Raw genomic sequence first — 266,285 nt, 5'->3', positions numbered from 1 at the left:
GATAATGTACGTTGTGTGAATCTCGAGACAAGTGGTGGATGCAGACAGATTACTTAGGTTATAATAATAAGATTTCATGTACCTAAGAAGTTAATTGTTTAAAAAACAAAGTCTAGGTATAATATTTATTCGATAAGAATCGCTTAAGTTTAAGTTATTAAATATACTTAGGAGGTGCATTAAAAGTGTTAGAGCTATAAACTATTGGCACGATTGATTTCTGTAGATAAGTCCTGTAATTGTTGTTTTATTCATTTACTTACGAATAGCTTATGTTATGTGCGTTATTTTGATAGAAGCACGATTTCTGTTTTATTGTATTGAGCAGTTACCTACATGAGCTTCTCTGTCTATATCCCAGATAAAGTTATGCCATTTGTGTTTCAGTAAACACTTTAAGTTAAGTATGTATTATTTAAGTAACTAATTCTTGGAACTTACTTCATAATAACATAGAATAACTGTATAGTGTACCTAGGTAACGGTTATTTCAAACTTGTTTGGCGCTATTACTATCTAGATATCAATTAACTAGTTTTCTAGTTAAGAACTAATAACCTCTTAACTATTCACAAAGTAATATTATTTTACACAAAAATAAGACTAAAATTGGAGATGAGAACGTTAAGAGAAATGTGTGTTATTAAGCCACTCATCGAAGAGACACGGCTCGCGCTCGCATGTGGGTATTATGTGATGCGGATGATCAAAAATGCTTTAAGAAAATATGGGATATGTACGTGGATGGATGAGGATGTAGAGATAGAGACCAGAGAAATGATGGATGGATTTCGAGAAGACAGCATGGCCAGAAATATATCTTACACAAGTAAGATATATTTCTGGATAAATGATGCCGGATGGAAGAGCATGGATGCAAGAAGAAGACTGCCGGCTTATAGCCCGTCCATGTTCCCATAATTATTATCTCGCTTAATGTATTTTAACGTTATTGTAATTGGTTTTTATTTCTCTTATTATACATCAATAAGTTAATTAGTGTATATAATATGTCGCACCAAGTACACCTATTCAATGAAACTGATTCTGATAGGTATTATTTTCAGTGTATGATTACTGACGGCTTACGGTGTTCGTTGCGTCTGATTCTTTATTTTGCACTTACTAACTAGAATGAGCTTCTGTCAGTTTTGTTATAGGTATTTTTAATGTTTTGCATGGAACGCATAGATAGTACGTACATTAGTAAAACTTCTTCCAAGTTTACAGGAGTGTAGAGCTTCTTCTAATGAGTATTTACCAAGCTATCCTAATTACCAAGGAGCGAGTGGGAACATGATTGTTAGCATCGTTTCTGAATGCGCGGACGCAGACGGCTGCACCACGCACGATGTACTAATATAATCCTATCAGGTTTCACACAATGGCAAAGAGATTTTAAATATTTACCTATGTCAACGACCCTCGTGCCTATGTCATTACTGGACGGCCATATTGAATATAATTAGCATTTTATGGTTGAGGTGCATTCAAGGTAGGTAGGTATTTTATGAAAGACAGAATAAGACGTAATATCGCATTATCAAATTAGAATAATTTTATGGAATGCCCATAGGTGGTTACTAGCATCAACACATATACGAGTAGTGAGAAGGTATCGCTATGAGGTACAAGTTACAAGAATAATAAAGTTTCTGCTCTAATAATGCATAAAACACACTTCCTAGAATCGATGGACATTGGCGAGACATCCATCATGAATGATAAATGCGTACCTACTAGCATAAGCCTTCAACCTAATTTCCAGAGGCGCATTAACGAATGCAGATCTGATTTAATGTACAATAAGAGTTTTGATTATACTGCTGCTCAGATGTACCACTCGAAACATAAACGTGCCAATTTCCTTATAGACGGCAATTGATTTATGTTCAGGCATATAACCCTTCCGACGTCAGATGTTTAATTGATTGCAACTTTATGGGCTTATTTAATGTTTGAAACCGAGTTTATAGGGGTGGAGAACCGGCACTAACTGTATCCTAGGCAGATTCAATGATAGATCTCTTATTGGCATCACTTAGTGCTTCCCGCATATCAACTCCACCGCTGTAAAAAGTTATTGCTTCACTAACGATTTATCACTAATGATGCGAGTGCTTCGGCTCGGGTAGATTGCGGAAAAATAGGAAAACAAAAGTGCAGCTTCATACCCTCTACACTGCGAAGCAAACATATGATTGCAATGGATAGAGTAAAAACACTGATGATAATTATTTTTATAAATGTACATAAGTTACCGTTATTCATGCATGACCATCCGCACGTCTCACACGGAGTAAATAATTGTAGAGTACCTTGTGATGTTGAAAATAGCGCGGCGGGCGTTATTAATAGAAGTAGGTAACTCGTTATTAGTACAGGTAAGTACGCCAAACAGAGTGCAATAATAACTTGAGAAGCTAAATAAAGCTACAAGTTTATTCCTCGCGTCGCTAGCTTTGTCCACTGCATCAAATTATTAATACGTTAGTAGATAAATAAGTTCCACAGATATCAGGGAGTTTATAATTTTACTCAAATACTTATTACCCAATGCTTTTGGGTTTAAAGTAATTTTGTATTGTGCCTTACATAAAATGAATAAAAAAAAAACCCTTAATTTATAAAAACCCACGATAGCATCATTGATTAGTGCGAACTGTACAAACCTGTGGTCTTGGATCGCTTTGCGTCGATACGTGACTAATAAAGAGGTGTAGATAATCTTAGCATATTTTTTGTATTCACTATCGCACTATCATGATAGTCGTGCTTTTTGTGAAGATTAACCTCCTCGAAGACGTCATCCCTGTTGACATCAGCTTACGCTTATTATATTATCTGAATAGTATCCGGTTTGTCTGTTACAATGAGCCCGCAATGGTTCCATGAATCATCAGTGCCTTGGCAAAAGTCATTTTAATGTTACGAGTTTAATCGGAGTTGTTGGATTAAAGAAAATTACGTGAACAGTTTTCATAATCCATTCAGGGGAAAGTCAGAAATCAGAAATCAATGAAGCAGGCGATCCATTAAAATGACAGCTTCTAATTTATGGTAAAAACCATAAAACAACATTCACCCAGGTAGTTAGTCACCAAGTTAAAGATAACTCGTGTTATCTTTAACTTGGTGACTTGATTTTAAAATGCGGAATTACATTAATAAACTTTTTTATACAAATGTACAACCTGATTTATGAACCGCAAATTATAAGGAATTACTTAAATATACGGAAAATGAATATTTATAATAGGTATGTGTTGTATACTGCGCACTTTTGAGCTGAGATGGTCGTGTTCCGCAGATTGAGTAGTTGCGTGGCAAAGCTACTAACTTGAATGTTAGAATTCGATAATTCCGTTGGGAATATTAATTTTAGCCGATGATTGAATTTTTTACAAGGTAATCAATGAGTCGTGCGCTGGGACGGGGCGGGTTAGCTCATCCGCTAAACATTTTGGTGGTTTTTGTGATGGAAGCCGCGCTTGGAAGGCCTCGGCGGACACGACTTCTAAAAACAAATGACGGCATAGCTAACATCACCCAGAGGAGGTGCTTTTACCAATCAGTATTTATTTTTGTACTTAGTATATTTTTCCTCAGTGTATTGCGGTATGAGCGGTTTTACCAGATTCTGCGTCTATTAAATCTCCAGCTAAATAAAATAAAATTTTCGGTTTTTCATTATACAAACCCTAAATCCTAATGGAGCAGAAAAAATAGTCTTTAACTAGAGATTTTGGAGATTAACATAATCAGTTGCATTTAAAAATAAATTTTCATTGGATAAAACATAACATTATTTTCATATACGTAGTCTTATCGCACGCCTGAAGTGAAATCAAGCGATGCTTACACGGCTCGATGATTTTTTTGTGTGAGATTCTATTTTCCAGTGAGCTTTTCTTTCACCGCTATTCAGCTATAAAGATACTGAGATACTGAAAGTGTCGCTCACTGACCTCAGAGCTGAGATGGCATTTAGCCGTAAATATGCATTGCACGAAGATGTTTAGGTACTTCTTTTGTGTATTGCATATCATAATTTGCACCTACATTCAAGTGCATGCAGCCGGTACCTAACTGCTATAGTTCGGCCATTCAGAGAATGCGTTCCTGACACGTCGCGATTGAACTGACGACGTAATAACATTCATTGATTATTGATATAATAATGTTGTTTTAATGCTCCTCAATTGTTAAAACGGTAAACAACCAGCAAAAATATTTTTATCGTAACTGCAACGCCATTGCAAAGTTACGTCGTCAGTTCAATCGCGACGTGTCAGGAACGCATTCTCTGAATGGCCGAACTATAGTAGGAAAATATTCATGATCACGTGATTACATACTTTTATCGTCATATTAACATGTAAACTGGTTATAGGTAAATTACTATGTCCATAGATAATACGCTTATAGGAATACAATGTCCCTACTTTGTGATTGAATCTCACTTAATAATTTTTCTCATGCAAAAAATGACCTTAATAATGAATAGAAGGATGTTTTTACGACATGTTACTCATTCATAGAGTTGAATGTTAAGGCCAGTGTGTATGTAAGTACGTACGGTCTTGTACTATAATGTCACGTTCAATAGTTGAATGGGATTCACGCGCACGCGTGTTACGTTCTTTATATTAGACATCAACGCTGGCGCAGAGCAGTGTGCTCGTCATTAAATGTTGTTCCGCGAACATACGCACTATCATTCATGATCAATATGGTTATTTATAACTTATTAATCAGTCTGTTCTCAATCTGTAATCAATGATCTGTTGATGAACACAAAATTGTAGAATCTCAGATAATATTACCTCAATTTAATTGTCAATTGACTGGTGGATAATACAGAATTAAGTACTATTTCTTAGAGCTCCTTAAGTTTTCCTGTTTATATTTTACTGTTAGATAGATAGTTGCGATATGCGAGGCGGACGAGATGTGTACTTGTGTATTACAATCAATTATACTATTAAGTAATAATTATACAATGTAGTGGGGCAGGCTATGGTCGCGACAACAGAGAAGCGACCGTGCGCGCTGGCGGCTGGTCGCACATTCCCGGGGGCGGCGCTCCCGCTCCTCTCATTAATGAGCTTCGTTGTAAAATAAGCTGAGGGCTCTTAACTGCCATCCTGCGAGATTGCTTTTCGTGGTCGGTATCTATTAATAGTTATTTATAGGCAAAACTGAAAGAATTGTAAAGCACGAGTATAGTTCGTGATGGACGTCTGCAGACAATGCGTCATAGTCGTGCATCATTCCTGCAGAATTACCTTAGGTTTTACTAAACGAGAAGGGCTCTCGGCTTTTACAAATATGCTTAGCGAATGATGCAATCCTGCCTCCTATAGTGTGTGATACTCGTAACTTGACCACAATGCTTATTGTATTATTGACACATCTCAGACCAGGTACCCGTACTGTTGTAGGTACCTGTATATATGTTAATAGTGAGCTACATGATGTAGGCAGTATGCATATGAATACTCATGATATAGGGGTAGAACTAGGATTAAGTCTAAGGTAGGGCTCAAATCTGAAAATATCCGATGTGCGTAGCAGTTAACAAATGGTTATATTTGTTTATTTTATTCGAGTATGAAGGAATCAACAAATGGCTGGTTGCAGTTTCTCATTTGTGTGTGGTCAATAAAAGTTAACGGAAACTACACTCAATCACATGAAAAAGTTTTATCGCAGTATTTTAATTAACCTATGCACATGTACAAGCTAGGTATGTATGTGATAGATAACTTCTTCGTGGGATATGTTAGAATTGGACCTATGAAATTGATTTTAATTTGCATAATGTTGCCGTTTGAGTAATTTTGAATTTTATGGACAATTAGATAAAAGTAAGCCATCCGCCATCACTATCAAAATGAATCAATAATAATTGTCGATTAGAGTAACATTTGATATGATATACTGGGTCATAAATTATTCTATTTTTGTTAACATCAGGTTGAAGCTTTCAATGTGTAGTTAGGTATATTCAATATGTTCCAATGAAATATTTTAATATTGAATGTATAATATAATGTATTCTTTACAATTCTATGAAGCGTGGTGTGAAATAAAGGAGTCTATTGTAATAATGTAAAATCGATCAGCGAAGCGCACCCAGCGATGACAAATTAGCTAATGCACTAGACGTGAGAGCACGCTAATGACAAAGACCAGCGAGCACACGGCAGGCTTACATGACGTGCCAGCCGACATTACAGTTTTAAGACATTTGACACAATAATCGAATAAAAACCCCCAATGCAGTTTAGCCACATTCTTCACAAACTCGTTCTCGTTTCTGTCGAGTGGCCAACACTAAATGCAATTTTTCAGAAATTAGATTTGGATGCCACAGACATATTACCGTTCGGAAACCTTATTTTACATGCGACTACGATATTTCATACGTATTTAGCTTATGACGTTGTGCGATGTCATGTAAAAACATAATACAACTTACCATTGTTGTTTTTTTAATCAATATTCAATTGCTTATTTGTAAAGAAAATATGATGTTATACATTATATAATTACCTAACTGTTATAAATTTATAAAGTAGGTTTTTTTTCTTTGAACTGTTGTGCCCATTTCAGAAAATAGTGAGGAATATACACAATTAATTTACACAGCGATTTTCGTTTCCTTAAATGTTCCACCATGACTAAAAACTGCTAACTAATAGTAGGTATTTTATTTTGTTCCGTTTATTGAACGAGTAGAAATGAAAGTTAATTTTGTTAGAGAATACATAGTTTAAGCTCGCTGTTTCAGAATTAGATACAAAAGGTCAACTGTTTTTTTTATATAAAAGGTGAGAGCAGTTGGCGAATAGATGAAATAGTGGGTGTCGGAACGCGATGGCATGTAGGCCCGTTCTAGATACCCTTGAACCTAAAGTGGCAGCTCTCGGCCGCGTTGCCAATGACCCCGCACGCAGGCGCAGGCGCGGGCGCCGCGACCAACTCGCTTGCTAATTGTTATGTAACAGAGAAAAGTTACGTGCATCGTCCGCTACGCATTCAAATATTCACTACATGCCAATTTTACGGCGTTGTACTTGCAAGTGTAGTTAATTGGCCTCCAAAATCCCCATGCTGCTGATATTCGGATACACAAACAGGTTCGGGGAACGCGAATGCCGCTTCTTGCCAATCCCGAAGGGAAGGTAAAGTCAGTGAACTTGCACGTCGCATGCTACATCTCGTTCCTTACTTCATAGTTCTTGTGATTGTAAAATATCTTTGTTATTATAAAGGCAGTCGAGAATTTGCAAAAGCAAGTAAAACGCCTTTGATATCTTTTCGATTTATGGCAAAAGCATTATGAGTTTGCACCGAGTAAATATTTTGGTTTAAGAGAATGATTTAAATCATATATTTTCTATAGAAAACCATGGATCACTTGTATAAAGGCTATAATTTGTTCAATGTGCTGAGTATAAAATGTGTTTTTGCATCGTACATGTACTTAGGTAAATAATTAATGTGTTTAAGAAAATACATCTAAGCTTATAAGTTTATAGACATAATATTACAATACTTCCAAGAATAATCAAAGGTGAAGCTGAGAAAATTATTTCAATAAAAAATTGTAAATGCATGAACTTTACAGCCCATCGCAAAATTAATTAATCACTCAGGATGCCATTAAAGTCGACTACGGGCCCGTAGGGTTGTTATTCTATGCTATCTACCAATGTGATTGGATACTAGATATTTAAGGTAATATCCGTCGATTGATCATCACGTATACTGCAAGGTTTCAGGTAAAAGTCTTGCCTACATATAGCTCCTCCCTTTAGGCAGCACTAAGCAGAATAAAAACCACATTAAAATTATTCATCTTGGGCTTTTAAAATGGCCGAGACATAGTAATTTGTTTAACCATACGCCCAGGAGTACCGTTAGCATCAAGTGTAGTAGCAATCTATAACACGAGTACTTATTAGTTGGTGAGTACTTGCATAGCAATTATATGCATGGTACTCATAAACACGTGTGTACTATAAATCCTAATAAAGCACTCAATTCGGAGTCGGACGAAGCGATCCGGCTCTACTTAAAACATGTAAGAGTGATGTTGTTAAAAAAATACTTCTCGTTTATATGTTGAGCAAGAGACAGCGCGAATGCCGCGGGCTTTTGTGCTAGAATTTTGATTGATATTTTTTGTCAGTTAACTCGGCCACAATAAGATGACAGCGGTAACAAGAGGAGTGCGAAATAGACTTAGACGTCGTAACTGAAAGTATCAAGGTTAGTCGCTGGCGGGGCGACCGAAACTCGGCTAACAGTAACAGTACACCCACGCAAAAACTGAACACCCAGAGCAACTTACACCGACTAGCACCTTTGTGATCCACCCAGTCGATCTAATGACACGGAAATAGTGAATGGATGGCCAAACAAAACATGTCTCGAGTCAATGATAAGGATTTCATTAGCACAACGTACGATCCCGTATCGGACACATGTCGTTTTCTATGCTCTTTTTTGTTCATAACGTTGAGAGAGTCGGTCGTGATTGAAATCGAACTACTAAACGATGAATTGACGAGCTTTTCAATTACAATTTGACCAAAATCCAATTAGCATGTTGGTCATCAAATTAGTCAAACAATCACGAGCACTTTCATTTCTGGCAGAAGGCTCCGGCGGGCGGCGGCGGCGGAGTCGGGAGGTGCTGCGCTGGCGACTGCTTGTGTTGAGACCGCTTTCTCGGCCCCATTCTTGACCATGAGTCGGATGGCGCCGTGTTCTCATAGTCGACAAAACGATGTATCTATGTCGATTGCTTGTAGGCGGCCTTGAGCGGCAACCATTAATTTGTGTGCAGAGCCGCCAGCGGCATACCGTTAGGGCGAGCGCCTGTATCTTATGACCACTCACCGCCATCACCAGATACACTGGTGGACTTAGGACTTTACATATTTGGTTAAATATGTAGATTTGTCGATGGCATTAATTTCCAGAAAATAAATTAATTCTTGAACACTCGAAGAGATATAGGTTCTGAAAATATGACAGAATTTAGAGAGGACTACAATAACCTGGCAGCGTCCTATTGTAAGTGATAAAACATAAGGATGGAGTTCGTGTGAGTTCATTGCTTTTTCAAAAATATCTTATAATATGACGCATAAGACCCACTACTTACGATGCGAATGCAAACATTGATCAATTCGAGAGACTCAACGAGCATATTTGATTTTCACACGCAAAATTCTTCACAATGTATTTTCTGAGTAAGCGGCGACCTGGCCAAACAAGAAATTCAAAAGAAAATTTATTAATATGACTAGAGCGACATATTTTCTTCTTATTGCTCCTTTGACGGTTAAAATGCCTTTTCCTCATAGCTTGTAGTCATGGTCTAGGTACAGAAGTGGTCAAGGAAATCCTGTGATGGTGTTCAATAAACTGATTTGGTGGTGATGACCGAGAGATAAGTGCACACGTACCGAACTATCTAAAGTGGGCAAGGCAGCGTTCCACGACGCGTCGCCGCCGCGCGCCGGTGTGATCAGAATTTGTTTATGCGGCCTGGGAATAGCTCAGCCAGATAGTGCTCTCATTCGGTCACGGAAAATCCTTAGCGTTTTTAAGCAGAACGCTTTGCAACTACGAATGAAGCTGTGCATTAAAAAAAACTGTGACGACGATTTACATGCGAATAAAATTACGCCATTAGAAAATTCTACAAAATCGGCGAATAGCAACAGCAGGATATTTTAAAAATGGCATAAAACATTTTATTTAGGTACGTGAATAATTTAAGCATAGGTTTTACCGCTTTTAAAGTATCTCTCAAGATAGTTTGCATTTTATTTCGTATAATTTTAATGTAGAATAAGCAAGAGTTAACCTGGATTGTGCTTATATGTTCCTAATGTACCTACTTACACAGCCAGACCGTGTTATAGCTTCACTGTGCACAATGGTAATATTAAAATTTTCAGACAATGCCAAATTGAAGTGTCTGGGTATTAGTGGCCACATGTAGAGTGCCAATAGGAGTTTTAATGTCCTACAATTAAATGACCTATTTGGTTGCAGTATTTGCTTTGAAATAGTGTATAACATGTTGAAAGCTGATGAAAGTATATTTGATGAAGAAGGTTCGTCTCGACGACGAGGTGGAGGCAGCGACGGAGGGGGGCGCGGGGCAGTCCGCGTGGTGCGTGCGACACGACCGACGTGCCCGCGCGCCCGCCACCGCCGACGTGAGACCATTGTTGCCTTTAATAGATAATTAGTTAGGTGCCGTTACTTAACACGATCCGATCGCCACCGTCGGCCCACATCGCCAGATTGCCACTAACTGCAGTGCACTCCACGCCACCGACAATTTGAAGCTATTCCGCAAAAGTAGAACACATTTCGTTACTAGGCCTTACATACACTGCTTTAGGAAACTAGAAGTTGAAATTCTTTCTCCGTCTCGCGATAGTCATAATGGCGTATCTCGCTGATATTTTCCTTCTTCTTAATATTTAAGCTTTTACTATTGATATTTGCTACGACTAAAGCTAAAGTGATTAGACGTCTCACAATGTTCCACTAGATACCAAGTTTTCAACCTTTGGCAAAGACACTTAGGTATAGAAAAGACGGAAGTTTTTGTTTAAGAATATATTTTTTCATAAATTCTATCTACCTGGCATCTAAGGTGCGAGGTAATCACGAACTGAAATACTTAGCTTTGGCAATGTAAATGTAATGTGTAATGAAAAGCTCAATATTACATTTATTTTAATTTAAAGTAAAACGTGACGTCTCAGTGCCGCTTGTGCTCTGAGCGATGCAAAGTTACAGTTGAGGCGACTTGACAGCGGCCGGTCGTAGCAAAAGCTCCCTATATTAACTGTACTCAGCGTTGTCTGTATTTGCAATGCAATTCAGTTAAATCGCGTGTAGTCGCATACTGAATCGAAACTAATTTGACTGTTTTTACATTCTCACGAAAGTTTTAAGTGGTAACGGTACTATTTATTAAAGTACGTAGGTACAAGAGTACATTACAAAAACCGATTGCGGAAGTAAATAGTTTAGACGTTACGTCGATAAGAGTGGTGATGATCCTAGTCTGTAATGTTACAACAAAACATGGAGATGTACATATTGAGATACATATTATGCTATCGTTGAATAATCTCAATGGGTAGGTACTTATTTCTTATAGCCTCCAGCCTCGGCGCTGGCTCGCTGTTATTATTTCATTACAAGTTTTTGCAGTGGTCTTCGATAATCATTTACATTGGTACATATAGTTTTATATAGATAATTGACAGTAACCTGTATAAACATAAAAGATCGTACAAGTAATCAGAGAGGTGTAAAAACTTTAACCCGAATGTGTGAGATGCGCTGAGCTTCTGATACTGGTTTTTGTCGTTGTAGCTTTTGTTGTCGAATTAATGACTTTGAATTTTTGAAAATATTTCTAAGTGTAATACTGCTTCATGTTTGTATTATTTACGGAAAAAATCCATCAATTACATAAACTAATAAACCTTCGTATTACCTACATGATATCACCACCATTCTGATTATGGATGTTCAATCACCGTAAAAGACTTTAATGAAAGGAAGGCCGATACCATGGAGGAGAAAAGACTAGCGGAGATGCCCTAACGCAGGTAGGTCACGCGCCTTCAGGTAGGTCAAATACGTCACGACTACGTCACGACAGGCGTGGCTGGACACCGCCCATATACCGTCCTTCACATCAAACTGACATCTTGTCATAGTTGTATTTTAACCACAATTTCAACAAATTTTATTTGTTACTCGATTAAAACGACGAAATGCGCTATCATTAATTGTAGAAATTGCTCAGGATCCAAACTCAAACATACCATAGGATAACATTTCACGTGTAAGTAATATTTTTACTTTAAAGCATATTTTTGCTAGAGACATCTGTCGTCGAATAGCTGCATTTCTAGAACGTCTAAGTGAATTTGTATTATTTTCGTATGAATCTTGTATCAATGTATATTATTGGTACCAATTTTGCCTTAAAAAAACAGCTTCATTTTTCCTTGCATCCTACAAGTTTTTTTTATAGATTATTTACAAACCAAAACATGTGATATATTATCATGAAAATTTAAAATTATAAAAACACCATCTTTCGGTAAGTAGTCGACTTACGTATATTTGAAGTAAAATTGTGTTCATCAAGACCACAGAGACACCCGTTACAAAATTAAGTGCTACCAGACATCGAAAATTCAATCACCCATTCTTAAAAAAGGTCTTATTTAAAAAAGCTGCAATTATCTTAAAATTAATCATAACTCTAACTATGTATTTCTTTTAGTAACCAGGCAGCATCGTTGTGATCAGTTACATGTAATAAGATTTAAGACTACATTTTATAAAAACAGTATTTTTGCAATGGCTCCAATACGACAGCATTCTCAATCACCTAGTTCTCATTTCTCCATCTCACCTTATCCCATATCTCCGATATTGGGGCAAAGTCCCGAGTACTATTACTCATAACAAATATAAGATGTGACGAAAATTAGCGTAGATTTATTTATATTCATCATCAGCAATGTTCTACATAGGTATATCTCTCTTGCCGTATATACTTTTTGAATGTACCTTTACTCAGAGCAATATCCGACTCACATAAAGTCTGCTACTTAGTGGATGCGCCGTTATGATACAGTTGTGAAAACTCTAATTTGATACTGTCCCTATAATTTTAATTCCCATTTTTCTTGGTGAATTTCGTAATATGGCAACATCGAAAATAACAACAGTCATCGCAGCACGGTTCTAGAACAAATAGAACGAATTTTCGTGCTTGTGATGCCATAGTGGCTAGTAGACGAACTAACACAATGACAATAGTTGATACTTAAATTACACCATGGGGGTATTTTAGACCCGTGGTGAATAAAAATGATTTTTCATCGAGTCTGGAGTTCCTAGTAGAATTATACCCATTTCATTTCTGGGGGAGTAAATAAATTGTTGTGGGGCAAGTTCTCTGCACAAAATAATACTTATATAAGAATTAATTTTCTAACTTTCTTATCCCTCTCTTTTTCTTCTTTCATTTCAAATGAATGCTTCTTCAAACTTTCTAGTTCAATTACTATTTTAAAAGAATTATTAATTTTGAGTATTTACTTAATTTTTGAGTACCTATGTCACTAGTGGTCGATGTTAGTTTAGGGTTGGATTTTAATCATCCTATTCCACGCTAGATGGATTTACAAAAAATGGGTGGCTTCCCATAAAAGGCGTTTAAGGGTGGATCACGGGTGGAGCCAGTAACGTTCCTCGTCCCCCGCTCACCCGAATTTTGGCGCGCTGCTTTGTTAGGAGATTTTACGTTAGGGCACCTCCGCTAGTCTTTTCTCCTCCGTGGCCGATACCTACTCATGGAGAATCTTTATTCATATTTGCAACGAGTATTTAATTTACGATAAGTAACGCATAAAAGGCAATGAAGGGCAAAATATGGTACGTCATCACATTACGCTGGCCTGGTACGACCTGGTGTGATACAGGCATAATCATAATCGTAGATTAAATAATATCGCGAGATATTCTGAGCCGGATGTGAACTCAGCATTTGCATTTTACAGGCAGATATCGTGAGCAATCCAGGGATCGTACCAGTTTCATACGTACGCCGTGCGATAAACTTTACTGTTCAAATACAACTGATATTACTTCGAAGGATGCCTTTAACAAAAACAAAAATAAACTTAAAGCATTGGCCTCTAACGAGCGCTGACAACTTGTTTGATAGCTTGCTTCTTCATTATCATGCTATAATTATACCTACTTACATGTTATTGCAATTAGAACGAAAATTCATAGCGGTTGTATTTTCACACTATACATACAATAAATACACTACAAACTCTATGTAGGTTGTATTGTTAGTTGTACAAACAACAAAGTTTTCAAACGTTAAACAATAAAGGTATAGAGACGAGATCAATGATTTTGGGGAGCACACTCTGTGTGTGCGTACTTACAACTTATTTCTGGGATTCTTACGTTTGGGGTTATTATTAGACGTGTAAGTTTCTTTTTAGTTCCGCCAATTTTGGTATTTCCTTAATTAAGATGATCATAAAAAAGCCGAGGTGTACATGATTACGAGTAATGCGATTAATGTTAAGTCATTTCGCTAACCTGCGCTAGTCGGGGCCAGTAAACAAAATCTGAGCATCAGGTCATGACCGCGCGGTGGTGAGTCACAATACAAGGAAGATCAGCCGACAATGCCGTCATCTGCGCCCGAACTGCTGCCGCTGCCGTGGAAGCTCACGTTTCGACGTTTACAACGAATATAAATTCATTAATTAAAACTTTATTATCCAAACTTTAACATTGCCGTAGTCTTAAATTTGATTAATTATGTTTCCACACCAATTAATTATTTATTTAAAGGTTTGTTAACTGTTTATCGAAATACTTAGTATCCGGATAAAAATTGTCCTTTGTCCGTTTAATATTGTAATAATGTTCTTTGTCCGTCCTAATACGGGTACCTACATCCTTACTGAAAAACCTGTATGTATATAGTAATATATGTTTTCCATGAATATTGATACTGAAGAATCAGTTTTCTGGGAACTGCAGTTTTGCCCATATGGTATTTATTTTATAGGTCATATGTAGTAAACTCTATTTATAAAAATGTTTTATAGAAGGTAGGTTTGTGACGGGTGATGATACCTCCCTGGTGATGTCATGGTTTATTTATTTTTGGGCCCTAGACTAGAGGATCCCAGGCATTTCTTACTACTGTTCATGCGTGACACAAATCCGCACAGCTCTTAGAATCGTTTAAAAATAACAATTTTACTAAGAGGTAATTTGTAGAGAACTTTACTGGTAATTCAATATTAAAGTTTAAATATTTCCTGTTTCAGAAGTGCGCAATTATTTTTTGCTAAGATGATTTTCTCAGTAACGTTTCGATAAAGGATAAATGGTGTACAGGATTTTCGTAGGGTATTTGTTTTATTTCATTAATTGAGCAGACAAAGCTTTAGTTACATTTGAACAATATCTTGGTTTATGGCGGTACATTTTCCGAGTGGAATATGTTGTAATCGAGCGCATCTCCCTCTGCCTACCTCGTTCGCTACATGATTGTTTTGGAAGACTGTTTCCGCCGTTCCGGTTGTTATTTATGTGCCAAGTTTTGATCACTTGATTAAAGAAGTTAGATATTCTTGCAAAAGCACCAATTTCAGGAAAATTATCCGGAAACATCCAACCCGTGCGCTGTTTTCTGCATAGATGTGGTTCAACTGCCCTATATTTATGAACATTCGTTATAACCATTTATGTATTTTAAAAGAGCAAATCAAATATTTTTGTTTTTCTTCTTTATTATTCCTTGTTCGTAAATATACCGTAATAATTGAAAGTTATTAAAGAGTCCTGTGTTGTTACCAAAATAGGTATATTGCACAAGGAACTAATCACGGAGCATGGCGCGGAACGCACTTGGCTTGGCGTTAACTTAGTACGACGGCGGTTTACGATGAGTCAAACACTTACAAATAATTTTTTACTTCTATTTTCTGAAAATCAATTTAGAACCCGTTCTAGTTATAAATGAGTAATGGCTTCGGTGTTAATACATTGTTCAATAACAAGATGTTAGAAAATATTTCCTTAAAGACGTTGCTTGAGAGACTTGAGATCCTACTTTAGATGACTTTTTAAAAATCGAATTAAGTAATTGAAAATGTGATGCAATGCTTTCTCTTACAAGCGGCCATATTCAATGTCTATATAAGTACACATGCAGCCATAAAAAGATTACCAATTTACTTGGCTGTGTCTAGTGGTCGTAAACGTAGTCTAAGGTTCGAACTATCGAGGTAGTATATACTTGGCAATTAAGACCGGAATGGCTGCCGTTGTATGTGGTAGCCGCGCAGTGACTTGTGAACGTCGATGTACTGATCTGAGCAGATGATGATGTAAGTATCTACTTTTAATGTGTTTTCTGGATACAGAGAGATATTAAGCTAGATATTACATTTCTGAAGTGTAAGCAAAGAAAAAGGAACATTTAGTAGGTACCTACATGCAAATATGTAATGTAACTTATTCTTGAAGTCAAAATCAGGGATGATGTAATTTTATTCTAAAGATAAAAAAGAAATGCAGTAAATGTTGTTTGACGACTCCCAGTATGAAACCTTTCAGAAGGTACGTATTATGCTAAATTAATTTTAAAGGGGCCCTTTTTAGGGTTCCGTAGCCAAAATGGCAAAAACGGAACCCTTATAGTTTCGTCATGTCCGTCTGTCCGTCTGTCCGTCTGTCACAGCCGATTTACTCGGAAACTATAAGTACTACAGTGATGAAATTTGATGGGAATATGTGTTGTATGAACCGCTACAAAAATATGACACTAAATAGTAAAAAAAAGAATTGGGGGTGGGGCCCCCCATACATGTAACTGAGGGATGAAATTTTTTTTTTCGATGTACATACCCGTGTGGGGTATCAATGGAAAGGTCTTTTAAAATGATATAAAGTTTTTTAAAAAACATTTTTCTTAAAGTGAACGGTTTTTGAGATATCAGCTCTCAAAGTCGTAAAAAGTATGTCCCCCCCCCTCTATTTTTATAACTACGGGGTATAAAATTCTAAAAAAAATAGAGGTGATGCATGCTAATTAACTCTTTCAACGATTTTTGGTTTGATCAAAGTATCTCTTATAGTTTTTGAGATAGGTTGATTTAACTGTAATTTACGGAACCCTTCGTGCACGAGTCCGACTCGCACTTGGCCGGTTTTTTTTATATTCTGGTTTCTCCCGGATACGATATTTAATATTCGTGACATCTTAATACCTGGCTATTACATGCACAGTGCGTACTCGACCTAGACATTGATTCTGAAAATATATTATCATCCTATATTATTGTGTCCATTATAAACTCATTAGTGTAGCGGGCAACGGCACTCGGGCCGGGCGCCAAATTACCAACATTATCAATTTATACTCGCCCGTGCACAAACAAAAAAGTCGAATGTAGATGGCCGGTTCCCGTTAACAAATTCGATTGTGCAATGTAGGAGAAAAATTGTAACGCGTGTTTTGGGCACGCTGTTTTTGTGGTAAGATTTGATACCGCTAAGGTTCACGATGTTTGTACATATACAAGTGCTTTCACTGCGCCTAACATCAATCATCGTGCGGCGCGAGAGCATGTACCGCGCGGCTGCCGCACGACGCCGCGCCGCCGCCGCGACCCGCCTGCCCGCCCGGCCGTGACACTTCATTTAACTTATAATTTATATCTTACATGTCGACCTAGAGCAGTTTAGACTAGACTGAACTCCGTGAAACTTACTTACAAATAGTGTTGATTTTTTGATTGAATTAAAAAGGTCATTCAAATCATTGACCCGCTTTTCTTTTCAAAGTTGGTATTAGCATTTTCCTAGGTTTAATATGCGTTTTCTACTTATTATTTAAATTATATACTCAGATTTCTATCCTGAAAAAAGAAGAAAGAAGTAGTGTACTATTGTTTTCTTTTGATAAATTATTTCGGTGGTTATACTAAGTATTAATAGCAATTAAAGTATAAATAAAGTAAGTAGGTAATTACGAATCAATATCTAGCATTGGATACTCTTAAGACGACAATAGGATGGTTTCAGTAGGGAGTGTAACTAAATATACAGCTGCGGCGTTGAACACGCTGTTCACGGTATTTATTAGAATAATAACCAAATATAGCCGATAAGTATTTAACTTAATCGTCTATTCATTTACTAAAATCGTGCATATCTAACAAGTAATGTAATACTTATATTTGTTTGAACAGTTTTAGATGTTAAAGGTTACTTCCTTGTTCTTCGCGCTTGGGGCTTGCGTAATAGAGAGCCGCATCACGTACCTATGGCTTAGATTTTGTACGCTGTACACAATTTACTTACTAGTTATTAATAATAGGCAACTGATCGGCCTTCACAAGGACGCACTAAAAGGTCGTTTACGATATTTTTGATTCAATCAAAATCAAATGCGTGAACAAATTATCGTATCAAGCAGTTTTGTTGTTTCAAATATTTTTTAGTAATTGACTGCAAAATTGAGTAATATAAACTTGTTAAAAAAGTAATTTGCATGACGGCACTTGTTAACTGCGTCTCGCCTGCCTATTTGATTACTCTCCCTTCCGCCGAGCGCCCCTCGCGACTCCCAAAAACTTCCCTACCTGAATCCCATTACCCTCAAGTACTTGTTCACTGCCTTGATCATCTCTGTGATCTTTTTGGTACTTTTCTACCTCAGTATTTTGATACTAAGACAATGCCCTCTCTCAACTTTTAATAGCGTTTCTTTTATAAACTTTTTAGTGGATCTGTTTTATTATGTCTTATCTTCCCTAATATAACTGAAAATGTGAAAATGTGTGAAGAAAATAAAGCTTTATTATTTAATATGGATTACACAATATGTACTTAGTAAGGTTTTACTTATTGATCCTAAAAAATAGAAGAGCTTCTTAGAAAAATTGGTTAGGCAAGGACTTTTGTATATTTTCACGTCGGTTTTATAATTTTAGCTTTCCTTGTTTGCTTCTTGATTGATCCTCATAATATAATAACACGATACCAATTATTTAAAATTGCACACAAATAAAAACGTAAATGCAGTGTTTATGTTAACGAGTTTACTTGATTAATGTTCAATTGCAGAATCATGATGGTGAAGGAGATACTCGTGCGGCCACTTCCTCTTCTCGCAAGGATCGCCCGAGAGTTCGTGATTTATCGTCGGCTGCCGACCAGTCCGCGTCGTTTGATTTCATACGTACACATCGATTTGCATGTTTATTATCGTGATTATACCTATTATAGTAGCAGCAATCACGATGCCACGGTAAACATGAACAAATGACTCGCTCGACTCTCTAACAGATTTGTGAATGGAAATCTAATACGTATCTTAATGCGTAGAGACAAACAAATACAGAGTTGATAAATGACCTCGTTATTGTAACGGTAGGAGCGCTGCATGATTTTCATTTCGAGGTCACTATATTTCTTTGTAAAGCATGTTACATGCTTTTTAGATAGATCATGATTAGAATATTTTTTGCTTAAAAAACTTGGATATATGTATATAGCAGATGTAACTGTGTGAAATAAATAAGCTTTTGCAATACTAATACTGAATAAGGCTTGATTATAAACAAATCAAATAACAGTTAAGCAATATAGGTTGACGAGTACAAGGATTGAGATAGAATAAACATAAAGCTTTTGTCGACCTTGTTGTTCAGTCAATACCTTCACCTAAAACATTTTACTAAGCATTATCACAATAAACATCAATATTATTCTCTAATCAAAATATATTCACGGGTATTATAAATAATAAGTTCTCATACGTTTCGTAAACATAAAGGGTTCGCGCATAATGCGTGTTGTGTGACTCAGGCCTCGGACCCTGACGTTCTCACAAAGGTATTCGCAGGAAAGACTTATTAAGCTATTATGATAATGTCACCGTGAGATTTGAAAACACTGAATGTGCCACAAAGCGATGGATGAGTTACATTTGATATGGTATCGTTTCGATCGCGCAATTTAAAATTGTTTGCGACCATTTTGAGTTCAATTATCCATTTCATTGAAGTTATTCGTGTTAAAATCAAAACACACGTCGACACAGATAAATAACCTACATATACACATGCAAGAGCACTCATAACTGTTAGTGTATCGAAATAAATACAGGGTGTGGGGCGCGGGCGGGCACATTAGACGCTGATGGCTGGCCGAAAGAAGGCCGCGCCGCGACCTTCCAAACGGTGGGCGCCGAGCATTGACCGACGCTTTAGATAGCGCTTCGTCACACTCAACTGGTCGAACGATGCTGGTACCTGGCCACCGGCCACTACCTATACCGAGTGTTGCGCGACCGCATCCGCATACCCGACCATTTCGCCAAATCACGAATTTAGTAGGTCCCATTTTTGCAAACATTTATTGAATTGGGTATAAAACTGATGTTTTCATCTTTAAATTATTTCGTTTTTATTTTAATAAAACATCACACGCATAAGTTTTGTTAATTCATCACGATTGAATATTTAATTCGCTTCTGGTTCTTTAAGGGTTATTAAAACAGACTTGCCTTGTCGAATGGTGTCAATGTAACTTTCAGTATATAAAAAGATCGCAAAGATGTAGAAATCTCCTTAGCATTACCTTTTATATTGATTACACGCCTCTAACCACTCCAACACAGTTGGGGGTCGAGTGGAGGAGTGGAGTTAAGTTCTTCGTAAATGGTGCCAAACTTTAGCATTATGTATGCAGTACCTATAATATTGAAGACAGATTTTGTGAGTGATTACTGACATGCGACTACTTATGTAAACCCTGAAACAAACTTATGAAAACTTACATTTCAGCGAAATTGGGGTCAGTAAGTACTTGTAATACAGCGTCAAATATTTTTCAGTACGTTTAAGTACCTTATTTAACTCGAAGAATAAAACAAAATCCGATGTGATGCGAAAAGCTCACTTACGTCTTCATTGCTCTACTTTCCTTCTGCATGGAAAAATGTGCACCTTTTTTGTGGATTTTTACCTAAAGAGGATTGTATCAGAAAACCAATTGGGAAGAATAGAAATACCATCATCGAATGTTACCGTCGCACAGTGATCCGAAATCATATCCTGAATTGCTAATTGCTCAAATTATTCAGGGCCAAGGAACTTAGAATTACAATAATAATAATTGATATGATGTCAGCCGATCTAAGTGATGTTGGAAAAAAGTGGTAGATATTTTAATAGCATGTATCCGATTGATTCCTTAGATATGACGCATCAAGTTGCTGTTTTGTTTATCCTTTAAATAAGCTTACCCACCCAGCTCAGTGGCGGATCTATCGTAATGGCCACAGTAGGCATGCCCACAACCCTAATTTTCCGTATATTATGTACTGTTTAAGTATTTTCTCTTTAAATTCCTTATTTACTCCCCTTTGTATTTCCTTATAAACTCCCTCATAAAAACTCCGTACAGATTCCCTTAGGTATACTCTCCCTATATACTCTTTTATATACTTCCCCTGTATACTCTACTCGCTTATATGCTTTCCCATATGCCCCCTTTATGCTATCCCCTTCTGTACTCCTCTATGTACGACCCTCATGTAAGTAATTTCCAGCCATATCGGATGTTCCCAACACCTTTTTTGAGGGCTGGATCCAACCCTGACTCAGCTTATCCATGAAGACCAAGATATCAGTGAATAGCTTTTTGCAAATGTTCCGAAACAATGTTCCTGGTGCATGTGTTGTAGTGTTGGATACATTTCAACAATATTGAGTGTACCTTCATTGTTTCAGTTCAAGACATTATCAGCAAATTGAAACGGTAAAAAATAAAAAATGACCGCGGAAACCACTTAACGTATTAATAAAGAAATATTAATTTATCAGTACACAGTAACAACACTTAACAATACTTACATTTATAAAATATTTGGTTTTCCGTTGGACTGACTGAGAAAAAGTATATTTTGAGGAAAATCGGACTTTTATAGGACAGTAAAAGTTGCCATTAGCGCATTGCAATAAACGTAATTGATGATGATTAGTTAATTTTACCTGTGCTATTAAATAGAAGATATGAGGTATTTCATACACATAACTGGATAAACACACTACCTACATATACCTACCTAAATAGAATCAAATATTTATGCTAAAAGCGATACAGTTGTAGAAAGCATTTTAAGATTTCATAAATTAAGCTTCACCTATTTTAATTTGTTTAATTACGAAACCGTTTTGTTAAAAGCTTTTAAAATACAGGTTTAGAACAACAAGTTTGTGAAATGTGGTTTTCATTTTGTCTTTATACCTAATGAAGTGACTAATCGTTTTAATCATATTCAAAAAACACACAATGTAATTACTTTTACATACATGGGAAAGTGAGTAAATACAAATGTATGACCGCATATTCGTCAAACCGCAAACAAAAAATGTGCCAATTCAATGTGATAGCAAAATAAAATATGTTTAACGTTTATTGCGTAAAACATGGCCATTTTATTTCAGTGAGCACCTCTTAGTGAACTTCAATTTAAAAACAGTTAAATGCCTGTACTTTATTACTGTAAGTTAAAATTACAAAGGTCTAATCACAGCCTAGCAATTTCCTTGCACATAAACTTATTTTAATGATTTCCTATAAATCACAAATAGTATTCGTTGTTGATGATGAACTGAGAAGTTACACCTGTAGAAGAGAGCCTCTCGGTACTTACGTAGGTACGTACTTGTACTAAGGTGTCTCTATTTTCTTTGCTCATTAAGCACGTGTGAAAATTTTAGTTCCTTGCGTGGTGTTATCACCGTTACATTAGCTGTTGACATTATATATGTGGGTATTAGTGCCTGCCTATAATTAGCTGTATTTACTTACAAGAATAAAACAAACATGAGTGTTTATTTAACACTTCATGCATACCTCACGAAAACATTTACTTTCTAGACCTCCAATCTACAGAATACATCAATCGTAGATTAGAAAATCAAAACTAAATCTAGACATCGAAATATTATAATTGGCAAAAAAATTGATTCGGGGTTTGTGGTCTCTAATTCCCAAAAGTTCGATATAATTGACCAATTACCTACATTTTTCAATGTATTTGAACGAATTATTTCCCGTATTAACACTTCTTTATATTCTTTTGTATGGGTCTGTTGTGATAATTAGTTGATTGTCGTATCAGAGCGACGTGCGAGTGTGTGACACGTGTCTACGCCTGCGCTTATTGGTCTCTGTTTGCATAAAGAGTGTAACGCCCTTTGTGTTCCTTGTTTTGTTACAAAATATTGAACACCGTTTTATTTAACACCAACTTTCAAATTGCTTATGACACGTATTGACAGCTAGACTTCGTTCATGTTCGAATACAAGTTACGAAATGTCACTCAATTATCCAGTTTTCAATTGGAACATTTGTAAGTTAGTATGGAGTAATTTACCTTGTTCTAAAGGATAATAAAAGAAGGTTACAAGTTTTCTGAGAAGAATCAAAATCCGAAAGAAATAAATTGCATATGAATACACAAAACGAATACGTATTTAACAGAAATTACTGTGAACCACGTCTACTGCGGTAACGAGAACCTACTTAGTTCAGAAGTCGAGGAAAATGTAGAGATAAGTAATTTGTTTGCGCCATTCAATGTTATGCTTTTTGTAGAAATGAAGGAATTTATTTAGTGACAAATTATTTTATTTTGGCACAACTTTGAGAGCTCAAGGGGAAAAAAATTGTGAGACTTAAATAAATGTAATATTTCCCTGAGGTTAAAACATTCTGGGAAGGGAAATTAGATTACTTGATGGCGGTCGTAAAAATAAAATAAATGCTGCACGCTAATTTGTAGTAATAATACGTTATTCGAACAGTTCCGGTACATCAAGCTGATCGCTGGCTAGTCGAGCTTTTTACTCTTATTTGCAAACAAAATGCACGATACCTGTGAGAATAATAGAGTTATGGGAACCAAGTTTGTAACTTATCTTTGAAGATAAATCTGCGCGTTTAACTTATTTAAGTATTACGAGCTGTAGCAGAGTACCTACAATTATTTAGTATTTATTCTGTCAACAAACTAATGGCATACCGAGATCATGTTACAACGCCGGGTACCCGTCTGATGGGTTCCTATTGAGCAAATGGTGGTGCGCACGCGCAATGCACAAATCTAAGCAATGGATGCGCCAAAGCGGGAATGCCAATGAACTTAAGACGGTTATTGACAGGTATTGCGTTAAGACAAATAGAGGTTCCGGCGCTGACACAGACCTCCGTTCACTTGACCATGTTCGAGTGTACGCAAGTACCCATACGACCACAAACCTCCTGAGAACTTCTATGTAAATAATCACCGAGGGTAAATACGGAATTCTTGTAAGCAAGTATGTAAGTACCTTTATTTCCTAACTGTTCTCGCGTGTTCGTCTGCTCGTAGCAACAAAATTTAAAGGAAATGTCTACACTACACACTGACAACGAAAAATGTTTCTTAAATAGGTAACTAGTGAAAGGAAGTTAATTGATTTCCTTTTCATAAAGATAGCCTTTTTTCAACAGAAAGTCACATTTACCTACTTATCTGTGTAATCCGAAAGCTATTGTTAATGCTTTTTTATTTATTTATGAAAACTATTCATAGTTTGGTTTTACTTTCTGTATCAAAGTACCTACTTAAGTTTAGCTTTTGATTTGAAGGTAATATGCGGATAATGCATGTTCACGTTGTGAGAAGCACGAGAGAAGAAAGCGGGCTTCATCGAGATCAACATGTACAATTATGTCAAGTACCGTTGAGTGGGGAAGTGGTCGCCATTGCCCAAGCTTGTGTACCCTCCATGAACAGATAACACTGAGATATATTTGCGCTTTATTTGCATATTTTTTAGGGTTCCGTACCTCGAAAGGAAAAAACGGAACCCTTATAGGATCACTTTGTTGTCCGTCTGTCTGTCTGTCTGTCTGTCTGTCTGTCTGTCAAGACCCTTTATCTTAAGAACGCGTGGACGTATCAAGCTGAAATTCACATGAAATACTCGGGTCTATTGCCCCTTTAGGCTGTGAAAATATCAAGCTTCTAAGCTAAGCCAATCAAAAGATACAACCGATTATGTCGATATTTTCAACAAATTCTCGACACTCGCAAAGGAATCAAAACCTACAGGGTACTTCCCGTAAACTCAGAATCTTGAAATTTGGCATGAAGCATTGTTATATAATGCAAATATAGGAAAAATTGCGAAAATCTCATTTTTTTTGTTGTATAATATAATAAAAATATTTTAATAAAATGAAACTTACTACCTTATTTCTCACGAACGAATAAAGGTACCAAATTGAAATTTATACCAAATACTTAGGTCTATTGTCCCTTTAAGCAATGAAAAAATCAAACTTCTAAGTTAACGCGATCAAAAGATACAGTAGTTTTACCAACACCTTAGACGAATTTCCGTCACACGCTAGGGAATCAAAACCTACAAGGTACTTCCCGTGAACTCAGAATCTTAAAATTCGGCACGAAGCAACGTTATATAGTACAGATAAAGGAAAAATTGCGAAAATGATAAATTTGAAGTTACATAAAATATTAAAATATTATTTTTGCTTACATGACATAAAATATTTTTTTAATAATTATAAACTTACTACCTACCCTTTTTCACATGAACGCGTAGAGATATTAAAGTTTTGAATAAAAAGTGAAATTCATATCAAACACTTCTTAAATATAATGGCCTCTAAACTGTGAAAAATTTTAAATCATTCAAAGGTCATTGGGCACCTTAGTATGAAAACCATACCCACGGCGGATACGAACGAAATATAGCACAGTATAATGATAAAGGCTCTGATTTACTATGGCATTAGTCGCATCAATGTGAACCATGGGAATCTAGAGAAAATCAGGTGTAAACATCAAATATTTTCCTCATTTCAATGGGGAATTTAAACGACCAAGTTTGACGGATTTGAGAAATCATTTCTTTGTAGTGAAAGAGTATACTCGCCGTTTATTTCCATTGTCATCAGGTCAGGATCTGATGATGGAAATCCTGACAAATCGAGGGCAACTATCAGAAATTGTAGGCATGCATAGGATTAAAACTTGATTCTCAGATGTATGTCTGGTGATACTATCAAACAGTGAAGGTTTAGAGCTTATCTGATGATGGAGACGTGAGAAAGTCGAGAGCACTCGGTATGTTTTAGTTACGTCGTGTTTGGGCTTATATTATTCGTATTGACGAGAACTTTTCACAAAAGTTAAAAATAAAAACTTTTTACAAAAAAAAACAACTTCTAAAACAACAAGAAAACTATTTATATGCATCGGTCTAGATCTCGGTGGTTAAATAAATATAGATGCATCCTCTAGACACCGACTTCTAGACCGATGCACCTAACATCTTTAAAAATATTAACTACTTTGACTCTCACGAAATTACCATAACTATGATTGTTCTAAACTGAACGGTTGGCGCGAAACTCACTTTTTATCTATACAGCATTTGTACGGAACCCTCGGTGCGCGAGTCCGACTCGCACTTGGCCGGTTTATTGTTAATCAATTCATTTGTGGGCGGTAGTTAGTGTTGTTTTATGACATTATAATGATGAACTATTCAGTGGCTATCAATTACTTTATTAGTGCAAGGAACAGTAGTTTCAAATTAATGTTACTCACTCGATCAATCGTATGCTGTCTGTTTATTATGACTCATGATTTCTTTATTTTGTTTTGATTGTTATATGCCAATGCCACTAACAAAAGGTTTATACTCACTTATTTAAGAATAACGGAAATGCATAACTGCAGTACCTACATGTTAAAAAGTGGCCAAATCACTGATAGATAATAATCGCTTAACGTAATTCTGTAATTTAAATCACTTATTAAAATAAAGCCACAATAAACAAGGTAAATAAATATTTACAGAATGATAGCAGAATTTCCACAAAACCGTTGATTCAGACATGGTTTCAGCAAGCTCAGAATGATTATAGTATTTTTTTATAAATATAATATTCTTTGTTTCCATTTAATTGCCTCCCTCAATATCTAAATTCGTTCCGTGTATTAAGAAAAGCGAAATAATCCTCCATAACACATTGACCCATGTAGTGTTGAATGTTTCCCCAAACATCGCTAAAACGACCGGTTCTGAGCAAAGGGCGGGGGTAATGCCCTAATCGCATGCTTAGCAGGTGGACTCATAGTCATATTCGTATTATTCTTTTTAGTTTAGTTATTTAAAATAAATTTTATTTCAAAGTTGAAAAACAAAAAAATATCCCATATCGTGTCACGTTAAAAAAACATCCTAAAAGCTTCGTGAAAGCGAAGATCTGTTGCCACAAAGCTCAGCAAAGCTTTTAGTTATTTAAAGATTGTAATTCCTTAGCATCAGACTTGATCAATAAATAATTTGTACCGGAAGACGTCAAGCGGAGATCCAAATTTTCCTTCTTTCCTTAATTACACACATACATATTTTATTACCGCTATTGGCAAAATGATTTCCTATCAAAGCAGATTTAGCTTTCATTGTTCAGCAAAACATTGTTGTTATTCAAGTTTTATTATTTCCGTACAATGTTAGACTGCTTCACAGCTGAAACAACAGAAGATTAGTTATTTTAAAAGTTAATAAACTAGTATTCTTATGTGACGTGGAGCGTTTGTAATGTTAGGTCCTGTAATGGTGAAGCTGTGCTAGGTGTTTGATGGTGAAGAGGAAGAAATAAGCAGAATTCATCAGTCGCCAGTGCTGTGGTTATTGATTGTGACACGGTAATGGGGCGTCTTGTGAGCGGCAATAAATCACTCGCTCCGAAGACCAAACTGCCGACCAGCGGATTGACGTACAACTTATAGACGCACATTCGATTAACGCACGCCGATTCTATTCGCATGCATACGTGCACTGGTGAGCGAAAAATCGGTTTTTTATCTAATATAATCTAATTCTTAGCATATTTTTTCCAAATTTTATTTGCAGAGATAGTGTAAAGTAAACGGATGATTTATATCACAGTAAATGAATTGCGTCAAGGATACCTCCACGACGCAATTCATCTGGGCTTAAAATGGATGTTAGATATCTAAAGCTTTCATTGAAAACGGAAACTTTAGATATTTGACATCAGAAAATGTTTATTTTGTATTATTTTATGAGTTTAAAACATAAATCTTTTCATCATGAATTCAATACGCAACGAAGTTTTATAAAGAGGCGAGCAAGAGCTTGCAGGAAATGTGAAGAGTTCTGCGTTAGTTGGGGTGGGGCACGTCCCTTTGGCGACAGTGGTGCATTGTCCGCTGGTTGTCAACTCTTCGTGCCCCGCTCGTATGCAATGCAACGGGGGTCTGCGCGGGCGCAGATTGCGCGCCACCGGAATGCCATCCAAGCGTCGAGATTAATCGTTATACTGCCTAGACTGTAATGCTGTATTGTTAATTTTAACGATGCTGTCGTGTTGATAGAATAAATTTTATTGCTTTCCTGACATCTTCATGAGCCAATGACCCACAGTTGCTTACGGTACTTCCTAGGCATGTAAGTGTTTAGAGTCGCTATGTACCTCCATCCTTAGCACAATATGTGTACCTACTTAGTACACTCGACGCCATACGAGATACTGACCTTTTGTTAGATATTTTTCTCAAATGAGTTAATGCTTAATAAACTGGCGTATACCTGTATTAAACCTTGTTCAGCGATGGGTGATAATCTTTTTTTAGATTAACTGCCTTAGCTGGTCCGTTTCCCAGGCTGGGATATTTATATCGACAACTTTCTCGTTGCGAGTCATTTAAAAACATGCAATGGTCTCAAACGTGCACACGAATTCCGAAAACAGGCAGATATTATTACAGAAAGACCAATAATGATTGCAGAGCATTACCGTTTAATCTCATTAAATATTTGGGTACCCGGTGGTACAGTTAGTTGCGCACTTCGGTGACGACTTTGCAGTCCGCGAGCGTTATACCTAGTGCTTTATTTATATTCACAGGTTAAACTTATTCAACAGATTTGAATCTTAAGCTTGATATGTAAATCGGCTTAGAATTCTTAAGAATAAGGCAGTCAAGTGCGAAACGTGGATCGTGGGATTTGTGTTTCGTATAATTTGCTTGTTAGGTATCGAGTCACTTGTGTATTGACTCGTTTGCCTAAATTGGAATTGTGATATGTTCTGTTATGATGTAATATTATTTTTCAGAGAAACACATCAACTGCACTGAACTGTAAATATAAGTGTTTTAGCAAGTCATCAAACAATGTGTGCATGTAACACGAATGTCAGCTTCTCTCTACGCCTTAATAACACGTAATCTACGAGCCTCATTATTAAGTCGTACTCTGGAAACTTACAACATTCTAGTCGACAAAAACTGTAATGCTCCTATTTATTCATAGTACCTACCTATAAATTGCTTATAAACATCAATAAACAAATTAAATTATTTTCTATATTAAATAAACCTCAGGATGCAACGGAGGTACAAAAATCTGCTTATTTTGGAAACTCAGTGTATGAAATTAATTGAAAAGGCTATTAAAAGACATACTTATGTTACCTATAGGTACTAAGTTTGTAAACTTTTCCTGTACCTTCTCAGAAGTCCAGCCTAAAACTAACTAATTTAATTTCAACATGGAACTTTAACAATGATCGTCACGCATCACCGGGTGACAATGATATCATCACAAATTTACGCAAATCATTTAATAAAAAAAACAATGTCCCCTTGTTTGTCCTTCTATTGTGAGACAATTGCACAACGTGCTTGTTACAGGTGTTCAAATTCAGCAAGTGATTCAGTCTGTACATATTAGGTTTTTTTTACGGCTAAAATGTTTCTCAAAAATTTTGCTCTTCGTAGTTTAGCTGATAAAGGCATTTGTTTTTAATTAGTTACTTATAAGTGGTATGTGAAGTGACGCGACGTCGCATTGATTCGACGTCGATTGGGTTATTTATTTGCGTACTAATTCGCTAGCGACGGCAACGCGACCGTATCGGCTACGCATGGATTTGCGCGTAGCAATTCGTAGCTGATACGTATATCGTTTGTGTATTCTCAGTCGTAAGAGTTTCTGAAGAAACGAGTTATATCATCTTGCTCGTAGGCGGAGGGCTAACAACCTTGACGACCTAAGCGGCGCGGGAGTAATGGAGAACTGTCAGCCCTTTGTTCTCGGAGTAGCCAGTTCGATTATATGCTAATTATTACCTCGACTACGGATATTTGGAATCTAAACTCTGAGTTAAGTAGTGTACCATTTTATTGGTTACCAGCCGATGGTCATTTAAAACTAGACCACCAAACTGTAAGTAGCGCATGTGAAATCAAAAAACCAACGGCGATTTGATACCGTATGGGGAAAACCACGAGCGATAATACCCACACAAACATTTGAAAATGTTTGGAACCTTTGCAAGTTCTACTTTAAATATGTTCTATTTTATCATTTTCTATTATTATTTATCCCTTGAATGTGCATAGATTATTGTGACTGCAAGCAGTTCCAACTTGTTATATGTAATTGAAAACAATAAATTGCAGTTTTAATGCGTTTCGAGCAGGAGCAGAGAAAAAACAAATCCTAAAGTGACACGTTGGACACTGGTTTGTTTGTATCGTTCGATTTAATGAGACACGCGGCTGCTGTATGAGGCTGGTGCCGTTTTTCATTGGTTAAATTAATTCGTTGAACTGCGTACGACGCATGAGGGCTCGCTAAAAAGCGTATGGGAACAAGCGGAAGTGCAAACCATTACCAAATGTGTGGCTGGCTTGCTTCTCAGAAGCCGAGCTTTGTTGTGATCGCCAGCGAAACACTTTTTGCAAATGCAATTTATTGTTCGTGTTTTTAATATTCATTATGATTATATCGTTTACGACATTAGCAACTTTAATCTGATAGGTAATTTGAAAAGGGAAAAATTAGGGTTCTTCTAAGGGCGCTTATCTTTTAAAATAGTAAAGTTTCTGCTATTGTGGTCGCAAATGCTAATTTACGGCGCTGCAATAAAACGTCCTTTAATAAAACTATTTCGCGCAATGTCTGCCTGCGTGCAGATTGCTATCGCAGAAAAATAGAAGTTTCCGTAGAAAACAACAAAATAAATAAATTAAGTACGTTCAAATGCAGCTGCGAGCAAACAAGAATACTGCATATAAATAGTAATTTATCAGTAATTTAAACTTGAGCCTGAAGTGAGGTAATATTTCCTTTTAATGAAAGACAAATCGTATGTTTGTTTTTATTACTTACATGTATTTACTGAAATGTTCCAATAGCTGTAGGTAAGTGGTTTTTGAATAGAATACCATTCGTCCTTATCCATTTTCCATACCATCTATGGATATAAATATGTTGTATATATTAAAAAAAAATCTATTGACGATCTGTTTCTTTTTAAAGAAAGTCGGTTAAATATAGAGCGCTTCTATATAGGTAGTTATACTACATCAGAGAACAAAGCGTAAAAGATTTCGCTGTTACTAACTGTACATCTTTAGTTGTAATAATTAATGAAAATTAACGTCTCTGAGCTCAAAGGGTTTATTGTGTAACGATCCCTGTGAAACCCTAAACATTTGAGCGTAATTAGAATTAATGAGAAATGGACAGAGGCGTCCGTTGACAACGAAATATGATACATTACTGTCGTACCGCCGCTGTTCAGGGAGCCGTGCCTTTTTGTATTCTATCCTTTATTTTCTAAATATCTGATTTAATGTTCGTAATGAAGGAAATACATGTTGTAGATACAATAAACAACAGGTACCCAGCACTCTACTTATACCAAACAGGTAAATTCCCTCTGTAAAAGAATTAAAAGTCTAACGTAGATATAACTTTACGAGTCCACCTGGATGAAAAGTACTTATGAAGCTGTGAAAATCGCTCGTAATTCATCCGTAGTTCACAAACAAACGTGGGATGCAAATCCCGGGCTCGGCGCGGGCTCCGCTCGGGCCGCACACTGCACCTCGCACTCAATAAGAGAACGCCAACCGCGCCACCGGAGCGGTCAGCTTCCGTCTAGACGGAGATTATGTAAAATGGAATATAAGCTTATTCGTTTTTCACGGCCCTTTATCGCAATAGCAAATTTGCATTACGGACTTGGATATTGACACTCGTTTATTTTTATTGGGATGTTTCCGCAGACTTATGCTCGGTATCATATTGAAATACCCTTGTTTGTGTTCCGATGTTTGAATTGCGGGCTTTCAGTGAAAACATGGGAGGTACTCGTATTTTTACCCATCTTTAATGTCGCTTTGACTTTGTTTTTGCTTGAATTACTCTGCTATTGATGATGGTTATGATATTCTCATTGGCCCCTACTTGTAAGTCCTTTTTTTGAATAACAAAAAAAATCACAATTATTTTCTATTTTTATAATAAAGCTTTTTGTTGACAGAATTGAATGAACATTACAAAACAAAAAGAGCCTTGATAGAAATGGCAGATGGCACAAGCAACGATTGGAAATTAGCCCACTAACATTACCCATTGTTATTATTAATGACCGTCGTTCGGTGACATGCCCTTCGAAATATTTACAAAGGAACACCAAATCCGTCGCGCAAATGCTTACCTCGCTTTGGGAACCCTCTAAATAGAAATTGCGGAAACTTAATATAAATCGAATAATCCATTCTTGTGCAGGGGATGTTTTGGGAGGATAAATCTCAATCGGGGGTGAAGAGCTAGGCGGTGCAGCGCGCGGGAGGGTCGCAGACGGTCTCGGGCTCCAGGGCCGGCCATCTGCCGCGCCATAAAATCGATATTATTTAGCAACCGACAGATATATCGGTGATACGCCGGACTGCTGTTATGTCGGCCACATACTCTCTCGCTGCCCGCCGCCCGCCTTCAGACTAACTGATATTATTCCCCACGAAATAACTTAATAATGACAATCGATACTTTCTTACAACAATGATAAGAATATCTCAGTACAAATACGCGCTGCTGCAATTATATTTTCTTGTTCGTGTAGATTTGCCAATTGGAGAAGTTAGCTTACTTTTCTTTGTTTCATATATGTATAGTGAGTCATACAAGCTCATTATCATCAAGAAAAAACAAAAACACAAAATTGTCTTGCTTACTGACTTTCTGTTTTAAAATATATTTTTTTGCGAATGTGCTTTACTTAGATATTTGTATAACTTTGCTTTACTTAACTATATAAATATCTAATTAAGTAAAGTTAGCCGTGTTATTTTACAGTATCTAAAGCTTTAGTTATAGAAGCAATTGAAACAATAAACGTAACTATATAGGCACCTATTTACCTACATAGATAATAACAGAATATGCTTATCATTGCGACGTTAACGAGACATGTAAATAAATAAATTGATTTAAAGAAAAAATATGAAAGACTCTTACTATTTCACTGTTCATGTTATACCTAAGCTATCTGTACCTAAGTGGAATACCTAACGTAGGTATATGTAACGGCGAGAGGATTATTTCTGACTTATGCAGATGTAGGTAAAGTTTTAGCCAACACTTGCTACTCACAGAATAATGCAGGCAGAATGCAAATTGTCCTCTTCGGGTGGTTTTTATTTGAGTAAGAAATAATTTCGGACGCAATATTTATCTAACGGGTTTACTGAAGAATGTTTAATGCATGGTTTACTCTTGAAATAAATGTGCACATGGATTTTGTGGTTTAATTTCTTGAAATAAGTCAAAACAATTAAGTATATTGTTTGTATTTACTATAAATGGAATAAAGGTAATAAAGAAGGCAGTCCCGTATTAAATAATATTCGCAAGCGGCGTCTCTAAACAAATTCTAAGCAGTGCACTGCAGTCCGTGTCTCGTAAAGTTTTTTGATTAACTTTTGGAAGTGAGTCGGTTGAATTCAGCCGTGACATGTTAGCGAAGTGGCCAATCTCTGCCACATTTCACGCATGTGTGAGACGCTTAAAAGTATGTTGAGAGGCCGTTTGATTTAAGTGCCTGTACTTTGTAATGATAAAATCTCTCCGACATTTGAGATTTCGTGTAATTTTGCATCTACATTTTCATGGACCTACATTTATAAGTATGTATCATTATTTTTCGGTTCAGGTTATTTAAAATGCTTTAATGATCCATTTTATTTCTAAAATAATATCCATCGATGATCACTATCATTATTAAAAAAGTCAAAAAGTCAAAGCTCTTTATTCTGTGAACATAGGTAGGTTACAAGGTGTAAATATATTTATAATGTTTCACTATGCCCTGCTCGTAGAGCGCACAGATATACTTAGTAGGTACCTAATACTAGGTAAAACCTATATGGTTATTTACATTATCTTTATAATATGTTGAGTTAACAATAACAAATCTTACTAAAACTATAATAAATCCAACTAAACTTTTAATGACTACTAAACTTATAATAACTCCACTAAACTAATAATAAAACATAACAAAAAAATTAACTAAAACTATCATCTAAATATTCCGAAATTGAATAATAAGCCTTATCAATTAAAAATGCTTGCAATTTTTTCTTAAAATCATTTAAATCTAAAGTTTTCAAAATTTTTACATTCTGGTATTATATATTCTGGTAGACATGCTAAAAAAAACTTTTATCAAAAAGCGCGGTTGTATGAGGTAACGAACTAATTTTTAGCGCATTTCGCCTGGATTGCGGTTTTGCGAACATGTTATTATTAGTTTTAACAAAAAAGCTACCTCATAAATATATAAACAAGGAAATTTGAATTTGAAATTATTATTTTGAAATTCTGGAAATGAGGCTTACAAGAGTCTGGTACATATATATGTATTTGCTATAGCACAATTACACATATAACATTAAAAAATGATATGTTCGTAGTATTTTTTAAAATAAATCAAAGACTCATGATGACTATGTTGGTTAATGCGATGAAGCACGAACAAAGTGCGCGACCTCTTACAACAGGGCTCATTCTTGCAGCAGTCAAAAAGAAGTCGAGAAAGACAAATTAAGCGTAAACTTCTATGATTCATATCCATTCGGAAATTACCTGGGCCAGAGAATTAAACCAGCGTTGTTAGCATTTTATAATGTGACGTCAATGACCATGGTAAGTGGAGGCTTTGCAAGAAACTCTTCCATCGACGAATTAAGCACGTACTTCCCCAATCGTGGATGGATGGCGTGGTGGTGAGTCACGGGCGGCGCGGGCGCGGGCGCGGAGCGAGCTGCCGCGGCCAGCAGCGCTGCGCGCCCGCCGCCTGCAGCCGCCAACATTCCACGCGATCGTTGCCTCCCTGTGTTCGTAACCATTCTGATGCAATATTCAACTTTACTGCGTCCTTGCAATGCCGTAATTCATTACAACAAGTTTAATCGCCGTGCAGTCATTTTTATCATTTTTCTCCCTTACAGGTTCTATCATGTCTTATATCCAAGGCCGCTTTAGCGACCTTAATTACGGACGGTCTGGAGCCTTGACAGGAATGGCGTATATAATATTGTCGTACAGATTAATTTAGTGGTGTGAGTGGTCTCTTCCTAACTGGAGCCAAGAGTCTGTCTAATGTAAAGATCTATACTTAGGTACAATATAAAAGGTTTTTTTTTTGTTTGTACCTTTGACTGTTGGGAAGCTACACTCTCCTTGCGAACTACTTATATTTGATCCCGGTACGGTAAGTAGTTTCCAAGTAGACAATGAAAAGTATTATATCAATAATATTTTTGTTCATGACTTGTAGAGTACCTACATACATTAGGTATGAATTGGGTATGTAGGTAAATAATCTTGGTTTTTCCATAACACAGCATACCCTAAGTACAGTCAGCACCAAAAGTCGATGAACAGAATCAATATGACAAAACACCTGTTCACAATAAAATGCCATAAGTTATAGTCGCAACTAGGAAACAAAATAGACTGTACACCAGAAACTTACAAAAGTCGTTAAACACGAGTATTTCAAAAGTATCTGTGCACTAGTATTCCTAAAGTCGCTGTACACCATCAATCCAAATGTCGCTGAACATCATTGTATCTAAAGTCACTAAACAGCAGTAAATACAAAATTAGGTTAACAAAGTATATTTTTAATGTTGCCGTGTGTTAATGTACTTTTGACGCTTATGTTGTTCAGCTACTTTTGGGACAGTACTTGCTTGACCTTAATAATGTATGATAACACGTTAGCATCTATTTCAATAATTTTAATAATTATTTTGGAAATACACTCTTTTGCAAAAAAAGCGGGCACCTATGCGAAATCTTAGTTTTAAGGACTTTACGTGTATTTCAAAGGGTTTTAATGATTGTAGTATGTTTCTAGCATCAAAAGGGTTAGCCAAGCATGCGTGAGAGTGTATTCTAAATTTGAATTTTGTACAATTGCTAAGAAATTGGTTAAACCTTGTTTTGGACTAATTGCTGGCAGAAAGTTCGTCGGTGTTTTGAAAAGTTTTTGAAGTGATTTTCAGAAAACTGATAATGCAGTCTTAATTAATGTACCTTTTTGTTAGATCAAAACATTTTTGAAAAACTATGCGTATTTGATAAAATTTTCACCTGCTCTAAATGGGCTATACTGACGATTGATGGAAATACACTCTTTTGCAAAAAAAGCGGGCACCTATGCGAAATCTTAGTTTTAAGGACTTTACGTGTATTTCAAAGGGTTTTAATGATTGTAGTATGTTTCTAGCATCAAAAGGGTTAGCCAAGCATGCGTGAGAGTGTATTCTAAATTTGAATTTTGTACAATTGCTAAGAAATTGGTTAAACCTTGTTTTGGACTAATTGCTGGCAGAAAGTTCGTCGGTGTTTTGAAAAGTTTTTGAAGTGATTTTCAGAAAACTGATAATGCAGTCTTAATTAATGTACCTTTTTGTTAGATCAAAACATTTTTGAAAAACTATGCGTATTTGATAAAATTTTCACCTGCTCTAAATGGGCTATACTGATGATTGATGGCAATGTTAAGAGTTTCGGTATTTTAGTGTAAAGCGTTCTTCTATTTAGATATTATACCCACGTGTTTTAAAATATCGCTTTTTCATAATTAAACACTATTTAGAGGAGTATCAGTACATTGGGCTGCGACAAAACCAATTTAAAGTAAGCAGTGCCGATCACAACTCGTCTCCTTTCGGACTTTAACATTTTTAAAAATCTTGAAATTCTACAAAATACAGAACATAGCGCATAGACTGTGAGCACGAGGTCTTAAGGTCTCGTAATCACTGATTTTCAAACAACCTCGTCTCTTGGGAAACTCCGTAGACCTCCGAAGATCTATGAGTCTGAGCGTTCAAATAGCGTGTTTTCATCCCACTGACATTTTATTAAATAAACTTGCCTGCACCGAGATTTCCTAGCATCTACAGCACTTTCCTGCTTAAATCATAACAATAATTGGCTATCTGCTCATTTCTTAAGAAACTTACGTTTGGTCAATACCTTTGAATTCTTGACTCCCTTTCAGCGAAATCATCGTTTAGTAACCCGATACCTATGGAGTTATAGAGAGCTTCAACGCGGCAATAATTAGACTTTTTAGATAGCTTAAACCCTCCTCATCATTTTTCATGTGGTTAATTTTAACATTTATCACAAAAATTGGTATTTTTTAATGTCAAAGTACGATAGGAGACGAGTTGCGATCGGCACTGCTTACTTTAAATTGGTTTTGTCGCAGCCCAATGTACTGATACTCCTCTAACCTCCCCACTCAGAGACATTTAATGATTACTTAAGTGACTCCTTAGTGACGGAATGTCATACAAATCCTTCACTAAGGAATGGCTTAAGTAACTATTAAATGACTCTGAGTGGGGAGGTAAATAGTGTTTAATTATGAAAAAGCGATATTTTAAAACACGTGGGTATAATATCAAAACAGAAGAACGCTTTACACTAAAATACCGAAACTCTTAACATTGCCATCAATCGTCAGTATAGCCCATTTAGAGCAGGTGAAAATTTTATCAAATACGCATAGTTTATCAAAAATGTTTTGATCTAACAAAAAGGTACATTAATTAAGACTGCATTATCAGTTTTCTGAAAATCACTTAAAAACTTTTCAAAACACCGACGAACTTTCTGCCAGCAATTAGTCCAAAACAAGGTTTAACCAATTTCTTAGCAATTGTACAAAATTCAAATTTAGAATACACTCTCACGCATGCTTGGCTAACCCTTTTGATGCTAGAAACATACTACAATCATTAAAACCCTTTGAAATACACGTAAAGTCCTTAAAACTAAGATTTCGCATAGGTGCCCGCTTTTTTTGCAAAAGAGTGTATTTCCAAAATAATTATTAAAATTATTGAAATAGATGCTAACGTGTTATCATACATTATTAAGGTCAAGCAAGTACTGTCCCAAAAGTAGCTGAACAACATAAGCGTCAAAAGTACATTAACACACGGCAACATTAAAAATATACTTTGTTAACCTAATTTTGTATTTACTGCTGTTTAGTGACTTTAGATACAATGATGTTCAGCGACATTTGGATTGATGGTGTACAGCGACTTTAGGAATACTAGTGCACAGATACTTTTGAAATACTCGTGTTTAACGACTTTTGTAAGTTTCTGGTGTACAGTCTATTTTGTTTCCTAGTTGCGACTATAACTTATGGCATTTTATTGTGAACAGGTGTTTTGTCATATTGATTCTGTTCATCGACTTTTGGTGCTGACTGTACTTACCTACATAGAAATATGAAGGGTAATAAAGAAGTTACTTATTTATTATAAGGAAATTTAAGAGTATTAGAATAGATAGTTAAGGGTGGGTTGCACCATTTAACTAAAACAATAACTGAACTACGGTTCGGTTACGACCAGCCGTCAAGTTGGTGATTTGACCAATGGTCAATAATTTCAGAGTTTGGTCATTTATGGTTTGGTTATCTTTACAGTTAAATTGTGCAATATTTGGTGACCGTGTTTTTTCAAATTCGGTCTTCGAATACAGTGGAACATTTTAACGTTAGTTATAGGTACGAACAAATAAGTTAGCGAGTAGGTCTCTGTGATGACGAGTGGCAAATTGGCGTGATGTGTGCATTGGTTCCACCCGCGGCACTCGGGCGTCAGTGCCGGGCGCGCTCTGCACCTCGCGCCACATTCAGCCTTGTGACCATCTCGCCAATGTCTATGTCATTGTTGTTTGTTTCGGTTAAGCAATCACTCGATTCACAAAACGCAATGTCATCTTGTTTATACTCTAAGCCCAATCGCGGTACGTTTATGTTTTAAGCTTAAAATATTGTGGATGTTTTTTGGAACCTTACATCTTTTTTTTTTGTGGTTTTGGTGTTTTGTAGTACGGAGAACAACTGCTCAGAGCACTCAAGCAATGACAATATAACATTTATTTCGCCAGGTTTATCCATAAGCAATTTCAATCGGAAATTCTTATAGGCACCATATATGTGGTTATCTCTTTATAGACAGCTCGATAACCGATAACCTCTTGGCACCGTAGGTACCTGAGCCGATAGCTCGGTTAGAACTGCCGTTACTTGTAAAATCACACGCACAATCCTACTAGCATTGTGCTGCGGCGCTTACCAGCCAGCTATCGATGCATCGGGAATTCTATTTCTAATTATAGATATACAGGTGTTAAATAAAACTCGACTTAAAAAGTCGATCTTTTGTAAAGTAACTAACTTGACTATTGAAATGAATCATTTTGGAAAAACTGTGTTCACATTTTGCCTACAAAGATTCCTTTGTAGTTAATTTTGCAAAAAACGGCAGGATGCGGAGTCGGAGGCGTGTCGAGTAGAGTGGCGACGGCCTAGGGTTGTAGCAGCTGTAAGATACGAACGGTGCAATTAGTGGGCGCCTGAAAACTAATCGATTCTAAACCCAGCTTATCAATAGTGTGCAGTCAATCATCTGCGGTGTCAGCCGGAACTAATTCAGCAGGTATTGTTATGTATAGAATTAATAGCGATTTGCAGTGAATGATTTGATAAGTGGTATAATTTTCTCCGAGGTAAGGAAAAGTAGTGGCGGCAGCCCTGTGCCGGCGCGGCGGCAGCGGCGGAGGCGGTGGTGCGGCGCAAGGCGCGGGGGGTGAAGCGAGCGAGGCTGCTGCGAGTGTCCGCGGCTGTCAGGCCGGACTAACCCGTCGCTCCAGGTCAGCGCTCCAGCCGGCTATTTATAGAGGTGCCCCTTAAACAGAGTAATTATTCATTGATTAGCACTGCGAGGAATAGGGGATTGCGCTTCTGATAGCCATCGCGCAAACGAGAATCGTCGCCGGCGCCGCGCCTTGCCCAGACTGCTCCCTGCAATATACCAACTACATCCATAATAAAAACTTATGACATCTTATCCCAGGCCAATATCAAGTACTACAGACATAAAGTACTAGTTAACCAAATATCTTCAGGTAATTGAATTTTGTTCATTTAATAAAAGCCCCAGGTACGTGCGGTGGTATTTATTTTTGATATTTTGGAAACAGACTTAATATTCTCGGAGAGACTTGCTCCTGCAGGTTTTCTATCGTTTATTTATAGGGGAAGGTACCTACGTGACGCGACTCACATACTCGGCCGAATAGACCTGATAATATAAGTAACATACTCGTTTATATAAACATATTATGTTTATGTGCAGATAGAAAGTAAATTGATTTTCGAGGGCTGTTGTGTCTTACTTCTAAGTTGTTGAAAAATATTCGTATACGCTACCTATCTTATGTTTACGAGCCTATTGATGTCATAAATAAACGGCAATATTAATACGTAAAAAAAAATAATGATAATGAGTGTGCTGTTAAGTGCAGATACTTATATTTATTACATAAGGTACTTATTTTTAGTCACCGATGTCAAACTGTGATAACACTACAATGTCTTTGTCATTTGTTTTCTTATTAGATTCCTACTTATTAAATTCATACTACAGAAAAAATACATAATCGGTTCATTATAATTTATGTTGAAGATCTGTAAGCTCTGAAAATTTATTAATTGTATTTCTAACAAAGAAATTTGTTTTCTTATTACAGTTTTTTTTCTTCTCCGAAGTTCAAAAAAATTACTTAAACACAGTTTTTCATCATTTTTCTATTATTTAATAACATCGAGTAAATATTAGTTAATTTTAAAGAGTTGTCAAATAGCGTAGGGTACCTATCTATTTATTTCACTTAAGGCACCATGATTTTTGTTCGTTAAGTGGCTTTATTTACGATAGTGTTTTATTGTATATCAAAATTAGCCATAAGGATTTAAATGAGATGCAATACACTGAATATTCTTACATATTTTATTAAGCGACGCATAAGGCACAATACTTGCACATTGCACATACGAAGGTTTGTGTCGGCGTGTATCTAACGAAGGTAACTACTTGCTAATTAAACATACATTGTGGAAGCGTTCCATATACCTTTTTACAGGAGTGAGGTTTATGTACGCAGTTTCATATTCCACTTAAGTACAGGTGCAGCTGCATCTGAACAAGATCCCATACAATTTATGTTGCACGTAAAGATGGCTACGACGGCCTATTAATACATCGATAGTTAGTGTTACACTTTAAATGAGTCATAATAAAAATATTCCAGTTCTGCAAGTTACGTCGCGTATGCAAAGCGTGAGAATATTTCGTGGATTCGATATCTATGTATTAATTAGCTATAGCATCAAAAATAAAGATGCCCGTTATAATTCAGCGCTATGTAGAACACTGACAAGTTTTTAAAGGAGAATAAAATTCTCGTTTTCAACGGTAAGTTGATGACTATAACAAAAAAAGGAAATGAAATACAGTATTTCCAGCTAGTGGCATGTTGGGCTAGGTTTAGTGCAACCGAATATAATTTATTTTATCCTTAACCACTGGGAGTATAAGCCTATATGATTGGAGGACAGTAAACTCAGCTCCATTTGGGATTAACGGAACAGCGCGCGGTTACATTGCCCTCGTATCAAGACGCAAACATACGAATTTTATTCGACATGAACCTAAGTCAACAAAAATGTTTGCCAATTGTATGTATAAAGTAGTAGGCTGTTTCATAAGGAGGTAATTTGCTAACTGTTTTTTCAGAAACAAAGTTCGAACACCTATCACGTTTTATCGAGACATCGGTGAACAATTCCCATTGCTTGACCGGTTTTATAATCGGGAAATTCGTGGAAGGCTCGCGGCGACCCGCTTGTCTTCGAGTGGTCACTCTTTCATACACGCCATCTTTTTGCACCCACTGAGGAAAATCGACACGTAATGCGTACTTACCGGTACCCAGGGCATAATATATTAGTCATACGTTTTAGCATAATGTAATAACCAGAAAATACTAAGCAAAATCAATAAATTTGCATGTGTTGCCTTCCAAGATCTCGAATCGATAATGGATTTATATGAATGGTTAATAGGTACTACAAATAAATGGTATTCCACTCACGTAATGCCTGCTAGTTAACAAGAATGATTAAGATGAATTTTGCTCATGCGGCTTAGCAACGTAATAGGCACATGGTATAAAAAATCCCGGAGTGACGTCCAGATCACAATTTTAAGAATTTCTGAATCATTCGCTTCTGGCATTACCAGATACTTTTGACTCGGTATACTTATTGTCTTTTAGAACCACTGCCTTACTGGTTCTCCGAAAAGTTTATCTTAGTAAGTATCCCACAAGAAAACGAGTGAAAAATGCTAAGGCTTTAAAAGTTTGACCACAAATACCCAGTACTTATCTACTTATATGTACAGCCTGCGCCTGCCCTATACTTACGAGTATGAAATACCTAAGCCGGGTAGCAAAATCTAAACAAAGCACAAAAATATTATCAACTTTATTTTCCGAAGTTCTTGGGAACTCTACATCCTTACAAATACAATCATAAGCGCTCCAATAGCATAAACGTTGAATAAAATATATAATAAATTGACTCTCTGAGATACGGAATATACATACTATGGTAAAGTAGTTTATCTAAGATCTTCCGAATACATCATGATATACTCCGTGGATATACTTTAAGTATAACATATTAACTTATATAGTGATAGCTATGTAATTGTCTCGGCATCGCTTACCATAGCTACTGACGAAGCTCTACCAACAGAAATATAATACTACGATAAATAGGTGGCAATACTGGAAATTAAGACAGACTGGGGAAATTGTGTAGCATCATATACCCGGACACCCACCTTTGGACCATCGGAGCTAGCTCTGTTTGACCTTGATCGATTGACCTGTACCATTCATACTGAGTCACGAGATCCTCAAAAAGAAATAAAGTAACAACCCTTCTAACACCTGACTCACTATTTCGATTAGACAGAAAACCAAATCACCACAATGTAATTAATAGGATTAATGAGGGATCCGTCACCTCTTAATCCTAAAACAGAATTAAGGCTGGCGTTTTCGCTAAATTACCCAGGTAATTTATACAGCATACTTTTCTATTTCAAGAAATAGAAGCAAACTTACCGACAAATTCAATTTTGAAATGTTTTTTATGATGATAATAATACTAAGTTTTAGAATTGAATAAGAAAAGAAATAAGTAACGGAATAATACTTACTTGGTCTAAGCTCTACAATATTTCCTACATTGTAAATGATTTACCGTCTGGCAATACGACGCTAATATTATGGGAGCAGTCAATAAATTGATAATAATAGATGGGTATTAAGTGTTAGGCAGCGGAACTGGATGCAGTTTGGCGGGTGTGCGGTCTGGGGTGGACAAAATCAATAGTCGCTACCTACGAATAGCTACCACTACACCCGTGAAATCTGCACACATCGCGATTCTTTATTCGGCTCATATCCGCGCACACACGCCCAAAATGATTGTCTTACAAGCAGGTGGCGCCTGTGATGAACATAATATTGCGGCTCCCATACGTATGCACATTTTTATAAACTTACCTCCAAGGGGCGCCATATTTATGAGTTTTTACAACAGGCTTTAGGAGATAACGAATTTTTATTTTTTCTATCTGAATAACGTAGCTTGAATTAGGTTACATAAGATATTGATTGTGAATTATTTTGGTTCTTACGCTTATTCCTTTTGCTAATATACAGTTGTTCTAGAGACAAAATTAATAAACCAGTCGCTATCTCTATGATAACAAATAATAAATTACAATTGTAAATCATCCATACAGATAAGTTGTCGTGTATGGCCGTCTTATAAATATTTTGATTATTCAGCTGTCCCTCTACGATTTGGCACACAGATTAAGATTTGCACACAGAATGAGCATGCAGAGCTACGGACATTGAAGCATACTTGAACGGTCAACTATCAATCATATTTCCGCTACAGTTACGTCTTTAAAAAATGTATGTCACATTGCGGATGCCAAGAAAATACCCTAATAATAAATTAGCATAGTAATGTGCGGCCGTTATGTTAGGATTGAGTCCGCTTAATTATTATGATGAACCGGCGCCTAGCAGTGTCACTGGCCTCAGCTGATTCGACACCAACTATGTTATCTCGTGTTATTGTATGTGTAATGTTGATATTGAGAAAAACTTGCAGTAGTTTATTTCTACAACACAGGACGCGAATTCGTAGCAGTTTTAATATTTGAATCCACAAAATGTATTTACATGATCAATAATTTTCTACTTTGCGTAAATGTAGTATGGTCATTTTGTTTCACACCTAAACTAGGCCACTGAACTAGGAGATAAAATAACTTTTATCAGTTCCTATAGTACCTACTATAAGGGTATCTATATTCAATCTGGCAATGTCACCGTACGGTGAAATTTTATCCTCATCGAAGTCTCCATGATAGTGCCAAGTAGAGCTTTGGCACTAAATATAACAGTTTAACCCGTTAAGGATAATAATAATACCGATATTACGTAGATATACTCGTAATACTTAGATACCGCACATGTAGATAGGTAGGTGGCTGGCGCGCTGGCTGCCTCCAATCTACTCCATTTCCCTCAGTTGACTCTAACTATTATCACGTGAGTGTAAGTAGCTTACACACGATATGTTTTTGTTGAATTCCCCGATTGTGAACTTTGAAACACACGTTATTTTAGTTTGAATCATTCTTAAAATGACGCATCATGCTACTAAACTAGGAAACTAGAAACTAGGTTATATTTATAATTCAGTTGTAAATTAAAAATGTATATCATATGCCTAAACGTTTTGTGGAGATAATTTTACACACATTAAAAGAAACATAAGCCGCTTCACAACTTTGACCACAGTTATTTATTGCCTTCCTAATGCTTATTGATCGTTACATGATTGTGTTTAATGATTAGTTGAAAGGATGAAACTAGTTATTCAAATTTTATAATGTTGTCGTTTTTTAATGAAGAATTTTTAGGAATTAATTAATGTCCTTCCGGAAAATATAAATGAGTTAATTAAAGTAACATTTCTCTAGTTGTAACGGGGATTCAATTTAAATTTACAACGATCACTGATTGCAATCAGAACATGAAATACCGTGAAGTTCATCAACGCCCACAGCCACTGCAGCTTCAGAGGCAAACAATCAAACCGATGTGACCACCTGTTAGGTACTTGACGGCATTATGTCAGTGATTTCAAACTAATATCCTGATACGGATACCTGATAACTTGGATCTCAGTCGCAGTATAGGTAAGTTATAGCAATACAGTTATTTAAATCACGGAAACGTAATCATTTTATAAAATAACGAATAACCGTACATTTTAACGATCTTAAAGGAAGGTTTTAATTTAAGAATACTGTTTTAATTTAATATCTTCACTTTATTTTAATTTTGAATGTCTAATTAATTTAACCGGGGGATTGTCAGATTACTCAACTCGAGGTGACTTATTGACCCCTATAGTGATGCAGATTTGGTTAAGAATTGTAATTCCTTATGAATGGAATTTAATATACGACAGCTAATGATTGCCATAGCGAGAATTCATTATCATGCAAAAACTAGACATTACTGTTAACCTAATTTACAACGCATATAAGTAATTACCTAATGATAGAGTTAATTTATTATCCTGACGTCCATACACTGAGCACTATAGTGATTACAAAATCTGAGACTATATTAAAAAAACTAAACCTCTTCTAACGGAAATCGTCTATACTTTTGCATATCTAACTTTAGTGTTTGATATTATTGTTTGGAATAGGTAAATTATTAGGTAATTATTTAATAATTATGTGCAAATACGTATGGATATCTAATATAAGTAACTATAATATGTATTTGCAATAATTGTATAATTATTAAATCGGAATATGCAATAGTGACGTGGCTGTTACGTGTTTTTCCCTGAAGGTGACAGATCTAGAAATAATCACCTGTACACACAATTTTTCAAGAACAATAATGGCCTCATTGTTTTAAATCGTTGCGGTTTCAAAATGATAATGGCAGTTTAATCCAAATGTTGAACATGCTAACAAATGTAGTGTAAAAAGCAAGTTCGTTTTTCCTGATATGCATCCAAAATGGTAGAAAGGTAAGTTTCCCGTGTTTTTCTAAATTTCACTATAGTAACGATAGATCCGATAATCTATAACATTTTGTGATACTTGGTGGTCAAAGAATCTTCAATAATTAAGAAAACTGTAATGTGCTCTAATAAAATATTAGGTACCATATTTGATCCCCGTCTTACTACAGTTTATCGTTTTTAATAATTTGGATCTCAAAGTGAAAGAGTTACGAGCAGTCCTTCAGTTTACACTAACTTTATAATATAATATGTTCCAGCATAAGATCACATCCGATATACGAATTTAGTTTTCTGAAAAAGTACCTAAAGTTAAGTTTGATCTGTTGAACTTCTTAAGAACGTTACGTGTTGTGAAAATGATTGCATAATTATAAGTATTAGTTCTTATGTCACGGTAAATTCAGGACACGTGTTAAATTAGACACCGTGCGTAGTTTGTGTTTGCATGCTTTCAGTTTTCCGTTTAAATCATACAAGAAATCATGAATGGTCAGTTATTTTGATAAAATGCTAGTTAAATTATTCACAAAATAAAATTGTCATCTGTGTGTCACAACAAAACAACATTTCATATGGCACAAGTAAACATTTTTCTTATCACTGATAAAAAGTTGATCAGCATAGAAAAGTTGTTAAATTGATTGATTTTTCGTGTATATTATTTGCATTTTCGAAGCGATACCTTGCGAAGGTAATTTTATGAAGTTTTATGTGAGAATAAAAAGTGTCTGGTAGTTGACGTACTCAAGCGTATCGAATGTTGTGGTGCTGTGCCCGCGTCGCCGACTCCTCGCTGCACTGCACATTATACATGTCTCATTTCCATCACACTGTCACTCTCATTTGAGCAAAGATGCTTACTTTTGAATAAGTTCTATTAAAAATATTGACTGAGTACTAGGAACTATTTATATCGGCTTAATGTTTATCAATTTAATACCCTTAGTAAATAATGAAATTATAAGTAATGCTTAATTTTAATTTAACAAACAAATTAGTATTTCCATATCTATCTGATTACGACTCTAATATTTTTAATAGGCACGTGTATAGTGATCCTAGTATATTTCTTACTCGCTCATAACATTGTAAGTTATCTTCGTTATCTGTTATCGAATAATTTATACGTAACATTATGTGCATTGATTACGGAAACGGTCACGACAGCGATGGTGAGAATTTTGCTAATTGGCTATATCTAATAGATAAGCAATAAAATCAATGGGGAGGACATCGGCTGCATCTTCAATTTATGCCGATGTGGATTCGCGATGCGTCGGGTTCCGACGCCAGCCCCCGCCACCGGACCTCATATTTATACGCTAAAGCGGGCGCCGCTAAGAGTTCAAACGTGCGTCGGGCGCTCGGAACAGTAGACGATCGAGAGAATCGCAACGCGTGGGTAGACGCGGGCGAGTGCAGTGTGCAGTGCGTGCGGGTCTTGTGTCGCTGAAAGCTCGCGCCGCGAAGCCTCCGACAGCGGCGGCATCGGGCGAGCGCCCGCTTCGCGTCAGTGCCGGCCCGGCCGTGCCGAAAGCACCACGCTCCGGCAACGATACGATCTAACTGTTAACTGCTGGACACTGATACACACACAGTATCAACAACTTTTAATTATACCCTGCCGGCCGTCTAGTGTACGCGAATATATTTATTGTGAAAGACTGGTGAGTTTTCTGCTTTTATAATTTTTAAACCTGAAATTGCATTATTTTCTTGTAATTTAGATGTGCCATATTTAAAATAATTTAGACATAAACATTTTTGAAAAGAATCGTAATAAATTAAAGAGGTATTAAAATTGGGAAAGATCATTTGATACAGTGATGCGCAGCGCACACGAGCGCGGCGTCTGAAAAAGCCGGTCTGTGAGCTTTTCCACTGTTCAGGCCATACAGCGAACTGCCGAGCGTGTTCTATACTGTGATATTTTTCTAGAGATAGTAGGTACTTCAAGTAAAAATAAGATTTTCTCTAAGTTGTGATGGGCTAAAAAGATATAATAATAATCATTTAAGTTAGTGTCGTTGAATATTGCATGTTTTAAATATAAAATTTCATTCAAAGTAATAAAAGAATATAACACACCTGATTTTAAATATTCCGCTTATTGACGTCGTTTTTATACTTTTAGAAATATCAAGCTAAGATTATTTAGAATAAACTGTAACAAAGGAATTTAAACGTGAATATTTCGCGTGATTTTTTAATATATAGATGCAATTTCAATTGGAAAACGTGACTTCGCAAGCAAGTTGATAATATTCTCAGCAGCAATGCCGAAGTTAATCATATGATTTGCTTTGTCGAGCATTTTGATATGAATTTATTGAATAATTAATTAGAATATAAATCGGCATAATTTAATAAAGCCGAAACACAGAGCACAGCGTGAGTGAATCGGATGCAGCCGCGTGCCACAACGAGCGTGGCGGATTCAATATTTCACAGTCACCACCACTAATCATTCACGATTGTACTTACAAAGTAGATTGAAATCAAATCAAAATGTTGATGCATACAAAGGATATTGTTTCACATTTGAAAACTACAAACTTTTTGCACAATTTAGCACTGTTTCTATCTGATTTCTGATCAAGTTTAAGACGAAGAGTTATGCAGAATTTATGTCTAAGTAAAATAGCTCGCTTCCCTTGTTTAAACATAAGTTTCGGGAAAGTTCGACATCACGTACACACTAACAAGGAAACGTTTGGAGTCCGCGCAATGCTTGCCGTAAATTGAGATTTTAGTCGAGTTAATGGGCTAATGGTAACCATTATCATTTAACTTGGTTTTCATAGTAAATTCAAGCTTAGTATATTTAATTAAAACAAAAACTAGTTACTTCTCAGTACATTTTAATGCCTCAGTTGGTTTTCACATATATTTTTTTACTAAATGAAATTTTTTGTTCTCAAAATTCTGTTTTTAGTTCTTGTTATTTACTTATTGGTATTTTTATGATACTTTAGGAAAACAAAATCAAGAGTATTTTTTATTAATCATCAAAATTAGCTTTTCTTTAAAAAAAGTGCATAAAAACATTTTTTATTGAAATCATTAGAATTCGTTTCTTTATCTTCGTTTGAGTAAGTCGTAAGTCTGTTACGTATTGCTCATGTTTATCTTGGGTAGAGTTCGTTGCCGAGTCCCAGCCCCCTCGGGGCTCATTTAGCTGCGAAATTTATTATTCGGGGTCAGTGTGTTGCCTCCGCGAATTCTGACTCAGAAGTTACACTGGCTGGAATAATAAAACCACACCACACCGGCCGGCTACGTAGACTTTACCAAGTTGATCGTTCGTTTTATTGCAAACAGTTTTAGGGAAGTAATTTCTGTAGTAAAAGTCGTGCAAAATTGTAAATATCTATATTTCCCTGTGGACGCTTTTGGCAGTTCAGGAGTTAAGGAGTTTATATTTAGGGATTTCCTCCCAGAAGTAGGTACAAGGTACTTCGTATTGAATTCGGAAAATAGAATGTTTGTTGGTAGTGTGATGTACGAATTGTCGGTTTCGGTTGGGTTGATATTGGCGGCGGGCGGCGCGGGTGGGCTCGGGCGCGCCGCCTCGAGTTCAAGTGCAGGGTGAAGGTTCCGCGGCAGCGTCGCCGCCGCCGTCCGCATCCGTGCTTGTGTACTCGACATAACCATTCAGCTGTATTTGCAATTCTTCCACCAATATGTAGCTACCAACTGCAGGAAACTCGGCCACTTCATGTTAGTCTCAATGGGGATCAAGCGCTATCGGTTTCTTTATAATTCCATTAATACCGACGTTATCATGGTCATTGTCATCCAATCTTTAATGATCGTGATCATTCAAAGATATGAAGCCGTAAAGGGTTCATTAAATCACTGATCATTGATATCTTCTCAGTTAATAGAACTTAACTAGTTCTTGAATGAGTGCGATAATTTTGCTTTCACAAAGTACCTACTTACATATTCAATATGAAGTTGGGTTAAAGTAATCTTAGTAGTTTTTCCAATTGTTTTTTCTGATATTAACACCTCGTGATTACACTACACGAGGATACTATAAAAATATTATGTCATTTGCGTGTTTTGGTAATTTTTGTAAAGTGAAAGATTATAGTCATCACTATATTGTCTTCCGGCAGCTGCTACGTACCTAATTAGGTATAATAAATGAACTGTAATAGAGATTCATGAATTCAGTAGTGTTTTAAATGAATAGCAAAATATGAATAAAAAATATGTTTGCATACGTGACGAACAAAAATTAAATAGCAAATCAAAAGTAAATAGCCGCAATCATTGATGATGGTACCTGCAAGGCCGGCGAGCTTCCGATTCTTTTGTTTAGTGTTTAGCACTTAGAGCGCGGAAATACGCCTAGTTGACGGGAGCTAAATGACTGGATGACGCTCTTCCTTTTGAATATACCTAATGGCCATGATGTTAACTACACTTTTTTATCAACAATAAAAACAATACAAATTCTAACACTTCGAGTTCATGGAGTTAAACGATGGTGGTTTACTAATTATATGCTCGGCTACCTAACAAATTGTGTTACAATAGTGTGGTGAGCCAGTCGAAGCTTACGGTAATCCTTCTCATCTTCAGTGAAACAAAGCCGTTATATAGAAGGCAGCTATAAAATTAAGAAGCCTTAAAAGTTTGCAACGTCTTCGGCGACTCCAGTGACTCCGCATTAATGAAAGCGCGTCAATATGCGCGCGCGCAGTCCCGCCGTGACAGAATGCGCTCGCGGCGTCCGTCGACAGAGCTGCGTGCCACGCGCCGCCGCCGCTTCCTGAGAAAATGGCAACTTATGGGGAACTGAATCTGGGCCTCGCAGGTGCCATTGACCCGCGCAACCTGCCACACTCCACGCACATGTGTTGCCATTCACATTTAATATTTACCCACATACCTCCACTTTATATAGGTTTATAGACTCGTAAGAATCGAAAGGCACAATGGAGCGGAATAGCCAATGGTTTTAATGACTGCGGTAGATTGATTCCACAAGATTCATCATCTCAACATTTATTTTCATACAAATAACATAGGTACATCATGTACCCTATGTTAAATCATTTATATAAAGCCTTCAAATGGAGTTAAATGATGTGAAATGCATTGTCTCGAAGGCTGGTATGTGCAGTTGTGCATATCTTGTAGATGACGAAGCCCGGTGGTCGTCGCAAGCGCAATGTGTCTGCGGAGCCGCGCTCCCGTCGCCGTCGTCGCCTCTGTAGGAGCTGAAACCGTTACCGGACCACAAAAATGTCGCAAAAAACCTCGTAAACCGTTTCTGTTTCACTTGTTATATTGTAATTTTGTGACGTGACTTTTATTTCATGGTATATTTAAGGAGATTTATCAACAATAGACAGCACTCGTGTACTATTATGTAATAATCAAAGCGTGTAGTTCGTGATTTTGTTTATTGTAAAATTCAGTCTGAACTTTTTCCAACATTTTCCATTGAAATACTTGTACGTGCAAATGATTCAATTAAATTCCTATCATATACACTTTAAGGTGAATTAGTTTTAAATAGTTAGGAATGTGGGTGTAAGTAGACGACATATCACGTGCCATGTACAATAAATGTATTGTGTTAGTACAGGATGGTTATTGGTTTCCGATGTACATAGCGTTGGTGCAAGTGTGTAAGAAACCTCGAGTCGCGTCGCTGTCTGAATATCAATATCAGAATATAACGAAGCCGCGATGCCAGTCACAATGACCGATAAAAGAGAAACACACGAATATGGCCCTACACCAAGTCTGTTTAAAATTCATATTCAGTGTAAGCGCTCCGCTTGGTGCTCGGTACCACCAATCGGAATGTAGGTTATGATGCTATTTAGCCCAAGTTTTTTGCCAGTCCAAGTTTTTATATTAGTTACAATAGGTAATAGTTATCTCTTTCCATGCCAATCAATCTCATATAAGGCGTGAAAGTATTGACGTCACTGTGCTAAATTTTGTGTTGTCCAAAGTGATGTTACCTGAGGCTAGTTTATTGAGATCGTGTCTAAGCTTTTGTATAGATCTTAATTGAATTAAGGACTTTCTATGATTTCAAAAGGTTGCGTTTTCAATGTTTTGGTTCTATGGGTTGTTGTAAGAAAAGAAATATTTGAACATTTCTTACAACTTAAAAATTAGGTGGTCATAAGAATATTACTTTCACTTTTCCTTTGAAATATTACATTTGACTTTCACTTAAACATTTAATTCTAAAACAACATGTCCCTATGTAGTTTTTACAATTGTAACATCATTTGCAAATCACAACTAGTTCTTTCACATCGTTCCTCTTTGTCAACCAGATACATATATTATTATACGTAGGCCTTTCCATAAAATATAGTATTATCGGTGCTGCACCATTCATTGCCATATTTTGCATTCTCACAAATATCGCTCTTTTGCGCGTTACTAATAAAGAATGGAATAGACATAAACTGCGGACTAAAATATGCAGAGCTTAAATTTATACTGTCGATATTCCGGCTGAAAGTCGGGTAAAGCGATGCATTAGCTACCTTCCCTAAAGAGTATCTGGCCGGTGCCCACGCTCATGGCACCCACACTCTAAATAACAAGACAAATAGACATGTCCACTTTACCATTTACCAAGTAAAAATTCTCATGTATTGTTTGAATAGGTCTTTTACCAATTAGTATTTATACCGACCGATATATGAGGGTTAAGGTTTGTCTGTTACGCTTACGGAACACCGTAGTGACCGAGACCCTCGCACGTCGATCCAAAGTGTGAGAGAGCAAAGAATCGACGCCTAACAGCCCATTGTTTATGCTCAAACACCAGTCGTTTTGAACTTTTATGTGAAATACAAAAAGATTTTGTTGGTCATAAAGGATTTGAGTTTCACTTTTTGGAGGATATATACCTATGGGGTTGAATAGACGCGGTATTGACAAAAGAGGAAAACTGTACAGTCTTTAGAAAAGCGATCTCTTACAAAAGTGTGGTTTCACGTCTCACATTCGTCGATATATTTTTTTTCATGACCAACGAACGAGAGTTTTTATTATCTTTGTATCATTGGCGTGGTGTAGAGAACCGTAAAACCTTGGAATCATCGTCCGCAAAACTGGCGTAGAAGTTGTAATGACGCAATTATAAATAGTGTCTACATTTTTACGCTAATAAAAAGGCTCAGGCAACACTTCATAATGTCCAGGTTGTTTTATGGTGCGGAACGTGCGATGTCATTGTCCTACGAGTGGGTAAGGCGCATGCACCTCTGCCGCGCTCCGCCGCCACCAGCGTCGGCGCGAGCTCCTCTCAGCGCCTTCACTTCTACACATTTTTGTATGTTCAACTTAAAGCCGTTACATTTTTATGGCACGCAAACATTTTCCCGCGGTTCACTTCCAAATAGAGTATAATATACGCAGAATCTAAACCATTTTATATTCACAATCAGTTCTAAACGTGGCGTAAAATGTTCACGATCTCAACAAATTAACATTTTTTACATAATCATGGTGAAGTGGATCCTAGACGGTTTATATTGATGTGATCGATTTATAATGAAGCAAGAAAGGAACATAAATAAATATAAATGTAAGTGTGCCTATGAGTATAGGTATTCTTAGACTGAGATATTCCCCCCTAACAATTTGCATGAAGTACTTACCTACCCACTTACGCGCTTTGTTTTCCTTTAATCTTGAGAGGGTCTCGAAAGTAATATGTCAACGTTGGCCCCACATGAATTATTCACATTAGAAGAATGCCCAAAGGAAACGAAAACCAAAAATCAATAAAACATTCTCGTAATTTACTCGTCTAACGTTGCAAAGTTCTACGTAACTACTGCAAAGTTCTATGTACAGATATCATTAGAACAAATCAGAGAAAACTGCTTATTGGAAAATGTTTGCTTATAATAAATTCTGTAATGATTTCTGATTCTTTGCTTCATCCATTGGAATAAGAAGCAACGAGCCTTGTTGAACGAGGTAGCTGAAATTGAAACGTTTGCAAATACCTGGCTATATTTCAATTGTTTTATCATCCAAGTTTTTTGGAAATTAAAATAGTTAAACAAGCAAGCGTCGATAAATGTGTCTATTAGGAAAACAATAGTTTTTATAGAGTGTATTTGTTTACTCGACTCCGTGTGTACGCGTCGAAATGATCATTAGGTTATTAGGATTATTTGTGGCGTAGTACTTCCTGATTCGTGGCGCTTCCCTGAATTTGCTTTTAAACATTCGTGCGCCGACATCTTCACCTTGAAAGAACATAGGCATTTTTTTCACGTCTGTTTTTTCCATGCCAATAATGATAATTTTTAGAAGTATTCATTCAATATCTTGATGCTGGAGCTAATCACGAACATCGTTGTTCTTATAACGTTTGAAAAAATCATCATGCCTGATGGTGATTATAGAACTTTGATAGGACTGACGTAATATTATACGCTTCCTTACTTTGATTTATTTTATGCGAGAAGCCAATTTATTATTTTAAAACGGTTACACGGTGTTTTAAACAAATGTACGCGTTAAGTGGTTGTTTAAAATAGGAGAAAAACACAAAAATATAATTGATACTTGAAAGAGAATGAAAATGATGGTAACGAGATAGACAGTAAAAACAGTCCTTAGATATCTGATCTTATCATCGGACATATACTTACCAGTTTTACCAAATGCGTAAGTTTTACTCATTTATTTAATAATTACGATATATAAATAACATTTTTTTTTCAAAATTTTCTGTTTGAAAATTATTTTCTCTGAAAATTACACTCGTTTTTTGATATTCGATGTTATTCCATTCTTTTACGAAGATGAATCAATTATGCCTATCAGTAAATATATCAAAGCAAAATCAAAAGCTTTAAGATAGTTGGACATTATAAGACAATTCTTTTCAAAATATTTAGGTTGCTACAAAAAGTAGTAAATAACTCAAAGTTATTACTTCAAAAATTACACTTTTAAAACTATGTTGTCTAAATGTAGTATTACGAGTTATCTCTTTGCCACATCATTTTATTTTCGAATTTAGTTTACGGGGCACATCAATTCAATTTTATTTCATTGGCAGTATTTCGTTTATATTGAAATAACACTTATTACACATAAATGCACATCGTCTCAGTAAGTGGTTATTTTAAAACTGTGGTATTGCTATAACGGTACTAAACTGCCTCAATTTCGGAGCTGCGCAAGTAAAACAAGCTAATTTCCTGCGTTGCACTCACTTTTTCATTTCTCTCGACGTTAAATGTTTAATGGGAGGCTTGCAAGACTTTGTTGCCATGCCACAGCTTTCGGGACGACTTCACTTAATCAGATTTAAATTTGAATTAATAAACAGTTTTGGATCAGGCATTCTAAATTAAGTTTACGGGATTCAAGTAACCGAAAGTTAACAGCTTTTTAAGTGAGTTCGATCGATATATTGTTAAGTGGTGACTCAAAGCGTCTGAAATGGCTGCAACTATATAATCGACGGGTAAACACGATACTCACGGTGGTCTCCGGACGCGGTCATTGTACTAATTTCGATGCTTTAGCTTCGTCTCGTTTGGTGATAAATACAGATTCGATATTTTATTCATAAAATACTTGGCTTTAAAAATAGATAGGTGCTTAAAGCACATTCCTGTCACAATAAAAACAATAGTGACCGCTAAATAAACATTATAAGTTGTCCAGCAAGTTAACAAACCGTGAGAAAAATCAGTGATTATTTACTTAACATTGATTATCTGAGTTGTATGTTGGTGAAAGAACTACGATGGGAGGAAGGTGGTGTCGGCGCGGGCGCAGCGCTGGGCGCAAGCGACCGACCGCCGCCATTGTGGCTCCCACTTACTAAATCAATATTTGCGCAGATGTCGGCGCAAGAGCATGCTATGCTTGTACCGACCTAAAATTCATACAGCTTATATGGCAATGTTAGCGGTAAAATTTCTCGGCAGCTACTTGTAATCCTTCAAATGTGGGTCGGTGCCGCACGCATTAGTTGACCCCGGCCGAGCTGTGCTGAAGGGTAATTCATTCAAATTGATCGCGCATCTCAATACGTATAATGTAGCAGAGTTCAATATCAACCTCGATGTATTTAAGGTCATGGTTTCGACCAGTTCGTGAAACGAATAATTTCACTCGCTGTCATCATTATTAACATGTCAAAGTTTTTTACTCACAATGTATATTAACCAAGTCGCACTCTCACGGTTCCAGCAATTGCTTATAATAATTACTAGCTCAGCTTTTGCTATCATAGCTACAAGAGTTATTCAAGCGAATACCGGGACGGGGGTCACGCTCACCCTTCCTTGCTTCACCTTCGGGAAGCTTTTTATAAATAGCAATTTTTTGTTCTGAAGTGGTTTCCAAGTGAAAACGAATAGCATAATTTTCTAAACGATGACCACGATTCCCGTGTAATATGATAATGCGATGTATAAATATTTCATGTCTAGGGCTCTTTATTATCGTTTTTGCGCAATAACCAGTTCTCTACAATGCAGTTCCACGGCGAAAACAGAGGCTCTATATGTAGTTGTTATTGTTGTTTTTGTAGCCACCTCCGTGACCATTAGATACTACGAGTTTGTTGAACTATAGATATCTCTGGCATGTCATATAATGCCTATCGGTATCCTATTAAATAGTTACTATTGATTGTCTGTATCGACTCGTTCGTAAAGAACCTGTCAAGGATTTCTTAAAAATTATGTTTGAAGCCGTAAAGCAGTTAACGGGGAAATATCTAAAGACTGTAAACCGTACTACGTGCCTTTGCTCACTCGTTTAAAGCTAAACTGTGAGGTTCGTTTGTAAGTACTTGCCATTCATTCCTTACATAGAGATATGGCCGGTAATGACTGGCCGGTCGGTCAGCTATCGGCCAGACGCTCGTAAACAGTGTTCGACACGAAGCATTCGAACATGGCTGCGAATACAAGTCAATAGACATCATGCCGAGGGCGCTCACTTCCTGGTCCGAGTGCCTAACTGTTATGTCCCACACGGCCATAGAGCCCACACGGCCGTAGTGCCCACACACCCCGGGCCGCGATGTCGTAAAGCTTTAGCTGAATTTAATTATATCTGCACATAAAAAGGATACGGAACTCAAAGGTCACTGATTTAGTGGGCAATGAGACACACATGGTTTCCTCGTACGTGTTAGGGGTGCAGAGCGGCACGGGTCAGCGGTCGCCCTAATAGCTTGTGTCAGAGAGCGGGCCACAGGGCGGCGGCGGGCGAAGTGCGAGGGCGGCCGGCCGCCTCAGGACGAGGGTGCATCACGTCACATCGTCACTCACATCACTAAGATGTACGAAATCTTAACTCGTCTTAAAATATCATCTACCATTATAACTATACCTAATAACTACAAAAACGGAGAAAACAAATTATAAAAAAATGTTGAAAGAGAGCTTTTCCCGCAAGTCTTTTTATCATTTGCAATAGTGGTGTAAAAACGCTCTGCCTATACCTATATAATTAATAAAAAACACAATGTACGAGTATATAGTTCAGCGTGAGAGGTGTCAGTAAACGGCAACCTGGAACATAGCTGGCTGGAGTTATAGCTAAGTAAGCAACAAGCGACGTGCGGGGGCAACGCTCATCGTGTGAGCGACGCGCCCGCGGACCAACAATCGCGAATTCAAGCTATGCCTAGCAACAGCCACTCACACTAACGGTGGCTTTCTTCGAGCACACAGACATACAATGTACTTAAGACTTTTGAGCTTTGATGCTCTTTGTCACATTAAAAGTGAGCTTTACTCGTAAAATTAATCTGATGAACACATTTTGCGGGTTTTACGTCGTGGCATAATTGGAAAGTATCTTGAATGCGTTTGAAATAATAATGAGAACAAAATCACGTTAATAGATGGATATTTTGTGTAGATCGAATCGAAATCACGGAATAGCATAGAAATAAGATAATTCGTAAGAACGCCTGAGTGGAATGTTAACGCGGAGTGTAACGGTGACGGAGACGTCTACAGCGGATTTACCTAAATTATTCGGACTACGTTAGCGATGAATGCGTGCCTCCGTGCACGATCCCATATTCTATTAAAATAGCTTTCCCTCGATCCTTGCTCACAGATTGCACGATGTTTTTGATTTTCAAAATATTCTGTCATGAGACGATACGCGTAGTATAAGTTTGGAATCGCCTTTACGTAGCTACGTACGTGTTTGTGTGTGTGTAAATCTCTCAATATCTGAAACATGAACTCCTGTTCTAAATTCGGAGTATTTTAGCAAATACTACACTTTTAAATAATTAAAGATATTTATTGCCTTAAATTAAACAGAAAGCAAAAATGCAAGCCCGTTAACTATCCAATATTTTCAGAAGTCTATTCGGGTTATTGTACAAAAATAATATTTATTTAAAAAACCGTTCTTAGCGTTTACTTATTTCATATTCCAAATAAAGCGCTGTTATTTCTTGATGAAGTGATCTAGATAGCTTATATTTGTATAAGTATATGTCAAGGCACAAAATTTGCGCGGGTCAACGAACCGCGAGTACCTCATGAAGGAAACTAATATTTGCTATCTTCCTACCCGTTCCCTTGAGGCACACAAACCCTGCCACGTTGAGTTACTTCCACTACACTGTGCTTCTCCTTTTGTGCACTGGAGAGGTCGATCCCGTCCTTTTCTGATTATTATTATCTGCTCGGTGCCGGTAAAATACGAGAATTAATCGATATACATGTTTGATATAAGCGTTAGGCCATTACACACGGTATGGTACGCGACCAGCTACTTAGTATGGACATGCCTGCCTGCGTCTGCCGTTAATCGACCGCTACACTTCAGTGACAATTATCGCCTAATAACAACGCAGTGTCGCCTTGTAGCCGAATCTAATAACGTCGCACCGTCGCCGTGAACACGACTTCTATGCTAATCACTTGTAATTTACGACGACCGATAATCGCGACACGCGTACGTGAGCGCATTGTGCGAACGGCGCGCGCGTATTGGATAACTGAGTGCTTCGCGAATATGTAGCTGCGCTTGCGAACGTACGCCTGTGAGAACGTCCTGTGTGAACTTACAAATCGATACAGCTATTCTACAATATAATTCTACATGCAGTGCTTTTAGATTGCTATCTAAACTGAGAATATAAAAGTGGTATGCGCACAGCATTCGCGGAGGAGGCGGGTGCCCCGTGACTCTGTGCCCTCCTGCCGAGTGACCCGCCGGTCATCGCGTCTCACATCTAGTACGCTGCCTCGCGCTATACTATCCGGGTCTAGCTAACTACTTTTATGGATAAATATTTATACGTACATAAATTATCACAGACGTTAAACTAGCCAACATTAAGAACTACCAATATTCGCTATGTATAGCTAGATATAGACGATAGTGGGTGCTATAAATAATAAAGTAATGGGAACCTTTGAAAATGTAGAGGCAGTGACATCTATCGCATACAATATATTAAGCTTCTGGTAATAACTGTCCCGATTGCAGTCGAACAGATACATAGGGTAATATATTCTAATGCAGTCTTGATGTTTGGTCGGACTGTCTGAATCCAATAATAAAATAACAAAATTACTATGACAATAAGCGTTTTCGAGTTCAAATAATAATGTAAAAGATTCCCGATCTCGAAGCAGTCGTTCAATGTTCAAGAAATTGGTGTCAATGCTCGCTGCGGTTGCAGTGTTCCGAAATTATGTGTTGTGCAACATCGCAACGCGGACATGCCACTGCGCGCCCAAGAGCCGCACGCCCAATACGCCCTTCTGATCCGATTCAACCACTTTGTTTATTACCCAACAAAACAATAGTGCATGCCCCGTTATGTTTACTATCATTAGCATGTAATTCAATCATTATGATGGGTATAGGTTTTAACATGCTAATTCTAATATGTGTGTTTGTAGTGTCAACAGAGTGACAAGTAGTGTAGATATACTTGATATGCTACAGATTGCGTAGCACCTCGTAGCTCCCCGAGCGTTGCGTAGAAGAGCTTTTGATGAATTACGTCGTCCCCACTCGTCTCATGCGCTACAGTTATGAGTTCATGATAACAATTAAATGCGCCACATATTTTGTGGCTTTCCAACTGAGTGCATTTCAAATTCAGGTTTATTTTAATCGGATTAACTGTTACTTTTGACGTCATACCGCTGGAAAAAACGGTATGCCAAATTATGCTTGAGAAGTAGGTTCCTATTGTGTACGATGAAAGAATTGGAGCTCCTCGGCACGAATATTCGTAAACATAACATTAGCTCTGAGTTAATTATATCGGTACTCGCATACATTACACGATAATGATCGTAACAGACACATGACACTGTGTCGCTGTTTACGAGACCAAATAGAAAAACTGACGAAAAAATATATGAACACGACAATGTGAATGGCACTCCACGTCCGGAACACGTGGTATTTTAGTAAAGCAAATAAATAGATAGTGGTTCTCCGCACCCTCACCCTCTCGACGGAGCTGCGGAGGTGACTTGCATAGAGTGTCTAGACGGAGGGACCCCTACAATAACGATATAGATTATATCTATGGATATTTGCGCACCTTCTACTGAGAGGGTACTCTATAATTTGACGGAAATAAAAATCGTGTAAATAAATTCTAAGGAAAAACGCAATGATACTCCTAGACAAAGATTAAAAAGAGATAGCTATCTAGTAAGGAGTAGGTACGTAATCATAATACTCATTGTAGCCGAGTCGGTATAGGTGCGCTACACTTATGAGAAGAAAAAATAGAGAAAGCTCCCTAACTAGAGCCGAGGGAGGCTGTTGAAAAATGCGTGTAAAGTGTACGTGGTACTTAATGAGTAGGTACGATGTATGTATGAGTAGTTACGTGTGCAGAAGCCGGGCGCGGATGCGTTCCCACGGTAACGCTCGCCTTGCGCCACGGACCCTGGACTTACAATAATTTGCTACACACCTATTGATTTATTCAGTTATCGATCTTAAATTGAAATATCCACACATCTGTTTTACGGTTTTTTCAACAGAACTAAAATGAACTTTTCTATTCGATTGTCGTTCTTCTATAGGAAATATGTATGTTTGTTATATGATTATTATAACCGTAACATTTCACACTAACCAAGGCCAATAATTCAAGGTTGCGGTAAATATTAAATTACACAACAATATATGTAGGTATTGCTAGGATTTTTTCGCGCAAAGTAAGGTTTACGAACTGGTTCAGTGTGTGTAACCGCTGTGACCGTTCTTCCAGATGTCAGAAGGAACATATTTAATATTCATAGCGGTTTCTGGAAAATATGTTCCCACATGCATCGTATTTCATTGAAAATCCTTTAAAACTGCCCACTGCTAACATTGTTTTGAATTGCCGTCGTTGCAGCCACTCTGAATGGACAGTTAAAGTTCCCATTCACTCACAGCTAAATGGGCACATTTTTGTGCGAACCTCACGTTTCCGCGTTCCTTGCCTTGGCTCTGGGCTAAAATGTACCGTTCTAAAATACTAAGTAGAATTCTTAATTACCGTTTTATACGATCGTCATTACTACCTTAGATAAGATACAGCGGGTATGTAGGTCAAAGCTGACACTGGCCGTTGGAATAATTGTTATGTATACTAGGTATATAGCAAGCGCGACTAACTTGAATAGGGACTTTGCGAGAAATAAAGGGAAAAGAAGTCTGTACATTATGTAGGCAGTGCTAGAACTTACACAATGATCCCTGATGCCAACATTACTGCCACTCGGGCACGCGTCGCTTCGCGTACAAGAAAATACAAAGACTCTTGTAGCCTCTTTCATAGCTGTCATTATTTCATAATGTTGCAAGTAAATTATAAGAATAATCTATCTAACCTAATCAAAAGAAAACCTTTAGCAAAAATCAAAAGCTAAAAACCCGTAATGATTTTCATACGTGATCGGTGTTATGGAAATAAAGTAATTGTTTTTTTCCGCGTCATTAGGCGACTTTGCTTCGGCCGTTATCGTATTCTTTTACGGAATAGAATTATTTTAACTATGGGAAGATCTTTTTTTACCTCTTTTATTTATTTTTAAATTCTTGCTTTTAGCAGTTTGTATAGATACTTGAAAATAAGTATATAATTTGGCGTGTCACCATCAGAGGGTGGATTTCGAGTTTTTGTGAAAATATGGCAAAATTGTGAATAGAAAACGACAATAAACATGCAGACAGTAATTGATATATTTGTTGTTTGTTACAGAGGACGGGGTCAGATGGATCGGCGGCGCGCGGCGGGAGCGCTGCTAGCGCTGGCCGCGTGCATCGCGTGCTCGGCTGCGGGTGAGTGTCTCTTCCTTCCCACCAGTCCTGGATTTATGAAAAGACCTTATAGGCCGCGGCCTAGGGGCGGCAGATTTCAGAACATAAAAGTTAAAAAAGGACCCTTTGACCGAATTTACTACAAATATGGAAAATTATTAATTGTAAGGACATGGAGCAGCGGAAATAAAGTAGGCAACACTCACTAAAAATATAAATCCGGCACTGCCTCCCACACTTCCACTAGCAAGGGTTGACGTTTCCGTGGGGCTGCTCTCATTGTGTTACCCCGTTGTCTTGCTACAACAAAGCTTCTCAGCGCAGATGAACTTCAACTTCAATCCTTTATTACGAATGTCCCTAAAACTTTTTTAATTGTTATGGATAAAAGCTTGACATTCACTCAAGCAATATTAGAAATGAAAGTGAAAACGTAACTAACAAAAATGTTTATGTTTTAATGTCGCCTTTTCAATTTAGCATGGAAAAAAATAAAATTGATGAAAATGGTATTTAAGTGTAGACGTTCTGACAAAGAGCTTAATTAGTCAGGTAATTGGCACTGTAAACAGTGATTGGATGAGCACACTTATCTACATACTATCATTATGCAATCCGCGACTTTATTTAGTCTTCCTTTCTTCTTATTCATTAATATGTATGTATTTATAGTACACTCAGCTATTTATACCTGTCTGTAAACATATGAATTGCAAATACACATACATAATATTGAGTGCTGAATTTCTGATTATGACAATGTATATTACTAGGAATAAATTCTAACAGGTAATATGTTAATGCAATGGCAATGTTACACTAATTCTTATTTATTAAATTTTGAAGTTGCTGCCAAACTAGTAACTACCGTTGCGTCGTCTGCGTAACAGTATGTCGTGAGAAATGTGCGCGTGATACAGCATCACTTCCTCTGCTTCTAACGAGTTTCGTCTTCCATTATACCTACTTTTCTAAAATTAAACGAGTTCAAAAGTATGTCCTTTTAGATAGATCTGACGTCGAGTACAGTCTGTATATAAAAACTTGTGTTCAAGCTTCACCAAATAATTTATTCAAAGCCCACAAATCATTCAACGATGAAAGTGCAATATTCTGTATCTTTTATTGACTTTATTTCGAGCTATGGCATTTTGCGAGATTTGAAGCATTCGGCATATCGGGTAATGGATTGGCTGAAGGCTGCGATGGCGGCAGCTGGGCGCTCCCGCAGGAAGGCCGCGCTCGTGACGGTATCTCCCCGTACCCGCAACTAACAGTACAAAGGGTCTGTGCGTGTCTGTTTCGCGATGCATGTTATTAGATGAGGCTATTTTGGTCCGCGCAGATTTAGTATCCGCAGCACGGTTCCTTCAAAGAATTCGTATTGAATTTATGTTATACATAGGAAGTATATTTAAATGCGGCCTACAATGTTTAGGTCTACCCGTGTGAACTTCATCACGCATGGCGACCACGCCGACATTCATTCATTGAAACAACAATCCATATTAATGTAGTGCAAATTTTAAATTCATGCTGGCTCCTCATTTCGATTGCCTCGACCCGTGTTCCTAAGCGCACGATTTTGCATTAAGTAGTTTTTTGTTCATGCAAAGCCATTTATAACGTCACACTTATACGTAAAAGCGATTCATTAGGTATCATGAGAATTAGAAATGCTACGTCACGTACTTGAAAACTCGGGTATGATTCGGTACTTATTATTCAGTCAAGCAGCTTGGAATTTGGACATTTCGTCGCGCACCGACACCTACTCTCGCTACGTGGGAGTAACCTACTTAGTCCATTTCGTTTAAAGTGTTAGGTCATTTTATTACTAATCTATCAAAAAATATTCAAAACAGGATATTTGACTGGTTCGTTATGACTGTTCCGTTGTTTTTACGGTCAATTTCGATCGTGAGAGTGGAAATAGAATAATTGAAATCTAAGTTGGCAAAAACTGGATGCTAACGACATTCCTGGCGACCGTTAGGTGGACGATCTGGCTGCGGCGCCACCGCGCACCCGCCATATACAGGCGCGGCGAGAGCGCGGCCTGCGCCCTAACGGTGCCGCCGCCGCACTCCGCTGATAAGCGCGACGCATACTGCATTCGCCGACATCGCCAATTATACGAGATGCCTTCGAACATCTGCATATTTCGGGAAAATATTCAAACATAAACCTTTCCGATTTATTTATCATATTTGCATTAACAAGTTGATTTAAGAAGTTATTAATTAATTTTATCAGTCATAACGTTCAGTCAGTAAGCTCAGGTTACAGGTTAAACGCAGATTTCCATAAATTAATTCCTTCAGGATTCCTTCAGTGGTTTTTCTCAAAAAAATACCGTCTGTAATATAATTGCTGGTTTGGCAGTATCTATATAAAATTTCATCTTTACGTATATTCTATAATGATGAAATACTTACTTCATATCCGTTGCAAGAACTTTACGTAGAGACATTTCCTCTATGCCAATATTATTATTAAGCCCTAGACACAGCCGTCTGAGAAGTCGCACTGACGATGTTAACGACACTCTCCGTTAGTTTAATTACGGCTTTGTCGCCTCGCCGCTGAGCTTCAGTAATTATACGCAGTAAAACGGATATGTAAAACGACTTTAAGACGATGACCGATCACGGGTCTCGAACGATTTGCAGCTAATATCCTGCCCAGCTGTAACGTGCTTAATAAGTCAGTCGTAAAAACAGCAGTAAAACATTCTCAGAACACTTTAATGTCTGTATTGATATTTTTCTCTTAATGGAAGTTGATGCTCGGCGAAATATTATATACTTACATAAAGCCAATCTGCTTGATGCAATTATCTTTTAACCCTATTACGTGATAAAAAGACAGAAGTAGAATATTCGGCGGGTCACGTGATCTTGGAATATTCTATTACATGGGTTCACTGTATAACATTGAAAACTATTCGAAGAAAATATATAATACAGCAACATGGAAGCGGAACATATTTGACACGAGTCACTTTACCGCAAAATCCGATAAGAAAATTACGAGAAACTGAAAAATTCAATTAACGTTGTGTAGCATTGATGAAACGAAATAATTAAGAATAACAATTTTATTTTTATATTAATCATCAGCAGAATGAAAATTGACAAGTTTTTTTTGCTTTCAGCTCCTACAGCAAGTAATCACACAGCTTTAGATTTGTATGAAGGTAAGTTTATTTTATGACATTCAACTAATATTATCAATTGTCATAATAAGTATTTGACATCAAGTATCTTTTGTTTTACGTATCTCAAAGTCAGGAAGGAATAGGATGATATTTGTAGTATTTTTACAAAAAATTGTTTGCTCTTTGTTATTAATATAGACATAACGTATCTGACTGTACTCCAAATATGTTTCTTTTTTACTTTAACTAACCGTTTTGAAAATGATGTTGCTCAGATCTAGTTTTGTTTTTTTTCTTACATAACACTTACTTACAATATACAATATTGTATTATGTAAGTAATATATTAACGCTATCCTTAATACCCCAACTTTAAAACATTTCTTACGATATAATTCCAGGCGCTCCAGAGGGTTGTTACTACAACTTCCAGCACTATGGCGAAGGAGACCGAATTATGACCAACGAACCTTGCCTGAACTGTACCTGTCACAACCGAATGCTGATGTGCTACTTGAGGGTTTGTCCTTTCACCAAGGCAATCGGTCAAGACTGCACCGTCGAAAAGCGCGCGGACCAGTGTTGTCCTATCGTTACATGTCCCGATGGTAAGTTTGGAAGTCATAGTCATTTATATAGCAAATGTATCATATTTAAGAAAGATAAAGCCTTAAAAATATTTCAAACGCTAAACAATAACAAAGTCTTACCAAACCATGGACATATTCTAATACTTGAACCAAACAGTTCCAGTTGACCTACTCACGTCTACATCAACCACGTCTCCAGCTGAATATGGAGCAACTGGACTCGGAAAACTGGACAAATACGGTTGCAGCATCAGCGGAAAATATTTCCCCGAAGGATCTAAAGTACCCCCGACACCGAACAAACCTTGCGAACATTGCTACTGTATTCGAAATATGACGACTTGCGTTATGCAAGAATGTACTCTGCATGTGGATGGTTGTACGCCTATTTACCATAAAGATGTCTGCTGCCCTGTGCGTTATTCTTGTGGTAAGTTTTTTTTTTAACTATTTTGTTAACCAAACCAAATCTTGTATATGCCTTTAGTGTTCAAAATACCAAAAAATTACTAACACTTATGGTAAATGAATTTCATAAATCTCGTTTTCATTAGGATCTTCAGCATTGTACAATTTTAACCTAAAGTTTGCCATTTCCAGATCATCCCGAAGACGAAGTTCCTCTTTTGGACGATATGTCAACCACCGTGAGACCAACCCCAGGATTTTTACTCACAACAACAACTATGGCACCAGTGACACAGATGACACAGGATTGTGTACACGACGATCAAGTATTTGCAGATGGTGCTTTAATAAAAACTGAAAAAGCATGCGAACATTGTTACTGCATGAAGGGAGATATAGTATGTGTTGTGCAAGAATGTGGTGCACCAATGGAAAATGAAGGCAAAAACTGTACCTCACTGCCTCCTCGTGAAGGTCAATGTTGTCCAGATACGTATATTTGCGATGGCGACGAACTACCGTCGGATCTTCCAACTGAATCTGCAACAGATACGATTGTAGACAAGCCAACAACATTGTCGCCTCCTAGGAGAACAAATGACGAAGGTAGTGGATACAGGAATGAACCTGACGAAGTAACGTATACTGAAATGCCAGTAACCGAATCCGAAGTGGAAGGAAGTGGTGATGACCAAGAAACATCAAAACCACTAGACCCTAATGACATGATACCAGGTCCGGAGGATGGTGAGCAGTACATATATGTTACAACGAAAGCGCCAACTTATGAAGAACATGAACTGACCACAGCAGAAATTGATAGAAACGTAACTCCAGCATCCGGCGAACAAACTGAGCAACCCCACATTCATCCTTCATCGACAATAACCCCTGTCGGTGAAGAATCGGACAAACTTACCACTTCCAGTAGTGGATTAACAGAAGAAGATGTTTCGGAACCACATAAATATGCTTCGACTACATCGGCTCCCGAAACCTTCGAAAGCATTACAACTGAGCTTGGAGAATCATTGAATACAGTTCCTGATGAAACTGCTGAACCACAGGTCACCAAAGCTCAAGATTACGCACCAGGTACAACTTCTGCTCCCACTAGTGTAGAAAGCGAAAGCCTATCGCCCGTGGAAGGTGGAGATGATAAACCAAGCACACCAGAAGAAGAGAAAGATGTTACCGCGACCACACTTTTAGAATCTACTAAACCAGAATACAGCACTCCCAGCTCTGGCATTTCGGATGACACTGAGAAAGAAATTTCTACTTCGATAGACATTTCAAACGTTACTCCTGAAGTTATGACTGAATATTCTGAATCAGATATATCAGGAACGACGGTTTCTTCTGGACAAGAAATCGAAAAAGAAAGCGTGCCTGTGGGAGACAAAGAATTTAAACCTGAATTAACTACAAGTAATCCTTTAGAAGATGAAAAATCAACTACAGAAGTAGATCATGCACAGAACACTGTCGCTGTCTCTGAAGAAGAAACTCCTTATCCTCACTTACATCTACAAACGACGACAATTGCACCCACCATAGAAGAAGAAGTTACGACGGTTAGCATTGAAAAAGATATTGTTACTGATAAAGATCTAAGTGAAAATGTTATCATACCACACGAATCTGTAACAACAGCGTCGCCGAATATGGAAGAGACAGAACCTGATAGAGGAATGAATACTATTCCAAGTGAGACAAACGAAGAAAGTAGTTCTGAATCATCTTTAGCACAAAGAACTACAACTTCTCTTGAGACTAAAGAAACTGAAGGAACACATTCTCAAGACTTGGAGATTAAATCAACAACTTCAGCGGAAATAGCAACATTATCACCAGAAAGCATGACTACTAAAGTTGATCAATCCACTATCACTACTGAACCATCTTTCAGAAAAGAAGACGATATTACAGTTTCTACAGAAAAACCGAAAGAAACCGAACAAACGACAGTTAAGTCAGAATTTGTAGATGAAGGACTCATTCCTACTTCGTCACATGATGAGAAGACTGATACTAGTTCTAAGGCACCATCAATAGAGGAAGAGTTCACCACTTCCATACCTGAATATGTAACCGAAATTTCAGACACCACTGGTTTGAAAGAAACGACAGTACCAACTCAAGACTCAATTGTAACTGTCAAGGAGTCTGAGTCCTCACATGAACAAGATGGTGATTTGCCTTCTAGTACTGAAAAATTGATGGAAGTCACTCCATTCCATGAAGAAAATGTAGACATTCAAGAAGAGCCTAGTCGAATTCCTGGGGAAGGTGACTGTCTTCTGAACGGTATAACATATAGGAATAATTCAGTAGTCCCAAGCACAAACAATTGTCACACAGGTTGCAGATGTGCCAGTAGCATTATAAAGTGTGACCCAATTATATGCAGCCCACCGCCTGACTATATGGATAACTGCCAATCTATATACGACTCTCCTGATTCATGCTGCCCCACTTATGTGTGTGATCATCCAAGAGAAACAGTACCTCCTCAATCAGATAACCAGATGTCGGGAACTGAACCCCCTATGCCTTCTCCAACTATTGAATGTCGCGGTGACCAGTGTGAAATAAGTCAACCAACAAAACAACCCATAGAACAGTTCGATTTGAAGCCTACTTCTAAACCTGAAATCGAATGTGGATCAGAGGGATGTAGTGATGGTACCCATAAACCAGACTCGGGACATACTTCTGGAGAACAGAGCGAGAAATGTCCAGGCGGTAAATGCGAAGTCCAAGGTTGTACAAATGGTGAATGTGACCTTCCACAAACTGAGGGCCAAGTGTCTCCTGCTAAGCCTTGCGAAGGTGAACATTGTGAGAAGATTGATGAAGTCATATCTGAATCACCCCAATTATGTAAAAATGAAGAAGACTGCAGACCTTTGGAAATTCCTGTAGTTTCGGGCGCACCCTGTCAAGGAGAATCATGTGAAAAAGTTGATTCCCATGCTGTTGCATCGCCCAGTGAGAAACCATATTTATGTAAAGACAATGATGACTGTAAAACTCAGGATATTCCTGATTCTGATTGTTCTGGAGACGAACCTTGTAGAAGGAAAGAAACAACAACAACTGACGAAAAAATACCTAGTACTTGCGAAGGTACTGATTGCGTACATGAACAGGTAACTACCGTCTTCGAGAGTGTTGATACTTCAAGTACCGAATTACCTAAAATAGATCAAACGCCTTCCAAAGAAATCACAGAAATGCCAGGATCAGCCGATGAGGAAAAAGTAACGGAAATTCCCGATAGCCCTATTAACAAGCCCAAAGATGAAAAGGTTCCTATGGAAGAAACCGACAACTACACAACTGAAAGTCAAACTGGTGAAGGCATGACAGTCAGTGAAAAGGAAAAACCAGTCCATAAGGATGATGCTACCGATAAGCCTTCAACACCCGAAGATGTCGAAACAGAGTCACCTGCAATCTCCGACGAAACTGATAAAAATAAACCTTCTGATGAAGCTGAAATCACAACCAAACCAGCAACGGAAAGTCTTGATGTAATTGAACCAGGAACAACTGAGTCTGCCATTGCACACGAGAAAGATGAAGAACCTGTTATAATGGACAGCGGAACGGAAAAACCTGCCTTGCCTAGTGATGATGGTGAAAAGGAACCCGTAATTAATGACACGGATGCCACTCCCGAACCTACTATGGTAGAACAAGGCACAGAATCACCTACAGTTGCTACTGAGGTAGATACAGATAAAATTGCCACAGTCGATGTAGATTTCACAGAAAAACCTTTTATCACGGAGTACTACCCAGACGCTAAAGGTGAAACAACTATCACACCATCTGTCGTAGAAGAAGAAAGTAGTTCTAAGCCAGCAACTGGAGAAAGAACTACTGATGCTCCTGCAATTGTTGACCAAGAAAGCACCAGTGAACCCGTTTTAGTGGTAGACACGGATAAACCTTCATTCGTTGATTCAAATTACAAAGAAAAGCCTGACATCATTGACACAGATAGTACGAAAAAACCTTCTGAAGCAGATGAAGGTACGGATAAACCAATCACGGATGAAGATCAAAATAAACCTGCAACCGTTATCACAGAGGAAACTTATGTAGAAGCTACAGATAAGCCTGCTTATAGTCCTGATGTTACAAAAGAAGAAAGTACTGTTAAACCTTTATCTACTGATGAGCAAGAAACTGCAATAGACTCTGAAAAGGAAATAACGGAACAACCCACACTCACAACAGAAACAGATACCAAGATTCCCGAAGTTGTTGATAAAGAGAGTGATAAAGAACCACCTATTCGTAGCGGCGACGACAAAGATACTGATGAAGGGGTAGAAAAACCAACTCCAACTGAAGATGAAAAAATGAAACCCGAAGTGGTCGGACAAGAGGAAACTGAGAAACCTAGCACTGTTCATGAAGGTGGTGAAGATAAACCATCACAGGAGAACGATGGACAAAAAGAAACTACTGAAATCGGACAGGATAACACTGAAAAGCCTATTTTAGTAGATGTGGTAGAACCAGAAAAACCTCTTGAAGTTGAAGATGGACACAAAGAGAAACCTGATGTAGTTTTGAAGGATAAAACGGAGAGTCCTTATGGCAATGAGGAAAAGAGCTCAGAAATGCCACAAACATCCGTCGATGAAGGTACTGAAGAACCAATTACTGTCGAGAAGGACACAGAGAGGCCTACATTTGCTGATAATGATGACAAACAAAAGCCTACTTTGGCCCCTGAAGATGAGAAAGATACTTCTGGCATCATAGAACCTGACATGAAAGAGAAACCGGCCATTGAAAAAGAAAGCACAGAACTTCCTGCTACCGTCACAGAAGCAGAAGTAGAAACAGAAACAGAGAAACTTAATTTACGGGAAGACGATTTTGAAAAACCTACCACTATTAACACCTCAATAAAACCATCCCTTCCCGACGAAGAAAGTACTTTAATACCAGATGTCTTAGAAGATAAAAATACTGTTAAGCCTACCATATTTGATGAAGGCACAGAGGAACCTACTATTTCAATAAAGGAAGATACTACAGAAGGTGGAGACATAGAAAATGAAACCACAGAGTTACCATCAACAAGTGAGGAAGTAGATACCAAGAAACCTATGATAATTGACGAGGACGCTGAATTAAAACCTGGTACAACAGTGGACATAAGCACAGAAGAACCTATTACCGATGAAAAAACCACTTATAAACCTTCTATCACCAAGGAGGAAGACATGATTAAACCAACTGTCTCTGAAGGAACTCAACTTGATAAAGAAAGTAGTGATAAACCATATGTTCCCCAAGAAGAAACCACAGCTACGCCCACAGTCACTAAAGAGGCAGCCACTGACAAGCCTGTTTTAATTGATGAAGAAGGAAATGTTAAACCAGTTGATGAGGAACAGACTGAACATCCTGACTTAGTTAAAGAAACGCAAGATAAACCTAAAGACGAGGATAAGCCAGCGATAATTGATGAGGAAGTAACGGATAGACCTGCAGTTAATGAAGGACAGACTACGGAAAGCATATACGGAGAAGAAGGATCTGGCTCTGAAGCGCCGATCATACCTCAGACATCGGAACCCAACAAAGAGGAGGAGGCGATTCATGAAATTGAAAAATCAACTAAGACTCCTAGCTATGATACACAAACCACTCTAATTGGAGATAAGGAGCATGAACTGTCTACTGATTCAAATATTATTGGTACTGAAGCTCCCGAGAAGAAAGTAACACAATATGAAGATAATGAGACTAATGAGCCAACTGACAAACTGACGAGTTCAGATCATTCGCTCGGAAGCGCAACAGAAACACCTCTGTCAGAACAAGAACTTACAACTAAAGCGTTCAACGTACCTGAGCAAGAAAAAGTAACTATCAATGATCAGGGCACTGAAGGTACAACTCATAAATATGATATCATAGACACTAAAGGAGACGAAGCTAGTACAACAAGGAAAGATTTAATTGAAGACGAAGTCTCATCGAGCACTAAAGATCCACAATTATATGAAACACCCGTATCTGTAGAAAAAACTACTGAAACTGCACCAATTATTGAAGATGCAAGTGTAGCTACTGAAATGGCAGGTATTGAATCTCCAACTACTTCACCTCCAGATGATGTGCAACCGGAAAAGCCTAAACAGCCATCAACAACTGAAATGGAAGAGGAAAGTACTACAAAATTGTATGACGAAGGAACTGTTAAACCTATTCCAGAATCACATGTTACGGAAACTTCCTCAACTGCTCCTGAGTATAGCACGTCTGCTGAAGTTACAGAAGTGTCTAAAGTAAAGGATGAGGATGAGGATAAGGATAAGACGGAACCAGAGTTGCCTGAAGAGCACAGCATGAAACCAGAGAGGTTTTCAACTCAATTACCAATTGAGAGCATAAAAACAGATTATCCTGAGGTACACAGTTCCGAAAAAGACACAACAACAGATTCACCATTAAGTTCTGTTACTGAACCTGAGAGAAGATACACAGAGGTTGAGGACCCATCAGTCACAGGACCTAAAGAAATTACAACTGGTTATCCTGAACACGCAACGGAGCCTCAAGTTTCTTCCGTAACTGAAAAAATTCATGAAAGCACAGATATTGATGAAGTAAGCTCAGAAAAACCATTATCAACCGATAGTGATGGATCAGAAGAACCTGAAAAGATTACAGAATCAGAAAAACCTGCCACAGAGACACCTGAAATGGGTCACCATACATCAGAAATTGATATAAAGAAACCTCTCGATGAATTTGAATCACTAACGACAGAAATACCTACAGCCATAGTTACGGAAACTCAAGACATATCCAATATCTCCCCCGAAAAGGACGTTACTATTTCCGAAGAAAAGACTACAGTAACGACAGACATATCCGATCACACAGAGAAAGAAACAATCCCAGTAGAAGAATACACAGAAAAACAGGAATCAAGCTCTGAAGTACCTCATCGCCATACTACAGAAGCTCAAGAAATAGAATCCTATACAACCGAGTCATCCGAAACTAGTGCTCCGGAAACCAGCACACAATCAGAAAAACATGTAACTACAGAGACCTTAGCTAAAGCAACAGATGTTCCAAATGTATCTGAAAAAGAAGAGGTGACTGTAACAGAAGAGCCAGAAGTCATAAATACTGAACCACAAGATTTAGACAAAAAGGAACAAGTAATTACAGAAAAACAAGAACAACCAACTGAATTACCAACGCCAATAGAAGATGAACGAACTGAGGCCTCCGATGGTAAAGTAACAACCGATGTTCCACTATCACTTGTAACTGAACACAAAGATAGCCTTGGGGAACCAACGACAGAATCAAACCTACCAAAAGAGCAGTCTTCTAAACAACCAGATTTATTAACGACACAATCTGAAGAATTACATAAGGAACCAGAACATTATGATGGTCAGAAAGAAATCAAAACCGAAAGGCCCGTTGAAGTAACAGAATCTGTAGAAGTGACTACAAAAATACAAGAGGACCGAATAACTGAAGTGTCTCAAGAAGCCCTTCCTGAAGCTCAAGATACTAAAACAACATTGCGAGAATCCCATCCTGTTACAGAAGGAATAACTAAAATTGAAGGCACTAAACCTACAGAACCGACATTCGCTCAGACTGGATTCTCGGAGACAACACCATATTTGATTGAATTAGAAGAGCACACTCATAAAATCCAAGAAGAAATCACAACAGTTTCACAAACAGAAGACCATACGGACAAGCCAGTAGAAGAAAGTTCATCATCGTCACCTAGTGAAGAAGATATTCCAACATCACCGTCACCCTCAGAAGACGATACTCCTGAGGTTGAAAAGCAACCTTCAACTGTGCTACCTTTGGAAGAAAAATACACCACTGTAGCAGATGTAGTAACTGAACAAGATCTTATAACGCGAATTTCTGACGAAGGATTCGAAACCGCGACCAAACCCGCTGACACTACTACTAAGGCGAGTGAAGAAGTTTCTCCTGTAGACATCTCTGAAAAGGTTCCGGATTCAATACCTGTGAAAGAGACTACTCTAGGTGAAACCGACAATGAAAGCCATACTACGGCAGTAGAGACAGAATCTACATCTGCACCTGTTCAAGTAAGTGAAGAATCCACACCAACTGCTGTCACGGAGTCTAGCAAAGAACCGGTTTCTGAATCAGACATTGCTGTAGCAACTGAAAAGGAAATTATTTCCACCGAAAAACCAGAGCATCCAATTGTGTCACACGAAACAACTACCTCAGAAGAAGAATTTATATTCTCTACAAGTAAAGCAACAACTGAACGACAAGAAGAAGATGTTATTACTCCTGCGTCCGTTGACAAGTTCGAGAAACCCTCAGAAAAACCCAGTCAGGCCACTGACATTCCTCCTTCAAGTACCACCACTGAAATTTCGAAACCAAGTGCTGCAGATTTGCAACCTACCGATGAGATACCAGTGCCAGACGAGTTCCCACCTAGTGGAACAAGCGGCTATGGTGAGCCTGACTATGTTGAAGAAGATCAAGCATTTGGACCAGGAACTTGCCGGTACGGAGGAAAAGTTTATGTTTCCGCTCAACAGATCCCGAGGGATGATCCATGTGACTTCTGCTTCTGCTTCAGAAGTGACATTATCTGTTTACAACAGAGTTGCCCCCCTCCAATTCATGGGTGTCACGAAGAACCCATTCAAGGCTTCTGCTGTCCGCGATATGAGTGTCCAGTATCCATGGCAACCACAGTGAATGTTACAACAACTACCACAACTACAACGACGACGCTGCCCCCACACTTCCCGACACACTCGTACAAAGGTGCGGCACATAGGAGAGGTTGTCAAATAAAAGGACATACATACAAAGTAGGAGAAGTAGTACGCTCGTCGTCAGGACCATGTTTACATTGCACGTAAGTTTCATTTACAATCAGTTTTCTTTTTAATAATCTGAATAACAATTCAGCAAGAGGCAAGTAGTTAATAGTGCACATAATCAACTATTTTTTGTTTCTCAAGTCGGACATCCTGAATTGCCTTATTCTGTACGAGCTTCATCAGTAATAGACCCGAATTTCACAATAAAACAGGCGCGATGTCTATTAAATAAAATTCTAACTATTTGTCTTCAAAATTTTATTCAATAAACACATATTCACATAAATAAACACCCAAAAATAATTTATAAGATTAAATGATTTTAACAATAAGTTTTTACTCACTTTTTCAGATGTGGAGGAGACGGTCAGATGAAATGCGATCCCAAGGCGTGCACTCCGGAGCCAATGTTAAGACAAATGATAGCAGCTGCTGTGTCCGCCAAGAGGCGAAGGTGAAGACTTACGAGAGATACCCAAATGTCTCGTACACGCCATCACAAGGATGAAGCGCCTATGTGATAATTAATTCCATCTACTCTTCTTTGCACAAGAATAATGCTCAACTCAAATTATCCCCATGGAGTAGTTTAAGATTTCGTGTCATATGTAGTAATCTATGTTATTGATTTTTTTACTTTTCATAAATGTCGTGGCACGCGCAATTCAATCTATTAAGGAAACAACTTTTCATGACTGTGATTAAAATATTAAATTTTTATGTTAATTTCTGAAACAAAATTTTTTACGAATATTTAGTCTTCAATTTAGGGCTAATTTATTATATTATTTATCTTTTGTAACAAAAATCAGTGCCAAACGATAGTGCTAAGTTGTAAACGACTAGGCCTCGATGATAAAAAGTTCAAAAATATCAAATGTCACACATAAATTAAAATTCGTATTGACCAAAGCGAAGCTAATATTCTCTTAAACAAAGTTCGACCAAGATCAAGCTTCAAGGGTCATTCAGATCGCCGAAATCTTGACCATTTTAAATGTAAACTTAATTGTTTTACCGATGTAAGCTTAGTCAATTTCTTTATTTTTACACGATGCAACTGAATGCGATCTAAACGTATCGTGTAAATATAGAGTAATCTTAAGGATCCCTGATGTTGTAAATGCCTTACTTAATTTGTAATAATTTATATATTTTAGGTGTATAGTACTTAAGCCATGTTTTGAGACCAGTGACTATTATAATTTTAGAAGTAAAAGGCCGTTTACTATAAATGCGAAAAGCGTCGGTCGACGAGTTATCCTTGGCCGATGCTTTTCCTGATTTCACGTCTTACAGAAAGTGACTGTCCTTGTTTTCTTTAATTCGTGGAAGACGCGTGATTTTTACTAGCACTTACTCAGTGATAGTGGCCAATATTTTAATCGTTTTGTAAAATAACTTTACAATATGACGACAAGAAAAACATATTGTAGGATCTTTTATAACTTTTGATATTAAAGTGCTGGTAGGTTTATAAATAAAGCAGATCGAGATGGGTACGAAAGTTTAGTGGACTGTTGCGACCATTTCAGTGCCCGGGTGGTGCTGAACATGTTAGATCGCATTAATTCGTACCAACCTTTATCTGTGCGCAAGTTGTAGTTATATTTCTTCTTATTTATTTAAAGTCGTAGCAATAGAAGTATTGGTCTTAAAGTTTATTGTGAATTGAATATTTCACCGATTTAAAAAAGAAATACATTCAATCACAAAAATTATATCATTAAAATCATATTTTATTTGTTTATGAGGTTTTACCGAGACTAGCGACGATCTAGCTGTCTGTACAACTGTGCGAATGAGTTTTGAATAAAATATTTCAAATGAAAATGATGTTTTCCTGATTTCCACCCTATACAATTCCGTTTCGTATACTTTGTCATACAGCATTGTCTAGAAAGACCCCAGTTTAACCTTTAAGTTTCTGCTTATAGCTCACGGGGTGAGTGAATATCCGAGTTTTTATTTCCAAAACCTTTTTTAGTTTTCGATTTTTAAGGACAGAATGTTTTTTTTTCTACCCCAACATCTAATATAATCATTACGACACTTTAAAGAAAATGCAAATGTTATTTAGAAGGAATACAAATACCCATACAAATGATTCTTACAAATGTATTTTTTTTAACTTAGCAGAAGATATATTTGTCTCTGCATAAATACTATCTAAGGTTCCTTTTCTTCTACGTCAGATAATTATAATAATACGTATCAATTGATAAAAAGTATCTGGCTCGTGTCCCTATATTATTTATTTATTCTTAGCCCTTATTGTCCCACTGCTGGGCAAAGGCCTCCCCATTTTGTCTCCACACCTCTCGATCCTTAGATAGCTCCCACCAGTCAGGGTTGTAGGCGTCCAGATCATCACGCCACCTCTTCTGGGGCCTGCCACGCCTACCGTCATACGCTCCAAAACAGGAATCTTCGATGTGGGCCAAAAAACAGCAAAATTAAAATGGGACTGGGCTGGGCACGTCAGCCGAATGCATCCAGACAGGTGGGCCAATTGTTACTCAGTGGATACCACAGGATGGCCACCGCAGATGTCCATATATTACAAGAAGATAATTACCGACCAACAGAAACAGAAAAGTAGCTCATTACTGAGCAAAATAACCACTCCGCGCGAACGAAGTCGCAAGATGAATGTAGTCAAATATATATGTTATGGACCAAGTGATAAATTGAGCAGTATACATAATGCCCGGTCATTATGAAAAATGCCCAATATGCGAGCGCAATTTGATAATAATTATTCAATTAATCAAATTGACCGGGCACTATACATATTGCCCGTGACCTTTTGGGCAAAGTAATACAAGCAAACTAATAACATATTTATATATTTAATTTTTTATTGTTATTGCCATTTAATTTAAAATAAACTAAATATTAAACCACTTAAATAATCAGCCTCATGATTTGGATTAATTATGAAGGACTTCTGCCTTAAAAATCCACTAGTTTTTGCATTTAAAAGTTAAGGAAAGTCATATTTAAAGGGTGCTTATTAAACAGGCTCCTTTTGGTTATTTTTTAGCATCTAAATTTGTAGCATGCGTTCTAACAGTAAACTTCTAAAATACTATTAAATGACATCATAAAATTTATTTATTTAGCTTCTAATTTTTTTAACTCAGTACGTTTAAAATGTAAGCAAGCAACATGCAGCAAGCATGGCTTCTGTCACGGCTCCGGTGCTGCGGGGCTCCGGCGGTCCCATGCGAGCTTATCGTCGCAGATGGTTTTCACGCTCGCCGACGCGGCTGAGGCTGGCCGGCAGAGCCGGCCAGCAAGCCGAATTAAAACTACCTGCGCCTCAGCTCGCAGGCCGCCTCGCCCCTCCACACTTACGCGGTTTTGAATTGCACTCTAGGGGTAGGACAGACAAGACTACGTGGAGTCGGTTTTGCAGCGATACGTTTTCGTCACATCATCCTCCGAGCCTTTTTCCCAAACTATGTTGGGGTCGGCTTCCAGTCTAACCGGATGTAGCTGAGTACCAGTCCTTTACAAGGAGCGACTGCCCTATCTGACCTCCTCAACCCAGTTACCCGGGCAACTGTTACGTGGGATACGTTTTCGTCACTAACTTCAATTTTTTGCTTTATTATCAAATTGCCCAACTGTCATGTAGCTATATAATAATGCCCGTGCAATGTGATAAATAATGAAGTTAAGATAGTTATTAATCACTTGGCCCGATAAAGCTAGACATTATTCATAATGCTCGGGCATTATTAATAATGCCCGAATTAATCACATGGTCCATAACATATATAACTAGCTGTTGCCCGCGACTTCGTTTGCGTGAGCAATGTAGAATTTCCAAAATACCATACATACCGTACGTGTATTCTTTCACACGACTTAATAATAAATGTACATAAGGTGGGTACATAATAAAAAATATAAGGAAGTTCATAAGAGGAGTTGTTCATAAGAATTGGTAAATAGTAAGTTAAGACAAAATGTAGCGCTTAAAAAGACCTTTTGATTGATACGTGGTTCATTACTAAAGTGGCAATATTATTGCTTAACACAATACAAAGTATCGATAATACTCCTTTCAGTAGTAATAATAGTAGTTAGTTGAGCTATATCTCCTTAAATACTAACAATTCGTAAGCGGTATCAGACGGAATGTAGCGCTTAGATTGCAAATAACATGATATTATCTACCAATTTATGTTTGTATGTTTGTACCCATCAAACAACATTTTGTACGTTCGGTATTATTTATAAAATAAGCTCAGTATATGTATGTATATAAGTCCCTACCGTTAATCATAGGCGAGGAATACTGAACTTAAAGATGGTTCACACAATCACACACACGTGTTGTTTATTACCGTTTCACGCAAAAACTATCCAACTGATTTTATTAAACTTAGCAATAATACAACCTTAACATAAGAAGCACAGTGAAGCACTACGTCTAAATTCGAGTAAGTATCTATTTCTTTCATCAATTGCTTTTCACGTTCTATTCCTTTCATATTAATAAATTGGCATGAACTTAATAACTGTGCAGTTTCGTATCTATGTTCCTTACCCCTGAGGAGTTCTCTCGTGAAAAAACATCATCATCCAGCCGCAGCATCAGGTTTCTATAATATATTCATCGTAACTAAAAATCTAAACCTAAGGAACTAAACATCAAAGGCGTAAGTCTAGGAGGAAGTGGTAAAAAGCTTACAAGGTCACCGATTAACCAGCAAAGAAAGAAAAATAAAAGCATGTAATTACATTACTTATTATATATATAGGCTACTTTATCTGAATCCTGGAAGTAGGCAGGTTTAAAGATAGAACATCATCATCAAGAGCAGACAGACAGCTTTAAGCTTCCCGTCCATCGCCTGATAGGATTAAGAGAGCAAATCTCATACTCTCGACTCTTAAACAGACTTGTAGAGGCGTTACGATCCAAGGAACTAGCAAGCTGGTTGGTCTTACAGCCTGAAATCAAGAAAACATTTAATAAATATGAAATTGTTTTTATTAATTTACTGTCATCAATTTGAAATATTTTTTGGGCCTTGGATGATATGATGAGACTAGTTGTAACTTTTGGCTGATGTGTATTGTAATTTGAAAACTGTTGTTTTACTTTTGTCATACAATTTATTCTTGAATTACCTAAAATTATTCGAATTATTTATAAAAAAATTGTAAAGCTGTCTTTGAGAATACAAGGTACCTATAGTTAGTATAAGTTTCCATTCTATCTCTTTTTGTCCGATTCCAGAAAGGGTCAAACAGTCTTCATTAATCAATATACAAGAAATTACCGAATATCTATGAAGTGCCTAGTGCATTAATTCTCATCTAAGTTCATGTAAACAAATGCTATCTTTAAACTATCTTTAGATTCTACTGAACCTGTCTACTGGCATCCGTAACAATAGGGCATCCTGAACACAGATGGCTCCACCCTTGGTTTGGTTTATCTTCTAACGCTAGTAAGCAGTAATACCGCTAGGTGGCGCCCAATACCTTTTAAAAATAAGTTCTAAATTTAGTCTGATAAAGTATTTTCACTACTTATTGAAATAAGACAATTTATAAGGCAGTAAAGCAGTATCTTTTGTCTACAAAATGACCAAGTCTATTGAATGAAGTCATCTAATTGAAACAATTAAGCATTTATTGAAGTACTTAATTAAATAACGGCAATGTCGATACCGTAAGTAGTACGGCCAATGTAGCACAATGATGTAACTTTGATATATGCTAAATATTATGTCCTAAAATTTTTCTGAAAAAAAAATTACTTCAAAATAACTGTGTCACAAGCGATTTACAAAGATTAGGTTAACCCTTGAACGGTAAGGACAGGTAGAGGATCAATGAAAATAAAGATACCTACATTACAAACTAAATATAAATCGGTACAAAGAAAAACAATTTTAGGCCACTAACTTAAGTATTAGTATGTAAATCGATTAATAATGAAAGCTTTAAATTAATATTAGCTACATAAGCAATAATCCGATATTCTAAAGCAATCAATTCCGACCTTCCCTATTAATCTACATCATTTTCTCACCATCGATTTCTATTTAAAATAATTGTATGTCAATAAACGTTATTAAAAATATCAAAAGTATTGACACAAAAACAAACGTTCAATTTGTCAATCAAAACACGAAAAAGATTAAATCGTCTTTTCCTTTGACAACATTTGTAGAAAATAATTTCAAACTACCTGCACAACCTACATATTCAAACAGTGTAAATACCTGTTCTTGAAGTTGCTCCTGCAACTCTCTTCAACTTTTCTACTTTTTTGTTCAATAATCATAACGTGGAAATACCACGCTGGCAACTTAGATGTCTTCTGTTTTTATTACATTTCGTTTTATTTGATAACTCCTTTCACACACAATCTTTTATTTATGATCATTATTTAATATGTTATTTATATTTATTTTCCGTTCTTATATACTTGTTCTTGAACAGTTTCAACGAATTTAGAAATTGCTTAAATAAATTGTAATTAATTGTTTTAGTCATGTATTAGCTTCTTAATATTAAGTACTTCAACTTTACTGTCTCTAACGAAGCATATTAATACTTGAATGTTATGTACAGGAATAATTGGACTTCAGATTTATGTATTGTATGCTAACTATTGTTTTTCTTGATTGTCTCAACCTGTAGTCTGTCACTGTACTTATTAAATAAATAAATAAATAAATATAGTATTTTTAGGGAGAGATTTTTTTTGTAATTATATTTCAATATTGCAAATTAAAAAGTGCTCTCTAAATGAATTGATGTGAATACGATGATAAAAATCCTAGCTTTGTTATATTAAAAAGCAAAATTAGCATTAAAGGTATTTAGCAAAGATAAAGGGAAGTATTGAAATTAATAAACTTGTCCACAACGTTCTAACAAATAGAATCGATTAAGTACAGTAAAGCCTTATAAAGTAGAGGGATAAATATTTTCTTTGTAGACGATGTCGGTGGGAGGGCTCATTCCGCGTGATAATAGCTTATTATTCCGAACCGCATTAGTGTGATGGTTAACGTTGAATCGAAAAAAAATATTTATTGTCTATAATGGGTCATAAAGCCAATCGCATACCATCAACGGACATCTGTTTCTCCAGTATTTAGTAAGATTCGACGGTTAGGAAAGAAACGCTTTACAAAAGTATAAAAAAAAAAATTCAATAAGCTCTACCGTAATACTAATAATGTAGAGCGATAAAACAACACGCAGGTTATTTTATTAACAATCCATAACATGAGACGCGTAGTCCTCAAATGGAATATCCATATTTTTCTCAACAAGCTATTTGTTACCTATGTAGAAATATGTACCCTCAATTTGAATAACTCCATCCCTGTCGCACAAACGCCCGCCTGCCAGGCTCTCTCACTCTATCCCATTACTTTTATATTGTTCGCTAACTTTCTTGTTTGTATAAGCAAATACACGTATTTGAAAGTTTGTATATTTGTAGATTGTATTGTACAATGATAAGTAAATGTCGGTTTGTACTGTTTTAGAGATTTCAATGTTTTATTGGACCATTAATACAGTTCTAGTGACTTTAATGTTTTCAATAAATGGGTAGGTATATTACCTAAGTATATTAAAAAGTGTGGCACATTCGAAGCGTAATGTCTATTGTCAATTTCAAATAAGTCGAGATACCTATATTCATAGACTGATCAACATTCTTATAACAAACTATTTTGTTTATGAAGTCAATAAACAGATTTTCTGAACGCTCTATTTATGAGAAGCGGTCTTTGCCCTTTTAGTGGAACAATAACGAGTTATTTCAGATCTTATCGTCATTTTATCAATTTAATTTTATTGAATATCTGCCTTCATACATTATATAACGTACAATTTGTAATATGTGGGTACTTGGGTAGGTACATTCAAAATAACATGTAATAGTAACAATAAGAAAAAACACATAAAATGTTTATATGAAGGGAAAATAAGCAAGTTTGAATTCAGTGTTCTCCCTCGCTTTGTATTCCCTCATTACGTATTGATAACTTATAAACGGGCTTTTATCTGCTTGTCTAATCTTTGAACGAGCTTTAACTAACAATTTATATTGTATTTTATTAAAAACGACAAAATAATGTATCCAACCCATTAGTTGGTTGAAATACTAAATTAAAAATAAAAATGAAGAAAAACCTTGGTTCTAAATTGGAAAGAAACTGAATTAGAAGTTATTTTCATAGTCACTGAGTAGATAGCCAACTTAGTAAGTATTAGAAATGTAAAGGTATTTTACTCTAAAAATGACACATTGCCTGAAATATTCGTAAAGGTACCGCGACGTTACCACCACTTTCATGTTAGAACTACAATGCTAATAAAGTTGGATTATTAGAAGGCAGAAAAGGAGAATAAGAATTAAACGTCCGTTTAATAAGAAAATAAGAGGCAACATCCGTTTATTAGAAAACAGCTTTAACCGTTGTCCTATAAAATTTCAATAAAAGCAAAACTACAAGAACATAACACAGTTAACATATTCGGTTTACAACCTCTGACACCCCAAACTTGTGTCCGCAAGAAAAAAGGTTAAACCGCCAGATCTAAAGTGTATATAACACACCTGCAATACACGACTAAGCAGAAGAGGTTGAGGAATCCAATAGGAAATGTCAAAGGTCAATAGGTCTAAATTGTTCGCTATATAAACGTTCCCAGTTTTAGTGGTACGAAATAAAATATTAGTTACTCAAATATTTTGCCAGAGACTGCCCGTGAAAATACTCAAACATAAATTACGCAAAGCTATTACTTACGTATTTGAACTACCCTCTTACGTATTTTACCACAGGGCAATGACACAACTTAAATAAAACATTGCTGTCTGTACCGTCTCTAATGTAGAGTTACAGAATGTCGTCATTATACGAGTAGTTTTAGGAATAGAGTGGTTTCGTACTTAGATAAATGATTTTATATTTTGTCACTAATCGGGAAATGGACTACCGGGTATTCAGTTTACCTACATATTAATATACACTTTTATATTACAACTGTCCCGTAAACATAAGTTTTTGAATAAAATTTATATAACCTTAGCAATATCTATCGGTACCAATTCTAAGAATTCTACTCCAGATGAAATAATACAAACACGAGATATAATTTGAAGGAATCTTCAAAATGGCAATTTTTATAGAGGGATTTGTCCCAAATAAGGTTGTATTTATTTTTTCATTTGGCGAGGGCTCGCGGGCTCCGCGGAGCGCCGTGCACCCACCATCCCGAAGCCGCGGCGCCGCCCCGCTCCGTTCGCGGTCTCCATGGCGACCAGCTCAAATGACGTATCGATCCCGCGAAGGGGGACGGGGGGTGCTCGCGGGGTGGCACCGCTCCACCCGCCGCGCCGACCCCCTTGCACCCCTGCCACCGCCACTCGACCGTTGGCCCATGCAAAATGACGGATGTAAACTTTGGATATACCTCCTTGGAAGGAAATGATATTTTCATTAAAATGAAAATGAGGTTCATGATTTTTTTCCTTTTGAACATATGCGGTTTAAGCTTCCCCTAACATGGGTCTTAATGAACCAACATCGTTACATTTTTTCCCGTAAACTATGCATACATATGAAATGCTAGAGCAAATATGTAGAGATATAATAATTGTGTCGAGAACACTAAATAATGAAAAGGAAGCAATAACCGCATTCAAAACAACCTGAAGCTGTAATGTTCAGTCTTCATAAAAACACAAAGCTACGTAATAGGGAACCAGAAATAAGAAAACAAACTACATAGATAGTTAGACACGGCTCGTGCTTCGGAAACACCGACTAAACTTTGATTAGTTCGAGATATTAATTTCCCACCTATACTAAAATGCAATTAAAGCTCTGCAATGCTACTTCAACTTGATGTGTTTATATTTAATGTACGCTTTTCGTAATAAAGTATTTTCAAAGCTACGTTTGGAGTTTTGAAATTACTAACCTGAATAAGTGGTCCCTACAGCAAATTATGGCTTCAACGATGAATGAGAGATAATTTCAACGATCAAGACTTCTAATCAAAGTCGTCTTGATTTAAAACAACGATTTCTATCATTGTTAAATTTTGGATGCAATTCTACTTGAAAATATTGAATACTATCAGATATTAATAAAAAGCAAAACTGACTTACGTACATAAATTGTCAATACATTACTATTTTTAAATTAAATCATTGTCGTGTTTAAACGTCTCTTCTAAAATTTTGTTTCAAACATTAACATAATTAAGTGGTTCTCAAAGTTTTCCCATTATAAACTTAGCGAGAAATTTTATTTTTCCCTCAAGTCACGCGCGCCTGTGTGCGAGCGTGTGCACGACACAGCGAATTGGATTTTCTCTAGTGTGAGTAAACCTACTTTTGCAAAGAGAACAGGGAAACCTTGGAGATTCATGAAATATTAATATAAAACGACTCAGAACTTATTCCTTAGGTAATTTAAGCTTATGTTGCCAACATAATTTTGAGAATATATTAAGTGCCCTTTTGTATATTTGATACCTATGATATACTTGCATTATCCACGGGTATGGTTTTTAAATATGTATAGGTACTAAGAGTTTTTTTTTTGATTATTGTAATTTTTTGATTAACGGATGGTAGTAACCAATCATTACCTTTTCTATAAAGATAAAGTCCATTAAGGCAGAATGTATTGTTAATTCAATAAACCTGTGCCTAAGTACCTACTGAAACACAATTTCAGAAAAAGTTTTCAGAGATTCAGCAGTATTAAAATCAAAATATGAAAATTACTCTTACAAACAAAACCTCAAACACAATAATCAAATCGGGCAATTCCTAAAATAGTCAGCCAAAGGAAAATTGTTCAACACTATTCTACCGATTTAAGTTTCAGTCATAACGTCTTCCCTCGATGCGAACTAAGAAATATAGATCCTCGCGAGCAAAACCTGTACTAAATCACTAGTCTGCATTATTACATACACATAATCTTACTGCGAACTAAATATATATAAACTATTAATAAACAACACATCTCTATAAATACACGTAGCCGTCTACCGACTTGAAATGTTACAGCTTTGTTGAGAAGGAAAATTATATCATTAAAAGTGTAGGATTGTCTCCGAGATAAAATGATCTCTTTGAGCTACCTTACTTTCACGTTGAAATATTTATTTGATACATTAAAGGAGAGCTACGAAACGAATAATTCAACAAAACAACGAGCTATATAATCTTTATACAATATTCCGTAATATGTGTTTAGTTACGAAGTCATCAAGTACAGTTAACAATTTCTCTTACGGACCGGTTCTTAAGTTTGAACAAACTTACTTATGTACGCTTTATGACTTGGGAATGGTTAATTTTAAGTAAGTTATAAGTATATTTAAATATTTTTAATGTTCATTGACCTAACTTTAACGTTTTCGCATTTCGCAAACCATTTGTTTTTTATTGTTTTGCAGAGCTACCAAAAATGAGCAGTAGTTTATAAAAAGTCAATAGATTCATATTTTATATAAAATAATTACATTTAGGCTCAATCGATATTAAGGTTTGTAGTAAGATGACTTCATTTTCTATACTGAGGCACCTAATAGAATTTATCACAGCGAGAATACAGCAAAATCAACACAAACATTTAATTTAATCTTTGTTTACCTTCTTAAGATTTATAAGGAATTTAAAAGACAATTTGTTTGCTAATGAACCGCCCGCATTCAATCTAGTTGAATACCCACTTACCTACATATTATTACGAGTTGGGCGAGTTCCCAACATCTCTAAACGTGTTTCTTATGGAACCCACGATACGTTGCCATCCCGTCATCAAGTGTATGTACTATTCGCTTAAAAGTGAAAGAAAGAATTGAAGGAAATGTATGTTTCATACAAAAATATTAATCAATTATAATTTTTAATTGAAGTTTATTAATAACAAAACATACTACAGTGAAGTGTTAAAACTGTTACGATCCTAGAGTGTGCTTTCAATCCAAATCGCCAAGCGTGTAATATGGAAAAACTTAAAGACAAGGCAGATATTGTTGTTATTAACATTATGTACTTAATTAATAAGTTGGTGTCCGGGAAACGTCGACTTGCACAATAGGATCGGACGGGACACGTCGATCCCGCCCCGCGCCCCTCACCGCCCGCCGTCGGGCCCTGCCCGCCCGCGCTGGAATGCCCATTGTCCCGTCGATATGATGTTATGCCAAGTATTGCCAAGCCACTTATGTCAATAGCTACATTTGTTTGGCTGAACTACGAATTTTGTGAAATCAAACATTCTTTAAATATTTTACTAAACAAACTCGTTTTGTTTTTAAGGCTTTTGAAAGTCAGATTAATATATTTTTAAAGGATTTGGAAAGCCCAGTTAATTTTATTATGCTAAGCCCACAAAAAGTTATACATAACATTGCCTTTTTACCTCCTTAAAATATTACCAAAGCCTGCTCCACTTTTTGTCCTAAACATACAATTCTAAGATTTCCTAGAAAATACTTAGCTTAGCTAGATATCAGGTTCAAAGTACTACAACTGACAACAGTTTGAGAAAATTGCTGAGTGCGTGTAGAACAGGCATTAGTGTGTAGTTCCCTGGTAAAGACTGGTCGTTCTGCATGTTATTATTATTTGCGAGCCTAACATGCCATCCGTCGGCTGTCTACAATAATTGCACTATAACTTTATTAAGTTGTACTACATATTTACATCGTTAAATTGCTCTTAACTCTGGCATTACGTGTGTCAAAATACTACAATATATGAATAGCATTATGCGAATGATAGTAACCCAGAAAATACGCAAGCGTCCATCTACTTACCTATGCAGGTTAAAAATATTTAAATTAATATCTGGAAAACCAGACGGTAATAAGCTGCAGTAAAAATAATGAATTTAAAGATATCAGTTTATTAATCGATTTCTGTTTAAAAAGTTATGGATTTCTCAGAATTACACCTACAAATCGTGTTCAACCAGATTTTAATCAGTAAAACATTTAATAACAATTATATTTGGGAGTACGAATTTGTTATAATATGTGAGAAAGCAAATCTGGCATGGTTTCAGTTAGGACTTTTTAATGTTAATATGTAGATAATGTTGTATTTATACATAGGTACAACGTTTACAACAAAACGTAGCTCAACAAGCCAGATAAAAGACTTTTCGAGCTGGTACCTGAGCACAGTACAATACAGCGTGATAGTTTATCGCGAAGACAAATGAACAGCAACAAATCATGTTTAGACGAGAGGTTGACTGTTCGGTCGCCGAGCGCGTATGAGGATGTGAGCGCATGTAATATAATGTAACGCATAGTTGCATCGAGACCATTATAATGTTATAGTGAAGTTATTAGTGGTTGAATCAGCCGAGAGGCTCACGTTGGACGGAGTGAGCGCAGCTGTCAAGGCCAAGTGAGGTCAGTCCTCCGACGCTCTCCGAGCCACGATACCCCCGACCGGTTCTACAATTTTTAGTCTCTTTTTATTTTCATTTTTGTATACACGACGCTGAGACTAAACAATGTTTATACGAGTCAGCATCGAATTAACTTTTACTGCGTGGTCAACTGAAATAATTTAATATGAATTTTTATGTTATTGAGTTTAAAATTAGATTTAAATGTAAGTACCTGCATTTTATTGCAGACTTTATTTATGCTGCAAAATAGAATTATGTATTTAGTTCAGATAGGTTCTAGTCATGAATTTTTAAACTTAAGATCACTGACTGCAAATTTAAACAAAATCAAAATTGAAAGCCATTCAATAAATAAGCATCTCCTATTAAAAACACGATTCATAATTTTATCTCAATTAAAAAAAACTGGGTGTAGAACACGCCTTAATAATACATATTCTTGTCAATCGGTGTAATAAATAAAAATAAAGTAATTGTTTAGATTTTACAGCCCTGTATATTTATGATAGGTACGGCATTTATTTATTTTTACTGAAAGTTTATTTTTTGTGTAATGTTTGATGGCCGCCAGATGGCGTGGCTATAGTGGTCAGTGTGTTCACGCGGTGGATGCTGTATGGTTTCATTTCTTAACAGCTATAAACATGGCACCCTCTTCTCTCGCCATGGAATTCTACACACACACTGTAAATAGCCTCACAATTTACACAAATGTAGTCGTTAAGATTGTTGTGGGGTTTTCCCGATGAAACATAGGCAATCGTAGAAAAAGTAATTACCCATTTTGCATAGTTTAAATTTATGATTGTGGTAACCAGTTGAGCCTGTTCTATTGAAGCTGTTGCCTCAATAATGTTATCGTTAATAGGAAGGTAAGGTATAATCGATACGGATGTGGTTCTCAACTGTCATTTAATATTTTATGATATTTACTCCATAATAGCCGTATTATTACTTAAGTCCATATAGAATTCTATGCTTCTATAAGTCTATTTATAATTTCTCTGCTTTTGAATAGTGAAAGCTCTACATTACGACAGATTATATATAAAACCCCATTATACATCTAGATAGTAGCTAAAGTTTAAAAGTTATGTCATGATATCCATATCTTGCTCAATGGACAGTAACTGTAACAATATTCATATTTCAAGGAGTTCATAATTCCGCACTATGTTGAAGTTCATATTTTTTCCTTAGGAAACAGCTTAGGATAAAGCACGATGACCTTTTGTGACTCTTTCATCATATAGCCATCTTAAAAATCAATGAATCCCTCCGTTTATACTAATAGATATTCCCTGTGCTCCGGAACTACTTCCTGAATCTGGATAATAAGTAGCTTATATCCTTTCCATGGCCAAAGACAGAATTTTTTTAGTAAGTGATATTCCATGCACAGCTATAAAACTAGCTATAGGAAAAATAACTAATATAATAATTGTAGTAAATTGTTGCTTTATCATCCATTTTGCTTGGATTCGAATATAAATTTATAAATTCATGTTTCATATATACATACTTAAAGTTCACTAAATAAGGTTCTATTCTATGTATGTTGGTTAACCAACTACGATGATTTAAAAGGAAAACCCTCACACGTTTGAATTATGGCGCAATACTTAAGTTTATAACGGCATTTCTGTTTCTGTATTTTTTATTAATTTAAATTGTCTGTAGGTGCCTTTGACCTTAAAACCTCATCTTTTTTGAACCAAATAAATAAGTGCCATCAGAATTACTGCCCATCTATATTTAACATTGAATTAATGAGCGTTAACTTCGCGGAAGCTATGGCAACTATTTTCCTTGGTGTTGTAAACATATAAATAAACATTAGCTCATACGCCATGTTATAAAAGTATTGACTGTTCAAAAAAGTTTTGAAATACTTTTAGGACGTCATTCTAAGTACCTGCTGTGGATGCAGCCCGAGGAAGTACCAGACTCTTATGCCCGTTTTCACCAACAATCTCTTTCCCTAAGTGCCACTTAGAATAAGGGTTCCCCCAATAATAAAGGTTATAAGGGACACTTAAACTTAGGTGAAAACGAAATTCGTATTAAGTGTTCCCTAAATTTATTTATTTATTGAGGTTAGCCAACAATTGTTTACACCATTTCATTAACATAACAATGACCAACAATAAATTATATAAGTGCAACAATCACTTACAGGCTAACACCACATGCATTATATCGGCGAACAACATTAATTAAATACAAGACAAAATTTATAATATTTGAATTTCATTTACAGTGTAAACGAGACAATTACATTTAAATAAATATGACACTAAAACAACATTTTATACAAAAAAAAAACAAACAAGAAAATCACATCAATAATCACTTAATATAGATACACAATTAAATAACTTACATCAATTATTAATTATTACATTATAGTTCGGCCATTCAGAGAATGCGTTCCTGACACGTCGCGATTGAACTGACGACGTAACTACATTCATTGATTATTGATATAATAATGTTGTTTTAATGCTCCTCAATTGTTAAAACGGTAAACAACCAGCAAAAATATTTTTATCGTAACTGCAACGCCATTGCAAAGTTACGTCGTCAGTTCAATCGCGACGTGTCAGGAACGCATTCTCTGAATGGCCGAACTATAATTATTTAATTATATTAATTATTGGAGAAATGGCTAATAATTATTTTGTGGAATTTGCCAACACCGTCCAAATGTAAGTCCACCAGGTCACTGCAGCTATTTAGGACCTTGCAAAGTCTTGAAATTGGGGAGTTTGCACCAAGAACCGTCCTTCTTAATGGTGGACTAGCGGTGTTATGCGATGACTAGGATAACGTGCAGGAGCATTGAACCTTATTTGGCTTAACAAATTTGGGCAATGGATTAGATTCCTAACTAGCTTATATCCAAACATTGCATCAGTAACTTCTCTGCGGGATTTTAGGGAGTGACACTTGAAATAGCGTAAGCGGCTATTGTAAGAGGGTAGTCGCTTAGTTTTATCCACAGAGAATGCCAGATGCCATAGGAATCTTTTCTGGACTCCTTCTATCCGCAGAGTATGTGATGCAAAGTGCGGTCGCCATACTACACTACAATACTCTAAGATACTACGCACTAAGCTATTGTATAGAATAATTTTAGAGTAATTTATTTTAAAATCTTTGGTATTCCTAATAATAAACCCAAGCATTTTTGACGCTTTTTTAATTACACACTCAATATGTGGAACAAAGGTAACTTTTTTATCAAAAATCACTCCCAGGTCTCTGATTGTTTCCACCTCCTGGATTCTGTGACCATCCGCAACGTATTCCAACTTAATAATTAGGGATTCATATGGTAGCACTTTTTTAAGTTCAGCTCCATTTTATTTACTCTGCACCATTCAATAAGACGGTTTAAATCTTCCTGTAAAAGTACGGTGTCATTTGATGATTTAATTTTCCTTGCAAACTTGAGGTCATCGGCAAACAAATAGCACTCAGAGTTATGGAAGCATTGAGGTAGGTCATTTTATGAAGAAGTTAAACAGTACAGGAGCTAGAAGAGAACCTTGCGGAGCTCCTGATGTGATACTTTTAGTTTCCGATGTATAACCATTAATCACGACATAAAATTCCCGGTTCTCTAAGTAGGATTTTAACCAATGCAGTAAGGACCCAGAAATACCATACACTGATAGCTTGTTAATTAATATCGAATGTGAAATTTTATCGAAAGCCTTACTAAAATCAGTATATATTACGTCGTACTGATCGCCTGAGTCCACCGCACACACAAGGGATTCTGTGAAGGTCACTAAGTTGGTAGTAGTGGACCTCGAGGTAACAAAACCGTGTTGATGGTCACTTAAATAGAGTCCAAGATGATGTTGCATATGGGGGCAAATAAGTGACTCAAAGATTTTTGCGAAGGTGGATAAAATCGAGATAGGTCTATAATTGCTTAAAAGGTCTTTATCATCGGATTTGAACACTGGAACGACCTTAGCTATTTTCCATACATGCGGAAAGGTTCCTGACGCTAGGGATGTGTTGTAAATGTGCACCAATGGAGTAATCAGCGCTGATGCACAGGCAGAGATGAAAATAGGGGGGGATACCGTCGGGTCCTGCACCTTTGGTAATATTCACTGATTGCAGTTTTTTAAGTACAAGATCTCTGTCTATATACGGGGTAATTAAACATTGACTGTTTGTTTGTAATGCATCTAGGAACACTGAGTTGTTTGTATAAGTGTCTGGCTTATCCCTAGGAGTGCAAGCTGATGTAAAGTAGCTCGCAAAGAGGTCACATATAACGCTACCATCGGATGATGCTGTCTGTCCGTCAGTCATAGTAAGAGGATAGACGCCAGAACCTCCACGCTTGGTTTTTATATGATTCCAATTTAGGATTTTTAAGTAGGTAATTCTTGTTCCAGGTTATCAAGATAGGAATTGTATAATTTTTTTGATAGTGCTTGACATCTCTTAGTTATTATTTGTAGTTCTAATTTATCTCGAGGATTTTTATATTTTTTAAACCTCACTCTTAAATTATTTTTCTCTTTTGAGCAACGTTTAAGATCTTTATTGAGCCAATTCGGGTAGGTATGAGAGTTAATCTTACGGTAGGGCACGAATTTATTAATTGCTTGCTTTTGCTAAATGCTCTTAGGGGATCCCTAAATTTAAGTATTTGTTGGTGAAAATGGGCATAACTGACTAAAACCCACCACCTTCTGGAGCCCTTTATGTTCCGGGGCCGCAGTAACTATTTGAAATAATCCTACAGGCTTCGGTCTTAAGGTAGAATTCCGTGGATAGCGGCTACGACAGCCGCGCGCGGCTTACGACAGTCGTCGGCCGCGCGCGACAATAGTCAACCTATGAAAATGTATGGCGCCGCTGCCGAGGTCCGCGACAGTCGCGCGCGGCCGACGAATTTCGTAAGCCGCGCGCGGCCGTATGCATCTCAACATGGTCTAGCGCTTAGTAACATCTATATAATTTTAGTAAAACCAGAATTGAATCGTTTTTTATTTAGTCGGCAAAACTTCCTTTTGTTTTCATTACAATACAAATGCTTTTGAATCAGTATTGGGTAGTATCCTTCATCATTTCTACTTTTTAAAAATAGGGTCGATTGGTAATCTATTTTCATAATACAGCCACAGCAATACGTCATCCTCTTCTTCTTCAAGGATATCAATTAGCACTTCGACTAGAGGGAACGGACGAACAAAATCTACTAATTTCAACACAATGCCGCACGCGGCTTACGAATTTCGTCGGCCGCGCGCGACTGTCGCGAGCCTCGGCAGCGGCGCCATACATTTTTATAGGTTGACTATTGTCGCGCGCGGCCGACGACTGTCGTAAGCCGCGCGCGGCTGCGTAAGCCGCGACCCACGGAATTCTACCTTTATGGAGCCCCACTGATTTTGGTGACTCTGTTTTAGGATATTCAAATACTTAAGTAGAAAATTTCAATAAGCCGATAGATAAAGATTAGGTAAGTGCAAGAAGTTTGAAAATGTTTCAAAAGTAGGTTGTGTACTTCGCTGTAATACAAGTTACTTGCATTATTATTCTCTACCAATGTTATATAAACGTAAACGTGTAGTTATCCAGATTCATTATGTAATACTCGATTTACTATCACGAAGTAAAAGTTCTTGATGCGAATTAGATCAGCTTTTACAGTAGGAACACAGATTTATAGTTGATACACTTTAACCAGATAAATAAACCAATCGATTTATGCCGTATCAAATTATTATAGAATCCTGCAAACAGAATTTAACGTGCAAGCTTTATAAACACGTTAAGTATTATAAACAGTTTAAATATGAAAAACTAAACATTTAATAATATCAACAACAATAACTACCACTAATTAAGGCAAAAACTTGCTAAGTAGCCGCATATAAATACTCGTAAAACGATGGTCAGACATTTAATTGCAAACTGTAATATTGTTTTATGGTATTCACGCTTTGCTAGGTATGTGTATCACTTAAATAGCGTCCAAGCGTTGGAAATGCTGGAGAAATATCAACGAACTGGAGAACAATGGAGTATTATGTGGTAATATTAGAAATATATTCGTTTGCTTATGCGTGGAAAAAAGTATCTAAACAAATCGCAGCATTGTTATACGCGACAGGGTCGAGACCATATACATGTGAATAATGCGTATCAACAAATACACCTTTGTTGCAAACCATTTTTCATAAAACTCCAACCAACCGTCGACAGGGATGATATAGAACTTTTACATTTGTAAAAGGGAAGGGAATTGTTTTAAAACACGCATGTGAGCACGAAATAAAGTGGCTAATTGCTTAATCAAAGGTACATCTGACGCAAATCAACACTTAACGTCAAGATATTTTTTATCTTATCCTGGTTTGGGACAGAAAGGATCGGAGTCGGTGGCTCGGGCCAGGCTAGACGGAGCGCGCGCGCCCCGCGCCGCCCCGTGCTTCGCGGACGTCGCCGGGGATGTTTCAACAGACGCAGGAGGTTTTCAAACGTGGTAACATTCGAGGCTTCGAACAAGTAACTTGTCGGGGTCATAACCTGTTTGCGACCCCTCCCTGCGGGACCGCGGGCGCTCCGTGTACTCTAGTGACCCGAGCTCCGACTTGTGAACAATCAAAATAATAATTTATTTAGAAGACCTTTTATACTCCTGCAACCTAAAAATAAATATTTACTATTCACAGAAAAATATACGTATATGTAACACGTATCCTAATAACTAACAAAGCTATTGAAACAAAGATAGAGAGGATTACAAAAGCTGACGGCCAACCTTCAGAAATTAAGAGGCACTAAAAGAACAAGAAGAACTTAAAAGTATTTAATACTATGCATTCCTTTACACAATTACACTCACGAAGCTTCAGTTTTCATTAAATTATATCAATATCAGGCAAATAAACTTATCTACTAAGTATTTATAAATATTTAATTAATGAAATTCAATTTAATATCACATGAAGAGACGTCTCAATACTTGTAAATTAATTGCTACAGCGAATGTCGTAGCAATTTTCTGATTAACAAAGTTTACCCTAAACGAACATAAAGGTTTTGCCGAATGTTATTGCGTCTATACAAATATGTGCGTATATGTCAAAATGTCCGAGTATCTATATCTGTACATGAACATGTTATTCCCGTCGCCGTGCCTGCTTATAGGGAGGGCATAAAATTTAAATTGGCTGGAATTGTCGATTTGAGTTTGTTTGCGTAGGGTATTTGATTTGTTGAAATGACGTCGTAGACGTGTTGTATTTATTGTGTAGTGTTCTGTGGGCCTGTGGATATTGTTAAGGCACACAATGCGAGTGCAGCGGGCCGTTGTGCCTTGTGAAATGTTGCACGACTACTTTTTTCGTCTGGATTCTATACTCACGATACTCGTTTTTTAAGCCGCGAGCTCGAGATGTACAGGTTTATCTGTTTAAAATTTATTAACATCGAGAAACAATTTAAAACCTTTTCTTTAGACGGCCCATGAGCGATTCATGATGAATGGAAATGTACTTATGCTATTATAAAGTTATTGCTTGCGTTCATAAGATATACTTTTAATGTTTCTAATTTTATATTCCGTATATTTTATTATCATAATGTAATTGAAGTTAAGTGGTTTTGGGAAAGCTTTTTCAAGCCATGTTATTTTATAACTACTAAACATGCCATGTTATTAATACACATAAATTGTAATGCTTTTTAAATAATGTTCTCAAGTAATTATCCGAGGCGGAGTCGATTGCATAATTTAAATTTATCACTTACGTCGTTTAGTAATATCAGATTAATCACCACTTTATACACAAGAAGTATACTTAATAATCGGTATAATTACAGCAATTCATAAGATACTAAGGTTAAAATGTTGAGCTTTTAGAAAAGTACCACTAGTATTTACTCCACCTACGTAAAAGCCCCCTTTTAGCCTAGATTCAAAGGAAAATCAAACTAACAGACAGTTGGGCCAAAAAATATGTAAAAGATTCGTAAAAAGAAGAGCTATTTACAGATCGGTATTTCCATAAAAATAGTGGAGCTTTCTGAGCTACTTCATAGATGAAAATCCCCTCATCGCCTATGTGGAATGGAACCTGGTTTGTCTCCTTACAAAATGTCATCAAATTCGATTCAATCGGTTCTTTCGTCTTAATAACTTATAAAACTTAATCGGAAGGCTTTAGTGCGAGTGGCTAAATTTAAATACTTGGGGCATTACGTCACTGAGGACCTTAATGACCAAGAAGATATTGAGAGGGAACGTAGGGCGCTGGCAGTACGATGTAATATGTTGGCTCGCAGGTTTGCACGGTGTAGCAAACTAGCTAAAATAACACTTTTTAAAGCTTATTGTCAAGTGTTTTACACGTGCAGTCTGTGGACCAACTCTACTCAGCGGACTATCAGCGCCTTGCGGGTTCAATACAATAATGGGTTTAGGATGTTGATGGGGCTGCCCCGTTTCTGCAGTGCATCAGGTATGTTCGCCGAGGCACGCGTTGATGGCTTCCACGCCATTGTTAGACAGAAATCTGCCTCTTTGCTCTGCAGAGTGCGGGCTAGCTCCAACTCCATCCTGAAGACCATAGCGGGGAGGTACGATTCTCCTCTGTTAGGTGATGTTGTTCACAGATGCATCGTGAACAACCACCTTGTATCAAAATAATTTTAAATAGATAGATATTAGGTTTTTACTAACATAGGTTTTAGTGTTCTTTGTTTACTAACCCTTATCGATGTCACTTAGGTATCCGAAACAAAGATTATTTTATTTTATATTTTATTTAATTTTTTAATCGACAAGTAGGTATCTTGGAAAATGGAAAAAAACTGCAAAATACAGGCCAGCAATTCTAGTGAATTAATATATAGTGAGAGAACGAATATATCGTGTTTTTGAAGAAATTAAGTAGTTTGATCTAACGAGCTGTGGTGACGCTAACTAGGGCACTAGATTTACATACAAAAGGTTGATTTAATTTTATTTAATACAAGAAGACTTACAATTATGTAAAAACTTAACAAAGAAGGAAGACATAGACAACAGCCTGCCAATTAGATGTCATGGCTTATGATGATGATGAATACCTACATAATAATTATTATTATTGTACCTAATTAAAAATGGCCATGAGCATGACCATGACCATCAAAAACAGTTCGAGTTCCTGGTGACTATCAGAAGCTTGTGATCCTTCCTAATTTAAAAAATGCGAAATGCCTGGTACCGACAGACTAAAGTCTGAGAAAGGGTAGAATTTAGGGCACTTCCTAACCAACTGTGGGTCGTGGTTCTCTCCTCCCTAAAGCTTTGGTTTCCTAGGAAAGCGGTGCCGTCATATAGCGGCCGTAATACAGCGGTGAATGACGTCACTAGAACGTTGTCTATGTAAACGAAATGGGGCGGTTTCCTAGAGAGCGGTAACTGACACCGTAACTTCAAAAAGCGGTGCCGGCATTTGCATGACGGTCGTCTTGTCGGTGTCAGATGGTTTGGTGAACGTTTTATTGAAAGCGGTGAAGCTTTTTTTAATCCGTATTTGTGTTTTTTTTTTCGGAACAAGGTAAAAATGAGTTCCAATTCTGGAGCAGCGAGGACGACGAAATTTTAATAGATTACGTTCGTAACCACGAAGCAATAAATAATATAAAAAGTAAAGATTATAGAAAAAGTCAACTAAAACTGAATTGGTGTCGTGAAATTTGAGAAATATTAAATAAAACAGGTTAGTAAGTATAATACAACTAACAAAAAGTTTATGACGGTGTGTTAAAGCCATGTATTCACTGAGAAACAATTGTTTATAAACACTGTTTCAGAAACAATATCTACGTGTTTCTGAAACAAATAATTTTGTTTCTGAAACATATAATTTTGTTTCTGTGGACGATGTGGTTGGCAGAGTTTCCGAAACATTGTTGCTGTAAACACTACGTGATGTTTCAGAAACTGTGTATCTGAAACATTGTTTCCCAGTGAATACATGGCTTAAAACGGCCGTGGAACTTTCCACATGTCATCACCGTAAAGACGACCGTCTATTTGCGACCGTAATATTACGGCCGCTATATGACGGCACCGCTTTCCTAGGAAACCCAAGCTTAAGGACCACCTAATATCAGACAATTCATTTATATTATCATGAGAAGAACTCCTGGCGAGGCTCTACAGACCAAGAGAAACCAGAGAGAGATCTCTGAATCTCCAAAAAAATTAAACTGTATGAGCCCTGAGGAGCGATTATATCATGAAAAAAACATAATATTAATGCAACCACAGATTTTAAGCATTTATATATAAATGGACATACTGTAAGGAGTCGACCAAAGAACCGATTAGTGGATTACATGAAATTCTACATGACAAAAAGAATGTTATTTATGAGATGACGGCAGATAGAAGAGTATGGAAGAAGTAAACATGCTACCCCGACCCCAAATAAAATTGTGTTGAGGGCAGGAGGGTGATGAATATTGATACGATAGCTGAACTATTTTTTTATAATCTTAAGAAATGATGATGATGAAGTGATTTCCTCATTCGTACCTATGCTGTTCAGACTACCCGTATTATGTTTAAAAATCATTTTATCAAAAAAGGTATTACCAAAGACAATTCTACAATCCTACAATTTCAACAATATTATAGAGCTTTGAAAAAATATTTCAGTGGTAGATAGATAAGGAACCCCATTTATTGAAGAATGATATTCTCTAATTTGGCCGTGCAAAGTAGGTGATCTACTTCTTTAGTAGGTTCCCCAAGAAACAGCTAGTTCGGTAATATGGTTAGTTGCAATGCAACCATTTTTCTCTCCTTAACCACACCTAATATTGAATAGACCATAAGACATTTTTTAATGATGATGCGGGAAGATCAATAAACATTGACGGTTCTTGCACTAGGAGGATCATAGACTGGATAGACAGACTGACGGACAGAGATTTTGTCTTCTTAGCTTATTTATACTTTTTCTAATGGTAACGTGTATGCGAGTATCGAAATTTGAGCAGATGAGTATTTTGGACGACGGTCGTTAGACCTCAATCAACCGGGACCTTAGTTAGTCATCTTCATGGTTGTTGGGGTATAAATACTCTTGAAAGGTTTGTTAATTCCTCGACAATTTGCAAACACAAAAATAAAACTGAACCTCATTGTTTACCGTACTCAGCTTAAAAAAGCCCTGTCTGATTATTATTAAAAGATTTTCAGGAACTGCATCCAATAAAACCATACTAAAACATAATAAATAAATAAAAAACATAATTAATTACAAAACAAAAAGCTCTTAAAAGCTTTCCTTTTCAAACTCGGTAGGGTTGGGGTGGCGCCCCTCAATTATTATACCTACCAAACTAAACTATATTCCATTCTGAGTATTTATATGTTGTAGTTAATGTATATCTGTATTATTTTATGTTTCGGGTTTCGTTCGTACTTATGTTGCTTGTTTGGATTGATAAATTTAAAGACTCCCTAGTTGAACTATTTATGAAATAATAAAACGGAAGCGCCAATAAATGTGAAGGCACTTAAATGTGAAAACCGTTCACTTTTACAAGACGATGACTATAAAAGTAAGCGGTAACAATTCCACTAAAATACAGAAAAGAGAAATGGAACTTAATAAAAGACCAACCAGAAACCGCTGGACAAGTTTATAACTTGACATAAATCCCGCAAGTGTCGCAAATGTGGTAACAAATTATATACAAGCATACTGACGGAACGAAATGTTGTTTGACAGCGCCGGTAATTAGTCACGCCTGAAAGACTACAGATAAGGAGGCTTTACAGAAATATTCCTATCTAACTTATCACTGAGTTTAAGTATACTAGAGTACAACATTCAATTCAATCCCAGGCCTAATATTAAATTTAATTTAGGGAATGTTTGTTTGAATTTTTTTGGTTGTAAATTGGAGTAAAATGAAGGAGCGTCCCGGCGCGGGACGGAGTGGAGAATAACACATGGGGTGCAGTGAAGGGTGCGGCGCGGGGCGGCCCACTGAAAAGTGCGCGGGTGGGGCTGAACAAACTCGCGGGGACATACAACTGCGGCCCACCGACTTTCAAATATCTTGTACACTTCCAATCAATACCAATATCATAAATATTTTGTTATGTGTATTTCCAAGCAGAAAACAAGTATTATCTATTAAAATAAAGTTGTTTACTACTAAATTAAATGTAACAGGTTAATATCGATTTCCTAAGAATCATTTCTTTTACGACAATTCGGACTTTACTTCAACTCTAACTGTTAATTATTACAACTTGTTTTACACACTATTTATCATTAACATATTTACATATTGTATAAGAATGTTGAAAAGAGATTTTAGTGTTCTTTCAAAATACAGTTATTGTAAAAACAAAACATTACAATAGCGCCGGTAAACTAGTTGTTAAAATACAATACAGATAAGAGTGTACGATAGAAAGTGTGTCACATTCACGTTCCAATGAAGACGCATCCGGTCGTAAATCTTACGTAAAGTATTCACGATAAAGTAAAAAATATGTATTAAATGAATAAGAAAAACTGAACATTATCGCGGACGCAGTTGAACGTCCCTCCAGCATGTACTCTCAAATAGGGGAACAAGCATTTTAGCATTACCCCCGTGCACAACTCTTCCCGCGGGGGAGGGGGTGGGCCCACGGCGACGTAAAAATCAATATGCTGGAGTTGTTAAATCACGCTTATAAACGAGCACTCGTCTTCGTTTCATTCCTGAAATTGCTCAAGTATACGAGTTTAGTTTTCATTAAAATTCCCGGGTACGAGCGACAAAAACATAACAGTTGAACTATCTACGCACTGTTCGCGTATCTATGTCTATGTGGAACATCGTCCTGTTTTACACACTATTCATTGTCTACCTGTTATTTTTAAGTAAATAATTTAGTCATTCCTGTAACTATCTCTGTAACCTTATTAGATACATTCGCCACAGTTCTACACTAGTATTAACCTAAAGGAGTAACCTTGGTTCATATTTTTAATTCTAAATTGAAAACATAGGTACAATCTGTTAACCAAACAGAAAACAGAAAAAATGATAAGCCATAAAATGCTGACATTTAGTACGTTAATCCTTTTTTCTCGGCGAGCAAACTCTGCCCCTTGGGAAAACAATCTAAGGGTCTGTTGACATTTAGATAAGATTTTTTTGTGTTCTATTTCAGAGAGCATTTCAAATTACGGTTTCTATTTAATTTACTAAACCCTAATTTACTGGCTTAGTTAAAATACCCAAATCAAAATAGAATACACTTTCTGAATGTACCGATGTATTGAAGGGCCACCTTTGCGAAGTAACATTTGATAATTTAGATTAGTATAGATGGTAACAAATTCTATTACTGGGATAACGATCAAAGTATTCGGAGTGGCAATTATAGAAGGCACACAGTAAATAAAACTTTGTCGTACCGACAAAATATACTGCTTTATTTTGGTGTCGATTATCTGATAGCAGGAACCCTTTGATCTCATTAATCGAGCTGAGTGGAATTAATTAAAAAAGGTCAACTGAGCGACAAAACAAAAGCTATCACAATCTATAGCTGTGTGATGAAGATGTAGAATAATTGCGATCTGTTTGATTCATTCATTACATTTTGGTTAGGTGTATAGAACGGATTGTATTAAAGAGTCTTGCGTGTTAAAAATAGCACTACGCCAAATTGATATAACTAGGTATGTAGTCAGTTACGCAAATATACGCTTTGATTGATTCAATTATAAAGGTTAAATGATGATCCGATGACCTAGCAAACATCGTAAACACCACTGGACATTCATGAGCATCATATTAGTTTCACAACAAAGTAATATTGAGCCTTCCAATGAAAAGCTAATAAAGCCTAAAAGCAAGTTATTAAACTATACTCATTGCTTTTATATTGAAAGCTTAACCGCTTAGCCTACACGATAGCAATAGAAGGAGAAATTAAATAAAATTGTATTACCTATAGACGGTTGCTGCTGCCTGCCTATATTTTTATATATTGATATGACTGCAGAATCTGTACAGAAGAAGTAATCATTTTGAATTCCAGATACAAAAGTTGCAAACCACATTTTACTAGGATTTTGGTTTAGAAGTACCTATCTATTTTTTTTTTTAATTAAGTAAAATGTCCTTTGCTATTTACCTTTACCATTTTAGTCCTCTAATTGTTACTTTATGCGCGAGATAGATTTATTTTGAAGACTGTTTTTACAAGCATTCCTACCCTGACACAAACGAACGTTTTTGCTTGGTTGAACGCTAGTACTAGTGGTTATTTTACTCGTATACGGATTATTCAACCGCATGCTTAATAAAGTTCGCTTGCTAAAGTTATTTTTTAACGGGTAAGGTCTACCTACCAAAACTACTCAGTTGTTTATAGAGTCCGGATAAGGGCCCTTGCAAATAACCATAAGCATTGCTAAAGGTAGTCAGATACCCGAAGGCCGAAAATCAGTCTAGTCTTGGATATCGGCTTCTCTCAGTAATTGGTTTGTAGAGGTTAACTAGAGGACAATGTATAACTACAAACTCCATAGAGCGATGATTATTTTCCGGGATTTAGTGGAATTTAAAAATAGATACGTCCACCGTACTCTAGAACTTCGTTTAAAATATATCTATGCCATAAAAAAGTTCCGCTCGTCAAAATGTTGGGAAATTAATAAAAAGCTGTTTAAAGTTTCAAAGTTTAGATTAGACACTAGGGACACCTTCTCCAGATCCATTATCGGGACGTAAAATGCTTTGATGTCGGTAGGTAATTCGATTGTAATGTATGTCACATAAAAATCTTCATATAACATTAATCATTTATATTATATTGAAAACCTGCTTTTAACTTTCCTCACTTCATTATAGGTCTCATTCTAAATTCTATAGGTTCAAATAAACCAATTAAATTCCGTTCCTAAATGCAATTTTAGCAAGCACACACCAAGTAAATCTAAAATGAAATTCCGTGGGCGAAAACGTGGGCAATCGCTAGTAATTGATATTAATTAATTCAAACAAATATTCATCCTGTTACGCGAAACAAGAGAGTGTGGAATAACCAACACACATGCGCCTTATACAATGTTCGTACGTATGAAAACAAGCTACGTCAATAACACATAAGCTCATATAAGTATACAATTTGTATAGGCATTGTGTTCGTTTAGATCACACGTACGATTGCTTTCAATGCTTTCTTATTTTTCCTGTGCATTGCTAGTTTCGATTTTTGATTGTTTGGTTTGATAACTTATTGAAAACAATCTCCTGTATGGTACCATATCTGTCTGTATATACGTAAATGATACTAATATTGCTATTGCGTCTATTTACAGTTAAATATGAACTTTTAATCAAAAAGTGTGTGATTAATATAGATACCGGAAATAGTAATAACAATTTTATTCCATATAGTCGTTCGTGACGTTACATTCATAAGAAATATTTAATTCTAGCAAAAAGGGTAAGGTTATACAATAGGTAATATATGTTATTATCGCGATAAAACATGAAATAGTTGCCTAAAAGTAAAAAGTAATATTACTTGTCCCGTTAAAGTGGGTCACCCCCTAGCCCCCGCGCCCCCGGGCCCCTCCCTCGTCGCCGTCTCTCGTCCGCCTCGCGACTGTCCCCACTACCCACTCCACCCCCCAACATTCATTGTGCCGCAATATATTTCTTTTTATGTGCAAACAGAAAAGTCATTTATTTAAATTTTCTCACGAATTCGTATCGCAATTTTATTTTATTATATTATCTGTATCACATTTAGAGTGCTCTGTATGTGTATGGCTGTATCAACACGTAGCCGTGGGTATAACGATGTGTGTGTGAATTCAATTCTTAATAATGATGTATTTAGATTTGATTACATTAAAATATTTTATGTTTGAAGAGAAACCGAATATGTTTTTAGTATTACTTGATATAAATCTCCGTTAGGTAAATAGAACAGAACTTTGTCTCTTTCTGCCAAGTCTGCGTTAGCTCTGTTGTCCCCATGTAATTAAATTTAAAGCTCTCAACGTGGAAGGGAATAATATTAAACTCAATTGCATTGCAAAGATCACAATTTTCCAACTTTACTGGAGAGGAAGTTGGTATACAGAATATTTAGAAATATTTACAGAATAAAATGTGTTTTTATTCTGTATTCTTATTTTTGTACATCAATCAGTAGAGTCAATTATTGCGCTATTACACAATATAATTTTTATGAAGTTTTATTTTGGGGTAACATAATCTTTTTATATGAATACTGGTAGATTTTTCTTAAAATCGTAAAAGTTGGTGATAGCCGTAAAATTTGTCAAAGCGATGTAGTTAGTGTGCGCAGGATAGCGTAGGTACAAAGTTTTAGGAAGCCAATATCCATCAAAACTTTCGAATCACTAGGATTAAGAGCGACTTGCGAGTTAGTTTCAGTTAAAAGCTCTTTAAGACTAATTACTATTAATGAGGTCATTGGGTCAAACTTATTCACATCGCTACTAAGTTATAATCAAAACGGGTCATATTTTTCATATATACGTATGTATATCCCTAATAGAAAAAATAATACGTTTTATTTATGAATACGAAAGAAAATTGTTTGTGTTTGTCCATATCCAGACAAAACGGATGAAAATATATATTTTTTTATGTAGATATTAAAACTCTTTTTTCAACAAACTTCAAAAAAGGAAGAGGATTTTTTTCGTAATTTAAAGACCGATTGGGAAAATTCTTCCTTCATAAAAAAGAGGATACTTGTAGTTGGTTCTCGTAGTAATCAGGTCAGGATCTGATGATGGATACCCTGAGAAATAGAGGGCATCTCTCGAAAATTCTTCGGTGTGTCTTGCCTTATAGGGTTCCTTGAAACGTGCCGTGGATGAATTCCTGGACATTTATTAAAGGAGCAAAAGAATTATGAACAAATTGTTTGTTTTCGAATTTGAAAACGGTTTACATTGTTTTAGTAAAATTAAATAGTTTCACACACATATAGGTATTTTGAAAGTGAAACGTTATCAAAACAAAATTGCTGTAGGTATAAAACCCTAATTTGACTCGGCTTGAGGCGTCCCGGAACCGAGGGTAATTGCGTGGCCCAGGGTTACTTATTTTTTTTGGAAGCGTAAAAATGTAATGACTTTTTATATTCAGGACTTTGATAGTTATATGTTTATTCATTTTCGCTATAAATAAATACTGAACCTTTAAGCTCAATGATTATTTTAATATATGAAATTAGAACATATAAAAATAACATGGTTGTAGGATATTTATCCGGGCGAGCGAAGAAGTTCCCATTGGGATGTGAGTGCAACATGTCCTATGTTCTATCCTACCAAAGTGCTATGGTTTCGTATGTTTTGTTCGATTTATATTGGCCCGCGTAGATCTTCGAAATTGGATTGTTAAGGGCTTATCCTAACAGAACGCACTGGAACCAAAGGCAAGAGAAATGTATTGATGCAAGAGAAATATATAATGATATATTGGAGCTTTCTGGGACGTTTTTACGGGTGCTGCTGGGGAGAGATCTGCCCGGGCTGGATGTCGGTGTTCAAAGAACAGTAATAAGACGACACTTTTTTGGTAATAACAGCTTTGCCTTCCTTTTGCAAATCCTTAGAATCACGGACTCAAAATCGTAGAAACGCCATACGCCAAACGGCACCAAATGGAAAATCCTTTTGCTCACCGCTGACTGCATCGTAAATGTATTCTATAATAACCCATAAAGGATTTAGCTAGATCTACTTCTTCCATGTCATCGTCCGAGCCTTTTCCTAACTATGTTGGAGTCGTCTTCCAGTGTAACCGGATGCAGCTGAGAACCAGTGTTTTACAAGGAGCGACTACCCTGCCTGACCTCCTCAACCCAATTACCCGAGCAACCCAATACCCCTTCGTAAGACTTGTGTCAGACTTACTGGCTTCTGACTACCCGTAACGACTGCCAAGTATGTGATGACAGCCGGGACCTACAGTTTAACGTGCCACTTCTTCCATGTGCTGGTTACAAATAAAATCTACAACTTTACTATCTAACGTTGGGTACATACGAAACCACAAGCCATATTCTCTGCTGTGTACATGATCCCAAACATGGATTAAAAAAATAAAAGAAAAAGATAAAAGAGAAAAAAGGGAACGAAATACAAACATTTACGTAATATAGAAAGTTAAGAGAATCTAATTAAATTTTTATGCCTTTACTCAATCTCAATTATTTGGTATATTTATTTCCAGATTACAAAATACCACTTCTTTTTTGGTACTCGTTTCACCGCACGCTTTTTACATAACACTTAAAATATGTTACATAATGACATTTGCAATGCACAAATTATAATTTTTCTATTTCACTATTAAATTGTTATTCTTTTTGAGATGTACATTAGCCGGAAAAAAATAATATAAATTTTAGCGTCCATATACGACATTGTATGCGCCAAGGGGTATCTAAATGAAACAGTAGTTTTACAGATTTATGTAAACGTTCAAATACCAAGTTATCAAAGCGATTTCCAGGGAAAACTCAGGTGAAACCTCTTGAATCATTCTTATATAGTCAGAAGCTAATAAGTCCGACAACCAGTCTTATCAAGGAGTATTAGGTTGCCCGGGTAACTGGGTTGAGGATGTCAGATAGGCAGTGGCTCCTTGTAAAACACTGGTACTCAGTGATACTCAGCCACATCCGGTTAGTTAGACTAAAAGCCAATCAAAACAAGGTTGGGAAATGGCTTGGATGATTATGATACCATTATTTTTAAAGAGAGTGTGTAATCATAGGGTCTTTTTAAATCGATTTCTTAAAAACGCCTAGTTCGATTTTTATATGAAAGAGTTCGCCTTTATATGAAAGAGTAGGTTTTTTTGAGAATAAATGATTTGAACCGTACTCGCCGTTTGGTCACATTATCAATCATCGGGTCAGGATCTGATGATAGAAACCCTGATAAATCGAGGGCAACATCGAAAGTTGTAGGCAAACAAAGGGGCAAAACTTGACACACGGATATTTGGAGCTGACCGGATGATGGAGACCAGAGAAGGTCTAGGAAACTCGACACTATCTCGTGTTTGGGCTCATTTGTATTACGAGAAATTTCCACTAATGCAGATAATGACACTGAAATCTCCATGTATTTATTCATTTATCTGATGTTGTCGTACTGCAAATACGTATTTCATTTTGTTGAGAAGTGCAGCATTTCTGACATTTGATGTGCATATCGATATCTGAATCTCAAGAGTCGAACTACCCAGATATTCTAGGTGTACATTACATGTACGAATTTACCATAAAAACACTTTAGCTAAGTAATTTCGCAAAATTGCGAGTTTTGATTTGTTTGCTACTACGGCGTAGCAATTTCGTAGCATTCGCCGTAGACCCAGAAATAAGAAGCTTTTTAAAACGTGCTAAGTTATAATTGTTATGTAACATATTGTAAAAATCTGTATGCTTTTGATTTTTACCATGAAGTATTCAAAGCATTAAATATATTGCATGCCTAGAAGTTTTTCTTACCTATTATTGCTTCAATGTCGTCTACCATACCGAACACCTTAGCAAGATAAATAGTCATATGACAGTAACCTAATATAACCATTGAAAGGTGTTAAACGTTTGTATAATAATTACCTACTAGGAGTTCGACCCTTATACACACAACAGGTGTACAGTAGTTCTAGAGGTACATAAATAAATGACGACGTACCTTAATTACCGACAGTAGTCGTCAATCAAAATGATTGGCATATACAAACAAGCAAATTACAGGTGTCCGAAGCTGAACCGTCACTTTCGGTACGAGAAAATGGCGATAAAAAGCAAGTTAGCGCATCCATTCATGTTTGGAGCGGCGGGCGGCGGCGTGCCGGCGCGCGGCCTCAACGCCTGAACACAGATCGTGTCACGTCACACGCATTCTTTGACAACTGTTACCTCGCCGATTATCTTTGCATTCTTTTCAACAAATACCAGTACTTGGAGAAATATTCGCCATTCAATGAACCAAACCTGTCGGTGTAGGTCGACTTAGCTTATGTAACGTACAATGTACATGTTTCTCTTATATTTTGACGTATGGTGTTGTAATGTTTACACCATTTTGGTTAGTTATGTCTAGTGTCTGTTTGTTGATAATGTAATTAGAATAAATCTATGCTGATAAAGATCTATAAAAGGTCAATATGCTGACAACTCTATGCCACCGTGTGTGCATATTGGATTCAGTTATCTACTTCCTGTTACAGATTAGCTATATGGTTTACGACAACAATTTAACATTTACTAACGTAGTGTGTGATCAAATAAAGTGTAAGGTTATCAGTATGCTACTTTTGGTAACAGGTGTAAGTAGAAACTTTCTTTGAATATCCGAAAAGCTCCATAGCCGTTACGCTGCTCTGAAAAAGCTTGAAGCTATCTTGAAATCTTGCAGTGCTGCGAAAAGTCAAGGAAATGACGTCGCTTTTATTTTCATTGAGATGGGATATAAACAAGGTTGTGGCGCATGAGTGCGGGCGGGGTCACTTAAAGTTAGTGTCGGCTCGTAAACGTATCGGCCAGGCGGGGGCTACTGAACGCTCGCCGCCGCCGCCGCCGCCCCGCGGCGACCGCACTCGACACGCTGCCGCACGTCGCCGACGCTTTGAATCGCACCCATTCACACGCTATCTTACTGTGGATACGCAGTCATAGATATTCGCACATTTTCTGCAATACATATTTAAAATATAGTTGTATATTTACCTTGTGAATTTTCAGGTAAATCTATGTTTTGTATCCCCTTATTTAATTTTCATTTAGAAGAGTAGTCGCAACTTACAAGTATGCACCCAGTTAATTTGCATTAATAAGCATTGAAATCTATGCAATAAAATAAAATTCAAATAATAAAATGGTTTCAAATATCTGATTACAACACAAGTCCCCTCCCCAAAACTCAAGCATGTAGCATACTGTAACTTAACAAAAGAGAGTCAACGAGAAGAGAGGTTAGCAGAATTTGAAAATTGGAACAGTTTAGTAGCTTGATAAATGATTCGCTTTTTATTTTACAAGTTCATTATCATCATATTTTACAACTAGCCGTTTTCCCGCGGTTTCACTCGCGTCCCGTGGTAACTACTGCCCGTACCGGGATAAAATATAGCCTATGTTACTCGTGGATAATGTTGCTTTCGAATGGTGAAAGAATTTTTAAAAACGGTCCAGTAGTTTTTGAGCCTATTCATTACAACCAAACAAACAAACAAAGTTTTCCTCTTTATAATATTAGTATAGACGAATCTTGATTGGAACGCTTATGGCAAGAAACTTCTCACGCCTCATTTATTTATTGATTATAAAATATACTTAAACCAAATTAAGTTAAGCAGGTCCAAAATAAGCATTAAAAAGGAGTAGCAAAGTAACGGTAATGTCAGTGGGTATGTCCACCATAGGCTCCCCTGGGAAAGGCGGCGGCGGCGTTCCGACAACAGACAGCGGGTGTCAGCCGCCACGTGCTACCCAAGGCCACTCGCTTAGTGTCAAGGTCATTGCCACTCCAGCTCAGTACACGCGGCACCCACGCCTCTCCTGTCACCACAAATAGACCGACCTACTCTACAGCACTGTGATCTACCGCAACAACTCGACACGAGCCCACTACAGCGCCGGCACTTCGTCCGACAAGTTTTTTTGGCGTAGGAGACAGGACACACTTGTTCCACTCTGTAGCGTGATTAAGCAACATTTTAAAGCTTTCCTATTCAATTTGTTCGACAATGCATTTCGACATAAAACTTCTAATTTTTTCGATCTACAAAATGCGATTACATTGTTATCTAAGATCAGTTTTGCGCAACCTCTATCTCATTACTCATAATATTTCCCAGCAGAGTTATGCAAGCTCGCATACCATGGCGCTGACGAGCAGGTAATCGGCAAAGATATCTGCAGATACCCGTCGCTTGGAGGACAACTCTACAAGTCACATTCAGTAACGTAAATATTTAGCTGATGGACTGACAGAGAACAATATGTAGCATGATCTTTCATCAAATCAACATTTATTTATAAAAGAATCTGACCACACTAACTCGAAAAATGCTAAATAAATCAATAATACCCTAATATATACATGTATTATGTATATTTGATAAGACTATATAATTACTTGCGTTATGCCCGTGGGAAATTAATTTTCTCCAATGCTCTTAACGTTTGCAACGTTTCATTACTTTCTTAGGTAATATTCTTTTCATGCTTCAATTGAAAATTTTAATAAATTAAAGTCAATTTCGAATCTAGTATCCGATTTCAATAAAAAGTTCTCAATGTAGTCTTCTGCCACTATGATGAAAGATTTGAATAACCATTACGTCATAAAAGCCTTGTGACAAGTGACTAAAGAAAGTTCCTTATAAGTTTTTACAGCGCCCTATGCAGGTTTAAACTAACGTGTTCTGAAAAACTAGAACAGTTTGTTTTTGGTCCTGGTCTGTAAAGAAAGTTAGCAGCTCTGTTGAATGATTCCAGATACATTTCATATTATGTTTGATTCAGCGGTGATACCTCTCGAAGATCGCAAACTAATTAAAATCGCACAAACTTTAACACGCCTAACTTTAAAATCCAGGATGGCAGTAGTAGTATGATTTGAAAACAAATGCGTAAGTCTAATTTTCTCTCTGACGCCAAACATCCCAGTACCCTTAGCACTATTTTTGTATTGTATTCCCCACTTGTAAGATAGAGAAAAACACTAAAAAGCAAAAAAAAACTATTTTTAGGTGCATCGGCCTAGAAGTCGGTGTCTAATGGATGTTACTAAGTTAATTTTGCCACCGACTTCTAGGCCGATGCACCTAAAAATAGTTTTTTTTTTGCTTTTTAGTGTTTTGGGAAGTCGGTTTAATTTTTTTGTAAAAAAGTTTTTTATTTAAAGCTTTTCAGTGATACGAATAGTTGTCACTATCCATACAAGTGAGAAGTTCTCATCAATACAAAGAATATAAGTCCAAATACGAGGTATTTTACATATTCAGTTGTCGAGTTCCCTCGACTTACTTTCTCTGGTCTCCATCATCAGGTCAGCTCCAAACCTTCACTGTTGCAAAGGTCTTGTCAATACAAATAATTTAAGCCCAAACACGAGGTAGTTTACATATTCAGTTGTCGAGTTCCCTCGACCCTCTCTGGTCTCCATCATCAGGTCAGCTCCAAATCTTCACAGTTGAATAGTGCTTTTAGGCGTACACCTGAGTGTCAAGTTTTTACCCTATGTATGCCTACAACTTTCGAAGGTTGCCCTCGATTTCTCAGGGTTTCCATCATCAGATCCTGACCTGATGACTATGGGACCACCTCGGGAGTATATCCTATCAAACAAAAAAAGAATCATCAAAATCGATTAATAACTGGCGGAGTAATCGCGTAACAAACATACAAAAAAAAAAAAAAAAAAAAAAAAAATACGGTCGAATTGAGAACCTCCTTTTTTGAAGTCGGTTAAAAAACAAGAATGTTTGTGACTATGATATTCTATTTAGGGAGAACTGTTTTGCAAAAATATGATGATCTCCAACATTCACCATTTGTTCTTAAATGTTAATAAAACATTTCATATATCCCTGGAATATTTCATGCGAAGTGAAAAATTCATGTGTAAGGAGTATCATGTCCTTGCATTAAAAGAAAGACATGAACATACATTTAGTGGGTACCACAATCCCGTCGTCTATTTCACAAACGGGATCTCTAATGAATGACGTCAAATTAAGCTCTAAGCTTAACAGAAAACATTACTGGAACCTTAATTCGCGATTAAGGCAAACATAGTGCGCGGGGTGAGTGGTGGTGTGGAGACGAAGGCTGCGGAGTCAGTGCATGTGCGGGTGTGTGGCGGGGGGGGCGCGGGGCGCGGGCGCGGGGCAGGCGCGCCGCGGGCCGCCACTTCTCTGTACTCGAGGAGCCCCGGTACACCTCGGTTTCCGGCGGGTGCTCCCTCGCGGATTCGCAAGTGTATCCCGCCGCGCCGGGCCCGCGTGCCGGCCACGTGGCCTTCGCTCACCTACTGGCGACACCCCGCTTTTTTTACGCGCACTCCATTGATAAAACACTTTTAATTAAGTATCGACTATTAAATTAAATCACTTTTTGTACTTAACTGCACTTTTATCTTTAATTTATTTAATTTTAAAATTATACATAGTTAAGGTTACGTAATAATTTTAAATTATGTAATAGTGTTTTAAGTACTCATTAAGTTATCGAAGACAGGAAGTAGTTTCCTTTATAGGGTTAACCTGTTACTTAAATAAACTTTTAAAAGTTTGCTGAAAATATAACGGAAAAATTAAATGTTTTCAAATATATTCCAATTAAATCATAATAATACTTTTCGTTAAGATATGCTAAAGTAGGAAATCCTTAGTGCTTTACTTCGAAACAGTTGCCGGCGGCATTTCAAGTAATTTGAACATCCTAACCCATGTATCAACTGATTTAAGTGTGGTTTATAACGGACATAATTGCAAAAAAAAATTGCATCATATTTTTGATAGGAGAGCAATCGTGGGTAAGTTGTCAATGAGGAAGTAGCTGATTAATAAGTAACATAAGTAACAGTATTTTTATACCAAATGTTAGATGTTCTTACAATATTATATTATTTAAATTAACACCATTAGATTGTATATAATAATCAATTAAGATTTCGATAAGATCATGTTATAAGATAACACATTTTATTGGAAGTATGAACATAATCTATAAAATGTAATTACCAAATTAAAATCCAATAATGCTATCACATAATTATAAAATGAATGCAAAAGTAATGATGACTTTATCATTGAAGATCTAAATGACGTAGGAGTTTAGATCTAACTTCTGCGTTATATAGATCTTACTAATAAACTAATATTATGATAGAACGTGGAAATCGACAATTATTGTGCAAGAACTGAAATCAGTTTAAACCGGTAAATGGACCGTCATAACAAGGTTTTGGATTTAGTGCCCGATTCCGCAGCCGATGAGACACTATGGAGTCAGTCCAACCTTCACCGGACGATCAAGAAAGAGCTTACAAACTCTACAGTATGTACAAGGTAAGATCCGAAAGACTAATTTTCAGATTAATTACATACTGCCACACTCAGAGTCGTTTAATGATTACTTAAGTCACTCCTTAGTGACGGAATGTCATACAAATCCTTCACTAAGGAATGGCTTAAGTAACCATTAAATGACTCTGAGTGGGGAGGTTAATCTCTAGATGAGAGATACAGGTACAGATACACGAAGAATATTCCAATTGTACTGAAAGGTTAAATATTCAATTAAATGATTAGTATTTTTTATTATTAATTCCGAAAAAAAGTCATAGAAAACAATCAAAAAACCAAAATAATTGTTTAATGAAATTTTTATTAATACAATCGGATATCATAAAAGTTTTTATGCCTAAAAATACAACGTAAAATAACGTTTCGTTGACGCGTGATAAACATTGTTTTGGGTCACGACTCGAATTTGAACCTCGAATCTCGTGAAATTATTTCAGCTTCCCCGAAAGGTAAAAATAAGCTGATGTAAATTGTATTGTAACATGCACGAATGAAATAACATTCTATAGTTAAAACACGTTCAAGCTTTGAGTCGAAACGTTTTAGTCATCCAAAAATTATAGCTTTACCTATCGATAGGTTTAATTCTTCACTTTTTTTGACAAGAGACAAACTATGCAGTCCACTATGGCCACTATGCTACGTTACTTTTCGGTATAGATTTCAGATAATATTTCAGACAAGGAAGAATATTTGGACACATTTTTTTGTTGGTATTATTATTTTGTCAAATATCTTCATTTGACTTTGCTTTCATACGTATTTCACATTATCAAATATACATTTGACCAAGATAGCTAAAGAGGGACCAATTTGTCAGTCAACTTCTATTTGAGGAACACATGCAATAGTTTGACATATTTTCTATTCAAAACCTGTCAAAACGTCTAACATATGCTTTAGATCAAAGTTATCTGGGGCTCGATTCTGCTAAATTAGTTTAATAATTAATTGGATAACAATTGAATCTCAATAGCAGTTTAACCATAGCGGGCATTCTGCTACTAATATAAGACCAATCGTATTCCAATGACATTTCATTAATTTGTCATTGGTCTGCCATTTGGTTTACACGGTAGTCTGCTCTACAATCATATAGCAATCGTAAATCATTTTGAAGACAATATGATTCATTATTGTATCCCAGAAAAGGATAAAACGTTTATTTAAAAGACAAAATAGCGGAATGCAGCAAACGCTTTAATCGTAATTGAGTCGTGACTGAATCTTAGTTGGATATCAATCGTCACTTACGCAAAAATTTGCATAATCAAGCCCCTGGTGATTGAAAAATCTGCCCTTAATATTCCAAAGTAACCCTATTTGTCCTTTCGTCAAACATTCATGTCAAAACTACGATTTAAATGTTTCTGGCGCAGATAGCTTAAACCCAGAGAAAGGACAGAGACTACTTTTTACCCAGCTGTGCAAAGTTTTTTAGACAAGATTTGGTGATGCAAAAGTGGAGGAGAATGAGATACAATATAATAACAGGAGAAGAAGAATAAAATAAAGCTTAGTCATATTATGTATCACATAGACTTCAAGTCGGAAAAAGAGGGATGTCACGAAAGCATTGCTTGACGATCCTCATTTAAAATCAAAATGACACGAAAGCTATGACCACTATTTCTTAAAAACTAGCGGAAAATTTCCAACCTGATAACAACGAATCTTCATTCGTTCTCACTTAAACCAGTTAAAACCGCTTAAATATACTAACCGAACCATTTTCAGTTTTCAAATCGCCGATTTGACCATTACACGGCCGTTTGACGGTTGATTATGGTACATCTTACCCTTAGTGTGTATACTAAATTGTTACAAAATAGTTAAGATACATTATAAAAAAGAACCATCATAGCTTCATGATATAATTTTTATATTCGTCGTTTTGTTTAAGACTCTACATTGTGTATTATTAATACTACATTATCATAAAGTAAGATCTACATTCTACAGCTCCGAGTTTAAAGGTTTTTGCAGGCATACAAAAAATAAACTTGTTTTAGTTCAAGCACTTGAACATAGTACAAATGCTTGCATTACAGTTGTGAACAGATTTGATCTCAAAAAGAGCTTTCGGAATTCAGAAATACATTAATCATAATGTTCCCTGAGATATAAATAAAGATACATTTTTACACTTTAATGAATTTGGAACATAATTAACTTAGTAATTAAAGTATTTATCCTGTTAACAAACCTTTATTTTTCAGGCTGAAAAAGATGTAATAGCGATAAAATATTCTTTCAAATGCCTATAATATGTCCGGAGGAGTCATGACTCAAGATGTACGAAATCACCACGGTAACCAATCAGTTACCTCAGCCACAGAACTTTTCCCTTTACATGTTTCTTAGTTGTTAACACGACTTACTACATATATCAACTTTAATTAAATTAAAAATTATTTGTATTTTATAAACGCTAATTTGAAAGACAAAATCAAAATATTAACCTAGGGTCACAATAACCCTGCAAGATTCTTCTTGTGGAGAAACCCTGAATGGTTAATTTATAATTTAACGTAGGTAAATTCCCAAATAAATGATCTCTTTAGATTTCTTTAAACAATCATGCGACAGAGCTTTCGCCAGCAGTTGCTGCCGCGTCCCATGAGAACTACTTCGCATCCCGGGTAAAAAGTAGTCTGTAGCCTTCCTCAATAAATGGTCTATCTTCCTCAAAATGTATATTTGAAATTTTTCTAGTATCTTCAGTAATGATGAAAAAATAAAACAATTTTATTTGAATGGATATATGCGGGATTCTTCAGTATCGCTAAGTAATCGAACCTGCAAAACGTCATGTGTAGCTAACCTGTATTTTTACACCTCGAGTCGAAACAGTATTTACCTATTAGATAGAGTCGTCAGTTAGATATTTCATTAAGTTATTCAGTATAGAAATTAATTAAAAATAATACTAACCGAAATAAAACGTATGTCCCTGACGACCTCACGAACTTTCTTCGTCGTAGAATTATGAATTATTTTTTGGAAGAAACTGATGGGTCTATGGTTGATTGTGTTAATTAGGTATCTTGGTGTGTTAGTTACCATAGTTTACGTATTCCCCTTTTCTTTCTAAATGTCGCCATCGCAATTCGCCTTTTGAACCACGTAGTATATTCAGCTTCTTCATAATAACTTACTTCCTCCTACTTTTACAACATCGATATGAAATTCTCCGGAAAATCATTGAATGCTTCGATTTTTATGGTGTAAAATGTCAGTTTCCTATTGCCATGCTGATCTATTTAGTTGGCTCTCAATAGGATGAGCAGGATCTGAGCTGATCCTGAATAGGTTCCTGAGTCAGGTGAGCTCTTGACTTTTTCATGTGAAATTCTTGAGTAGCATTCCGGATTGATGGCATTCGGCACGCCACCATATAGTATAGGAAACAGTTATTTCGCCAGTTTAGATACCTATACCTCTGTACCATTCTTAGGGGAAATGTCCGTGATTTTTATGTGTGTATGAGTAAGTAAAAGGATTGACCTGACTTCGTTTTCCTCATGGGAAATGACATTCTACTTTTTGATTTTAATGATCATAATGATGGTGTAGGTACTTTTTGCGTTATTAGAAAACTAACAGGATTTAGGAAAAAACGCAATGTTTATCCAATCCTTCTGAATAACAAAGTAAAACTTGCAATGATTACACCTCTTAGATGATGAAAAGCATGTTGCTGTTATAACCCTACTTTGACGCTTAGCGTTTAGAATGAAAGATGTCGCTGAGCTCGCATGGTTCCGTATGCCAGAAAAAGGCGAAAAAAGCAATGTTGCTTTAGGAATAGGATGAATATAGCGCCACCGGCGTGTTGCGGCGGTTGGCGGTACTAGACGGAGCGAGGCGCGGCGCGGCGCCCCACCGCAGCGCGCGCCACGACCGCCACGCAGTCTTCCCGCGCGGTCCGCACGTGCGTCTAGCGTGCCTTTCTATCGTGCTTCTACTAAATGTTTCCGTACGAACTCGAAATACCTCTACATTCAAGTGGAACAAATTAATATTAACAGAAATTGATTGTGTTACTTTTCGTGCAGGACCAGAGGAGTCCGATACGTCGTTCCGGTAGTTTAACTTGTACCTACTGTGTAATGAATGAATGACTTCAGTGCTCTATCAATTAAAGTTGAAATTGTATTATTTTCTATTTCCTCCGTAGATTAATTAGATCTTACATGGGACCGGAACGTATAAATTAATGTATGTTTACTAAACCGAATTCGTTTCATTGGATGGAATATGTCTATGGCAGCTAATTAAATATTTAAATGGTGGGTACAAACTTTCTGTACATAGTTTTATAAAATCTGTAACTTATTTATAACTGTGATTGAAACTGAATTGACTTTTCAGGGCAACTATTAACGACTCGGGAGAGTTAATTTAGCAATTTTATCGTGATGTTGTATTAATTAATGATAATTGACTAAGTTTGTCTTATTGTAGTTAGAGATAATTAAAATTGCTTCATCGGTTCGTGCGTTTCTAGTACAGACCTACATATTTAAATGATTGCGGAAGTAATTTCAAATCTGATACAATCAGACCAGCGAAGCCTGTTTTAGAGTAACCTGATTACGAAAAAGAGAGTTTGCGTACTCGCTAGAAGTGCTTCCTGGAACAACTGCTGGTAGAGAAAAGATTTATATTCTCGTCTATGATTATTTGATGACCTACATGACTATGAACTAATTATGTTACACTTTCAATTTCTTCTACCTTATTTATGGATCTAAATCCTACTGCAATATTTAGAGTTCCTACATCTTATATTTTCGTTTTATCGTCAACGCGTAGTGTTGTATAAATTAAATTTTATAATGAATACATTTAAATAACTTTGTGGTATAATGGCTCAAATAGTAATTCGTCTTAAATAACGATCCAAATTATTTATGAACAAATTCAGTGGTTGATAAATTACATTATCTGTAACAAACTGGAGCATAGATATTGAAATAAAGATAAGATAGAGGTGTAGGGCGTTCTTAATTATCATTCCTTATTTGTTTGAATAAACATAATATGTACAGTACATAGGTACATAGGTATATGTAGTAGGTCGTATGAATTATTTCATTTTTTGGGCTTAGTTTCTTATGTACTAGGAACGAATTTCTACTAAATCGGTAGTTTGTATAATTTTATGACATATTTTCTTCAGGCATTAATTAGTTTTAGAAATGAATTGCAATGTTGGTTAACCGGCTGTTCAGACATTTCTCTGCAATGTAATATAAATTCCATATTACATTCGTTGGTTCTTTTGTACAACAATATCATTGTCTTTAGGGCTTCGTACAGATTCGAAAATAGAAAAAAAAAAAACATAATTATCTCTTTCTTTAAAATACTGGCATCTTAAATTATTTTTATCGGTGGTTAAGTAAGATAACATTGAGTGCGGGATTAATTTATTATCACAATCATGCTTGATTAAATTTCATCCTATAAATAGGTCCGATGGCGTTGTTTTATGACTTGCTTTTATTTCAATTCGGCTTTTAATTAGGTACTTTCATCCGCATTCTAAGAAAACTCTACTTCTTTATCTACTTGAGAACTTAATTATAACTAGGCAATATTCTGTCTAAAAGTTACCTTTACATCAATAACATTTACTAGGGTCCAGGCAGGTACCATTATTAGTAAAATCGACTGCGCTTGAAATTGGTCACATCCAGCAAACAGCTAGTTCTGTAACCGCGTGTATACTTCAGTGGCCGACAGATGGCGGTGTAACGTTCTCGTGCAACGAATATTGTTAAATAAACGCTACGATGAAATACACGAGACATATTATCTTAGATTCAAGCTTATCAAGCGTAATTAAAATAGAAAAGCAAAAACAAACTAGCGACCTACTTTTGCGATAAATATCTGCTTACGTTATTAGTTACCATTTATAGATACAAATACATTACATTTCACACTCTAGTAATTTATTTACGATAGGGTATTTGACATATTTATAAGAACATAATACATTAACCAATACATTTTTACAAAGGCTTAAATAATCTTTAGATTATTTAGGTCAGAGGAACACATTTTTTGTATAATATTCGTTTCTAGGAGTAAATTTAAATCTGGACGTATACTTGATACCTATTATAAATCTAGAAATAAAAACATTTTTCAATAATATTTGATTTTTTTTCACAAGCAACTGAAACATAAATTGAGTCGTTTAGGCATTCCGAATTTACTAATACAAAAAATAGTTATTTAAATAATTTAAGTCAATTGACCTCAAAAACTATAAGGTTTTTTTAACTTAAATCGAGATTAAATTGTACGATATATCTTGTAGCATTCAGTATTTAAAATCATGATTCCCCTACAACGAGAAAAGAACTCTATTTGGTGGTAAATTTTTCCTCAATGCTTGCTTACTCACTTTTAGCGAGTAAATATGTTAGTAGCCATTGGAAAACATGAAAAGTAAGTCAATATAATTAGCAGATTCCAACAGTTTACAGCTGCGACATCGACATACAATTCGAAAATAAGAACAAAAGGTGCCAACAATAAGTTATAAACACTCGGTATTAGTTCAACTATAATGTAGGTATGTTTAAATAAATAAATAATATTATTCTAATTTAAACTAATAGGCGTTCTAAAAAATAGATAAGGTTATAGCCCCGTGGGTTATAACTTTTTACAACAAAAAAAAACAATGTAATGCTCAGTTCATTTTTTCATAATAACCGGTCACGTTTTTTTATGATTAATAGCAGACGAGGTTTGAGAACTCGTTTCAATATAGTTATAGGAAAACAATACTTGATAAAATAAAAGAGTATCGAGTTGAGCCCTAAAATAAGAGCAATGAACGGCGATGGCGAAACCTTATGAAGGCATCGTCAGCGAGTCAAATAACGGCAAATTGCGGCCGGTGATAAATAAAATAGTTTAAGAATGTCAGGAATTTTGAGGCATATGGTATTCAAAATAGCGATACGAATGCGCATATATTCATAAAAGATGTTTTAGATAACATAAATGGATACGGCATAGTTTACAAAACCGAGTATTATACCTACACTATTTATGACCTACAAAAAAAATATTCACCTCATCTTAATATTAAGATGTGTGTCCCCCACAAATTGTAAGTTATGAAGAGAGTTCTGTTCCAATTGTAATAACATCAATTGATTTAACGCTATTTTAGTGGAAGGAACAAAACGAGGTCACTGACCGGCAATTACGTCCTCCTAGAGACTCGTCCATTCCACGGCAGTAATGTATTCAAATCTTATTTTATAATTTTACTTTTGAAATTGTAGTAAAGCACATTCTTCTTGAATTTTTACAAGTAAAAATAAAATATCTACAATGTCAAGTGAACATTTTTTACTACAGTTGTACCTATCTTTGTTTTTTATAGAATGGAATGTATTTGAATCTTGCATGTCAATTTATTCAAGTTATGAAATACTTAAAACAAATATACTTCATACTTTCCGAACTGTATTAACTTCTTACCTACTTTTAAAACTTTCTACTTTCCACGCTCTAAAAACATATTAGAAACATCGTTATGGATGCCACATTATTATCGACCATCACAAAGATTTATCAGTTTTAAAATTGATTTTTTATATGTATTTATGTATTTTCTTCAAACAGTTAATTAAAATAAAATAATTATATTTTTGGAATAAGCTTTTAATTAAGTTTTCGAATGCAATACGTACATGTAGTTTTGTTTCATCCCTAGGTTAGTTGTTGCATTGTGGCTAGATAAAGTTTTTTATTAAACTATTATTAATGCTAACAACAAAGTTGTTACAAAATCGATTCGTACAGAAAGCAATTATCGGCGTGTCCTTTCACTTACTTGTTGATAGTGGTGTGTGTATAAAGGCCCAATGGGACAGCAGCCGGTGTGCTTCAGAAACCGGTCCCAGGCATGAGACCGACTTGTGGCTCAAGGTACTATTACAATGTTGATCAATCGCATTTTGGAACAACGATTAAAACAGTTCTCATTTTAAGAATAGCTGCCTATTAGAAAGAGATTCCAGTGTCTACAAATCAATTCCTTTGACTGAAATGATTAATTATATTGCCGGAAGACGGAAATTTAATCTTAGTTTCAATCGTAAGTTATGCACAGTAGATCAATTAAATTATATTTTGAACTATATTATACTTTTAAAAAAATAGTAGGTAATAGTACGTTCGTATCTGACTTCCACTTCACCAAAACCTCTTGGTTAATCTAGTTGACTAAAGCAGAAAAGCCATGGAACTCAAAAAGGTCTGTTGGCTAAACTTTCACGAATCAACTACGTAAATTGATTTAAGGTAAGGACAGAACCTAAATTTAAAGAAAATCGCAAATTATGCCTTAATTGATGTGGAAAATATCGCCAGGCTTTGCTTCAGTGCCATTTATGACTGTTGTTGTTGTGAGTATGTTACAACTCTCACTATGTTACATTATTTTATTGATAGATACCGAAGCACATTTTCATTACTATCATCAATAAGCCCCCAAGTACACAAGCTGTTTAGTTTAAACTATGCGCTATGAATGAACGTACAACTAATACGTAGACGACGCGTAGTCACTGTGTAGCCATTGCGCAGTAGCTGCATAGCTGCCGCGCAGTCGTTGCGTAGCCGCAACGTAGTAGCTGCGTAGTCTTTGCGTAGCCGCCGCGTAGTCGGTTCGTAGCCGCCGCGTAGTCGTTGCGAAGCCGCAACGTAGTAGCTGCGTAGTCTTTGCGTAGCCGCCGCGTAGTCGGTTCGTAGCCGCCATGTAGTCGTTGCGTAGTCGCCGCGTAGTCGTTGCGTAGCTGCCGCGCAGTAGATGCGTAGGTACAGCAGAGTAGCTGCATAGCCAACTTAATTTACCTCTCTTCAAAATATCTCAGTGTTGCTAACATATTTGGTAATTATTACTTGGAATAATATAACGATCGACAAAAAAAATACATGAACTGATTAGGTATGAGATACTGTTTTAATAACTTGAGCGGTGTGAATTATAAGGAAACATAAAATCAACTTATTTGTACTGAGCCATGGACCATTTTGTGAACACCACTTGACGTGACATCTTTCGCTAAACACAATATTTAACATTATATTCTTTATCGCATACAATATAGGTAAACAAAAGAAAATAAAATTCAGTTACAATAAAGAAATACTTTATGAGTTAAAGAAATGCTTAAAAAATATAAATAATTAATACAGCACAAACGAATGCTTTAAGACAGAGAATGCCATTTGTGTGCGCAACTCTCGCCATTCAATATCGCAATATTAAGAAATAGTAACTGGATCAAGAATTGGCGCACCGACTCGCAATAAGTAATACGAAATAAATATTATTAACAAGTACTAGTTTTTGAACTGAAAACCTTTGGATATAAACTATTGGAATAATAAGAAGGCGACTTGCTACAATAGCTATTCAAAACGTTACCATGCTTTACAATGTTCTTATTTTCTTAGTAATCGAGATGAACGAGGAGGAATTTTAACTGAGCTACACCACAATCTAAGCTTAGAATAATTTACTTTCCCGAACCCATACAGATTATAATCAACAATTTACCCAATAGGGGCCGCAGGAAACTTAATTTTGTGTAAAAAGTAAAAAGCAATAAAATTGATCGTAACTATCATGTTGGGAAGCTAACGAGGTTGTGTACCACGGTTATTGGTATTATACTTGTGATCGCGAAATTGTACCAACCCGCCCCGCTCATCATAGCACAGGAAACATCTCTACAAGCCACGTCTAACAACATACTTGCCTATTATAATTACGATAAACTATTATTGCAGGTTTGCAAGACCTGCCACAGCTTTTAACTCTTCAAAGTACCTAAATAACATCATCAGATTACGGACTCTTTTGTAACGTTATTTGAATATTTTGTACTAAATAACATTTAAGAACAAATTTTATTCTCGATCAATATTGTAATGAGAATGACAATTCGTAATTATAATATAAAGTAAATTTAAAAATAAAATATAATAAAATATAATATAAAATATAAAAATAAAATATAATATAAAGTAAATTCGTAATTATAATATAGAGGTAAAACTAATATTAATTTTTGAATGATTACTACTACATGTGTATATTCTATTGTTTCAGAGACCAGAAAACCTCGAATCTCCGCTGCTTGTTCCTCGCGACACAAAGAACAGCGTATACATTATGAATGATCAGGTTGGTTTCTTATTTATATTATCAGGGTTATTAGCAATGTCTACAGGGAAAGTGCAACAGGGAAGTACAAATATAGGATCTATTTGTAATTGATTATTTAGACCGAATAAAGTTATTACGTGTCAGAGCAGTTGTAAGAATCGACTTAACTAATAATCCAGTTTACTTAACCCTAGAGAATAAAACAAAAACTCCCGGTTTTTATGCAATTTTTACCAATAGGAAGAAAGATTCATGAAGTACGTTTTTGTATGAAAAGTATACTCTTGCGAAGCCGCGACGGATTCCTAATAACTAATAAGTCATATTCGGTACGTGAAGCACTGGCCAAGGAACACGTGTTAATTTTTGACACATATTTAAGATCCATTAAAGTACTGGCATCCAATAATAATTTCAAACTAAAATGCCGCCTGGAATTTAAAGATACAACACAACAAGACACGACGACAAGAGAATACCATACAATGGTACAATTATACTGAGAGCTTTTTATAGTCATTAACATTGTATGGAAACTTCTTACTGCCATCTGTTATTCTCAGATACTTTCTTATAATGTATTGTAGTAGTACAAGTATTTAATACAAGATCGTCGTTTGTCAAACGTTTATTAAAAACAATTTGTTTACAATTTTATGCACTTGTGTAACTCTAGACGGTAACAAAAAGCAGTTCAATAGTGGTAAATAAATACTCGTAAGTAAGTACTATTTATATTACGGCAGATTTTTATGCGTATGTGAGAGTTGTTTCGGATCATGACCTGTAGTTAGTAGTAGTAAACGAACTTCTCTTTTTACCTTACACAAATAAAGTACAGCTTAAAATAAAGCTTTAATTGACAAAGTACAATTTACGTAAAATTTGAGGAATATTTTATTTTTAAACTGAGTTTTGAGTTTAAGTTTAACCCGTACCTTGGAACAATAGTCTAGAGTTTATAAATTTAATTGATATGTTATTATAGGGAAATATTAAAACTACAAAATATTCATCCGCATCGCTGTCAGCTGGGATCGTGCCCAAAAGGCTGGCTGCATTGCCACGCTGGATGGCAATGCATATCCTTTGACCGAAGTATAGGCCAGCCCTTTGGTCACGAGTGGACTCCACTAATCGCTTACTAATTTCTCGAAAGAGTCTGTGGGCACTTGGGCCCCATGGTCCCAGGGTTTCAACCCCAAACGGCTCAAAAATGCAATTGCCGGTGAGGTTTACATATTTGTGCCGCTTGAGGTTTTCCGCGGCTGCAGCAGCTGCACCGACACAGCTCGCCGTACTGGGAAGGTGGAAAGGTGCAAGGGTGTCGACGCAGGTTGCGTCCCACACCAAAGACCTTCCCATCTTCCAAGGCATTATAGACTTCCCGTCTAGTCTCATGCCATCGTCGCGTGCCAAGCCTCTGGGTTCTAAAATGGCTGGCACTCCGGCGGTGACAAGAACACGACGGATAATGTCATTTATGCTGGCGTGTCGTGCCATGCGACCAGCACTTTTGCTACAGGAAAGACCATGGTGCCCAAGGCGATCCACAGATTCACCGCACTGGCAGCGATGCGGAGCCGCAGTGGGAGCGCCGAGAAGTTTATAGAGTCTAGTTCTAGACTATACGGCTACTATTTTCCATAGATTCTACTAGCACCCAACAGAAACATTTACACCGTTTATTTAAAAACTTCGTGTTCTAAATTGGGGACCAAAAGATAGGTTATAGTTGAATTGGTGATACTAGAAGTCGTAGAAAGGATAAGCTACGAGTTAATGTACTGTGAAAGTGGCATTTTGGAAGCTTTTTTCCTCCAAAGTAACGTTACACATTACAGTATATAAAGTGTCCTGTCTTGTTAACTTGTGAATTAGGCTCTTATGAATAGGTGCCTACCTATTTCGATATTCAGTCACAAACCGTCCGGCAGACAGACAGCCCTAAACGGTTACGAAGGTAAAGCAATAACGTTTTATTCGTTTTGGAAACAGCCATAAAGTTTGCAAATATTTCAAGGACAGGTGTAGGGAACCCTTGTTACGCAGTTTGTCAATTTCTTGCCCGTTTTGCTTCAAGGTAGGTTTTAATAATACCTATAGATTTATCAATATTCATGAATGATTATATTCTTATGCTTTCGACACCAAAATAAATATTCGTAATAAAAAAAAGTACAATTTAAAACTTTTTTTGATACACGGTTTCTTGGCCTCTGTCGTTATGAGTTCCAGTCTGAATGGAATATGGATTGGGAGATATTTTACGTGGAGCAAGTGCCTGCTCTATTAAGGCGGCCAACTTTCCGAAAACTGAATGCGGGACTTAACCTTTCGTGAAAAAGGGGGGGGGGGGGGGGCATTGAAAAATGATCGGACGGAACTGATAAAATAAAAACCGTAAGCATAAAGCTATAATTTAACCTATCAATATCGTGTCACAGCGTCTTATTTTCAAAATCATTAGGCCTCACGAGTTCAGTAGAAAAAAAGAGAACGAGATTATATTATAGGTAATCTGTGTTCCTGCACTGTTGAGCGTGCGCGCAGGTGGGTGTTGTGTAGAAGCGTGGTAGAAAAATAGGGATGCGGGACATGCGGGACGCATACAACGTTTTGCGGGACTATTTTACTAATAATTTCAAAATCACGGGATTTCGTCAAGCATTGCGGGACGGTCCCGCAGAATGCAGGACGGTTGGCCGCCTTATGCTCTATAACCTCCACATCTTTATAGATTAGAACTCTACTTAGAAGATAATCCTAATAATTAACTTGATAATAAATCCAGAATTGAAAATACTTAAATGAGCTTGTCACATCGGTGATTAAGATAGTCATGAAGTAGACAGGTAGATACATAGAAACCAAACTGCCTATATTGTACAGTGTCTATATTGTTTTAACAAAGCTCTTAAATTATTGGCCACACATATCTGACTGTGATAAGTTTATAAGATAGGAAGCCCATTTAGAGCTTTACTGAAATTTTTACTTATTTATTTGAATTTTCTTAAATACAGCGATATTTTTAACAAATTCATGAATGTTCGCTTTTTGTTTCAGACATTTCACACACCATCTTTTGGCGACGAAGAGTTTGACATTCCACTGATTCACGGGCAGCATGCCACAAACGCTGGCGTGCAAAACTCGCACATACAGTATACGCAACTGCACCATTCAGCTCCTCAGGTTAGTGACGTGCAATGAACGAATATATGATATAGGATCTATCTGTCCTGTAGAGCTTCACCTCCTCTACACTGTGAGGTAATCTCTTTGAACAGGGGTTAGCATAGCCTGACAATGGTCAGGGCCCCGATTCTCCTACTGGGGCCCGATTCTCCTAAGTTAATAATGTCAAAATCGAATAGAAATCGAATCACAATATGATCGCAATAGCAGTTTTAACCATATCGGGCATTCTGCTACTAATAAAAGACCAATCGTATTCGATTGACATTTGATTGGTGTGCGATTGGTCTGCTATTTTGGTGATTTTGGTCTATACGGTAGTTTGCTGTACAATCATTTTGCAATCGTAAATCATTTGCAGACAAAAATAATTCATTATTGAATGACAGAAAAGGATAAAAACGTTTATTTCAAAGAAAATATAGCGGAATGCCACATACGCTTCAATCGTAATCGAGTCGTGATTGGATCGCAGTCGAACGTGAATCGTATATGACGCTTAAGGATGCATACCATCTTTTAATTAACTTTCTCTTTTAATGCTCTATACTCTATACCTTTGTTCGAAATGCGTCCCTATTGCTGAAACAAACTGGGATACGTTTAAATCATACAAATAAACCGTAAAAATACTGTAAGCGTGTACCTAGTCAGACGAAAGTAACTGAAACTCATGCCTACGTAAAGTATGGATATGACTCAATTACTTAGTAAATAGGTATCTATAAATCAAAATGTAAAAATTAAGAGGAACATAGGTGAACACATAATAAATAAACATTATAGAGCTTGGAATCTACTACTTACGCAACGTTTGATAGCTGTCCTACTTTTTAGATTGGTTTTTATTGAAATTGAATTGCCCGTCGTAGGGTAGTAGATACTCTATACTTCATATATAGACGTAGAGATAATTTACTAAAATTCACTTGAAAATACGTAAATACAACGAAACTTCAGATGGAAGCTATGATAAAAAATACGCTCTACAAGTTCGTTTATTTAAGAGTAATTAAATATTTGAATAAAGGCAACATTATAATAACATTACATTATTAATTGAGGTACCTAGACATTAGACATCTTATTATTTGAGGTCATCAACACCAAAGTATGTTGTTTACCCAGATTTTACCTGCATAACTGACTTGGCAATAAAAAGGTAAAAAGCAGACATAGGCCCGGTTTCACTGATTACTGAAAAATTGTCAGTTAGTTATCTGATAGTTAATGTTATATGCCAGATAAGTGCGCTAGATATTACTATCCAAAACCTGCGAAAACGAAAATTGTAGTTTATCTGACGGACAAGCTCCTGATAGGGTATCAAAGATTTTATCAGTAACCGGTGAAAATGGCACAAATACATTATGTGATTTGTGGATAATAAATAAGGGCACTGTAAACGGATTCACTAAAGTCTGGATTTATCCCAGTCTGGTTTCGATTTTTGGCACATCACTAGTGAAATGAACGAATGAATTGAAGTTTGTTTGACAATTACTTGCTTGGCTTTTGACTTTGACAGAAAATGCCTGTTTTTGTATAGATCCACTTGTTGAAACAATAATTTTGTTGTTCTATTGCTTTAAAATTCATTTTCTTTCGTTGCGGTTCTTTTCTTTTCTCTGCTTTCAATTAAACTCAATATACTTTCCTGTTTTAATCATCGTACCTAATCATAAACTTCTCCTAGTTTTATCTAAGAAATAACTCTACTTGCCTGTCGTTCCAATACATTATCTTTGTATTCTTTCACGACTATTTGGATATTATAAAGCAAACAATAAACTCGTGTGTTTTCTTCGTACAAAAGAACATAATAGAATGCTAAAAATGGTAAAATCCATTGTTTACCTTAGGTTGGTATGATGAACCCGGCACAAGATGGCCTAGCACCACCCGGCGGAGCTCCCTCATATCAACAGCCGCTATACTTACAAGAGCCGCATACTCCAGTCACGTCACATAGGTAAGTATTTTATTTTCCTTCATGTTAGAGGTTATGTATCATACATAAAGTAAACTTTGAAGCATTCTCATGAAATTAGGTCAATGTGCTTAATTGGAACAAAAAATAGAATAGAAAAACAAGAATCTCATCATTTTAGTTACCTATATTATCATAAAGAAGAAGCAGCAAAGTAAAATAATAACATTGAAGTGTAACATTGTCAAGCAGTTGAGAATTGTTCTAATTATAACCAAATAATTACTACTTTAAGCTCCAAGGTCACATAATACCATGCATGGTGATTGCCATTATCACCATTCTGATCTGGGATTTAAAGAAATCATAGGTAAGAGGCAGTCCATAAAATATTTACTGATAAATTGGCATTTTGGACAATTAGACCTCTGAATAAAATGCAATATTATCCTTATTGCTATATATCTATTAAGTATATTATTTTAACTATATTTACACCAATATAATATATGTATTGGTATACACAGTAAAAATTATCAACAAAGTGTGTAGAGGAAGAAATTAATAATAACATTAAAAATGCATTCAGTATTCTCTTTCTTTTCATGTTCTATAAAAACTGTTATAAATACTTCCCTATGTAGGATATTGAAAATCAACTTATTTCTATATAAAAAAATGTTGGAAATGAGCTATTTCATTTCAGTTGAATTGTGCACACAGATTGGTAGGTATGTGATGGGAAATAAATAAAATAGGTAGAATATTTACTTGATAGTTATCTAAAATCATAATCAATTACAGGTAATTTTTACTTATCTAGACACACGGCAGTGTGTCCGCCAAGTTCGAGCAAAAAAAGCGACACACCGGCCGTGGGTTATATTACATGAACCATTTCGGGCCAAATTTGACCCCCCTGTAACTCAAAATCTATATTATTTACGCATATCAAATTTCTAGTATCTGTTGAGACCCCCTCACTTATCTAAAATACAAAATTTCATTAATATACCTGTTGTTGGTCTTGAGATATTGACGTCAGAAAATCGCTATTTTTACTATACACTCACTGACTGACTGACTGACTCACTCATCAAAAACCTAGACTACTTCCAATGGTCGTATTGACTTGAAATTTGGCATGGAGGTAGGTCTTTATGTCAAGGTAAAGGGAAAAATCTGAAAATGGCCAAGTGTGAGTCGGTTTCAAAATAATAGAGGTGTTTTATACCCGGTGTAAATTTATACCCCTAAGGAACTAAAACGAACTAAATTTATCTATATTTATATAATATATCTTCGAATGGATCTTCGTTTTGGGTGGGATTTGAAATTAACCATATTATGTGTCTCAAAAAGAATGTTATATTATTCCTATATGTACAATAGTTCATTATATTATTTTATTAATATAAAAAATATATATTTATTGGGTACCTACACTGTTTTTTCTTTAATTCCCAGATCTGCATGGAAACACACAGACAATGTCATGATTAAAATGTAAGTTTACAGACATAAATACTAAAATCACTGTTAATTATTCAGTCTAAAATGTATAGTAATAAGGAACTTTATTTGCAGTGGGGCAGGAGCACCGGCTGGTAACTACATGATACAGCAACAACCAGGAGGTCAGCAGAGGCTACTGATGCTACAACCTACTCAAGTCATGAGTGGCCCACCGACTCCCAGCACGCCCACACAGCCATCAGCCCCAGTGTATGGCTCACCCCAGAGAGCCTCACCCCCAGGCACTACAAGTGATGATTCTGATGATAGTGTACCTTCACATCATTCTCAGGTAACATTACCTTTGTATTCATCATACATTTTACACCAATTTTTCTGTAATTAATTCTAGATAATGCAAGTAAAACTGCTTTGACAATAAATATAAGATGACTTGAAGAGTAACCAACCAATTGTTAAAGTTTTGTTTGCATATAACAAAATATGAAGTTACTAAAACTAGTCAAAAAATAGAACAATTATAACAACTATTGGTTGATTATGTCCTCAGTAGATTTGTGCACTTTTTAGCTTTTTGTATCATCCATCTGCAGCTGCTACTATTCTATTACCAGCTTATTTGGCATGTGTTATTCATTTGTATGTCTTTATTTATTGCAAAACAGTATTGGTTGTGCTTACAAAAATAATAGTAAAATCATATTGACTGGAAGAAGAACAAATATTAGCATTATGGAAACAATCTCAAAAACCATGTATTATAATAAAATTGAAATAAAAAAACATGGCCTTCAAAATGTATTGTCTACAAACAATGAAACATTACATACACATTTCTTGTTTACTCATATGAGTATTCCTGTAGTGGACATAAGTAGTGTAATCTATTTCACAGAAATATAGTTCATTGGCATACTTTTTTTTTATTTGTAGTTAAAATGTAAACAAATCAAACAGTAGTAATAATAGTGTAAAATTCTAATGAATTGGTTGTTTGTTGGTAGTTGCCTGGTGATGCGGAAAGCCTTCTGCCTATCCATTATTGCTCAGCGAGCCGGCAGCAACAAACTACGCTTCATCAGGTATAGGCAAATTTTATCGCTTTACATAACCTACATGTCTTTAGGAACATACTCACACTTCTGTTACCTACATAATATTTATGTTGCCAATGAACTGTATTTTTAGAATCCTATAAACTTATTACACACATGTTCACATAAATCTTATTCAAACTGTTGTTATAGATGGGTGTTGGAAATATGGCTGTTAAACGATCATCACCAGAACCCATGGACAATGGTTTGAATCGTGGCCAAATGCAAAAGAAACCTAAGGTTCAGAAAAAGAAGAAAAAACGGGATCCAAATGAACCTCAAAAGTAAGCTTGCTTTTATAAGTCTTTTGCTACCTGATCTTATCTAAATAAAACATTATTAGCTAAGTACTTTATCCAAAATATGCTTTCTTGTATTAAACTAAGTGTAACTTACAGGCCTGTATCAGCATATGCACTCTTCTTCCGGGACACTCAAGCTGCAATTAAAGGACAAAACCCCAATGCCAGCTTTGGAGAAGTTTCTAAAATTGTAGCGTCCATGTGGGATGGATTAGACTCTGAACACAAAAGTGTAAGTGTTCTATAAACAATAAATATTTTACTGCACAAGAAGTGAAATATAGGTAAAATAACGACATTTATATGACTGTAATAACAAATATTTTATTACAGGTTTATAAACAAAAAACTGAAGTAGCCAAGAAGGAATATCTGAAAGCATTAGCTGCCTACAGAGCTAGCCTAGTATCGAAGGTATTATTTTTATTTAATAATATTGTAATTTACAGAAATCTATATTTCACCATCAAATATCAGGATAATATTGATACTCATATCCAGGATATGAGAAGAGTTTAGAATCGAAACATTATTATAAAACCACTCCGTTCGCTACGTAAAATATTTTGGATGGAAATTCAATAAAACCACTAATATGAATACATAAATCAAAATTACATACATTTATGATCTCACTACTAGGGCATGCAATTCCGGTAAAATAAAAATTACCGGTAAAAATACGGTAATAAAAATATTTTTACCGGTAAAACGGTAATTTTTGTAATTTTTAAAATGTGATATTATAGCAATAAGATTGGGTAGTCTAAAAGCAAAAAAAAAAAATACAGGGTATAAGGTGGTAAACATGTTTTGTGACGTGGGCCGTAACAAAAAAACATGTTAGTACCATCCGTACGCGATGTCGCCGACAATATGCAAGAGAAACGGCTGCGATGGTACGGACATGTAAAAAGGAGACAACCTGAATACATCGCCAATGTTATCTACTCAATCTCGATATACCCGGTCAAAGGCGCAGAGGCTGGCCGAAACTGTGGTGGTTGAGTGTCGTAATGAATGACATGAAAATCTGCGAACTCGAAGAGGAAGATGTCCTGGAAAGAACATCTGAGTGAAATGGAAGAAGAAGATACGGAAAGCGGACGCCGTCACAAGACGAGATAAACGCTACGAATTACTGTGAAAATAATAAAAAAAAACATTAAAGTAAATCGTAAGCATTTTATGGACCAGGGTCGCGGTAACTCTTTCGAACAATGTGTAAAGCTGCGTCTACGCTAGGAGAGCCGAGCACGAGCCGAACACAATTCGTCTAGTGTGGACCAACTTACAAGCCTCTAACAAGCGCGCTGCGAGCACTTTGTACTCGGCTGCGTTCCGCCGGTTGTCGGTTTTTGTCGAACACAAAGGGATTTGCTAACAGTGATCGTTGTAGGTTCGTTGTGCGTCCACACTTGACGCCGCGAACGATGAAGCCGAGAACGGCTCCGCTTGTACTTCGCTCGTGCTCGGTCCGTCTAGCGTAGACCCGCCTTTACAACGCGCGAAGCCAACACGGGTCTGTTATCTATGCAGACGGAGGAACGATGAGCCACCCGAACTCACCGTCCACAGACAGACGCCTACGGTGGTCGGGTGTCGTCTCTCGACACTCAGCGCCCGTGGTGTCTGGTCCACTACAACAGCTGGGATGAGAGATGCGATCTCGCAGTCACTCCGCCGTCTCCTTCTCGAGCATGACTGCTTCGCAGAAGGAGGCGACGGCTTCCCATTTACTTAGGACCATGGCCTGAACCACGACTGGACGCGAGAGGTCGCCGCTGCCTATTGCCTCGACGACGACACGGCGGTACCTTTCCCAGGCAGTGCATACCTAGACTGTGTGCTCCACCGTGTCCTGAGAGCTGTCCGCATGGTGGTGAAGTAAAAGCCCTTACTCAGCAAGATCATAGAGTAGGTAAAATAAGCATAAGCTACATTTTTACCTAATATGAGTTGACAGCTATGAGGAAAATCGGAATAACCGAATGAATAAAATTTGTTTTGATATTATAAAATAAGATGGGAATGAAGATTTGTATTTTTTTTTTTTCGACGTCGAAAATCATCAAATGACCCCTCCCGCTGTGGGTTAGTAGCGGTGAGGGGACTCTGACTAAAAACCGTCGTGTTCCGTCATAGGCCTTTTATGTACCAGGGCCGCGGTATCTCTTTCGAACAACCCGCAGCCCCGGCAGAAGATTTGTATCTAACCTAGAGATAGTTAAGAGACACAAGTTTACTTTCCTAAAAAACAGCAACATTAACACATTTACAATATGTAATGTATGCAATATTACATTATTTTCAGGGTATATAACAAAGATTTGACGTTAAATGGATAATTGCTATATTTTATCACAAAAACGTAAAAACTTTACCGGTAACACATTATTTTTACCGGTAATTTAAAAATCGCGAAAATGGGCGGTTTTACCGGTAAAACCGAAACCGGTAAACCGGTATTGCATGCCCTACTCACTACCTAAAATTCTTACGAGTAACGCCATCTGTAATCGTATATTGTGACCATACGTGCGCTTATTTGCAAGTAGATGGCGCTGTTTGCGGTTCTTAAAAGTTCATTCATCGTTTGACAGTTCGTTTGCTGTGAGCTTTTGGTTAGCTTTTTGTAAAATAAATTAGTATTTACGGTTATAAAACTCTTCTAATTTATCTTATATTAATGAAAACAACAATAGACTAATGTCTCATCATTTTAATTCAAACTTGGTAAGACAATGACGCTACTATTATAAACGAAGCTTAATCATTTTGAGGTTAGGAACTTATGCGGAGAGCTTATTTGTACACAAAGAATTTGTTATTGTTCTTTTAAATAATTTGGTTATTATGTAATTTGCTGAAAATAAACAATATATTTTTTGATTTTCATGAGCATACGCGAACATTTCCGTTAACATTTGTGTTAGCTATTAGAAAGATAAGTTTAATTATTTACAAAACAGTGTTGTGAAGGTTTTGAAGGTACTTAAAGATTTTTAAACGTGCCGTAATAAATATTCGGTTTATTACTGTATTGTACTCATATAAAACTTTTGTGTTATTATCGATTTAATCTTTTTAGGGAGGAGAACAGGAGAGTCAACCAATGTATAATCACACCAATAGTGCCAATCCCACTTATGGTAATTATTACCAGGGGCAATCATATGGCAATGGCCATTCACCTCAAGGTTATGTGCCAAACCCAACGCCACAGAGTTACTCTCCTCAAAATTACTCGGGAAACCAGAATCAAGCTCCTTACCCAGCTCAGACGCAACAGGGCTACCCACCGAACCCTCAACAGTCTCCTCAGAACTATCAAGGCAATATGACTATTGCACCTCAACCATACCAGGTAACAAAATATTTAGTAGAAAATGTGGAACTTACCTTTAAATAGTTTGAAGGTCAAGTTGCATTTACATACTAGTTTACTTATGTGCATACAGTATAAGTTTTTTTCCAGTAAGTGTAGTCAATGCTTTTTAATATTTTTATCTCATTGCACATTGTTTAAATAGATAACAATATTTGAATTTGTACTTAAGTCTATCAAATGTTTTCTTTTAAAAAAGACTATTGTTAATGTGACATTTCTCTTAGCAGGGTGTTCCGGGTCAGTCCCCACAGGGCTACCAAGTCAACCCGTCATCTTCGCCTCAAGGTTGCCAGCCTAATCTTGCCCAATCTCCAAGGAACTACCAATCTACACAGTCCCCTACTAACTATCCGGCTAACTCTGCATTATCACCTCCTGGATATAGACAAGTGCAGTCTCAATCTCCTCCTATGGGTTCAGTTCATGCTGCTATGCAATACCATCATTCTCAACAGGTATGTAAACATACTTCAATAGGTATATGTAATATTTAGTGGTTGTTCTTCTCTATTCTAAAACCAAAAACTGATATTTGAGGGCACTATTTTACATTACTCTATGAACATAGATACAATTTCACATAATTCTATATCTCTTTACCTGTTTTTTTAATAAAAACGTAAAACGTAGCAATTATGCTGCCAGTTAATTAAATTAAACTATATTTTAGCACATGCAGCAAACCCATCAGCAAATGCAACAGGCACATCAAGTTCAGCAATACCAACAACAGCATCAGCAACAACAACAACTTCATCAGCAGCAACAGCAGCAGCAACAACAGCAGCAGCAGCAACAACAACAGCAGCAGCAACAACAACAACAGCAGCAGCAGCAGCAACAACAATCACAGCAACAGCAATCGCAGCAACCTTCACAACAGCAGAATCAAATTCCAAAAACTGAGCCACAATCACCTAACAGTAATGGGAACTCAGGAGTCCCACAACAAACTACTGATGTAAATAACTTTGTTAACCTATGTCCATGTTTAAAATGTTAATGTTATTAGGTAGACCCATAGCTAATTACAAAATGCTTTCCAACAATACATATGAATCTTCAAGGCCTGGCGTTCTCTTACAACAATCACAGTATCTCATTAATAATCTAAAAAGGAATACCATATTCACAATAAATTAACGAGAGTATGTCCTTACAGCAAAATGAAAACCGAAGTACACCATCGTGCATCCGACAGGGTTGCACAAACCCAGCTATTGCTAACAGTGAATGGGAGGATGAATACTGCTCTAATGAGTGTGTTGTTAGCCACTGCAGGTAATTAAAATGTTATTACATATTTTCCCTATGGCACCATATTGCAAAGGAAATAAATTATCAAGTAAACAATAACACCCAAGAAAAAAGTCTGAATATTTTACAATATTATTCTTTAATTATTCCAGAGACGTCTTCAGTTCGTGGGTGGCGTCCAATAACAGTAACCAAATTCAAAACTTCTCAGCTGTTAAATAAACGACGTAATCACATAGGTACATATCAAATTTAATAAATCCATTCTTGTATGAACTTCCAATAAATCTTACTCCATAAGAATCCTGAATTTGTTGTTTAAGCTTATTATTAGTTTTATATTTTTGTGATACAATCTAAGATCCATTTATTATGGTTATAGTTGTAACATAATTAATTTGATGCAGTTTTGTTGAAGTTATTGTAATTTTGTTCTAATTTTTATTTTTTTCTGAATGCTGCATAGTAATCTGCGTGACGCTATTATTTAAATATGGATATTAATTTTCATATGGTATATCTGGAATGCAAGCAGCAAATTAAATTAATTAATGATTATAGGGAATATTTAATAATTTATGAGTACATTTTTGGTAGCACTGGAAGGCAGTACTGTGTTGAATTAACCATAAAAACATTAATATATCCCACCTTACTAAAATTTAACTCTTCATAGACACGTTCTCGTTAAGAATCTCGTCATATGATTATTATATTACTTTAACAAAGTACTGCCGTGAATTCAAAGGCACATGTAGGAAAGTGTAAAATATTTTTTTAAACTACTGGTATTATCCGAAATATTCATATAAAGGACTGTTAGATAAGACTTTGTTTCGTAAATAATACTCTTACATATAAATAGATTGATATGTGAATTGAATGCAATAACGGTCATTGATGAGTGCTAAAGAATACTTCCAATAATTTCATACTTATTCTAAAATATTAGTGTAATTTAAATAAATCGCTCTAAAAGGCGATGCATTTTTATTATATAAATTTGTTGTTAATTTTCAGTATTGTTGATGCTAAATTATTATTTTTAAAATATAGCATTTATTCTTCTTGTAAAATGTTTAATGACAATTGTCACACTAATATTCGTCGTTGAGGCTATAGAGCAGACGCCGATTTAGTTTTGGAAATTAGCACCTAATATGGTATAGGTGACATTATAATGTTAATGTGACGATAAATTTTACGATCGTATCGTATTTTTCGTAATGTTAGTGAATACATTATGGTTATTATTAGCAAGGTACATTCAATTCTTTATGGCATTGTAAATTTCTAACTATGAATAATATTAATAGCAATATCTACCCATTTCTCTAGGAGTTGCGTTTAGTATTATAGGATTTAGCTGGACCAAAATTTTCTTTATATTCAAAGCGATGATAATATTTTAAGATAAAATATGTTTTATTGTATGTCCAATACCTTATGATATAGTGATGTAATTGTAAATAAACACTCGCAATAATAGACGTAGACGTAGAGACTACATAAGGCATATTTCTTTTTATTTCATGTTATTTATTTAGTAGTCTCAATAGAACTACCTTATTTAGATAAAAGTTATATTGAAAGAATGTAAGATATAACAATGTATAAATTGTAATTAGAAAAGTGATTCCATTAAATTTCTTAAACAGCAAGTACTGTATTAATTTTCCCCATGTAGGTATCTCTTGAAAGAATCTTTAATATTATATTATATATATCTTTAATTTAATATTATGCTGAAAATTTTGTTCACATATATTTTCACAGGGGCTAGTCATTTACATTTGTCTTTAGTCTTGTAAAGCTAAAGTTGTTTGTGTGTTTAAATTCGCTTATCTTAGGAACTACCGATTCGAAAAAGTATTTTAATGCTAGAGCAGTTCGTTCGTACACAAATAACATTTTGCAATATAAAAATAAAATTTTGGCGCCAAAAATCATTGCGCAATTTAATTGATCGTTAAGGAAGCGCCTTAGATACATTATTTATTGAGAAATCCATCACTGATTAATATGTAGGTAAGGCTCCACTGCCTGGAGCACATCCGCGACCAAAATATGAGCGGAGCAGTTTCTACGAATTTGATTCCCACTACGTCACCAGTGTCGCGAACTCGCCCGCAGCGGAGCAGCTGGCCGTATGGTGCTAAAGGTAATGTGTCTCTACCAATGTTGACTGATAATGAAATTATGATAACTATACCGTAATGACTAATGGACGTGCGTGACAACTACCCACCATTGTTCTCCAAGCCTCCCAACTGGTGCCAGTTGCACGACTCTCTGCAAGGTTGTCCCGGTGACTTCTTAAGTCTTTTGTTCCTTTTCCTCTCAACCGCACCAGTTATTAGAAGTCTTTCTAGACAATCTGGGTTTAGAATATTGAAGATTGTGCAATTGTTTTTGCCAAATATTTGTATTGTGATTATGAATGTGATATTGAGCGATTTCATTGACCGTCCAAGCTGCTTTGGACGCCCTTAGACCCACAACAACAGTGTGCAATAGAAATGTTGTGCATAAAATGTAATTGCACAATCTCCAATATTGTTTCCAGGGCATGATGCGTAATATTGCGCAATTTAATTGACCGTCTAGGCAGTGCCTTAGACCGCGTAATGAATAAATTTTACTAAGGCAACACCGCAATCCCCACAATTACAAAGTGTCGACGTCAAATGTAAAAACTAGTGTTGTACGACAGACACCATAAATCCAAGGATATATTGCAAGGAACAATCGATAAACTCTGGAAAGTCATTAAAAAAAACACAATGTGAAGTGAGCAAAAACTTCAAGAATACTGAAACTCTATTTACATATATTTATCTGTATACTAGCCGTTCCCCGCGGTATTACCCGCGCCCGGTGTATTCTTTGCCGCTCTGGTACATGGTGGTAGCGTCTACCTACACTTGGTATTGGTATACTCATATAAGTTATGCTACCCTGGTACATGGTGAGCAGTTGCATCGAAATTTCGTTATTGGTATACTTTATTAAGGTGAATTATGCTGTCCTAGTACTTTACTTTTGTGGTTCTGCGGCATTCCGTAAGTTGGTTTTTGTCTAATCATTCCCGTCCCGGGAATCTTACTCGCAATTTTTTTTTCCTTATTTGCTCACCGTTTAGACCTACCCTGGACTACGACAAACATTTTAAAACTAAAATCAGCTCAATCGGCCCAGCCGTTCTCGAGTTTTAGCGAGACTAACGAACAGCAATTCATTTTTATATATATATAGATTTAAGTTCTGTAAGCCTATTGGGATTGTTGTTATTGAAAAAGTATGTCGAAATAGTAACTGATGCTTTCCTATTAACTGATTTGTTTTCCAAGAAAAATCGATAAATATCGTACCATGAATCATCGCATCCCTAGTTGATGGCCACAGAGAAAAAATTCTAGGTTCCAACTAGTCTTTCCTTATTCTAAGTTTTGATAGTAAAAAAAGGAATTTATTGCTAAAATAGAGGTTTTAGGTGTAAATACCAATTGTAAATTAACGTTTCGTGTAAATATTATCACATTTAGTAACTTAATTTCCTATTCAATGTGCCAGTAATGTACATCGAGTATTAGGAACACTTTACGATACAGGAAATTTACGGATATAAAATGATGGATGGAAATGATTTAGTTACTGAAACTTCAAGGAAAGGTATTATTTCACAAGCATGGACACGGATTTCGCAGGTAAATTTTATTTTTGGGGTTATTATGTCCTATGTATTAGAACTGATGACAGTTTAATCAGCTTCACATACATTCCTCATTAATTGTAATGAGTTGTCATGTTTCCATACCGCGAAGTATGAATATTTCGTTTTCAAGAATGCCTGTTGCCTACTGTACACAACTTTAATTACTAGGTAAATAAGGGAAAGAAGTTAGACTCTAAATTACTTAACTTGCTAATTCTCAGTATCTCAATATTCTCAACATACATAAATGTGCAAATTGGTTTAGTGTACACTGTAGTTTCCAATTTTGAAGATGTCCCATTGATACTTAAAGACACTAAACATGAATGCTTTTATGAAATTGTAAATATAATTATTTGATTTTAATCCTTTTGGGCCTTCTGATTTGCTACTATTAGAATATAATTAGACTCAACACTTATTTATTATTATCAGTGTACCGCTTCCTCATTTTAAGTTGAAATATAACTAATATTGCTTCTTCCAGTAAAAACATTTAAAGACCAATCAACTATTTATTGTATTAATGTTGTAATTAATAAATATAATAGTAACTAGATAATATAAAGTATGCCTTAATTTGCTTCCAGGTTTACCAAGGTACACTAGATAGATGGACACCACATACCAAGTTTCGGTGGGTTGGCAGTTTTGTGCTCCTACTATTGTTTATGCTCCGAATATTCACAAAGCAAGTAAGTCATGGTTATCTTATCTCTGGTAAAACTGTTTGTCTGTTTCGACACGTACTATTTCAACATGATAAATGAATGGTCATTGTGATGTGAATTTATCTTATAAATAAGTTCCTTCTGCCATTACATTAATAAGAATTATAAATTAAAATTTTTGCATAAAATTTTTTTTGTTGAATAATGTAGAAAAATAATAAATTTTACTATTTATAAAAATGTATCATTTACAGTTCTTATAAATATTTATGATAAATAATTTGTTGAGTCTGTTTGATTCCTCTCTATTTTATTTTTAAATAGAAGATTGTGAAGATTATTATAAATTTTATCAAGATAAGTGTCTACTCAAATGGAGTTCATTTATGCATGTACAGTTAGATAGACAATTCCTAGTCATTAGACATATCTATGTGTATTAAAATGTATTCAATACTTTCAGGGATGGTACATTGTCACATATGCTTTGGGAATATATCATTTAAATTTATTCATTGCATTCCTTACACCGAAGATAGATCCAGCTATGGACTTTGATGGTAAGAACTCTTTTAATTTAAAACCTGACATACAACATTAATAAGCATGAATTGGAGTTGATATAACACTCACTATGAAAGTTTCTTTGGTCATAAATGAACAAAAAATATTTAAACACAATAAAATTAAAATATTTTTTTATATTATGTGAGTTCTGAGCTATAAATGTAAAAGTAATGTTATACTTCTTTCATTAAAAAAATGTGGGTTTCATACATAACATTTTCAATGACAACAATAGTAGAAGCCTGAAGCTTTTCAATTCATATACAAACTGCTTACCTGGATTACTGCTATTAATAATTTGGCATTGTTCTAGGAGATGATGATAATGGTCCTGCCTTGCCAACCCGAGCCACTGAAGAATTCAGACCATTTATCCGGAGATTGCCAGAATTCAAATTTTGGCTCTCTGTCACTAAAAGCACATTGATAGGTTTCTGCTGTACATTTATAGATGCTTTTAATATTCCAGTATTTTGGCCTATATTAGTGATGTATTTTATAACCTTATTCTGTATTACCATGAAGAGACAAATCAAGGTAATTTCTTTTAATTTCTTATTTCGCTTTTTAATTATAGTGTCTGACCTTTAAGTTAATTGTAGTCATGCCTCTCCCTTAAATCATTATGTTCTAAACATATCACTAACCATGTTTTTTTCAAAACCATGTTAAGCCATTATCATCTGCTTTGCCGTACATGTCTATACCCATGTTTGATGAAACTTGGCAGTAGTAATCATCATCTGCCTAGCCTTTTCCCAACTATGCAGGGGTCAGCTTCCAATCTAATAGGATGTAGCTAAGCAGGAGAGACTGCCTATCTGACCTCCTCAACCCAGTAAATTGGGCAACCCAATACGCCTTGGCAATACTAGTTCTCAGACATTCTGGCTTCTGACTACCCATCATGACTACCTTGGTCACCCATCCACGGACCAACCGCGCCAAGCGTTGCTTAATCTTATGATCAATCGATCCTTGTGGCTTTGACGCACAAGCTTTTCAAACTCGGCAATAATAATAATGATAGGTCACAAATCATAATAACATGCAGGCTACTTGTTATCCCAGGGCATGGGAACCACAGGGAAAACAGCATCACACACAGCTAGTAAATAATAAGTGTAAGAAATCAAACTAATACTTTTTTTTTTCTTCACAGCATATGATCAAGTACCGGTATCTACCATTTACTCATAGCAAACCAAAGTACAAAACTGTTGATTCTACTGTTACTGTGAACTGACCATATACGTGTATGTATACAAATAAGAACCTTGAAGAGTCTTAGTTTAATTAACTTAAAAACTGTTGTATGCAAATATTTCTAGAAATACAGTTTTTATTGTATGTTTCCTCATGTTTAAGTTATTTTAAATATAATTTAAGTAAATGGTTTGACAATTGCAACTATGTTTTTTACCATAGAATCACAAAGCTTCTATTTCTTGCAACATTCATTATAATTATATTTCCTTTCATGAATATCTATTATAGTTCTCTTACCAACCATAATTAGATTCAATCACTATTAAATTGATTAAAGTTTAGACAGCAGTATAGTCTATGATTCGTACGTAGTGTAAAATTGTTCTTAATGTAGGTACGATAGTTATAAATAGACGAATGTTTGCAGGCTTCAGTATCCTACTTGTTGGATAATAGTTATGTGAGCCACACTGAAAAGTACATCAATATTTGAAAGTCATAACCAACCCCCTATTTAAACTGATAAAACCATGTATCTACTTGGTAATGTGAGTATAAAATAAATCTAGGGAAGGGAATGCATTCATTTACATTATATACACGTAGACTGATAATATATTTCCGGCCGTATATCCATGATAATACTGTATCCATGCCGTTAAATATTTATGGCTGATTAGGCTCTAGTACTTATAATGTTGGTAATTCTAAGACGAAGTGCGGGAAATTCAAATATAAATTGTTTTTTTTTTTTTTACCTAAAAGCGAGATAATTTCATCGCGGTAAATACGCATCAAAATGCGTTTTATAAATATGATATAAATAAGTTTATAGAGAACATCACATTCAAATTACTATCAATTGAAGCATTCACCTTCGTCTTTAGTCCTTTCCTAATATTCATCTGTTTTATAAGCCGACGATACAGAAGAGGCAACTTTAAGAACAATAAACATACCTTGAAAACTCTTAAATTTGAAAATAATGATAAAATGTATGGAATCCAATTGATCAAGTCGCAATCGTTGATAACAGATCGACAACCAACCAGCGACTCTTCGTTATTTTATATAGACTTAAACTTTGTGTGTGCGTCTACCTTACAGTGGGTATGCACGATACACTTCTGTGAAGTTTTACTGACGGTTTCTTTGGAAAAGATAAAATTGAGTATTCAAATCGATTTAAATTAAAATTTAATAAAATATAGTCCAGAGCTATTATAACATCAGCAAGGACAAATGATATAATTTATCAGACAGTTCTTCGCATTTCCTTTAAGATGTGGATGGAACTACCGGTAAAAGCTAGTCTATTCTCAGATGTTTTTATTACAGGTTCTTACGAAACGTCAATAGCAAAGTGCATGTTCTAATTATTCGATTACGCCTTAGATTCTTTAAAAGCTCACCATACAATGGGACTGGTACAGAATATTTTGACCGCCGTAATAGAGAGCTGATAATGAAGTCCTTCCTCCCTACCTACGAAGGTACCTACTTGGGAGGAGGCACCACTGCTGTCGGCTCTCTATCGTTGTCGGTAACGCCATCACGCAGGTGGTGTCAGTATACAATGGCATCCCTCATGAGAAAGACACGGCTGAACACTTATTCGTCGAATGTGGTTTGGAGAAGCAACGCCGTGTCCTCATTTGGCGTTGGATGCCCAACATCTCAGATTCTTGTAACTTGTAACACGTGGGACAATGAGATCTCGGGTTCGTGACGGAGCCAAGGCGGCACCGGCGGCGTTACTGTTTGAATTTATGCTCGGGGTAATTCGACACCTCTCTAGCGCGCGTGCGGTGAAGGCAAGTGACACGGGGGAAGATTTTTTGCTGTACGGCACACCGAGGTGCCAAGGATTCCGCCCATTAAAAAAAGGTAGATAGGTATTTGATGTCAGAACGGCTGATATGATATCATACAGAAAAAGCCAGTAAGTAACGGTTACATCTATATCACATTGTTTTTTTTGGGCCAGCAGCCATACTCGTATTAACGGTCCTATGACCACTTATTATTGGCACAATGTGTAGAAATCAGCTACGAATCAAGTTAATACACTACACATAAGGTACAAAACACTCCAGAAATAACTACACATACAAGATGGCAGTTATTATTTACGTGACTATCCAGCTATACCCGTCTAATTTTAGTCAATTAACATCGTAACCCAGTACCATTAGTGACAAAAATAAATATTTGTCGGTTAATAATACAAAACAATTGTTGGTACATTCAATACCTACATACCCCTGAAATAAAATGTAAAAATAGTCGCTACAGCGATAAAAATAATAATAGTAGGTAGGTATATGTATGTAGCCGTTGTTTGGGCAGCAGCCCGATAACCAACTAACTATAGTGTGAGTTCTAACGACTGACCCACATTATTAGATTCAGCCTAGATGATCCATCAATTATTTATTTTATTTAGGGTTCCGTCCGTACTACAGATGATATTGCAGAATCTTCACTTCGCCCGGTAACCTTGACATGGGAATCAAACCTTTAATATACCTCTGTCTAGGATAGGTATGCACCTACTTTTAACTAATCTAAAATCAAGAAATATGGCAAGGACTAATCATTTAAATAAAAATCAATTTCTATATTTATATCAATATAAGGAACTCTGTACCTTTACGATATATAAAAAACAATTTATACAATAGCAACACCATACCAGTCGTATTCAGGCAATTTCCTACCTACTAATAACTTGGTCGGTAAAATATAAAAACAAATACAGGGCCCCGATTCTCCTAATTTTACTTAAGCGTCATACGATTCACGTTCGACTCGATTCGACTGAGGTCCAATCCCGACTCGATTACGATTGAAGCGTTTGTGGCATTCCGCTATTTTTTCTTTGAAATAAACATTTTTATCCTTTTCTGTCATTCAATAATGAATCATTTTGTCTGCAAATGATTTACGATTGCAAAATGATTGTACAGCAAACTACCGTATAGACCAAAATCACCAAAATAGCAGACCAATCGCACACCAATCAAATGTCAATCGAATACGATTGGTCTTTTATTAGTAGCAGAATGCCCGATATGGTTAAAACTGCTATTGCGATCATATTCGATTCGATTTCTATACGATTTTGACAATATTAACTTACGAGAATCGGGCCCCAGTTTTTATTCATGTTACAGAAAGTAGACATAGGGTCAACAGCAAAAGACAATCATATATTTTTCCTCCACACATAATTTAAATTTGTTAACAGACTGCACTGCACTGTAACAAGACTTGCAAGTTTACCATTAATACAGTTTTACATTCTCCAATCCTTATGTTATAGTTATAATTAACGATTCATTAGATTAGCTCATTGACATTCTTATTTCTTAACATCCTTGACTTACCCTGCAAAACCCTAGGTCGATTATATTAATACTGGGGCCCGATTCTCCTAAGTTAATAATGTCAAAATCGAATAGAAATCGAATCGCAATATGATCGCAATAGCAGTTTTAACCATATCGGGCATTCTGCTACTAATAAAAGACCAATCGTATTCGATTGACATTTGATTGGTGTGCGATTGGTCTGCTATTTTGGTGATTTTGGTCTATACGGTAGTTTGCTCTACAATCATATTGCAATCGTAAATCATTTGCAGACAAAATGATTCATTATTGAATGACAGAAAAGGATAAAAACGTTTATTTCAAAGAAAAAATAGCGGAATGCCACATACGCTTCAATCGTAATCGAGTCGGGATTGGATCTCAGTCGAATCGAGTCGAACGTGAATCGTATGCCGCTTAAGTAAAATTAGGAGAATCGGGCCCCTGGACGGTCAACCAATTGTGCGCTACTACGGTATTGTGCAAATTAAATGTTGCGCCCAAAATGTTGCACAATATTTTAATTACAATACTTGCCGTTTTCCGGTGCTTTCAACCGCGTCCCATGGGAACTATAACTGCCCACACCCTTGTAAAAAAAAGGCTCTCTCGATTCACCGGGGATAATGTAGTTTCACAATAGTGAAAGAATTTTTAAAATCGGTTAATTTATTTCGGAGCCTATTAATATCAAACAATCAACTCTTTCTTCCTTATAAAATTAGTGTAGATTGCACAAGGTTATTGTATTGTAGGTCTAGGAGCCGCCTAAGATTTCTATTGTTCAGGTTTATAAATACATAAGCTTACTAAAAAAAGTAATCCTTTTGGCAGTCGATTAAAAATACTTGATAAAATTATAGACATCTTAGTCGAGTTCATTAGTTAGTTAATAATTTAAGTTTAAATATAATTTGCTCTTAGCTTTCCATAAAGATAGGCATTACTAGTAATAAAAAAATCTGAGATAAATCTGAAAAAATGTTTTTTATTTTATTTTGAACGTTAATGCAGATTCAATTTCAAGATAGAGTTAGCAGGCATCCTGTTTGCTATGGTTTCTGTAAAGCTAAAGGCCATACTGGCAACTGTTCCATATATTGCCAGTACTATTTAATGATATTTTCAAAAGTAATAAAACGCGCTCGATATCCCTGTTTATTTTATTGACCACTCGCCAGATGTTTGCGCATTGTTTTCCAGTGCGCAGTAGTTTCTCTGTCGTGAAATCGGGATTCTGTTTTAGTATTATATCTATTCTGCCATTTTGAAAATAGTGGCGTGTATGGATTAGACCTAGTGTTTTTATGTGACAAATATGTCCGGGAGCAATGATAAAGTGTCGACTACGCAGCGTATGATCCAAAGTGTTGCTTTCCCTCCCAGTCGTAAGCTCACTGTATCGGAAGTATTCGATGAAAAAAGTGGAAAACCTCTACCTGAGGTGTTGAAGCAACATTTTATCTTAGAAGGTCGGATCGAGGAAAATGCAGCTTTACGAATCATCCAAGATGGTGCCACCTTATTACGATCAGAAAAAACTATGATCGAGATCGATTCACCGGTGACTGTGTGCGGAGACGTCCATGGCCAATTTTATGATTTGATGAAATTGTTCGAGGTGGGAGGCTCTCCTTCTTGTACTAAGTATTTATTCTTAGGCGATTATGTCGACCGAGGTTATTTCAGTATAGAATGTGTTCTTTACCTCTGGGCTTTGAAGTTGTGTTACCCGAAGACGTTATTCCTATTACGCGGTAATCATGAATGCCGACATTTGACAGAGTATTTCACTTTCAAACAAGAATGCAAAATCAAATATTCTGAGAAGGTGTATGATGCATGTATGGACGCGTTTGACTGCTTACCTCTTGCTGCTCTTATGAACCAGCAGTTCCTATGTGTGCATGGGGGTCTTTCTCCGGAGATCAACAGCTTAGATGATATTCGTAAACTAGATAGATTCAAAGAACCACCTGCATTTGGAGCTATGTGTGACCTGCTTTGGTCTGATCCATTGGAAGACTTTGGAAATGAAAAGAATGCAGAACATTTCTCGCACAACTCAGTCAGAGGTTGTTCATACTTCTATAGCTATGCTGCTTGTTGTGATTTTCTACAAAGAAACAATTTACTGTCTATCATACGTGCTCATGAAGCTCAAGATGCTGGTTACCGAATGTATCGTAAAAGCCAGACCACAGGATTTCCCAGTCTCATTACTATTTTCTCTGCACCTAACTACTTGGATGTCTATAATAACAAAGCTGCTGTTCTTAAATATGAGAACAATGTAATGAACATCAGACAGTTTAATTGTTCTCCTCACCCATACTGGCTGCCCAACTTCATGGATGTCTTTACCTGGTCCCTTCCATTTGTGGGTGAGAAGGTTACAGAAATGCTGGTTAATGTGCTCAACATCTGCTCTGATGATGAATTGATGTCCGAGGGAGATGATGCATTGGAGGAAGCAAATCTCAGGAAAGAAGTCATTCGCAACAAGATCCGTGCTATTGGCAAAATGGCTCATGTGTTCTCTGTGCTTCGTGAGGAAAGTGAATCTGTTCTGCAGCTGAAAGGGCTCACTCCCACTGGTGCTCTGCCTTTGGGTGCTCTCTCTGGTGGTAAAACTTCTCTCAAGAATGCCTTGCAGGGCTTCTCTCCGAATCATAAGATAACTTCATTTGCTGAGGCAAAGGGGCTGGATGCCATCAATGAGCGCATGCCACCTAGGCGTGACGGCCAGCGTACTCCTGATGCACAGGAAAAGAAGTCGCATGTAAACAGCAACGCACATTCGTGAAGTGCTAGCTTCTATTTCTCTTCGATCCTTAAATTTCGATCCACAATTATAGTGGTAGTGAAATATGTGTGACGGAGACTCAGCTTTTGGAAAGATATTTCACATTCATAATAACTAGGTGGATTTGAAGGGAATTGTCGTAATAAATACAAAATATTTTTAAATTTGGATTTAACTTTTTTTCAATAGTTGAAGTTAAAAATTTCTCTTAAGATATTACCTCTCGATATTTAAATAAAATATGTCAGATCTGCAGGCAACAAATTTATTTAGTCAATTAAATATTAAGGTATGCACATTTATTTATAATGCGCTGCACTGTTTAATTTTTGGTAATGTAATTTTAAATTTTTCATATGAAAAGACATGATATTGTAATGTAAATTAATTCAGATTGTCTACTTATACTCTACATTGTTATCTACATTAGTGAAAATTAGACATGTCTATAATTTTCAAAGCATAATTAGCTGTGATATTAAGCGACGATCAATGTATTATTTAATAGCAATCTGCTAGTGGAGTACAGGCATGTTCATTGGCTAATCATGCATTGAAATCTGTAAAATAAGTGGAGAAGTTCTCAGCTTGGGCGTGTCTTTATATTCTATTAAGTAATAAAATTAATTATGTACTATAGTGTGCAGCACATGGTGTGTTGTTGCCGTGCGTGTGTGCTGTGTAAATATGCCTTGTGCGTACACACACGTTATTGCAGCTTTAACACTTGAGATAAATATTACTCTCTTTAATATCTTTGCTACAAGTTGTACTTAATTGTATTTTATTGTACAAAATATATTAAAATTACTATCTATGAAATATTACTTAAAATTAATTTATAATAATATTTGGGTGTATGCTGGCCCCTTGTTGCCTGCATGCAGCTGAACTTGTATGCTGGAACATCACATATTAAAGTTTCTTAGCCATAATGTTTCGGTATATAAGATGTAGTGGCTGGTCTAATTGCAGATTTTCTTACAGCTTCTATCCCAAATTTCACTTATATAATAAAGATAAGGTTTAATGACCTATGCACTGTTGGAAAATCTCTTTTGGTCTGCCAAATAAATAATCATTAATTGATGCAATAAGTTCATATTGTGAATACTAAAAGTGGCTTACATCATTTTCAAAGTCAGTACTAAGTATTTTATCTCAATTCAGTGTGTAGTCCTTCATATGTTCTGTACTTTTAAATAAATTTTACCTATGTAAAAAACTAACAATATATTTAATTTTATTTTGTACTAATCATGGGAAGTGTTGTTTTATCCTTAAAAATATATTAACATTGAGCTCCATAATATTATGGTTTCAATAAGTCCTTCGCGAGTTAAATAAGGCAGAGAGCTTGGAAAATATGCGAGTACATAATTTGCTTAGCAGTCTAGTTGGTGTATCAACTAGGACAATATCGAGTACCCACTATTACATAAATCGTGACACGTTAACATAATCGGACGATGTCTCGCGTATAGTAAGATTTAACAACCGCGCAGGGCAATGTGGACAATAACGATCTTAACGCGAGCGCGCGAATATCTTAACGCTATAACCTTGACGATGGACTGTTGTTATGCTAAACATCGTTGGAAGGAAATTATATAGGTACCTACCTATAGCTATTTTTATTCGTTTGCTTTTGTTTGACAAAAATAATGGATTGATACAATTTTTTTTTCTGTATTGAAGAAGGTACCCATGTTCTCCGGACATTTGCAAACCGGGGTGGCATGAAAATCTAGTGTAGACAACTATAAAACATACGTACCTAGGTATAACTTACCCCTACAAGACCTAAAGATACTAAAAAACAAAAGGTAAGCGTCATATTATATTTTTTACATTTATTTATTTTAGTGAAGGTTGACCTACTTATTTTTTTTGATGGTAGGTAGGTACTGGTATCTTAATTAAAGGAGCTCCCGACCCAGGTTAACAGCCGCACGGATCGATCAATCATAAGGTTAAGCATCGCTTAGTGCCGTTATATAGTCCGTGAATGGTTGACCATCTAGACAAGAAGAGCCATGCAGTTCCTCCATGTTTCGGAAGGTAGCGTAAGTAGGTCCTCGTCCCAGCTTTCATTTATGCATCTTTGATAGTCGTAATCAGAAGCCAGAGATAGTCTAAGCTTACCAAGTGGAACCTATCTACCTATCCGGGCAACTGGACAAGCAGTCATTCCACGTAAAACACTGGTCCTCCCTCAGCATCATCTGGTTAGACTTGAAGCCGATTCCAACATATCTTGTTGAAAGGCCAGTGCACTTCAAACTGCGACGATATTTCTGCGGCCCAAATCAAACAATTTGAATAGGTACTTATCTAGAAATGGGCTCAATTCCCAATAAAAAACGTATTGATAAGTGTAGGTCGGCTGTCACTTTCATTATGTGGATTTTAGAAACTCACAAAGCAGACCGAAATCTGGAAGTTGGTGATTGATACAAATATACCCGTGTATCGGAAAGCACTAAAATGTCGGTCCTGCGGCCGATCTCCTTTCGGTCGGGTCGGATTGCCGACCCTGAGGACTGAAAATGAGGGAATAGGGAGTGCACCTGTATCTGTACAAATGTTTGTGCACTACTTATACCCCCTGCGCAGCTAGCTGACCTTCTCATATGAGAACTGCCACGTTCCTTGCCTGCAACCAGGCCTGGGGCCCGATTCTCCTAAGTTGATAATGTCAAAATCGAATCGCAATATGATCGCAATAGTAATTTTAACCATATCGGGCATTCTGCTACTAATAAGTACACTCTTTTGCAAAAAAAGCAAAAGCATGCTTGGCTAACCCTTTTGATGCTAGAAACATACTACAATCATAAAAACCCTTTGAAATACACGTAAAGTCCTTAAAACTAAGATTTCGCTTAGGTGCTCGCTTTTTTTGCAAATGAGTTTATAAGACCAATCGTATTCCAACGACATTCGATTGGTTTGCGATTGGTCTGCTATTTTGCGGTAGTTTGCTCTACAATCATATTGCATAGTTAATCATTTGCAGACAAAATGATTCATTATTGAATGACAGAAAAGGATAAAAAATGTTTATTTCAAAGAAAAAATAGCGGAATGCCACATACGTTTCAATCGTAATCGAGTCGGGATTGGATCGCAGTCGAACGTGAATCGTATGTAATTGCTTAAGTAAAATTAGGAGAATCGGGCCCCAGTTGAGAGAGACCAATCGCTCCCAGCAATGTTTTTCGTAATGTATTTTCACGCTTTTTCCTATCATTAGGACAGGACATGGCGAAAACTATCGCATTTTATCCTACAGTATTACAAATGCTAAAGTCTGTATGCATTGAAATCTAATCTTGTGGACTATTTCTTTGATCTGAGCTTGTGGATTGGAATGTTTGATTACCATGCCATAATAACACACGATGGCAGAATCCTACACCCTGTAGGTACTTATTTTATGACAGACATACCTACCTGCTAGGTACTTACATTCAGAATCTTGATCCTGATCCTGCTTATCCAGTCTTCTTACAAAAATTCTGACGTGGGTAGCGTGGTGAAGTATCATTGGGGCCATACATTTTTTGACTGTACCAAACCAGCAATCAATTGACATACCTACCTACTTACTTACCTATTTAATACCAGTGGTTTCACGGTTCACCTGTTTACCGAGGAAAGTACTTCCTGCACCAAGATAAACTTGCTGGCTTTAAATGGGGTTTCAATTAATTAAATAGGCGATATTTATTGTATTTATATTGATTTCAGGTTGTATTTTATTTAATGCCGATTATTTAAATAAAAATGTATATCAAATTGTTTACCTTTAGTTAAGTGCCTACTCAAATGGAGACATCCTCAGACGAGGGTGCGCGACAGGCTAACCATCGGTATCATAAAATGCGCCTCCTTCCATAGACATACATACTAGGATAACCCGATTTGAGTTCAAATGAGGCAGTCTGTTTACTATAATTATCCATAAACTTGCCTTTGTTGAAGAAAGGTTTAGAATAAATTACCCAGAATCAATTTAACACACAGGGAAGTAAATGTTTAGAGATTATCTGTCTGTGACACAGGTCTTTTATTAAGCAATAGATACACTAGGTGCTATTATCGCTATAGTACAATTTCTTACAAACTAAACGTATATTTAAATCACGCAATTGTGGCACTGTATTCTCTTCTAAGTCTTCATTTGAAGTCACATGACAGTATTTCATACATTTATTTACATCAGTACAAATGCAATTTTCCAGTGTATTATTGTTATTTTCATTTGTTTCACACTCATAATGAGCATGGGGATCGCTTATTGTATTAATGCTATCTATATTAGCAGTTAACATCAAGTTTGAACTAGGATAAATTAAAAATGCAAAAATTGTTAAAGCTACTAGGCACTGAATGGGAATGGCTGTAGACCAATATTTTTGGGGGTAATAATAAATATTGAAGTAGTGCAGATAGGCATCAGGTGTGATTGCCCAAATACAATATATAAATAACATAGTTTTACTAAATAGATACATAAAAAACCCATATAACGATCTTGCTGGTGTTGGGGCAGGTGTGTGTTCTGGCATTTTGGTCACTTTGATATTACTTCTCTAGAATTGATCAATAGTTTTGACTACTAATAATGTGTTTTTAATAAAAGAATTGACAGCAACACGTAATTTTTTCGTGCTCTCACCATGGAATTTTCTGGAACAGAAATTATACAAAAAGTTAGCAGAAGCATCCACTTGCAAGAATGAAAGATTTACAAGTATGAAGCCAGATGAGGAACTTTGAGTCATTGCAGGATCTTAAACAGTGAGGGTACTACTAAATAAAAGACACATTCATGTCTTTTCACGTAGCTATGTAATAAACCAACTACATACAGTCAAATTCATCTTAAATAAAATTGTTACTTCCAATGTGAATATTTTTCATATTATTATGCTTTATTCTAACTCCTCGGATAAGTTATTAAGGATTAGACACAGAAAAAACTTACACGATGAGGTTTTCTGAATTTACTTCAAGTTTTCTTTGTATACCACTTCTTTTTAACTCCTTGTCAACACTTAAAACTTCATAAGCCAGTAAAGCCAACTCCGACGAATGAAAGGGAACAGTCACAGATCTGAAAGCATACAACAATAAATGAGAGCATGATAAATAACTTGCTGGCTTCAGACAACATGAAATTTTCATAAAAAATTGATTGATATCAAATAAAGTGGCTAAATCATAACTTGACGGACTGACTTTCAGTGCTCATTCTCAGGGGAACCGTTGGACCTGGACAGAAAGTATGGTAGTAGTGGTTGCTGATAATTTCAGTCTTATTTTTGGTCATACCATGTGAAAGACCTCGAAAACTGGCCATTTGTAAGAATTTTTATTTGTTCTAATAAATCCTGAGTTCTTTGCACAGTCTGACCAATAAATTGAATTATGATTCTTTACTTACATATCCATGTTAAGACCTTAATATGCTAGTAACTTGAAAACTTAGGCATCTGATATTTTCTCTGGAACTTCTCTGGAGTAAGAAAAGTTGACTGCCAAAATAATAAATATCTACTTTGCACTTTGCAGACAAGAGTAAAATCATCCAATTTCATCAATAAAATTATGAATAAGATTCTTTTTATAATTTATTCTAAACCAAGTTAGTAGTGTCAGTAATCAGTCAGTGTCATTGTCATGTCTCGCACGTCTGTCATTAAATTATTATTTTTTTGAGTCGGAAAGGAAACCAGGTCTTTTCAGCATTAATCTGATAAGCTCAAACGACTGTACAGAAATATATCACACTGAACAAAGGAATTCATAAAGAATATTTACTTATTTTGGGATTTATTAACCTCCGCCAGAGGTTTCATAGGTCTCTTGAGAGGACTACTTTCTTAATTAAGATAAAAATAGTAGATGCATTTATTATGTACCTACACTTTATTGGAAATGGAAACATTTGCTCGCATTCTAAACTGCCCTAAAGGCTCCGAAACTACTGAACCAATTTGAAAAATTCTTTCACTGTTAAAAGCTACACTATACTCAAGTGACATACCTAAGCGATATTTTATCCCGGTACTCTGGTCTTTGGTTAGAACTAGGTGTAGCCTTCATCATAGCGTCTAGAACTGGGTTGACTGGGTATAGCCCTTGTATAGCCACCAATAGCCACACACCCGTGGCTAGAGTTAGTTATCCACATACAGAACATTTTTAGGTGGGAGAATAAATTTGAAGATATGGAACACCTTAATTAATAATGTGACAATTGGATAATTAATCTCAATAGCAGTTAGCGGGCATTCTGGGCCCCGATTCTCCTAATTTTACTTAAGCGTCATACGATTCACGTTCGACTCGATTCGACTGAGATCCGATCCCGACTCGATTACGATTGAAGCGTATGTGGCATTCCGCTATTTTTTCTTTGAAATAAACATTTTAATCCTTTTCTGTCATTCAATAATGAATCATTTTGTCTGCAAATGATTTACGATCGCATTACGATTGTAGAGCAAACTACCACATAGACCAAAATCACTAGAGTCCACGCCGCGTTCGCGAACAAGTTGTGTTGGCGATTAGTGCCAGAGCGTTTATCAGCCTCCCAAGATCACCCTTCACACGCAGTAAGAAAATAGGTCAGTGGGTCGTCAAAAGGGGATGAAAATAAACACGTGTTGTATTCATGTAAAAGATTTTATTAATATTTTCAAACACAATTTACTATGTACACATTACTTTGTAAAAATATTCATTCTTGTCTTATCATTTATTGATTCATTATTTTTATAGGCAACATTATAAACATGATAAAAAAAACACGAAAACTATTATGTATGAAAAATAGAAATTTCATTATAATTTTAAATAAGTACACGGAATCAGTTTATTATGCATGCTAAAAAGATGCATAAAATAAAAAATACATGGATATGTATTTTATTATAAATATCAAAGTAAATAACAACTTATTAGAATGGCATTTGACTCATAGATACATAATAATAATTAATAAAAATAACGAAATGGCGTAACCGAATACTTATATATATATCAATAGCTTATCTGCCCACAGCGTCGTTCATCTCGTAACATGAAAAATATAGCTTTCAATCAGCAAAATAATTTCTGGAGTTGGTATCGTAGCGCCAGAGATTATCCATTACATACATACTTACAAACTTTACCTATATCATGTTTATATTAGTGTAAATAAATCGTTTGGCTCAACCTCCAATAAAATACAGGCAGAACACCTTAAATAGTGTAAAATTCATCTGATAAATCACAAATACATATTGTTTCAGAGTGGAAACTCGAATTTCATTTATAGATATCAGGATTACAAATATGATTAGCGACTGCCGCGAAACGACAGCAATACGATCCAAGAAGGCGGAATCGTCGTTGCATTACGACGAAACAGCCGATACAAGTAAAACGCGTCGCACTTCACTATACACTATAGGCTTATATGGTATGCACGCATGCGAGTACATAGAACGAGGTGTCGCGCTCGCGCTACTAGCGGCGCGGGCCCCAGGCCGCCGTGGGCACGGGCGCGGCGGGCGCCGGCACGCGCGGGCCGCCCGGCATGGTGGGGAACTCCTGCGTGGACGCCGTGTCCGGCGCGCGCTGCTCCCACGGGCCCCCCTTCACCACGAAGCCCGTAGCGCCGGGAGCAGCGGAAGCCACTGCGGCGGCGGAGGCCGCGTTGTTTGTAGGCTCTCGGTCCGTGCCCAGCACGTCGCCGAAGTCACCCAGTGAAGGTGCAGCAGGTCGTGTGTAGCGGTCGACGACGTCCTGCATCTGTAAGCCAACATTTTATAGATAAGAATTTTCATGATTAGAAACAAGAACATTTTTATTTCTTATATTACAACAACACTTACGTATTCTTCGGCCAAGTTTAGGAGATGGTCTTTCGCATCGAGCACATTATCTTCGTCACCAGTAATAACGACGATGCTGTCATCGCCTTGTTTCGGGAATCGTATGTCGACCTTGTATTCATCCATAATGCGTCTAATGTTTTTACCTCTGAGACCAATTAGCCTCCTATGAACTCGCGGATCAATTTCGACCTCCTCTCGACATTGGTTGTCCTGCGGCAATGGGAATATAATTAAAACTTATTATTTATAAATAAAAAATAATGAAGTGATTTTGGTCGTTTACATTACATTGTTTTGGAGAAAGGACAATGCCTAAAAACGTCCCCACCCACCAACAGACTTGAAAGTAGTGTCATTGGATGCGCCTCATTTAATAGATCATTTCTTATTATGGAGACTCATTCCAAAAGTATGGGGTTTAGGAACTATAAGACAATTTAGTATCCTTAATAATCAATTAACTTCAAGTTTGTTAACCAATTACTCAGAGTTGGGTGGACCGATTTTGATGTTTTTATTTTTATTTTAAAGAATCTATCTCAAAGTTAGTCTAATGTAATTTTCATCAAGATCTTTTAAGCAGTTTTTTAGTTATCATCGGTTAAAATAATCGGTTTGAAGAGGCAATGTAGGATGTCGTGAGGACACCTTCACCACCACCAAAAGACTTGAAACTAGTGTCATCGGAAGCGCCTCCTTTGATAGATCATGACTATCATAACCATTTACGCCAAATGTATGGGGTTTTGGAAATATTCGACATTTTAGTATCCACAATTAACGTAACGTTAGGTTAGGTTAGTAGGTATACACCGTGACTTTTTAGTCGTCTTACAACGGCAGCCCACTTCATGTATCCAATGACTAGTAAACGTTAATATTAAAAAAAAAAACAATTATGAGATTTGAATAATTTAAAAATAAAAAATAATTCATTAAACCCCAAACATTTAGAGTATGTCGTCACAGTAAAAAAATATCTATCGGATAAGGCGCTTCTGATGACACTAGTTTCAAGTCTGTTGGTGTCAGTAAAGGTCCATACAAAATCATTAAACCAATTATCATTCTAACCGGTGATAACTCAAAAGTTGCTAAAAAGATCCCGATGAAAATTATATCGGACTAACGTTGAGACACCTTCTTTGCATTAAAACAAAAATAATCAAAATTGGTCCACGCAACTCCGAGTAATTGGTTAACAAACTTGACGTTTATTGATTATTAAGGATATTAAAATGTCGTGTATTTCCAAAACCCCATACATTTGGAGTAAATCGTTTTGATAATCATGATCTATCGAAGGATGCGCCTCCGATGACACTAGTTTCAAGTCTGTTGGTGGGTGGGGACAGGGTCCATACAAAATCCGGCATTGTCCTTACTAGATAAACCACCGCTAAAGGTACATAGAAACTGGTAACTAGACACACATGTACTGTTCCATAAAAAGAGCTGGACTTAAAAGATTAACAATCACAATCAAAATTACACCCAGTACAGAAATACTCAAGCAACTTACCAGCTGATGCACAATAGCCATAATAGCTTCCTTGGCTTGTAAAGCTTTGTCTTCGTAACCCTGAATTGTGATGATGTCGTCATCAGGCTCGCCACGTTTTGGCAAGTTTATTTGTACCCCATAGTCTGTGCGAATCTTTGTGATAACAGAACCACCCTTACCAATAACTAGAGGATGATATTCAGGATCCACTTTGAATTTCAGTGCAAATGACCTAGAAAATTAAATATTTAAATAACAAGAACTATACATATAATATATAATTTATATAAATAATACTTAAAAATCCTAGGTTTTATTGGAGATCATTGTGATGAATATAATGATGTAGATAAGACTAACCTGAGAATTCTGTCTTCATTCTCTTTTTCCATATCAACAATTTTGTCTGCAAGAGCAAGTTTGGCTTTTTCAACATTTGTAGGGGTGCCTGTCACCTAGACAAAAATAACATTGGGTAAGTACTTAGTCAAATATCATTCACGGCACATAGAATTCATTGCGCTAAAAATGATTATCTATACTAATATTATAAAGCTGAAGAGTTTGTTTGTTAATCTAATCTCAGGAACTACTGGTCAGATTTGAAAATTTCTTTCGTGTTAGATAGCCCATTTATCGAGGAAGGCTATAGGCTACTTTTTATCCCGGTACGGGAAGTAGTTCCCACGGGATGCGGGTGAAACCGCTGGCAGAAGCTAGTTCTTTATAATGTTTTTAGATTAAATACAAAATATTTGAAATTACCTTCACTATGTCACTGGGGTCATCATTGAGCGGCAGTAGAATATGCACATCATATTTCTGCATCAACTCCCTCCTCTTTTGACCAGAGAGCAGTTTGTGCAATTCATTCCGAACTTCGACATCAATTGTTATTGGCACCTAAAACAATGTTTATTTTCATTTAAATACATGACTTGAATAAAATTATATCGTATCATGTTATACATACTGGTGGTTCAAATGTTTACCTGTTCAAGTAAAGCTTTTTTAGCTGCTTCGCAATTCTCTGGGCGACCAGTGATTCTGATAATGTCGTTGGGTCCCGGTTCAGCGTTCTCGTTGTTTTCTTTCACTGGAACATCGGCGCCTTCGGTCGTGTCACGCTCGGGAAATTTAATTTGCACGTCGAATTCAGCTGTGATATCTTTTACCTTAGTACCACGGGCACCCATTACCGTGCGATGGTGCCTTTGAGGTATCACGCATTCTATCGTCACCTGTAAACACGACATTTCATCAGCCAATGACATCTTTGAAATACATATTTATGTTTTTAATTTTAAAGGTGTTAGATAGGGGTCATTACTACGAGTTCCAAGTACTTGTTTGTGAAGTCATACGGATAGTTTTGCTATCGACATAATTATGTTTAGAGTTTTATATTTCAGTGACAAAACAATATTCAATAACATAAGCAGTATTTTTCAAAATATAGAAAAATTAAAAACCTTCGCTTCCAGATCCTCGATAATTTCGTTGATGCGAATTTTAGCGGCTTCAATGCAATCCTTGGGTCCCTTGAGTACGACGCGGTCGCTGTTGACGCCCTGGCGCGGGAAGGAGATGAGCACGCCGCCGCAGTCGTCGGCGATGCGGCGCAGCACCTCGCCGCGTCGCGCCACGAAGTGTCGGTGGTGTCGCGGAGCCACGGCCATCTCTCCCTCCGACACGTTGCTGATCTCGGCCACCGCCGCCTCCAGCTGCTTGCGGGCAGCCTCCACTTGCTCCTCGCGACCTACATTGCGTGTATAAGTTTGGTTTTACGAAAAACTATACTACAAACATTCCATTTCATATTGTTAGTTAGAGTTAATTAGACTCATATTATTAACTAAGCATTATTTCAAATGTGTACAACTTGTCTACTTATAGATGTATTTTTATTTATTTATTTATTTATTTAAAATACTTTATGCACATTGTACAACGGCGGACTTAACGCCTTAGGCGTTCTCTGCCAGTCTACCTTAGGGTGGTGGTGAAACAGAAGTGGTAGGTGCAACACAGTTTGAGCATAAGTGCAAGAAAATAAAAATAAATATATTTATGTATATATAAATAATATAAATATATATATATATATATGTATTACTGAATCCAAGAGAAGAAAGTGAAGAAAATGAACTAGTGTAATGATTCCGCCAACTTGCCATGGATGTGATTACGCAGTTTAATTTTAAACGTGTGTCGACTATTTACCATCCTGACCTCCAAGGGTACCTCATTCCAGAGAAGGATAGATTTAACAAAGAAGGAAGAGTGAATAATATCTGAACGGTGAGCAGGGCAGTGAAGAAGACGATTATTAGAGGAGCGGAGATTTTTATTGTGCTGTGAACACACATACTGAAAGTGGGAGGTTAAGTATGCAGGTGAAGACGGGGTATATAGTATAGAAAAAAGAGTAGTTAATGCCCTCATCACACGTCGTTGTCTTATCGGTAGCCATTTAAGTTGCGCTCGATACGTTGACACATGATCGTACTTGCGAAGATTAAAGACGAATCGAATGCAATTATTGAGAAGCCGGTCTAGTTTATTGAGCAGATCTGCATTCAGGTCATAGTAGCAAACATCACCATAGTCGATTATAGGAAAGATTAAGGTTTGCATAAGCATTGCTTTTACATGGACAGGTAGCAAGTTTTTAAAGCGATAGAGAAACCGCAGCGTATTCGTGATTTTTTGACTGACAGCTGCAACTTGTGCTTGCCAATTGAGTGAGGAGTCAAGTTGTAGGCCCAAATTCTTCACAGAGCAGCTGTACGGTATATCGATCCCGTCAAATACCAAAGTTGGCAACCCAAGGGCGTCTACTTTTCCTAAAACTCTTGAGCTACCAATGATAATGGCTTGGCATTTGACAGGATTAACTGCCACTCCGAACCTGTCAGACCAACTCTTGACTACCTCCAAGTCCTTGTTCATTTTAACAAGCGTAGCTGCCACCTCATTCACTTTTGTGTGACGATACAACTGCAAGTCATCGGCATAGAGATGATACGAACACTGAAGTTCAGGAGTAAGGAAATTTATAAATATAGAGAATAACAGAGGTGAGAGTATGCCGCCTTGAGGAACGCCAGCATTCAAAGTACACCAGGTAGATGAATCCTCATCCACCCGAACCGACTGCTGGCGATCATGAAGATAAGAAGAAAACCAGTCTAACGCCTTAGAAGAGACCATAAGATTGGATAGAATAGATAAAAGGATATCATGACTGACGGTATTGAACGCATTTGAAAAATCCACGAGTACCAACACTGTGAGATTAGCGTCTTCCATAGCAAATCTAATATCGCCAGTCACTTTGAGGAGGGCAGAAGAAGTGCTGTGGCCTGGCCTAAATCCGCAATAAGCATTCAAACTTACCAATGATAAATATGGCTTCCTTATCTTCGTCTTTCTCAGTCGGGAAGATAATGCGAGCGCCAGTCTGTTCACGGATTTTTTTAATGTTAGCCCCACTTTTACCTATCAGGAATTTGTGGTGCTCGGGTTTGGCACGCACGTGAGCAGTATGGGAGGTCAGTTCGCGTTCCGAAGCATGCGCTAGCAGTTGTTGCTTGGCCTTTTCGACATCTTCGATGGGCCCTTTAATGACCACCTTATCGCTGTCACTTTCCGCAGGTGGGAATTTAATCAGTACTCCACCGCACTCTTCCATAATGGAATGAATAAGTTTACCACCAGCGCCAATTAACGAGTTGTAGTATTTAGGAGCAATAGTGACCTCCTCAGTTACTACATTCGCTTTTTCGTTGTGGATTTGCTGAATCCTTTTAACGGCTTCCTCGACATTTTCGCGCTTGCCTCTCACAGTAATAACATCGCTTTCATCACCTTCTGCTGGAAGATCAATCACAGTTTGAGTTTCATCTCGAATTTTTCTTAAATTGGCACCACCTTTACCAATAATGAATTTATGGAATTGTTTAAAAATGGGCACTTCCTGGACGTAGGACGACTCAGCTATTTCTTTTATAATCTTGTGTAGGTACTTTTCACATTTTTCAATATCTTCTTGGGGACCTCTTAGCTTAATAGGGCTCCTCTTTTGTCCTTGATCAGGAAGAGAAATTAACACACGTTCAAATTTCTCTCGAAGTTCCTTTATTTTTTCTCCTCTCACTCCAATTAAAGATTTAATATATCTGTGGTCAACATATACTTCCTTTGTCCGTTCGTTTTCTAGTTTCATAACCATTTCTCTTAATTCTCTTTCAGCATCGGCCACACCTTGATGGCTGCCTTCAATGCGGATAATATTGTTACCTTCACTTTCAATAATGTTTATAACTACCCCAGTCTCACCCTTCAGTCTATTAACTAAAAAAAGAAAAAATTTAAGATTAAGTAAATGGTTTAAATTTTTATCAAAATCTACCATTTCACATGAAAATTGATCTTACTGTTAGTTCCGTTCTTTCCAATAATATGCTTGAAGAATTTGGGATCAACCGACAGCTCAACATAAGTAAGAGTAGCAAGCAAGTTCTTCACAAAGTCATCGAGCTCCACTTGAGCGCGCTCCACTTCCTCAGGGGGGCCATCAATCTTCACCTTGTCTTCAGAGTGAGTTATATCAACGTGAACCTGCAAGGGGTAATGTAGCCAAATAAGAACCATATTGCTACCTATCAACAATCAAAAAAGGAAATGGTCGAAATAGTTTACCTTAGAGAAGTCCTGAGTTATTTTCTTTATATTAATGCCGTCCTTTCCGATGATGTATTTGTGAATCCATGTTGGCGCATCCACAGTTGCAGTTTTCACAGAGTTTGCTTTTTCGCATACTTTGGAGAGAGCTGTTGAGGTAAATATGTTTTTGTTAAAAACTGATGCAGGTTCGTAAAAAAAGAATGGCGTTTTATTTAATCCTGTAACTTACCCAAGCCAATTTTATTGTGTGGTCCATGAAGGGTAATGGTTCCGGTGGGCGAGTCGGGAGGAGGCATTTCAACAGAGACTTCAGTCTCTTTCAGAATCTCCTGAATAGTTGTTCCACGAGCTCCAATAACGTACTTGTGCTGAGATTTAGGAACCTCGACACGAACAGTTGAACATTTTTTTACCTAGAACAAGAAGACTCACTATAACACAAATCAAAGACCCACACATATTCAGAAACCATTATTACCCTAAAAAATTATTATGGGAAGAAAGAAAGAAGATTAATTTCGTTAGTATTGTTTCTAAATAATTACCATTTCCTCATAGATTTGCTCAATTTGTGCTTTGGCAGCAAGAACACCGGTTTTCTCGCCAGCAATGACGATTTCATCGCTCTGGGTCGACGCAGGCGGGATATGGATGCGCGCTCCAGTCTCGGCGGTAAGTGCCGCCGCGCGTTCTCCGTACGGGCCCTGAATGAACGGGTGGTAGATCTTCGGGATCTTGATACGCTCCAAAGCTTTACGTGACTGGAAAAAAATAAAATCATTATTTAAAAACTATACTTGTTGTACAGCCAGCAACAGATTTTAATTAAATATTTACCTGTTCCTCAGAGCACACTCGGATCTCATGTTCTGCCTTTTCTATGCCTTCCTTAGTGCCAGTAATGGTGAGAGTCTCACTGTTATCAGCAATGCCAGGTACACTGATTTTCGTAGCTGTCACTTTTTCCAACTCTTTCAATTTCTGCCCTTGTTTTCCCAATATCCAACGGTGGTGTTCTTTCGGGATGTTGATTTGCTTGCTAGCCTAAAAAATACGCATTACTTTAGAAATATATATATATTTTTTAACTTAGGGAAGCTTCTCAGATTTATGTCTACTTTTCAAAATAAAAACATTATTTTTATAATCTTTAATTTACCTGTTGCTGGAAATGAGTCAGGATAAGACGCCTCGCGTCAAGCACTGCGCTATGTTTTCCAGTAATCAAGAAAGTCAAGCTGCCATCTTTGCTGGTAGATATTTCAATGTGCGCTCCGGTATCCTTAGTAATGGATTGGCAGGTTCTCAGAGATTCACCCTCGCCGAACGTGTTGGCGTTATCTAATTTCCTCTCTTCATATGGCACATGAAACACCTACGAAAGATAAATCATGTCAAAGTCGGAAAATTATAGACTCGTTGGTAAATAAATATGGTATTATAATTGAATCGTCTTTAAGAGGTCGAATTTGGAGAAACGATCAGCTCGTTGCGGCGGATCTAACGGGGCACTATGGACATGCCCGTGATTTAGATACTTGTGTTGTCACACATGTATATTTCTTATTTTTATTTTATGTACTCCCTTATAAATTTCTCTATGTACTCCTCTTATAAAATCCTTTTGTACTCCCTTGTAAATTCCCCTATGTACTCCTCTTATAAAATCCTTTTGTACTCCCTTATATACTACCCCTATAGTTACTACCCGTCCACTAGTTCGACATTCTGGATAGTATGAGATAGTTGAGATTCTGGACCCGCCCTTACTTGCTCGTCTGTTAATGACCCATAACGTATATAAATATACGCTACGAAACGGTTACAGGTTTTAATTTTTGTACTAACAACAGATCGTTATTATTAAAATTCAAACTGTAATTTACCAACAAAGTACCTTATCATAAATTGTTGGTTGATGCAAGCTAAAATCCAGCCAGTATTAGTTAATACAAATTTTGAATGAATTGTAACGATTTGACCGCATTTGTAAAATTTTATTTACCTTATCAGTTATGGTTTTTGGCTTATCAATAAATCCACCATTAATAATTCCCAAAAAGGTCGCACTCTGATATAGTGTCTCAGGGCCAGACTTCACTAATCATGCCTATGCCATAAGATAAAGTACATTTGGACGTTTTCTTTATCGATGGCCAATGCACATACAATCGGGTTATTCGTGTATCGTAGACCGTGGGATTTTTAAGATATTGTATTAAAAGTATGTAAATTAAATTATAATGTACATATTTAGTATTTCTAACAAGTTAACATTAACTATTATTGTTTACATATTTTTATTGAGATGATTTGTTTACGATAAAGTTTTTATCTAGAACCATTCTTTTGATAATGATAAGTAAATTCTAACAATAAGATAAAAGTAAGTAACCTCAGTAGATTAGAAATGGTAATCATGATGATAATGAGATTTAGTACAAAATCACGAATTGATTACAATTGTTAATAATATTGGATCTGCTCCATAGAATTAAATTCCAGATATTCACATAAAACTTAACTTAGGTACTTATTTTCTTGTCGCATAAATTGACTTAGGTGATAGAGAGATAGCAGTTCTTGAAATCGAGTACCGTTTCAGTGTTCGGCCGTCTACCTATTGCCTGTCATAGCAACTCCATACTAATGTTCATGTATAGGAAAGTTTACCATATTTTTCTTTACGCTTTAGGATAAGTAGAGCAAAATTAGAGCACAAGCAAATTGTAAGTGATAAAAAAATCACTTATCAACATATTTGCTTTTTATTATCTGAAAGAACTTAAATATTATTACACAACATTTATACATGCATAAACTTATTATCACTAGCCATTACTGATTACGTAAGACACGCATGTGCTGTTTCCATACAAATCTACCTACCTACATATTACCTATTATAGGTTTCAAAACCTATATGTATGTAATACAACCACATGCGTGGTGAATTTATACAAAGTGTTTATTTAATACTAGCTTTCCGTCCGCGGCTTCGCTTGCATCGAGTTCGGTTATATCGCGTTTCCAAGAGAACTCTTCAAAAGTCCAGGATAATAACTATCCTATGTTCATTCTCAAGGTCAACTCTATCTCTGTGCCAAACTTTATTAAAATCAGTCCAGTGGTTTAGACGTGAACGCATAACAGACAGACAGACACGAGTTACTTTCGCATTTATAATATCAGTAGGGATGTACCTGGGTGTGCAGCGACGATCCAACGCGAAGTTTGTTAGTGGCTTGTTGTATGCTGCGTTGGACGGGCGGCTGCGAGTGTGGCAAAGCCGGGAATAGATCGTCGTATGCATAGGAAGCGTTATTCTCGTAGTTCACGTTATTCATCTCCTCAACATGCACGGGTATCTCAGAATGAACCGGTATCATATCTCCAACCATCATGGATTGCTGATGCATCATTTTTGTCTCCTCCAGCAGTCCTTTTTCGCGCCAAGTCGTTACAGTACTAAACAATTAAAATAGAACATATTTTACTGATAATGAAGTCAGTTCACACAATGTCCACCAGCAGTTCAATTTTATTTGCATTATCATATTTGAACAATTGTTTCAAACCTATTCATTCTACACTTGTGTTCGTTATTTAACTATCTTTGAATACAAAATTACTTTGATTGTGCTATTGAGGTGGTCATGAAGGACACTGTTTTACTACATTTGTGACTACAGTTAAATTGCTCAATGAAATTTTTTAATTTATGAAATAAAAAAACATATCATGAATATTAGCTGATTCATCAGATTCTAATTTATTTTGATGGTACATATTTGTATGCCTATTTGTTTAATACTTTTTGCCCTTTCATTTGCATACCATGGGAACTACTACTTGCACCGGGATAAATTATAGCCTATTTTATATGGGAAGAGTGTAGCTTTCCAACAGTGAATCAATTTTTTAAATCAGTTTTACATGTGATACAACCAAACAAAAAAAAATCCTCTTTATAATACCAGTATAGATAGTTTAGAGATGAAGACTCATATTTATATTAACATACTTTAAGACCAGCTCAGCAAATCAGCTCATAGCAAGAAAATAAAATATTTTGAAGTAGTTTTCAAATACTTTCGATTTCATTCCAACATTAAAGAAGCAAATTTACTTTCAATTAAGTGAACAATTGAACTATGTAGTTAAATTGATGACTTTATAACTAGTCCCATCAAATCTATCCTGTATGTTTTGTGTCACAGTGCAAGAAATGTCCATACATAGATTCTAACAACATTTTGTGTTTTTGTAGAACTTTTTCAGAGAAACCATTGGTGAAAACATTATGTAAACCGTAAAAAAAATGTAAACAAATATAAATACCAGACAAATTGATACAATTAGGATAAAAGTGACCTTGATATTTTAATTCTCAATTTAATAAAAATAATGTAAGAAACTTGTTGCATCTACTATTGGATTAAAATGATTTCCAATCAGAACTTTGCTCCAACAAACTGAATGAAACTCCTCAAAATAGTACAATCCAATTTAAGATGTTAGTTTAAGCAATAATGATAATATTGAAATATTTATGTAAAATTATAGATAAAAATTACAAAAATATAAATTATGATGATAATAATGATAGAACATGTGTTAGAAATAAAGGATACAAAGTCAAAAAGCAATCAATATTTACATAGTAAATTGGCCACTATTTCAGCTCCTGCGTGGTCACCGGAATGATTAGGCCTATAGTTCACATGCAATTTAGGACTGCTTTGGACAAGCTATCAATAAATATCTATGTTCAGCATCTGACGTTAAATGTTGAAAACATATGCGTAATTAAAATACATCCATTGTTACATGTCATATATATTCAGAAATAATTCAGAAAAAAATTAAGACTTAACAAAATTGGCATCCCGATTTTGATAATACGTGTCACCTTCCAGCACATTTGACGTGGAACTCGTCTTAACAAAATACAATAACACTCACCGAAAGTACTGCAGCTAAATCAATCTGGATGATTATCCTTTGGACGCCAGGATCGATTATGTATTTCCCTGCACAGAAATTAACATTAATTAATAAAAACTACTATTGCTATATAAAGATATTAAAATTATATTTCTGTAAACGGACACACACGTACCCAGCTGCAATAGCGAGAGAAATATGCACAGATAATTTATGGATTAGCGAATTACAATAGACCATACACATTATACAGCCTAGCCTTATTTTTAGAAGTAGTAACATTGTTTTATGGTGCTAAAAATAATTATGCAGAGCTAAAATATTTAATTATTATTTAATAAAAATGTCTATATGCCGTAAGATAAGCTATTTTCTAATCATTACAAAGTTTGATACTTTTATATCTAGTGATACTTTTACTTTGATGCATAAAACTTTTACTCATACTATCCTCCGAGCCTTTTTCCCAAACTATGTTGGGGTCGGCTTCCAGTCTAACCGGATTCAGCTGAGTACCAGTGCTTTACAAGAAGCGACTGCCTATCTAACCTCCTCAACCCAGTTACCCGGGCAACCCGATACCCCTTGGTTAGACTGTTGTCAGACTTACTGGCTTCTGACTACCCGTAACGACTGCCAAGGATGTTCAATGACAACCGGGACCTACAGTTTAACGTGCAAATTTAAATGATTGTCTAGGTTTCACCTAACGCAGCCACAAGACTTAGAATAACAATTATTTTATAGTAAAAGTGTAATAAAAACACCGTTTTGCAATTTTTAATATTTAGGTACCTTATTCGATCAATATAAAATTCGTAGAAACAACTCTTTACGGTTAATAACTCTAACTAACACAATAACTCCTAAACATGAACGAAGTAGTGTATTTCGATTTTAATTTATCGAATTTTAAGTGATTGTATAATATTAGCACATTGCAAGGTTTAGGTAAATTGTAATTTTATAGGTTGCACCGAAAGCTTTCTCTTTTCGAATTATTTCGGCAATCCCTAGACCCACAATCACCTTAGCAATATTGCACAATTTAAATAACCGTCTAGTGAGCACTTTATGTAGATGCTTTTGATTTTTATATGTGGTAACTCTATTCTTCTCTACTCGTGTGGTGTCTATGTGTGGTTATTATATAGTTTCGGTAAATGCTAAAATTTTTATTGAATTGAATAAATTGGAACACGAGTACCATTTTTCTCTAGTATACGTTTTCGTGTCATGTGCTTCATCAAATTAAAATAATGGACAAGATTCCTAGGACACATGAAGGTAATAATTAAATTTTGTTGTGTAGCCATATTTTGTTGTGTACAAGCCAATTTTGTAGTTTTCATCTTTCAATAGTTAATAGGAAAGATAATTTTGTACCTTGATTGCTTGTAAATTTGAGAAATCTTCCCGAAATAGGCCTAATTCCTTTAGTACGTAATCTAAACTTAGCGTACATTGATTACCACGCCTTGTAAAGATTGGGCTCTAAAACGTCAATAAGTCAAGGAAAGAAGAAAGTATTAGAATTCTATACATTTCTTACGTGTGTTTATCTTTATTACTTGAAAACTAACCTACATTCAATTTTACAATTGAGTGAAATCAATGACCCACAATTGTTGTTTACATTAAATACATAGTGAAGCAATAGTGTCCACAAGTGACCCAACTGGACCCAACTAATACATTAACAGATTCATAGGTTGCAGCAAATTTAGTTTGTATACAGTACACCATATTAATAAACACGGATAAATTACAACTGGAATAACAAAAGAATAATCATACATTTTCATATGTTCAAACTTGGATAAACTACTCTGTGCTTATTAATATTTTGTTTTGTATATAATGTGTTACAACCCTTATCTGAAATGGCCATATCATAACCATAAATATTTTACTTATTTACAGCTATTGAAGCTCAGATACGAGAAATCCAATCAAAGAAAAGTGAATTGCCAGAGAATGGTTCCAACAAAGGTGTTTCTCTAGGAGAGACATACTATGACAGTGATATCTATGATAATGCGGGACAAGGTGGCAAGTCCAGATACGATGGTTACGTGACATCCATTGCTGCCAATGATGAAGTGGAAGATGATGATGTTGAGAATATACCTATCACTCAAAAGAGGTCAGGTTACACTGCCCCAGCTTCCTTGCTCAATGATATTGCACAGGTATGTAACTCAATTACATGTTTTCCATTTTATGTGGTAAAGATTATTAAAGTCTATTTCTTATAAGTTTCATTTCTGGAACTTAAAATCAACCCAGTTATTTATAAGAATATTGCATAACATGAAAAGACATTATGAAACAAATTAATTATTAGAAATAATAAATTATTTCACTTTCCTTATTATTTTCAGAGTGATAAGGATTATGATCCTTTTGCTGATAAAAGAAGACCAACTATTGCGGACAGAGAAGATGAGTATCGCCAAAAGAGGCGTCGGATGATTATTTCTCCAGAGCGTACTGACCCATTTGCTGAAGGTTAGTTATTACATTGTTATCAATAGAAATCTACAACAAAATATTGACAAGGATTACTTTTCAGTACTATGCATGTTTTTTGTTGTTAAGGTTGGTTTAATAGATTCACTAAAAAAAAGTCTGAGCGTCAAGAATAAAGTGCCAAAGTTTATTGTGTGATTCTAACTGTTTATATTTTTCAGGTGGAAAAACACCGGATGTTGGGTCCAGGACTTATACAGAGATTATGAAAGAGCAATATCTACGAGCTGAAGAAACTGAGGTATGACAGTATCTCATTAAAATGTTTTATTGGAATGTTAATAAGTATTTAGCAATAAGCATAGTTAAATCATGGTTTTTGATTACAGTTAAGAAAAAAGCTGCTGGAAAGGGCTAGGGAAGGTACCCTTAAACCGGTTGCTCAATCCAATGGTGAAGGTGTGAAGCCAGCTTCTAAACGCAAGGGACGCTGGGACCAAAGTTCTGAAGATACACCAGTAGCTAAGAAGACTGTCTCTGCTACACCAACCTCTCAAACTACACCATCCTGGGATCAAGAGGTATTGTTGTTTACATAATTTAATCTATGTATAGATCCATCAAGAAAACTTTATAACAAACATGCTTATTTTATTGATGAAAGGAGATGGCCAAATTTTCATAGAAAAAAAACCCAGAATCGACAGCAATGAAATGGTTACCAATAGGTTCTTTATGATAGACCTTTGATGGTGCCAAAAAATCCAGACTGAAATCCATGGGGTATAGGAGCTATTTCATATTATCGCAAAAATAGATTATGTTGAATATATGTTGATTTTAAAGATTATTATCATCATGGGACATAAAAAAGCAAAGTAAACTAACATTATACAAGCCACTAGTAATAACCCCATAGTTTCAGAGTTGGCCTGGTGATTAAAAGGTCTTGTATTTAACCACTCCAGATACGATTAAGCACCGACCTTACCTACTTGGAGAGGTTTCGCAATTCCATGCAACCTTCACAACTGGCTATGAAATGTTTTTGGAGAAATTGTCTTTGAAAATCGCGCCATGTGACATTGTCAAATATAACAAATGACTTAGCAATGTAAAACGGTCCAATCACGAGTCTGCATTCAACTTCTAACGAACATCAAACAGTAAAAGTAAACTTTTTTGTGAACTAAAATCTTGATCGAAAAAACGTTATAAAAAGAGAACCCCATGGTTTTTAGATGATTTGAAATACTTTTTAAAATCCACAAATTATACTGAATCCAATCATACATATGAAGTTCCTGTCGACTCTGGGTGTTTTTTTGGCCATCTCCTTTAAAGATATGCAAGCCTTGGGATCTTTAAGATAGTTAAGTGGCAGGCTATAGTTTCTGTTTGATGGAACTGAACAGCTTACTTGGTGGTTTTATGCTTATATGAATATTGAATGCTGTCAATGTTATTTTTTCTTTTTCGGCTTTCGAGTCGGCCTTTGTATTACCGACAAATGTGCCAGTGTCAGGTGTACTGAAGAGACTTTTTGCGTGAGTTTTCTGCGTGATACTTTGTTAGGAGCTGTAAATCTTATTTATGTTTAAAATTATTTTAGAGAGGGGCATGGGAAGAAACACCTAGTGCTCCAGGTCGCGGCGGCGAGACCCCGGGAGCGACTCCGTCGGCGCGCGTGTGGGACGCCACGCCCGGCCACATCACGCCCGGACACGCGACGCCCGGCCGGGACACGCCCGCGCAGCACGCCTCCCGCCGGAACCGCTGGGACGAGACGCCCAAGACAGACAGGGGTGAGCGATAAATTAAAATAATTTGATGAATGAGAAAAAAGGTTGCGATAAATTCTTTGTTACTTATAATAAGTGATTCACTTTAAAAACTATAAAACCTTATGTTTATTTATTTTTATTTTGATCATCTATATATAAAATCTTTCATAATTTATCATTCAAACGTAGTTTATACTTATACATTGGTTTTGGTTACAAATGTTCGTAATTCTGGATTTATATTCAATTCAAAATTTTCCTGTGAACAGAAACCCCTGGACACAACAGTGGTTGGGCTGAAACCCCCCGCACAGATCGCGGTACTGGCGTAGACACTATCCAAGAAACTCCGACACCTGGCACCAAGCGCCGTTCACGATGGGACGAGACGCCTGGAGCCACTCCTGCTGCGGCCACGCCCACTCCTTCGCACGCCACGCCCACGCACACCACGCCTTCTCACGCCACGCCCTCACATGCTACGCCCACTCCTCATACGCCTATGTTCACACCCGGAGGAGTAAGTATTGTTTTATTTTTATAATTTTCTAATAATAATTAGATGACCTTGCCGATTATTTTGTCAAATAATAGCCATTTTTATTTTGCTGAATATATTTTTTTTAATAAATTAAAATCTTTCCATCATTCACACAGTCTACACCAGTTGGAATGAAAGCGATGGCCATGGCTACGCCGACGCCGGGCCACGTTGCAGCTATGACTCCTGAACAACTGCAGGCCTACCGCTGGGAGAAAGAAATTGACGAAAGAAACCGTCCCTACACTGATGAAGAGTTAGATGCCATGTTCCCACCTGGGTACAAGGTTTTACCGCCCCCTGCCGGTATGTACACATTGATGTGGGATCACACTAATTGAGTTGCTATTTTTAAGTCATTCAATTATTAAGGGTTTACACATAGTTATTAATAACACCTTTAGTTTCAGGACACATGTATTAAACAAAGCCAACGACATGTGGAATTCTATCTTCGTAACTAAGTGTTCTACATATAATACATGTGTTATCAAATTTAAAATGATAGAATAATATACCTACATTTTAATACTTAATTTTTCTTTCAGATGAATGATGACAATATGGCTTTACAGTCTCATGCCGTTGGATAAACTCCAGATTGAGCTTAAATGTTTTGTCAGTTGCTGATTGTGTACTTCGTTATATGCATGTCTAAAAGATAAATAGTATTCGTGGCGGCATGCGACTGTAGCACTTTGATAACTTGATGCATTGTTACCCAGGTTATGTTCCGATTCGGACCCCGGCTCGAAAGCTGACGGCAACCCCTACTCCACTGGGTGGTACCCCTATCGGCTTTTTCATGCAGACGGAGGAACTGGGAGGCTCGGCCGCCGCCGCCGCGCGGCTGCTCGACCCGCAGCCCAAGGGTAGCCAGCAACTGCCCTTCATGAAACCAGAAGACGCGCAGTACTTTGATAAACTGCTCATTGACGTCGACGAGGACACTCTCTCCCCTGATGAACTTAAAGAGAGGAAGATCATGAAACTTCTTTTAAAAATTAAGGTAAACTTAAGTCAATAATTTATGTCTTCATAAAACTATTTGTAATGCAAAGATTTATTAATAACACATTATTTTATTTATCATTTCAGAACGGCACCCCGCCAATGTGCAAAGCTGCACTTCGTCAAATAACAGACAAGGCTCGTGAATTTGGTGCGGGACCGCTATTTAACCAGATCCTCCCATTGCTTATGAGTCCTACTTTGGAAGACCAAGAAAGACATTTACTTGTTAAAGTTATTGATAGAATTCTGTACAAGTTAGATGATTTGGTCCGTCCGTATGTACATAAGGTATGTTTTCCTTTAATTTTCATTTTTTGTAAAATATAATGTGTTATTATAGTTAACCTGTACAATTGAATTTCTAGATCCTTGTCGTAATTGAGCCCCTTCTGATTGACGAAGACTACTACGCACGTGTTGAAGGTCGAGAGATTATCTCGAATCTGGCTAAAGCCGCTGGTCTCGCTACTATGATTTCCACAATGAGACCTGATATCGACAACATTGACGAATACGTCCGTAACACCACTGCTAGGGCCTTCGCTGTAGTTGCATCTGCATTAGGTAAGCAAAACATTTACACTAAATAAAATAATAAACAAATATTAAAAAAAATATTGTACTAATCTACATTTTTTTTATTACAGGTATTCCATCTCTTCTGCCCTTCTTGAAAGCTGTGTGTCGGTCAAAGAAGTCTTGGCAAGCCAGGCACACTGGAATAAAAATTGTTCAGCAAATCGCTATTCTAATGGGTTGCGCTATATTGCCCCATCTTAAATCTTTGGTGGAAATTATTGAACATGGTAAGTTTATATTTTTGATTAACCAAACTTAAATTAGTCTATATCTTATTTGTACAGAAGTTGAACTTTTACAATGAGTTGCACCATGTAACTATAACGATGATCGAACCATCTTCAGTTGTCAAATCGCCGATGACCAATTCGCGGCAATTTCACGGCTGGTTATGGCGTCCTTTTTTGTTATGGTCAAATGGTGTAACTCACCCTTAATAACATAAATAGCTTATATTTTTAACATTGTCTGATATCAATTTTAACAACCAACAGGATTGGTGGACGAGCAACAAAAAGTGCGTACGATCACAGCTTTAGCGAGCGCCGCCCTCGCCGAGGCCGCCACACCGTACGGTATCGAATCATTCGACTCCGTACTCAAGCCCCTCTGGAAGGGTATCAGAACCCACCGTGGTAAAGGTCTAGCTGCCTTCCTCAAGGCTATCGGCTACCTCATCCCTCTCATGGACGCCGAATATGCTAACTATTATACTCGAGAAGTGATGCTCATTCTCATCCGTGAGTTCCAGTCCCCAGACGAGGAAATGAAGAAGATTGTGCTAAAGGTACGTTGAAACAAAACTTTTCTGTATTCATTCAGCAAATGGCCATGTTTCTAATTCAGTTTTAATTTACAGGTCGTGAAACAGTGTTGCGGTACAGATGGTGTGGAGCCACAGTATATAATGGATGAAATTCTGCCACACTTCTTCAAACATTTCTGGAATCATCGCATGGCCCTCGATAGACGTAATTACCGCCAGCTCGTTGATACCACGGTTGAAATTGCTAACAAAGTAAGTTTCTAACTGCAGTTTACATAGTGAACCTTTTTGAATTTCTTGCAATCAATAATTTTTCGTTTACTTACAGGTTGGTGCTTCTGAAATAATTAACAGAATCGTTGATGATCTCAAAGATGACAATGAGCAATACAGAAAGATGGTGATGGAATCCATTGAAAAAATTCTTGCTAACTTGGGCGCAGCTGACATCGATTCTAAGCTTGAAGAGGCTCTTATTGATGGTATACTGTACGCGTTCCAGGAGCAAACTACTGAGGTAAGGCTGTTCATATATAATGATAACATTAATTCTATACTATTTATCTGATTGTTTAATAACCTTTTCTTATTTACAGGATGTAGTCATGTTGAACGGATTCGGTACGATAGTAAACCAATTGGGCAAGCGCGTGAAGCCCTATTTGCCACAGATCTGCGGTATTATATTGTGGCGCATGAACAACAAATCAGCCAAAGTCCGTCAGCAAGCTGCCGATCTTATTTCACGTATTGCAGTTGTCATGAAGACATGCCAAGAGGTCAGTATTCACTATTTTAGTCTGAGCATGTTATTATTATCATTTATATTCAATGATTGTTTAATTATATATTTCTTTACAGGAAAAGTTAATGGGGCATCTTGGCGTGGTACTTTACGAATACTTAGGAGAAGAATATCCTGAAGTATTAGGTTCAATTCTGGGCGCTTTAAAGGCTATCGTAAATGTGATTGGTATGACGAAAATGACGCCTCCCATAAAAGATTTACTGCCCAGATTAACACCTATTCTCAAAAACAGGTATGTTGCATAAAATACGTAAAATGTTGTAATCTTTAACTGTATTATATTGTCTGTTATAAAATTATTACACGATTCTATTTTCAGACACGAAAAAGTGCAAGAAAATTGCATCGATTTGGTTGGACGTATTGCAGACAGAGGACCCGAGTTTGTCTCAGCAAGGGAATGGATGAGGATTTGTTTTGAGTTGCTTGAATTGCTAAAAGCTCATAAAAAGGCGATTAGAAGAGCGACTGTAAATACATTTGGTTATATTGCTAAGGCGATTGGTCCCCACGATGTGTTGGCTACTTTGCTAAATAACTTGAAAGTGCAGGAACGTCAGAACCGGTAATATAACCTTTTTATTGCTATTCAATTCTGTTCTTCTAGGCAATTATGTATTAAGTAATATATATATATTTTTTTCAGAGTGTGTACAACGGTCGCTATTGCTATAGTCGCAGAAACTTGCTCGCCATTCACAGTATTACCAGCTCTGATGAATGAATACCGCGTACCTGAACTGAACGTACAAAACGGAGTGTTGAAATCGCTATCCTTCTTATTCGAGTACATTGGAGAAATGGGCAAGGACTACATTTACGCAGTTTGCCCATTGTTAGAAGATGCTCTTATGGACAGGTTTGTATTTTAAATAGTAGTTGAATATTATGCTATACATATAGCAATGTGTATTAACCTCAATACTTTTTGGTCAACAGGGATCTGGTACATCGACAGACGGCGTGTGCAGCCATTAAGCATATGGCTCTAGGAGTCTACGGCTTTGGATGCGAAGACGCCCTGGTGCATCTACTGAACCATGTGTGGCCGAACATCTTCGAAACTTCGCCGCATTTAGTGCAGGCATTCATGGATGCCGTAGAAGGCATGAGAGTCGCGCTTGGTCCCGTTAAAATTCTACAATATGCTCTACAGGTCTGTATTCTGCAAAGATTATTTTAATTATAAATGACTTGCCGTCTTTCCGCGATTTCACCCACACTTCATGGGAACTACTACCCGTATTAAAATATAACCTATGTTCGCCTCGAAGATAATGTAACTTTCTGAAATCTTTTTAAAATCGGTCCAGTATTTTTTGAGTTTATCCATTACAAACAAACGAAATACAAAATGTTCCTCTATGTACATTAGTGTAGAAATGTAACAAGTCAAAAACCTTTCAATAACAATATAATTTTGTGTGTTTAGGGACTATTCCACCCTGCGAGGAAAGTTCGTGACGTGTACTGGAAAATCTACAACACCCTGTACATCGGAGGACAAGACGCACTGGTCGCTGGATACCCAAGAATACAAAACGATCCAAATAATCACTATTTAAGATATGAATTAGATTATTTGCTCTAACATAATAAGTATGATGGTGTACTACATTTATGGTATAGTTTTGTTTAATTCCTATAGTATCAGAAATTACGTGGTTCATTTTAGAGCAACAACCATACTAAAATGACAAAATATTATTACGAAAGCAAATGTTGTCAATACTAGACTTTATGTTCACCACTTGATAGCAATAATTTTACTTTGCCATTTCAAAGTGAAGAGGAGTAAAGCAAAAGTGGGGCTGTTGCTCTAGAAAAGAACTTCATCTATATGAAGTAAGCCAGGTTTTCAGTTAAATAAAAATGCATTAAATTACATAGCATTTTGATTTATTTATAATATGTACCTCTGTATTTTAAGCGCAAGCTTTATTTTTGGTATATTTGATTTACATACGTTTTTTAATACAATGACTAGAATAAAATAACTTTTTACTTAATAAGTTACATAACACTTAATACCATATTCAAGATACATAAATTTGGAATGTTGCTAACATTAAAAATTATCAAAAAAGCCTCAGTCTATTTCCTAAATTATTGAGTCTAAAACAATACCTGTAACATTCAAATAAGAAATGTACTTTTAATAGAAAACATGACGAATTACCATTGCCTTAGATTTGTGTAATATTTCCGTTGACGCCGTGGAAACGATTATGATTCCAGAGGCATCGCATTGGTGTGCTAAAACTATGCATTTCAGTTTGTAGTTGTCAAGCTGCCACTTTTCAAAATTGATTTGATACTACAGTTATACGGCGAATTCGATAGACTCCGATGGTCTGAGGGTAGCGTGGAATCTAGGTAGCAGCGAGGGCATTTACAGTACCTATTTGCAGTGTGGGGTCTCACTATTGGCAAAGGTGGGTTATTACCACGATAATGTCCCTAACACACCATCGATCATTTTACAATGTCATGCATAAATACGGTTACGTTGCTAGTCTGTCGTAACATGCCACTACATTATGAAGAAAGGTTACTCTAATATTACTCTTGTATTACTTCGTAAAGGTTTATCAATGTTACGAGTTATAACGATTCGTCATTCACCATTTTGTTGCGGTATTATTATTAAAATTTATCGCTTACCTATAAAAGTGGTTTATATAATTATGTAAATATAAATGCAATCGATTGTAACTTAAAATTTACCATGTAGCTTAGAGACATTGCTATAACATGGTTTAGGAGAGTATCAATGTTAACCACCTTTAGTTTACAATGCTAACTTACTATCTTACACGAGCAAAAATTACGATGAAATTCTAATAGACACCTTGGCGGTGGAGTTAAGACTGGAAAATGTCACTGGGATTTAAAGTAAGGTTCGCCAGATTCGGCCGATACCATTATTCACAGACAGCACGTTACGCTGAAATAATGCACATCTATTAAAAAAAAAAAAACTGATTTATATGACCTAGCTACATGAAAGGGAGAGATCGAGTGAATTTCGAGATGAGTATAGATAGTTCAACTCAGATTTGCGCGCGGCCCTATGTGTGCATCGGCTTATAAATATACAACTTTCATTCGTGTGACAGTGACGTCGTCCGAGCATGACGTGTTCTTATCGCTTTTTGTTATGGGTACAGTCGTTTACGAAAATGTCTAGTTCTTCACGGAGAAAATGTTTAAGGAGTCAGGTAGCGTTCCAAAAAATGAAACAACATTCAGAGCTTTTTATTATTACATTTTACAGTTTTTCATTATTTTCTCATACGTTTTTTCAAATTGACATTGACAGTATCTAAGAAATAAATGAGGTGAAATATCTAAGATGAATTAAATACTCCTTACATATTTTCTAGCTCGGGGTACGCGGACAATAAATAAAAGTGTCGACTAAGAATGTAAAAAAACGTATAATCTAGTATAATAATGTAAACAAAATGTGTGGTGAATTTTAAAAAAATATATTGCTTCGCATAGTGTCGACCAAAATAAGACGGAAATAATGAAACTCATAAATGAACGTTTAAGTCAAATTGATGAAGGGATTTTGGGTAATACTTGTCGATATGTACAAAAGAAAAAAATAAGAATACCTACTATAGACATTTTGACATGGAGTCAAAATTTATAATTGACCTTGGTGAGAGTAGCGAATCCGAAAATTCATCATTTGATTTTTCAAGTAGCGATTCAGAATCATTATAAATAAATAAACATTAAATTACGTAATAACCGTTTTTCTTTAAATAGCCGTATACAACCCCTAAATAACTGTATTTGTACCCGACTGTACCTCTTGTCACGCACACAAAGTCACTGCATATGTACAAGGGTTACCCACACATAAGGCCGCGCGCAAGACTGAGTTGAACTTACTATAAGAGGGTCTATTTATACTAGCTTTAAGTGGAAGCATCAAATCTTTACAAGAATACGCGCATAGTTCACCCAACTCAAACTTGCTAGACTTTTACGTTATATTAAAGACTACAGTATATTTCTACTTGTATTACTTCGCGTTGGTAATTTTTATTCATAATATCCTCTGCCAACCTCACCGAGAGAGGAGTAAATTCGTACGACACGACATTAACCGTCAAATCCGTAGCGGACCCCAATCGGGGTCTGAACATCAATGTCACCGTAAGCTCGGTTTAGACCCCAATTGGGGTCTGCGAATCAGTCATACACTTTCCTAATTATTTACGCTCATATTTATTTTCTTTCCAATCAAACCACATTTGTGAGTACTAAATAAAATAACTAAATAAATGTAAATTATTATTACGCATTCAAACCTTTCATATTTAGCATCCCGTTAGAAATATACCTTTTTAAAATCCAATCGTAATTACCGGGAATTCTGATCGAACTCGCCATGTTTGTTTACATTAGTTGTTTTTTTAAATTTGAAGACGCATAGACAAGATGGCGACGGTGATAGAAGTTTTGCATCGAATGATCCGATTCGTTAAAATAAAGAATCGATTTAATAATTTTATATTATTTGATATTATAATATTACTAAATTGCACTTTTGTATACTTACCATAATCTGAAAATAAATTAGGAAAAGTAAAATGACTTAATTTATTTTGAAAAAAATGCTAGAAAATCAGTGGTAGAAAATACGTTGTAGCCGGAATAAAAAAAATCTTCGGTTTTTAGGGTTTCTGAAGACGGCAAATGAAGACTTATTCTTCGGGTGTTTTATGTGCAGGATTCCTGTAGATCTGCCAAACTTAATGGCGATTCGTTACTTCCAACTTTTTAACTGAGCGGCAAAGCTATTTGACGAGAGCCGTAGTTAGGTGTAGTTATCGCAAAATTTTATGACGATTTTATTGTTTGAAGGGGCAAATAGCTCGCTGTTCATCGAAAGCTGGTCCAAGATGGAAAGATGGCCGCCGCCGACTTATTTTTAACCGTCTTCCCAAAAAGCGGAGGTTCTCAATTCGACCGTTTTTTTTTTGTATGTTTGTTACGCGATTACTCAGCCATTTATTTATCGATTTTGATGATTCTTTTTTTGTTTGATAGCGTGTACTTCCGAGGTGGTCCCATTATCATTAGGTCAGGATCTGATGATGGAACCTTGAGAAATCGAGGGCGACTTTCGAAAGTTGCAGAAATACATAGGTTGAAATCTTATCACTCAGGTGTTTGCCTGGTAGCACTATTCAACAGTGAAGGCTTTGAGCTGACCTGATGATGGAGACCAGTGAAGGTCGAGGGAACTCGACAACTGAATATTTAAACTTTCTCGTGTTTGTGCTTATATTATTCGTATTTACGAGGCCTCTGCAACAGTGAAGGAGATGGAGACGAGAGAAGTACGGTTGTCGAGTTCCCTCGACCTTCTCTGGTCTCCATCATCAGGTCAGCTCCAAACCTTTACTGTCTCATAGTGTTATCAGATATACATCTGAGTGTCAAGTTATAACCTTATCTATGCTTACAATTTTCGAGAGCTGCCCTCGATTTCTCAAGGTTTCCATCATCAGATCCTGGACCTAATAACAAATATGGGGAATATACCCTTTCGACCAAAAACAAACATCCAAATTGAGAACCACCTCCTTTTTGGGATTCGGTTAAAAATATTTGGTGACTTTAAAATCAATCAATTATTATGTCTCTAACCGACCACGGGACTACAGAGTCCCGGATTTTTGGAAGGCGAACGTGGGGCCGAAGCCAACACGCTGAAGCCCTTTTGAGACAACTTTAATGAAATGGTGACACAAAACCGACGATTATCCCTGTATACACTATAGAAATGTACCCAAGGACAATGCCCGGTTCTGTGCTAAACTATTGCTAACTATGGATGAAAACTACTTGGGCTATTGTGATGGGATGCTAGTGGACTAGGAATGGGGAAACTACGGGAACTATGGCACCTGCCGATAACAATGTAATAAATACACGTAAAAATGGCAGGTGGAGACTCGCCAACTCACTTACTGGGTCCCCGGGAATCAGTCGCTAAATCGCAACAAGAGGGCAACAGGTACATGAGCGGCTGAAGGGTGAGGATACCTCGGCGGACTTTAAACGCAGATCACGCGCTCCCTGTGGGTCCAGCATCACCGGCCCACTCGCCACTTACCACGAGGCACCTACCCTCCGAGCGGGCTGCTAACCCTACTCTAGCGACTCCACTCTGACCGGCCGGTGAAGGCAAGCCAAGAGGCGGGAGACCTCTCCCCCGTCATGCTTCACTCCGGCAAGCCGGAGATGGGGGACAGTATACTCTCCCTGGAGCACTCGGATATATAGCCCCGCGGGGTCGCTACTCCCCGTCATCCGCCTCAGATGCCCTGCGGGGCAAATCAATCAATTATTATTATTGTTTCTCATCATCAAATAAGTACATACCTTTGGTAGTTACAAATTGCATTATATTTCAGAACACCCGCATACCCTCCGCCGAAACAAAAATGTTAGAATTGTTGAGAAATAATATAAGAATAAATTAAAATTCCGTAATAGGTAATAAAAATTCAATTAAAGTTAAAAATTATTACGAATGACGCAACACCAAAATAAATAATACATATAAAAATTTAATGCTAAAAACTTAAATATCTTTTTTCTTAACAACAAAAACAAATTGAACCTATAATTTAAAATTAATAAATAAAATTGAAATAAGTTGCTATTAAAAAATAGGTATATATAAAATTGGTATTCGATTATTTATAATAAATTTCCGATTTAGGTATCGAATGCACACCGCTGATTGAAAAAAAAAAAAACTCCATTCCAAACTCTACTTGTCTGTGACTTGACTGATCTTGTAAATTGTTCATTTTTATTGTGTATTTTATGTGCTGATTTTTTAGTTATTGAACATAAATAAGTGCACGAAATGTATTGCAACGGATTGAAAATGTTATAAATATGACGTTTGTGTTGTGTTTGAGAAAGTGATGCGATTACTTATTGGTAAGTTTTCACCAAATTTGAAATGCCTTACTTTTCGATAGACTTAAAAACACCGTAATTATTATCTTTTTCTGAATTAACTGACCCCATTTGACCTTTGCACGTTGTTTTCAAATAAGTGAGCTCTAAAGTTATAGTTAAAATACTTCTGATCAGGCATTACGGACTTAGAATTCATGTGTTGAAAGTTAGTACAAATTTTTGACTTCCATGTCGCGATTCAAAATATCCCGCCGAATCAACGGTAAAGTCATATGTCAAAATCTTGTCGAGCAGAGGGGTTAATACTCGATAATTTGATGGACACGTAGCTTATATTTAAATATTTGTGTTTCTTGCGACAAAAATTGGTTCGTGTGTCAAAGAGGTAAAAATAATAGTTGATGTCAATGACGATAACGATGACTTTACAGCAAACAACCTCCCCTAGCGGACACGTGAACTAAGCTGCCTGATAAAACCGGCTGCCAAACTGATCCAACAACATTATCTGCTGTTATACCCAGACGTCGCTGAAGAACTCCATCAGTAGTGACTGCCCACACTTCATGCTCTTCAGCCGACACGTGTTTGAAAGTCAAGTCGCATTCTGGAACAAAAAGTTACGTAAAATAATTTCAGAAAATTGACTCAGGTAAATAATCTAAGGTCTGTTAAGGTCGCCGCAAACAGCCGGCGCACTATGGGAAAATCGCGTATGTTTCGTCTCAAAACTCCGTATCTCAGTTATTTCAAAACTAAATGATCTGTAATTTTGCACACATATACTTGAAAGTACAAGGTTTAATAAAAAAATAATAATTTAAAAAATTATGTTTATTAATTTATTTAAAAAATAAAACTTAAAAAAATACATGCATTTATAAGAAAAAATATATTTTATTTTTGTAATTTACTTACATTAAATAGAATTAAATATCATTGTATAAACAGTGTCTAACGAGAAAACAATAATATACAAAATTCAACAAGCTCCTACAGATTTTTGTTGACAGCAAGAAGGGACTTGGCTTCATCGAAAAGTTCTTTCGATATTGTTTCTGAGGTATTTCTCAAACTTGATATATATGGATCAGAAGTGTACAATAAGGTATGGAAAACGTCTGTATTGGTAGCCGCTCTTGAACACTTTCTAGAATGATGAAGTCTAAACTTTTTGTAATCCTTGTTGCGGGATTCTTGAGCGTCTTCGGACAATTGTCCGATAGGTAAAATAGCATAGTACTCAATGATTTTTTCTCCGTGAATAAGTATTTTATGTACGGAGGAAGGCATATAATACCAATTATAAATATTTACGTACAGTTGGGCGGTACTATATGCGTATTCACCGAACTTTTTTGAATCAATAGCCATTCCAGATGACATAGTTTGTAGTATAATGTACATTCGTTTTATAAGTTCTACGTCTACACCTGTAATGTTTGCAGAGCAAGAGTAATTCTGAAAAAATCTCCGAGCTGTGTTTCCATCATTACTATTTCCAGTGCCTTGTCGAGGTTTATCGATATGCAGTCCCATTTCCTCCCTAAACCGCTTTTGTACCACTTTTTTCTTTTCGTCTTTGTTTTTTTTATTTTCTGGTGTAGTGGCTGACCACTTTTGGAAAGACAAGTTATAGGAAATGTGTAAAATCATCTCCATGCTTCTAATCCAAGCGTGTAGTGTTGACAGTCCATATTGAAATGAACTTTCATTCACATATCGTGTCCTAACTGCCTCTAAGTTATTCATTTGCCGAGGAGTAGCACCACAAATTGTACAAGAAGCGCTCGAAGGAGTTTCAGTTAAAACTTGTGCTACTTTACCATCAATCATGCTTAAAAATAGGTCTTGAGTAATTTCAATTACTTCACCATTCTTATTTATCATGGAAAGGGACAGGTTTTTAATTTGATTTTTGATATCAGCCACAACAGACGCGGTTTTTTCAGGAGTTTCTTTGGCAAATTCTATTAATATAGGTCGGCAATATCTTACGGATGAGCAAGCTTCATTTTTCCAAATAACGATATTAGTTGTCACATCTATGAGTTTAATGGGTACAAGTGAAGCAATAAAAAGGTTCGCATCTGATATGAAATCGCTTTCTTCGGGCAAAACTTGCTTGTATTCACTTTGCCCTGATGACCCGTCACAACCCCATTTGCAGAATAGTTTCAACTGTCTTAAACCGTTTTTGTAAACTGAACCAATTAGTAATATACGTGCTACAGTATGATCCAATAAGTCCTGCAGATTGACTTTTGCACTTATGTTAGTAATGGTTATGCTCGAATCTGGTGGGTAACACATCTTCTTCGCTTCGGCTAAAGTTGGATAAGAAGGAAACACTGAGCAGTTTTTGTCCGCCAAACAAATTCGAAGTTTCCCATACTGTTCTTTGTTAAGGTCTAAGTCAATAAATGTCCGTAGTGCTTCTTCCTTTGTAAAAGGTGTAACGTCTTCAGGGTTCTCAGTTATGAATTTAAGAAACTTTTTCTTATCATTTTTTGGCGCAGTTCGTATAATATTAACAATAGTGGCCTCCTCGGTCTCACCCATAGACCGCAACTCCTGAGTATTATGCATTGAGCACACACTCCAATCCGTACTCTTGTATTAATTGCATGTTTTTTCGTTTCTTTGTTTTTTCTGAAGATGCTTCGTATGGTTTCGATGGTCTGCCACCTGCACTGCTTCCAGATGTATTAGGGTCATTAACTGTGACTCGACACTCCAGTGGAACACGAAATTCACCATTTAACCAGTCGACGTTCTTACTTTCAAAGCGTTCTCTTTTCCGGGATGCATTTCTCCAGCGTTCGTTACATTAAGACACCAAGTTTCTTTGAATGTAGGAGATCACAGTAGCCATATCGTCTGGTGACAAATTGAAATTTTCATGCAAGTAGTCTTCTATATTATTCCCATTTATCAACAAATTGCACAACTCTCGTTTACTACAAACAAATTCACCCATTATTTTCAAATCAGATAACTTCTGTGAATATTTGAAAATAGGTTTGAACTGCTTTTTAAAAGCAACTGAATTTCTGACGAACAACTGTGGATGTTTCAGGGTTCGCCTTTCTTTTATAGGCCAATTAAATAGTGCTATGTGCAAAAAGATAAGAAACTAATATTTGCATTCTTCCCATAACCAACCTGTTTTTAACTTGACCCTAATAGATAAAGTGACCATATTTTATCATATAAGGTGGTCAAAACAATATCAAAACCACAAATAACTATTAATAATACTCATCACTGTAATGACCATTTTATCAATTTGACACAATAGATAACAGATGATTATGTGAGAAGTAAAAACATATTGGAAAAAAATATTTTTTTTTATCTCGCGATATGTTTTGGCACCGTGTCAGAAAAGGCGCAAGTATGCGCAACTTTTTTTTTTCTCCTTGTGTAAACTAATGTATAAAGATCGTAATACAACAAATATCTCGACATCGGCAAACAGCGGCAACCGGGTAAGTCTCATTAAAAAAAAAAGTAACCCGAAAATTATACCATCTTAAACTACATTGGTTAATTTTTATTTATTTATTTATTATACATAATATTATTTACGAAACGTTATGAGGAGATTATAAGCATTTCAAAAATGTATAATACTTATACATTTATATCAAAAACTTTCGAGTAATGTGGCGTTGAATTGTAGTAATGTATTGTGCCAAAATCACATCATTGAACATGGGTTAGCTTTGATGCCTTTTTTTTATACATTATGGTTAGCAAAAAATAATTTAAAAAATATAGAAAAGAAAGCTTATTTATAAGACTAAATTAATTAATTAGTTTTACTCCATAACAATGACTTTCAGGTGAAACGGTTTTGAGACGGCCTTGTATGGGGCTTTCCCATAGTGCGGCGTGGCGTGGCGGGGCGGCGACGCGGCGCTGGCGCGGCGGCATCGGTCACACTGCGGGCGCGATCACGTCCCGTCCCTCCTGTATTCGTGTGTGTTGTATACGTGACTTGTATTCACGCTCGGCGCGACGGCGGCGTGGCGCGACAGTTACCGTCGTGCCGAGCGGGACGGCTCTGTGTGACGTCGTCCGTAATATCTAGTACATTACAATTGTTCAGTGTCGCGTCGCCGTCCCGTCCCGCCGCGCCGCGCCCGCTGTGTGCAGAGACCTTTAAGCCTCGTGAAATCTTTGATTTACGTATACACAAGTCCAAAAATAGTCGGCCGCAAGTAAAAACTTCTTGAGATGGGACAAATTGTATATAAAGTACATACCTGTTAAATGCTTCCATTCTTTGCCATCCAGACGAGTTTTAGAAATGTCTGTTCTAACAGCAATAGCACCATTTGCGAGTAATACCCACGCCGCTGTCTTGGTCAACGATACGGCTTTGGCGCCCGCGCCGCTTTTGTGGTTATAAGGGTAGCTGCATTTGGGTGTTTCTATTAATTTCCAGTTACTTCCAGATGGATTCTCTTTAGTTATGTCTTCTCTGTAATAAAGCTCCCCCTTTCGACCAACTACCCAAACTATATTATTGCAAGTGCTAATAGCTATCAATGATTGTGGATTGTTAACGTGTTCCCAATGCACACCCTGGAAAGCATGTCATTTATTTATTCAAGATACCATGATTGTTTACTAAATTATAATGAATATGGACATCCCCATATCGATTATGACATACCGTGGGTGCTGCAAGTGTAACTCCAGTTCGATAAATAGCGTCACCAGCTAAAGTTATCGCCCAGACTGACGCCTCGTCGCCGTCGGCCTGAAACACAATTATTTATCCATTTGATTGGTTTAAATTCTCCAATATAAATACTTAGTTTCCAAGTAGTGTTAGAATAACAATTCTTACCCAAATAGAAATGTCCAGCAATGCAGTACTTCCAGCTCGTATCCAAGGACCTTCCGTAATAATTTGAGCTTTTCTGTACCACCTCCGCCGACGGACGCAATCCGTGAATATTTTTTTGCCGTGATATGGCGCTGGGAAATCAGTTGCATACTGCCATCCATCGGAGTCAACACCACCAGGCGTATTGTAGTCTATCATCCATTCGGATATCTGAGGATGAAGGTCATGTTAGTTCCGACATAGATGGCTAAACGCGCTAAGCTCAGGGTCGTACTAAACGTCCCCAGAAACAGCCAGAGACTTGTACTTTGATTGAATGGTCATTAAAAAATGAGATTTTTAATTACCCAGTGCCAATGGCGATTTAGCAGTTTAGTGTGTTCTCGAGTTCTTTTGTGTTTACCAGTTACGTCACTCCACATATAACGATCAGTTGGCAATCCAGTTGAGGTATATCCAGATAGTGGATTCCATCTCTGGTTTTCGTATACACAGTAAGTTTGGGTATCTGTCATGGAATTAATGCCTTCTTTGCTGCCTATGCCTAAAATTTCAAGTCTGTATTTAATAAAAGTATCTAGGTACTTAACAATTAATTCAAATGTATGTACACAAATAATAGTTACCCTTAAGAATACCTCCTCCCCATCCTCCTGTGTACACCCATACTCTATGATCGTGAGATATTCCCCAAACTATACCATTTTGGCAAGACTCCACTCTTCGTAAATAGCCTCCTATAATTCTCCAATACATCTCTTCAGATCCAATAATAGCATTGGTTGTTGAATATTCCATTGAAAAAAGCTTCAATGGTCCTTTTATGGTTACCGATGTTACAGTTTTAGGGCTAAGTCTGTGCTCAAAGAAGCAATAAAGTTTATCATTAACCAGAATTTTATAAGCATTGAGATCACAAATTAGTGTTATGCTAAACTCTTGTCCAGGAGACAAGGGTAGGTCATGTCTTTCTTCTACTCCCCAACTACCAAATATTTTTGAATTACACACCACAGTTCTTTCTTCAAATCTCATATTAAAGTGCAAAGGTATTTCAGTCACTTCAGTTTCAATTTTGTGTCTCTGTTTTTTTATTTCTGGACCTTCTAAGTTGATATGAAATCTGTTGATTTCATCATGTAAACACCCTGTAATCTTGAGTGTGCTGCCTGGTGGAAAGTTGTTATGCAAAGGTGTTGTGAAACCAGATACAATGTCTTTTCCAAAGACCTGAAATTCCTTAACATACTTGCCATTATTTGCAGTATTCAGTTTTGCTGGCATTGGGTCCCAGTTTAGTATATCTCCAGAGCTAGAGATTGCCCATACTGAATTAGCAGATGGTTTACCAGTAACCCCATTGATCTGTGATGTAATATCGACTAAAACATTAAACCATTCTTCTTGTTCCATTTCTGATATAAATTGAACTTTAATAGGATTCTTATTTTGACGTGGAACAGACAGGGTTATTCTAGGGCTTCCAGGTTCTGATGATGTTATAACACTGGTTACTTCACCCAGATTAAGAATAAATTTTATGGTACCATCTGGTTGAAAAACAGATAGAGTTCCTATATTTTCTAAGTCATGCCAATACAAAGATAATATACAATCCTCACTAGAGTGATTGGCATTAATAAGTCTTGACTCACAGCTTCGTGTCCAACCTTTTTCTTCCACGGCTACGCCATAATTAGACAGATCCAGTGTTGCATTGTTGTTTCTGGTTTTAAGATTTTCCAAAATTTGAATGCGCCATTTAGAGGTGAGATCCATGTTAAAAGCATTATGTGAGTCTGTAAACCAATGAGGCACCTGCATCACATCTACTGAACAAGCCCCAGCTTCTACAAACGCCCAAGTTGTTTCACAAGTGCCCCAAGCAGTCTGGCTGATCTCATCATCAAAAAACATTCCAGAGTCAACATCAAAGACACTACTGTCACTGTCAGGCTGAGCTTCCATACCTACAACAGAGCCCACACTTCTTACTGGACTCCAGGCTCTTGGGTTTTTTAATGTTGTTTCATAACTTTTTCCTGTATAATCAATATTTTCAACTTGTTCATTCCGTTTTTGTCGAGCTTCTTTTGGTTTTATGGGTAGTGTATGTTCAATTGGAGCAGAGTGCGATTCTTCCCAGGAATTGTGCAAATTTATATTAGACTTGAGTTCTGTTGTTGTTTCATTAAGCATGTTTAGACTATGATGTTTGGCATTTGATGTTGAAGACACAACACTTGCTGAGCTGGATGTACGGCTAAGTTGCATATTTGCTTGAACCATTCTCCATCTTTTACCAGTTTGTTCAGAAGGGGTGATACCACTTCGCCAATAAATACATTTATCTGTATCTCCAATAGCAAATACTTGATCGTTGATGCCCACTGAAATATAACTCATATGTCCTGTGATTTCTAACCATCCACTACCCATAGCTGCTCCTTCAGAGTTCCCAGCTGAATTTCCATCAATACCTTTTCTGAACCACACTCTTGTATCAGAACTCACAGCCCAAATTGCATTATAACCAACTGACAGTGACACAAGTTTAGTGTCATTGGGAGACTTGACTTCCATCCACCCTTCACCAGTTGGACAGTCTTTAGTTATACCCTTTCTAATAATAGCTCTACCAGTCCACAACAGAGCCCATACTAAGCCCGTAGGCCCAACAGAAATCTGTTTAATATCACAGTTTGGTGGAATGCTAATGTTAATCCATTTCAATCCTTCAGGAGAAGTAGTACTGACACCAGCTCTATACATTACACGTCCATGAGCAGTTATAGCCCAGACTGATAATGTTCCAGGGGAAGCATATGGAATTTGGTTGCCCCCAATGCTGACATCTATGAATGGTTCTTGTGTTGGATCCTTGTGTAGCGGAGCAATAGCACACCATGAATTCATAGCACTGAATTTTCTGTACCTTATCCATTTTCTTCTCCTCACACATGACTTCCACTGTTTTGAAGGACCAAACTGTGCTGGAAAATCAACTGCATAAGTCCAGCCATCATGATCCAAAGGTTGACCATCTAGTGTTAATTCCAGTTGCCAATCACCTTCCCACTGCCAGGCCATAGATGGTAGTCTAATGCGATCAATAGATCTATCTTTTGTACCATCTTGAGATGAGAAATGATATCTGTCTGTGGGAAGCAGTCTACCACTAAATCCCTCTAAAGGTAACCATCTTTCATTTTCATAGGATTCTTCTTTGACTCGTATAGGTATTTCTAAGCCGTGAACATGCAGATAGATTTGTCGGTCACCTCCGACAGCCCAAAGGAAATGTGGTACAGCTGACAATGTCTTAAATTCTAAACCCAAATACATGAATTCTCGCCAACATGACCCACTTGTTGACAAGGCGTAAACCTTACCCTCGTTGTTAATAGAAAACAATAGGGAATTGCTAGACATTATGTACTATTGCTTTCTATACAGCGTAGCAAAATACTGCAAGCTGTTATTTATTTATGAAATTTCATTCTTATGTTTAGCTCCGAGATCATTTAGCTTGATGTTTCTCTTTGGCTTCGATCAGTGTTTCAACTTTTTAGGGTTTTAACAACTCACCTTGTCTTTCCAATTACCGTCATAATATGGGTGTAATATATAATTGCTGCTTAACACAGCTGAAGATCAGATAATTATTCTGCGAAAAGGCAAAACCGCACGCAAATCCAGTTTTGTTCGTGTTTTTGATTGTCAACTGTCAAATTTCAGCTGATGACGGATCTTAGTTTTTTATTTTCTCTTGACAAGCGGTACAGTGGATAGAGATGTTCTTATGGTGGCTTTTCGTGGCTATTCGTTTTACCGGTAATTTTCACCGAAACCGTAACAAAAAAAAACATTTTTTTTAGAGTTTATCTTAATATTTAAATGGCCTTAGCGATCCAGTTACATTCTCTCCGAAATTCCTCAAAAATACGTTATGACAACGGAGCAATCAGCCAATTATATAATTGGCAGCACGAGTTTGCTATAAATATATTTTAATGACTATTACACGTGTCGCTTGAATGTTATTACTAGCATATAGATACATACAAATAAGTTAGGTATCTAATGTAAACATTCATGTATGATTCATGTCTACAGGACCATAACTTCAGGACTGTTGAGGACGAGGATCAGAAATATTATAATGAAAGAAGGACTTTAACATGAAAAATATATTTTCAACAGAAGTTTACTCTTACACATTTCCTTAATATAATCTAAATGAAATGTATTTTATCACCCTGTTTCTGCCTCTGTCAAAATTTCATTCTATGAAACTATGCAGAAACAAATACCATATTGGTATCAACCTATCAACATATCACTATTAATTATCTACATAATATCAAACCAATATATTTAAGAACAATTGAGTTATTTCAAAGTTATGCTTTTTTATAGTCAGTAATATTTTTAATACTCAATTGTTCTTAATAATGTTTGGCTTATTGTACTGAAGATTGTAGTATTATTAATACTGTTTAATTTCATAAATAAAATAATAAGATCTTTGCACGGTAACAATTAAACTATTAATATCACACATATTGAGATGGAATCATAATAAAACTAATATAAATAACAGTATAAATAGTACATCTAAGATGTCACATCATATAAAATATTCAATTTGGCTAATAAATTGTCTAAAATTCGTTCTCTCATAAATTGGCTTTGATTATTTTGATTGGGTTTGCACCAGTTTTTACATTGACTTGCTCTTTCTCTAGGTGTTTCATGTATGCAAGGAAGCAAGTCCAAATGAGACTACAGCAGCTAATGAAAGGCACTCTGTTTCTAGGGGGAATGAGACAGAAATTCACCATGGCAACTGCTGGCCAGACAGAGGCTCCAACCTGAAACAAAAAAACAATATAATTATTATCATTCTCATCCCACAATCCTTTCACCTTTTTCTTTTGGTTAACTGCCTTATTGGGTGATTTCTTGCATACCTTATAAGTTGGCAGGAATTTTGCTTCCACTTCTGCAACTGCTTCATTGAAAGGCTTTGATTCTAGTAAGCTCATTCCAAAATAGAAACTGCACATGGCAAATGGTGTGTAGGTTATAGTTTCCACAAATGTCTGTAATCAAATAAAAATATAGGTATTACAGCCAAATCAATTTAACAGCTAAATCAGTTTCTCTTATAATCAGAAATTAAGCATTCAAAGTTTCTTGTAACTGGAATAGCGGACATTTGTTAAGATCCTAGTCCTTACCCCACACAAATGTTTCTGTACTATAATTAATTATTTAAAGCTAAACTTGAGCCTGGAAATTTTCTTTCTCTTATAAATTTATATCATTTAACTTATGTGCATGATTACTCAATAAATTTTGCATAGCAATTAAAATATTGTGTAATATATGTGTTGTCATACACAATGACTCTTGCATCACAATTGTTCAAAGCTAAACATATTATAATTTGATATTATAACAAATAGAATTGCTAATATGTAACTTTACCTTTATTATACCAGCTCGTATTGAACTACCAGGCCACATAATGTTGGCAATTGTTAGCCAACTATACAATGTCGGAGCAACATAGCAGGAACCATACAATCCATATCGTGCACATCTCCACCAGTCATAGTTATCTGTAATTGTATAAAACCATCAAGCACTATTCAAGAGAGCTACTGGGTCATGTATGTAGTAGATTCTAGAATAGGATTTATGTACTCACCAAATGTTTTACCTTCAAATGTTTGTTGTATTAAACTAGAACCAGGCCATATTATACTATAAGATGCCATTCCTCTTAAAAGAGGATATTTTTTGAAGGCATTGGTAATTTTGCTGTAGGCACCCATAGTTTAACAAGTAGTAAATCAAGAAATTGTTCTTATATAAGTTCATAATTCCATAACCGTCAGAACAGGTATAAGGAAACGTCTCACTGAGAAAATTTTCTGGTAGAATGCCAATAAAGCACCTATAAATAAAGTTGACGATATTATAACAAAACGTTTCTTCATAAAACTAAACTACTGCTACTTCTAGATACCACTTCCAATCCAACTACTTCCAAGGCCAAAACATTGACACATGTTTGACTTTGACCATGACTGAACATGACATGACAGCATGACATGACAGCATGACATGACGAACAAGACCACAGGACATGTCTGCATCATAAAAGTTTTGGTGGTGAGTGCATCGAGCTTAGAATTATAGGTGAGTGTCAGACAGATAAAGAAGTGAGAGACAATAGAACACATTGACAAGATATTTATAAACATTACCATTCCGGCTATTTCCATTATATCGAGCCTAAGTATGTATATAGTAATAAAACTATTTCTGTAGAGTGCGAAAAAATGTACTATGAGCTTTTGGAAATTACTAAGCAATGGCATAGACTTTAGTGCCGCATCAATCAAACTTTTATGTTACTAGAAGACGGAGGTAGAAGTACGTAGCCACGAGCCCCATAAAATATCCAATATCCTCATACGACTGGCAACATTGATACGTTTTTGACAGTTGACTTGACGGCAACGGATTGTCAGTTTTATGTCACATAAATGTCATTTTCCAGACATATTTCACATATTTGTATGCTTGTGTTTATTTACAGCAAATTGCAATTCTCTTTAATTAATTTGGGTTCATTTCAGGAATTTCACGAGAACTACAACTATGCCTACTTATTACGAATGGTTAATAAAACATAGATTACTAGAATCAGTATTTAGATTATTTTATTATATGAATACATAAAGGATGTAACTGTTAACATATTTCAGGACATCAAGAAAGAAATCCAATCGGATTAAACATGTTTCTCCTAGTTTTGAAGTGACAAGTTATCCTCTAAAATCAAATGTTATTACAATTGTGAGTATCGCATAGAGAATAGTAATAAATAATTGAGTTATTTGTAACATGTTTTGATTTTGGCTTGTTTGTACCTATTTCAATTTGCAGAAAGAACCTGTTAGTTCCAGCATTATCGAACACATAAATAAATGGAGTTCTAATTTTGAAGAGGTGGATCCATTACTGAGATTTGAACAAATGAATCTGGAGGATGTGAGTAACCTGTGGTAAATAGTCAAGTCAACCCTTGAACAACGTGTTTATAAGCCTTTTTATCGAACAATAATTATTGTGTTTTTAATTGAAATTTAACAGCTTAGCGTCCATAAATGGCTGGCTTAACAACAAAATCCTAACCCTTATAAACCTAGTAATACAACTGCAGATAATAAAACGTAATGCTAAAACAACTATAGTAAAATAATCCATGAATTTCAAATCACATAATATTTGGTATTGTTTAGGACATCAACCCAGTTGAGGCAGAAACCATTGAAGGTGTGAATTATTCTAAAGCATGGAGTACAAGACGCTCTGGTATCCTTAGTAAATACACAACGGGTGAAAAACTTACCATTGTTAGCAGCTATCTTCCGGGTGGAGAAAAAAGTATGTTTCTTGGAAGTTTAATAAGAATATGAAACTACTTTATTGAATAATGGAACTAATCAAAATTTCTTTTTTTTCTTTTGTTTTTTTTTTACTTTAAGTTAGTTCTTTTTCAGCTCTTATAAGACAGGTTTCAAATTTAAATGAAAAGGTTAAGCACAGACTGGAACAGTTAGATGATTTTGATGAGGGTTCTGTAAGGAAAACAATGGGATTAAGTCAACAAGAATTTGTCACAAAAATTAATATGCTCAATGATGAAATTAAGAAGGTAATTTGTTGCTTACACTATCTCTCTTTCTAGTTGTTCCCTCAATGCTGAGGATCATGACTGTATGTCAATCTTCTCCACTCGGTCCGGTTCAGCGCCATATGTACCGCTCCCTGTATCTGGCCTCCAGTCACCTCTTTGAGGTGGTCCACTGCACTATTTTCCAAAGGAAACTGTATGAATATTATGTCCGCAAGTTGTGTTGATATTACACTATCTAAGTACATAAAAAAAACTGTCAACTTTTAAATTATAGATAAGTCAAATACCTAGTATAAAATAAATCTCATAGCAAATTTTTACTTAATCTTTATCCACTGTACATTATCACTGAGACAGTTCATTAAGAATTCATAGTGTAACAAAAGCCTTAATAAAAATGATCTACAACTGATGTTTTAACTGATTACAGGCTTGGGACTCTGAACAGAGGGTTAAGGCATTCAAGATAGGCATCCAGTGCTCAAAGCTTCTATCCGATATTAGTGTAATGCAGTTTTATCCCAGCAAGTTTATACTGATCACTGATACACTGGACACATTCGGTAATTTAGTGTTCAATCGTCTGAAAGAGAAAAGTTTTGGGTGAGTGACCATTACCTTTTAGATGGTGCAAGTACTGAAATTGGATACTTATGAAAGATATTTGAAAATATAACATGTAAATAAGTCTTTTTGAAAATTAGCTGTATTTTTTTTCAGAAACAACAGTCTTGTGAATGTTCACAACATAGATCCAAGGGCAGTTCCAGAGGCTGCTAAAGAGACATGCCAGAATTGGATGTACAAAATGGCATCTATCAGAGAATTACTCCCTCGCCTCTATATGGAGATGACATTACTGAAATGTTATGTTTTTATATCCAAAGACGAAATAAAGCCAGCCATAGCAAGGATTACCACTATGATAAGAGGAATAGGAAATCCTTTAGTTGCCGTTTATTTAAGAGTCTATTTGTGTCACATTGCTACTAAGCTCTTAGGTAAAGAGAGTGAGGGATATTTTTATAACAATCTAAATGAATTTCTGGAGGAATATCAGCAGGTAACTGTTATATTATATGAAAATACTTATTTTTATCATATCAATGTGTCAAGTGTTTAGTACTGATTTTCAAGCCAATTTATGCTTTATGTACTCGGTTTACAAGCTATACTTATTACTTGATTGTATATTGTTACGCCTATGGGACCTTTCAAATTGGATGTTTCCGAAAATCGCAACATCCAATTTGAGAGAGCCCTAAGACCTGTGCGTATGCAGATACGAACTAAAGAGTTATTACAAAAAATAAATACTAACCTACTTAAATTCTAGATTTTCTTAACATCAATGAGGAAAAAGTATGAATCACAGTTGCTCACACAAGACAAGTATCTGAACCTTTATGTACCAGCCCTGGATTGGTTGTTGTTTGGGACACTAAATTCTAATAAGTGTAAAAGTGATCTGTTGGATGAGTTCTTACAAAAATGCGAACAAATTGAAAACAAGTATGTAATATAATAATATTGAAGAAAATATTGGTTAAATAGTAATTAATTTCTACGATTACAATACCTAACTATTATTTCCCTCTGTTTTAGTGAATTATTTCTAAGCTGCGTTGTCTCAGCCTTTGACTCTCCGACTATTATTAAAAAGGCTCCGAAAATTCTAGAGATGGTTCACAATTACGCTGATAAAATGGGTATAAATAAATTTTAATTTATGCATGAATAGCATCCACTTTTTTGAATTTTCTGTTAAGAAAAAAAATGGCTTCAGACCGCATATTTTTCTCTGCATGGGTTTTTTGGTATGAAAGTAAATTTTTTTCGGCTACGGAAGAGAAAGAACGAGTGGAGGTGCCCACAGTACCTGTACGGTTATAGGTATGTGCAGTAGTTATATCAGTGGCTCTGTACATTTAAATTCATCTTAGGGTAAACGTCGTTAATCAAAATAAGTTTCTACGCAATTTGGATAAGGCTGTTTTTACGTCACTGTTTGGGTGCAACGCTCAATGGCCCTTTCACTCGTTCTTACTTTTCCGTGATTATGGCTAATGCCCGAAGTGCGGCTACACCTAGGTTTAACCGGCTACAGCTAGATGTAATCAGCCAGTAGCCACATATGGCTAAACTTAGTTGTTAGGTCTTCGGTTAGAACTAGGCGCAGTCTTCATCATAGCCACTACACCCGTGGCTAAAGGTAGTGTAATGTGTAGTGTAAGGTGAAACCTAACCTATCAGTAAAGCATTTTTCTGTCCTGATATTGAAAAATGAATATTGTCAAGGATTTTAAGAAAAACATCTTAAGGAAGTACATAGAGGTATTTAAGAGAGTAACTAGGGAAGCACATGAGTAGTATGTACTCCATTATATTACTTCCTTACTTACTAGCATTCATATTAATAATAAATAAATTATGTTGATCTTCATGTTTCCATCTTCTTTTAGTAATGATGAATGAAGTTCTCGCCTCTCTCGGCGAACATTTGTGCAAAGCTGACACTCACCGACAGTTGGCGTCTGAGTCGCTAATCCAGACGTGGTGGAAGATAGCGAGCAACATGAAGTGTACCAACCATTTCCTGCAAGTTTTGGAACCGTGGCTGCAGTTCGCTTGCACACATTTATCGGTAACTTTATATAAATATTTATAGCAATGGCAGAGTACTTTACTAAGGTTAGCGCACACTGGCTGCTTATAAACTGCACGATTCGTGCTGTCTATTGCTAGACGTCTTCTAGATATTCCGCGACGTCCTGTAGCATCATTGTGGAAGGATGTCACCACGAGGAAATCCTTTTCGACCCCACATGGCATCGAATTGTAAAATATGTCGTATTTGCACTAGATAAGTTTCAATAATATGTTCTTTGATAATTTAATAAATCCTTTGCCGCGCAGTCCTGGTGTGCATGGGCTATTGTTTTCATGTGTAAACGAGCTAGATGAAATATTAATATTTGGTTTTATAAAATCACGCCCTCTCTGCTTTCTGCATGTGGATTCTTCAAAGCTAAACAATTATTTTTTTTATCACAAATTCTGCTTAGGCGTTGTGGTAAAATTGTGGCTTGAAATAGCTCGAATATTTTTATCAAAACTTTCTTTTTCTAGACTCAACACGTGAATGTGATATTGCGAGGCACAATTCGCTACATGATCAAGTGCGGCAAGCCAGCTGACGAGTACTCTGGAAACTTCCAATTCGTTATCAAGAGGATGCTCAAATTCATTCCTGACGTCGAGGAGTTGTTCTTAATGGTAAGATATTTTTGATTATGAAATACTTATTTTATTTTTAGCAAAAGTTAAAATCTTAAATGCTTTGTCCTATTATCGCCACGGTAGGTTAGGTAGGTCTGTCGTCTTCGGGGACATGAATCCTCACCGTCAGCCACACATTTAATCAGAATTCCATTTTTATCCGCATTCAGAGTTTATTCTTGCTTCTATTTGTAAACAAAAACGAAAGGAAAAAAGAGCGATTTCCGCCATCTTAATATAATGTTTACTAAAAAGTGATTTCAACATTTGATGGTGATTTCACTTCCTGAAATTACCGCGTTCAATATATAAATAAAAACCCTTACAATCTTTACATCATATGTGATGACATGATATAAAAGTACCTTATACAAATTCGTAGGACGCGTTCATGCCGCTGGTGGAGTTGGTACAGACATCGAGCGCGCGTACCCTGATGGCCAAGACAGTGCTGTCCATATTCTTCTCCAGATACAACTCCGTGCACATCGAGGACCATATTGTGATATCCAGTTTGATGCGCCTGTGCTGCATTTTGCACGATTCTATCAAGTATTTTTTTCATATTATTTTCAAATCCTTTTTATTACAGTAAATCTTTTTTGGGATATGACGTTTTAGGGATAAGAACGCTTATTGTTTTATATTTTTTGTACGGTTCAAGCTATAAATATGCTGTTCTGTAGAAAAAAGTCATAAAATTATGACAACATTCATAATTTTAATAGCAAGCAAATCAAGAAAAAATAAAATATCAACTTGGAAACATACCTGCAGTTTTCAAAGATCCCAACACAATTTCCATTTGAAACAATAGCAGTTCCATTTATTTTTGTTGCTGTCTCAATGCAATGTATTTTTTGTTGTTCCACTATTTCAGATTTCACAGTATTGATTTTTCCGAACTGAGATTGGCAATCATCCAGTCAGTTTGAGAAACCGATTATAGTAGTTTTTTTCAATGAATTAATTTTTGTTAGGGAGTTTTGAAATCGTTGGCAGTCATAAAAACTATTTGAAGTATTGCAAAGAGTACAAATTCGGCTTTATGTTTCTGCTGTATAATGAAGGCAGAGATATTTCTAACTATTTTGAAAAATATGCTACTTAATAAATTCCACTGACAAATGTGGAGCAATATGACACATTATTAGGCGGCTTTCAGACCACGCTATACTATAACATGTAGTTATACACATAGCACAAAATATCGCACCATAGGTACATTGTTACGGGTACCTTCACAGTGTACTGCGCTAAATATTTCTGGTTAAGCTCATTAGGTCCTTCTTTGCTATAGTATACCATTATATAGAATAGTATAGTGTAGCATGAAGCCAGCTTTATGCCTGTTTCAGCGCAGTAACAGTAGAAGACGAGAGTAAAATCTGCGGCGAACTGATCAACAAGTTTATACAAGCGGTCACGTACCAGGATGACCTGGAGAGACAGCTGAACTTCTACGTCGAATGCCGTTCCTCCTTCATCAAGCTTGACGCCGTGCTCATTACTTTAGTACATGTACGTATATTGATGTGGAAAAATAGATATTATAGGGCTGTTTATTGATTTCAATTGCGTGTGTCTCGCATTCCATTTATTTGTTCTACTGCCAATATCTGTATTTATCAGTCGTAATGTAAATACGTATATTGATGTACTACGTAAAAGATTGAAGACGACTATCTAATCTAATGAGACAATAAAAAGAATGGAATTTAGATACATATAGCCCGGTCAAAATAGACATTTGAAATAAAAAAAAATCCCACAAAGCTGATTTTTGGTGGAGAGCTAGATTTGATCATTATAAATAAAATACTAAAAGTCCCCATCAATCCCATGTGTGCATCAAAAGTTATTCGAGGTTAAATGTCAAAATTTTTGGTTTTTTGACTTTTTTTCGAAAACGGTAAAATTTATCAAAAAAGAACATCAGACCAAAGTTGTAGATCTTAAAATTTTCTACAAAAATGGCATCAACAGTTTTCTCCTAAATGTTACCATTCCTGAGATATCGCGATTCAAAGAGTCACACTACACATGATATGCACATATAAGCAATGTATATACGAGGGCTTTGAGTGTCAGACTCTTATTGACTAAAAACCGTCGTGTTCCGTCGTAAGCCTTTTATGTACCAGGGCCGCGGTAACTCTTTCGAACAATCCCGCAGCCCCGACAGGCCTTGGCCCTGCTGGGCCCCGCTGGGGCTGCTGACATGTCTTTGAGGAGCGCGTGGAACAACGCGCCGCCGACAGGGGTTTTTTGTCTATTAACTAGACATGAGCGATGAGCCACCGGAACTCACCGCACAGAGACCCACGCCTACGGTGGCCGGGAGTCGTCTTGCGACACCCGGAGCCCTTGGTGTCTGCCAGGTCCAGCGCGGCGGCCGGGATGAGAGGTGCGAACTCTTTGTCGTTCCGCCTCCTCCTTCTCGGACGCGAGAGGTCGCCGCCGCCTAAAGCCACGACGAGGACCCGAAGGCGCTCTTCCCACACAGGGCACACCTGGACTGTGTGGTCCATCGTGCCCTTGGGGCTGTCCGCTCAGTGGTAACACCCGGGCGCCTCCTCACGACCGATTCGATACAGATACCTTCCGAAACAAATGTATCCGGTGAGCCGCCATGACTCCTTCTGAGCCACTCCTCAAAGGGGGGACTTACGGCCACTATGGTGGTGTGCCCTAATTTACAACATCATGTGTAAAACAGAGATAAAGTTAGGAGTTAGGAGTTTACAGTTTAACTTTCAGTTGCATTGTATAATTTTGTCAGCTTACTATTGTTAAGTAATAGACTGTTTGTAAAAATATTACTTTTTAAAAGAGTGTCTATGGAGTTTCTTGCCGGCTCTTCTCCATGAGACCAACTTTTTGTTTCATAGGAGCCTGCAAAGGCCTTTTTGAAATAAAAGGATTTTGATTTTGATTTAGAATTTCAACGTGGGCACTCTAGCTTCAGTGACAAGCCACGTGAAGGTAGTACATAACCCGCCATGATCCAAGATAATATCGAGGCTAAGCGGCAGTTAATTCTCGCAGACCAACATGTAACATACCGTGACATAGACCCGTGGGCATAACGATTATTTTACATTCCCCAAAATTAAGCAAAGTCTTCGTGGTTAACGTTTCAGCACACCTGAAAAAGCTGTTGACTCACACAAATCGGCCATTTTGACTACCCCCACTTCAGAATGGAATAAATGTTTCAAGAACTGGTTTAAATGCATGCAAAAGAGCATTAAATATCGCGGAGAATTCTTTGATAAACAATAAATGTTATTAACCTATTAGATTGTCTACACTTATTTCAAACGACACAACTTACAAGGCAGCCCTCGTATATACGTGGCTCATATGTGCATATCATGTGTAGTGTGACTCTTTGAAGCGCGATATCTCAGGAATGGTAACATTTAGGAGAAAACTGTTATAGTTCGGCCATTCAGAGAATGCGTTCCTGACACGTCGCGATTGAACTGACGACGTAACTTTGCAATGGCGTTGCAGTTACGATAAAAATATTTTTGCTGGTTGTTTACCGTTTTAACAATTGAGGAGCATTAAAACAACATTATTATATCAATAATCAATGAATGTTATAATTTTGTGCCAAACTGAGTGTCAAATAACTTGGTAAACAATATTTTTCTAAATCTATACTGCGCTATTACAAGGTTATGTCAGCGGTTTATATTTTGTAGTGCTGTGCTAAAAATAACAGGCAAGTATCGTAATCTGTTCTTATACAGTTATAATATAAAATAATACGTTTTGATTTTCTTTTTAAGAATTGGAAAATAATGGACTATAAGACTTAATTATAACGTTTATGAAATATAAAAATAAAACTATGACCAAACCGCATTTTTATACTTAGATTAAAAATGGTAACCCCAAATGGCGTTATGGGCCGCCATTTTGTGACGCTAAAACAGTCGTCCGTTGTCGTTTCGTGCGCATAGACCACGTTTTTCAAGTGTTTTCGATCTGTTTTTATTTGATTACCCGGCTTTTGTTAGACCGAGATATCAGGATTGATTCTGTTATTGATAATAATATAATTATACATGTAGGCGAAGATGATGATGAAGACACCACCTCCTCAAGCAAATCGGAGTCTGATTAATATTCTGTTCGCACATTCAATTCAATGTACTTGTAACAAAGAATAAATAAAACAATTTTATTATATGAATATTACCTTTTTTTGGTTTCCACTTAAATAACTAAAATATAAAACAAATGATTCCGCCAATTTAAAACGAAAATAATCTTAAAATAATGCGGCGGTTCATTTTGAAGGAACGGTAACGAACTCAGTGTTATGTTGTGCCCATCACTAGTCGTGACTAACTGATAGGTGTCAGGAACGCATTCTCTGAACGGCCGAAGTATAATGCCGTTTTTGTAGAAAATTTTATAATCTACAATTTTGGTCAGATGTATTTTTTTGATAAAACTTAGGTACCGTTTTCGAAAAAAACACAAAAAAAAACAAAAATTTTGACATTTAACCTCGAATAACTTTTGACGCACACATGGGATCGATGGGGACTTTTAGTATTTTATTTATAATTATCAAATCTAGCTCTCCACCAAAAATCAGCTCTGTGGGAATTTTTGTTATTTGACCACTACTTTTATGTCTATTTTGACCGGGCTAATATTAGAATAGCTAGAAATATTCTTGGCACTATTTTTATTTGGAAAAAACCTAGTAGTGTTTTTTTATGGAACAGTATCATTTATACCTACTGACCCGATATTGTAAGATGAGAGACTAGAAAATCTACGTAGGTAGTCTTAATTATCCATAGGTAACATATACCGTTCGTCAAATAAGTTTACCGGTCTGGGTTACGATGTTCGCAGGACTTGAAGATCAAACTTCTGCGTCATGAGTTCTAAAGCTCTTGTTCAGTCAATGATATGTGCTGATGATGTTAAAATCAACGGTCTTAGTTCACTTGGTTGCAGTTAATATTCCATGTTGTTAGGCGGCTAATTATATGGGCTAATGATGATAAAACCAATGGCCATTGCTGAGTTGTGAGTACACATTCTATTTTCTTAGGCTGTGAACGCACTAGCCGCCAACGCAAGTCCTTCGCGCAGCAAGTGGCTGCAGCGCGCATGCGCCGCGTATTGCTTCGTGACCGTGCCATCGCTGCACTGCACGCTCACCAAGACGCAGCTGTACCTACTGTCGGGACAGGTTGCTCTGCTCAACAACTGTATTGGACAAGGTATTTTATAAACCATTGCAGAAATTACCAGGCCTTATGCTACGAAGATTGTTCTGCGTAGTTTTACCGAAGACGGTTTAGAACTGCGTCACAATTGAGTATTATACTCCGCTATGTGCTCGGTTTGGACTGTGCGCTGAAAAAACCGAGCGGTTAATCAGCTAGTGTGAAATCGTTCTTAGAGACAAAAATATTTTATTTATATTGTATTTATTTAATGGCATGTTGTCAACCTACATACCACTTTTTAGACAGCCATTGATGCTTTAACTATCTAGATGCATTGTACTAACGTTTTTTTTAAGACGAGAATGATTGTTATTGTTAATTTTATAATCGTTTTTTAACTATAAATGTAATTTGAAAATATACATATGTATTTAACGAAGTAATGTTGTAGCTGAAGCCAACTTCAAAGCGTTGATTGGCCTGATACCCGACATACCGGATTACATATTGGAAGATGGACAGAAGAAGCCCACGCACGTCAAAGTTGCTGGCATTCTCAGCGATTTCTTGTCCACATTGCTACTCTTACCTGTAAGTAAATAAACGTAATATAGTTTTTACTTTCGCTATATTTTTAGGTATTTATTATAGTAAATGCGGGCCGACCTTAAACAATTTAAATGGGTACCTATTAAACTTTTAATGTAACCCACACTCGAAGACTCACTCACCAGGAGTGGGGGAATGCCCAAAACCTTATTTTGCTTGTCTCGTCATACCTATTCCTACTTTTTATGTACTACCCTTCCTTCTTCCTAAATATATCCTTAGATATTCTCTTATGCATTCCCTCACATGTATACTCTCCTGTGTACTTCTTAATGTCTTTACCCATTTACTCCCTTATGTACTTTCTACTATACTCCCCCTATGTATGACCAGCACCCCGAGTATGGGCAAATTCGGTTGGGAAGGCCTTTGCTCAGCAGTGGGCGTTTACCGGCTTTGATAACGAAACTCGATCTAAAGGACTTGTTCGTGAAGAAGAAGTGTTGAGATTTAGTTTGTACAAAATTTTTAATATACAGAATTAATCATCAAGATTATTTTTGAACTGGTCGTGATAATCTTTTAAGGACAATGTGGACAGCAACTGTAAGGCGTACATCTTGAGCGGGTTCATCAAGACGATGGAGAGGATTCACTGGAAGAAAACTGATCCCTTGTACTACAACACGCTGCTACGGATACTAGACCTGTTATGCGAAATGACTCAAGACAATTACATCCACCATTTAGAATCAGGTTTGACTATTTTATGAGCGTTTTTTTTTAATTTTATTTTACAAGGTTACCTACCGATATAAGACCATAAGCTTTACTACCATGCAAAGTTCAAAAGAAACTGCGAAAACATTACCAAATGCGAATGGGAGAGAATTACGGACCTTCGGGTATATATTTTTTAATGAAATACATAATCCTCTACAAAAATTGCGTTTTGTTGCAGTTCTTTCAAACGACCAATTGTATGGGTGCGATTCAGAATTCATAGACGTATTGGACAAATATGCGACGAACATTTGTCAAGAGTTACTGGTCGTGCTGAAGCTGTTAGGCGACAACAAGGAGTCTAAGAAACAGTACAACTTGGCGCTGGAACTGTTTTGGCGCGTTGTTCGGCGCGGGGAGCTGACCGAGCGACCCATGCTCAACCTTGCGGCTAATCTGTGGATGTTGGCGCAGAAAACCCAAGATTCCAATAACAAACTTGGTGTAAGTACACCTTCATCTTCCATTTTAATATCTGGTTGTCTTTAAATTAACTTTAGGTTGTTTTTTGATCCAGGCGTGTTACATTTCAATACGTTACCCCTCTATAATTATTTGTGTGACTAAAATGTTAGTACTTAGGCTCCGAAACTACTTAAATTTGAAAAATTGTTTAACATTTGGGAATCTATATTATCCCGAGTAATATCGGATTTATTTACACGGGTACGGGAAGAAATTCCCCCGTGTGAAACCAGCTAGCGTAATATACTTAGGTACGTTACAAATGACAGAATACATCGAGCTTTTGTAAGGTAAAAAGCACATCAAAACCATGATTGTTGTTTTATTGTTACAGAAATCAATTTTAACGGCGTTGCAACAAGAAACAAACCCAACTGTACGAGTCTTACTTCAAAAGCTGGAAGAAGGTTTGAAAGTTTTGTGAAATGATCGAGATCTGTTAAAGTACTGTAACGTGTTAACTTAGTATTAGGAATATCTAAGTTCTCGTCACTAGACCTTGCGGCTTTTGTTGTAGTCGAACTAGTTAAAGAGAAAATGGTGCCCCGACTACATGCAAATTTCGTAAGATTTGCACTTAATGTCTATTTTTCTGTTAATCTGGCGCCATAGAGATATCGGCCGGTATTGTAATAGAAGTTTTGAAATTACTTTAATTACCGATAATGTCATAACAATTAGAAAATGTCATAGACCAATGATTTGTGTTACTTGTCGCTGTTTGTTGTTTTCGTGATTATTAACTATTATTTCTATCATTCCATTATTGTATATTCCAATATCGTTAAATTATATGTTTTAAATGTTATATTTAAGTATATTATACCTAGATGTATTATGTATGGGACTGCCAATAAAATTATTATTATAAAGGAATGTTCTTGTTTCATATCCTATTTAGTTTATTCAGGCTTCAAAAAAAATTGTGGGCACATCCATCTGGTTGAAAAATCACATTAATTAAATTCAGGTAGGTACATGAGGGAGTACTTACATAGAGATATGACATAAGGGAGTATACAGGGGGAATATATAGTATACATGGGTAGAACATAAGTTACGTATGAGTTTATATGTGGAGTACAAAGGTATAGTAGAAAAGGGAAATTATAAGGCGAAGTACGTAATAATAAAATATAATAAGTGTTGCGCCAAAACTAAATTAGGGTTGCGGGCAAGACCACTGTGGCGGATCTGTCGTAGCGGGGTTGCTAGGATTTCTGCTTTTCGTTTGGGTAACTAAATCACTATATACCTTACCTGCTTGGATTCACTCACTTGGGAACATAGGTAAAAGTGGAGAATGTACTCAATGTAGTGTGTAAATAATTTAGTGAGTATATAAATACCTGCCCCGATTCTGAAACTTACCTGTCCTGGATTTACAGGAGTTTGTGAGAGGAAAAAAGCACCAATAGTGTGGTCGTGATTGTGATGTACAGTTGAAGATAAGAGAGTGTTGGTCTGTGATGCAGCAGGTCGCGGCGCCTGCGCTGACCCCAGCAGTCGGCGGCCGGATGGAGTAAGCGGACATTGTCCGGCTAGACACGCTTCACTGGTGCGCGCGCTGTTGCGCCGATCTTTCACCTTCGCAATATTGACGCCTATAAAACCTTGTCATTTCAATAATGTGAAGTTACTTTCATTCGAACACAAACGAAGAATACAACTCCATTATCTGAACAATATTTTTCGTTAAAATATCTTATTTGGGTGTAAACCCATGTCATTCAAAATGTCCAAACTCGGATGTTTGGTACGTTGTATTTATATTTTGTTTAGATTAAAAATAGTCCTTCATTCACTGGTTGATCGTGATTATTATCGATTACTAATCCTTTTTGCAGTTGTTGGTCTGGGCGGTATGTGAAGGCGTCGTTGCCAATGAAGAACGAAATGGATTCGTACAACCACTGGACTTTGGGCCACTATTTGATTCAGGTAAATACTGTTCCTATTTCACTCGGCGCAATAGTAAACACAAATAGCACATCGCTTAAGCTCGCACGCCATTTATTATTGTATTTATATATTTCACATCATAGTTATCGTCTTTTCAGGCGTTACTTCGCTGGCTTCAGAACCTATTGCGGATGCAGTACTAAAAGTAGATAAAAATCAATATCCAAAACTATTCGATACTGTTGTTAGTAGTTCTATCGATTCTTTGCATACTCGTGTAGCGCCCATAGAGAGGGCATTTTCTGCCGATAGTTTTGGTTTTAACCCAATTGCGAGTCAAAGCTTCCTACCACCTGCGAAAGCCGCTAAATTAGTTGCGCAACCAAAACAACAAAGTCAGCTTCAAGCGATACCTATTGGCCAACAGCTTTCTCCCTTGAGATATGATATCCGCACTGTCCATGATGCGGACTATAAAGTGTACAAGCCTGAGGAAGAGGAACAGGGAGAAGAGATTTTAGCTGCTTTGAGAAAAAATCCTAGTGTGGCTGCTTATTTCAAACCTACGCAAACCAATGTTGAAGTAGCTCATCCATTAAACTACCGCAAGGAAGAACTAAGCGAAAATGCTGAAATCGAACAGAACTACAAGCCAAATGCTTATATTCCAGGACCAGCACGTATCCGTCGCTACACTAGCGGAAGACAAAGGGAAAACTTGAAGAAAAGCAGCGATGATGACGATGATCCTTACAACTACAACGTTGAATATATTTCAAAGCCCAAAGCTTTCGACACACCACTCTACAGCAGCGCTTATAAAGAAAAGAAGGACTCCAACAAAGATTACGAATATCCCTACAGTTATGATTCTGGGTATGACCATAAGGAATACGAAAGAATTAAACAACTGTCAGAGAAACAGGCTGCAGAAATAAAACAAAACCCTGGAAATTGTAAGGAGGTCAAAAAAGACGGCATGACATGCACGACATGCAAGGACCCGAAGACTGGTGGAAACTTTGAATCATGTTCATATGTGGCGGAACCAAAGAACAACAAGTATGCCTACTCAAAGGAAAGAAAATTTGACAGCAACGATGAGCCTGATGAAGCTGATGCACCGCAACAAGCTGAACCAGCACAAAAATCCGAAAAATATGTGCAGGCCGATGACAGCAGTGAACAAAAGTACTCGAAGTCAGCAGCTCCTGAAGAAAATCACGATTCTGGTTCCGGAGAAAAATATAAGGCCTACTACACTCACTCTTCCAAACCCACTCCCAGTGAAGCTTTGCGCGCGGCTGACGACAAGCAAAGTTCCGAAGAAGAAGGAGACGGTTCATCAGGCAAGGCCTATGATTACAAGAAAGCTATACCTGGCTTTTATACTGATAATGAGCCCAAAAAAGATGTGGAACACGTTTTAGCCGAATTTAAGAAAAAGGACAGATCTTCATGTAAAAAGGTGCAGAAGAATGGAATGACTTGTTATCAATGTATTGATAAAAATGGCTTGAAAAATGAAGAGTGTATGTTTGTGTCAGAATCGGCACCAAAAAGGAGCCATTTGGCCTACCAAGAATTGAAAGAATTTACCTCTAAGCCCGCAACTCTCGACCAGGGTAATAATGAGGGCGCGGAAAGCAAAACGGTGACTACAAGTGCACCTCCGGCTCAGAAGTCTGCTGCGTATGTAGTAGACAACACCAACTATGGAAAAAAGTTAAAGCGTAAGAAGGCACCTCAAAGTATCGCTACTGCTGCTACCAGCCCAGTCGCTAGTGCTGTGAAACCACAGCCTGCAGCGGCTAACCCGCGTAAAACCAAGAGAAGTGTAGAGGCTGACGCCGAACAAAAAGCTCAAATTGAAGATGTGTCTAATATAGCACAACCTGAAGAATTCGCGGGTAGCGACTCTAGGGGAGCTTTTTGGGCCGACACCATGCCTAGATACAGCGCATCATTAGGCGTTACACTGCCCGAATACATGCTGTCAAGGTCGGAGCATGAACTTTCGTTTGATGAAACCGTCGCGAGCGCGTAAAAGATATCTAAGGCTTTGACTTGTTAGCCAACAAATACAGTATAAGTAGAGCGTGTCGGTTGTACAACGCTTTAGATAAAACCTGAACAAACGGTAACGGGTATCCGTTGCGTAATGGCACAATAAGATTTCACAGACTGACGTGTTCCGAGTCAGATATGGAAAACAAATTCCCAGCCACATCGGAAAATTGTTGATAGTGTTTTTGTTGGCTTATAATATTATAATGAATTTAGTGGAAATGTGCAGTAAGGCGTAGAAATACAAATATATGTTAAGGATGTATTGACGAACTTGGTAGGGCTGATGACTGTCCATTTTATCTGAAGTACTTATATTACGTTGTTAACTAGTTATAGATGTTATGAAAATAATTAAAATTGATGTTATTGTTATTCTTATTTTGGTCTTTATTTTTATAAACTACCTCAGCAAAAACTTAACTTGCTTTGAAAGTTCATAATTCGTTAACAGAGACGCAGATAAATTATATTGGTGTTGTGTCTCGTTAATTCAAATTGAAGACATAATTTTATATTTTTACTGGACTCAGTCACGTACATCTAGACTTGCTAGATTGCATTACTTATTTGGCACTGTGAATAACAATTTAATGTTAGACAGTGGAGTGTAGGTTTCTTCCGCAATCGTTAAGTATTCGCTGCTATGTGGGCTTTGTGGAAACTGTAACGAATTTCCGTATACTCGAGCGATATTCCCAGATCGATGCATCTATTATTGGAATGAACTGTAACTCACTAGGGTTCATTAAAAGTTGATTTGATTTCGTGGTGCTAACTCACTGGCTTAACCTACGAATAGTAGAAGCGAGGTTGAACTCAAAATGGGGGCGTTAGCTTACGGCTTAGGACAAAACCCTAAATATGTATCTAAGTATCTATATCTACTTATGTTGGCTCTGTAAAAGTTATAATAAAAACGATGTTTTAAAAGTTGGTAATAAATAGGCACCCTTGTTATTAATTCTGTCCATATGGTGTGTGTAGTACGAAATCTACACAATACCTATCAATACTATAACTGAACTAAATCGTTAGGTCACAATTGTTGGCATGATATTCGGTCACTGTCCTAGATGTCAATACTGCTTTTAATGTTTCTATTTTTACTGGTAATTGTCCAAGATACAAACGTCACTAAGGAACAGTCTCGTAAGCACAAGCTAGGCTACCAGACTTCGGAAGAAAGTGATTAATTTCAGTCGTAAGCTGGTCATACAACTGCACAGTGTTCTGGGCGTTCTTTATTTAAATATATCCGTGTAAGATCGGAAGCCAATAATAAAGTAGCAGTTAGATCTCGTTTGTTTAGTGTAGTGACCGCACTTGTACATTGCATGCCAGTTACTGTTCAGTTTGTGTTGTTGAACTCTGTGTAAGTAGCCTAGTTAACATTTCAGTATTTACATCAAAATAATTTTAGATTTACTTAACTTACAATTTTTTTTTACTTGTTTAAGAAAAAAGTGAATTATCCCATTGTTATTATTACGGGGAGCTAAGATATTTAAATCTGTTTAATTGGTGTTTGCCTACTTACTTATGCAGAAGTTAATTAATTAAATCATTCCTGTTATTTATGGAAATAATATCCACAACTACATCTTAAGTTTTAACTTTTAAAACAAAATAAACAACTGGTCGGAACTTTTTAGAATGTCGCAGCCGGCTACCGATGTCGAAAAAAAATTCATTGAAGCTGTGCCAAGAATCAATTGAATAAAAAACGGGGTTATTATTGCGCAGCGATTTTCATCAGAGCCTCGCAGTGTTGGCTACCAGACTTATTTTTATCGTATTCAAGCCTACGTCATGTGGGAATACAAAGGCTATTGCGCATCTGCTTAAAATCTAAAAATAAGATCGTTGCATTTAAAATTCCACACTAAAGTTAAGCTAATTCGCTAAAACGAATTCATACTAAATAAATAGTTAAGATATATGTAAATGCAAAAAGTACACAATTGTTATTATTTTTATTGACATTGATTTATAAAGTACTTTACTTTTTGTACTTTCGCCACGTAGTTAAACTATTTATCCCAAACATAGTCCGGTTTATACAAAAAGAAGCACCTAGGTAAATATACAAGCTGGTTAGTGAAACAATGGCTATATTATAAAATTTCAGAATAAACCATGAACGCGATAGAATATGAGGAGGAAGAGTACGTGGACGTGAACAGGCTGCCACTAAAGCCGCCACAACCTTTGTTACCGGCGGAGAAGCCGGTGCGTCGGCCGTGGCACCCGGTCATGTGGGACAGCTCCATCATTGGCATTCCTCCTCCAGACCACAGGGAGTCGGAAGAGGTAATTAAACGATCAATTATACAATTTTTTATAAAAAGTGTATTTGCACCACTTACGGCGGTAGATTGTCAAACACCAAAAAAATTAAGAATTTTGTTTGGACGTATTTACATAGGCCTCGAACCTGCGTACGCGCAAATAGGTCACTTTTTGCGTTACTGTTGTAGGTATCTGACATACGAATCTACAAAACCCATAGGTAATAATAATTAGTTGAAGATACCTATCGACCGATTGGTTTCATCGATTAATAGGCCAACATTCAATAGAGCGATGAATGACTGACGACTGAGTTGGCGATAGACAAAACATTGATAATCTTTTTATGCGAATTTGAAATTGGGTGTGTGCCAAGTCAATGTGTTTTACGAACATCTAAACAAAATACATCATAAGCTTTTAACAAGAAATGGTGTATTCAAATAAACCAGACAATGGGCACGTCACTTGTCATGTTTCCGGTGCCAAGCTTAAAGTTTGTGTTATTCAAAATACAACGCTACTGCGACAAAAGTTCTTGGCAGTTGGGTTAAAATGAAGCATGATATTAATGTAGGATACCTACTGATTTTCTTAACTATTGCAGTGATCCACGGTTTCACTAGCTTTCGGAACGAACGGATCCGCCCCGGCTACAAATATTCCACAATATCTCAATCTAACTATATTGGGCCAGCTTTATTTTTATAAAATCGTGTCCACTGACAGTCGACAGATATTTATTATATTTCAGTACCTAATGTAAAAAAATGAACGTACGATTTTTGACTGCCAACATTCAGGACTGAGCTCAATTAATCAGAGTACAAGGTTTAAAAAAAGCAATGTAGAGTTGTTAGTGCTAAGACAGTGCAATATTTTACTCCCAGATATAATACATGCGAAAATAGAATACTTTAATTATGTACATTACTTTTTTACGACACGAGTGTGCATGTAAACAGGAAAGGCCTTGCTGTATCGACGTTCATGAATACAGCCATGACGTGATTTATGGTTAAATACAAAAATAAATTACTGTGCGCACTGTGTACAAAAAGTTAAGGATCGGTATTACTTATGACCTCAATATTAGAACCATTATTCTTGTTTGGTTCGTATATTTTTTTACCATCTACACATTATTTATTTTGTCAATATTTTGATCAGTATATGGCCGTGAATGAAAAATTGATTTACGCAAAATCGTTAGAAGCTATTTTTATTCAAGGTCGATCAAAGTTAAAAAATATTTCAAATAGGTACTTAAATGCTATAAATAATAGCACACAATATTTTTAGACAGATGTTAAATAAAAAGGAACTGCACATCGGAGTTGAAATTGCTTTAATGTTTTTTCTATAGTTATTATTATATGTACATACATAAATCACATATATGTTGCGTTAAATATTATAATGATAACAAAACATTGTGTACTATTATAGCATGGTTGTAACTGGGAATATGGGATAGACGTAACCGTATTCAGTCTGTTTATAACTAATAACATAATGTTTCAGCCGCAACCACGCTCGCAGGAGTACCCACATAAGCAACGCATACGGAACCTGCGACGGCTCATCGCCGATGGCAAAGTGAAGCCTACTCCAGAGACACTTATATTTTTCCTTTGTAATAAATTCGCCATTTCCGATGAGCGGCAGAAGAAGGTAGTCCTCTAATTTAAGTCTTACGGCAAAAACTACAAGTATTATTATCTATTAATAACCATATCATACACATTTTGTTTTGTACTCTTTAAAATGTAAATATAAAATGATATTTTTTAATTTGCGTTATTACTCTAATACCCTCAAAAATAAAATATGTACAATACAATTAATCGAACAGACACCGTCGCGACTCTCCGAGCCGAGCCGGGCCTGGTCGGGGGTCGGGGCGAACTCGCAAAGACTGAGGCGGAGTAGGTACATATACTTTATATTCTCATAAAAATTATCTACACACAAGACTTTAATATAAAAACAAAATCGAGTTTCTCAAATACAACTTATATAAAGAACTTCAAGTAAGTTATCGTTGCGGGGCGCCCCGCGGGCCGCAGCGTGGCGGGCGGCGCGGGCCGCAGCGTGGCGGGCGGCGCGGGCCGCAGCGTGGCGGGCGGCGCGGGACGCCCCGCGGCTCTGCGGCGGCCGCTACGGGCGCGCGGGGCCGGCGTGACGTCACGAGGGCGACGCGGCCGCGCGCTAGGTGGCGGGCGGCGGCGCGGGCGGCGCGGCCGGCACGGCTTCGCTGGGGGCGGTCGCGCCGCCACTCGTGGCTTGGCCAGCCTGTTCTTCGTCTTCCTCCTCCTCAGGGTCGAACTTCAGCATCAATTGCTTGAACTGTAATAGGGCGATGTTAAAGTAAGCATATAACAGAAACATAACAGGTGACGCTTTGAACACTGTAAAATGTAAAAAACTGACCTCGAGGTAATCGTCGACGAGTCGCCGACGGCCGCGCTCGTCGAGCTCGTCGGCGGCACGGTCGTTGTCCTGTAACTGCGCGATGGTCGCCTTGGGTTCGAAGATGGGCGCGTGCCGCCGCGACACTGCTTTCTCATAAACCTTTACGTTCTCGGACGGTGAGTACTGGTTGATTTTTCTGCGGAAAAAAAGGTTCGTTAGATTTTTGGAGAACGATCATACCGACAACATTCTCGAATTTTGGTTTTGGGAAGGACTTATACACTGATGAAGTAATAATGGTTTTCTACTGACAGCAAAGCAGAAAAGCTCATCATCATCCTCCAAGCCTTTTTCCCAACTATGTTGGGGTTGGCTTCCAGTCTAACTGAATGTAGCCGAGTGCCAGTGCTTTACAAGGAGCGACTGCCCTATCTGACCCCCTCAACTCAGTTACCCGGGCAACCCCCTTGGTTAGCCTGGAGCAAAAACACACAAACAAACACTGACAAAGCAGAAAATCGTATCATCGTATAATTAGATGGGACGACAATCCGACACGATCGGAGAGAGATCAGGTACTGGACCGATATTTATGTGATTTGCGATGCACGGGTATATCATTTCCAACTAAATAGTACACGGGGTGCTATGTGAAAGTTAAGCGATAACGATAAGCACATGCGCTCGCGCCGTGCTTGCTCAACACTATAATTTGATTGATTTATGACCGAGTTGCAGCGACCAAATAATATTACTATAGTTCACTGATAAAGTGGGATGTTGAATGTGTCTAGCAAACAAAGCTATAATTTGCCTATATTGATTAGAATGTGTGTGGTACTGACGCGTCAGTGAAGCCGTAGAGCTGCTTGAGGTGCTGCTTGAGCACGAGCAGCAGCAGACAGCCGCGCGCCTGGCGCATGGCGTCCTGCAGCGGCCGCGTGTGCTCCGGCATCTGCGTCAGCAGCGTCTCCGCCTCCTCGTCGTCCTCCTCCTCGTCCAGCGGCTCCTTCTCCTCCGTGCTCGGCTTGTTGAGGCCCTGGATACAATGTTACATTTTATTAATTTTGCATGCCCATGCAGAATGTACGAGGATTCCTTTTTTATATAATGTAGGTATATATATATATAAACACACCTTTTTTATGTACCTATATTCTTGGCAAAGAAATAAATAATAATAGAATTTTAATTTAAAAAATTATAACACAGTGTTTGTTAAATAGGTATGATCATCAAAAGTGATTGGTATGTCACATTAGCAAAAAGTATTTGATACTAAAAAGAACCATAAACTTTCGTGTGACTTATCGTATAATTTTCGCAACTATGAGGTAAAAAGCCCCGTACTCTTTCGCTTTTATTGAATGCAAAAATGAGGACAATATTTCTTGCTTATCAAAGACACGTAATTTTTTTCGTTTTTGACTGCTTCATATATAAGTATGAAAGTCTGATGATTTATAACTGACGGAAAATTACCTCACGAAAAAGCTGTAGTAAATTAGATCCTGATGTTGAAATAATGATGTCAATGTGATGAATAATAAATAATGGTTCGTCTTGAACTTGAAATGGAAAGTAGCTCAAATTGTCGGCCAAGTACAGCATCTGATCCAGTGGCGCAGTCTGTAAAAAAACAATTAATCATTTTAAAACATGAAAATTTATAAACAATGAAGTCAATGAAGTTTTGAGTGAAGAAAATACTTACAGAAACGTCATCAAACTGTTTGAGTAGCGACAACACCAACGCACGTCGCTGTGGCCGCGTGTTACGAAGCAATGAGTATAGAAAACCGTTGAGTGCAGTTGGCAACTCATCTTGATCCTTTTTCCTGAAAACAATAGTTAAATTATTATAAGAATACTGCACTAGAAATTAGCTCTTTATTTGAGAACCTAAAATGCAACTTACCTAAACCCTCTAATAACTCCCTTATTTGCGTTAGCTTGTAATATTTTTTGTAACTGGTAGGATAGTTTGATTCCAAGTTGCGCCTTCATGTGAATAAAGCCCGGATACTTCTTGTCAATCTCTTGGAGATGTTTGTCAGCTGTGTGAGACACTGTGACTTCCAAGTCCGTGCTCATGCAAATTAAATATGGAACAATCTAAAACAAAAAATAATAATGTACTTACAAACCGGATCTTTACGGATGGCAGAATCATTCGCGAAATCGATGTAATCAAAATGGCGAAATCTATGAAATCCGTTACCACATGATTTCATTTTTAACTCACGCGTATCTAGAGCGGTCGTAGTACGGTTTGATATTCTATCGTAATAAAACTATGGCAGACTTAAGACATAATATCAAAATTATTACAAGAATCTCACGACTGTAAATAGTATACATACTTGTACAGGATGCACGAGACCCTGCGCCAACACGAGTTGCACCACTTTCATGGCGCTGGAGCGGACCATGGTGCTGGGGTGCAGGAACGAGCCCAGAATCTCCTTCAGGTACAACTGGATCACTGTCGACGCCATACCCGAAGACACGTCACCCATCTCCTTGAGATTCTCGTGTTTCGATCTTTTGGACCCTGCAAACATTTTTACAGAACAGATAAAAGATCGTATGATTACCATATTTTTTTTTTCATATAATTTAGTCAATATTCAAGTGACAAAAATTCTCACATTCTTTATCCTGCCTTATCATCCTCTGCTCTTCTTCTTGTAAGTACATTTCGATATTTCTCAAGACGTCCGCTTTCATCTCTATAGGTGCTAAATCTGATGTGAGAAGTTGATGATAGAAGTCCTTCAGCTCAGGCCGCAACATGAACTCGTAATGCCTGACACAAACTGAGCCCAGCGCCTTCAGAGTGTGGGACACAAAGTCTTCATCCTCAAGTCCAACGAAAAACATCAACGTTGAGAATATCTGTTCTTTTATGTCGGCCTATAAGCAATAATAAAATATCATAAGAATATGTATATTTAGAAAAGAGTAACATGATAATGCACTGTGATGTGACTTACTGGAAGCCCATCTATCACTCGAGCTTCCGTGAAATCGAAATACCGCAACAGAAGTCCTACTATAAATAACGCTCGTCTGAAATAAGGCCTTGAATGCAACCCTCTCGTCATTTCTGGGTTCCTCTGCCAGCAGTGTTTCCATTGAAGAAGTACACCTGAAAATTAAGAAAGCATTAATAATTTTGATCAATATACAACAAAATAAAACTGTTCTATTAGAGAATGTTTTAGTTTACAAATGATTGCATACTATTCCATTTCTGGCAAAAATGACAGGATTGATAATGTAGTTGAAACTGACCATGGTACTTATTGAAGACGTCCCTAATGAGTTTATAGTTGTGCGTGAGGTTGTTGACGATGGCGGCCAGGCAGGCGATGCAGGACGCGATCACGAGCTGCCCTCGCTGCAGGATCAGCTTGACGGCATCCTCCTCCAGTTGCGCCAGGAACACCTCGCTCGGGTGCTCCATCAGCGGCACCACCAGCTCCAGCGTCGACGCCACCGTCGACATTATCTGCTGCTCGTACTGATTCTACGGAAATATCAACATTATTACCACATACAGCCTTGGCCAAAAGTATTGAGCACCCATGACATCTTTCAGTTTTATGCGGAGTATCAAACAGAAATAAAACAAAACTTTTTTTTTATTTGTAATTTACTATTTATTCATTGAAAATTAATATTTTGTGGGTCCACCCTTTGCCTTAATTACAGCAGAATTTTTTTTTGGTAAACAGCTAACAAGATTTTTACAGTCTTCAGCAGTAATCGCGTTCCATTCTAGGCGCAGGTAGCGTTTCAATTCTTCTCTGTTGTTAATTGTGTGGCGCCTAACTCGACGCTTTAATAAACCCCATAAATGTTCTATGGGGTTCAGATCTGGCGACTGGGCAGGCCAGTCAAGAAGCTCTATGCTATTTTCCTGAAACCAATTCATAGTGCGGGCAGATTTGTGGCAAGGCGCGTTATCCTGCTGGCATTTATCACTATCCATGTTCGTGTCACCGAAAAGTTTCGTGAATGAAGGCAGCAACGCAGTTTCTAGCACATTTATGTACTTAGAAGAGTCCATGCGGCCCTCACACACGAACAATTCGCCAACTCCAGAATCTGTCATGCAACCCCAGGCCATTATACTGCCGCCGCCGTGTTTTACGGTTGGGACCACACACTCTGGCTTAAATTCTTCGCCCACCCGGCGACGCACAAAGGTCACACCAGGTGTACCAAAAATCTGCAATAAAGAGAAAAATATTGAGTTCCGGAAATAAAAAGAACTTCCTCTGTGCGTTTAGAATTTAAACCATTTCATATTATTTTGTGAGGGCATTAAATTGACTTACTCACCTCAAAGTTTCATTCGTCTGACCACACAACATTTGACCAATCTTCAGCGGTGAAAGTTCGGTGTTGTAAGGCCCATTTGTACCGAGCTTTTTTGTTGCTCTCGGAGAGCCATGGCTTCTTCCTAGCTTTACAGCCTTTCAGACCAGCTTTCTGAAGCCTTCTACGAGTAGTTCGAGCAGAAATTGTTTTCTTCATTTGTTCTGAAAACTCAGCAGCGAGCTCTGAAGATGTTTTTTTCCTATTTCTTAATGACTCTCTCAGTAACTGACGATCCTGACGGCCTATGGTGATGCGTTTGCGCCCGGTTCTCGGTGTATTTTGATGTGATCCGGTATCAGAGAATCGCTGAATAGCATAATGCACGGATCGGCGCGAACATTTCACAGTTTTGGAAATCTCTACTTGTGATTTCCCTTGCCCGTACAGAAGCTGTATCTGCACTCGTTATTCTAAATAAAGTTCGTTTCATTTTGGCTTATCGCAACTATAACACTTAAAACTTTGAAATAAAATACCAAAGGCGCACTAGATCACTGGATGTTGTCTCAACGAGCGATGGTAGCGAACTAGAAAATAAATTCAAAAATTGTAAAAGACACATTTTCTTGCACCCAGGTGTTTTATTGTCAACTGCGGCATAAGTCATTGTTTTAAAATCTTTATAGATAACCGATAAAAGAATACTTCAACGATAGATTCGGGTTTCTCCCATAATTACCATGATCTAGCGAAATTTGTAAGGTGCTCAATACTTTTGGCCAAGGCTGTATATTAGCACTAAAGTATAGAACATAAATACAACTACTGCTTGGCGAATTCACATCAAAGTCAAATCATTTATTTCATTTAGGCCCTTACAAGCACTTATGAACGTCAAAAATTAAAAAGTTTGAGTCTAGTTGTCATATCATATCATAGGTTTGCTAATTTCGTATTTACTAGATATAAATCATAATAATACATACCTGACACTTCAAGCTCAAGTATGGCTGCAAAGTTAATGCATGATTCACTAACAATTGTGGCCTAATTTTCGCAAACAAATGCAAAGTGGAGAGGCATGCTAGAATACGTTGTGATGAACCAGTCCCTGAAATAATATAACAATGTATATATTTAGCTTCCATTTACAAAAAATTACATAGCAGAATTATTAATTTCTAATTTTTTTTATACCATCGGCACTGGTTTCTTCCAGCTGTAGTAAACTTTCAATAAGACAGTCTACTATTTGCTGACATGCAAGTAAGAGCGACTTTGGGGGTTGATAAATGATTTTCGTGGAATCCTCTTTGTCTTCCTTGGGCTTGAACAACTGTAAAAGAAAAACATTAATGTTGATTAAACCATTAGTTTATTATTACAACGTGATGTTAATAATGAGTTGTGCTACACTAGACTTACACTAGTCAAGAGCTGCTGGAACCACTCGAGGCCGATGTCGCGCGAGGAGATGACGACGTCGGTGATGTTGAGCACCTTGCGCGTGAGCGGGTCGGCGGCGGCCGCCGTCATGTCGAGGGCGCCCGGCCGCGCCGTGTTCGCGCACGGACTGAACCACATGTTTTGAAACACTTCCATCACTAACTTCCTTATGCCTTCCTCATCGTTCACTCTCCTAATCATCTTTACACAAATCTCAGGTATTTTAGGGAATTCCGGGCACTCTATACATATGTCTTTTAGAATTTTTATCACACGTTTACGCACCGATACACCAGTGTCCTAAAAGATGAAATATTATTTATTATTTCACCTGCACATTAATGATAAACAATAGATAGATTTGATTTTGCAAAGCACTCACCAATATTCTATTTGAGAGCATTCCATAATACTTATCGATAAGGTCGGGCCGGCTGAGCACGAACTTGCCGACGAGGTCGACGGCGGCCTCGCGCACGGCCGTGGACTGGTCCAGGAAGGATCGGTTGACTCCGATCTGCATGTCTGGCCGCGCCAGCACCGCCGGGTCCGCTTCCACGATCATCGCGAGGCACTTCATCGCCTTAGTACGGATTGCTATCGTGTTTTCACACAAAATAACAAGGATTTTCCTTAAATATCTATCGAAACTCTGAGAGAATGATCTTTTCGAAGCTAAGTACTGAGAGATTAGTTCAGCTCCACTGTAATCAATGTACGATTGCATCACTTGCACTTGAGTGCCACCTTGATACCTAAACGGTCGGATTTTCTCGAGGAAGAAATTCTTCCGCCGCTCCATAGTTTTGAATTTCTCAGCTGACACGAGCGCACTGGACGCGAGCTTCTTTTCAGCTTTAATGTCCTTGAGACGTCGCCCTTCGTCGTCACTATCATCGTCAGCATCGGACTCCTCTTCGCTCGTATCGTCCTTTATGTAACGTTTCTTCGACTTATTCTTCGGTTTCTTGGTAGGAGAAGTGCTCTTGGGTTGCACGACCATGTCTCTGTACCACTGCGTGATATAGAAATGTCGGGCGCAATTCCAAGCTTGATCCTTTTGCCCGTTGATGGCAAGATAGTCAAGCAATACCCTCTGTAAGAATTCTGTCCTTTCTTCGTCTTCATCTAATCCCGATGTCGCGCTCTGAGGAAATAAAATATTTGGTTTTTAAATACAAGCATAGATCAGATAGGCTCTCCAAATAACTTTAGTTACTAGTGTGTGAGTGAGGTGTCAAATGGACTTTAGACAAAGGTACAAAAGTATTTAAGACTACATAAACAAAGTACATAATTTTAACACTACAAAGGCAATTACAGGAATAGGCTAACAAAAAAGCTGCAAGGAAACCGACTGTCATGGTATAGGCATGTGATGTAGAAGAATGAAAGTCAAGTTGTGACCATAAACATGGACAGATACAGTGGAAGAAGACGAGTAAAGAAAGGATGGATGGATTGAGTGAAAGTCGATATGGTTGAAAAGAATGTTACTTGTGACATGAAGGCAAATAGAAGAGTATGGAAGGACACAACATGCTGTTATGCATATGTCTTCCTCTTCCATTTTTCGCTGTCACTCGTCATACTGACACTCACTCCCTTCCTATTCATGTCATCTTTTAGGCAATCCATCCATCTTGTCATGTAATACCTATGTCTAAAAAATAAATATTAGTGTTTGTGATGCTGACCTGTCCCTGGTTGCCGTCCTTCTCCTCCTCCGCGCGGATGTCGCGCACGACGGCGTCCATGGTGGCGAGCTTGGCGCGCGACACCACGCTGTCGCGCCGCAGCCGCGCCGCCACCAGCCCCAGGTACTCCAGCGACGCCACGCGCACTGACATCTCCATCGACTTGTCCGACATGTACTTCACCTGATGAATTCACCATACATTTGAGTACAGTAGTGCAACTGTGATGCTTTACGCAATTTAAATTGTATAAATCTATAAAAGATATGGACAGTTTCACCGGTTCCCGATAAAGACAAACTATATTTTTTTATTTCACAAGTCTCGGACAGCAGTATGTAGCAGAAATTATAAGCATTATCAGTAACCAGTAAAACCGGGCCTTAGAATTTCATATTAGATTACACTGGTCAACAAATTATTATTATTTTTTTGGTGCAAAGGTGAAATATACAATTTCTTGTAGAATATTTGATACGTAATCGAAGTCCAGAACATAAAGTTGCACTAGCACGTAGGGATTTAGAGATATAGCCCTCCTAAAGTACCAAAAACGCGTTTTTTTATGATATTTGATGTAATTTTTTGGGGACAGCAGAATTTTCTAGTAATTTCTAACTAAAGCATTATATAGTACTACTTTCCCCGCATTAACCCCATTTTAGTATATATTTTTGCAAGTTTTCTTTCTCAATATATACCATTTTAAATATAAAGTGGAGTTTTTTCATACTAACAGGCCAAATGAAATATAGGGAAGATCGAACTATCGTAGCTGTATACAGATTTCATGAAAATTTAAACTCTTAGCGTTCGAAATAAAAATGAATTTCAATCGGGAAGAGTAGTACTATATAATGCTATAGATAGAAACTAAAAAACAATTTTGCTGTCCTTCAAAAAAATCGTCAAATATCGTTAAAAAACGCGTTTTTGGTACTTTAGGAGGGGTATATCTCTAAATCCCTACGTGCAAGTGCAACTTTATGTTCTGGACTTCGATTACGTATCAAATTATCTATAAGAAATTATATATTTCACCTTTGCACCAAAAATGCTGTTGACCAGTGTTATTAGATGATTATCTGCTCGGTTAAGTAAAACCTTGTATGGCGTAGGTACACGAACGACGTTAAGCTCACGCTCAAATAAAAAAGTTAAAATGCAAACAAAAGATGACAAAGATTGCAAAAACCTCGTACTTGTTGGTTTCAGTAAAATATAAGTAGTTTAATCACCAGCATGGTTCCAAGTAGACTCAGCAGTAGTTCAGTCGCAGGCCACTCGGGTTTATTCACAGTGGTTAGCAGATCGTGCACGAAATTTTCGAACAGCGGCCTGAAGTCGACCTCTTCGTTACGACTCCGGCACTTGTTCAGGAATGACGTCAGGAATGTACCACCTACACTTATTGCTGCCTCGTACTTGGAAATTATCATGAGGTCTTTGTCTACTGCGTTCTGTGAACAGACACAAAAAAGATTAGTTACAAACATTGAAATTACCAAATAACTAATTTCATAAGTAACGGAAAGAAAATCCTAGTAATATCCTACCAATCCTACTAATATCATAAGGGTAGTATTTAAACGCAAATCAAAAAATATTCTTTTTCTATGCAATAAGATTCCGAATTCCCATCAAAATTACTGGTTGCACAGCAAAATATTCAACTCAAAATATCACTAATCACACTACAATTTATTTTTGCAGCGTACAGCGATTTTTCCTAAAGCAAAAGCTTTTTCATCAATGCACAGCTAACAATCTTAATGCACATTATACATGTTAACTCTTTTTCTTTTAAATATAGCTCCTATTTTTATATTATTTACAGCAGTTTTTCTGAATAAAACAGCATTTTATTAGTCACAGTCATCTTATTATTTATTAATTACCACATAATGAGATCAGTAAAAAAATATAAAATTAAATACAGTATTGTAATTTATTGAATTATTAAAGCCAGTATTTTTTTTTTTTTTGCCCAATAGGCACATTTTTAGCTTCTGCAGGTGGCGCCGCGTACTTGAGTGGGATCGCAAGTCCGATGATATGCTTGCACATATAGTTCTTAAAAAAAATGGGACAGGTGCCTTTTCGGTCATTGTCAGTACTTCCTTTTGGCATACATTTCATATAAGTAGTCATTAAAAGGCAGAACTAACATATTTCAGAATATTTATAGTCAGAATCATCTTTTGGCATAGTTTTGGAATTTTTATTTTCCTGTAAGAAGCATGCAAACAAGCCTGACGCATGCAAGCAGGCATGCAGCATGTAAGCAGGCATGCAATATGGAAGTAAGCATGCAACATGCAGCAAGCATGGCTTCTGTCACGGCTCCGGCGCTTCGTGGCTCCGGCGGTCCCATGCGAGCTTATCGTCGCAGATGGTTTTCACGCTCACCACCGCAGCTTCGGCTTACTGGCCGGCGAAGCCGGCCAGCCTCAACCGCGTCGGCGAGCGTTAAAACTACCTGCGCCTCAGCTCGCAGGCCGCCTCGCCCCTCCGCGCCTACGCGGTTTTGAATTGCACTCTAGGGGTAGGGCAAACTAGACTACGTGGAGTCGGTTTTGCAGCGATTCGTTTTCGTTACTAGCTTCAATTTTTAAAACAATGTTTTTTAATTGAAGGTTATAAATGGTAATTTGCGAAATAAATTGAATCTAAATAAAATTCTACCATCTTCATAGTACGCTGAATGAGATTTCAGTTAATTTGTTCTGCTTTTAAAAATAATGCAATGTGACAGGATTTTTTTGTTATACTAATCATTAAATTTGCCGAGCATGGCTTCTTGAAAATTAAGACAAATATGATGAACAGGTTTTGTTGTACTTACTGGTTAATATGCGATTGGGATAGTTATTTTGCTATGAAATATGGAAAATTTGCTGTGCAGTCAGTATTTAATGCTTGTATGTAGTATTTTTGTACAAGAATAAATTTAACTGTATTGCATTATAAGGAAAAAAGTAATGTCATATTGATGTATAATTTCGAATTATCTGCAGTTTGAGTTTTGTTAAACATTTAGTTTATTTGTAGTGAAGTAAGTTATTTGATGTAAAAAGGAATATAAATGATGAGTATTTATTGATAGGCGATTATTTATTTGATATGCAATTTATAATATCCCATATCATAAACTAGCTTCCACTCGTGGCCTCGCCCGCGTTATGTGTTGATAAAAAGTAGCCTATGTGTTAATCCAGAGTATCACCTATCTACGTACCAAATTACAACCTTATCGGTCCAGCCGCTTTCGCGTGACAGAATAACAAACATACATCTATAAATTTTCACAGAATGTGAAAGCATTCATAATATTATTAGTAGGAAAGTAGGAACTAGGATGTGAGTTTGTAAGGGTGCGTCCACATCTGGCGAATGCGCCGCGAATGCGTAGCACGCGAGCCGATCGCGAGCTGTCCGCGAGCTGCGCGCGTGCAGTCACTGCAATAGTTCGGTGCGCCTCTTTAGCGCAACTCACGCAAGGCTCGTATAGAGCGCGCGAGCGGCGCGCGATCTGCGCGCAATCAGTTCTCGCCCTTACAGTTCCGTATATTGGCTCAGTACTATCGAAGATGGCAGACGTCGCGCGCCGCCTGCGCGCCGCTCGCGTGCGGCGCTTAGGTCGCGCGCGAGCTGCGCGCGGGCCAAGCAGAAGCGGCGCACGAACAAAAATGCACGCGCGCAGCTCGCGGACAGCTCGCGATCGGCTCGCGTGCTGCGCATTCGCGGCGCATTCGCCAGATGTGGACGCACCCTAACAAAAATTGCTTACCTTTTTACTGTCAGATGATTCAATATCTTTGTCTTTGTCCTGCGACTTGCACAGTGTCTCGGGCAGAGTGACCACGCACTGTACGAGTTGCAGAACAAGCGCCGTCAGCATCTGAATCTGTTGGTCCGAGCTCAGTTGGAAAGAGCGCAGGTTGTGCTTGGAACTGGGAATGCGAGCTATCGATGCCAATATATCCTCTAGCAGTAGACGTCTGTGCTGTTCGTACTTTGTGAATATCTGTAAGGAAAAGAATAAGATGAATTTAGTCGATATTCACGAAAACGCTGACACAGCGAACATGGGCTTTTTCAAACAGTAGACTTCGTCCACTTGAAACGACGATATTTATTGGTACGGCAATTGTCAATTCTTTTTTGTCAGGCGTATACGTGCGGTTATTTTGGTTGTTGCGTCCGTACCAAGCGGAAAATTCCCTAGCTAGGTTACTATTTAAGGGGTTAGGCAGGTGACGATACTGGTATGGATTGGAGGTATGACTGAACATTTGTGTTGTTAGGTACGATAATTACAGCCTTACTGCCAAAACTTAAATATCTGTTGAACATGTGTCTAAAAAATGTGGCTGCAAAACGGACCTTATTTCAACGTCATAATTTGTCACTTTTTTAGAGAAGTGTTCAACAGAAGTTTAATAGTGTTTGTGGTACGACGTTTAATATTTACCGTGGTGACGAGCTTGAGCGCGCTGAGCTGCAGCTCGCTGACGTTCTCGACGAAGAAGGGCGAGACGCCGACGGTGGAGGCGTGCAGCACCGTGGTGTCGGTGAGGTGGTGCGCGGCGAACAGCTCGGCCAGCAGCGTGACGGACTCGTGCGCGTGCGTGTACAGCTCGCGCGCCGCGCGCCCCGAGCCGCCGTGCGCCGCGCCCGCGCTGCGCCGCGTGCCGCTCGTCGCGCCGCCGCGACGCTTGCGCCCGTCCACTAGGAACACATCATATGTTTATAAAATAATCGTAAAACGTATCGAATGCCTATTTTGGTAGCTGTTCACTTATATAAAAAAAAGATACGCATTTATCTGTTTTTTTATTAACTCACTTAAAAACTATTTGTTTTTCACAGTATGCTACAATCCCTGAGGAACATGGACAATATTCAATAAGCCCAAGGGAAGTCATTTCCACGTGAAATTATAAGAATTAAATATATCGGGTGTGTCGTTCACAATCACATTAAATTAAATTCGTTAATGTACTGGTTAAAATATGACGATTAACACAAAGAAAAAAGAAAAATACGTAAAAATAAAAAAATGAATTTTTCAAACAAAGTAAATACAATAAAAATGTGCGAAAATTAGAACACCATATAAAAGTCAGTCACTACAAACAACTGAAATTCTCCCTTGAAAACTGACAGCTGTCAACTGATCAAAACATTCGATACTCCTAACTTTATCTCTGCTTTACACATGATGTTGTAAGTTATAAAAACGAAAAATGAATCCTGTAGTTAAGCCACTGAATGGATTAGGTTATTTTTTTTACAATTCGCCAAAGAATATCATCAAGTATATGCGATAGGATTTAATGTGATTGTGAACGACACACCCGTTATACATATCGTAATTACCTTTCTTCTTAGATGTACTTTGAATACTATATACAGGGTCGTAGACACAGTAAATAGTATTGTTCAACTGGAACTTTATGAACATAATAATTCTATCTATAACATCTTCTAGAAATATACGTTTCGGCATATTTGGGGAGGTCATGACATACAGGGACGTCAGACACGCGTCCGAGGCGCACATGACCCTCTCTAATGCCGACTCCAGCCATATTTGTCTCATCTCTTCACTGTCCTCCTAAAACATCAACAAATTATTTTAATATTTTATATTGCGAAAGTAATAATTTCGTCGTAAGTTGCGACTACTTACCGGGTCACTCACTAGTGACATTTTTTCTGCTGCTCTAATATTTTTCTCCATAATGTTTAACAATCGAACTAATCTGTCTGAAGGTATGGCTTCCATAGCACCAAGATTCTTTAACTTAGCTGCTTCTGAGCATAACTCTTGAAGCTGATAACGCGGTAATAATAACTCTTCGGGTATATCTGTGCCCTCTGCAATTTAAAAAGTAATTCCGTTAATCCACGTTCCAGTCAAAATAAGAAACTTTATAAAAACCTGCCATTTCAGTTAAACATGATCTACATAGTCTAAGTAACTTCAAATACATAGATTAGAGATGCTTATTTTGTCTGTGTAATGTAATGTAGACTTACCCATTTCGTCAGTAATCAATATGTCGTCGTCAATAGCTTCAAATACTGATTCAATCAATTTGTTAAAACGTTGATAAGTATTTGTCTCCATTAATTCATCTACAGAAAGCATTTCTAGCACAGGTACTAATCTCCGTTCTACTTTTCGTAACTTAGGCCGAACTGAAAAAGTAAAGTTTTAATATTTACACAATACGTTTAAGATAAAATTTTATTAGAATTAATTATACGTGCCACATTTAATTCTATTAATACAAAAATATATCGTTTGGTCGTACCTATTGCAGCCTCGGCTTCTTCTCTTTTGCTGGCTTCTTCATGTTTTCTCTTAACTGCCTCCCAATTTTTCTCTCTAGCTATATCTATTGCTTCTCTTTCTTTATCTACAGTAGGCGTACCGCTATTTGATTTTGTCTTGAGTGGTACATTATCATCGGAATCCGATTCTAGTGCACTGTTCTTCCTTGATCTTTCTTCAGTTGTGAAATCATGTTTCTTCAATAATCCCTCCTATAATTTTCACAAATGTAAATAAACATACATATTTATAAAGATAAAGTATCATAATGTTGAAGATAATACGTACAACGCCGCACCACAAGAATGATCCAAAGGAAAAAAGTATAATTTACTACCACAATTGATTATGACAGTTCATTACTTACTGATAGCCGGCCAAGCTTTACAACAGGGTATCTGTTGTTAGTAACTCCCGTACTTTTACTAGGGTCTTGCTTGTCTTGGCTGCTATTTTGAGCTTGTTGTTGAGGCGCATAGGGCGCACCCATTGACGGCAGAGGCACTTGCGGTTCTAAACGTAGCGGCGACGGCGCCACACTGGCTTGTGCTGGAGATTGTCCTGTCCTCACATTACCATCTACAAAATATACCATTATAATTAGCTAGTTGCACTTTCAATATTATTCAATTGTTTTTTTTTCTAATATTATAAAGTTGAAGAATTTGTTTGTTTCTTGTTTGAACGAGTTGATTTCAGGAACAAGCCCATTTATGGAGGAAGGCTATGTTAATTTTATCCGGGTTCATGCAGAAGTCCCCACGTTATACGGGTGAAATCGTTAGCAGAAGGTAGTAATAATATAATACCTCACCTTGCTCAAATGTCTTCTCGTGTAATTGCATAAGCAATCTCTGTTGATCTGGCTGGTTACTTGGTGACATAGAAAGAGGATCCTTTTCTTCATTTAAGTTAGTGCCATAATTGCTATTGTCTTGTACTAAACTATTATAGAAACCACCATTTTGTGGATTAGAGCTTGATGTATTCGACATTGGGCTTGCGTACATGTTGGAAGAGTTTCCACTGTTCCAAATGGGAGATACACTGTTCTGAGCAGTATTATTTAGTTGATTCCCTGGTCTGGCTTGGGAAGGGGGAGAGCCCATGTTAACATGGGGAGAGGATTGAGAGGGGGTAGCAAGTAACTGCTGGTTAGGGATTGATGCGGTGCCAAGTGATGATGGGCTTGAGGGCACAGTATTAGGAGATATACCGTTAAACTTATGGTGTGAGTGGCAATTAGGTCCCCAATGAGTTCTTGGTTGCTGCTCAAACACATTAGGATTAACACTTAAAATTGCCCTCAATAATTCAGGCAATGGTTGTGGGGTTGGAGGATTCGAAGAATTTGCAATAACATCATCTTTCAGGTCTCTGAAAGAAAAAAAAGACTATTAGAAACAAATGTTAAAGAATTTAGTAATATTCACTGTTATTATACCTCGCTAGCTTGCTCTATTGCACGAGATAATGAAATTCAAATATTACATGTGTGATACTGAAGTCTGCATAAGTGACTGTATTAGCAGCGACACTAAATTTTCATCGCGGGTTGCAAGCAGAATGGCTGCCTCTTCGGCAACACGCGGATGAAATAACTGCGACTTGTTGTTGAGTGTTGCAGGCAATGGCGTCGGGAGCGGTAACACTGGTAATACTGAAAAAGAAGATTAAGTTTATCTTAAACAGTCACTACAACCTCTTTTTTCCAAAATATCTCTCCATGTAAATGTTCTTTTGAAATAATGTTTTCTTTTGTTGCTTGGAATAAATACAAAATGGTTTGTTTTTCAGCTACATAGTATAATTAGTTATAAAATGCTTGAGACTCTTTCATTGGGAACTGCTTCTTATGTCTGGATGGAAAATATTTTGTAGTATTTAAGAACTTTTTACTTTACGAAGAGCCTTGTTAATTAAATTTCAACAGGAATAGTGTTACATCCACATGATCACGGAGCTGTTGATGTGCGAACCACATAGTCTTTAGTGTCCAATATAAGTGTTACAATTTCTGCATACTGAAAACATCTTTACAAGATATACTTGACCTCATTACACCTCCTTATGGCTGGTTCCTATAAAAAAGAAACAACTTGTTCTGGTTACGGATGTTTCTTTTTTGACGTTCCTATTCTATAAAGCAGCCATAAACAAAACTATTGTCCATAAATAAATTAATATATATTTTATAGAAACCCTTTTTTTCTATGCTAGAAAAGTATATCAACCTTTTGTATACAGTGAGAAAGCCTTCTGCAGGCCATGAACAGGAATCACAAGATATCATCATCATTTTTATGATAATTACATGAATATCAAGATTATTTTAGAAAGGCTTCAAAATTATCTATAATAATTGTTTGACAAAGTTTTATTTAGGGGAATCTCCTTTTAAGCTATTCAACTTGAAATCAGACATTTTGTTTCTGTCAGAAAGTCACTTCCTAGTTAGAATCTTTGTATTTCTGCATCATATTTGAATAGCTTCAAACTATTGATTCAGTACTAATTTGATCTTCCTTATTAACAAGCAAAACCATTAGTAGAACACTATTATAAATAACTATGACTTTAACAGATAATTTCAAAATATATTTTTTTATTTAAATTATTAAAATTCATTGTAACTTTTTTCTCTTTAAGTACATATTTTATTTGCAATATACCTAGTTTATTTTTAATATAACAGCATAATACCTATTTAATCGGAACTGAAAACTAATTGTTTATGTTTATCAGGTATAAATATTTATGATCTTAATGTCAAGTAAATAAAACACATAAATTAAATACATTGATGTTCATGAAGATTGATTTGCCCAAAACTTAGAACTTTTAGAGCAGTTTTAATTAAAAATCATATTCATTAGTGTTAGACCAACTAACTGTGGTTGAATATGTAAATGTTGGTTGTCAAATGTACTCATACTTAAATGTAGCTCACATACTTACAGTCTGTCAAGCTGGCTACTCCTGCTAATGTTGTAATAGGGACACTTGGGATATCCCTTTCATTCATCTTGATTATACAGTTTATTTTCTCAGGTTCACTAATATTTTCCTAGAAGTCAAAAAGAAAGCCTTTGCTGTGGTACCATAAAACACACCATACAAAATTGTTTGCGTAGTCGTAGTTTCCATTATCATTTTACTTTCCACTCACGTAACACTTATCACAGAAATGGTTTAACATAACCGACTGGATATTTATTATAACGGAGTGTTTCACTAATAATTAAAGTAACATCGAATCCAAAGATTGTTGTGAAAATGGGGCAGCCGTCAATTTGATGCTTTGTTGTGCGTTGTGCATCAAAACGAAGGTCAGCGCATCTGTACGACACTCCCATGAGAGACCGAGTGAAGTAGTTTAACTGACACTAAACCATATTTTGAATAAATATGTAGCAAATACTCACTGAAACATTATGTTAACTATGTCTAATTTATTTATCCAGGACAAATCAAACATAATCCCAACATTTAGATAATCAAGAAATTATGAATTGGTGTTGCCAATTACCCACAAGTTTCACCACATGACGCTAAAAATATTTTCATGGCACCATGGCACTGGGAACATAGACAATACGAACGGATTTCAGTAAGATGTAAAGTAAAATAATAATTTTATTTGTATTTTTTGACAATTATATTTTGTAAAACTCACAGGAGATGTAAAACACACAAATTCTGTAATATAGCGCATTCACACTAGTGAAATTTCCGGTTAGTTTGTCGTGATTATCACGCGTGATAACAAGTGTTTTAAACGACGAAACCTGGAACCATGCAGGTTTTCTTACTTATTGTGAAAGTGCTCTCATACATGGGCCGCGCCGGTCCAAGTTAGAAAGAATTAATTGATATATACATTATTTTTTACTTGCTAACCAATCTAATCTCGTCGAGTCCTAACATTGTCGATCCACAGTGCCTAAAGACAAAAGTCTTCAATCAGTGCGTTCTACCTGTCATGACTTACGGAGCCGAAACGTGGACACTGACGGTACTGCTGGTCCACAAGTTCAAAGTCGCTCAGCGGGCTATGGAAAGAGCTATGCTCGGCGTTTCTCTGAGGGATCGCATCAGAAATGAGGTAATCCGTCAGAGAACCAAGGTCGTCGACATAGCCTACCGAATCAGCAAGCTGAAGTGGCAGTGGGCTGGGCCCCGATTCTCCTAATTTTACTTAAGCGTCATACGATTCACGTTCGACTCGATTCGACTGAGGTCCAATCCCGACTCGATTACGATTGAAGCGTATGTGGCATTCCGCTATTTTTTCTTTGAAATAAACATTTTTATCCTTTTCTGTCATTCAATAATGAATCATTTTGTCTGCAAATGATTTAAGATTGCAAAATGATTGTACAGCAAACTACCGTATAGACCAAAATCACCAAAATAGCAGACCAATCGCACACCAATCAAATGTCAATCGAATACGATTGGTCTTTTATTAGTAGCAGAATGCCCGATATGGTTAAAACTGCTATTGCGATCATATTGCGATTCGATTTCTATTCGAGTTTGACATTATTAACTTAGGAGAATCGGGCCCCTGGCCATATTAGCCGAAGAACCGATAACCGTTGGGGTAAACGAGTTCTAGAGTGGAGACCACGCCTCGGCAAACGTAGTGTAGGACGTCCTCAGGCACGGTGGAGTGATGACTTGCGCAAGACGGCTGGCAGGAGCTGGATGCGAGAAGCCGAAAATAGATCTCAGTGGCGTGCACTTGGAGAGGCCTATGTCCAGCAGTGGACTGCGATAGGCTGATGATGATGATGATGATGATGAACCAATCTTAAAGTGCATGAAATGGTATTTATTGAAAAGTCAGAAGAAGAAATTCTTCTTCAAGTAGAGCGAACATGTGACTGGGATTATTATATTGACCTTATCTTTGACTTGAAATATAGACCTTTGTGTTTTAAAACCAAACAAAAAAAATATTATTTGCCAAATTAAAGTTCTGCTCTATTCTGAAGACGTTGTTATAAATGGTTTCGCAAGCCATAAAGCGTCCTACACACTACTCTCGCAGTTGCTCAGCGAGTTACTCAATAAAGTTGTTCGGAGCCGATGAAGATAGAATATAGCGACTAGCGAATCAAAGTTGGCCGTAGTGAGCCGAAGTGCTCCTCCACGAAAATGCTTAAAACACTTAGCTGTTTCGAAGCATCATCATCCTCCGAGCCTTTTTCCCAATCATGTTGGGGTCGGCTTCCAGTCTAACCGGATTCAGCTGAGTACCAGTGCTTTACAAGAAGCGACTGCCTATCTGACCTCCTCAACCCAGTTACCCGGGCAACCCGATACCCCTTGGTTAGACTGGTGTCAGACTTACTGGCTTCTGACTACCCGTAACGACTGCCAAGGATGTTCAATGACAGCCGGGACCTACAGTTTAACGTGCCATCCGAAACACAGCCAATGGTGTCTAAGATATACTTAGAAAGTACATACAGACTTAGAAAAGTTGCATTGGTACTTGCCTGACCTGGGATCGAACCCGCGCCCTCATACTTGAGAGATTGGTCCTTTACCCACTAGGCCACCACGACTTTCGAAGCACCCTCAGAATACTATGTGTGTATGCCTGTGTCTTACGAAACAGTTAAGATTTTTAGTTTAATTCTCGATGTTGTGCAATGGTTCTGATCGTCTAGGGAGTACCTAAGAGAACCTCGAACAAAATTACCCGGAGTCTGGAATTTTCTAATTTTTGTCATTGACCGACCGGGCCAAGCGCTGCTTAACCTTATGATCGATCAATCTGCGCGGTATTCACTTAGTCATGAGCTCTTTCAGTCTAGTCAGTTTCCAGCATAATATGTTACTGGTTTCTAGTCTTCCAGGCTAAGCTGTTTCTGCGATTGACGGATTGACGTATTTGTCAGCCAACGTGAATGCCAGATGTCTACAGTTGTCAATGTCAAGTAAAGGTCTTTATTTGTTATTGTATGATGATGGATGTCAAAGTCCAAAATTCAAAGTGGAACTTATTCATCGAACTTATTAGCTTATAATTACTTGTTATTTTAATTAAAAATAACTATTTTTTACTGGGTTTCTGAGTCATAAACCTTAAGTTGTTACTTAATTACTGCACGAGGAGAAGCAGTTTCTGCCAGCAACAACATTTTGGGAATCCGCAAGCACCGGCTACTGGAATTGCAAATTGTACACAGCAACTGTCAGTACTGCGCTACGTAATTGTTCAACATGAAGTACTTACTTATGCACAACGATGCAGTTGCAGTCCCCTCACTTACCTGGTACTTAAAGTACGTAGGGATACCATTGACAGTAGCTGTAACAATGTGTAAATTATTCAATTGTGTCACTACTAAACGACGAAGAGCTGCACTACAAGGAAAGGTAAAGTTTATTTAAATTCTTAATTTGTTTTTGCTTCGTAGTAACTACAAGATTAAACAAGAGTTACCTACATAAGTGACAGGCAATGCCATATTGGCATGATTGTGCCCAGACTTTTAAGTAACTCAAGTAACATTAAAATAAACTTTTAAATTTCATTAACTTTTAGATTTCTTTGGATAGGAAGTTTTTTATCTATCTTAATGTAGAATGAATTATATTTTCTAGGTGGTTGTTATTACTGGTGCCAGCTCTGGAATAGGAGAAGCTCTGGCTCATACATTTTATGAGCAAGGATGCAAAGTTGTTCTAGCGTCTCGCAGAAAACCTGAATTAGAGAGGGTGAAAAATGACCTGACGTCAAAGAATCTGGTATGCATATTATTTAAGATTTTAAACAGACTTAAAAATAAGATTTCTTAGAAAATAAGATTCCACCCTGTGACTGTAGGTTGTAAGAAAATATGTTTCAATAACACAATTTGACCTTTGAAGTGAGCTTAGATATTGTTATCTTATATCATAATTTATTTTATCTATTACTATATCAACCAGAACATTTTAACTATGTTCCTACATCCATAGTAAATACATGATAAATATGATAATACTTCTTGTTTCAGACCACTCCTACTCGGGAGCCACTAGTTCTGGAACTTGATCTTGCTAAGTTCGAAGAATTGGATCCGTTTGTTCAAAAAGTTTATGATGCATGTGGCCACATTGATATTTTGATAAACAATGGTGGAATCTCCCACAGAGGATCCATACTGAACACTAAAATGGATGTATTTAAAAGTATTATGGCAATCAACTATTTTGGATCTGTTGCATTAACTAAAGGTGTAGTATTACAAATAGAAATATGTTTCTTGTGTGACTTTAAATGAAATTGTTTAATATATTGTGTTTGTTATTTCATTTTGTAATTTTGTACTTTCAGCTTGTCTACCAAACATGGTCCAGCGTAAAGCAGGTCACATTGTGTTTGTGAGTTCAGTTCAAGGTCTGATAGCAATACCAGAGCGCTCAGCTTATGCAGCAGCTAAACATGCCATGCAAGCTTTTGGAGATTCTCTTCGTGCTGAAATGCATCAGCATAATGTCAATGTGACAGTTGTAAGCCCTGGATATATCAAGACTGCTATATCTCTGAATGCTTATACTGGTTCTGGTGAACCACATGGAGGTAACTGTATGATTTTTACACTGATTTGAGAGTATATAAACACTGCACTGTCTATGTCAACAATATTTAAAAATAATATAATAAAGAGCCCTATCTTAATAATATTGTACAGAGCTACAAAAAAATATATGTAAAAGATTTACATTCAGCCATACTAAGCCTAATTTGTAAAATGTGCCTAAACTATAAAAATCTCTTTCAGTAATGGACACCAGCACTGCCGCCGGATTTTCAGCTGAATATACTGCAAATAAGATTCTAGATGGAGTTGTCAACAAGGAAAAGGATCTTATTATAAGTCAGTTTATGCCAAGCCTTGCAATAACTTTGAGACATTCTGCACCATCAGTGTATCATTGGGTTATGGCAAGGAGGGCAAATAAAACTTCATAGACTTATTTTTCCCCATGACAAGTAATAGGGTGGACAAAGAGAGGAAGAAAATAACTGCTTAACATTTATTCTTAGCAAGTTTTATTATTTTAAGGGTAACTAATAATGGATTATTACAAGTGGCCATACAATTAGATAAGAATTTGTGACTGATACATGAGATTTTGAATATGTTTAAATTGGCGATGTTTTTTGTTTAAGAGGACATTGTCTTTTCATGACTCCGATATGTAAACTGAAAATACTCTAAGACCTGTTAAAATTAATCAATGTTATATTTTATGGTCATAATTGTTAAACTTAAGTGGCATAAAGTTATAATGTGGTGCAGGGACTGGTTGGTTTATGTTTTTATTTTTTTCAGTAAGGGAACAATTAGTTAAGTTTCAGTTAATTAAGCTGTTAATTTATATACAATAAATAAAAATCGTATTTATATTGCATCATTATTTTATTACATGATAACAGTGAGGATATTATATCTCTGAGATCACTGTTAACTTAGCTTTATAACAGAATCCATCATAAACCACTATCACATTTGATTAACTAAAAAGCATCCTTATATTACAAGAAAATATCTTTTGTACAGGCTTTTAAACTAACTCTACAATTAATAACTTTATAACATTTTTACACTGCATCCTACAACAAATTATATAATTACAATATTAGACTTCAGACATAAAAACAACTTATTAGAAAGCACTAATATATTTGCTTTGGAGCATTCTGTGACTTCCTAAATTAAGCTCAATGCCATAATGTATTATGCTATTGCAGACTACATCTTTACTTAAAAATATTGTATAGTCTCCATAAGCATATTGCGGTCGCTGTCATTGACACTGTTGTATGCAAAATTATTTTTCGTTTATTGTCTGTATGTACCAGTACAACAGGTGAAGCAGATGTAAGATCACTCAACATAGGTAATGTGGATAAATGTCTGCGGTTCTTTTCCTCTTGATATTTGCAACAAGGATCCCACTGCCACGACAGTGTGTAACAGCCGGCACAAAGTACTGACATTATCCCAAAGGGAGTACAGGCTAAAGAACTCCATGCAAGACCTGAAATTACAAATTTTAATTTAGTCAGTTGTTCAAATTTTTAGTACATGGTTTACCATTAAATTTAAATGAAAGACCTAATAACCATACAAAAAATATTTCTAGAGAATATAATTCAAAACCAAGTTTTGGAGGACAGTAAAAATAATGTAGGAGTATTGAACATAAAAACTACACATAATCTTTGAAAGTAGGACGTTATGCAGTCGTTTAAGAATTTACTTATAGCGTATTAATATTCAGGAAACATGCACACCTGATGCAATGCTACAGAGTCCACTGTAAACAGAAACCTTATGCAAGAGGTTTCCTACATATATCCAGCGTGCTGTTTCTTCTCCCAGAGGCTCTGGTTCTATCACAATAACGCTAACGCCGGCCTCCAGTGCTCTTTCCAGTTCCATTTCAAATTTGATGTGAGCATTTTCACTATCATAAACTTCTCTTATGATCGCGACACTGGACGGCTTTAGATCACTATAACAAAGTCCTGTTATGTAATTGTGAATGTTATTGTAAATGACATGATGAATTTAGTGAATTATGACTTATTATTCATTTGTAATACGGTAATTATCCAATATTTATATATTTTTTTGTGAATTCATTTGGTATTTACAAACCTGTCACTTTCATCACCCGCCATCTTATATACATAGACACAATAGAGGTAGACAGACAATAAAACTAGAATCTGAATCTGTGGAGTTTTGGTACTTGGCTATGGTCAATACAAAATAGCAGTAGATGGATACTAAATTAAAAATGTATTTACAACTTTTGAAAAACAATGCGTCGTTCTTTTCCTTTTTATATTGTGAGTCCTGCATAAACCAATAACGCGAGGTCTGTGTCAAGGCTAACCGTGGAGCTCCGTACACAGTAAAAAGCGATAAAACTAGTGAGACTTCGAATGTTTTGGGAGTTTAAACACCCTCAACAATTTGTAATTTAGTTAGCTAGTGATATTGTGCATGCTATGGTCTCCTATAAGTGAAGGAGTACACCGACACTATTCCCATTGTTTTATCATACTATGTCATGCTATGTGCACATCTTTTGTTGGAGATCCTAAATAAAATAAATAAGTAAACAATCCACGACACCTACTTCTCGAAATGATAATATAAACGGGATATAATAAGCAAGTTTAAACAGCACTAGGTGCAATTTAATCTTGTATTTAAAGAAATAGGGAATGTCAAGGAGTACACGTCTTTTTGAGAAATGTTGGGTATTAATAGTTATTTGTACAATTTATGAATAGAATATGAATAATAATATGATATATGATACAAATCGATATTGAAAGTATACATCGGTATTTTGAACTTGGAATACAAAAATTTTGAAGAAACCATAGAGCCAACTTAACGATTTTTACTCTACGGTTAGGGGAACTTCTCAGTTCTCAAGTATTTTTTAAGAAGCCTCCACACTATTCAAAAAGTAGCCGAGGTTAGCCAAATAGGAGGAGTGGGCAGGGTCACTTCGACTTACTTCGGTTATATTCTTACTCATTCCTCATGGTTACGATCAACTTTCCGAGTGGCTCGTCTAGGTACCTACTTCGCGAAATGTGTGGAGAATGCTTTTTAAGTACTCTCGGGTGACACGATCAGGGGCCCGATTCTCCTAATTTTACTTAAGCGACATACGATTCACGTTCGACTGAGATCCAATCCTGACTCAATTACGATTGAAGCGTATGTGGCATTCCGCTATTTTTTCTATGAAATAAACGTTTTCATCCTTTTCTGTCATTCAATAATGAATCATTTTGTATGCAAATGATTAACGATTGCAATATGATTGTAGAGCAAACTACCGTATAGACCAAAATTGCCAAAATAGCAGACCAATTGCAAACCAATCGAATGTCGTTGGAATACGATTGGTCTTATATAAGTCGCAGAATGCCCGATATGGTTAAAACTGCTAATGCGATCATATTGCGATTCGATTTCTATTCAATTTTGACATTATTAGGAGAATCGGGCCTCTGAGCTTCTATCGATTATTTCTTTCATGTTACATAATCTAAGACCTCTATTTACTTAGAAAAGTTAATTTGCTAACTCTAATTATAATTTTGATAACTTCTTCTCTATAACATTATTTTTACTTATTTAATATCCAGTAGTATAAATTAATATGAAGTCTGTACTTAGCTGTTATTATCTTATATGCTTCTCTTATATGTACCTAAGGTTTGAGTCTACTTGGACTTGGACAAACATTTTAACTAGTTAACTTAGGTACTTTAAATCGGATAATTTACCATGTGAATAAGCTTTGTAATTTTCGTTAACCCTACCTTAACGAATAAATTATAAAATATTTATGGGGGGTAATATTTATCGTCAGAAAATCTGATATTTCTCGTTTAAATTCCGCTCAAAACCCATTTCAAAAATTTTAATGTAGGTATGTAACCAAATGGTTAAATCAAAGTGCTTCCCTCCATTCACGATTGTCGCCCACGAGAGCCGTTCTAAAATCCGCTTGCCTGTTTAGGAAAAGGTGAATGTTGCAAACTGTATGCCAAGAACTAAAATAAAACGAAGTATTCAAATAAATGCTAACGATTTCCAACTTTATCTAGCGAGCGTAAAGTATAAAATAATTTAATAACGACCCGTGACATTCGACTTATTGTCTCAATAATAAACTATCTTGCTTAGTGTTGAGATACCTACTTAAAAGGCGTGTGTGGGTGCAAGGCTGACCTTATAGGTGCTACCCACAGTCTTTGCTAAACATTAATGGTCTTACTACAAAAACTTAAACACAGGTCTAAGACTTATCTAAAAAAAATGTGGCTGCAAAATAGACCTTATTTCAACGTCATAATTTGACATTTTTTTAGACAGGTCTTAAACTGACGTTTAAAAGTTTTTGTGGTAAGACGGTTAGAATGATTTCCCTGACATCCCACACTCGATTGCTATTATCACCATATATGATATAGTGAAAAAAATCATAATCTCATTTTTTATAATACATCATATTCTTAAGTAGTACCTCTACCTATACCTACCTGCCTAGTAGAAAAGTGGAGTAGGTACCACTTTTGTATGAAAGGTAGAGTAGGTAAGCTTGTAGGTACCTATCTATGCAAAAGACTATAGTTTCATTGCAAAATGAAAGGCATGACTCAGATTGATTAGAATCCCTGACATTTACGACAAAGTAATCTTTTAAGAAAGTAACTGCTGGTTTTACTTACCTGGAGCCCGCTTCTCCTATTTTACTTAAGTAACATACGATTCACATTCGACTGAGATCCAATCCCGACTCGATTACGATTGAAGCGTATGTGGCATTCCGCTATTTTTTCTTTCAAATAAACGTTTTTATCCTTTTCTGTCATTCAATAATGAATAATTTTGATCATCATATTGATTGATCATATTTCTATTCGATTTTTATTCAATTTTGACATTATTAACTTAAGAGAATCGAGCCCCTGTATGTAACATGCGACAAATTATATTTCCCGATGTAGAGTTTCAATTTATAATGAAGAATAACGGCCAACTATAGTTTGTTGTACAAATTATGAGGCGCATTAGGTACCTACCAAAATTTTTCTTTAGCTGGTCGACTATAAATCTGACAGGTTCTCGTAGGTAAAGTATAATTAACCCTAACGAAGGGTGTACTAGGTATATGACACTAACAGTTAACAATTCAGCCTTAGGTGAAATTGATATTCTATATTCATACGCTTGTGCAGACGAATCATCTTTTAAACATGTCTTCTTTAGGCACGTCATTAACTTTATCTAATACCGACATGTTCACATATTTTGCAAGAGATCTCTAAAATAAAAAGGTCTTTGCGATCGCGACGGGGTACCTACAACATACATGAGATGAATATCCACTTCACACGCAGAATAATTACCTATTCTAAAAAGTATTTTAGTATGGGTAGGTACTAAAATAATTCGTACTTTCAAACGGGTAAAAACTAGCAAGAATTAAAAAAGTTAGGTATAATAATTACAGTAATCTAAACAAAACAATTCTATTTTTGAGTGGTAGATATTGATTATGTACAACTATTTTAATTAACCTTCCGACAGCTCTTTGCTATCACTAATATTAGGGTCAGATTAATTTATTTAACCTGGACTTCTATACCATATACTTAATATAGAAGAAATATGTTAATAGGTTCTAAAAATACTTGCACGATTAGAAAACTTCTTTCACTGTTGAGTATACATATAGGCTACATTTTATCCGGGTCCGGGAAGTAGTTAGACGCGTATGAAACTGCGGGAAAACAGCTATAGCATGTTTATGTCAATAACTATTAGAAAGTAGACATATCTGTAGCGAAGATGTATACAAATAGATTGTGTTCTCATTAAAACACCTGATATATCATGCCGATATAATGTTATTTCACTTGAGCTAACAGTTCGAAACACTGGCAAACAGAGGTTGCTAAATGTGTAATAGAACTCGAGCAATCGTTCTATCGCTCCCATTTTCTACGATCTATGTTTGAATATGTTCTATATTTCCTTATTATTATTGAACATTCCAAATGTGTGTATGAAAATGTCTATGTCCAGTAAACTAAAATCTATTTTCTACGCAAAGATTTCATTTTGTTCATATATTTGATTTGATCTTTGTGAGCATTAAAAATAATAAGTATAGGTAATTGAGCGTAGGTGCAAGTAGGTGAGTACAGAGCTGGTATTATGCATTCCAATATAAATTCTCATGATAATACCTGCGATAAACATTGCAAGTTTATGTTCGAAAAATAACCTTCTAAAAGTAACTTTAAAACATTAAAAATAATTGTTAGGGTACTGTCGCCTACACTGAGGTACCTAAATACTTATTTTATAACACATAAATTCCGCCTAATATCGACAGTGTCCTTAAATGTGGGCGCGCAATCAACAGTTTAACGATCCGCTTGGCGAAGCTGACGTTGATTAGCAAATCTTTAAATTATAATCTTCTTTAAGGCGTTTCGAAGGCTGAAATAGTTTGCCGTAGCTTTGTTTGCACAAAACGGTTCCAAGACGGTGGTTTACCACGTTCAAGTATGGTATGGCCCCCATTGTAGATGGTCCGTGATCGAACGGGCGCGGGTAATGAACCCGACCATCCGCGGGATTCACGAGCAAGCAGCGCGTCGCCCGCGCGCTTCCGCCGCGCTCCGACTTACCTCGTGCTCACGAATTCACAGTTCCTTAGGGCAACACATTGCATTGTATTAAATCTCTTCGATTTCATCTTTTTTTCAAAGGAAAACAATGTAGTTTGCAAGTCACAGGCTTCTTTGATTAAATTCCACAATTTACCCAGGGTTCGTTGAGTCTCAATTAAAAAAAAAAACAAGAAGTCTGTCAATACTTAGAACGCTCTTCTACAAACGTTTTATTAAAACCATGGAACACAGAGAGCTGGTTGTAAAGAGGCTGTGCTTATAGGTACCTATGAAGACAAAGAAAATAGAAATCAGACAGGAGAAAAAATAATTAAACTCAAAAAAAAGAATTAGAATTGTTTATTGATTAATTTATGTAAGAGTACGAAATTACTTCAACGGAAATCAACAAAGAAGATATAAAAGCCAAATGGAAACATAAAAATGCGATGATATTTCAATAAACGCGGTCGTTATACGTAACTGTAGGGAGCGTTGGGAACCGGCGCATAGCTTACAGTCAATAATAAAGTGTTGTTGTATTGAATGTCACCGCAATAAGTAACGCAGCGGGAGTCTTCTAAGGGAGTTCCTTCACTCCGTGATTGCGGCGTACCTGCGTTTCTGTCATAGGTATCTTTGATATACCTAGGAGCTACTTTTAATAGGGTTTCTCACAATGACCGGTAGTCAATTATTTTGGAATATCAAAGATTTAAAAGTTCTCCTTGATAGAAACCAATTAATTAGGTCTTATAATAAATAACTTATGAAACAAGTAGCACACTGTAGCTGCAGCTCTTCTTAAAGGGTTTTTTTTGTGTAAAAGAAACCTTTAAAATAAATATTAAACGATGATAAAAGATGTATCCCATTGTAATTTTTTTCATGTCTTTGTCGCGTCCACAACTTGTCTGACTCATGGATAGCTGCCGCGATTGTGATCCCTTCTGAATAATAATTTCTTTTTTGCATTCAACAGTCAAATAAAAGGATTTCGATTTTGCAAATTGATATCGCTGTTGGGTATATATTGACGTATAGTTCGGCTGTCCGGCACGTGCTTACGTTTTTTTCATATTTAATGCTCATTCTGTATTGCTTGAAAACTTTCGGTTTGATTCGTCATGAGAGAGACAATGATGTACATTGATTTGTGCCATATGTAGTCATAGAATTTGTTTTAAGTTCTCGCTTGTTAGGACATATACGGATAAGATAGGAGAGGCTCTAGTGACCACTTACGTAAGCAAGCAATGGATGTTCGATGTTGTAAGACCTCTTATTGTTCTACCGTTAAACGTTCCATCAATCTTTAGTGTTTTGTTCCCAATTAAGTGATTTATCTCTTCGTGTAAAAAGGTGATGACAGTGTGGTGTGGTCTGGTCACGGTAGATTAGAAGAATTGAAATAATACGTCCATTTAGTTTGAAGGTCCGGTTTATTGTGTAAAAAGACAATATAAAGACAATTACAAGTCAGTATTGCTGAAGAAGCATTTTAAATAAGGCTGTTTACATACATGGATGGTTACACACTACATCATCCCCGTTATTTGAAAAAAAAAAAAAAATGATTACAAGATTTTTTTTTTTTTTTTTGTAACACTTATATATATCCTATGATTATTATTATATTTAAAATAATAGACTACTATGGTTCCTTATACAATTTTGTCCTATTCTTATGAACTATTACATTTTTTCCATTAATATTAAGTTTAACATTAGGTGCAAGATCTTCAACTACAATATATGGGCCAGTGTACAAAGTATCCAATTTATTTCCTATCTCATTTTTCAACAATAGTGCATCACCTGATTTGTAAACAATGGGATTACTTGACTTATCATAATTTAGTTTTCTACGTTCTTTACTTACAATTAAATTATTTTTTGCATCTTTTTGAGCTTTCTGTAATCTGTACTTAAATTCTGACACATAATTTTCAAAATTATACAGTGGTTCTACAACATTACATAAATTATTAGGTAATCTACATACTTGTCCAAACACTAACTCAAAAGGTGTATATTTAGTCTCTGAATGTACAGTAGTGTTATATGAAAAACACCAATACTGTAACCATGAACTCCAACTTGAAGGATGATTATCTGTTTGGATTCGTAAATAGGCTCCTAACACTTTATGTGCATTTTCTAATGATCCAATACTTTGATGGTGGTAAGAAGTCGCGATTGTTTGTTTTATATTTAAAATTTTGCATAATTCTGACATAACCTTAGAAACAAACTCTGTACCCCTATCACTTGCAATTTCTTTTGGAATTCCGTATCGTAAAATAAAGTTTTCGACGAATGCTTTAGCAACTTCTGTTGTTGTTTTAGTTTTTAAAGGATATGCTTCAACATATTTACTGAGCTCGCACTGTAATGTTAGAATATAATTGTAGCCTAAATCATCTTTATCTAATGGACCTACAATGTCTAAGAAAATTTTCTCAAAAGATGATGATGCTGTGGATGTAATTTTTAATGGCTCCCTATGAATTTTTGTGTATTTTTGCTTTTGACAGTTGCTGCATTTTTCTACATAACATCTAACATCTTTTTCTAACGATGGCCAATAATAATATTTTTTAATCTTACTTATCATTCTCCGAACTCCTATATGACCACTACTAGGTAATAAATGAAAATCGTTCATTATTACTTTTTTATCGTCATCATCATATATTCTTTGGACGTCCTTTATAACACATATTCGAGGAAACTCACTCGATTTATTTTTAGCAACATATTTGGCTATACTTTCAATGAGCTCTTTATTTTTACGCGTTTTTATAATTATTAATTCTTCAATATTTATTGTTTTGCAAAATAACGCCAACTCTTTCAATAAATCGTCTCGCGAGTTTACTGATAAAGAAGATGAGCTTGCAAATACATTATTTTTTCTTTTACAATATACGAAAGTCCTATTCCTTGAAAAATATAACTTATCGTCATTTTTTAGTAATGTAAGTAATCTGCGCAGGTTTCTTTCCGGTAAAATAATTAATTCTACGTCCGTATCACATTTCTTAAGTACTTCGGCAACTTTAGGCTGATCAGACCTATTGTCATCCGAAGTCCCAGTACTAGGTGTCAAATCAGTTGATTGTTGATTTTTTCTCAATTGCGCTCTAGTCATCACATTTATTATTTTGTTATTCATTTGTTTTAACTCGTCTGATGTCAAAATAACTCTAGATAGCGCGTCGGCAACTACATTTTCTTTTCCTCTGACATATTCTACTTTAAAGTCGTACTCCTCCAGTAAAAGACGAAATTTTGTTAAACGACTAGATGGATTTGACATGTTAAAAAGATAAAGCAAAGGCCTGTGGTCAGTTCTTATTACAAATTTTTTCCCATATAAATATGGCCTAAAATATTTTATTGACCAAACTATTGCCAGAAGTTCCTTTTCAATTGTTGCATAATTTAACTCTGCTTTATTTAAACTCCTACTAGCATACGCTACGGGTTTTCCGTTAGAATTACTTAGCACACTGCCAATAGCAAAACCGGAACTATCTGTTTGTAAAATAAATTCATTTTCTTTCAAAAAATTTGGATAATCTAAAACAGGTGGACTAGATAGTGATTTTTTAAGAGTTTCAAAGGCATTCTGACATTCTGTAGTCCATTCAAACTGAACCTTCTTTCTACATAATTTGTTTAGTGGCACAACAATAGCTGCAAAGTTTCGAATAAATTTCCTGTAATAGTTGCTAAATGCAACAAAACGCTTGACGTCATCCGCACATGTTGGTGTCGGATAACTTTCAATTACTCGGATCTTTTCAGGGTCAGGCAAAATACCTGAGGATGATATTACATGGCCTAAGTAAAGGACTTGTCGCTTTAGAAACTCACATTTAGAGGGATTTAGTTTTAGTTTAACTTTACGTAATCTTTCAAAAACAGACATAAGATTTTTATTATGTTCCACCAAATTGCGACCAAAAATAATTAAATCGTCTAAATAGACAATACATTTTTCGTAATTTAAACCCGACATAGCAACTGTCATTAATCTACTAAAGGCAGATGGACTAATTTTGAGCCCCATCGGTAACCTACACATCTGATACTGCCCTTTATCTGTCGTGAACGCCGTATATTTTCTAGATTCTTTTGAAAGATTACATTGATAATAACTACGATTTAAATCACAATGGCTAAAGTACATAGCACCAGATAGAGACTCTAATATATCTGTTATGTTTGGGAGAGGAAATTTGTCGTCCTGTATTCTCTCATTTAGCTGTCTGTAGTCTACCACTACTCTCCATTGACGTTTACCGCTCCTATCTAACTTTTTAGGAACTAGTAACAGGGGGCTAGACCACTCACTGCAAGTTTTTTCTATAATGCCTTCTCGTAACATATCATCGATCTGTCTATTAAGTTCTTCTTTCTGCATAAATGGAATTCTATACTGTTTCTTATACGCAGGCGTAGCATGTTCTTTTAAAAGAATAGTCTGCTCGTAAACGTCCGTAACACTTAATTTGTCACCTGGTAAATGAAATATGTCCGAATATTTGGCACAGATTTGCTCGATCGACAGCTGTTCTTCCTTGTTCAAGTATGAACCTACATTAAGTAATGAAAATAAGGTCTTTATCCTCTCTACATTAACATCCGGGCTTTCGTAATTACAAAAACTATAGTTTTCTAACCTATCAACTTCAAACTTATCCAAACATAGAGATACTTCCTTATCAGTGGTATTTAAAAGTCTTACAGGAATCCTACCATTTTTCGGCCTGGCTACCACACTAGCCAAAAATATACCCTGTCTAATCTCCTTCGGATAAATGACACATTCATAATTAATACTCGTAGGTATGAACTTAATGACTTCACACCTCGGTCCGATAACAAAATTATAATTATAAAAATGTAAAGGCAATGAGACTCTACTCTCTGCAACTTTGAGAGATAAAGTATTTGAGTCATAATCTATAATTCCACAATACCGTTTAATAAAATCTTGACCTAATATGCCTATCGACTTACATGGTAAATTCCTAAATACGTAGAACTTATGTTTAAAAATAATATTCCTGAACTCTAGAGTTAAATAAACAAATCCTATAGACTTTAAACTTCCACCAATACCATAGATATTTAAATCGCACTTATGCAACTCTAGCTGAGCTAAATCTAAAATATCATAATTAACACACGATAAAGAGGCCCCTGTATCTACTAAAAATTCTAATTCTATGTTATTTAAACTTAAGTTTACCCAATTAATGCTATCACAAGTAAAAACTTGATTAGGAACGAAAAAATGCTCCCAAATTTTGGTCCGCAGAAAGATCATTACGACTATTTTCTGAAGTCGGTAAATCATGTCGTTCATTTGTTATAAAATGATTTAGATTTCTATTATTAGAATAGTTTGCGTAATTGCCACGATTCCCACGAACATACCTGGAACCGTAACTTGACGCTCCTCGTCGATATACCTGAGCACCGCGGCTGCCTCGCCACGTGTTCCTTGATGCAGCAAAATTTTGATGCGCACTATGTGGCTGTCTACCTCGAAAATATCTCAATGAATTTCGACCACGAAATCCACGATGACCAAAATTATTAGTGCGAGTAGACCGACGGTTATACGACATGACGGTCTGACGCTCGGCAGTTAAGCTAGTTTCATCTTCGGCCACCCTAATAGCTTCCTTTAAGGAGGTCAAATTCCGTGCTGAAATAATTGTTCCTAACTTTTGACTTCTTAACCCTTCGGAAAAACACCTAATAGCGTTCTTTTCATTAAGAGGACGCAATACCTCATACGCTTTATCATCGCCATTTGCCTGAGAAATGGTCAATTCTACAAACAACTTCTCTATCTCTTGAGCAAACTCTGTAACTGACTTTTCACCTTGCCTAGCCTTTTGTAGTCTAGACTGTAAAGCAGTATCTGACTTGCGAGTAAGTAAATGTTTACGCATATCTTCTAATAGCAACTCAACAGAACTATAAGAAGTAGCTAAACGCATTTTTGCTCCATTAGTTAACCGACTCTTTAAAACAAAATTGATTAAAATCGACTTATCACCACCAATAAGCATTGAATCATATAATTCAATCGCAGAAATTAAGTCATTAGTCACCTCTTCATCACCAGTCATTTTAGGCAATAGGCTTACAGCCGTCTTTAAATTAAACTTTTCACCTTGCACCGACATTGTGGCAGATTTATCTTGACTCTGACTACCGCTCGAAATAGATTCCATCTCAAATTTCAAAATTTTGTCATAGCATTTGTTTATACAAGAACATAAAAATAATAATTCTTTAGACGCCTCTTTAGGTAAAATACTCAAAATATTTTTAAACGACACATACAAGTTCTTAGCTTCTAAAATCTTATTCTCAAAATTACTACCTACTCTTCTTGAAGGACCTAACTTAGAAATATAATCCGTACAATGTTTTAATTGCTTATAAATATCTGATAATTTTAACTCTATACTCATAATCTAATTCAATAAGTAAGTGTTAAGTGGCTCAACACTACACAAAAACAAAAAAATATTAAGTACTAGGTAAAATCACTTACTAAAATAAAAGAAATTAAGACGCGCGTACTAATTACGACTTACTTGTTGGTCACTCTTACACCTTGGTTTCTGGGTCCTCATGCTCCCTGATTTCCCTGCGACGTCGGTAGCTGACACGCGCGAGAACTCGTTCCAAAGCGTCACTCCTGAGCTGTTTCTGCATCCAGTTGGTGTGGCATCGTTTGTACAGGCAGAAGAATCCAATCAACACCGCCAGCAGCATACAGGCGCAGATTATGGACAGAAGGATATTGTTCGTCTGGAGATGTTCCGCCGTCGCTTTTGCGTGGTTGCTTCCGGCTGCAGACTGTGCAATGACCACTTGTTCCTTGCTTTGAGTTGTGCCCATGATGTTGGTTCGTTCTTGGTTGGTGTTCTTCGTCGATATTCCAAAAATCGCAAGAATCTTGATGATGGATGCCAATGCAATATCCAAAATCAATCAATATCCCGACGTTTTGAAGATTGAGAAATATTATAGAGGTAGAAAGTCCATGTAGGTAGATACAGAGTAGCTAGTATGGCAGGGTCGCCATGTGGTGTGGTCTGGTCACGGTAGATTAGAAGAATTGAAATAATACGTCCATTTAGTTTGAAGGTCCGGTTTATTGTGTAAAAAGACAATATAAAGACAATTACAAGTCAGTATTGCTGAAGAAGCATTTTAAATAAGGCTGTTTACATACATGGATGGTTACACACTACAACAGTGCTGGTACTGAGTCACTACCAAATATATTCTGGATGGTCTTAATAATACCTTTTGAGGACTTGTCCTGTTAAGTTAAACAACTTGAGATAATTGGTGTAGTTAATTATTTAATTATTATGCATTTTTTAAAATAAAAGGTCACCAACCTTAATTATTATAATCGCAGAAGATATGTTATTTGTTCTATTTATTTTCCTTTAAGAAATCTGCCGTCGCGCAGGTACGGAGTTGTTACCGTTAGAATAGGCAGTTGTCTCGTGGGCAAGAGGACCGGAAGCAGCCATATCCTGGGCAATGCCATGGCCGGCGTAGCCGTTTGCATATAATCAGTATATTACGTCCCCGTACTACCTAATACCTGTGTCTCGGCTGTCTACTCTCGTGATGAATATTCGCGCTCGCGCTTTTAGTTAAATAGTACAATAATGATTTTATGTTTATTCAAAGTCAAAGTGAATGATTTAGTTAGTATTCTGTTTATGTTTTAAATAATAACAAGCTGCCGGTCATGATTTCCTGTCTCCTTAAACACACATTATAAGGTGGTGTTGTCATGACGTGCGTCAGCCCCCCCCCGCCTCCCGCCCGCTGCGCCCGCGCTCCGCCGCCGGTACCCTCTGCCCGCCACGGTCACCGAGCACTGTGACCTTTCGCTGAATATCTCACTAGACTCACTACTAACATTACGTAATTCACACCAGCAGACAGGATACTTCTGACTTCATTCTTAATTATAACTTAGTGCTTACCTATCCTTTGCACTATGACATTTTAACATTTTGGTAAGACGCATTTATCTACTTGAATAGATTTGGTTTGGGCCAATATTTGCGAGATTAGCAAACGATTCTGCTTACCAGTGCTTTTGGAAAAAACTTTAACTACATACATATATTATATTGAGCAGGAAAATTGACACACCTTCATGCAAATCCAAAATAAGTACTTAAATAAAATATTATTTATTAAATTTAGATACACATTAAAATCCATATTTCTACTTACGATACTAGCAAATGAATAGCCATTAAAATATCCTTTATCCATACCTGTTTCACAAAAAGACGACACGCGTAGTTAAGAAATATTAACAAAAACATACAAAATGTTCTTAGGTGGAAAATCTTATTTATAACAGAAAAGGTCAAATATATTTACAAAGCGACTGGTGAGGCAGGTACGTATCTGTATTCAATGGTTGATTTCTATCAGAACTAAGAAATAGATTATTATTGCGAGAATGATTCTTATCTTGTACTTTCCATCATGGCCGCTGCGTACTCAGTACTCCGTCGAGATGAATTATCGGTTGATTAAAGTACCGGTAAGACAATCTTGGGATGTGATCTGTTCGGCTTTAGTGGCCGTACTCCAGTTTCCCAATACTGCTCTATTGTTGTGTGACGGATTCGGTATTTTATTCATTATTTTATCGCAGCGCCGCTTCACGTAGCGCGCTCGCTACTCTCCTACAAAAGACTTCAACGGGAACATTTGAAAATATTGACATTTAGAATTTTTGACCTTTAAGTTTTCTTAGCAAATAAATAATTTTATGTAAGCAATAATGAGTGAAAACATTTCATTGTAATTATTATGGGTAAATCAATTTTCAATGATTATGACGTCATTTTTTTATGTAATGTGTGGTAAAACTTGGAAATTTATTTACAGAAAGTCCATATCCGATGCCGCATGTAATATATTTAAGACGAAGGCAAGTCGTGCGGGTCCTGTATGTACAAGTGTTCGTTTTTATGATCAGGGCTTAAAGCTATAAACATGCCGAGATTTTATTTCTAAGATACGCTTATTCTTCAGGATTATTTAATTGTATTTCTTTTCATATTCGGTTTAGAGTAGCTGGGTGTGTAGATACCTGTCCCGTCTTAATGTATTATTAAATAATATATTGCTGTGGATTAGAAGATTGACTAAATAAAAGCATTAACTAAATAAATAATGTTATGGAATTTCACAGGACAAATGTTTCCTGCTTTTTTAATCCGTCACTCTACAATTTTGTTTTTAAGTGGTGAGGACAGGCGCTTCTGAAACTAATTTTGATCCATATTTAATTTGCTTGTCTGTGGAATAAGTAGTAGATATTTGGCAGCGTGGAGAACGCAGCATGAGATAGCATTACACTGGCGGAATTACATATATTTGTGAGAAGGCCTTCAAACACACGCGGAAATTATAAGTGTTCCCATCAACATTCTTTGAGGTCATCAGAAGCCATTCATTATTTTTGTCGTCGACTATGTTTAGCTGCGTGTGAGAGACGATGCTTTGTTATTATATCTAATTTCTCAATTATTATGAATTACCAAAAAATAAGTCGTTGATGATTTCTGGAATCATTAGGCCGGTTGCAAAAAAATCTATTCTGACAGGTTCATGCATTTGCAGCTAGGGTAAAATATATAGAACCCTAAATTCTTCCGCACACTGCAAACACTTCTCTATCTTAGATCCCATCAAAGATCCCATAATTTATCTCTATACTAGCTTCCGCCAGCGGCTTCGCCCGCGAGGTGAGTAGATAAAAAGTAGCCTATGTGTTAATCCAGGGTATCACCTATCTACATACCAAATTTCAATCAAATCGGTCCAGCCGTTTTTGTGTGATTGAATAACAAACATACATCCATACATTCTAACAAACTTTCACATTTATAATATAAGTAGGAAGTAGGTAGGGCTGCCATTTCGAATTTCGCCAAGCCCGGACAAACATTAAAAAAACCCGGACATTTGGCGTAAATCGCACTTTTTCCCCGGACGAGTCCGATTTTTTTTTAAACAAAACAAGCCCTAATTTTTAATATTACCATATACCTACTTAAATTCAATGAGGTGCTTCCTTACATGAAAAGTCAGGGCCGTCTCTAGCTCATGTAGTACCTAGTATTGAAAGATTGTGACTTAATTATATACCTATAAAATATATGACGTATTTCGAAGGTCATAAATAAGAAAGCTCATATGGAAACTAGGAGTTCCCTTCTTGTTAGTAATAGGACTTTAAAACGGCGCTACCTTTTTGATAAGTTAGACAAAAAAATGTTGAAAAATACAAACAACTGTAAAGTAAAGTAGCTGCGAGCGTAGCGAGCGCGAAAATTTTTGAGTTTTGGGTCACTAAAGCACCTAAACTTATAATAAAAAAAATCCGCAAAGCGAAGAAGCTGCAAACGAAGCGAGCGCAAAATTATTTGATTATTGGGATATTGAAGCGAGCGCGAAAATTTTTGAGTTTTGGGACACTTCGACTTCTGCAACAAATGTTTGTCTATTTGTAATTTTACAAGGTTAAACTTCCATACAAGGCAAGCAATCGTAGCAAGCGTAGTTGATGAAGGCGAGGCAGGCTAGGAATTGGCTTGGTTGCTGGATTTAACGATTGTTATTGAAAAATCTGTTTGACTTCTTATCCCCTCAAATAGAGTGATCGTCCTCTGAAATCTGCTGGCCCTAGGTTTGTATGGCGTTGGCGTGGGCGCTCTGCGGCGCCTCTGAGCCCGTGGCGCCCGGATTATGCGCATACCATGCACCATAAGACAGCCCTGTGAAAAATGTCCGGGTTTTCCCCGGACACTTCTTGAAACCCCGCCCGGACGGCCCCCGGACGGCCTCCAAACGAGGACAAATCCGGGGAAACCCGGACGGATGGCAGCCCTAGAAGTAGGATACAGATTCATGAGCCTGAACAAACTATCGACCCACTAAAAGTTTGAAGTGTGCGGATACTCTTACGGCCAAAATAGACTGTCTAGGTACTCGTTAGTTACACAAAGGCGTCGTATGATGCAGGCTTTATTGTGTGGATGTTCCGGGAGTCGTGCCGCACGAGTATAATGCACTCACTCGAACGTGTTCATACTGATAAACTTTTAATTCACTTTCGTAGTCGCTTCCATCATTCTAGGAAGTCTGTAAACTACGAGTTTGTAGTAAATTCGTGGAGTTTCCATATAATGATTGGATTGTGTGCGTTTGTGAAACTTCTTAATTGTACAATCGCCCATCTTCGATAAGTTCTCGGCTCGACACTAGCCTTTTCTAGGTGTGACTTACCAAAGCAATAATAAAAGAGAGTTCAGGCTTCATAGGCTTCTTTATTATACAGGGTTCTTACAGCGTTTTACTGTAAAGATTCTTAGAGAAGTAATTCTGTGTGCCCTTTGGCAAAGGCCTCCCAACACTTTCCAATCATCTTTCTTCCAAAGAGATTTAATAAACCTTTATGGCACTGACATTCGAAGGGTGCATGGGCGTGTTGTGTAGAAATATTTTGCAAAGAGCCTTAAGGTATTCAGTGATTTTGAATGCTGCTTTGAGAGCACAGACAGACTGGTTTTTCAAGAACCCAACATTATGCGTGTATAAAACGTGGCATTGCGTTATAATGAAGCAGTGTTTTTTTTTCTTTTCGATGTTCCGGTTCTGCAACACTTGTGCTTTTCTTTTACGAAATGGTGATCATACCGACATAATTCCCGTACAGCGGCGCCGGAGGCAGCTGAATGATAACACTGAGAGGCTTTGCCTACTGAAACTCTGGCACGATACGAGAACCTCGATATTGTACTGTTTTGAGATCAAATCAAATGAGTGCAAATCCTACAGACTATATTTACTTCATCTGGTTCTACTACATTTCTTATGTTTATGGTTTTTTATTGCAATCCACAATGTGACTTTCAAAGTAGAACAGGTGATTAGGAACAGGAGACTCGAGGCAGCGATACTAGAGGTAAGCTCCGCAATACGACCATTCGGGCAGTTTAGTCAACAGTGTACAACATCGACACAGAAATCGTAACAACTGCTCAAACAGGCGACCATTGAACTCTCACAAATGTAGACTTTACTGAAATTGCTCATACTTTATGTAACACAGTAATAATGAGTTCAGCATACAAATACAAGCATACATTCCTTAACTTTTGCATATTAATTTTATATTTTTTTACCGATTTGTTTTTGGATGGATTTAAAAATACAAAAAAAAAAAACGGTATCGTCAGCAGTTACAAGTGAAAGTCACAAGAAAAGGTTGTATGCAAATGTTACAAGATTTAAGTAGGTAAATGGCGTGCAATTAACCACGGTATTGGTTAGTAACGCAAAATGGTATTTACGTTGGCACATCCTCATTGTAACGAGTTTTTGTTAATTTCAAGTTTTTCTTTAGCTTGTAGGTTATAGTTACTAACTATAGCTGCGTATATACGTGGGACATTTATGTGTGGTTTTTTGGTCTGTTAGAATATCACCCGCGTTAAAAGGCAGCGATGACGTGTTTTGAGGTCGCCGCCAAATATCAATACAAATAAATGAATACGTAGTGTCGGCATCATTATTAAATATAGATGATTAAGATGCACATAAGGTCAGAAGAAAAACTTGTGCATTTAATTCTTTGACTGGTAGACAAGGTTATAAATATAAGATTGTTGGTGCCTACTAGGATGTTCAAGAGCCATGAATAGCCTGTAAAATAAGCATGAATAGTTGTTGGCTAACATATTTCAAGCGGTAATTACGAATTAAGTATGCACATATTTATTGACACGTCGTAGAAGCTGAGGTTGTTTCATCATTGTAGTAACAATGAAATCAAGATGTTTTCCTCCTCACGATGTTTTTCAGTACTAGACTTAAAGCTGGTATCCTTGCAACAAGGCAGTATTGCTTCGATGATTTATGATCATGATGCGTCTTTGTATCGCTAAGGTAATATTATTCTGCATCGATTTTCTACCTCTGACCTAACTACCTACCTCTGACTACGTTTTTTCAAAGACGAATTTTATTACTGTTTTTAATTGTGTAATTGTTATGAAATCAGTATTTTGTATTGAATAATACCACAAATGCATAATTTAAAATGTAAGTGCTTTTGCTAATAACGACTTATTGCCATTTTAACAGATTTTAGCATACACTTTGGGTAATTGCGCTTTCACAATTTGTAAGTGGTCCAAGTCAATGTACCTAGTCTAGCTTTATTTGGTCTGCGACAGGCGCACGAAATAGCGGTCGAGGTCCTTCACACACATGCTCAACCGCAGCCGTGTGTTGAATCAAACCATTTCTTATTTATTTCTTTGCGTAGCCTTGCGAGTCCGCCATCATTGTTTGCTTTGGTGACATCATAGACTTGACAAGGAGTCGTGAAGTCGTGGTTAAGGATGGCTGCTGTACCTACGTTTAGTTCTCGTAACAAACAAGCTGGTGCCGCAATGTCGTCATCCAGATTGATTGGATGATCACGCAAGTCCATAAAAATACCAGCTATTAAATAATACAGACTTATAAATACACCGTAGTTGACTTTAATTAGCAATCGCAGTAAGTACACAGAAAGGTGTCATGAATATTATGTAGCTGGTAATGCGTAATACTTAGTTGTTAAAACCTCAGCTGCAACATTTTCTTATCGTTTTAATATTATGCAGCTCCTCCACAACGCGTTTTGTTGCTTTTACCTTCTTAAATTACCATTTTGCTCTAAACACGTTTAAAGTTTACTTTTTGCCAAATGAACCGACGAAGATAAAATAAAGATCATTAAATGGACGCAATAAGATGAAAAGTTGAGAATTGGATTTACTTAAGCATTTTAAATATATGTGAAAAAAAGAAAACTGTGGTCGGAGTGGTAGTTGGTATGCAAGATAAATATCACGATGCCTTTGAGACACCCTGAGTCGGGTCAAACGCTGCTGCGGAATCTACTCGGGGTGATTTTCTACTGTAATGGGTGTCTTGTTATGTGGAATGTTGACGACTGTTATTGCTCGCGCATGCAGATCTGATGTGATTGCTCGCCCAGTAACGAGCAAATTAAAATATTTATTGGCGTATAAAATACTCTTCATAAGTTGTTTTGTTTACTACTTTCAAGCGTTTAAGTTTTATGGGATTTTACTGACTGATGTTTAAGGATATGGCCCGACTTAGTAATCGAATACACATAGATACATTTCATACCAGAATAGTATCTCCAGAGGGCCAAATGAACCATATCACGTTTGCAAACTTATTACCCGTAGAGGTTAAAAACAACATAAACTGCATTTGCGGCTAACCATTCGTGGATTGCTGACTAATTTAAGATTAGCGTAAGAAGTTAGCAGTACCTGCAAAAACCGACGAACATCACGTAACGTAGATATTTAATATCTGAGCCTAATTTTAATAGTTTTTACAACGTCGTATGGAACGGAACGAATTCGTATTTTATTGTTGGGGGCATTGGGGGCAGCCAAGCGCGAGACGCTGATGTCATGCTTAAAATGCATGATATGTTAAGCTAGCATAAAGCTAACATTTATGCGTGTTGTGTGCTTCTAAGAAATAATATAAAAATTGCCGCTTTATTTTTCCCATTACTTACTCGAGTAGCTGAGAAAACAAATGGTTTACACACATTAAACTTGTTAAATATATCTTTGTAGTTGCTTTTCATATCTACGTTTTAACTCCAAAACATTTTTATATGCACTCACCAGACCGGATAACTTAGGATGCATCGTAAATGTCCTAACATGCATTTACGCAGATAATACTGGATATCGTACATTGTATGTACAAAATAACTAGTTGTTTCCCACGGTTTCAGTGAAAGCGTCCTGTGGAAACTTCTTCCCGCTGATAAATATATCCCCTATGTCACCCGGGGATAACACTATATTACACAGCTTCGAGACACTGAAGGTTAAAAATTATTCAAATCGATTCACTTTTTCGAATCTTTTAAGGTAAAAATAAAATGTTTCTTCTATATTATATATGTATATAGTTAGTACAGACAAACAGTGTAAAGAATAGTCATTGGCAGTTGTAGACCAATATTGCTGTACTCACAAATATTGAGGATACTTGCACTGGCTTGTAACACCGACATTTTTGTTTGGCATCACAAACCTTACTACAAATTACCCAAAAACAATGGTATAATTGATTGGATAAATCAAAAAATTAAACTCTCCACCCCCTTTCAGGAATAATTAGTAGTTCCTGACACAAACAACCAAACAAACTCTACAGCTTTATAATATTGGTATAGATTACATTTATGACACTTCTTTATAGACATGCAATCTTTATGATGTAAAGTTTTTCAGAGTTGTGTCATGGTTGCAAATATAATGCCATTTTGTAACCGAGTAGAATGATTACTCATTACAGTATGGAATTAATTTCTACCACATTTAATAACTCGTGTAATTATTTTCTCATACCGATGACTATACGTGATCTCATCACGTATGAACTTGGATGGCATGGAACTTAATAGGCCGACTACATAATAGCGTTACTTGTATGCAATTTGTATGGCACAATGGGGATAATATTGATTCCTGTTTTCTAAGGTCGCCAGACAAAGCCAAAACGCGGCTAAGCGTTGAAGTTTTTTTTTGTGCCAGCGGTCAATATATGCAAACGTGGGCGGAGCAATGGAAAGGATGCGATGCTCCTGTCGCGTGAGAATTCATCTCGCAGAAATCTCGCTCGGCTTGTCGTCCGCCAACACCGTGCTGTTTCTATGGCAGACTAGACTAATTACGGACAGATTGCATCGGCCATTGCACCTAACTCTGCTCCGGTTCATGCGTTACAGCCTGGATCTATAAGTAGCTTCATAATTATACCTCTTTGAAGTATATCTTAGTAATTATTTGAAGCTATCGTTCATATTGAAAAGCCTAACAAGACAGCATAGGCTGTTTTACTGTTCACCGGTAGTAATGGAAAAACAAAGCAGCGTAAGCGCCTTTACTTTGTAATAAATCGCACGCTGTTTAGAAGTTGTAATTTTGCAGATATTTTAAAGACTTACTTTTTAATGATTAAAAATAAAGTATTTAAACTTTTTAAGTAAGTTACAGGATATATTATTTAGGTACCATTTAAAGTTTATTCGATTTCTGCAAATTGGAGAACTCAAGTGGCAATAAAACAATAAACGAGTTTTCAATGTGACCTTAGTTTTGATTCTTGAAGTATTTACGTTTGGTGTCTCCTCTGTTGTGACAACCTTGACCGTTCGCGTTACCTCGAAGATTCTGCTAATGAATAACTAATGTTAGCGGCAGCCTGCCGACTGTAAGATAATGTACATACCTCGACTTGCGTGTAATACGCCAAGTTTTCCTTAAAATGTTTCTTGCAAAGGCCTGTTAAGGCCGATTGTAGGTATATTAAGGTGCAATTAAGCACTTACGTACCATTAAGTTTACCATCTTCAATTACGGACCTACGTTTTTTAGGATTTGTTTCTGTGGAATTTGTTTTTTAGAGTTTATACGTTTACAATAAGTTTGTGTCGCTTGTCTTGTGTTACGTACCCGAGGCGACGTAAGTGGGAAAGCGAGCACTACCTAGTAGTCTGAATTTTAAGAAGTGTATCTCTGTTTCTCGTCCAACTGGCGGTCGCGTCTGCTTAAGTATGTTACCGGTTCGTTGTTAAGCATTGCGCAAGCGGCGATTTCGACAGTGCGACCGGCGGATATAGCACGGGGCCGCTCTTTCGTAGCCCACACCCACACCGAACTATTTGAACAACACTGCCTGCATACACTACTTGCTAAACGCTTAAACAAACGAACCGCAAGCTCGCCATGATGGCCAGCTCACGTTATCAGTTGACACTACAATATTATCGAGCTTGACAAATCAATTTTAGCGCCTCATTTTTTCACATTATTTGCTTAAGTCTGGTTCTCTGTAAACGCATTTTTTAAGTATAGTGTTTGAGCAATTATTTTATTATGATCAATTTGAATAGTTAATCATGTTTTATAACTATTACGTTGCTCACTGTAATTAGCGTAATAACGTTTGTCTCGTTTTAGGCAGGCATGACAAGTAGCTTATTATCTTCATGAGGCATTCTGCACAAACCGCAAATTAATGTGTTTTTTTTCTATCTTTGTATGTATGTTAATATAATAATAATCCATCTTCTAGGATGTAGTGTTGAATCACGTCTTGTGTCATCCGCCGAGGTCTTTCGATGATCTCATTCTTTTGGAGACCTTCTCATATTATTGATTTTCAATTACTTTTATTTCTTTACCGACACAGGTTTAATAGAAGCTCGCAGATAACTAGTGGCAGCTAGATTAATAATAGATATTGATTGCACGCGGCTCCGACAGCTAATTACTTAGTTATGGTCAAGAGCCCAAGGTTCTCAATCCAAACTGTATAGAAAAATATACGAGTACCTACTAGTGATGACTTTAGATTTCTATACAATGGCCCCTGCTAACGAATAGGTATGCGACACAGTAAATGAGCATGTGAAAAACTTAAGGTCGTCTGTAACTGTAAAAAATAAAATGTGTGATGGGAATGAGAATGTGTTCAACGTGAAGGACAAGCGTCCGTCGGTACGGAGTTCCAGGAATGTTGGAGGACGCGCTGTGCTCCGCCTGAGAACACCGCAGCGTTCCTCAACGTCCCCGGCCCGCCAACAATGGAATGAAATTGAATGAGAGCTTGCATACTTATAACTAATATAGTGTCTTAAGGAGCGATGTTGCTAATATTATATGTATTTATGCGTTACCGCGTCTCAAAGATTTTTTGTTCTTGTATTTCATATAGGTACGATCAATAAACGAGACAGCTATTTTCTAGATTAACCATTCGATCGACTGTTTGACGTATTAAAATCTGCTAAACTCCAATCGAATAATAAGCAAAACCAGTTGAAGCAGTGACATCATCTTCCTGTACTGCAGGCTGCTGTGTCCTTAGCGGATTATGAACATCTCGACGAAACTTTAATTAGTTTGAACATTTTAGTGGTGTAGGAAATATAAAAATAGTGACGATTAGAGCCTCGACCAACACCTCAGGAGGCTCTCGTTGGGCGGCTGGATCAAGGGATTGATTCAGAAGGCAGTACTCCTTGATACGGCGCGTATTGTGAGGAGGTTTCTGTCTCTGGGACCCTAACCACCGGTACCTTGGACCCTGTGCCCGATATCGGTGGCCATCTATTTTTTATATTTTTAAATGTTTTTTAATTTTTTTTGTAATCTAATATTTAAAAATATAAATAATATGTTGACAGACAAATAAATGCTTAAAAGGTGACAATTAAAGTTATTGTGTATTATGTGCAGCTAATGAATATGTAGGAATAATAATGGTCAACCAGTTCTACTTAGCTACTTGAAGATAGACACGGGTAGTACATATTAGCATAAAGTTTTGGCATGTGCTTCTCCCATGGGCTTAGTTACTGATGTTGTTTTTAGTTGAGCAGAATATAAGCAGTACAGTAAACTGCTATAATCAGATTATTACATAAACAAAAAGATAAGATAGGATGTAGCATCCATTGTTTATTTTTTAAGGTTTTGTAACAATGAATGCTACGGATGAATTCCTGCGTCTGCCCATCTGAGTCGTTTACGCAAGCTTTAGTATTCACGTAGTGACCCTTAGGAAAATGCACTTTGCATGCGTTACATAAATATGGATACGCCAGTGTGTTAAAATTAGATGTTCCTGATGAATTCTATTTATACGGTAAAGAAAAGTCGAAGATCCGCATGCCTACTTCACATGAAATAACTTCTATAGAACCTTAATAAGGACAGTAAATTATTGTAGTAGGTTCGAAATGTTTTCGAGCTATGGAAGGGCTCAGATATAATGTTGTATGGGAATGATTATTGCATTGGAATCGGAATTGTATCGGATTCGAGAAGACATTAATTCCTTCACTAACACAGCTAACTTCGAATAGTTTACAATAAATAATAACTGTAATATAATATTATCAAAAACTAGAGACCAAAGGATTCTTATTAATGCATTGTAATTCATTAAAACGTTATCTAAATTCTCACTCAGACTGATCAGCACTCAGAGTAATTTGTTGGAAGGATTGGCATATTTTTATTATGTCGTGTAAAACTCGTTTAATAGCAGAATCTTAAGATCATAGGATTTATAGAAGTGAGAGAAGCCATAAACCGGTCCAACTTTTTATTATGCAATATCCTATAGTCTATGTGTTAAAACATAAACGCATAGATATTTAGCATAGTCAGAGTTCAATGTCTTTGTCATGTATTCGGAATATTTGACGGTCGTTGTAACGTCCTCCGGGTAAGGTATTCGCGAGTTGACTGCGATGTCCTTGCCATCAGAGCTAAGTAGTGTCCGCTACGGTCTGTGGATCAACAAGATGGCGGTGGGGGATCGTGGGTCTCGCGCGAGGGACGGGGGTGACCGGGACAGGTCTGGCGGCGCCGCCCGTATCGGCCCTGACTCCAAGTCCGAGCTCTATTTTTAGCGCTGTGTCACCGTTCGTTTGCTCTCGCGCCCCGCTCGCCCATGCGAATAAAGCCTTACCTACAGCAGTGGTTGAAGAATTAACATTAAAATATGAGGCATGCTAACAATGCACTGCAAGTGCTTTAAACTTGGTAATTATGTACGAACGAGTATACCTGGAACGACGACGCAATCTTAGCGTTCTGACTCTTCGCTTCTTTTGCTTTATTATCATTTGCAGCGTTGAGTGTTTACGATAATTTGCATTTGTTACTCACTTTGTTAACATTTTCCACGGCTTTCACAAGTCTCATGATCACACATGTACGAGTCGCATTAGGAGTCGCGTATTTTTTTATTCAAATCACGTGTAAAGTAGTATGTAACAGTAAGTCGGGTGACATGATGTCATCGGCATGTGATGGGCTGTGCCCTTATGTAGATGCAGCGTTATGTAACACACGCATGCTGGTACATAGGTACACTACATTCATTATACGACACCATGTATTATTGAGGTCTAGAGTAGCATACAGTGGTCGCAGTCCGTTGTCCAGTGTTTATCAATTTGATACGTGCATTACGGTTCCACCGCGAGTGTCGTGTGATTGTTGTTTATCGCCGTTATAAAACTTAACGTGTCGTTAAGTAATTTTCTTCGAGTTTCTCATAACTAAAAGGCGGATATTGTATGAGAAAAAGTGTTTACTTCTTCTTACTCTGATATGTGCGGAAACTGCTTCAAATTAACGTTAAGCAATAATGTTGAGTTACATTTTATTACGGACAATCCTAGTGGTAATTGAATGCTGTTATTTCATCAATTGCGCAGAATTTTATTTTTTCTTTGGTATGAGAACCAAAGTCAACCCCATGAGCAATTATGTATGATTACATGTTTTATTAATAAACATCAACTGATTGTTTATGAATGTGGCTACTTATTTAAAACTTGACATAAAAAAGTATGAATGGCGTATTGAAAATCGATTACTCATATAGTGCGCAATGACATAGTGGAGTAACAGTATATCGGGCGTAGATTGGTAATGACGAACTGTTTGTCAAGGTTTCGATAGCGGGTGTCGCCTCACTCCCACACGCGAGCGGTGTTAGGTGTCGCCTGGCGACTGCCGGCACTTGACTGCCATTCCCCGCAGCCCACGCGGGCGCCGAGGACTCTGCCCACGGCCCTGCACACATTACACAATGTTTTAAGCATTTTTGCAATCTGTTCAGATTACCTAACTGTGTTAATAACATAGTGCATAGCAAGTTAAATAGACACTTTTGATTTCGTGGGAAATGTTGCTTTCAATTTGAGCATACAATTTGGAGGAAGTCGGTACAAATAACGTAGTCACGCAATCGCGAGGTGCTGATGACGTCAGACTGAACTTATGCATAGAAATCAACAAACATACTTCAAACCGGTAATGGTGCCCTAGACCTTAGTAACACGTACCTCCACAGTTTATAGTTTCAGAATAAGGTTATTACGACCTCGTCATCAAAATCAAAATACATACCTACCAGTGATTCAATCGTGACTTTGATGACCGGTTATTTTCTCAATCAATTCTATTTATCTGATATCCAAAACAGTATGGGAGTGTATTTAATGATCTGAAATTGGCTATTTGAATTATTACCAACTCTTTTATGGTAGACAATATGATCTCTACTTGGTCAGACTAATCAATTTTAGAGAATTTTAACCAACAGCAATTTTTTATTTGGTGTAAATTACTGATGAATCACAAGTCACTGCTCACCATTTTAAAAGAGCTTTTATATTGCTAAAATCGTTTAAACTCATATACAAGTTTCCTATTTGATACTCCACCTTCGTATGTTGTTATGAATCAGAGGCTATTTTACCATTTCAAACGAATATAGAATTATCCGGTTGAGCCTTTAGAGACGGACAGCGTGAAAAGTTGTCTGCCTTGATATTTGGTTGTTCACGATAAAATGTCACAGAGCGTCAAGACGAGTTGTTTGTGCAGACAGGAGTGACGCGCTCTCTTACAACACAAGCCACGGAGAAAGCTGCACTCGTCTGGCGAAATCACACCCACGACACATGTGCCAAATGTTTCGAAGAACCCTCTCTGTACTGCCTACATATATGGCAACTTAAACCGACGCCCAGTAAAAGTTGTTTTCGCATGCAAACTAAATACCTGTGCCAAGGAAAAAGCCTGCTTGTTCAGTTATTGTAAACAAACAAACTGATTTAAAATTAAATATTTTCAATGTATTTTTAATTCCGCATGGAAAATTACGTTGCAGCAATTGGAACTTAACAACATGGAACAATAAGTTTTCATTTCAGGGAAAATGTCTTCACTAACGTGTTTGTTAAATTATGTTGTATGAAAGAAGTCGTAAACAGCAAAAGCTATTTATTGGTAATGTAAGCGTCAAGCAAGCGTCGGCGTCGTAAAATCACTTTGTGTTCGACGTCGAGAGTAAAACACAATGTGGTCTAATACATCACTATTTCGCAACTTGTATATTGATACATCAAGCGAAGGCGGTTCTACTTTATAAACTTTCATTTCGGTGAGCTTAATCTGTTGCAGATAATAATTTGCATAACTAGGCAGTTAATCGATAAACGTATTTGAAAGTAGTAAATTGAAAAGAGCGGTTGATTAAGTTGAGTTTAGGTACGTTACACCACTAGCCTACACGAACAGAGCTTTTCAAGTTTGTCAAAAACAGTTTAAATACTAAAAGAAGTCCCGCTTGTTGTTTGCCTTACACATTAAATCGTTTGAAAAGCTCTTCACTTTAGAGAACAAAACGGTTCTCTAATGAGTTGCTGCTGCAGCTGGAAATCATATGATCGCAGTGTATTACAACGCCATGGCATAACGTTACGTGTGGACACGTATGCGAAGCAACCTTGCGCGATGGCGGGCCACGATTGCGATGGCGAGCCGACCGTGACACTGACGCGGGTTATGATAATGACGACTTGTATACCAACTATTGTCGAGTTTCGGTGTAAATATGTAGTTGGGAGTCGGTGTCTGCCCTCAGAGTGTGAGTACCTCGCGACCGTTATCCGGTCACCGCTACGCCGCCGCACGCCGCCGCTGCCACGCCAAGGAAATCACTACAACATTCAAGTCGCTGGGAATTAGAAACAAGAACGGTTTAGTATGCACTTAGTGAAGCACCGAACATAATTATGACCGCTGCGAATAATTATGGAGTTCATTAACGTCCGTTTTTTTCTATAAATGCCTTTCCGTTTCTATATGAAAGAGAAATATACCACTTTTCTCATAAACCTTAGGATAAAGTAGAAAAAGATGTAAGCACGCAACATCTTCATAATTAAGCAATTTTTAAAAAATCGCAGTATCGCATGTTCGTGCCGTTATAAAATTAATTGTCGGTACATACTTACGTTTAGTGAGATACATAACCGATATCGCCAGTTTACAACATGATTCCGTATACACGCTCGGGTTTATAGACGGGTTGTATAGATATTTCTTTAATAAGGAAGGGCCAATTACCTCTTGATACAATTAAGTCGATTGCGGCAATACAACAGGAAACGATGGTTCACCTGGTGCAGTAAGAACGACAGTGGCGAGTAGCGCACTCCACTGCGCGCGCATTCCTCACAAACTATACTTGTTGTGTACCGCGAGATGCCACTGCAACAACCTACTAATACAAAAACGACATCATAAAAATACCTCGTCAAACTTACAGAAATTAAAGAAGAATTCTAGATTTTTGTAGTAACGAGTTCGCATGTCTTGCTATTTACTGTTGTTATTTATTCCATGGTGGG

General features: G+C 36.7%; 15 protein-coding genes and 2 long non-coding RNA genes across 29 annotated transcripts; 10 read left to right on the top strand and 7 right to left on the bottom strand.

The window, feature by feature from the left end:
• The first annotated feature begins 47,489 nt into the window (after positions 1 to 47,489).
• Positions 47,490 to 77,316, top strand: LOC124630933 (titin). Its single transcript, XM_047164975.1, has 7 exons — positions 47,490 to 47,799; positions 62,367 to 62,446; positions 65,583 to 65,624; positions 65,987 to 66,193; positions 66,333 to 66,605; positions 66,776 to 75,518; positions 75,836 to 77,316. Exons 2-7 carry the CDS (start codon positions 62,380 to 62,382, stop codon positions 75,939 to 75,941), a joined length of 9,438 nt encoding a protein of 3,145 aa, XP_047020931.1. The 5' UTR covers positions 47,490 to 47,799; positions 62,367 to 62,379; the 3' UTR covers positions 75,942 to 77,316.
• Positions 77,317 to 113,133: 35,817 nt separating this feature from the next.
• On the top strand, positions 113,134 to 138,626 carry LOC124631174 (TOX high mobility group box family member 3-like). Of its 7 annotated transcripts, none has more exons than XM_047165397.1 (16): positions 113,134 to 113,545; positions 113,902 to 114,080; positions 124,255 to 124,329; positions 127,381 to 127,509; positions 129,375 to 129,484; positions 130,910 to 130,948; positions 131,030 to 131,249; positions 131,923 to 132,000; positions 132,166 to 132,299; positions 132,414 to 132,549; positions 132,651 to 132,731; positions 135,409 to 135,684; positions 135,936 to 136,163; positions 136,379 to 136,669; positions 136,871 to 136,989; positions 137,118 to 138,626. In XM_047165397.1, exons 2-16 carry the CDS (start codon positions 114,015 to 114,017, stop codon positions 137,185 to 137,187), a joined length of 2,052 nt encoding a protein of 683 aa, XP_047021353.1. In that variant the 5' UTR covers positions 113,134 to 113,545; positions 113,902 to 114,014; the 3' UTR covers positions 137,188 to 138,626. The 7 variants fall into 7 exon arrangements, with proteins under 7 accessions (XP_047021353.1, XP_047021352.1, XP_047021356.1 ...); XM_047165396.1 differs by having other exon boundaries at positions 135,933 to 136,163; XM_047165402.1 differs by lacking the exons at positions 113,134 to 113,545; positions 113,902 to 114,080 and adding exons at positions 118,027 to 118,184; positions 118,279 to 118,390 and having other exon boundaries at positions 135,933 to 136,163.
• A 1,725-nt stretch (positions 138,627 to 140,351) lies between these two features.
• LOC124631395 (protein RER1) lies at positions 140,352 to 143,274 on the top strand. Of its 2 annotated transcripts, none has more exons than XM_047165766.1 (5): positions 140,352 to 140,672; positions 141,271 to 141,375; positions 141,815 to 141,911; positions 142,235 to 142,455; positions 143,081 to 143,274. In XM_047165766.1, the coding sequence occupies exons 1-5, from the start codon at positions 140,595 to 140,597 to the stop codon at positions 143,162 to 143,164; spliced, it is 585 nt and encodes a 194-aa protein (XP_047021722.1). In that variant the 5' UTR covers positions 140,352 to 140,594; the 3' UTR covers positions 143,165 to 143,274. The 2 variants fall into 2 exon arrangements, with proteins under 2 accessions (XP_047021722.1, XP_047021721.1); XM_047165765.1 differs by having other exon boundaries at positions 140,355 to 140,672; positions 142,232 to 142,455.
• A 4,320-nt stretch (positions 143,275 to 147,594) lies between these two features.
• Positions 147,595 to 150,617, top strand: LOC124631374 (serine/threonine-protein phosphatase 2B catalytic subunit 3-like). The gene has a single exon (XM_047165742.1). It carries the CDS (start codon positions 147,820 to 147,822, stop codon positions 149,305 to 149,307), a length of 1,488 nt encoding a protein of 495 aa, XP_047021698.1. The 5' UTR covers positions 147,595 to 147,819; the 3' UTR covers positions 149,308 to 150,617.
• Positions 150,618 to 153,360: 2,743 nt separating this feature from the next.
• On the bottom strand, positions 153,361 to 154,992 carry LOC124631376 (phosphatidylinositol N-acetylglucosaminyltransferase subunit P). Its single transcript, XM_047165744.1, has 3 exons — positions 154,760 to 154,992; positions 154,301 to 154,429; positions 153,361 to 154,002 (listed from the first exon to the last, which is right to left on the bottom strand). The coding sequence occupies exon 3, from the start codon at positions 153,879 to 153,881 to the stop codon at positions 153,399 to 153,401; it is 483 nt and encodes a 160-aa protein (XP_047021700.1). The 5' UTR covers positions 153,882 to 154,002; positions 154,301 to 154,429; positions 154,760 to 154,992; the 3' UTR covers positions 153,361 to 153,398.
• Positions 154,993 to 155,990: 998 nt separating this feature from the next.
• Positions 155,991 to 168,585, bottom strand: LOC124631372 (vigilin). 2 transcript variants are annotated; one of them, XM_047165737.1, is made up of 17 exons: positions 168,521 to 168,585; positions 168,364 to 168,431; positions 166,602 to 166,866; positions 164,558 to 164,773; positions 164,236 to 164,442; positions 163,944 to 164,159; positions 163,628 to 163,811; positions 163,414 to 163,544; positions 163,149 to 163,332; positions 162,109 to 163,065; positions 160,182 to 160,468; positions 159,702 to 159,950; positions 159,475 to 159,612; positions 159,070 to 159,164; positions 158,728 to 158,941; positions 157,203 to 157,415; positions 155,991 to 157,119 (listed from the first exon to the last, which is right to left on the bottom strand). In XM_047165737.1, the coding sequence occupies exons 3-17, from the start codon at positions 166,818 to 166,820 to the stop codon at positions 156,835 to 156,837; spliced, it is 3,795 nt and encodes a 1,264-aa protein (XP_047021693.1). In that variant the 5' UTR covers positions 166,821 to 166,866; positions 168,364 to 168,431; positions 168,521 to 168,585; the 3' UTR covers positions 155,991 to 156,834. The 2 variants fall into 2 exon arrangements, with proteins under 2 accessions (XP_047021693.1, XP_047021694.1); XM_047165738.1 differs by lacking the exons at positions 164,236 to 164,442; positions 164,558 to 164,773.
• An 871-nt stretch (positions 168,586 to 169,456) lies between these two features.
• Positions 169,457 to 178,194, top strand: LOC124631368 (splicing factor 3B subunit 1). The gene is made up of 21 exons (XM_047165732.1): positions 169,457 to 169,632; positions 170,269 to 170,537; positions 170,730 to 170,856; positions 171,039 to 171,118; positions 171,207 to 171,398; positions 172,430 to 172,622; positions 172,871 to 173,121; positions 173,259 to 173,448; positions 173,868 to 174,151; positions 174,241 to 174,444; positions 174,522 to 174,720; positions 174,804 to 174,962; positions 175,230 to 175,522; positions 175,595 to 175,753; positions 175,830 to 176,018; positions 176,098 to 176,280; positions 176,363 to 176,541; positions 176,629 to 176,874; positions 176,956 to 177,168; positions 177,249 to 177,465; positions 177,742 to 178,194. The coding sequence occupies exons 1-21, from the start codon at positions 169,605 to 169,607 to the stop codon at positions 177,898 to 177,900; spliced, it is 4,014 nt and encodes a 1,337-aa protein (XP_047021688.1). The 5' UTR covers positions 169,457 to 169,604; the 3' UTR covers positions 177,901 to 178,194.
• A 5,391-nt stretch (positions 178,195 to 183,585) lies between these two features.
• Positions 183,586 to 191,938, bottom strand: LOC124631370 (tectonin beta-propeller repeat-containing protein). 4 transcript variants are annotated; one of them, XM_047165733.1, is made up of 6 exons: positions 188,760 to 191,937; positions 188,481 to 188,677; positions 188,134 to 188,343; positions 187,957 to 188,043; positions 187,544 to 187,865; positions 183,586 to 183,879 (listed from the first exon to the last, which is right to left on the bottom strand). In XM_047165733.1, exons 1-6 carry the CDS (start codon positions 191,563 to 191,565, stop codon positions 183,698 to 183,700), a joined length of 3,804 nt encoding a protein of 1,267 aa, XP_047021689.1. In that variant the 5' UTR covers positions 191,566 to 191,937; the 3' UTR covers positions 183,586 to 183,697. The 4 variants fall into 4 exon arrangements, with proteins under 4 accessions (XP_047021689.1, XP_047021691.1, XP_047021692.1 ...); XM_047165735.1 differs by lacking the exon at positions 187,544 to 187,865 and having other exon boundaries at positions 183,734 to 183,879; positions 188,760 to 191,938; XM_047165736.1 differs by lacking the exon at positions 183,586 to 183,879 and having other exon boundaries at positions 187,550 to 187,695; positions 188,760 to 191,938.
• LOC124631377 lies at positions 188,539 to 192,819 on the top strand. The gene is made up of 2 exons (XR_006984502.1): positions 188,539 to 188,627; positions 192,250 to 192,819. It is a non-coding gene; the product is annotated as an uncharacterized LOC124631377 (long non-coding RNA).
• LOC124631375 (mpv17-like protein) lies at positions 192,309 to 194,221 on the bottom strand. Its single transcript, XM_047165743.1, has 4 exons — positions 193,850 to 194,221; positions 193,627 to 193,760; positions 193,107 to 193,238; positions 192,309 to 193,007 (listed from the first exon to the last, which is right to left on the bottom strand). Exons 1-4 carry the CDS (start codon positions 193,974 to 193,976, stop codon positions 192,813 to 192,815), a joined length of 588 nt encoding a protein of 195 aa, XP_047021699.1. The 5' UTR covers positions 193,977 to 194,221; the 3' UTR covers positions 192,309 to 192,812.
• Positions 194,222 to 194,680: 459 nt separating this feature from the next.
• On the top strand, positions 194,681 to 207,009 carry LOC124631373 (VPS35 endosomal protein-sorting factor-like). 2 transcript variants are annotated; one of them, XM_047165739.1, is made up of 18 exons: positions 194,681 to 194,828; positions 194,916 to 195,006; positions 195,097 to 195,201; positions 195,453 to 195,597; positions 195,714 to 195,868; positions 196,281 to 196,453; positions 196,571 to 196,913; positions 197,187 to 197,362; positions 197,456 to 197,559; positions 198,313 to 198,494; positions 198,980 to 199,126; positions 199,512 to 199,681; positions 200,488 to 200,650; positions 204,216 to 204,387; positions 204,788 to 204,927; positions 205,473 to 205,641; positions 205,847 to 206,112; positions 206,468 to 207,009. In XM_047165739.1, exons 1-18 carry the CDS (start codon positions 194,809 to 194,811, stop codon positions 206,555 to 206,557), a joined length of 2,811 nt encoding a protein of 936 aa, XP_047021695.1. In that variant the 5' UTR covers positions 194,681 to 194,808; the 3' UTR covers positions 206,558 to 207,009. The 2 variants fall into 2 exon arrangements, with proteins under 2 accessions (XP_047021695.1, XP_047021696.1); XM_047165740.1 differs by lacking the exons at positions 194,681 to 194,828; positions 194,916 to 195,006 and having other exon boundaries at positions 195,101 to 195,215.
• On the bottom strand, positions 195,614 to 199,599 carry LOC124631378. Its single transcript, XR_006984503.1, has 3 exons — positions 199,495 to 199,599; positions 195,885 to 196,024; positions 195,614 to 195,791 (listed from the first exon to the last, which is right to left on the bottom strand). It is a non-coding gene; the product is annotated as an uncharacterized LOC124631378 (long non-coding RNA).
• An 859-nt stretch (positions 207,010 to 207,868) lies between the features above and the next one.
• On the top strand, positions 207,869 to 210,483 carry LOC124630913. Its single transcript, XM_047164957.1, has 3 exons — positions 207,869 to 207,889; positions 207,981 to 208,074; positions 208,194 to 210,483. The coding sequence occupies exons 1-3, from the start codon at positions 207,869 to 207,871 to the stop codon at positions 210,080 to 210,082; spliced, it is 2,004 nt and encodes a 667-aa protein (XP_047020913.1). The 3' UTR covers positions 210,083 to 210,483.
• Positions 210,484 to 211,157: 674 nt separating this feature from the next.
• On the top strand, positions 211,158 to 214,188 carry LOC124630986. The gene is made up of 3 exons (XM_047165049.1): positions 211,158 to 211,477; positions 212,234 to 212,415; positions 213,919 to 214,188. The coding sequence occupies exons 2-3, from the start codon at positions 212,242 to 212,244 to the stop codon at positions 214,078 to 214,080; spliced, it is 336 nt and encodes a 111-aa protein (XP_047021005.1). The 5' UTR covers positions 211,158 to 211,477; positions 212,234 to 212,241; the 3' UTR covers positions 214,081 to 214,188.
• Positions 214,189 to 214,323: 135 nt separating this feature from the next.
• On the bottom strand, positions 214,324 to 232,188 carry LOC124630985 (nipped-B-like protein B). The gene is made up of 27 exons (XM_047165048.1): positions 232,050 to 232,188; positions 231,583 to 231,691; positions 230,116 to 230,284; positions 229,439 to 230,001; positions 228,992 to 229,203; positions 228,605 to 228,836; positions 228,327 to 228,488; positions 227,977 to 228,164; positions 227,664 to 227,901; positions 226,756 to 227,012; positions 226,072 to 226,308; positions 223,520 to 223,741; positions 222,282 to 222,464; positions 220,967 to 221,731; positions 220,564 to 220,884; positions 220,336 to 220,474; positions 220,125 to 220,249; positions 218,107 to 218,341; positions 217,806 to 217,960; positions 217,461 to 217,725; positions 217,173 to 217,363; positions 216,728 to 216,924; positions 216,524 to 216,647; positions 216,292 to 216,438; positions 215,655 to 215,848; positions 214,828 to 215,005; positions 214,324 to 214,743 (listed from the first exon to the last, which is right to left on the bottom strand). Exons 2-27 carry the CDS (start codon positions 231,647 to 231,649, stop codon positions 214,606 to 214,608), a joined length of 5,904 nt encoding a protein of 1,967 aa, XP_047021004.1. The 5' UTR covers positions 231,650 to 231,691; positions 232,050 to 232,188; the 3' UTR covers positions 214,324 to 214,605.
• A 2,414-nt stretch (positions 232,189 to 234,602) lies between these two features.
• On the top strand, positions 234,603 to 237,040 carry LOC124631226 (dehydrogenase/reductase SDR family protein 7-like). Its single transcript, XM_047165483.1, has 5 exons — positions 234,603 to 235,017; positions 235,246 to 235,389; positions 235,641 to 235,860; positions 235,961 to 236,206; positions 236,409 to 237,040. The coding sequence occupies exons 1-5, from the start codon at positions 234,862 to 234,864 to the stop codon at positions 236,597 to 236,599; spliced, it is 957 nt and encodes a 318-aa protein (XP_047021439.1). The 5' UTR covers positions 234,603 to 234,861; the 3' UTR covers positions 236,600 to 237,040.
• Positions 237,032 to 238,436, bottom strand: LOC124631227 (transmembrane protein 11 homolog, mitochondrial). The gene is made up of 3 exons (XM_047165484.1): positions 238,296 to 238,436; positions 237,929 to 238,149; positions 237,032 to 237,672 (listed from the first exon to the last, which is right to left on the bottom strand). Exons 1-3 carry the CDS (start codon positions 238,316 to 238,318, stop codon positions 237,392 to 237,394), a joined length of 525 nt encoding a protein of 174 aa, XP_047021440.1. The 5' UTR covers positions 238,319 to 238,436; the 3' UTR covers positions 237,032 to 237,391.
• Positions 238,437 to 266,285: the final 27,849 nt, after the last annotated feature.

The sequence above is a fragment of the Helicoverpa zea genome, chromosome 6 (assembly GCF_022581195.2).
Source record: "Helicoverpa zea isolate HzStark_Cry1AcR chromosome 6, ilHelZeax1.1, whole genome shotgun sequence".
In the NCBI taxonomy this organism is placed as follows: domain Eukaryota; kingdom Metazoa; phylum Arthropoda; class Insecta; order Lepidoptera; family Noctuidae; genus Helicoverpa; species Helicoverpa zea.
This window is presented reverse-complemented; position numbering and strand designations above follow the sequence as displayed.

Coding starts and splice junctions, on each gene's coding strand:
- LOC124630933 (XM_047164975.1), top strand. CDS start 62,380: ATGGATCGGCGGCGCGCGGCGGGAGCGCTGCTAGCGCTGGCCGCGTGC. Junction 62,447..65,582: donor CATCGCGTGCTCGGCTGCGG/GTGAGTGTCTCT, acceptor TTTTGCTTTCAG/CTCCTACAGCAAGTAATCAC. Junction 65,625..65,986: donor AGCTTTAGATTTGTATGAAG/GTAAGTTTATTT, acceptor ATATAATTCCAG/GCGCTCCAGAGGGTTGTTAC.
- LOC124631174 (XM_047165396.1), top strand. CDS start 114,015: ATGGAGTCAGTCCAACCTTCACCGGACGATCAAGAAAGAGCTTACAAA. Junction 131,250..131,922: donor TACCTTCACATCATTCTCAG/GTAACATTACCT, acceptor GTTTGTTGGTAG/TTGCCTGGTGATGCGGAAAG. Junction 136,670..136,870: donor TCCCACAACAAACTACTGAT/GTAAATAACTTT, acceptor ATGTCCTTACAG/CAAAATGAAAACCGAAGTAC.
- LOC124631395 (XM_047165765.1), top strand. CDS start 140,595: ATGATGGATGGAAATGATTTAGTTACTGAAACTTCAAGGAAAGGTATT. Junction 141,376..141,814: donor TCCGAATATTCACAAAGCAA/GTAAGTCATGGT, acceptor CAATACTTTCAG/GGATGGTACATTGTCACATA. Junction 142,456..143,080: donor CCATGAAGAGACAAATCAAG/GTAATTTCTTTT, acceptor TTTTCTTCACAG/CATATGATCAAGTACCGGTA.
- LOC124631374 (XM_047165742.1), top strand. CDS start 147,820: ATGTCCGGGAGCAATGATAAAGTGTCGACTACGCAGCGTATGATCCAA.
- LOC124631376 (XM_047165744.1), bottom strand. CDS start 153,881: ATGCCAGAACACACACCTGCCCCAACACCAGCAAGATCGTTATATGGG.
- LOC124631372 (XM_047165737.1), bottom strand. CDS start 166,820: ATGATGCATCAGCAATCCATGATGGTTGGAGATATGATACCGGTTCAT. Junction 159,613..159,701: donor AAAAAGCTTTACTTGAACAG/GTAAACATTTGA, acceptor ACATTGTTTTAG/GTGCCAATAACAATTGATGT. Junction 159,165..159,474: donor ACCCCAGTGACATAGTGAAG/GTAATTTCAAAT, acceptor ATTTTTGTCTAG/GTGACAGGCACCCCTACAAA.
- LOC124631368 (XM_047165732.1), top strand. CDS start 169,605: ATGGACAAGATTCCTAGGACACATGAAG. Junction 174,445..174,521: donor TCCGTCCGTATGTACATAAG/GTATGTTTTCCT, acceptor TTGAATTTCTAG/ATCCTTGTCGTAATTGAGCC. Junction 175,523..175,594: donor TGAAGAAGATTGTGCTAAAG/GTACGTTGAAAC, acceptor TTTAATTTACAG/GTCGTGAAACAGTGTTGCGG.
- LOC124631370 (XM_047165733.1), bottom strand. CDS start 191,565: ATGTCTAGCAATTCCCTATTGTTTTCTATTAACAACGAGGGTAAGGTT. Junction 187,866..187,956: donor TTACACTTGCAGCACCCACG/GTATGTCATAAT, acceptor CATGCTTTCCAG/GGTGTGCATTGGGAACACGT. Junction 183,880..187,543: donor AGAATGGAAGCATTTAACAG/GTATGTACTTTA, acceptor TTTTTGTTCCAG/AATGCGACTTGACTTTCAAA.
- LOC124631375 (XM_047165743.1), bottom strand. CDS start 193,976: ATGGGTGCCTACAGCAAAATTACCAATGCCTTCAAAAAATATCCTCTT. Junction 193,239..193,626: donor TACGAGCTGGTATAATAAAG/GTAAAGTTACAT, acceptor ATTTGATTACAG/ACATTTGTGGAAACTATAAC. Junction 193,008..193,106: donor AATTCCTGCCAACTTATAAG/GTATGCAAGAAA, acceptor TTTTTGTTTCAG/GTTGGAGCCTCTGTCTGGCC.
- LOC124631373 (XM_047165739.1), top strand. CDS start 194,809: ATGCCTACTTATTACGAATG. Junction 195,202..195,452: donor AACAAATGAATCTGGAGGAT/GTGAGTAACCTG, acceptor GGTATTGTTTAG/GACATCAACCCAGTTGAGGC. Junction 196,914..197,186: donor TTCTGGAGGAATATCAGCAG/GTAACTGTTATA, acceptor CTTAAATTCTAG/ATTTTCTTAACATCAATGAG.
- LOC124630913 (XM_047164957.1), top strand. CDS start 207,869: ATGTCCAAACTCGGATGTTTG. Junction 207,890..207,980: donor TGTCCAAACTCGGATGTTTG/GTACGTTGTATT, acceptor TCCTTTTTGCAG/TTGTTGGTCTGGGCGGTATG. Junction 208,075..208,193: donor TGGGCCACTATTTGATTCAG/GTAAATACTGTT, acceptor TCGTCTTTTCAG/GCGTTACTTCGCTGGCTTCA.
- LOC124630986 (XM_047165049.1), top strand. CDS start 212,242: ATGAACGCGATAGAATATGAGGAGGAAGAGTACGTGGACGTGAACAGG. Junction 212,416..213,918: donor ACCACAGGGAGTCGGAAGAG/GTAATTAAACGA, acceptor ATAATGTTTCAG/CCGCAACCACGCTCGCAGGA.
- LOC124630985 (XM_047165048.1), bottom strand. CDS start 231,649: ATGAATGAAAGGGATATCCCAAGTGTCCCTATTACAACATTAGCAGGA. Junction 226,309..226,755: donor CGCTCAAGCTCGTCACCACG/GTAAATATTAAA, acceptor TTTTCCTTACAG/ATATTCACAAAGTACGAACA. Junction 220,885..220,966: donor TGCTCTCAAATAGAATATTG/GTGAGTGCTTTG, acceptor TTCATCTTTTAG/GACACTGGTGTATCGGTGCG.
- LOC124631226 (XM_047165483.1), top strand. CDS start 234,862: ATGAAGTACTTACTTATGCACAACGATGCAGTTGCAGTCCCCTCACTT. Junction 235,390..235,640: donor ACCTGACGTCAAAGAATCTG/GTATGCATATTA, acceptor TTCTTGTTTCAG/ACCACTCCTACTCGGGAGCC. Junction 235,861..235,960: donor ATCTGTTGCATTAACTAAAG/GTGTAGTATTAC, acceptor TTGTACTTTCAG/CTTGTCTACCAAACATGGTC.
- LOC124631227 (XM_047165484.1), bottom strand. CDS start 238,318: ATGGCGGGTGATGAAAGTGACAG. Junction 238,150..238,295: donor GCGGGTGATGAAAGTGACAG/GTTTGTAAATAC, acceptor ACTTTGTTATAG/TGATCTAAAGCCGTCCAGTG. Junction 237,673..237,928: donor ACTCTGTAGCATTGCATCAG/GTGTGCATGTTT, acceptor TTGTAATTTCAG/GTCTTGCATGGAGTTCTTTA.